The sequence below is a fragment of the Lonchura striata genome, chromosome 2, assembly GCF_046129695.1.
Source record: "Lonchura striata isolate bLonStr1 chromosome 2, bLonStr1.mat, whole genome shotgun sequence".
NCBI classification, from domain to species: Eukaryota; Metazoa; Chordata; class Aves; order Passeriformes; family Estrildidae; genus Lonchura; species Lonchura striata.
This window is the reverse complement of record NC_134604.1, coordinates 24,021,349-24,247,450: the sequence shown is the minus strand read 5'-3', so window position 1 is coordinate 24,247,450 and position 226,102 is coordinate 24,021,349. Positions and strand designations below refer to the sequence as shown.

Here is a 226,102-nt window from a genome sequence, read left to right as displayed (position 1 = left end):
TGCAAGTGCCGTTTTTCCTCTTTTTCATCACCAAAGCTCCCATCTCACCAAGATTCACTAAGCCTTTGGCCTTTTGAGCCTGAGTTACTAATTTTTATAATACTACTCAGTTTAAACTGTAACACTAAAGCAAGCAATCTCTGCCCCTCTGCCAGGGCTTGGCCATGTGTCTAATGAGGTCTCCTGTTGGCTTGATCTCATAGTCTCGGTAGCACAGGTTACTCTTGAAATGTCCAGCATAGTTGCCTTCCTGTGTTCCTGAGATGATGAAATGTATAATTTCAGCACTATGCCATCTCTGTCATACAACAGTCCCAAAAGCAGTCAGTCAAAGAATATACTCCAGTGGATCTCTCTCTGCTCTCTGCTGCTGTTCTCCCTTGGAAGTAGATAGGCAGATCAATGGCTTTCTCGAGGTTGTCAAAGTACTTTTTTTTCCTTTCAAAAATAAAGTATACAGGCATGAGTCCCATTACTTCAAGCAGCAACTTCTTTTGCCACCTTATAGTTGAGGGACAGCTATTGAGGGAGATTTCTGGGGCAATGGGGCTGCCCTGTCTCTGAAGCACCAGACAGCATAGCAGCTTAGGAATGCTGCTTAGGAGTTCCTACACCAGAATGAAAAAAATACTGCTCTGTAGTGCAAGTCACTCTCCTGTGTAGAAGGGATTTCATGTCAGACAAGACATCAGCATGATCATAGTAAGCAGCTTCCTCTGCAGCCACTGCAAAAAAGATGCTGGCTGCATTGCATATACTTGTCTGGAAAACATCTTACATCTCTGCCTTCCTTTCTCCTCCAGGCTTGTTTGGTATAGAAGAATCAATTGGAACAATCATTGGTGTTGTGGCAGCTGGTATTGGTGGCATAGTTGTTCTGATCGTTGTTTTAACCCCCCAGCTGAGGAAGTGCATCCTCTGCATGAGACAAGAGTCTCACCAAAGGTACCTGTGTTTTAACTGAAAGACAAATTAGACATTTACTTACCTCTGCTCAGACATGGGGCCTGGTTCAGAAAATAAGCAGTGTGAGGCAAACTCTAACAGAGCTGGTTCTGTGTTCCATCACTTTTTCAAATAATTTTTTGTTTATGTTGGGTAGAGCTTTACCAATGGGCCTAATGAGTTACCTATAAAGAGAATAATAGGATCTTCTTTAATTGCCACTTTGGACTAAGAGTTTTTCAATGAGATGCTGCAACTTCTTTTAACAAAGACCAAGGACTCATTCAGTCCTTTTATGTTCATGCTGAAGGATGGCTCTTCCTCCTGCCAACTTTGTGCTTACATCTGTATTCTTGCAATGCTTGTGTACAGAAAGCCTATGATGGCTTAGGTGTGTGAGGTGTGGTTTCTAAAGCCCTACTTAAAGATTTATCTTCTATTAAATCAGCTGATAATGTTGGGAAAACCAGACATTTTCACCACACATGAGCCAAAGAAATGCCCCAATAAGAGGCCAATGTACCCAAAAGCTCGCCTGCTGTTTTCTGTTCTGCCATCTGGTCTAATTTGAGGAGACTGACACTGCATTCTGAAACGAATTTGGTTCCCATTTTGAGCAACCCAAGATGTGGTATGCGTTTCAGAGCGAGCTCAGCTGACTTTTTGCATTCATTGAGGAGACGTGTGATATGCACCTCTTCTTCTGGTGCTCAAAAAAAGCCTCGCTCAGCCTGATAAAAACATCCCCTCCCCGAAGGGTTGAAGGAAGAGCTGCTCTTGCAGTTCACTGGAGCGCTGCCGCCACCTGATGGACAGCGTGGCGGGGACAGGGACACGCCGGGGGCTCTGCCTCTCTCTCCGGGGAGGATCTTCCAGCCCTCGCTGGGAAGCGCACTCCCTTCCATAGGCCGATGCTGCTCACACAGCATCATTCCTCTGCAAACTCTCTACATTAAGAATTCACAACTTCTCCTTTTGCCAGAAAGCCTCGGAGGACTTTATTGTGTTGTCCTGACTCTGTTGCTCACTCATTCTCTCATTTCCTTCTTGCTCAGCATAGCTTGAGCTGCAGCGTTACAGGAGTCGCTTGGATATGCAAAGCCTGCAAGGTGGAACAACTTCGGATGCCCCGTAAGCCAAAAAACCGGAGTTCTAGATGGAATAAAAGCCTTTGCCTCTACATGTTGACTTTGGCATTTTTGGGTTTTTTAGCAAGCTTCTTTTTCCTCCAGCTTTGTCAACCACACAGTGGCATATTTACCATCCTCCACCAGAAAGAAGCAAAGCAGCTTTTTATGAAGAAATTTGTATTATTACCTGTCAAAACTCCACTTACTTTGGCCACATATCTCTGAATTTAGATTCTGATGAGGCACCCTGGGTCTCTCTGTGCCATTAGTTCTTATTTTAAAGGTGCAGTTCACAGTTTGTCAGCTGAGCTTCAGCAGAGACGGAGCCCAGACCACTCAGGTGCTCCAGGTGCCCGTGTAGTGCTAGCACCTACCCGAGGAAATCAAAAGCATTGCTTCTGGGGATGCAGGAGTGGCTCCCACCTGTCTGTGCCTCCTGCCAAAGGGGCTCTTGTCCTGTTGGCTTGTCCTGCCTAAACGCTTGCAACAAAGATGCAAAGAGGAACCACTCTTGGCTGAAAGAATGAGATTTTGCTTTTTCTTGCCAGAAGGAAATGCAGTGTTTGAATATAAGCCTCTAATACTCTTAAAAAAAAAAAAAAAATTAAAAAAAAAAAGGAGAGATGAAAGATTTGCTTGACATGACTGATGTTCTCCACAGCCACTGTTTCCTGATGTGACAATGATTGATTCCCAGGCAGTCAGTGACTGGGTGACATGCCAATATAGGAGACCATCTTCTACATGTATCAGCAGTGTATCAACTCTGAACTCTGTGGAGCAGTGAGTATATTGTTTCGCAAAGTGTGGGTATGCCTGCTAGTAAGCAGAAGTCAGAAATCCTTGCTGACCTTGCAACTGCAATAGCCCAGTGTAACTCTGCTTACCCCTGAACACAGTTCAGAAGTGTCTCCAGTGCTGTGACCCGGGAGCATGAGGGAAAAGACAACTGGGCTCTAAGAAACCTGGTCTGGTTAAAGGTGTCCCTGCTCATTGCACAGGGATTGGAACTAAATGATCTTTAAAGGCTCCTTCCAACCCAAATTACCCTATGATTCTATGATTTAAAAAAAAAAAGGAAAAAAGCAGCAATATTTGACAGCAGGAGATATGTTCCCATTGCACCACAGACCAAACCCTTTTTTTCTGCAAAAGAGATCTCGATCATGATCAGAGCAGGATCTTCCTGGATCTTTGCTTCAGCATGTATGTTACCTGTCACAGAATCACAGGCTGGGTAAGGTTGGAAGGGGCACAGTAGATCATCTGGTCCAACCTCCCTGCTCAGGCAGGGCGATTCCAGAGCACATGGCATAGGATTGTGTCCAGACAGGTCTGGAATATTCCCAGTGAGGGAGACTCCACAACCTCTCTGAGCAACCTATTCCAGTACTTAGTCACCTGCACAGTAAAAAAGTTTTTCCTCCTGTTTAGGTGGACCTCCTTGTTCATCAGTTTCTACTCAATGCCTTCTTGTTCCATTGCTTGGCACCACCGAGCAGAGCCTGACACCCTCCCTTCAGTTATTCATAGACACTGATGAAGTCTCTTCTCTGTCATCTCTTCTCAAGGCTGAACAGACCCAGCTCCCTCAGCCTTTCCTCATAAGAGAGGTACTCCAGACTCTTAACCACTTTTGTCACCTGTTGTTTCTCCAGCGGGTGTCAGGGTAGTTAAAGTCCCCCACCAGAACCAGGGCCTGTGACTGTGAGGCTGCTTCAAGCTGCCTGGAGAAGACCTCATGCACTTTCTCTTGCTCAGGTGGGCTGTAGCAAACACCCACAACAGTGTTACCCCTATTAGTCTGCTCTTTTTTCCTAACCTGTGAGATCTTGTCTTGCTTGTTGTCCACCCAAAGGCAGAGTTCCATACATTCCAAGTGCTCTCACAGAAAGGAAAACTCCACCACCACACCTTTCTGGTCTGTCTCTCCTCCCCATAAATCCTGGCCTGATAGAAATTATTTCACACCATTGTTAGATCTGGAAAACAAGGAAAAAATTTATTCCACTGCCTTCAGGTTCAAACTGTTAGAAGAAAGGTCCTAAAAAGACTATTCTGGCCCCCCATATCTGACATGGCAGGTAGGATGAGTCTGTCCACATAAAAAGTCTGGCCAGAGGATGAAGTGAGGATTGTATGGGGCTGCTCCCCAGCACTTGGCTGCTTCTTGGTCACACAGGCACACCATTTTTTCACATCGGTCTGTCAGGTTATCTGCAAAAGAAAATGTGAGCTGAGGATGCGAGATTCTGTATCAAAGGCAAGAAGCAGTTTAAGGAGGAAAAATTCCCTAAAAAAAACACCCTTTAGGAATCAAAGGCTGTGGCAGCAGGACCAACATGTTGTGTTGTGAATGGATCTGACCCTCCCCTGCCCTCTCTCTGTCAACAGGTCTGACCTTAACTGTGACAAAGAGTATCAGAAAGTAGCAGCTAAATGTAAATTGGCAATGCTTATAAAAATCTGCTCAGCACAGAGCACTCCCTACCTCTAGAACTGCATGAACTATGAGGGTTTAATTCAGCAGTTGAAGCTAAAAAGGAAAATTATTTTATCTTGGCCTGAGGTAAAAATACGCTGCCATTCCTCAGTTGGTGAATTCCCCTCTAACTCCTCCTCCCACAAAACAGACTGATTTCAAAAGAATAAACCACTACTTTGAAAGAAGGAGCCTCCCAGAGAGATGTTCAGAAACCTTAGGGCATTTCAGCACCCACCAGGCATCTTCACTCTTGCTGTATCAGTTGCTGCTGTCTCTCTCTGATCACAGCAGAGGAGCCAAGGAGCTTTGCAGCATGGCCAGGTACCTAAATTTCATGAGCCAGCAGCTAAGAAAATGATCCAAGTGATACATGGAACTATACAGAATGCAAATATATGGCTACATGACCATGAATAATATCAAAGCCATTAGCTTAGAAGGCTACATTGCAAATGACTTAGTTTGGGTTAATGAACCTCATCCCACTTATAGGTAGTTTAAATGCAGCTGTTGGGTTAATATTATTTTAAAGCACAGTGCCTTGTTTATTTGCGGCTGCTACCATGGGTTATCTAAGAGCCACAAAACCCTGCACAAGGCAAAGTTTAATGTGCCAGTGCACATGGCCTTCATTCCAAAACCAATTGGAATGAATATAGGAATTTTTTCAGATTTCACTGGACTTTGATGGCTCAGCCCTGTATCTCAAAAATAAGAAAAGCCCTGGCTTTCTAAGCTGGTATGAATAATCATATATTTACTGCTAAAAGTTTTTTGAGGGTTAATGAGGACTTAGGGCCACTTTTTCCTTAGCTACCAGTCTTGCCTCAAACTCTCCTTGCCCCTCTGCTTCTTGAGCTCTTCCTATGCTGTGCCAGCAACTGTTCATCAAATGTGAGTACAAAAGTCTGGCTTCATAACATTTCTGTTTGAGAGAAATTTTTTTTTTTTTGACCAGACCCCATAACTTTTCTATATTCCAGGTATCTACTGAATGGAATTTCCCTACAGGTGATGGCATATCTAGACTAAAGGATATGGTTTTGCCAGTTTTTTCATTCCAGGAACAAAACTACCTAATGGTAGCAAAAAGAGGAGAAATTCCAAGTAAAATGAGTTTCTGTTTATTTTACATGAAAATGTCTGTATTTATGGTACAGATTTATGATGTCAGGCAGCTGGCATCTAATTCCTGTTGCGTTGAAATGACAGTGCAAACAGTTCTGCTTCTGACACTTCTGGACATTATTACCCTGAGCTCAGCAAGCTTGCCTGGAAATTTAATTCTTCATATCTTTTGTTTGAATGGGATCAGACATTATAACTTCACATCCCCATAAGACCTGTCATGTTGTAGCCTGGGGTAAGAAATTTGCCTTCAAAGAGCATTTCTATTGGTCCTCCTCACGAGGAATATCAGGGGGAGTGAAGCCTGCTGAGGGCTTGTGGAGAGCAGTTGATGGATGCATCAGGTCTTGCCTGGACATCATTTAAAGAATTAATGAAATTTGTTTAACTTGTGCTTGTTGGCCAAGTCAGAGCAACTGCAGACTGCTGCACTCCGCTGTCCACTCCCATGGACTCAATGATACATCTCATATATGCAACTTGGATTGTTCCTTCACAACAAAGAGAAACAGGACTTTTTTCCTGTAAAATGACTAGCAGAAAGCTATTGAAATATGGGTGGGCAGGAGGGAGAGCAGTTGTACATTAAAGTGACACATTCTTTTGCCAGCATTTTGTATTTGCTAGATTGATCTGGAACTTAGAAAAGAGCAATTGCAGATATGCTGTGTCCCGTCCCTTATCTGCTGGCAGATCTTCAGCTGCTCGTGATGCTGAGGACTGCACCAGTAAAATATGGTTTTCTGATAAGGTAGAAATATTACTTTAATGTTCTAGCAAGTAACTTTGATGATTATGGGGAGAGGTTTTACTCTCACAATTTCTTTTCAAACTTTCAAAGTCTTCTACAATGGATTTTACTACTAGGAGCTTTCTGGAGACTTAGAAATACAAGTGACAAATTCTAAGACTCAAGTCATCTGGTGTATGTCAAAACAAACTGTGTGAGACACTGACGGGCTGTGACTGTGCATTTCAAACCTTCTTGCCTGGGTACCAGCTGTAGAGCTGAGCCCAGCCCACACTTGCTGTCTGCCTGAAGCACTTGAGAACATTTGATTCTGCATGGTTGCAAATCCCTACTGAACCCCAGGACTTCAGGCTGGAGCCCCACAGTGGGCAGAGGTGCAGGCTGGAATCTTACTTAACCTGTCTTGCAGCCGTGCTAGATAGCCTGGCTCTTCTCTAGAAGTAAAAAAGTGGACAGTCCTGCTGGAGGAAGGGCCAGAATTACAATGGAAAGAGCACCCATGAAGACCCACAGCTGTGGGAAGAGGCATGCTTAATGCCAATGAGTAGAAAGTCCCCAGAGAGTCATCTACATCCCTGCCAAACTAAGATGGCTTGTGGGCTCCACAGCCCCCACTCCTGCTCTTTAGCCTGGGGAGATCTCAGGATTCCTGGAATGTGCTGGGGCTCCAGCTTTCCTCCCAGCTCCAGGTAAGGAATGGGCAGGGAGCTTGGAAGAGAAACAACATTGCTTAAAGCTGCTTTGAAACCAGCTTGGCAAACACAAACCTGCCTCTGGGGCCCCCAGAGCTCTTTGGTCAGCCTGGTACCTGCAGAGGAGGGAGGGAAGGAGGGAGGGAGGGAAACCCAGGTGACAGAAGCCAGCCTTTCCTTACCACACCGCACAGTGTTCTGCTCACACACCCACTGGTAGCGCTGCACCTTGGGGTTGCAGCCTTCCTTCTCTGCCGTGTCGTAGCAGCAGTCATGCCTGTGGCAGCACCTGGGAGACAGAAAAAGAGAGAGTTTGGGTGTCCTCCTGCATCCTGCCTGTTGGCATGGACTCCAGGGGTGCTTTGGTCACACACAGCTCATGACAGCAATGTTCACCCGGCCTGTCAGTAAAGCATATGTTGATGATGCAAGTATTCTGGAATCCCTGGGAAAGCTGGCTTGTCTCAGGAGCTCATTAATGCCGTATTTGCTCCCATGACTGCTGTGCTTCTTCCTCTGAGCTTTTGCCCTTGTGAAAATATGTGTGGTCAAGACATATGGTAATCTGGCTGAAAAGGAGCAGAAGTGCTCCTATAAGTTGTGCTATAGTGGCTCACTGGCTTAGGCTTAGTCCCATCCCAAAACTTGGAATTGGGATGTTTCTTGCCTTCCTCAGTATCACCAAGAAGCTTTATCTCCTCAGTTCACCTGGACCTGGCATGTGCTCCTTGGCTCATAAAGGTTCTGAGGGGTGGGCTACAAATTAATCAGTCTCAATTGTGAAATTCATATGAGTTAACTTAAGAGTCTTAAAAACCATCTACATCTGAAGCATTCACCTATCTTCCCTCTATGCACATCTGCACCATAGTGCACATTTTCATGCCTCAGAGATCTAACACAGATTGAAAAGCATCAGATTTTAAAGTGCAGTTGTGTTTCACTGACCATAGAGAGAATGAGGATGAGTAGCTCAGCTGATGACATCTCCATTTGGATTAGTTAATGAGATCATTCTCACTGTCAATTACTTCTGAGTTTATAGAAAACTTGGCCTCACTTGAATTTTACTGTGGTAGTTTAGGGACTCAAATTACACCATAAAAATATCCAGCACTTAGAGATGTTCTCTGCTGAATAAGAAAAGTGGTTTCAGCAAGGATGCAAGGTCAGAGACTGGAGCCAGAGAGCAGTGATCTCTCCTGTATTTCCAGAAGACATCCCTGCAAGATCACTGTGACTCTACAGAGAAACCACTCTACTAGCTGGGAAAAATTGAGGCTGGTTGATTTTACATAAAAACCCTGAATCTACAGCAAAGCCTAATCCATCCTCAGGGGAATGATGGGCAGCAGAGCAGGCCCATCACTAGTGTCTCATATATGGGACCCTGAGCACTGAAGGCTGTGGTGGAGGGCTGCCAGCTGCAGGTTTGTGAGGTCTGGGGAGTGAGTGGCCGAATTGGTAAAGTTGGGGCCAGTGATGGGGGAGTGTGGGGAAGAAGAACCATGTGAAGATAGATGAGCAAAGGGAGGTGTTAGGAGCCTCTGTGCCAAGGGAAAGAAATTGCTCTCTATGGAGAGCCAGAGGGAATAAAGACAGAGATAGGAGAAGTGAGAAAGATACTGTAGAGGGCAAAAGATGTTCTGTGAATCAGGCAAGGACAAACGAATGAGCACTGAATTTGCACAAGCAAAGGTGCTCTAGCTAGCCGTGAGAACTCCCAGCTCCTTATCTGTCTTGGCAAAACCAGGGGAAGTTGCATAAACTCTGTAGAACCACAGGATCTGGGGCACAATTCTGCTTCCCCTTACAGCAGTTCCTCCTGATGATCCCCACAGCTGCAGCAGGGTGACAGGTAGTTTGCTCTAACACAAAGCAAGAAGACTTTTGGCTCCTATTTTACAAACATCTGAAAGAACTGTCAAGGAATGAAGACAAAGGAATGCCATTGTTGTATTTTGCCGCCTTCAGATGGTCACCTCCTGTCTGTAAATGCCCTTTGCTGCACCTGGGTCAGAGTGATGCTAAGCTTTTAATGACCTGCTAACATTCACTTACACCAACACAGAGGTAGCCAACACCATGGCAGAGAACTGGTCATCAGCCATGGCAAAAAGCCGCAACTGTGTCACCCGGCTAGTCAACAGCCTGCTCATGTCAGGGCTGGGCTAGGAGACAGCCCTAATGGCTACAGACAGCTCCAGCTGGTCCGCAGGGATCAGCTGGCCATACCCCTGCTGTTGAGCAAATGCCAATAAGGTAAGAATTTGTCACGCTGTGTTTGTCACATCAACAGAACCCTTATTGATGTGTGTCTTTTCCTTTTGCTTTAACCTTGCCACAGAGGGGAAATCTTACCTACGAGTTTGCAAGGATTTAAGAGTTAGATGAAATGATCTTGGAGATCTTTTCCAGCCTTCATGAGTCATAGATGCACCCTGCCTTTCATGGTGTTTTCAGAGAAGTGCTGAGCACCCTCAGATCCTACTTTATAACACAGGTGCTGCAGCAATCCAGGGGAACAGAAAGGAGAAGGAGAAAGAAATCGATTAACTCTGTGTGGAAAAAATGTCGTTATGCCTTGAAGTGATGGAACTGTGAGAGTGGAACAAAAGGGAAAAAGTAATTACTGACAACACCACATCAAAGTCAGTATGTGGAATAAACCTTATAAAAGGATTACCCACTCAATGGCTTTTTTTCCTTTTTCATATAAAACGGAGGTGCTTAGAAGCACTCTAGCCCTGTCTAGACAGATTGACTGAATTACACACAAGAAAATTACTCCTTTTGTGAGGGTCTCTGTGACAGACCTGGAAGGTCAAGGGGGTGAATAATTTCAAAAAATATTTGTCACTCAAAGCCAGTAGTTTTGTCACTCTTTTTTAGAATGGCAAATATGGAAAATAATGTGGTCACTTTGACAGGTGTGGGGTACTCAAACACACTAATCATTGCAGTAGTTCTTAGTAACAGATATCAGTATTTCTCTAGCAAACAGAAAATTAAACTTTAGGGCTAAATCTAGTGTGGCATTGTTGATTCTTCCTAGCTAAGTACCTAAATAAAACTTTTAATTTTTTCTACAGCAGCCAAGCATTGCAGCTAAGGAATAAAAATGAATGTACTTAGAGGATCAAGCTTCCCTTTTACAAACTATCTGATATTTTGAGGCATTTCCACTTGCAAAATCTCGTTTTCTGCCTTTAGGATAAAATCCTTAAATACTCTGTGCAATTTAAACAACAGCAGAAACATTGGCTGGTGAACACATGGCTATATTTACTCTCTCTTTTTCAGGAGTGCTGACTACTTGCATCTCCCAGGATCACATACATTTGGATGTTACTCAGCCTCTGTGGAAAGCAACTAATAAGTTACTCTGCTCAGCCCTTCAATAAAAGCAGTTCTCCAAATTAGTGAAGTCATGTTTTACTTTCAAGGCTGTATTATGAAATTTGTTAAAGGATAACACAAATAATTAAACACCTTACATACACTGCTGTAGATAAGCAGGTCAAGAGATATTACTGTATTTACTCATCATTTGTGAGGCCCATATTGACCGTTTCATAGATGACATATTTCACAAACAAATAAAAGGGCTGAGAGGGCTTTGGGAGTGAAACATCTCACTGCATTAATGAAGACAGCTCCATTAGTTTTAAGGGACAGACATCTTCTCATTCATGCCCACAGAGATCTTTAACTTTGATACCTTTTCTTCCTTCACTCCCCCCCACCTCTTTTTCCTGTCATTCCAATTCAGCAAAATCTGGTTTTGTGGCAACCTGCAATGTTTCCATCCATCAGCAAGGTATTCTGGAAAGCTCAGTTTCCTTCCCAGTGAGCTGCAGACTACCTTCACCCCTGCTAACAGCAGAACCTGCTCACTAGTAGCACCTGGTCTGTTGACTATAGATAGACTTGTGTGCTTTGACTTTGATATTTCAAATCTGGCAAGATTGCAAATACCAGGCTCAGAGCACACAAGAGTCCACTATTCTTAACTTTACTCTCATTTACTCTCTTTATGCTGATTGCACAGTACAGGAAAGAAGCCTTTGACTGCATGCAATACCTCTGACACTTGTTGGGAATAACAAGCCCAACATCTTTCCCACTAATAAAGAAAAGGGGAAATAACACCATGCTCTCCCTTATTGTTCTGCTTTAGTTCAGTGTGAACTAACAGCCAATGAAGGCAACAGGTTTGATTACTCCTTGGATTTCTTCAAGAGGATAAACAATGATATTTCCATCACTTCCATTTTAAGGACCTGGGTGAAATAACCCTCCAAATATCTTGGATTACACTCCTTTTGTCAGGCAGGGTGTGATCACTATGAAAAAACAATTCAGTTCTTTCAAAAAATTGCATCCTGGTTTCCTCTTTGTGGCCTACCCCACATATTGCAAGGTCCTAACAGCTTTGGTGTCATCCAGAAGAAGGTTAAACCCTCATTCAAATCCCAAGTGATACATGGGTCATCCCTCACAAATCCCCACTGTGTTCATATATACTAAGTTCCTTGCCCACAAGGCAGCAAATGAGTCAATGGAGTCACAGTAGCACAAACAGAGAAAAGCAGGGAGATCTGCACTGCTTCTGGACACATAGCTGAGGTTTCTCTTACCAGTCTGTTTTATCTTTAGGCCAACCTCGTCCTCCCAGTCCACAGTAGCACCCATAGCCAATATATGCCAAAGGAGAGCGTCCCGTGCCACACCTTATGGCTCCAGCCAGTTCAATGATTCCTCGAGTGTGCAGTGAGTGGGACTTTCCCAGAGCACCTTTCCAAACTGCAAAGACAGGACATGGTTACACACAAGGATTAAACATACCTGCTAGTGATTTTCCTACATTCCTTAAAGGGAGATGGTTTTGATTTTGACTGGTTGGTTGGGTGCAGCCCTGACAATCTAACTAGTCATGACATTCAGCTGGCCAAAATTACTCTGCAGGGGCTTTTCCTAAGATCTGGGATAATCAAAAGGTGGATGCAGAAGTGCCCAAGCATGCTATTTCCTCCAGATGAGCTCAGTTTCTTCCAGACTAGCTCAATACTAGTTCTGGTGTACTAGTGTGGGATTGCAGCTGTGTTGCACCTGGAAGCAGTGTGCCTGGTCTTGCACACCATGGAGCCCAAGCTGTTAAGTTCTGTGCCAGCACCATGCAGGGGGGCCATCTGGGCTTCACTGCACCCCAGAGCTCCCAAACCTGGGACAGTTTTCCAGCTATAGTCCTGACTGAGACATGAAGCAGCAGAGTACAGCCAGGCAACCAGACCGAATCAGGACTCTGTGGAAAGAAATGAAGTTTCTATGTTGCTCAAGATTTCTTATGTTATCAAGTTTCCCTATGATCACATGATCTTTAAACCCATTTTCCAGGTGGAAAAACATACTGATAGTCCTATTAATCTGCACAGAGGGACAGCTACACACCCGTGAGCCTGTAGAGTACATACTTTGTCAAGGACAAAGTGCCTCCATTAGCTAAGATGGGTGTATAGCAGCTTTCCCTTGAGACTCTGGAAGTGCTGGCAACACTTGTATCCACTTCTGTTATTATGTTCCCCCTAAGTCGTAACACGTGGGCCTCACTAATTTGGGGAAAAAAGAAGAAAGGAGCTCTATGTCAGCTGAAGTATGTGGATGGCCACCCAAACCAGTCCAGAGATTTTTGAGTTACAAGTTTTTCAAACAGTTTCGAGATTTCACATGTTAATTTGGAACTTTTTTAGAAGGCACAGGCTCATTCTTGCAGTAGCTGTTATGGAAACCAAGAGTACCCTGCCCCTGATACTCAAACCACTGTGATGCTCAGTTGCAAACGGTGCTGCTTATCATGCTGTAGTGACAAATAAGAGCATTTCATGCCTGGATTTACTGTGAAGGACCAAATGCACTTTGCACTGCTCTATCGGAAGGATCAGAATCCTCAGCCTGAAAGCCTAACACATCTGCATATCCCACCTATCCACAGCTGCTCCAAAATCAAATGGGGACTTTCTGGCATGCTTGGATGGAGAGGGAGGTGACTCCTGGGAGCTGGGAACTGGCCACTGAAGTTGCTTTGCCACCTGCCCCTGGCTATTGCAGCACGCTTGACCTCTTCAAAGTGTTGTGCAAACACGGGCTAATTAATCCCCTAAACCACCCAAGGACTCAATACTATTATTAAAACAGTTGCTTTCCTTTTAAAACCTAGTCTCTAATCCCCCTGCTTGGGCTTCTTCCCGCATCTCCTGGGCTAGCTTGCCCTCCAAGCCCAATCCAAATGCCAGTGAAAACAAGGAGGGTCTCTCCCCATGAAGGACAAGGCAGGGCTTTGCTCCCTCTCCCAGCCTGAGACCCCAGCAGGAGCAGGTGCCACCATTTTCACCCAGGGATCCACACCTCAGGCTGTTCAGCACAGCCTCAGCCTGCTTCCTGGGGCATTCCTCGGGGATTAAATGCACATTCCTGAAAAAGTAAGCGCTGCTCACCTAAACACTACTTGAGTGTTCAGGTTTCATGCTAAAAACACATTGGATGGATTTTATTGAGAACTAAAGAGACCACTTATTTTCCATGTCTAAACAGCAAGGCTCCAGAGTTAGAAAGGGGCTTAGCTCTCAGGGGAAATCACAAGTAGTCAGCTGCTTTGGATTTGGGGGTATAAATCATACTTTTTCAACCTGTTGCAGTTTGCAGAACCTGAAAATATTCCAGTGGAGACAAAAACTTCTTTGTAGTAATCTCTGCCTTCTGACAAATGGCTTGAATTTTTTTTTTTTTTTTTTAGCTGTCTTTCACTGGCCTCTTAAGCCAGGACTGCTGGGCTTGGTCTGTTGGCCACTGGCTGAAAATAGTTGAGGCGGGTGTAAGGTACCTCACCCACAAGAAGAAAGGCCATTCTTCTTCTGGGCATATCTCTGGAGATCAAGGAACTGTAATTACAGTGCAGAGCTGCTATGAAGGTGGAGAGAATGCCCCAAGGGAAATTGAGTCCAGAAGACTCAATTAGTGAGCTTAGGGCTGTGTGTTCTGCAAGAGGCGTCCAGGCAGCCTCTGATGTTCCTGTTCTTTGAAAGCTGTCTGGGTTGTGAGCCAGCAGTGCGCTGCTGTAGCTGAGAGGTCAGCCCAAGCAAGTACATTTTTAATATTCAGGTGCACAGCTAATAACTTGACCAAGAACTGAAATTGCTTTCTCTATGTTAGGCAGCCAAGCCAACACAGCCAGGAAAGCCTTGAAATAGTCTGAACCTCCAGACAGCCTGCTCCTAGTCAAATGTCCCATTAGCAACATGTCCAATCCTTAGTTAAACTACTAATGGAGCACCTTAGAGAAGAACATACCTGCAGAGAGCTGAGCAGAGGTGAATCTGACAACTTAACACTAGTTCCTGCTTAAATGGCAACCTTTGCTGTAAATGAAGGCAGAGTGATTTTTTCTTTTAAAACTCTACAGCAGGTATAACCTCAGATGTGCCAGTTTAGTGTTTTGCTGCCTTTGTCTGCAGGGGCTTTCTGTTAGCACTCAGTTGTGGCTTTTGTAAACAGAATTTTAAAAAATTATTTTAAATTCAGATGCATTGAAAACTGCTCACTCCATGGCCTCTGGTATAAAAAGAAGTAATTTCTATGAAACACAGATAGTAACAACTCTGTAGCACAAAACTATTAAAAAACAAAGAGACCTGTGTTTCTACAGTTTATGGAAACCATAGTTGGGGCTGGGAGGTGAGGCAGGCAGGCAGCTCACTTACACAGGCTCCCACTGTAAAGCTGAGGATTGTCTGGTGACACTTTTCCCCCTCACTTGGCCACATCACACGCAAAGCCGATGGCAAAGGGAGAGGCTGTCCCTGGGCAGGGGGAGGCATGGCAGGGCAGAGGGACCGGGGTGGCCACTCACCTGACTGAAGCAGCGCCAGAACCAGCAGCAGGCGGGGGCCCATGGGCAGATCGCTCCCACGCCCGGGTACTTGGGGATTCAGCCGCCGGCGCTCCGGCCGTGCCTCGCCGTGCTGCCAAGCGAGCCGAGGTGTGGTCGTACTAAACAACCCTGCCGGGCTGCTGCCCCAGGCTTTATATACACATGGCTCTGCGCCCGTCTGCAGCGGAGCAGCCTCTCCTGCGATGCCCCGAGCCCCGGCGTGGCCCGGCCCGGCCCGGCCCCGAGAAGGCTCCTGGCTGTGTGAGGAGAGGGCGAGGGCTGGCTCCGTGTGCCCAGCATCGCCTTTGGGAGGGAGGGAGGGAGGGAGGGAGGGGCTGCTGCGAGGGCATTAGGCTGCTGGGCTCCGGGACAGCCCAAGACCCAGGCACTAAGCCGGGCTCCTTCTTTAAGCTGTTTGCTTACAGACCCTGGTTAACCTCTGAGAAGCTGCGGCAAAGCGAAGCCTTCAACCGGGGCTTCTGTGGCTTGGGCTCGCTGCTGTCGCATTCCCTTGGCAAGGGTTTTCTCCTTTTATAGATCACTTACCAGGGTATTTCTTCAAAAATTATTTTATTTTAAGACTGATTATTTTCATGTTTAAAAAAAGAAAAGACAAAACTATAAAAATCCAACAGAGAGGATACTGTTAAGTGCAAGTACCTAATTATAAACTGACCAAAAGAGCTAATTTGGCCCCAGTCTAAGGGATAAATACCCTCTTGGCCTGCTGCTGCACCTGACTAACACCAATAGATTTCTTGAAGACTCGTCAGTATGTGGGTACCAGCCATGGTAGATGACCAGCAGTTGGGTCACAGCAGGCAGCCAAATCCAGAGGTCGACTCTTGTCACGCAGCCTCTGCCTGTACGGGGTCACAAGCAATGTGGGCAGGAGGAATGGCCACAGTTATTTTGTCTTTGGGCTTGAAACAGCTTTAAAACTCCTGCTTTCCTTGGTACAGCAGCCACTCGACTTATTGGGGTCTGAGCATCTGCCCTTTCCCTGGTGTGGGCATGGTGGGCAGGGTGAAATACTCTGCTGGAGTGGAAGAGGAGGGGAAGAGGGCTGCTTGCCCCTTCCTGGGCACAGCCCAGGACTATTATAGCAGCACCCTTGCCTGAGTTCCCCATGCTAAAGCTGTGCTTCCCTTCTGAATGGTGTGGGTTTAAATATTTGTTTGCTACATATTGGTAGTCAAATCAAAGGTCAACAGCAAGTAGTTTATGGGGCCCCCTTCTGCTGAGACCTGCCCCAGTGCAGCTGCTGTCACTCACCAAGCAAGTTTTCAAGATACAGTACATCCTGGGAGATGCCCTGGGATACAGGGCAGATGAGATAGCAGGACTGAGTAAATCTCATTACAAATTATCAGCCTGAAGTTTCCTGCCCACCACCATCCCAGTGATGGGCCATGTGCTGGCAGTAGGAGAGGGTGGAGGACAACTTCAGCACAACACTCATCCAGCTGCTCCCTGCCCTGCACTACCTCAGAGGGGCTCAGGAGAAGCTGCAAAGCTTCTGGCCTTGGAAACCCCCTACAGTAATTATTCATTTATTCAAGTCATAATGCCAAATCACACAGAATCATAGAATCACAGAATCATAGAATCATAGAATGGTTTGGGTTGGGAGGGACCTTAAAAATTGTTTGAAACCTCTGCAATGGGCAGGGACACCTTCTACTCAAACAAGTTGCTTCAAGTGCCATCCAGTCTCACCTTGAATGCTTCTATGAATGGGGCATCTACAACATCTCTGAGCAAACCTGTCCCAGTGTCTCAGTGCCCTCATAGTAAAGGATTTCTTCCTAATATGTAATCCAAGCCTAATCTTTTTCATTTAAAAGCCATTCCTCCTTGTCCTGTCACTACAAGCCCTGTAAAAAGGCCCTTTGCAATTTTCTTGTAACCCCCTTTAGGTATTATAAGGCTGCTATAAGATCTGCCAAGAGCCTTTTTTCCGCCCATGACGAACAGCCTGTCTTCTATCATCCTCATGGCCCTCCCCTGGTCTCACACCACCAGACTCACATCATTCTTGTGCTGGATGCATTTCCTCATGTGGGGTCCCACCAAACTGGAACAGAGGGGGAGAATCACCTGCCTCAACCTGCTGGCCCCACTGCTTTGGGTGCAGCCCAGGATGCAGTTGGCATTTGGGGATGTGAGTGCTCATTGCTGGGTCATGTTGAGCTTCTCGTCCACCAATGGCCCCAGGTCCTTCCCAGGGCTCCTCCTGACCCATTCCCCACCCAGCTTGAGTTTATGCTTAGGGCTGCTCTGTGTGTGAGCTGCTGCTGGCAAACATTTGACCTTAAGAATGTAAGTTTGCAGAAAGAGGATGCTGGAGGACAGGTGAGCTGTGATCAAAGGCTCTATGGACACAGGGCCTGTGAGAAGTGCAACAAAGATGGGAGGCTTTGAAACACCATGTGGGGTCGGGCTGAACTACATCCTGTTAGAGTAAACTCCACCCCTGACATGTACCTGGCTGGCCCAGTTCTTAACTGGGGACCAAGAGGGAGTTGTGAGGTACCTCTGCAGATGCTTTACAGGATTCCTGGGGTCCCCAAGTCCAGAGGAACTGTCACCAAAAGTATCTACTCTGATTTGGATTTATCAGAATAATTTGGATTTTAAAACAAACACTTAATCTTTTTCTTCCAAAGCCTTGCAGATTTATAAATCTGATCAAAAAAAGACATTATAAAGTTTCAGATAAATTAATTCTATTCTTCCTATTCTCACAGCACCCTAAAAGACAGATTAGTTTTTTGCCCCCCGTTCAGCATCAAATACAAAATAAAGAAATAGAGACTCCTATCATAGCCAAATGTATCTTCAATTTTGCAAGAAAATTTCTTTGGGATATTAGGAAGGGATGCCCAAATTCAACCTTAAAATGCAAAGGAGAGTTAATATATCATATCCTGATGGTTGTTTCACACAACTCTCTGGTCAAGTTTGTTAATCTGTGCAGGTACTGATTACTGTTTTCCTAAGTTAATCAGCATATTTATTAAATAGCATTAAATGCTAATCATGTTCTTACTATGTTACAGCAAATACACTGGGATCATGAGGACATTTCTAGTACTGTTTAGGGAAATAAAGTTAATTCTCCAATTCCACCCATTAATGTGAATTTTGCATGTTACCTGTTTGAGCTCCACTCTCACTAGTTGCAAGGGGCAGAACATGGGAGTGTTGCATGTCATCTCATCAAACTTAGACTCACACTGCTGTCTGTCCCAAACTGCATGCAAAATGAACTTACTTTGGGCCTCAGGTCACTTGTGTGGGGCAATCGATCCGTACTGCTGGGGGGCTGTTTCTTCAGTTCAACTGGCTCTGCTGAAAACAGTTCCCTTGGAGTGTACCACCAAACCAGCTGGCCCTCAGGGCTGGTGGCACTACACACTCTTGGGCTTGTTGAAAACCAGTATTTGGGAAAAGTCTTCAGTTGAAAGGGAGAAGAAATTTGTAAGGAATCCACGGTTTTATACAAGGCTTACCCAATGAAGTTCAAGATGTCAGGTGTTCTTGTGGAAGGTGGGCTGTCCTTCATCCCCTAGAGGCTGTGCTTCCTCAAATGGAATACCCAGCCACCACTGTGGATGTTGCCACCAATCTCAAGAGATCTCTGTTCGGCACCAGAAGAATCAATGGTGCTTTTGCTGTCCAGGCCAAAGGGTTTTCCTTGATTTACAAGATTCCTTGAGAAGCAGAGGAATCTTTCTTGCAATACCATTAGCATTAGAATTCCCTAAAGGATCTGTCCCTCCAAAGGCCTGGAGATTAGAGACTGAAGGATACAGAATGACTGTTTGGGTAGCCAGAATTAGAAGAGAAAATCAGTTCTAAAGAGAAGCAAACTCCACATTACCTGCCTGGAGGAAGAAAAGTAAATCTAAGACTGCCACAAGACTTCTGGTGACATAACCAGTTACAGAGTTAACACAGTAATATAATAAGTAAACAGTCTTGCTTAATATTGTTTTGGATGGAAGGTCTGCATATATTTTAGTGCTGATAAAGCCCACTCAGTCTTTATTAAGAAAAGATAACATTATTATTATTATTATTATTATTATCATCATCATCATCATCATCATCATCATCATCACCATTATCATTATTATCATTATTATTAGTTCCTAAGTCAGCCCCAAAACAAGTTCTAAAAGTGTCTCCTGGTTTGAGGGTGTCCAGTATACATCTCCTTGAGTTTCACTGCTGCTGTGTGCTGGTCTCCTCTTGATAGTGGCACTTCTGAATAGTGAAGCTGGATGGCTCAAGCCTGCAGCACCCTCTCGAAGTCAGTGCCTGCTTTTGTCTATAGTCACACATCCTCCTCAGGTGATAAAGGTGAAAGGCCACCTCTCTCAAGATTTCACTGTCACAGTTTTCTCCCAGCAGTCTCAGAAGGCACTGTCTCCTGAGCTGGCTGTGAGGGACCTTCCCCTCTGAAGGCATTTCTACACATTGTTCCCCTTTTGCACACTTTCTTGCACTCCTCCCATGAAGGAGTGGACCTCATGGTCTGCATGTATAACCTGCTGGAGGGAAGGCAGGCGGAGCTGACAAGGAGTCAGGGAATGACAGGGAGTTGAAGCAGGAGAGTAATATGATATACTGAGGGAGCAGCAGCTTCTTCCTTATCAGCACTGCTGAATGTGGGGCGAGCACTGTGGGCGGTGTGCTAGAGCAGAGCTGCACCACCCCAGCAGGCTGCCTTGCCACCCTCACAGCTGCCTCCATCCAGCCCTCATGAGGATCTGGAACCACGCAAGATCTGTTCATTTCACACAAAACCCAGAGCTGCAGCCCTTCACACATTCCCCCACAAGCCATGGAGACAGGAGATACAATCCACAGAAGATGGGGTGCAGGTGTCCCATTGTTGTGCAGTCACTGCAGGTGGTGACAGGCCCCATCCGCCTTCTTCTGTTGTCACTGGGAACATCAAGACTTGCCCAGCCTTCTTCTCCCAAGTGTTAGTGACACTCATGCTGAGGCCTTTGGAAGCACCCACTTCCTTGTTTGTTCTGCCCTTTTGCAGTAGAGCAGCAGCCAGCCAGCTGCCTGAGAGACAAGGCTCACTCAGGAACAGAGAGCTTCTTGTGTCCTCCAGAGACTCTTGGGCTTTGGTGGAACTCATATAACCCATTGCAACTGTCAGGGCAAGGGGGCCATGACTCCAAAAAGGTTTCCAACACTGCAGTCAATGTTCTTTGGCCATAGACAGTCAGAAATCAGAAACCACAGCATGCCCTGGAACCAGAGACAAGTGCATCACCTTGGAACCACGTTGAGCATTGCCTATAGCAAAAGCCAGGAATACATGGTCAGCTGAGCACCCTGAGACAGCTGGTTTTCAATTTAGAGCTTTGGTGACAAGTTGAATAAATATGTCTTCTTTCAACACCGACACCCCCTCAAGCTGCTTTAGCGTGTGAGATCCATCAAGAGGTTTGGCTGCCTCATAAAACAGGAGCCCAGGGAACACCCACACACGGAGGTGAACATAGAGTCGGGTCTCCAAAACAAGTTCCTGGAATGCCTCTAAGTTCACTGAAAAAGAATGAGTAACACAAATGTTTGTGCTCATTTAACAGGAACCCCTGTTAGAGACAAAGCTGAAAGACTCATTACATGAATTCATACTAACGATGCCAATATTCATGATACTAATCCAGACTCAGAAGCCCACTAAAATACTTGATGTGTCAGTGTTTGAAGTCTGTTGTTTAAATTAATGGGCAGCTCTCAACAGAGCAAAGTGGTACTTTTTTTCCTCTTCTGGTTGTAAAGTTAATGTAAACAGAGGTGTGTTCATAGATTCTGTTGGGAGACAAAGGAAGGTATGGCCTGAATGGGGAAGATGTTACCAATCAGCACATAAAATTCTTACTTCACCTTTTCAAGTACATTTCAACCCTGACAACTCTAGACCACTATTCTCACTCAGCTCTGACAGTGTATTTCTGTGCTGCCTATCTACATAATCTGGTGTGCATTTTCTACTTTAGTTTCATTTCCCCACTGTTTAAGCTTCATTTTCCTTTTTTTTCAATTGCTAGAAGTTTTCCTGCTTCTACACTTGCCATCTCATATCTCCTTCTGCCTTTTGTTCCAACCTACCATTTTCATCTTCCGTGTCATAAATAGCTTGGAGACTCATGTTGATAACTGTCTCTACTCTCAGGTAGCAAGAGACACAGAAAAATGCTTTTTTTACAGAAGGCTTCCATTCGTAACAGCAGTTGGTCCTGTTTAAATCAGGGAGCACTTGGGAGCTCTGAGTCTTCCACTTATAAGAGGCAGACAAATTAGAGACTTCCTGAAGAAAAGAGGATGTATGTTATACTACCTCTGCTCCATTATTCAGATTGCTAAATTAGGATGCATCAAGTGTACAGATTAATGTCTCCTATATTTGGTATCTCAGTACATAAAGAATAAGTCAATGATGGGCTGAATTTTAGGTGGTGCTGCTACTCCTACAGGAAATGTGAAACCATCCCCTGAAGATGATCCGCTATCAGCTTTCCTGTAGCCCTTCTGAAGGCTGGCCATGGGCTCAGGGTTACTGCTACAGACTTACTAGAGGAAACACTGGATAGCAAAGGTTTAGCTGCTCTCTTTTATTGACAGCAACCAGTGCTGCATATGGCAAGTGAAATTATGACAGCAAGCTTTTAAGCATTCCTGGAATCCCTCTGCAGTCCATCAGACCAGGATTTTATTAACCTACATGAAGACACACGATTAAGCTTATATTGATTAAAGTACCCTAGAAACGTCTCTTCACTACTTCCACATTGACAGTCTGAATTATCAAACCTAAGTTCAAATCCTGTACTTCAGACAGTGATTTATTCCACAGGCCCTTTAAAATATATCTTTCTGTATAAAATATAATAATATCTTTCTGTATAAAATATATCTTTCTGTAGATATATACACATCTGCACCAACATTTATATTGACTACTGCTACCTTGTTTTGCTATGTGACTCACCACCTCTGCTGCTTTGGAAATTGTTGTTTTCTGAGTTCCAAATTGGGTATATTAAAAGGTTCTTGAAAAAAAAAAAAAAAAGACAAGGAAAAAACATCAGGACAGTGAAAAGAACTCCACCCTTCAGGAACAAGAGAGGAGATGGCTCTTCGATTTTTTCTGCTGGTACTCAACTCTCTGGGCTGGTCACTGTGGTCACCCAGTAAGTTTGTGGATTTTTCCTGTCTGGCCAGCCCCTAGATGAAGGCATGTCTAGAGGGCATGCTGCCTGTATTACATCTCCTGTTCAGGCTTTGTGCTTGTAGCAGGTAAATGACCACATTTGCATTCCCAGTGCAAGTCCTCTCCTCCCTTACATGACAAGGATTTATTGGATCAAAGCCCCTACCTTTTGCCCAAGGACAGGTTTGGGTGAGGGCTGGATGCTGCTGTGCTCTGAATGGTGAACAATTTAGTGCCTTGTGCCTTGAGACACAGCAAGGAACTGCCAACACAGGAAGACCCCAGCCCCATGGAGATCTCAATTCTCAGTCAAGCTGCCTCTTTTATATTCAGCAAATAATTCAGGTGAAGCATTTTGATTATGACTTCATGTAGCCTTTTGCTTAAAGGTATAGGAAATTTCCAACCTCTGCCCTGTTCTCTTGCCTGTTTCTCATACCAGACATAGTACTTACAGAAAATTTAAGACTGCACTGAAGGACACAGTGTATTTATAATTTTAAGTGCTAATGTATGATTAGAATGCTGTTGGTTGTGAGGTGGTGGAATGAGATAACAGGCTGTGCCTGATGAAATGTCTTATCACTTCATGGATGCCAGTCAGCACTTGGGAGTTCAGGAGTTCACCCAGTTCCCAGCACACCAAGAAACTGCCTGCAATAAGAATGTTTGAATAATTATCAGAAAAAAAGATCTGCAATGATAAATTGGGTAAGTTGATGTAGGGTGTGTGGCCTTCTAGGCTGGGCAGCAAAGAGTAGGTGAGCACTAGATTGCCTTAGTTAAAATGGGTATGTTCCACTTCAGTGCATTTTCTCACAGTCTAGATGCTCAACCTTCCCACTTTGCTCCATTGTATGTTTGGAATTTGTATATTTTGTCTCTTTTTGCATCTTGTTCCTATCCATGCATATCCCCCTGGATATCAAGTCCCTGATCTCTATCACTGTCATATTTGCACAGTAAGCAGTATCTATGTCTGCCTGAAGGCATTCTTGTCATTCTGAACAGCTCTGATATGTGTTGCAATCAGCTCCTTAACTTTTTGGCATAAGATTTATTGAAGGTTTCAGTATCTTCATAAGTAAAGCTATATTGGATACTCAACCCATTTGGGACTTATGAGAAGATTAAGCTTTTCTTCTCTCTAGGCAGAAGAATGAGTGTGAACACTGGTGAAGCTTGTGCCACTTCTTTGCCTACTCACAGCTTCTCTCTGGCTTCTCATGGGCAACTCCATCAATATTTACTCCTCAATCTCTTGGGTTGAGGATACAGATTTTTTTGGTTCACAAACTCCTCTGCTGGGCAGGCACCGTATTGCAATATGATGAGCTCCAAACATGGCCTTTTTTGTGGGGACTTTCTGCCCTTCTCTCCAACCTGTCAATGTCTGCACAGCCCTCGGGGTATTGGCCACTCCTCCCAGCTATGCGTCATCAATGAACTTGCTGAGGAGGCCTCTGCCCTTCACCCAAGCCATTGATGGAGAAGTTAATACTAGGCCCCGTACTGGGGGACACCACTAATGATCTCCAATTAGACCCTGTGCCATTGATTACGACCCTCTGGGATCTGCTGCTCATCCAAGTTCAATCCACCTTACTGTGCCCTCATCCAGTCCACATTTCCCAAGTTTGCCTGTGAGGATGCTGTGAGAGACAGTGTCAATAGCCTTGCTGAAGTCAAGGTGGACAATATCCACTGCTCCCCCTCATCCACCCAGGTTATTGCTTCATTGTAGAACATGATCAGGTTTGTGAAGCATCATTTACCTTTAGGGAATCCATGCTGACTACTCCTGACCTTCCCATCCATGTGAATAGAGATGTCTCGAGTGAGGTGCTCCATTACCTTGCCAGGGATCAAGGCACTGGTCAGTTGGTTCCTTGGCTTTATGTACTTCAGTACAAGGATTCTGCCTATTTGCCAATGTCTTCTATTACTTTAGAAATATAGCTAATTTTAGATTTTTTTCTTCAAACAATTCTCCAAGAATTCCATCAAGCTCTGCTGGACTGAGTGATACAAGCAGTCTAATTATTGGAGTAACTTATCCAGAAGATGTTACTTGCTTCCAAAACATTAAATTTTTCTGCAGTTTTGATACAGAAAAGCCAAAACCACATGTATGTTCTTCCACTCGCAATTGTTTTGCCTGTGGATCCTCTGAGGGCATCACTTGCCACTTGTTTAGCAAGTTTAACTGTAAATATATACATCCATCAATCAAAACATATTTGTCAGTAATCACTATATTCCCTGCTATTTTAACCTTTACATTTTCCTTGGCATTGCAGTTTGGCTTTCCCTGGCAGAACGATAGCTAGGCCATTGTCTAGCTTAAATTTGGCTTGGCAAGTTTGCCATCCTCCCTTGCACAGCGCTGAGCATGTCTTCACACATTCCAACCACTGCCAAGTTATATGTTTGGTGCCTTGTTTACTGTTCATAGAGAAAGTATTTTTTCTGAGACTACTGCCAAATTAATTTTTGCCTATCAGTTTATGTTAATTGCCAGATATGACCAAAATATTGGTTTTTGAATCAGATCTTATTTTCTTTGAAAGAAAATATTTTTCTCCTTTTCTTGTCTGCCAACTTTTTTTTTTGCTATAATTACTGTACTTGACTAGTAAAAGATTTCTGAATTTGCATTTCTTACTACCTATATGTGGTGAGACGTGCCAAGACTGATACTTTGCTCATGGCTGTAATAGTATACTTGTGTGTTTAACTTGTATATTCAGGATTCTGTTGTGCTACTTCCTCACTTGTCTCTGTACCATCCTACAGAGCTTTAACTGGAAGCCTGATATTAACAGACTGTGAAAAAGTAGGGATTGGAAATGTTCAACCAGCTGACACTTTTCCTTCACCTAATATTTTTGTAGGTCTTCATAGGATAATGCCTCAGACAAAGTAAATTTGTCGACCTTGAAGCAGTCTGACATTCTACAAAGCAGCATAATCCTAGAGATTAAAAGTATTGATGCAGTGATCTCTGGGGAGACAGTTATCTTACAAAGATTTTCTTTGCCTCAAAAACAAAGAAAACCTCAAAGTAAAGCAATCCCCATGAGCTGAAAGCCACAATGTGGTTTCAAAACAAATTCCCTATACCACAGAGTCTAGGCAAGCAACAAAGTCCCAGTGTCTCTCCTTATTTTTTCTATAAGTGTAGGGAAATATATTGAAATAAAATTAACATCTAACACTAAAATCTTAAAATTTTATTTTAAATCCTTAAGTATGCCTTAAGTGTACCCACAGCATTTCCTTCTAAGTTTTGAATACAAGACCTATTACATCAATGTCACAGATCCAAAGTGGCATTGAGAGCTAGAAACTCTCTTCAAATTTGATTATTTCCAGCTAGACCAGTTCTTATCTCCATGGGCTTACCTGCTCATGATTTTAATGCTTTTCTCTTGCTTGTTAAATTTTGTCACTATAAAAAGATTTGTGCAGCTTTCAATAACAGAGCTGGAAACAGTTCAAAGGACTCATCTCAGAGAAGTCAGTTACACATTAGAAAGAATTTCCATTAAAAAATAAAAACACAGAGAACAATAGGGAGCTTAAGAATGGAACTCACAATGACTTCAGATAGGGCAGAATCTCTTGTTAGAAGAACAGTATGATGAAAAACAAATTATTTCCTATTTTAAAGAGAATTCTGTCTTAGCAATCTGTGAAAAGGAAGAGTAATCTGTAACAAAGAAATCTTTCTTAAAAATACAATTTTCAGAGGTAAATTCCAAAGAAATTTGTAGAGAAACTGCTGATGAGCACTTCTGTGTGAACAAACTGAAGAATTCTGTAACAGTCATAACAGATATGACTGCGTCACTAGTATGAAGCTGTCTGCTTTCCTGCAAAGCCAGAAGGAATATCAGCTTTATTATTTACAGCTCAGACTCGTATTCCAAATTTTGCTTTTGTCTAGTTCTCTATCACCTCTAATTTCTGATGCTTCCTTTTGATCACTTTCAGCCTGACTCAGCATAAGAAACATCAAAAAGACATCTCACTGCATATCAAACTCTGCCCTTGTTCTGCTATTTATGACAATTTTTTAATGTAACTCCCAATGAACTACTTCAGCAATGCCTAAGAGACAGCAGTTCTGGACTACAAATAATATGTACGGTCTCATTTCAGCCCTACACGAAATGCCATAAATGGGAAAGGAATATGGTGAGATGTATCATATAGCATCAGAGTTGCTTCATTTACAGCAAGTGACAGACTTTCTTAGAATGCTGCACCAAGGTTCCAAACAGTAATGTATCAGTCACTCATGAGATCTGCATGGCATCACTCAAATATCTGCAGTATTTCAAGGCTAGTCTTTTGTTCATTCTAAATCCAGGAGAGCAAACCCCAGTACATTTCTTTCATGTTCTGCAAAATCACCTAAAAAAGTCTAGCTACTTCTCGTCCATTGAATAACAGTGACATCAGGGATTAAAAAGGGTAAGATAACCATGAATTGCCATCTAGACAAAGGATTATTCTGCTTAGAACATCTTGATATGCACTCATGCCACCTTCAATAGAGGCACCAACAGTGTCCCTGTCCTCCATGAAGTTCCTTTACAAGAAACAGAATCAGTATTTCAGCATCTCTGTCTTGAACAGGCCAATAAATTCTAAAGGGGAAGGAAGGACAAAATCATAAATATATAGACATCATTGTTTCCTCAGGTTTGCCTCACTGAGCAACTAGATTAAATAAGCCCCACATTAAACATATCTCAAACAAATACAACAAACTAAGATTTTAGGAAACACCTATATAAGTGACTTTTTGGAATGCATCTTGAGACAGTGTCTCAGGTAAAATAAGTAATTGAATCTTCACCAAATTTCACAACACTCATTTGAGGGTCCATGTTCAATTAGCTGTTTTGGTATTTGTATTTCACAAATAATTCTGTAACAGAATAAAGGAAGTCCCAGAGAAATGGTGTCTTTCTCTCTAACACTCAGTAGATGAGCTCTGGGGTAGATGACACATCCTCCTGAAGATGGCTTGGGTGAGGAACAATGTAGGGCTGAAAGGACAAATAATCATCCACCCAGAATGAAGCACACTGAAACTGAGATTTCTTTTTTTTTTTTTTTTGGTCCATCAGCTTAGTGCTCCTCTACTACAGACTAGTTACCTCCTGTCCTTCCACCAGTGATGTGGACAACTACCAGCAATTGTCTGTATTAATTAATTTCCTTTGTAAAAAAGTGTCATCTGGCCCACCCAAAAAGTCCTTCCTTCCCTATCTTGTAGGTTATGGTTTCTAAAAGCTCTAGAGGTGCTGTTCACTCCTCTTAGGATACCCACAGCTATTTACAGCTTCAACACACAAAACCAGTTAAAGCTCAACGTGGTCAAGTGAAGAACAATTATTTCCTGCATCTTTTATGCAAATCCCAATTTACTATGCCCCAGAATAAGAAACCTAAAGAAAACATCATCTTTTTTTGAAATTCAACTATCTGAATCTTCATTTTCAGTGGTTTTGTCTACTTCTCACTGCTTCAGCTAACCCTCATAATTTTTCATTAGGTTGGGGAGCTTGAAATCTGTGACATCTTTCTTGAAAATATTCCTTTCCAACGAGAAGACAAAGATGACTCCTATAATTCCAAGAAATTCTACTAGTTAATCTAAAAATGACCTGCAATAGAGGAAAAAACCCAAGCTAAACATATGATACAACTGCTGAAAAATGGTGGAGGGAGGGAAAAATCCCTACTGTCTTTATCTGTAGACCAGAATCTTTGCATTGTGTATAACACCACCATGGCAATTTTCTCTAGTGCTCCATCAGCTGATCTCTGTTTCCTTGACAGCCCATTGAACACCAACAATGTCCATGGATCAAGAAGTTATCAGCTGCCTGCTGGCATCTCCTGGGGTGAAGATGACCCAGACCAGGGAGCATAAGAAAAGCAGAGCCCAGACTGTATAATTCTTATCTTTCACTGCAAATGAAGCTCTTAATTCTCCTTGTGTAAACACTGGATGCAGAGAGTTTAAACTGTAAACTGAGCACCTGGCAGAGCAGAGCCAACAACATCCAGGCCATGTTAAATTGAGTGCCCAGTGGCTGTAGTTGCCTGCCATAACACGTCCCTCTGCCTCACATTTCCAATTAGCTGGTTTTAGGCTTCCAGATGCACCCAGCTGAGTGTGGAATCGGAATATGGACAGATTTAAGGTCCTCCAAGGATGGCCCAAAGTGCCTCTGAACTGAGTAGCTAGTTAATTTACTGTGGTGAAAGAGAGAGAACAGGGAGGGAATAATCAGTGAGAGGACATTCAGGAGCTGGGACAAGGAAGCAAGGAGACACAGAAGCAGAGTAACAAGTTTGCCACTTGGATGATGCCACTCCTGTCAGCTCACAAAGGTGGCTGAAGGTAAAGCAAATTTATCTGCTGCAAAACAGGTTTGGCTTCCTCTCCCCACAATGCTGCATACTTCCTTGTGCTCCCGGCAGAGGACAGCCCCGGCTGCTCCAGCCTCCCTTTCACACCGCGGTGGGCATGCAGGGGGATCCCAGAGTGTGGTCCATGTGTCCATCCTCACCCAACTGCTGCAGCTGACCCAGTGCTGTTCCCGGGCAGCAGAATGGTGAAGCTGCTCCAGAACCTGGGGACACACTCTCCAGGGCTGCTCATTCCCCACTGCAGTCTGAGTCAGTTCAGCAGCTTCTCCTGCCTCACCTCCCAGCTCTGCATTGGGGTGCCTCTGCCAGCAGCATCGTGCTACTGACACCACTGGCGACATCCTTGTCATCTGTGGATGGGTCATCACTTCCCAGAACTCCAAGATCTTTAGTGAACCTGAGCAGTCCCAGCACTGGGCAGACACCTTGGTTCTACACCACTGCTGTTGTTTTGTGTGGAAGTAAACATCAAAATGCAAATCAAGGCTAGCTGGTTGAATGGATCACTTCAGCACAAGACAAAAGGGAGCTGTTTGCAGAAGAAACTACTGCTACAGCCCCATAGAGCATTCAGAAAGCAGATGGGATTTGTGGGCAAGAATTTCACGCCTTTCTTAATCAAAGCAATTTTATGAGGGCTGGAGAAATGACTTGAGTAAAGTCACTGGGACCACAGATCACCCGCACAAACAGTTAGTTTAAATTAGGGAATTAGCAGTGGGTAAGGGAGCACTATCCAGTGCAGGTTTGAGACCCAAGATTTGGAAAGGCTGTGCAACAGTCCTCCAGCATCTGCTCTCTAAATCACCAGCATGCAGGAAGGCTCTGGCAGAGTTGAGGCACCACAGAAAATTAGCACCCAATCTGCACTGCCAGTCCAACAGACTCCTGCTCTCACTGAGCCAGTGCTCCAAAACCAACCAACTCCGTGATCAACAGGTGGATTAAATCAACAATGAAATCAACATTAGTGTAAACACTTCAAGTGGCCACCTGTTACAGTGAGCTCATGGACACTCTGTGCCCCCTTCCCCGGGACCCTGTGACTCTGATCGAGATAACCCTGGACCCCCTCCTTCCTGCCCCAATGGGGTTGGCGGAGAGCCAGGGAAGCCCACCCTGTCCAAAGTCTATACAGACCCCTGACATTTCCTGTTCATCCTCTTTTGCCCCGCTCTCCCCATGGACACCACAGAATAAAGAGAGCTGAACCAACATATATTGGGGTAAGAGCCTGTTTTGGAAATCTTTGCCATCTCCTGATATTCTTCCCCTCACAGCCTCGGATCTCTGGGCTAGCCTGATATTCAGGGGGCTGTATGAGAGGGGGAACATCAGTCACCTTTGGTGCTCTTATATGTGTTTGTCAGAGGCAAATCCTCTGAAACTGAGAAACGCTCTCAGGGAATTCACATGGAAACCATTTAATGTAAAAAGATATTGTCATGTTCACTTAGCCAACAGTGTCAGCTACCTGGCTCTGTGGAGAAATTGCCCCAAAAAATCCAATCACCTAAAGGTGCAAGCTGTACTTGGCCTCAGAGGATGAAAAAAGCCCAAAATTCACTGCAGTGCTGACTCTGTAGCTGAGTCCAAGAGTATAAATACTGATGGCATGTGGTGATTGGACACTGCTGGGACAGGCTCTCATCACACTCACCTGACACGGAGCAAAGGACATTCAATACTAACACAGGCAATACTCCTCCTTGTGGCTGAGCTTCCAGCTTCCAGGAGCAGGAATAGATTAAAAATATAATACTCTAAAACGTTTTAATGTAAGAGAGACTTTAAAAAAGCACATGAAAGATGAAGCGGGGGGTGTGGGGGAAAGACTATTAAAAAAATCCCTACTTTTTTAAAGAGGATTCTGATTAAATAACAACTCTCATTAAACAGAAGGTTTTAGCTTTCTTGAATATTTCCAATCTTCACCTCAGGAAACCTAATGTGAAAGAGATGCTTGGATCCCCAACAAAATCAGGCATTATCTTTACTCTTGTCTGTACACAGAAAGCATGGAGCAGAGACATCTGACACTCATGGCTCTAACCTGAGGAATAAATAAAACACGGTCCCTGCAGCTATTTTTAAAAGGGGTAAATTTAGAAGGAAGGAAGAGACAAAGGAGTGGAATATATTATTACTTTCAGGGTTTTTTTCAGTGCTCATTGGTTTGTACAAAGGCTTGGTATGTACCAGTAGGCATACAAGTGCTTGTGTGCATATGGCTGTTATTGCCATAATCCAGACACCTATGCAATGTTCCAGTTGTGGAGGATTCACTCTTCCACTGCCACATATCTGAACCGTGACCTGAACAAAAGCTTCATTTGGCACTCTGTAGTCCTGAAAGCCACAGTTTAAAAACATAGGACAACATTCTACAGCAATAGGAAAGTTAAGAGCAAGCATGCAAATTTTTGATCCTTTCCTATTTAAAACCAGTTTATCAAGTTTTTATAGCACAAACTCTAGCTATTCTTGAGGAAATGAGAAAAAGAAGCAGCTTCAAGATGCTGTCCTCTCAGCTGAGACACACAATCCACTCAAGCAGGAAATACACACAAATAGGGGTGGATAGTCAGTGTGAGATGTAGTGATAACAAGCTGCTGACATTTCAGAATTTTCCTTTGAATAGCAGGTGCTGGCTGAGTATACACAATGCTAGAAAGTGGGAAAGAGCTTTCCAGAAGTCATTGCCTTGAATCGCAGAACAACACTGCAAGAGACTGACTGCAAGCTGGTACGTAACCTGGTGCCAGGCCTATGCAGCAAAAATCAGAACAGAACAAAGCAAACACCTTTATTGAAAAAATACTTCAGAGCATTTTAGATGAGGAGAGAGGAGGCATTCATTATCACCATAGCAAAAAGACCGCAACAGACCTGCTCGGAGGAAAGGATGACCAGGCCAGCAAGATCCAGAAGGAAAGACAGATCAAGACACACAGTTTCTGGCATGACAAGATTTAGAAGGGCCTCTTGGGTCATCCCAGACTCTCCTACCACTGGCACACAAAATATATTATTACTTTTGTATGTGGCAAACTGACCTTTTTACATAACAAACCAGTATTTTGTGTCTGCTCTATACTGCATTTATTTCCTTACTTTTTTATTACAGTAATGAAATGGGATTGACTATTCTGTTTTCAGCCATCTCCGATACCAGCAGGAGCTGTCCTTACAGACACAGCAATAAACCCCCTCTTTGTAGCTTCATTGATCAGTCTATTCTCAGAAGTGCTGGAACATAGGGAGAGAATGGGGAAAATACCCATTCGAAGTAAAAAAATAAGAGGTTGCTACCTAGACTAAAAACTATTAATCTGTGAAGCTTTCTGCTAGTCCTGCTTTCCCACAGGTTTCAGAGAGTTGGCAGGAAAACAAACCCAAGCCTGTGAGGAATAAACAATGTCCTACAGTGGCATGTTTGAAATGCAGCGTGCTGACCTCAGAATTGAGGGAGAGAACCTTTGGGAGCTTCTCATAAGCACAAGAGGACAATTCGCCCACTTAAGTCACCACTGTGACACAGCTGTGAGTGGTCCAGGAGCAGCAGCTGGCCTTTGTTATCCTGGCTACACAATACCACAAGGGGAGTCCATGGTGGAGTCCTGGGAGTTTGCTCCCATGTAGTGCCAGGAGTCCTCAGATCTTACACTCATTCCAGATTCTTCCTCTTGCTTTTCATTTTCCTTTGATATCACTTCTATTCACTTTCACCGGCCCATAAAACAGTGTCAGAGGTGTGTGCCATTTTCCCTGTGCACACAGACACATAATAGCCCCTTTTTTCTCCTACTTTCACCTGGCTCTATCTGCCCCATCCCTACCTTCAGCACTGAACCGGTATCAGCAAACATATTCCATGGTCAGACCACAAAAGACTGAGGAATACAAATACAGCCTTTTATCCTCCTGAGTTGAAGCAATTCTTGCTTTTTTGAGCAAGGGTATCTGCATTTGTACACATGTATGTGACCACAAACATACACACATGCCTCAAGTTCCTCTTGAATTCAGCCTCTGAAAAGGCATGAGGCTGTCAGTGTGAAGAACCTGTGTCACATACTCTGGTTCTCTCATTATTTGTTACTGTGCTTAATCAGCTCTTTTACAGAATTACTCCATTCTCATTATCTCCTCTGTTGTTCTGTCCTCCAATGCCATTTACTGGACACAAGCCAGCAGTCCAAGAACTCTTCTTGCCCCCTTTTGCTCACCTTGAGCAACACAGTTACAGCAATCCACAGATACATCACCCCCAACAGAGAGGGCCAGCTCTTTTTCTGGGAGAGATTTGCCTCTCACTAGGATCCACTCTGATGAAGAAATCTTTACACAAGGGCAAAACAAAAAATAACGCCCATCAAATCTGAAAGGTGACCCTCATTTTAGTTAAAACGGTCCAAATCAAGGCTCAATTAAAGCCTCTTTTGTCTCAGGCACAGGCACTAGCAGGCAATCTTGGTTTTGCTGGTATTTAAAATTTTGAAGAAAGAACTGACAGCACCTATAACATCCCCTTTTCTCCCTATAACAATTCTTCCAGAAGCAAGAAAGCCAACATTTGAAAACTGAGATTCACACTTCAGAAAAATAAGTGTCCCATACAAGCAGAGAGAGCAAGGGCACGGGATTTCCATTGTTCAGATTAAAATCACACAATACAATTATTCTGCCAGCTCCCCAAAAAAAAAAAAAAAAAAAAAAAAAAGAAAAAAAAAACCACAAACTGTACTAGATAAAATCAGCAGTGGTGTTTCCTCTCAAACTGCAGAATAGCAACTTCAGTCCTTTTGACCCATGCTGAGGCTTGCATGCCCTGGTAATTTTAGCAAATGAGCAGTTAGGCCTTATCTATCTAAGTCAGGATAATTACTCTGAAAAAGCACCCTATCAGTACAGATCAGGCAGCATAGATTTTCATTTACTCTCACATATTGCACAGAAGTACCACACCTCCTCTCATGAGCTTACAACTGGCCCAGACATTGTAGGGAAGGAAAGAGACTGTTTAAAGAACAATAAAGAACTACTCAACAGAAGGAGAAAGGATTACCTTGAATGGCCTGCCACTGCTTTTTCAGTGATTCTGGTTTTCATCATCATCTCTGTTTTACTTTGCAAAGATTTCAACAATTATAATAAAAGAACTCTATCACATACTTGAGAAAAAAAAATAAAATAAATTATACAAGCAGTTATACCCAACCTTCAGGGAAATCATGACTAGGGCTGTTTGCTGACCCAGCAAACATATTTTGGGTAGAAACACCTACTAGGGAAAAAAAAAAAAAAAAAAAAAAAAAAGGCACAGTAGAAAAACAGCCGTGAGATAAAAAAGCCTCTTTCTACATCATTCTCATCTCATCACAGAATCCTTGCCATCACTCACTCTGTTAGGAAGTATTTCTCCTAAGGCATACTTCTTTTATTAACCCTGGAGTAAGGAAACAAGGTGACTCAAGGCCTCAGAATTGAACAGTTCAGTCTTGGAATATTGTTTTCTAGATATTACATGTCACCCAGTCTGACTAGAGTTGCAGTGATTTAGAATAAATATAACATTTTTTAACTAATTAGAAACTATGGGATGTTGTGAACCACCAATGATGAGCAGGAGAAAATTTAAAGTTAGCAGGAGCTCAAGAATTTAATTTTAAAAATCCAATCTAATGTCAATGTTTCTGGTGACATTTCCATGAAATAGTGATCTAGATACTGATTCTTTCTTCCCCAAGTAAAATCCACTCTAGATCATTCCCTCACCCTTACATCAGATTCATGCAATGCTGAAAATTTCTGAGTCTTTATTATCACTATTATTATTTAATTTAAACAAGACGGGAAAAGAGCAGCACCTTTTAAAAAAACCCTGTTGTGGGCTATACAGGATAAACAGGTGAGGTTTAAAAAAAGTTAAGTTTATATATGTACATATACACACATACACTAAACCAAATTAAAACCAAAAAACTTGTGAGGAGGTAATTTTTAACAAGAGAGAAGAAAGCCTTATTCCACATCAAGCAAAAGCACCACAAATAAAGATTAGTGTGCACAATCACATGTAGTGCAGATACCAAACTAGCCTGGGTCCTGGAAGCAGTGGAGCTACAGCAGGACAGAGCTCCACGAGGGCCATCTTATCCTATTCCTTGGCAGAAGCAAGTCCAGAGTGTGCCTTCAGGAGGGTGTGCTGTACAGGCAGGACCACAGCTGCCTGCTCTGCCTCCAGTAGTTCTGGCAGATGCCACAAAACACAGCAAACCAGCAATGATAGGAGATCCAGAGCCGAGCTACAGACTAATTCAGCTACAGTTATTTCCATAACAGAGGTTTCTGAATTCCCTCATGTCTCTTGGGTGCTCCCTGTAGGTACTGCCTGCTTCAGTCACACAGCAGACAGCTCCAGATTATGTATTATTTGTGCACCGAGGTTCCCATTCTTACGTACCTGCACCTTTTCTTGTCTCTCTTCCACCCCACACCACCACTTCTATTTCCTCCAGGCTGACAGGGTAATAAAATTAGGAAAGGGAATGTACACCTAACTAAGGGGAACTGTCAACAACCAAATGTAGCTTAAAAAATAATAACAATTCTTAAAAAAATCCAATTAAAAAACCTGTTCAAGTTCTGCAGACTTCTGGCAGGCTTTGGTCATTTAGCCCAGAGGTCTTTGTCTTCAGGGCCTGTAGGCTAAATTGTCTTGACTGGTGAGAAGCATGCAGTACATGATAAAATTTTGACTAAAAGAGAAAGTAGTCAGGGCTGGGGGAGAAGAGGCTCTAACATGGAAAGCCCAGACTGCAGTAGCAGCACTTATGCCACACGGTAGGCTTTCAGGAGGGTGAATTCCTTCCTGTTGGTGCGAGCTGCCCAGATGAAAAGAGCAGCTGCCATGAACTGCAAAGGTGCTGACACACAGGCGAGGCAGAAGGACCAGCCGAATTCACCCCTCACGTCCTCGGGCAGAGGCAGCTTCCTATGGAGCAGCTCAATCCCAGCTACATAGCAGCCAACGAGGGCCAGCGTACACAGCCCTGGGGAAAGAAGCAGCAAAGCACAGTGAGCTCACCCATGAAGTGCTCCAGGGCTACTCTTGAGCTTCTGGAGGAGGATGGCAGGACACTTACCTGCTAGGAAATGCAGGACTCCAGTGGCAATGGCTGGGTAAAGGCTGCGACAAGCACAAGCACAGAGCCCAATCAGAGCCCCAAAGCACATGAGGCCAATGCTGACAAAGGGCAGGAGAAACTGCAACCGCCAGAGATCTGCACGTGAAAGAAACACACCAGTCAAGTTTGCTGTAAATGGGCTAGAAAAAGATCTTCTCCCACCATATGAACATTCACTTCTACCCTGCTGTTTCTACTTCATCAGACATTATATATTCATAGTCAAAAAGGACCAAAGATTCCACTGAAACAGAAAGAACCTAATTTGTTAACTCACAAATCCCTGTACTGCATTCATAGGCAAAACCCTTGCTGACACATCTATCTTCCTTTTAAACTTTGACCTACTGCCTGTTCAACTGTAAAAAATAAATGGTGAGCAAGACCAAAACAAGCTTTCCTCACTAGTGACTGAATTTGAGAAACAACTTCTTTTAATTCTACTTGTTCATCTACCAGAAGCGAAACACACTTACAAGTCCGATTCAAATCCGTGCCACTGTTGTGATTTCCAGGCTCTATGTACTTTTCTACAAACTGATCAGAGAGGGAGAAACTGATGCAGTTTGTAGTCATATCAGTTTCTGGGGATGGAAAAAAAGAAAAAGCTGCTGTTAGGTGTCTCCCCTCAACCCTCCTTCCCCTCTTTCAAATCCTCCTTTCCCAATAATTTGAGCTAGGAAGCTCCTGAGAGTTCCATTTGTAAAAAAAAAAAAAAATCACCTCTCCAAACAGATCTGTACATGTTTTCCTATGATGTAGTTGGCACAATGTGTCTGTTATGAGGTACTACACTAAGGGATAGCATTCCAACATGCAGAATCTTCAGGCTTCCCTGGATTATCCACAGAGAATTGTTCCATGTGTAACAGATTGGCAAAGTAATGTGGTGGCATATGATGTTGTCACATACTCTTGAACTCAGGGTCCCTTAACTAAGGTGTCCTTATCTCCATATGCAGAATGAGGTCTCGTACTAACAGTTAAATCAAAAATGGGACAGAAAGGCCTGTTGAAAGAACATGAAGGATTTGCTTCTTTACACTTAATTTCTACCTCAGATTTTACTTTGAGAATACTATTGAGCAGAACTGGTTTAAGTGTCTTCCAAAATAAGTATTTTTGTGAGAGAGGAAAAAAAAGTATTTCAGGCATGTTTTTTTTCTCCACAAAATGTAGTTGAAAGTACATATTTAAGAGGGTTCAAAATGAAGGAACTCCCACATACAGTAAGTACTCAAAACTAACTTTGAAGCAATTAAAATAATTGTTTACCACACATTTTATCCCCCAATGGTTTAAAAAAATACAAATATTTCACTCTATATCCATTCAAGGAACTCAAGGTGTGCTGGTGCAATGGTAGGACATTTGTGACATGAACAAAGTGAATGACTAGCTAAAAGGCATGAGTGCCTCCTCGATAAAGTAGTGTCTTTATTCCATTGCTGGACATCAGGATCTGTCCTACAAAGACAGTAACTGGTAGAGGAACTATAAATGTATCCCTAACTGGACAGCTGAGGCAAAATAAAAATCAAACTTGTAAGACTAAATTTAGATCAAGTATCATGCTTCAAAACCAGAAACTGCAGCACTGACAGCCACAGACCATTTTGCCCTTTGCTTCTTTAAAAATCTGGATTGTCTTTATTAAAAACCCAATCAAGTAAAACAAAAGCTAGAAATAAGCCTTCTGAAGGAACAGAGTGGCACAAATCTGTTCTGAGGAAGTTAGCACACAGCACCCCAGGGAAATCAGGAAAGTGATAATTGCTCTGGAGATACCTGGTGGGCTGTACCAGTGAGAGTTTTTGGGTACAGTGATGCACCTCCGCCACAATCCAACCGTGCCGTTGCACCGGAAGAGCGCATCTGTGTAGGTCTTCTCATCTGCATCTTTGCTGACAAACTCCTCCCAGATGCTTCTACCAGCCTCACTAACATTCTCGGCTGGGGACAGGGTGTGGTACTCGTACCAGAAGTCGGTGCCGATGGAGGCTGCCATGTAGATGGTGGAGATGAGGCTGAGCACGCAGGCGATCACCAGCGCTGTAGCAAACCGGTTATCCATCATGGCGCCCTGGGTGGGAGCACAGGGACAAGTGTGCAGCAGTGTTATCCCAGCAGCGCCAAACTCATCAGCCCCTCCTGCAAGGTCCTCTGAGGATATGCAGGCCTTCCTTTTCCTACCTGATACGATCAAAGCAACACTGAGCAAATCTACAGCACTGGCCAGCATCCAATGGATCTGCCAGTTCCAAGTAGGGATAATATCCTGGAGAGTGTGCTCTCCCAGCCACACTGCTGCTCACCCTGAAACAGCAACTGACAGAACAGCAACTTGTCCCCAAAGCAGATGACACAGCTTGCTGCCATTTGTGATCCTGATTGTAGGGAACGTCAGAGGCTCCATCCACAATGCCCAGGAAGAAGACTTAGCTTTCCTTAAGGGATTACCAAGAGAAGAAGTTATTTTTATCCTGCCACCCCATACGGCTTTCACAGCTTGTGTTTACAGCAAAGATAAGAACCACTGGCATGCTGAAAAAAAACCTTTCAGGCTGCTCACAAAGGGCAGCCATGCCAAGGTGCTGGAATGCCTTTAGGGAAGAGAAAAATATATCTAGGCACTAGAGACAGAACATGAAGGAAGCACTGGAAGACACATTTGGAAATTATGGTAAATGCTGCAATAATGCCACAATATATACCGTGGTATTTTTGAAGACCTAGAACAATGCAGGAGGGTGCCCTGTTCCATGGGAACAAGGGGACAAAACTGAAAGGCCTTCATATGCTCCCACAAGGACTTTGGTCTGTGTCCTCTCTTAGAGATCCTTTGTGGGGTCATGCTCCCAAATGGCACAGATTCAGGGTCAGAGGAGGCATGGGGGAAATACAAATATCACACATGCTTATGACAGTACCATTACTTTAACCAATAACTGATTGGTAATAAGGAATTGGAACATAAGGAATGTTTTGCAGCTGCAATACTCCAGAGGACTCCTCTCAGATGTCAGTTGTTCTCATGCACTTTCTGTGCTTGATTAAATGTATGGATTATTATGAATCAGGCTTGAGGCACTTGCCAGGAACAAAAAAGGAAAAAAAATGAAACTAGCTCAGCAGCTAGAGGTAGGCTGGTGGCAGGAGCTACTATCTAATCAGCTTTTGTCTCCTGCTTGTCTCCTCCCTTCTCCCACACACTTTGATCAAAATATTTTGCTCTACTTTCTTTGCAACTAAAGGAACCGCAACTGGAAACAGCAAGTACCTTAAACCTCAACATTCACAAGAAAAAAAAAACAGTGAAGTGCCTCAAGTCAGACTTGTCAGTAAGAAATTATGAACTAAGAAACAAACTGCAAATTAAAGAAGGGAATTTCAAAGGCATCAATGTTTGCTGTTAACAACACCATTCTTATTTCTTTTCCTCTCCATCTGCTCCTCTATTTGTCTGAAACTGGCTAACAAGGAGGAGAAATTATGTGTTCCCATATAATTTCCTATGCTTAATTTCCATATTAAATGAGGCACAGTCTCTGCAATATCCATCCTTCAACTGCATCCTTAGCAATGAGAAAGAATAGAACTGATTTGTGGTGAACCAACAAGAAACACCCATTTAAAATACTGCAAAGTTTGCATACCACAACTTACTTAAATAATAATCTACAAACTGTGAACTTTTACAAGACAATAGAAATATTGAGAAGGAGAATACATCATATCCAGGTTTATTTATGTGAAAAACATAGAATCAAGCCCAGATTTGGAAGGAAATTGTCTGTGCAGTGTTTAATTCCTGGTTATGTACTTCCACTCTCCTTCCATATCCCAGCGTCTTGTTCCAGGTACACAGGATATGGGATAGGGAGCGCAAGTTGCTGCATAGATCTGACCTCACCATTCAGCCCCACTGAGTCAACTGAGGGATCCCTGCCCCTTCACACATTGTCCCCAAAGCAAATAGGGCAAGTGGCACCTGCAGGGCCAAAGCTGCTGCCCAGCTGAACTCAGAGCTGAGCAGATCACCCTCAGAGCAAGCAGCACAACAGGCTGCTGAGCAGGCTGGTCTGGATTTTCCACTATATTGCAATCACATCTACTTCAAGAGGAACTCTCTGCAACAGACTCCTCTCTTTAGAAAGGGCTCTCTCTGGGTGGAAGGATCAGAACAACCCACAAGCTCCATCCTAAGAGTAGTGTCTGGTGAAAAAGAATGTAACCAGGACATTACTGGGCCACTGTGATCTGCTGTCACTACCTTTCAACAGAAACGCTGACAATGACAAAGCCCTACCAAATTTATACCTAACACAGAGAAAGAAAAGAACTGCCCCTATAGTCTTACTTTCACCTACATATCCCTGCTACCACGTGCAGAACACTGCAGCTGGCAGTGTCCCTACCAGATCACCATCAGAAAACAACCACAGACTTCTGGACCAGCATTCTGGGTGCTGGTGTGCTGTGAACATGACAGAGCTGACGTCAGCTGGCAACCAAGAACAGTTCATAAGCAAAATGAAGGCTTAATCACCAAACAGCAAATTAAAGCTTTGCCCAGTGTTCATTATCCACTTGGTAAAAGGGACATGGCAATCTACTGACACTCAGTCCTTGTAATGTTACTGCAGGAATAGCCAAGGGGGCTACAGACCCCAAAATCTAGCAGGTGGCCTTGTGTAGCATTTGTCCCAATATTACTTTCAGTATGGACAGGACAGCGACAAGCAAGGCAAGAGGGGACCCCCAATTCCTTACAATAAAGGTCCCTTCAGTCCTTCTGCCTAACACTTCAACTACTTATGGAAAAGATGAAGAACTCTACAACACTTAACCAGTTGCAAAGCTTAAACCAGTTTTTCCTGTCAGTGGAGTAGACTTGACTACCCTGCCCATTCACTGTGCATATCCATTGCATCTTCATTTACAGGAGACAAGCTCTCCCTTAAACGGTGTCCTTTAAAAGAGAGAACCAATCTCAGGCAGAGCTCAAAGGAAGCAGTGAGCACAGTCAGTAAGAAATAGTTACCAGAGAAGACCATGAAGAAACACACTGTGTTTTTATGGGATTAATGCTGCAGTTTGCAAAAGACTCTGTGCAGAACAATGTGTAGGAGGTGCTTTAGAATAAACTCACTTATGAAAAAAATAACATTACTACTACCAAAGATGACACTAATTACACAGACATAAAGATTGATACCAAATAAAAATGCTTTTTATCCACAGTCTGTCAACAAAAGCCTTCATTGTTTTAAGAGGTATGTTCACATACCTCTGTCAGCAGTTTTTTGTCTAACAGGGGATGCTATTTCAGACAAGTTTCAGCTGAAACTAAACTATGCACCGAATTTAAGATAACATTAGGTGGTTGTAAACAGGCAAAAGTGCTTAATGAGATACTGCAATTATATTCATTTTTAAAAAAAGTGAGACACAGAAAAATTTTTACATTTTCAGAAAAGAAAATTTTTGAAAAAAGCTCAAAAAAGCGAAGGTAAAGGCCAAACTGGAAGCAATACTCAACACCATGACTAAATTGCATGCACTTCAAAGAAGGGAAAAACAAAGGGGACGAGTCAGTAGAGCTGGGAAAGAAAAGACAGAGAATGGGACAAAAACAAGTATTCTGGCAAAAAATCAACTCTAAGACTGAAGGCTGGACAGTCTTTGTAAGAAGTTACTGTACTATGGCAGAAGGGAATACAAAACCGCATATTTTTATGCATATTTTTATCTTGTTGCTGCGGTCACTCAGCCAACAGTGGGTCACCACATTTAAGAAACTCCTTTTACGTGACATCACAAAAGAGTCCCCGCTGCATTCACTGGCATTCTCTCAGGGAACATGCCAGCAATCAAAAAGGGATTAGGCAGAAGGCCTACAGGCAGGTGCAATCATGGGGAGAGGGCTGGAAGCAGTGCCAAGATGGGTCGTCCGTTCGATATTCAGGACAAAAAAGGTCAGGAAAGATTGCTACCAAATACTTTTTTACCTTTAGAGATGCTCAGAATCCCTCAGGACACACAGTTCCGATGATTCCAGGTCTCTTCAGAGGCACAGCGTTGTTTGTGTCCTGTGGCCAGCGGAGAGCATGAAACACAAACTTCCCTTCTGCCCTGACTGTTCCATTCATTCAGCTTCTTCCACACCACCAGTTCACAATAAGTGGCCTACAAGCAAAGAGCAAACCGAATGGCTGGACATCATCATTTTACTCTGCAATTACTTCACAGGCATCTCCCAGTGCTATCACTAACTTAAAAAAAAAAAAAAAAATATATATATAGATAAGATGGACAGGGGAAATTACTTGCAGAGCTCTCAGGCCGAACGCACCTGCAGGACCAGCCCAGGACCGGACCGGGCCGGCCGAGCATCCCCACGGACCGAGACCGCCCCGGGGGTCCCGGGCCTCCCAGGCGTCAGCCCCGCGCGAGGGGCGACACCGCGGGCTGACAGAACACCCGAGGGGAACAACCGGAGCACTCAGCCCTGTGGCCTGCCTGAGCCCGACACCCCTCACGGCCGGCCCGGCCCGGCCCGGCCCGACACCCACCGCCGACCGCCGCCGCCTCGCACCCGGCCCGGCCGCGCTTCCGCCCGCCGCGCCCGCCCGCGCGGGGCACGCTGGGCGATGTAGTTCTGCCGCCCCTTCCGGAGCGCCGGGCCCAGCGCCCCTGGGCCGCTCTTCCCATAGCTCCTCACGCTTCCAATGCCTCCTCACCCTTCCCGATGCCTCCTCACCTTTCCCAATGTCTGCTCACCCTTCCCATGGCTCCTCACCTTTCCCGATGGCTCCTCACCCTTCCCACGGCTCCTCACCTTTCCCACAGCTCCTCACCCTTCCAATGTCTGCTCACCCTTCCCATGGCTCCTCACCCTTCCAATGGCTCCTCACCCTTCCAATGGCTCCTCACCCTTCCCACGGCTCCTCACATTTCCCTGGCTCCTCACCTTTCCCATGGCTCCTCACCCTTCCAATGGCTCCTCACCTTTCCCAATGTCTCCTCACCCTTCCAATGGCTCCTCACCCTTCCAATGGCTCCTCACCTTTCCCATGGCTCCTCACCCTTCCAATGGCTCCTCACCTTTCCCAATGTCTGCTCACCCTTCCAATGGCTCCTCACCCTTCCAATGGCTCCTCACCCTTCCAATGGCTCTTCACCCTTCCAATGGCTCCTCACCTTTCCCAATGGCTCCTCACCTTTCCAATGGCTCCTAACCCTTCCAATGGCTCTTCAACTTTCCAATGGCTTCTCATCTTTCCCGATGGCTCCTCACCCTTCCAATGGCTCCTCACCTTTCCCATGGCTCCTCACCCTTCCAATGGCTCCTCACCTTTCCCAATGTCTGCTCACCCTTCCAATGGCTCCTCACCCTTCCAATGGCTCCTCACCCTTCCAATGGCTCTTCACCCTTCCAATGGCTCCTCACCTTTCCCAATGGCTCCTCACCTTTCCAATGGCTCCTAACCCTTCCAATGGCTCTTCAACTTTCCAATGGCTTCTCATCTTTCCCGATGGCTCCTCACCCTTCCAATGGCTCTTCACCCTTACAATGGCTCCTCACCTTTCCCATGGCTCCTCACCCTTCCAATGGCTCCTCACCTTTCCCAATGTCTGCTCACCCTTCCCACGGCTCCTCACCCTTCCCACGGCTCCTCACCTTTCCCATGGCTCCTCACCCTTCCAATGGCTCCTCACCTTTCCCAATGTCTGCTCACCCTTCCAATGGCTCCTCACCCTTCCCACAGCTCCTCACCTTTCCCATGGCTCCTCACCTTTCCCATGGCTCCTCACCCTTCCAATGGCTCCTCACCCTTCCAATGGCTCCTCACCCTTCCCACGGCTCCTCACATTTCCCTGGCTCCTCACCTTTCCCATGGCTCCTCACCCTTCCAATGGCTCCTCACCTTTCCCAATGTCTCCTCACCCTTCCAATGGCTCCTCACCCTTCCAATGGCTCCTCACCTTTCCCATGGCTCCTCACCCTTCCAATGGCTCCTCACCTTTCCCAATGTCTGCTCACCCTTCCAATGGCTCCTCACCCTTCCAATGGCTCCTCACCCTTCCAATGGCTCTTCACCCTTCCAATGGCTCCTCACCTTTCCCAATGGCTCCTCACCTTTCCAATGGCTCCTAACCCTTCCAATGGCTCTTCAACTTTCCAATGGCTTCTCATCTTTCCCGATGGCTCCTCACCCTTCCAATGGCTCCTCACCTTTCCCATGGCTCCTCACCCTTCCAATGGCTCCTCACCTTTCCCAATGTCTGCTCACCCTTCCAATGGCTCCTCACCCTTCCAATGGCTCCTCACCCTTCCAATGGCTCTTCACCCTTCCAATGGCTCCTCACCTTTCCCAATGGCTCCTCACCTTTCCAATGGCTCCTAACCCTTCCAATGGCTCTTCAACTTTCCAATGGCTTCTCATCTTTCCCGATGGCTCCTCACCCTTCCAATGGCTCTTCACCCTTACAATGGCTCCTCACCTTTCCCATGGCTCCTCACCCTTCCAATGGCTCCTCACCTTTCCCAATGTCTGCTCACCCTTCCCACGGCTCCTCACCCTTCCCACGGCTCCTCACCTTTCCCATGGCTCCTCACCCTTCCAATGGCTCCTCACCTTTCCCAATGTCTGCTCACCCTTCCAATGGCTCCTCACCCTTCCCACAGCTCCTCACCTTTCCCATGGCTCCTCACCTTTCCCATGGCTCCTCACCCTTCCAATGGCTCCTCACCTTTCCCGATGGCTCCTCACCCTTCCAATGGCTCCTCACCCTTCCAATGGCTCTTCACCCTTCCAATGGCTCCTCACCTTTCCCAATGTCTGCTCACCCTTCCCATGGCTCCTCACCCTTCCAATGGCTCCTCACCCTTCCCAATGGCTCGTCACCTTTCCCATGGCTCCTCACCCTTCCAATGGCTCCTCACCCTTCCCAATGGCTCCTCATTCTTCCCACAGAGAAGCTCCTGCTCATAGCCAGCCTGAACCTCCCTGGCATTGTGTCCTCTCCTGTCACTGTTCATCTGGGAGCAGAGGCTGATCCTCGCCTGGCTACATCCTCCTTTCTAGTTTTTTCTGTTTCTTTTGATTGCTTGTAAAAAAGTGGTGATATGATAGCCTGGCTGAATGACTTGAGAAAACACCAAGTAAGCGGGGATAAAGAATTCAGGAAAAATTGCAAAAATTGCTATTAAAAAGAAACATTAGCAACACTGGCTTCATGCCCCATACTGGCTGTTTTCCTCAGTCTCTGGTACACAAAAGCATGGAAATTATGAGAAGATTCTTAGAAGTGGTTAGCAACTCCTGTGGCTGAGAGACCAGCCCACCCAGTCTTGGTTTTACAAAACTCCAAACAAGCAAATACTCAGAAAAAAAACCCAGAAACATCTGAGGCTTTCACATCTCTGAGGGCTTCTGGGGAACTATCCCAACCAATTCCTCTGCCAAACAGCCAGGGTGCATTTTTGCAGCCAGGTCAGAAACTAGGATGCAGGTGAAAGCAGTCATAGAAGAAACTTCTCGGGTTTGAGGCAACATTAATTTTTTAATTAAAAAAAAATCAGAAATTACATTTGATTTAAGAAATTTCTGTCTATATGACCAACTTTCTGGAACATGAAGCTGTCTCACCTCATAATGCAACTGTCTACGAAGGCATATTTTGGGGTCTGCTTGGCATTTATTATGGACTCTAAAATACTTGACATCTTTATCGGTGGCCTGGAAGAAAGCAGAGTATTGCTGATAAACCTCACAGATGACAGAAGGGAAGGGTAAATAATGGCATGGAGAAGGCACTGGGACAGGGTGACCTGATCATATTGCAGTTGGGGCAAGCAAACATGCATTTCAATAAGGTCATTGATGAGCTCATTAATTTAAAAGCAAAGACTGGAGGCTATACTTACCTGACATAAGAGTTTATCCTCAGAAATTAAAAATGAAAAGGAAAAATATTAAGTATCAACTGCCAAGACATGCCCCCCCCAAAAAACCCCCAACTTTCCTGGAACCTCAGATGTACAAACTGAGAAATAACAAGGAGGAAATAAGTGGTCTCACATCTAGAATTGCTGCTGGCTGCATGCCTAATTTTGATATGTTGAAAAAGTAGAGATGAACCTAAAAAGGGATATGAAAATCACTGAGCAATTAGAAAACCTCTCTCAATTAAATATATCACAGAAAGTCAGTTGATTTTATTTATAGAAGAGGAGTTTATTTTGGGGGAGTTAATTTATTGAACTAGGGACTTGCAAGACTATAAAGTATGTGTTATAGCAACAGGGAAGAAAAAAAATCAGGAACTTTTTTCTGCATACCTGGAAAAGCTATCAAAGGTTGAAGCTGAAAACATTAAAAGAAAAAAAAAAAAGTCAACAAAACCCCTGTGTATTCTAAGCCATGGTAAAAGCAGAATCTGAACCAATTACTGTAAAGCGCAGTGAATTATCTAACACTGGCATATCTTCAGTTTTTCTCCTAAAAGATCTAATTTCTTAAAAATGAAAATCATTTCTGTAAAACTTTGCAGCCATTGCTACTTCCTTTATTAAATTAGGCAAGAGTGACCTCTTCTTTTTCCTAATCTGCCCTGATCCATGTGACGTGTGTAGTTGCCCAAAAGCATCCAGAGCAAAGAGATGCATTTTCATTTCATTTACTTATAATCAAATACTCTCTACAGACTTTGCTTGGATGTTTTCTTGCTGGAAAAATACCCTTCTATGTACTAAGAGTAAGCCAATAAAAACATTACAAGTGAATGCATGGGGTCATTCCTTGCCAACAATGATCTTTTTTCTTTTTTCTCTTCCTTTCACACCTCCTCAGCGTGCCTCAGCAGAACTGCTGGCTGATCAGTTTAGTTACAGAACAGGATCAATTGAGAAGGTTTTAAAAGTAAAAGTTTGGTTCACTGTGCACAGGAAAACACAAAGGGAATAATGCTGAGGGCTAGAGCATAAACGCTGTTCCTGCTTTTTGCAAAAGTTTCTTTGCTAGCAGACCTGGATCAGGAGCATTACTAACTTCTCAGGCACTGACAGAGAGTTTAACATCAGACTGCTACAAACAAAACAAACAAAACCAAAACCCCAATATGTTGCAAGAAATAATAAAATTGTTTAGTGCAAAATGTCTGTAATTTTAGTTCTCACAATCTAAGGAAATAAGTAAACCTTTGTAGGAGGTGGCACCATCTGTATTAAATGAAGCTGATACAAGACAAAAAAAGAACAAAACCTTCTTCATAGATCACATTCACATCAGGAGTTATTGATTCAGACCTGAAAAAGGTATCCAAAAGTCTGCCTGTTTTTTCCAAAACTACTAGTTAATTTACAAGATGTCACCTCCCACAACAAATATTCTCTTTCCAATAATAAAAAGGGCAGTTTTAGTTTTAGGTACCATCTGTGAGCATTTTACACAGCCTGAGTTAGCAGAAAATCCTTTTGCTTCCCCTCAGACTTCTCTATGCAGATTGCCTGGTTTTATTTCTGCCTTTTTTTTTTTTTCTCTAGTATTATTTTGGCACTGGACACAGTAGTGTAATTTTCACAGACACAAAACCTTTAAGATGTGCTTCTCCCAAGTGCCATTAATAGCACTGGGGCATTACAATGATACTCATCCTCTATGTCAATGGTCTCCAAACCTTTTTATCCTGTACCTTGCCAGTAATAACTTTTTGAGCAGGTACTCCTCATAATGTAATTTTTTTTAAAAGTATACACATGCAATACCACATTAATACATAATGTACATTATAAAACATCCACAAAAATATAAACTAAAAAAGGATTAGATAAATTACAAGAAACAATAATTAATATTTCGTTATTAAGTGTACAAAAATATTTTCTTCCTGCACTGAATTTTGTAGACGGCTGCTCTCAACATGAAACTATTTCTGTCCATCCTGATGCATTGCCTCAGTGGCCACATTTTACCTTAATAGGTTCCACCCTTTCCTATTTGTTGAGGGATGAAACTTCCATTGTTAGCCTTCATGTGGTTGCCCCTGAACATGCCTTTAACTACCCACAGAATAATAGGAGAGTTTCAGCCAATTTAATACAGGTTTTTTTTTTGTTTTTGTTTTTGTTTTTTTTTTTTAATTAGGTCTGTTTCTTACATGGTTTTTAATGTAAAATCATTTAGAGAAACACACAATTTAAAGCATATCTGGCCAAATGCAGGACCACCATGACAATACCTGCCCTGAATGTCTGGTTCTCAGGTTCAAAACTACTCAGCACCCAGAAGCCTCATTTTTTTCCAGAACTACATCAAGGGCTGGACAAGATGGGTATCCCAAATGGCAAGACACACCCGAGCCAAAACAATAGCTGGTTGTTTCAGAACAGAATTTTTTTTTTGGGAAAATAGTTTACATGTATCTGGTGAAACCTGGGAGGAGGAGAATGCTGTGGAAATATAGGACTCAGATGAGGAGAAGATGGAGTCTGTCCTTCTGAGCTTTCTGGAATATCTATGCAGGATTGTTAGGAGAGGAATTTCCATGTATTCAGTATTTTTGATAGCTTGGCTCTGTCTCAGGAAGAAGAGCTGTGGAAGAGTAAGACCCTACATGATGCCGTAAGTGAATCACTATCCAATAAAAAAAAGCCCAGACTACTGACAAATATGGCTGCTGCTGCTCCACTCAGATAATTATAGATCACTTTATTACTCATAACAATGCTTTGGATTATCTTCACAAATCTTCTGTGTCACATGTGGAATGTGACAACATGCAGTGACATCCCTACATCTACTCAGAACATTCAAGAAATACACAGCAAATTCAGTAGAGCAGAGTTGGTTCCTATTGGAAAAGGTTTACTATTTACTTTTTTATATTAGTGAGTAAGGCTATTAATCTAAAGGGAGACAACATAGTGGGGAACCACAAACACAGGAATACACAGACATAAACGTATCTTTATGATGCCTTTAAGCTTTTTTAAGTTACTCGCGTTTTTGTTTGCTCTGAGATGGAGAGGGAGGGAGTGAATTTCAAGAAGTATGAAGTCATGTGCAATGGAGGAAAGAGAAGTTTGTGTCTGATTTCTAAAGCTTGCAACTGCTTGTAAGCTGTTATTTTCTAACTGCAGAGTAAAATAACACATAGATCCACCTTTGCAAGAGAGGGAGAACTAGTGTAGAATTGACTGTAGGTTTCAGCTGGTCTCCTGCTCTAGTACTTCTTGGAAAAAAACAGAAACCAAAAAAAAAAACGAAACTAAAACACATTCCTGGAAGCAGCAATAAGCAAAGATCACACAAAATTCACCTCTGCACTGAATTCATCAACCATCGTTTTTGTAAAATGTGAGCTACTTGGGCATTTTTACACAAGTATTGGCTGAAATCTCAGTGTATTCTTTGTACATTTCAGACGGTGAGAGGATGATTTTTAGCCTGTGTTTTCTTGTAGGTTTACACTTGATGTTGTTTGCATGCAAATTGCAGTGTCCTCAATGCAACCTGATTTTAAGAGTTTTAGGAGTTTGGTTCTGTGCTTCCGTCTCCCACCTTTGCCAGGGAAGAAATAAGCTGGCACACAAATCCATAACTGACCACTGACAAGTCTCTCATAAAGAAAGAGACTTGCAGCAACAGTACCTACTCACTGAAATCACCACAGAAGAGACTTCTACATTTCATTGAAAGTAAGAATTTTGTTTTAGGCAATCAGGTGCAGGAGATTACTTCTAGAATAACAAGAAGGCATTTTACAAATCTATGGAGTTTTCTTTCTCTGATTCATGAGTGAACTAATTTAACAGAGTCACTCCCTCTTGCTTAGAAGAAGATACAATGATTCTAGGGTGAATGCTTGCAACCCACTTTGACATGGCAGGAAGATGATTTTTAGCCTGTTATTCATTACAGGCTCACATTTACAGATGTAACATACAAATCAATAATCTTAGCTGGGATGTTTTTATACACCTTGGTCTTTTTTCAGAGTTTGTGATGGCTGAACTACACTCACTAACTTAATGCTTACACATTCCATAGCTGGACTCCACTAGTTCCCTACAGCTAGGAAGGCAGTTGTCTCTATGTGGGTGCTTATTAGATATCAGCATATCTACACATGAGCCAGTGGCCAGCTAAATACCCTTCCATCCAGCAGCCACTCGTTTTACAGCTGCTTCTGCTTTTCCAGGTGCCTGGAAGTTTACCAGGCACCTGCTGCACATAACCTGAGCACTGGCAGAGTGAATCTGAGTGCATCCAGAGTGCACTGGAGAGTCTAACGTGCTGAGCATGCAATTTGGAGTTGCTCTTTGCATGTGGAGACATGTACAGATGCAATCTGTCTCCCCAGGGATGGAGCAGGTACCAGGAGGCGATTTCTTCAAAGCTTTGAGAATGCTGGAGGCCTGCCTGGTCATGAACACACAGGTGGAAGGGAGAGGAAGGAGAAAATTAATTTATTTTTAGAAGAGAGGAAGGATGATGAAGACCAATAGTGTAGGTTTCAAATTCATGTGCACTGACAAAGCTGTAATGAATTCAGTAGTTTTAAAAATTAGTATTTCTGTTTCATTTATGCAACGCTGAAAGGGCTGTCTGTAAGTTAAGTCACAGCTGGAGCAATACTGATACTGCAAATGAAAGATGAAGGAAATCAGAGCCCATTAAGACAAGTGAGTGCTGTGTGTGAGAACAGCTCAAGAGCCACGCACGCTGTGCAGACAGAAGAAGGAACAAACCACTGCTCTAGAGTCCAGGACTGCGGCTGTGTGGGGGATGGGAGCATCAAGTCATGTTTCAAATGACAGAAGACTATACAGAATATTGTAACATTGTTCTCAAAGTTTCTAATACGTTCCTAAAGTTGGGTGTAGTCCAGGTCTAGGGGAATTGGTGGGGCTGCAGGGCAGGAGGGGGCGCTGGCAGGGCAGCCAAGAGCAGCCAATTTAATATAAATTCATTAAGACTGCAGCTAATAAATATGGATTGGCTTTTTGTAATCTTCTATTTTCATTGTCATGAAAAAGTAGAAAAGCATTACTAGAAATGTTCTTTTTTGTTCTTGTTGTTGTTTTATACCCTGTATCTGGGACTGATAAAGAACAACCAGCTACAGGGCAGAATGGATATAGGAGTTTTAAATGTTTATTCCTATACATATTCATGTGAGAGAATTAGTTTCAAATGGAAAGCAACAATCATAAAGAGTCAAGTAAAGTAAAAATCTCCAAGCCTCGGGAAAGTCAAACTTGCCCTAACAAGCAGTTTATACAAAATGTTTTGAATATAGATAAAGGTTGGGGCACCTGAATTCACTGTTCTCAGTGTTCTTATAAGCTGGTACAATCTCACATTTCTTCAAACAACCAATATACTTTCCTAAAAACAGAAAAGTTCAGAATCTCAGAAACGACCTTTCCTCCACCTGAAGGAAAAGGAAAACCTGAAGCTGGAAAATGCAAAATTGAGATAGAATCAGTAAAACGAAATCTGATTTTTATAAAAGCCACAATGCATTTATTCTGAAGGCACGGGTTTGACTCATCAGATACTTTTGTTGCTTGTTCATTGACTATGCAATTGGGTAAAAGTGTACAAATTACCTCCCCACAAAACTGCTTTTCTGCTCCTCCCCGTTCTTCCCCTCCTCCCCACTCACTGATAAAATATTTTTAAAGACCTGGAAGGGGACGGTAGGGGAAGCTCAGAGCCTCCCTCAGAGAGAGGATGAGGACAGCTGGGTCAGAAATGGAACTCCCCCCGCTGTCATCCATGGCTACAGTCACATTCAACTACGACTACTACTACGATGACCAGTGCCAGTACCAGCACTTGCAACATATGTCTACTTTCCTGCCTATCCTTTATAGTGCTGTGTTCCTGGTGGGCATTGTTGGCAACTCAATCCTGATAGCAGCCTTGGTCTTCAAGCGACGGGTCCAGAGGCTTATTGACATCTTTATCATCAACCTTGCTGCATCTGACTTCATCTTCCTCATCACACTGCCTTTCTGGGTGGACATGGAGGTGTCGGATGAGAGCTGGCGGGTAGGATCTTTCCTCTGCAAAGCTAGTTCCTATGTCATCTCAGTCAACATGTACTGCAGCATCCTGCTCCTGACCTGTATGAGTGCTGACCGCTACCTCGCTATCATGCACCCCTCTGTCGCACGGCGGGTCAGGACAAGATCCTATTCCAGAGCACTCTGCATCTGTGTCTGGCTGTTATCCTGCTGCTTAGGGGTGCCAACCCTTTTGTCCAGAGAACTGAAGATGCAATATGGAAAGACTTACTGCACAGACACAGCCGTGACAGAAGTCAAACAGATCATGTCACTGATGCTTTTAATCCTGGCCTTCTTCTTCCCACTGTTGAGTATCTTAACCTTTTACTGCTCCATCACCAAAAGACTCTGTGTGCACTATCAGAAGGCTGGGAAACACGATAAGAAACTGAGAAAATCCATCAAGATCGTCTTCATTGTAGTGGCAGCTTTTGTTGTCTCCTGGGTTCCTTACAATCTTTTCAAGCTTATGGCCATCCTTTTGCGACTCCTAAAACAGCCTGACTGTTTTTCTGGCACGGTTGCCCAGCTGGGCATGAAGGTGAGCAGCCCTTTTGCGTTTGCTAATAGCTGTGCCAACCCTTTCATTTACTTTTTCTTTGACAACTACATTCGCAGAGCCATGCTCTGGTGCCTGTGCCCACAGGTGAAAATCAGCAGCAACAGCTCTGATACCCTGGACACCCACCTGAGCCATTCCTTATCCAATTTTGTGGCAGGAGAGTATGCCACCAGGAAGAGAAAGCGCTCTGTGTCGCTCTGACTTCAAGCTGGGACTGCTGAGGAAGGAACTTCTTCCCCCAAAGACAGCAGGAAAAGAAAAGGAGAAACAAGCAACAGAGACAAATGTAATGCAACCAGTGCTTCAGGTGGGAGGGATGTTGCTGCCTTTTAAATGCAGATAGATGGAAACTTTAACCACAGAATTACTTCACAGTGATTGCTGTGACAATGCATGGTGTGAATGTGAAAACATCATACCAAGAAATAGCTACAAATGCTTATGCTGGAACCCCAGTTCAAACTCCAGAAAAGAACCATGTGATTCAGTCAAGGCCTCTCTGGGACAAGCTTTGAACTTACGTGTATATAGGTTTTTATTCTGTGCAAGAGAAGCAACCTGGGTGTTTCTTTTTGGTTCCTAGGTTGCCCACAAATAATGCATGATATCCTCAAACCAACCTGATCAATCCTGGGATTTTGGAGGTTTTTTTAACTCAAAAATCCAATATTTTAATGAATTTGTGTGCTACCAGTTGTCATAACTTGAGTCGTGTGCATTTTAAATCTCAGCTTCTTATTACAGTATTAAATCTTTAGTTTTAATTGTAATAGTGAAAGTGTTTAGCCCCTTGGATTTCATAAAAAAACAGAACTTGAAGGCAAAGAAACCAGGAGAAAAGCAAAACCTTGCATTTTAAACTTTCTCTTAAAGAAAACAAGACTAACAAAAGCACACTTGTGCTTTTTAAGACTTTTTTTTGAGGACCTGGTAAAATTTCTGATTGCTTGGGTCAGAACTAAAGCATCACTGCCTTCTACTAAGGAAAAGGACAAAGTGAGTTCTAGAGTGAAAGGTTACACACATGCAAACCTGCTAAAAGGCTTCAAAGGGAAGACAGCTATGTCAGCTAACACAGGTCATGGAAAAACTGTCTGGACAGCAAAGAAAAAGCCCTGGAGACTGGACGATGGAAATGAAATCCCTCTGATATTACTGCAGCATGTGTACATTCACTATGGCTTTTCTTTTCACACCTCTGTGTTTTCTAAACAACTGTACATGGGAATAACTCTTTTGAGTGTTACAAATAAATCCCGGTATTTGCATTTTGTATGGAACATGTTGAGCAGTTGAGCTGTTTCATGCCTGTGGAGAAACAAGAGCAGATCTCTCCAGGCAGTGCAAGCCTAGAAACCAAGGTGTGCACATCTTGCCCAGCACCCCAGGCAGTTCCACACTGGGCCACTGCTGGCAGAGCAGGTGGAGAGCTGGCTCTGCAGGCTCAGGGGAGGCACAAGTGTCTTTCAGCAATTGCAGAGTGCTCTCTGACACACAGTGGGATACTGAGATGGGGGTATCGCTGAGACACATACAAGCTTTTTCCTCTCCCTCCCCTTCACTGCATCTTGTTTGTTTCCCCCCTCACTACATTTTCTAAAACATTTTGTTTTTCTTCCTCCACATGACAGAATTTCCCTCCCACCCCCACCTAACTGCCCAACTCCTTTTTCAGGTTTACAGCTGTGTGAAGGACATCAACTGTTCCCAGACCTGCCAGTGTTTGAGAATGAGGCCAGTGTTGGTTCCAATTTTAAAGTTATGAAGTTTTAAATTTATTTGCAATCACCCTCAGAAACTTCTGTCTCTTCTCAATCTCCTATCTTCTTTCTAGCTTTACAAGTATATAACAAGAGATCAATTTTTTGTAGATAAACAAGACTAAGGTTTGCATTTCAACTAAGATACGATTTCTTTAATAGAAAAAAACAGTAAGTCACACTTGTTCATTATTTCTTCAATCCCTGCCCGAAGCGCTACAATACTTCAGAGTACATCCAATCTACAAGACTTTAAATAATTCTAGTTAGAGCTGCTGGTTTCTTTCTTTCTTGTTTTTTAATACTTCAAAATACCATATCGAATTGGAAAAATTACTAAGGAACTCCACCAAGATCTCATGTCTAAAGCTTTAGTTTCTGGAAATAAAAAATAAATTTGATACATATTGTCAGGCTTTAGGAGAATCATGTATAAATGCCACAGTGAATGCTCCAAATAAGCAAATAATTAAAATATATGAGGTAACTAATTCAGCAAAGGAAAACTTGCCAGATTCTTTCAGATTTTCATCCAAATTAGTATAACTTATTTTCTTGTGAACTGCAGGTCATTTGACACTTTCATGACATGGTAAATATTATTTCAATCTTTTCTTTTTAAAGAAAAGAAACCTATACTTGAACAGCTTTACCTCAGGAACTTTTACTATTCCATGTTAACATTTATTATTTGTTTGTTGGCATTTACATATCTTAGAATGATACTGAAATTATTGTGATTGAAAGTATTTAATGTGGCGGACTTGAATAATGTAACAGGATGCCTATTTTATACATGCTAAAAAAATTGAATTACAGTGAATTGGTTTGCTATGTAAAGTGGAAATAGTGCATTTCTGATATGACACCTGCAAAAACCATGGCAAGTAATTTGGATTGGGCTTTTCCCCCCCCCCAACTTCCATTATGCTAAAATAAATTCAGTAAGACTGCAGCTAATAAATATGGTTTGGCTTTTTTTAATCTTATTTCTACTTTCATTGTCATGAAAAAGTAGCAAAGCATTACTAGAAAATGTCAGTGAGTCTGGATGGGAACATTCATCTGCCCATCCCACAATAATTTTCATTATTTCAGAGACTCTTTTATATTACCTTAGAATTAAATCAAGACCTTTTGAGGTTTTTAATGAAAACAAATACAACACCAGTACCATCCTAAATCTAGAGGTTGGTGCACTTTCTTGAGGTGTGCACAATTAAAGCTGAAGTGACTTTTCTTCTTGATATAAATCAGGATCCTGTTAGATACATCTTTTGGTCTCTATTTTGGCTTGATTGAATCAGCAGTTTTCATAAATAAAATATTTCATCTCAACACAAAGAATAATTGTACCCAGACCTGATACTTGCTTAAACAGGCAAAGAATTTTTGCCCCCTTAATTTCAGCAGCAGATGTGCTAACACTGACAGCTGCTCTACAGCTAAATGGAACTTTGTGTTGCAGAGGACTGAGAGAAAGTCACACAGGGAATAGTTTCAGACCCAAAATAAGCAGGGCAAACTTACAGCCCTCAAAACAAGAAAAGTGGTGTAGTCACTGTGTGGACTGACCCTCCACAAGTAATGCAGTGAAGATTGGCTCTTGGAAGCCAAGAGGAGAACTTCCACTGACTTAGATGCATCCAGATTTCATCTGCAGCTTCTTGTCCTGGCTCCTTTGGACTGGTTGGATGAAAAGCCCTGGCAGCCTGTCTGTGCCTCAGGTTTTTAATAGCGTGGACTACAAAAAGAACATTTCCTGACTTTGTAGCAATGTTGCAATGATATATTTGTTGACTGCTACACAGGGACAGGAAGGTCTTTGACAAAAGAAGGTTGGGGTTTTCTCCTCAGGTGCTTGCAGGGTATATTGTACAAAGAAACGTCAGCTCATGGGTGAGGACACTTACACATGCTCCTAACAGATACACTGTTACTACTGGAATACTAATTTTTCATCCCTGCAGGATCACTTACATTCGTGAGGTCAGCAGGGACTTGTGAGCAGATGTGCAAAGTGTGAGCACAAATCATTATGTGTCCTAAAATGTCTGACTGAAACACTTGGACTCAATGCTCTTAAAAGTCTTTCCCAAGCAAAATGGTTCTGTGATTCTTCTCTGGCTTAAAATGCTTCAACCAGTTAAGGAGGACATTTCACGGGAAGTGAAGAACAGAAAGCAGAGACCCACAATCCTGCAATGGAAAATCCATCACCATGGGCTATTTACCAAATATGTCAGCATTCTGCACATTGTCAGGGAAAGGGATCAGCTCATGAACAGGAACAAAGAAAGAGCTACCTAAATTCACAACGGATGGAAACTGGCAATGAGTTAAATGGCCTCAGAAGTAATTACAATGTACCAAATATCACACTCAGAGGTGCCTGGGAACCTCTAGAAAACCAGAAAGGGCCCAAGATATCTCATCTAACATTTTAATATTGTACCACAAAGCCTGCAAGTAGTGCACTCTAGGTCTCAATAACAGCCCAAGCAGCTTCTCGGTTTGCAGGTGCAGGTGTTCAGTACGCTGCTGGAGTCTTGCTGCAAGTGACAGGATATTTTGGAATAATCCAGTCTCACTAAATGACTGAGGGGCTTTGGCCCCAAGCATCTGGGCTGCTAAGACTTGAGCTCATAATGAAGTAAAAGAATGCAAAATACGGGAGATGAGAAAGCAAGTGGATTGGAAACCAACAGCCTTCAAGAAGAAAGGCAGCCTTCTACCTCTGAGCTGGTAAAAAATTGCTGCCCAAGACCAGACTGTGTTCATTTTTTTTTTAATATGAGTCAAAATGTAGGGATTTTTTCCCCAATTCACCTGTAACAAATTGCAGCAGCTTTGGAAATTGAAGCCATTCTGGTTTGAAAGCCAACATGATAAATATCAATCATCTAAATAATGCATTGTGACCAAAATACATATTTTCAAACTTCAAAACAGTTTCGTTATTAGTAAGAGACCACATTCTTAGTCAGAATCTCCCACTAAATCTAGCAATTAAATATATATCTGTGAGAGATGGTCTGAAGTTTCCTTCATTCCCCTCACAGCTGTCACAAGGACCCTGCAGACCCCACAGAACACTCTTCCCACAGGTTCTGACAAGCAGTGGCTTGTCCCTGCATGCCTGCACCTGTTTCACAAGACCAAGGGCTCTCTTCACAATGGCCCATCAATCTTCCCCACCTTTTGGCCAGATGCCACTCACTTTGGCTAAGGACTATATAAACTGTAACTTTCTAAGACAACTTTGGTGAACCCCCATGGATGACGCAGATCTGTGTGGCTGGACCATTGCGGACTTCATCTCAGCAGTGGTAGCTATATTCCCCTTCCCCTTTTTTTCTTTCTATCCTTTATGTAATTTTTAGGCAATCAGGTGCAGAAGATTGCTTCTAGAATAACAAGAAGGCATTTTACAAATCTATGGAGTTTTCTTTCTCTGATTCATGAGTGAACTAATTAAACAGAGTCACTCCCTCTTGCTTAGAAGAGGATATAATGATTCTAGGGTGAATGCTTGCAACCTACCTGTCATTATCCCATTTGCTGTTGGCCCCTAATAAAGGTGTGTTTTGTTGTTATTAAACACATATTAAACTGATAGTCCCCTGTAGTTTGTCTTTTGCACTTTCGGGATGGGTTAATGGAGCATCACGACACCCCGCACGAGCGGATGGTGACAACATCCTCTGCTATTTACTTCTCACATTCTCTAGAGTACATGGGATTTTACAAGAGGCATCTCAGCAACAGATCTCAAAAAACAAAAGGCAAATCTTTCTCTTGAAATTTTAGCTGCTTTGAGGACGAGAGTAGGTCACAGGGAAGGTAAGGTGAGAATCCTATCTCAAAGAAAATGTTTCCCACAAGGTGAATTCAGAGGCTTTCATTTGTATTAGCTTCAGATGCTTTGCAAAGCACTGATATCCAGAAAAGGTGGCTACTCAGTTTCTAAACAGCAGATCCTTCAAAAGTGAAGTGGATTCAATAATATAATGAGATAACTGGATGCATCCAAATGTTACTAGTCAATTCTGGAAAAAAACCCAAACAAACAACCTTCTGTCTTTTACTGTGCAATGGAGTTCCCCAAATCTGATGCCCTCATTCTTTCTATGTTGCTAAAACTAGTTAATATGAATATAAAATAACAGCTGTTTCTCAAAGAATGCCCTTTCTTTAACCCTCAATTTGAGGCAAAGAAAACCAGACTATGAAACTGTGTGGCATCTGCTCAGAGAATGAAACTTGGTCAGTGGTTTTTAAATCCATCAGAATTTTCAATCTAGCTTTAAAACTGTTACACAAAATGCACGAAAGGTCAGATTTGAAATTCAAAGAGTGGCTTTTGCACTGAGAAACACCATGTATGCATAAACACAGCACAAATGTTTGCCATATATGGTACCATGCTCCTGACTTGACCACGCACATGACTTCCTTCTGCGCACTGCCTAAACAACTGGTCGACTATAACTACCATTTCCCCTGTAACTCACTCCTCTTTCCCTGCTCTGGAAACCATAGAAACTTCTACCCATGCCTCACACAGAGAAAACATGCAAACCATTACAAAAAAAAAGAAGATTTAAAAAAAGATAGAGAGAATAGAGGCTGGTGCATATTTGCTTTCACCTGTGTTTGAACCTGTGGTAGTTACCCACCATGGGTACCATCATGCCACCTAAAAGGTGTTGCAAGTAAGAGTAGAAGCTTGGTACCTTTCAGGAGACACATATATGTACATAAGCTTCTACTCTCCTCATAATCGGGCAGGACACTATGGATAAAGAGGTGCTGAGAAGCAAAGAGGGCAACAAATGCACTGAAATGTGCAGTGGCGTGCCCAAAACCTCAGCTCTAGATAAGGTGTCAGGTGTAATGAAATCTAATCAAAGTACATGGTACTTCTGACCACTTAGAAACACAACCAAGTAATTGAAAAACTTCAGATACCTCACCAGAAGAGAGAAGAAACCTTTGGAAAAATCTAGAGCTAGAGAAGAGAATAAACCTTGAACAACCCTAATAATCCCCTAGTTTCCAGGAGTCATGTTTTGGCAACCACATTGATGGTACTGTGACACACACTTTTGCACAGCCACTCAAGAGGCTGCAGCCCTCCTGAGGCTATTAAAAATGTCTGAAACCCCTGCTGATTCATAAAGGAGAGGTAACTCTTCTACTCTTCTAATTTTAACTACTTGTGAACTAGACTAATGATTCTTAAAAATCCTTATTTCCACTGTTGTCCAGATAAATACCAATTACTTTCAATATGGAAACTGCTGGTTTTGTTGAAAATCAACTGGAATTTTATATTATTATCTTAAAGAAAACTGGGGTTTGGCTGACTGAGAAGACCAAAAGCCTAACTCACAGACTACCCACCCAGTAATGAACTCAGCTGGATTAGTGTGTCTCTTACAATTCATGCTAATGGTCTCCAAAAGCTCTGAAGCCCCATGAAACTCATAATTCTGTGGCCTCACATAGAGAGAGGAGCCATCCAAACAGTGCTCCCAGCTGTGCTGCTGGACTGGATTTCCTGATGCTGCTGGCTGCACTTTCCTTAAAGTGCCTTTAAGCAACTTGGATGAAGTGTAGGACAAGGTCATGGTGATTTAGGCATCTCTGTTCCCTGCTCTTCCCTTGTGGCTGTAAGGACAGGATAAACTGTAGTGTAAAAACACAACAGCTGAAGTGTCTGCTAACTTAGTACCAGTAAACAGATAGTTATCCTTTTTTGCAGGATAACTACCAGGTTTTTCATGTTCATGGAGAGGACAAACAGTGACATGCATCTTCTTCCTTTTTATCTGAAAAAAGCAAACCTGACTGCAGGCAGTCATCTGGTTCACTAAGAGCACACACTTAACAGATTATTTTTCACATGTATCTGTCAAAACCCATAAGGGTAGGTAGCCATCCTTTGTCCTCAGAACTCACAAAATTCACTGAAAATTATGAGATGCCATGCCAAATCTATTCAGAGGTTCCTTTTATTTGCTTTTTAACTTGTAGGTTTACCCTTTAGCCACACACTTTCCTTGCACATGCTGGAAGGGAAATAATCATTCCTTTAAAAGGAAAGCTGAAGGGTTTTGAGGATATAGCCACCTATTAGCATCACACATAGTCAGTCCACTCAGGGAACAGCCATGCTGCCACATACCAATTTAGGCACTTCAAAACCAGGGTTTTTTTTTTACTCAGTTATTTAAGTCAGGTCTGAGATTTGCTTCATCAAGGGAGTCAGTCATAAACCCTGGTACCCTGTGGGGGAAAATATGCGTCAAGGACTGAAGTACTTTCTGTATTCATGCTCCATATTTTGATTTTACATGTTATAAGTCTGTAATGTCTTCATTACCTGCCAGCCCTCTATGGTGGATAGCTGCCAATGAGCTGCCCAAAAAACTTCTAACAGTACCCCTAGTGTTCTTGTCTTTTGTCTTTGGATACAATAATTTTTCTCTAGGTTTACAGATGACAATTGCCTGCACCATATTTCTAACACTGCACATGAACTAGCAAAAATTACTGACCTATGGTGAGTCAATTCAACAGAGAAATATTTCTTTTCCTCTCTCCCTCACCCCCACAGTGAACCCTCCTCAATAATATATGATGGAGCAAACTGCACTTACAACTGAAGTGGAAAATTTTTAAACCTAACTGCTATTAAGAAGTCCAAAGAAGAAGAATGGAGTTTATACGAACAAAGGCTGTTTTTAGAAACACAGCTAATCAGATTAATGACTGTTTTGGACGAAGTATTGCTTCCCAATAAATAGATAAGTATTATGTGTCATGTGTACACATGTTGATTTTATATAATAGATTTTCTTTTTCTGGAGTATCAAAGTACTATTTGGAAAAATGGGTAACTCCAAATAAAATTATAATTTTCTCCCTCCAGCAAAGTCTACCAGTTATTTTTACAAAATAGGACTTCTATCAAGTCAACCTTATAATTAGAATAATAAAAGCTCATTTGAAATCTAAAAACCACAAGCCTTTTCGTGACCAGAAAAGGTTTAATTAGCTACTCAGATTGCTAAAATAATTGTATGTAGCTCCAACTATTTTTGCCACCCAAAAAGAAGAAATAGGAGGCTTCCCACTTTCATGCTGAGCAAGGCAGCTCAGAAATATGGACAACTTAAAATGCTGAATTAGCCAACAGCCTCAGTGGCAGTTTAACTGACAAAAGGCAGCATTAAACTAAGGACAAAACAGCCAGTGGCCATTAAAAAGGTTTGGTTTTTGTGGGTTTACTTCCTTAAAAAAAAAAGAAACCAAACAGAAACAAAACCAAAAACAAAACAACAAAACTTTGGATTTAATTGACCACAGCTGAGAACAGATTACTCCTGCAGGTCACACAGCCACGTTGGCTGTTTTACAGTCCTGTGCCCTCCAAGCGTCAAAGCCGATCTGAGCACAGCATTTGGAAGGAAGCGAAGGCTGCTGAAGGAAAGATTACCTGGGGGGATCTGTGCTTCACTCCAAAGAGAGCAATCCTTCACTGGCAGCACTTTTAATATCAGGCACCACCGAGAAATGCAAGAGACAGTGAAGCCTTTGGAAAGAAGAGAAAATGTTACAATCAGGAAAAAATAACCGTCTTGAAGTATTTTTTCTAAGTAGGGAACTTAATCCACTTGTATTCAAATACTGGGTCACCCACATATTTTCTCTCACATCTGAAGTTTTTTTCTCCCAAGTGAACTGAGAATAAAATAGCCCCAAAACCAAGATTTGAACCCGTTCAACAAGGATGCTACTGTAAACCTGGAGATAGGAAGCTCTGGATATAAAGGTGAGTATAAACAATCTGAGCTCTTCACTGACATGTACAGCAGCTTGTACTTGTAAATATTTCTTCTGTTAAGATCTTCAGGAATCAGTGTATGTCAGGGTTGATAGCAAATGTTCTTTAAACCATTTCCAGATACACTCCTGTATGTCAGTGAGCAGGTTAATGCTTCTCCCACGAGGCACAGTGTGTACCTGATGCTGTGGTGTACATCTGAACACCACCATGTTATGGCACTGGGAAACTTTAATAAAGCAGTTTTATCACAGGTACTGTTGAAACAGTATGGAATTGTGCTGCAATTTTCTAGGTTTTTGAATAGCAAACCCATAAACATTTTAAGAAACATTTCACAAAGAAACACTTTGAGAAGTGGCCTTACATGAATCGCATATCACCTCCAAATCTAAATATAAAGAAATCTGCAACATGGGATTATCTAACCCGGCACACCCTTTCTCCCCCACAAAAAAAAAAAAAAAAAAAAAAAAAAAAAAAAAAAAAATAACCCTGGGTCTGCAAAGTACAGCGTGGTCACTACACACCCAGATGAAAGGAACCCCCACCTCTCGGGTGAGCGCTCAGGTAAGCAAACAAACACATGCGAAAAACTTTCTGTGTATTACGGAAACAACATTCAAGCCCTCCCCACCCTCCCCAGCTGCAGCTTCTCAGCCCCAGCCCGGCCCGTGCTGAAACCCGCTTCCCATTCCACGGGGTCAGGCGGCCCCGGGGAGAATTTACCTGTCCCAGCCTCACCAAAGAGTGGGATTATGGCTGTAAAACTGCTCCTCCCTTCCTCCAGCCACTCCTGCCCGACTCCCGCCTCCCTGAGCATCCCCGGCCGGGCTGGGGACCCCTTGTCCTCCTCCCCAGGCAGCTCCCGCCCCCAGAGCGTGCCTGCTCTCCCCGTGCGGCGCCGGGAGCCCGCGGGGGATGGGGGGAGCCGGCGACATCGCGTGCGAAGCGGCGGTGCCGCTCTGAGTCAGCGGCCGCAGCGCGGGCGGCAGCGGCGCTGGCTGGTCCCGCCGCCCGGCCGGCACGCAAGGCTCCGCTGGCCCGCCGAGCCCGCCGCAGGGAACGCCACCGCAGCCGCCCGCCGCCTCCTTGCGCTTTTTCCTTGCCGACTGCAGCACCCCGTTTGTGATTTTGGCGTTGACGTGTAAAATCTGGGAAAGCCTCTATGCGAAAAGCCCGCGGGGAAAGGCAGAGCGGTCAGAACGATGTCAGCTCTGCGCCTTAGCGCGCGTCCCGCATCTCAGCCTGCTCCTTCCCCTCGCTGTGCCCGCCCGCACAGCCCTCACCAGGGAACAAAAACTGCGGCGCTGAGATGGAATGTCTGCGTGTGTGTAGGTGTGAGTACCAGCCATCAGTTTCAAATATTTCACGAGGCTTTTTCCAGTCCTTGCCTTCTCAAACATCCTGTGCTGGACTTTCTGTTGCCGAAGGACTTGGGCTGTTCGCGGACGAGGGCAGCAACCATTGCTCAAAGCAGCGCAGAGCCCGAGGCGTGCGTTCCCTTAGCATTAATTAGTGATTTTTCCAAGCGTTAGAGGCGAGGGGAGCTAGGAAGTGTAAAAGCCATCAACAATCTGAGCCACTGAAAATGGTATCAAGTACCCACCATAATAAATACTTTTCAAGAAAGGGTGTTTTTTTGCAGAAATCATGAGCACCTGAGGGGGTTATTCCCCCATCTCAGAAACAACAGAAACTTGACATTTCTTAAGATTTCATTTTAATTGACTCAGTTGAACCAGTTAGACCACTAGCTTTTCCAAATCTGCAAAGTGAATAATAATTACTCAACAAGAAAGTTTCTATGACATGAATCTCACTGAAAGGAATGCTTCATTTATGAAGCCTCCCCAAGAATCTTGAAGCACTCAGTGAACTCTGCAACAGACATCACTGGGAATTGATTTCTGTACATATTTTTAAAAGAAATTACAGATTAATCTGTTTATTCTAATTGAGAATTGAGAGTAGATATGAAATACTTTGACATTGAGATATAAAATGGCCCTCTCATTACATGTCCCATTAATTTGTCCCAGGGTCCTTTTCGGGATAAAAATATTTTTTTCCTCCACCCAATTGCAGCCTGAATGTTGTCTCAGCTGCTAGTTTCTGTCTTAAAGGGGAAGGTTGAGGCAGTGGAAGGTTGTCTACTTCTGTCTTAAAGGCAGTGGAAGGCTATCTACTTTGCTCTTCATAGGTTGCCGCAGATTGTAGATTGTACAAGATATTAACTACCTGGAAGGTTTTCTACTTATTTTTTTTCAAGTGTAAAAATACATAGATAACTAACTACATGATCAGGAGCTTGAGTACAAACAAACACAGAGATCTACAGTCTGATTCTGTTTTGCCCATGTGCTAAAATCAGACATCAAACTGCTGTTCAGGATTCATCTGGCTTGGATTTTCTGGATGTTACATTACAAAGAAGCAAAAGGATAAAATTAAGTTCACTTAACAAAATGTAGACTTTGTTACATTTTAGCACAGAATTCATGCCAGCTACTGTGCTGCTCCAGCTGTGCAGTGATACAATACAGAAATACCACTGCATTGCATTGGTGAAGTCACACAATGACTCAAAATGATACATGAGGACCCCTATACTTTCCAAAACCTTTTCCTACTCTTTTTATACAAGTAGATTGAAAAGGCTGAAGTGCTGATTTCCAGGACACCAAATTCTAAAGAAAATATTCAGGCTCTTTCATATACTCATGACTTTCACTCTTTCAGAAATAAATACTTTTGAAATGTCAGAAGAACAAGCTCTATTCTGAGAAAGTTCAGAATGCTGAATTATTCCTTGGGACAAGAGAGGATTTTAGTTGCATGGCTTCTCCTTTTAAGTGTTATATTTAGGAGGGGAAAAAAAATATTGAAGAGACACATGGAAAAAAAGCAGGGAGGAAGTCATCCCTGTAGCAAAAGAGCTAAAGGACCTACCTAGATTTTTCATGTGGTAACTCTTCTTATCAACCAAAAACCATCTGCTTTTCTGAACCTCCTCCTAAATACTGGTCCATTTATGTCATACATATGCATGTTTGTTCATTGTGGCCAGAGAAGCACAGACTGTATAAGGAATAGGAGCACCAATGAATAAACCTGCAAAACATCTCTGCAGAACTGGTGAAGCCACTACAGATGGAAGAACTTGCTGCTCTCCTTGGGGACACTGATTTCCTTATGATTGCACATGGTAAAAAGGAACTGCTGGGACAAAGGAAATGGAAAATGAAGGGATTTTATTCCGCGCAAGTGGTTAAGTGCAAGTTTATCACTAATCTGACTGATAATTAAAGAAACAAAACAAAACAACAAAATAAGGGTCTGCTTTAGCCTATGCCACAGTCTCCCACTGTGATTTCAGAAAAATTGCCTACTTGCTTCTGCTTGCTAAATGAGAAAGCAGATTGATTTCTTTGTCCAGTGTGGGCATCTGGGCTGATGCAGTTACATGGGACTGATGAGGACCTGCTAGGTCTTCATACACAGTGCTGGGCATAGGTGTCCTCTCATAAACTGGTCAAGATAGAGAAACAATTTCCACTCATTTCTCCTTTGGAAAAGTTCATTCAGTAGCATCTCTGGCTGACCAATGAGATACACTTCCAAAGTCCTGTTTAGGTTGATGGACAGTTCAATTTACTTGCACTTGTTTTCCCAAATTATCTGAAATCTTCAGACATAAGATACAGGAGCACCTACTTTCTTCCCACCTAACCAAGGAGCACAATCAGTTGCACAATCAATTGTGGCTAATCTGAAAGATGCTCAGGTAGTGCCTCCTTCACCTAAGAAGAATATGAGCTTAGTTAAAAGTGCCTGAACACTCAGGGTTGTTAGCATTGCCTACAAAAACTCCTTGTGAATCACAGCTATGTTCTCAGCAGAATGGGATGCCAAGGCGAGTCAGATTCCACAATGGTCAATACAAACAAGAAACTTAAGGAAGTGTAACAACCAACATTTTTTTTTATTAGAGGGGCAATGACCAAGCCATACAGGAGGAATTAATTTTCAAGATTTGGCTACAGAAGAACTCTACAATTGCTATATTGCCTTCCCCATGCCCAGATGCTCGATTTTTTCCGGGGGAGGCTTCAGCAGATGCCTTCAGCAGATGCCTTCCCTCTTTTGGTCTTTGAAGGTGGGTTCCCTCTAGTGGCATTAAGAGGAGCATCGATTCTGTCTTATTGACTAATCTTGGTCCGTAGGAGGGGAAGGGGGAAAGGACACTGTAGGGTGTTACACACATCAGGAAACACTGACTTGTCTTCACTTGGCTAATAGCCAAGGACTCTTGTGTACCACAGGCTCTTTATTTTTTCAACCAGCTGTTCAAACATTATACTGACTTTATTTGCTTCTTTGGCGATTCTCTGTCTGCAGGAGACAACAGAGTATGTGGTAAGATACACAAGTATGTGAGGGTAATCCCCATCTGCTGTAGTTACCACTCTGCCTGTCATCGAGAGTGCAGAGCTCCCCAGCAGTCCTAGAGGGGCTTTCCTCAGAAAACAGGAATAGACAGTACATGTGTGCTATGAGTTACATGAAACTGTCTCTAGGGTGATTATACTTTCCCTTTTGTGAGGAAACTCATTCCTCTGCCTTGAGCAATAGATATGCACAGGTAGAGCCAGGTCTGTTAATATTGCATCAAGTTGTCCTGGCACACTGAGTACTCAGCCCCTCACAGCACTGCAGCACCCTTCCAGAGAAGCTGATTCCCCACCAGCCAGCAGCCTCCTCCCTCCCTACCCACAGATAAAGAGCAGTCAGTATCTCCCATCCCTGTGTACAATGTGCCTCCCTGGGAAGAGCTTTCACCAGCAGACCATATCACCTCACCCTCACTTCCACCACCTGGCTCCCTTTGTACATCAGTCTTTGGTTGCTGATTAATTTCCCCTTGGATCTCCCCATGGAGATAGCTGATGAATCTGTTCTTTCTCCCACACCTCCCTTTCCCTTTTCATACTTGGCTGTTGGAGTGTTAGTACAGAGCTTTCCATACCTGGCTGCAATAACTGTTGGACTCTGGACAGTATCCAACAAGAACTGACTGACTTTAGGGGACACCTTGTTCACAGCTTCATAGAAGTAAGATGCAATAGTCTCAGGGATGGCCAGCAACTCACGACGGTCTTTGTCAAAGATGGACTTGGACTGCACTTCTGAGAAAAAAAGGCAAAACCCCATGAAGCTTCTCATGTGTCTTGTATCTCTGGTATCTACCCTCAGGTGCAGGGGAAGAGATTTGAAATTCTGAGATTTAGAACCTATCCCAGAATTTGCTCTACAGCATTCAGCATCCCCTCTTCACCCAGTCCTGGGTATCTACGTCACATGGCAGAGTATTTGCACCAAGCACGGGCAGTTTTCATGCCAGGTTTCTACTGATTTGTTCCATGCTGCCAAGCACTGTGTATTCATCGTCTTCAACTGAATTATTTGGTTTCAGTCCTACTTCACGATGCATGAGAACCTGTAGAGCTGAGATTTGTCTCAGGCAAACAGCAAAGCTTTTCACACTTACCAGGGAGAGTGGTGCTAAGGAGCAGAATCAGAGCTATCACCAATGCCCTGGATTGCAGCATGGTTTGAGTACCAGTTCTGCTCTCTACACAGAGAGACCTGCAGGAATCAGCATACAGTGTTTGGGTTGTTTTCAGAGAAATAAAATATGTTGGTTAAACACCAGATTTTTGCAACACACCTAACCAATAAATAAAGACAAGAACAGAAAGATCATGTGCATTTCCTCTGAAGAAGTGAGAAAAAGGCAGTATAAAATTGTTTTCCTTTTCTTTGTATATTCACAAATATCCACAATAATAATTTTCAGAGCTCAAAGAAATATGGGCAGTTAAAGCTAGTTCTTTTATAGGAGAACTAAAATCCCATTTCAGCACTAAGCAAACCAGTAAAAGTGCCAGAAGTCAGAAAAGGTTTCCTACATGTTTAAGTACATCTGAAAAAAAAAAAATCATATTGTGTGATTTCTTAGTTTGATTTGTTTTGGTAAATTGCTCTAAAGAACATTGTGCTAGTAAGTACATCACATACAAAGTGACCCAGTGATCTGAGTACTTTGTCTTGCTTTAGTTGAGGAAAGTCCCAAGTTGCTAACTAGGTTCCCTTGTCTTTTTCAGTCTGCAGCAGACAGTAGCCTAAGCAGAACAAGTTCCCAAAAGTGAGAAAATGCAAAATTTAGCTTAATCTGACTTCCTTTACTTTGTCTTTAAAAAAGTCGGAATTGGAGAATTGAAAATTTGCTACTCGGTACACTGAAAAATAGGACACTACATCTAAAAAAGCTTTCAAACACACTGCACTTGAAAAGTTGTTTATAAATTAAAATTGATTTATGCCCCTAATTAGAGGGCTGCATCACTCAGAGCAACATGAAGACAACTTTGAACATAGGAATTACAAAGGCAAGATAGGCTGAAAGTCTATTATATGTGAATGCTTTGCTAAATCCTGTACCAGGTGGTTACAAATCAATGTTCTGTCTTATACCCCAGTAAGGAGATTTCCATCCATTTTTATTTCCTTCTGTGCAGATTACCTCCAAAAGCTACCACCCAGTTCACTGGATGTTTGCACAGTTGCTCCTTTATTACCCTTCCTTGATTTTTAATCCCAGAGTCAGTTTTTCTCTGTGTACACAAAAGGCAGAAATTTGCTTCCCAGGAGCATGAATAGGTGTTTTTACCTGCTTTAGAACCTGCAGTCCCTGTGGTGAAGGCAACTGAGAAAAGATAATGTATCTCCCAACACTGAAATTCTGCAACTCCCATCATGGGCTTGACCCTCCTATGAGTATCTTACGGAGCATCCATCACTCAGCTTCAGAACAGGTGACCCCAGGTACCCCCCACCCTCCTTATTTCAGCACCATTCCTGGCTATGGAGCTTGAGAAGGGCTCACACTTTGGTTTGCAGTTGGAGATGGGGCAGAATAGAAGACTAGCTCCACTCACTTGTCTATGAGCTAGATACACCAGTCACAAAGTCCAAGCCACCCAGAACAGAGTTCAGTTCTTACCTGTCCTGCTTTCTCTCTTTCTCAGGTCCAAGCTGAGGTAGGTGCTTGTCTGAGACCCCGGCATTTATGCACAGCTAATATAGTGGTAGCAAGGGGTCAAAGGTCCTGCTTTGTTTCCCCATTTGCTCTTTTGCAAGCACATCCAGCTCAGTGGGATAGGCAAGAAGCTGTGGAGGACTCTGGACCTGTTATTGAGATTTGGTAATGGAGGGTCAGTCTGACCTGAGCCCAAGAGATGTGGAAGGCAGCTTCTGGGTCACTGAGCCCCCTACTTTTGCAGGCAACCATGTCATAGAGGCCCCTTTCATAAACTGACCAAACTCCACATTAATAGCAGCTAGAGCTGGGCTAAAGTTTGCTCCCACTCTTCCCGTGCTCTAACCCCACTGCTCTGACTGTTTGCACTTACCTGCATTAGTTACACCAGTTTCCTCTCCATTTACAGCAAGTGCATTAACCAAATTGTGCACAGAGGTGTGCACTCCTCTCATGGTTCTTTCCCCGTGACAGACTCTTTTTTGCACGGGCTGGCTAGATGAGAATACATCTGAGACAGCTGTCAAAATTATGGGTTGGACTCAATGACTTTAAGGTCTCTTCCAACCTAGTCATTCTGTGAATTCTGTGAAATTACCAGGAGGAACATCCAGCTACAGGATCCCCAGCCCACAAAACACAGAGACGTTAGAGCAGATCCAGAGGGGCACAAAAAATGATCTTGGGGTTGAAGTACCTCTCCCATGGGGAAAGGCTGAAAGAACTGGGACTGTTCAGCCTGGAGAGAGATCTCCAGGGAGATCTTATTGCAGCTTTTCAATATTTAGAGGGTTCTTATAAGAAACACAAAGACTCCACCAAGATTTGTATTGACAGGAGAAAGGGAAACAAGTTTAAATTGAAAGAGGGTAGATTTAGATTGGATTCAAGGAAGAATTCTTTACTGTGAGGGTAGTGAGACACTGGAACAGAAGTTGTGGACACCGGAAGTACTCAAGGCCAGGCTGGATGGGGCTTTGAGCAACATGGTCTAGCAGAAGGTATTCCTGCCTAAGGCAAGGGCAGGCATCTCTTACAAGAGATGATCTTGTAAGGTCCCTTCCAACACAAACCATTCTTAAGATTCTCTGGTAACATCTCCCAAGGCTCCCCAGTCCCAGTCAAAAAGTGGCTGCACTGTTGCTGTGGGGAATGTTTTCCCGTAACTCATGTTCCAAGTGCCTCTTGGGTCGCCAGTACGTCCTGTCACTTGTGTTTGGCACAGGGGCAAGAGACAGAAAGGCTGCAACATTGAACTACAAAGGGCATCAGCTGGGGGAATGGGAGGACAGAAATTAAGCCCACTGTGTGAGACCCAACAGATTTCCATTCTTATGTTGAACACTTATTTATTAGGTGACTCTCACATGTGGGAAATGTGAAAAGCTCAACCAGTATCTTCATTTTATCTTTCAAGAGGACTTTTCCTCTCATGATGCACCAAGTGCTTTAGAACCAAACAGTAAGCGCTCTCTCATTCTCTCATACAGACACAGCAGACATGGCAGCCAAGCTACAATGAGTCACATCATTGAAGAGGGCTGCGAGTGGTTCCAGACGTTTTCCCACTCTAGGTATTTATCCAAATGATCTTTTTTCTTAAAAAACAAATTTTAAAAAGTCTCCCAAAAGAAGGAAAAAAAATCCCACATACAAGCAAACCATTTTGAATTTTTGTCCAAAAAAAAAAAACAACAGAAGACTCTTACTGATGTGTAAAAACATTAACTCAAGAAATAAGAACAGACACTTTTCAGTTCCACTTCTGGTGCAAACACTAAAAAGCAATTTATGTCAGAGGAAGAACACACTAGAGCAACTGGTTGAAAGTCTGCTTATATTTCAATTATACATTTTACAATCATTGAACAGAATCTACACATTTATAATCTTTTACAGCTGGATTAACATTCAAAAGACCAGCACAAAGCACATCATAGGCATTACACTTAGCAGAAACAGGAATGAACAGTCATTACTTGAAGGGGTTAATTTAAGATAACCTCATTTTATTTCTTATGTCATGTCAACAAATGGGAAGCTCTGAGTGGGTGTTTTAAACTGATGTACTGCAGGAGGTAGTAATAGAAGGGTCTTAGCTGCCCTGTGTGGTAATTCAAGCTGCTGAAGAGCTTTGCATTGTGGCTGCTACCACCCATGGCAAGTTCCCTGGCCCTGAAGTCAGCCTAACTTTAGGCAGTGCTATCACGAATACAATCTCAGAGATAGCAACTGGGTGTTTCAGCACTTTCTAGTGCCAAATGGGCACTTGCCAAGACCAGATCAATGATTGCACAGAAGCAGCCCTTGCCCCCATTCCTGGAATGGCATTCCAAAATGGCAGGGCGCTCTGCAAATAAGCAAGAAAGACAGATATTGCAAGTATTTTCTGCATCAAAGAAAAATTACATGACTCTTTATCTCTCTTATGCATCTCTTGTCTGAGATAGAAAGCAGCTGACTGTGGCATGAGTGACCTTATCTGGCTGTGTGTGGCATGGTCACTTACTTATTACATTATTTTAAATTAGGGTAACACTGGTGGCTATGAAGGCACTTTATCTGAGACAGAAGATTCATTCTTTGGGGGTAAGGTATATTCCTTGTTCTTTCAACAGGAATGGAAGAACAAAAGTTTAGAATAGAAGTAACTCCCATTTGTGAAATAGTCAACTTTTTCCATTACGAATGAGGTGACATATGAACATCAGCTCTCTGGAATGGCTAAAAAATGAACCATGAATCAATTGCAATGTAGAAAGAATGAGGCTAGGATATTTCCTACTGTTATTTCTTTCAGTGTGCTGTATTGCAGCTGCTCAGTTCTCTCTCTCTTAAAAAGTCAAAGACCCCGTGATCTTATAGAAAAGGGTCCATGTTGTATTGTGCAATGCTGCCACAATGGGTTTCATTTATAGCCAATTAAAATCATAAATAAGCATCTTAGCACCTTAGCTGATATTTCCTTCCCATTTTTCTGTCCACTTGTAGCTGTAAAGCATGCAAAGAGAATTTCCTTTGTCGTTATTTCACAGCCCACCAACTGGTGCTTTATGAACCACAGTGGTCTGCAGACCAGTAAGCCTGGTATCATTTCTGCTTCTCTGCTGGATCACCCAATCTGCTTCAGTCACAATTTAAGAAATTACAGAATTAACACAGAGCTACAATAAATTTTCCCTGAAGAGTTTTGTTTAATGTTTCTATAAACATGAACAAAGTAACTGAAGAGGAAATTAAGTATGACATAGATAAAACCCCTCAGATTTCACAATTTGTGACCTGTGTTCACAAGCTACAATTAGTCACCCTAGCTCAATTATGAGGACTGGACGAACAAATAAAAATGGAGGGCTCCTTCATAGGTGTAGATCAGAAAGCACCACCTCTGCTGTTAGCGTGCTCTTACTCCAGCAGCTGCAGCAGCTGCTCCTGTTAGAGAGAGAGTCATCTTGCTTTTCTTGCAGTGTGAGTGGCTTTTTGCTCTTGGGAAAACTTGCTGGATATGTGTTGGCTTGTACACATTTGAATGCAAAGGAAAGTGAACTCCTTCCATGCAACTATCTTGGGATCTCACCACAGGCCTCTACTAGTTGATGGAGAAAGGGGCAGCCCTTTCCTGAAAACTGGACATTTGGCCTAGGAGAGGAAGTTCTCTTGCATGATGTATGAACCTATTGGAGGCACAAGGAGAGAATGAAATTCCAAGTTACCAATTCAGCCTCCAAGGGTAGAATCTGCAGGACGCTGGCTATCTGCTAAAAGTCAGCAGAGGGTAAAGCTAATGTAAACTGTTGCTAGTTTTGAAAGAAGCAGCCCCATATAATTTTCTGTCATTGCAATCATCATAAATGCCTCCTAACTAATAAAAATATCAGTCCATCATACAAAAACGTAGTTCATAAAATCCTAAGCACACCATAAAATTAGAAAAAAATTATCCACAGACAGTGGATGATAGATTCAAGAGTGATCCTAGCTTTGCAAGTTCTGCAAACACAATTCCCTATATTTCAAATGTGACTCATGGGTCAATTCACATTGTTCAGTCTGGACCTAATGCAGACAAGTGCTATGCTAACTACAATCCTCCTTTCTTGAATTAAAATATTAGAGTTACTCTTTTAGCTCTTTTAAAATTTTTTTTGTGATATCCATCAGCTGTGGGCAAAGAGACCTTCTGTATTCAAAAAGAAGGCCTCCAGTGCTGAAACAAAGTCAACCAGAGAAGCTCTTTGGTCCTCCTGTTTTATCTCCATAGGCAGGAATTACAAATAAGCATGTTCAGCCAAGGAACTGCAGGAAGATGAGCACCCTGGGATAGCCCTGAGTTGACCACCAACTGCACTGGATATCCAACTAGGACCATTTATTCCAAGTGTGATGTTTCCCATCATTGTCCAAAGAAAAGAAAAAAAAGGAGGTGGACAATGTGAAAGTCTCTCCAAATTTTCCAGGGAAAAGCATAAGCACATCAGTAATGAGGACATTAAAAACAAACAGTAGCGGGGGTCCCATGTGGCACCAGCTGGGAAATAAGCTAAACAAGATAGTAATTGGTACTGGCCAATCTCCAGTGCCTCTGGGTTACAAAATAATTCACAAGATTCTCCAAAATCTCCTTGCCAACCTGGAGTCTCTTTAACCCAAGACGTACCTCTGGCAAGACAGTTTCCCATGGAAGCAGCCAGCATCCACAGAGCTTCTCTTTCTCCAACACATTTCAAATTAAAATAGTGGATTAATTTCACCAAGGAGAAATGACAACTTCTCCTTCACAACTGGTCTCAAAGCATAGAGAAATTCTGTATTCTAGTGTCAGGGTGAGAACTGAGGAAACCCTACAATCCAGCTGCAGATCAGATGCACCACACATACAGGGTTGCTGTAAGTGTCAGAGTAAAGATCAAGGATAGTAGTAAAAAAGGTGACTATAAGACTTCTTCAGAGTCCTTTATCCAGCCCCATGTATATGATACATGGCATGGAGAGGAAAGGGAGAATATAAAATATATGGAAAAGAGTACATGGCTTAGGCAAGATATATTCACCAAAACCATGCTTCCTTGAGCTGAGGGAAATTCTGGTCCATAGTGTAAAGGAGAGTAGTCCTACTTTGCTCAGTCCCTGTAGGGAAGAACAAATCTTGGTAAATTTAGCCCTTTAAGTTTACAAATAAATTCAAGTCTGGATGAAAGGCTAGAACAAGTATCTTTTAAGGCACTAAGGTCTAAGCTCAAAGTAGAAAAGGTTCTTTCAGTAAGTAAAGAGCAGATAAGCTAACAATTTGCAGACATGCCCATGAGACCTTATTACACCACAAGCCTCCTTTTTGGGAGAGAGGCTTAGTGGGGACAAAAGAAAGCCACTGTCCCAGTGATGCTGAGCAGCCAGGCAGAAGCAGCAAACATTCCACATTCTGAAGCACAACAAAGGGCCTTAGAAAGATGTTGTGCCTCCCCCCACAAAGCTCCCAGGGGACTGGATCAGATGACCTCCAGTGGCCTCTTCCAATCAAAATTATTCTACTGTCTTGTGACTTTACAACTCCGTGAATATTGGAACCTGCACCAGCCTTCTACAGATTGGGCTCCTAGCAGTGTCACTGCACTTAATCAGGAGAACTGGTATCTCTCCTTAAAGACTGGGCATACACTCTTTACTTAAGAAATCCACTGTTTCTACTAGAAGGTTTTCAATGAACCTCAGCCCAATGCTTTATTACTGTTTATCTGCTCAGTCAAAAGCAGCCATGCCAACCTAAATAATAGAAAAACTAGGAGGAGTCCAGTGGGAGTCCAGTTCTTCCAGTACTGACATTAAATGACTATGCTTCTTCCACTGTGGGAACTTCCTCTGTCCTGCAAGAGAAAATAAAAGATTCAGGAACAAGGAATGATGAAAGAAAATCCTATGTCTTCCTACCTGCTCTGAGCACCATATAAAAACCATTTATACATAAACACATTCCAGCTGGAACTAGAATTGCACTTCCTTCCACAACACACAAGAGAAAATGGTAATGTGCAACATACAACCCCTCAAAATACTCCCACCTGGTAAAATTCTGCATATGTGTGATAAGGGACACTTAACATTTTTTTATTTAAAACATTATCTTCTTTTTTTTCAGGGGGAATACACTGTCTGATTTAGAGATTAGCTATTGGATATGAAGCTTATCACACTTAGGTTGCTGCCTGAAGTCTAATCCCAGTGCAAACTGACAAGAAGAGATGTGAACAGTAGCTGTTGACTGCCCACATAATGTATGTTCAGTTCTCAGGAGTCCCAACAAGGGAGTCATCGTCTTCTACCTGGCCTAGAGAGTGACAGATTTTTCATCCATGATACCTATGACCTGAAAACCTATTTCATGTAGCTTTATGGATGTTTTCCCATATGTGCCATCTTAAAAATATTATGCACATTGTAAAATAAATCAGAAGTAAACCTACACCAGAGATGGTTACAGAGGGATAGATGCTGCTGCCTAGTCTGGAAGTGCTTTCTCCCCAGTCAGTACCAGAATCGCTATTTTAACACCAATACATACACAGAATCCCAAAAGCCTCTGAATGGGGACAGTAATAAAACATGACACCCTGTAGGGGACTTAATTTCTTTCAGAATCACAGAATCATAGCATGGTTTGGGTTGGAAGGGACCTTAAAGATCACCTGGCCCAAATCCTCTACCCTGGGCAGGGACACCTTCCACTAGACCAGGTTGCTCAGGGCCCCATCCAGCTTGGCATTGAACACTTCCACGGATTTGACTTTTTATTTTGCCTCTGAGCACACTACATGCAGGCAATTCCTGTCAAAAGGCTGGTACTCAGTGGCCTTTTCATAACCATGCTGTGCAGAGCACTCCTTGCTCCTTGGCCTCTGTTTCAAAGACAATAGGCTACAGAAAGCAGAAAACTTTCCCTCTGGCTCCCTAAACCCCACCTTTTCCTTTAGATGGGAAAGCACAAAGGCAGGTGACTCACCGAGCGAGTCCCTGCGCTACCTTTGTGCTTCTTGTCCTGAGCGGGGATGATCTCTAAGGAGCGGTAACTGGGGGGTTTCTCTTCTGGCCACTCCCGGGACCTGCGGTTCCTCCGCCTGCGGTTTGACACCGGCACACGGACTTGCTCTTCTGAGGAGCTCCAGGAGCCCCTGTGAGAAGAGGGAGGGGAGTAGCTGTGCCGCCTCTGGCCAGAGTAGTTGCTCCTCCCAGCATGGTGCTCATATTCTCGCCTTCCCCCAGGCTCCTGCCTCCCACCGCGATGGTGGCTGGAGCGCTCCTTGGTCTCCTCCAGATAGAAATTGCTGCTGCCCTTGCCCCTCTCAGCTTTGCGTGGGGGTGACACATCCTGTCTGGAGTGCTGGGGCCTGCCATTGTAGCCACCTGTCCTCTGCCTCTGAGGATGATCCTCTTGCTGCCTGTCCCAGGGCTCCTGACTGTAGCTGGAATGAGAATCCCCACTGGAAGGCAAGGGCCACCTCTGGTTTTCCCTTCTGTCCTCTACTGCAGAGTCCCAGAGCCTGGGGGTGCGGGCAGCTCTTTGTGGCCGTGAGGAGTTGCTGCTCCCATGGATGGAGGAGATGTGGTCAGCAAGAGGAGGTGGCATGATGTCGGAGCCCAGCGAGGACAGCAAGCTGGGCTGCACTGCCTGCCGCTGGTGGGAGGGCGGCCGCAGCTGGGACATGTTCAGGTTTTGGATTTCAGACTCCAGATAGTCCAGAACACCATTGTTATTGGAAAGCTGGGCTTGTGGCTGCACCAGTGGAAGACTGTTCTGCAGAGATACATCTAAGGATAAAAGCACAGGAGAAAACAGAAAGTCAAGAGGAAACACTGAAGAGAAGGCCCTTCTGCACTCATGATTCTGGTGAGTTGCTTCTCTTCTGCTGCTCCACCACACTGCAAGAGCTGTACAAGTCTCAGGCACCACAACCAGTACATCCAGACCAATTGAGGTATGGTGCAAAGAGTAATACTAATAAGCTGCAGTATGATCTAACATGTTTTAGGCAGTACAGAGGTAAGAAGTCCAGCATACCTGGAAATAGTCTGTGTATTTAGAGCACTGATACCATATTTTATTTACAAAAAATCAGAAAAAGACCATAGTGTTTCCTTTTGCACTTCATTGAACTGGAAGAAATACTGCAAAAGAAAATGAAAATAAGAACATTTTTATATGTATGCACACACACACACACACACACACATGTACAGATATAAGCAACAAATGGAGAAGAAAATTCTTCCTGGCTCATTAAAGAGTCCTTCATTTTTTGCTGCATTAGATCGGGTTAGATCTGTTGCACAGAATGCAGTTTGCCCTCAATCATTTGAAGACTAGACATTTGATAAGAATTCAAACAAATTGCACCTCACTTGTCATGTCAGTTTTGGCTATAAGGAGTTGACCGTGACCAGCACAGCAGAACAAAGAGACAGTACCCTCCTCGGCCACACAAAGCAAGATAAGCTGGGTATATTTACCCTGCAGTCACTGGGGTGTAGCACTGATACACCTTAGTTAGTGTTAAACTGCTTCACCCAGCACTGAGCCCAGCAAGACACTTAAGGTAACAGGCTATTTTTAAGTACCCAGAGAAGTCCATGGTGCGCTGCAGATGTGGCAGAGCTGTCATTCTAGGACATGCAGTCATGCTAGGAACATCTTTCTTTTCTGGTAGAGAGGCTAAAGCTTCAATGCTGAACTTCTCAAAGAAGTTACCTGTTTCTCATCCTGATTTCCCTCTGAAATGATGCCCATGGTCTCACCTTGTTGCAGCAGGGGGTTCAGCTGGTAAGAGGAAAGTTTTGAGTTCCTGTCGCCAGCTCCGTAGAACATGTTGGGTGATAACCAAGGTGCAAGTGCCTGAGCCCGCTTCATGAACTGGTGCCGTTCTAGCACTGTAAAATAAAAAGAAAGCTTACAGCACCTGCCCAGAGGGCACAGCTTGCAGATCACACACCATTTTGCTTCACAGGCTGTAGCCTTTGGATACAGGAAATTCACAAAATTAAAATCTCTCTCCACCGCATGACAAAGGTAAAACAGTGCAGGGAATTCCAATGCAAAGTTGTACATATTCAAAAGAGTACATAAAACAGAAGAAAAGCTTTAGTGCCCAACATTCTGATTCCAGTCCCAGCATCTAGGAAACAACACTATGATTAAGTATGCAGCACATAGCTAAGACTTCTATTTGCCCTGTCATTATAGAGCTGCAGAGAGATGGGAAATAATGTTTTGTACATCAAGACATGCAACAGTTTTCTGTCTCTCAAAATTCTTTCAGCTTATCCTGGTCCTTCCCCTTTTGGCTTTGATTTCCCACTAAATGAGATATTTCCTTACCACCATTATGTGGGCTCTGTCCAGATCATATTTTCCACTTTATACTCCATCATTTTCTCTGTTTCACAATGAGGGCACTCAGAGGTGCACTGCCCAGCTTTTCCCTTTCTAGTCTTTTGACCACTCTTCTTGTCACTCCATAATTTACCTCAGAATTACTGCTAAAATTAAATCATTTAAGACAGTGTGGTCAAAGCAATCAAGAAACAAAATTTCCTGTTCTCAACAGCAATGTCCAGGTTGCCAAAAGAGCAAAAAGTGGAAATTTTTCTCTTTCACAGGGTTTTCACCACTGCTAACTCCAGATCCCAATTCATGGGGTCAGACTCCAATTTCCCTTCTCTTTTTTCAGCATTTCTATCTCACCTCCTCAACACAGACAAATTCACTTGCCTTCAAACCATACCTCATTGCTGCTTCTTTTGGGAGAATACCTATAACATCTTACAAAAACTTATTTCTTCTATCACAAACGATCAAAACTTAAGTTTACAAACAAGTAAATTCTGCAAGTCCCTGATCTTACAAAGCCTAGTTTGTCTGTTATTACGGGCGGAAACTTTTCAGCAACAGTGTTTTTAAAAACTTCTCTTTTGTGGCTTTCCTGGAGTTTCAAAAGTGACAGTTTTTCCTGCAGCCTCTTGTCTGGTCAGGCATGAACAAAACATTACAGTTCAAGAAACAGATAGGAACATAATTGCCTTTGAGACTTTTAACCCTCTCATCAATCTGGCTGAAACTGACTGATGAAATTAAAAGCTATTGGAGGGAAAGAGACAAGGGATACACAGACAAGTTGCCTGCATAAGATTTGCTTCTTTAAGAAACCAGGCTACAGCTAAGCTCCAGTTAATTCTGTCCCCTGGGTTCACTGCAGTAGGCAGCATTTAGACTGCACACTCTTTGGGACTAAACTCTCCACTTTAGGTAGCACTCCAGTTATTAAACATGTCCTCCTTTAGCTGTTTCACTGGATTTATCTAGAGCACCACTTGCAGCAAAAGAAGGACTGACCATGCCCCTCAACACATGCTTCCTTTTCTCCACAGTTCATGCAGCGCCACTTAGTTCTCCACTGCAAACTCCCTCGCTCTCTCCAGTCTGGCTTCAACCAGAGGGAACTACAAAGCTGGAAGCTACAGGGGTTTAAATCCTAATAATCTGGTATCCTCAAAGCTGTGTGGTCTTAGGTAGCAGCTTCCAAGAACTTTATGTCAAACTTAATTATTTTTTTGGTTTTTGTCCTAAGGGATATCCTTCCATTTACATTTCAAATTTAGAGGATGAGAGAAAGAAGAGAAAGGATAAATAGAAGGGGAAGGCCTTATCTCTCCCTCTCTCATTCCTCCAGTTATTACCTTGAAAATGTCCTACATCCTGTTGAGTATATGTCCTGGGGTTTTGACCTTGGACTTTGCCTGAGGAGTAAGAGATCAGCACCTGTGGGCACACCTGCTTAGCATTCTCCCTCTTAAGGTAGGAAGGCTGTCACTAGGACCAAAGTCATCCTCTCCCTGTCATTTCCTGATTCCTCCCTACAGCTGAACAAATCCAGATTTAGCCCTGGTCTTCCTTCATTACCATCAGCCCTTCTTCCTTCCCCAGATACTTTGCCTTACAATTTGAATACAATGTATATTCTGATTTCCCATCTGCAAAACAGAAGTTACAGATCTTTTTAAGGTGAACGTATTTATCTGAGGAAAGTCAGATTCACCCTAATTCCAAAACTCCTACCCTGCTTTGCCAGAAAGTGTTGCTCCCTCCACTTACTCTCTGTTGGAAAAATCTGTTCTTCACCTTTGACAGACTTTACAAGCTGCTTGGGCCAATTATAAAAATAAAATATTTTGCAACGTAGTGATACCCAGGTGCAAGTATATCCTATTTTCTCCCTGATTCATTACTGGAAGAAGTCCACTGCAGAAAAGGAGCAGATAGGAATAGAAGGAGGTCGTACGTATATTTACTCTGATGGGCTTTTCTCAGAGCTTTCCACAGTGAATGTAACTGGCTTGCTCCTGGGGCATGTCTAGTATTTCTGTACATCAATCCTGAATTACTCAAACAATGCACTCCATTTATTGCTCCGTTCAAACCCATTCTCGTTAACAGCATGATTCACAGCACCCAGGATTATCCTGCCTCACTGGTACCTGTGACTTTTCAGCAGATCCACGCTGTCCTCTAGTGGCCAGCGACGGGGAAGGAAGCACCCACGCTCACCCTGTTATCCTACACAGGTGAAGATTTCTGCCTTCTCTTCAGCCATGTGGAATGTTGTTCCTCAGCACTGTTTTTAAGATGTCCCCTGAATCTATCTTCTTGTGTTTTTTAAGGCCTCAGTTCATTTCTTGGAGTGGAAAAAATAGTAAGTCAGAGGCAGGAAGAAGTAAAGAGAAGCAGTTTGGCAGTATTATCAGAGAGGAGAAGCCACATGGATCCTTTGCAAAGTGGATACAAAGCGCAGGCAGCTTGGATGGAAAATACAGACAGAATCCAGCATCCAGTCAAGGAGGCTGGACTTGTCCGTACCCTGTCTCATGAACATGGAGAGGTTTAGAAAACCCTGCAAGAATTCTTCCTCTTTAACAGGAGGAAATAGCAGCAGCAGTCTGGAGTGAACTGTAACCTGCAGCACAGAAAAACAGAAAGGAGCTCACACAAGCTCTGAATCTCTTTTTTGCTGAGAACTAGGAATTCTGGAGGTGTGAGTCTCCCATCTCCATCACCTCTCTCCCCTTTCACAGAATTTTTCTGCCAGATTTCCGTAGCCTCCTCAACACTACACATTTTACATGACAACCTGTAAGACCTCCAATGTTTAGTTTTGGTTTTAGCAATAAAAGGGATGTTCTGCTAATTCTTTGCAAGAGCTAAGCGAATTAAGCTTAAATCTAAAACTCTCAAAGTTTACTAACACCCAAGCTATAATAAATAGCTGTTTTGAAGGTAAAGGTAAACCTGAAACAGAGATCCTTGTTCACAAATCCTCTCCTTGTAGCATCTGGGGAAGAACCTGGGGATTTCAATGATAAATAAACTTACTTGTTGTATTTTGTGACTGTCAGACTGTATAAGCTTCAGAGGGACTACTCTACTTGTTACTAACCAAGCTTCAGTTACAGGAATATAAAGGTTACATGAAATTAAAAGCCAAAATTCAAACAGTAGCCTTATTAAAAGAACTGGGTCAGGCTGCAGAAACTTTATTACTGATAAAAGCAAAGAAAACAAAGTTTCTTTTGACCCTCACAACTTCAGAATGAACTTGCAAGGCTGACCATCAAGAGAAACCATCTTTCTCCACTTTCTTCTCACTTCCTTCCCCAAAGAAAAACAAACCAGACCTTTTTCTAGTAGAAGGAACAGCTCTGAAAAAAACATGCAGATAAAAAATTTCCAGTTTTTATGTAATTCTTCTCAGAGCAATATACTTGAAAGTAAGACTAGTTTGGGGACTAGTACCAAGGCACTTCTTTGCCTTTCTCACATGCACAGGCATATGAACCACAAAACAGGAAGGAAAGTCCTGAGCTACTCAGACAAGGGAACTGATTGTGCTCTGGATGGTGTGAGAGAAACTGGTAACAAGGTGTGAGTGAGGAGAAACTTCTGACAGTTGGACACAGAAGAAAGAGCAGGACAGATTCCATGTATCCGAGATCCCCTTCTCTAATTTCAGATTAGCTGGTCTCAGAGGTCATATTGGCCAAAGAAATGTCTCAGTTTATATGGATGCTAAGCAAAAGGGAGAAAGTGGAGCTCAGCAAGCTCCCAGCCAAGCTTTTGTCTTGACAGAAGCCATAAATGGATGCACATTTGCTTGAACCTCACCTTTCTGATTACAGCAGCACCGTGTTGGACAGCAGCCACACTGGATGTAGCAGCAGCAATACTGGGGGCAGCACTGGCACCAGCATATCCCGATCAGCAGAAGCAGGAGGAGGCCACCAAGAATGATGAGGAGTACTGTGAGCCAGTCTGTGGGAAAAAAGGAGGGAGAAAAAGGACTTATCCTGATGCATCTGGCCATGGTAGCTTACTGAGCGCCTCTCCACTGCTGGAGATGTCTTGGGGTGAAGGAGAACAGGAGGCAATATCTTGGCAACAAAGCACAGGCACTTACGGAGAACAATCAGCTTAACCTCTTTGTCCGCATCACCTGAGGTATCTCCTGGTGCTTCCACAGTGCAGTAGTACATGCCATGGTCCCACCACATGACCTCACTGATGACAAGGTCTGCTCCTGTGGGAGAGGGACTGAGAGGTCAGTGGGCTCTTTGCGATTGACAGACACCACTTTCAGGCTCCACCTGAAAAGAGCCTTCTGCCTGCAGGAAACAGAGAGTACTGCCTCTCCCCTCTTCCCAAGCATAGCCATCACCTTCAAACAATCTCATTTGAGTCCTACAAACAGTATTCAATGCCAGCTCATGTTTTCTGTATTGCTGGAAGCCAACTCTACTGATTTTTGAACACAGATCACTGTCCCTCTTAGGTCAGCAATCCCAATGGCTCTTCTGGCAGGTGTAATATCTATTGGTCCATGGACAGCAGGGACCATACAGCACACCTGGACAATTATGCAGCACTTGGAAGAATGAACTGTCTTCTAGCCTCTGAGCTCCTCAGCTGTTGTGCTCTTCAGCAAAATGCTACGGTGTCCTCAGCTCAGCCTTAGGTTGTAGTGCCTCCAACACCCTCAGGCCAGCTGGGGACAGGACTTTTAACTGCTCTTATTCCCATTACCATGTGCAGTATATAAGCTACAGATGACATTAGCCATGTTTATGCTTCTTTTCACTTAGTAGACCCAGATATTGGATAATTCCTGAGCTGACTGCCTGCCTGGGAGGTCACTCACGGTTCTGAATGGTGATCTTTCGCTGCTGGTAGTCGATGCCCAGCACAGGGTCCTTCTGCCCATATTTCTGGATGACAATGCGCACCTTCCGCTGGCTGTCATTGCAGTCGTTAGAGGGGTCCTGGCCAAGGGCTAAACCAGCCTGGTATGCTGCAAACACACATCATCAGAGACAGCAAAAGTTATTTCAAAAGACCAATTTCTATTCTCTTGTGAGCAGTAGAGAAATTATTGAGTACATTGTGTGCAGTTGCTTTGATTTAGCAATACAAACCATGGCCTCAAACCAGTAAGTTGCTTTGGAGTACTCAAAAACAGAGGTAGAGCCACAGGAAGGGCAGATTTTGAGAATGTGGGAGCTGCAGAGGAGATGCCTCCTGTACTCACAACTGAAAGAACAACAGTAGAAAGAAGCTAATGGTGGTAGGCTGGAAGGCAGTTCTCAGTATGAAGCTGAAAGCAAAAAAGTCATAAACCACCCAGAAGTACTAGGACTAAAACAAAAGGGCGTTTCTCTATCAAGCAAAATCTCCAGACAAGCATTAACTGTTCTATGGATTGTCTCCCTTTTCCTCGTGTATCCCATTACATGTTGTGGAGTTCATAAAGACAGAAAACAATCCACCAGCTGATTCCAGCTAAGGATTAAATGTAAAGACACACAAGAGAATTAATGGAGGACTAGAGGTAATTTCTGTACAATACCCTTCTGATAGAATCACACCATAAACCAACATTGAATTTCCAAGTATTTAGGAGCTGAGATCTGGGGAAATGACTGATTCAGTCAGCATTTTCTGTAAAGAGCTCGCAGTGAAGAGAGATGAGGGCAAAGCTTGTCAAAGGTTCAGTTCCATACCTAAAATGGAGCATGAAGTCCCTTTTGGGGACTATTAGCTTGAGCCTGGGCTAAAAGCACTCACATTCTTCTGGGAGCAGCTGAGCCAGGGACCCATCTGCTTGGGAACTAGGCCGTAGAGTGCTCAGTAACATGCCTACCCAACCCATCCAGACTGCATAAAGGAGAGTTTGGGCACAAAGTACCCACTGTGAGCTCAGTTTTAAGTTTACAGTTTTGCTATGGCTGGCTACCTAAACATTCTGCAGGGTTTACAAACAATAGAGCAGAGAAGAATAGTTCAGTTGGCAGGGAAGTACAAAGGTTAGCTAGTCCAGTGTCTGATCATTTTAGGATTGACTAAAATATAAAGTAGTATACTACTGATGTAGTATTGAGCCATTCCCACACATCCTATCACTGGATACTAGGAAGAGGAGAACAGCACCTCCCTCTTCACTTCCCCTTCTAAAGAAGCTGTAGAGAGCAGTGAGGTAACCCCTCAGTCTCCTTTTTCCTGAACTAGGCAAGCCCAAAGTTCTTAGCTGCTCCTCACAGGATGTGTCTTCCAGGTCTTTTATCAGCTTTCTTGTCCTCCTCTGGATGCATTCAAGTACCTTAATATCCTCAAATCCTGGGACCCAGAATTGCATACAATACTCCAGCTAAGGCCACACCAACACTAAACATAGAGGAATCATCACCTTTTTGGACCAAGCAGTTATCCTGGGATGCAGTTTGTGTACCATATTAAATCCCCTTGAATTAAGGCTGCCTGCACCAGAATGTCTGCGTAAGAATGATCCCACCACTACTAAATGCTATTACTTAGCATGCCCTTCAAAATGCATGTGTTCCTTCTATTTCCTAAAATCACAAAATCTGATCACAGGTACTTCCATATGTGGTCACAGGTATCCACCTCCAAGCACAGGTCCCCCATGGAATCCTAAAGCCCACTTGTTGCATGGCCCTTGCTTTCAAACATCTGAAGCATAAGATGGGGCTGCCAAGATTGACCTGTGTCAACCACAGCTGAACTGTCCTGTATTCTGAGTCGATGACAAGAAGGACAAAAGAGCTGCTTTGGATGGGATTTCTATGATCTCATAAGGCCTTGATATTTCAAAGCAAATCACAGACATGACCTGCATTTCCTTGGAGTTCAGGGAAATGCCACCACCTGGTTTTTGCATAGGAAGGGGTCAAAAGCCTGTACTACCCCAGCGACTCTACTTTCCCCTTTCTTCCCACTTGAAGGGAGATTCCTTGGAAGCTGAGCCTGACACTTACAGGCTGAGTAGTAGTCAAAGATGGGGTCCTTGCAGAAGGATTTGAAACGCCAGGTCACCACCACGTCTTGCAGCTGCGCTGAGGTGCTGTAGTCACACTTGAGGATGACAGTAGCAAATAAGGTGGTGTAACGCTCGACATCCTGCACTGTCACCAGGAGAGAGAGGCAACCTGCAAACAAGAACACAGGAAGCCGTCAGCCCACAGACTCCTAAGGCCGCCCATCACACCATCTGCACCAGAGCAATGACCCAAGGACATCTCCTTGGGCTCCATCCAGGACCTGCACCTACAGACCTCCCAGGCCCTCTGATGAAGTCATCCAGGGTTACAAGCCCTGGTTAGAACAGGAGCTACATCTTTCTCTGACAGAAGAAAGCTTTGTTGGCCCACTTTACAGACTGAATTATTTTCTCCAAAGCATGACTAGCCATTATGCAGCACATCATTCTGTGTTCTCCTTGTACATAAGGAAAACTGTCCCAGAAGCACATGGGATGGGACTCCCTTGGCTTTTAATCCTAACAAGAAAAGTTCTACTGTTACTCATGTTTGTATAAACACCAAATGAATTTTATCAAGGTCTTGTTCAGACACTCATCAAATGTTATCTATTGGTGACCAGGATTAAGACAATACAACTTTCAGGCTGTAGCACTGCAGTTAATTGTTTGTAACCACTTCAGAAGAGCACACGTCAATTACCCCCTTTTTTCCTTTTAAATTAAGCTATCATTATGTATTTGTTATGTATTAATTCTAACAAACTCCACAGCACTTTCCATACAAGCAGCTGAACACACTCAAGGAGGTTTTACACAGCTTCTCATAAGCTATACTGTAGTTCAGCTATACTCCAGAAACTTCTCTATCTTATTTAAACTTTGATAGTACAGTAAGTTGTGCTTGTCATTAACAATAGCGAAGTTATCACCAGTTGCCTTTGATAAGGGAATACCAACAGTGCAGGGCAAGTGTGGGATGCCCTGTTTGGAATACAAGCCAGAGAACCAGGCAGGGATTGCAGTGCTGTACTAGTTGCTTCTTAACTGTGGAGCACAACAGCGGGATAGGCAGGAAGGAAAGTGGAATGCTTGAAGGTACCAACTGTACAGGTCTCCATGAACCAACACTCCATTTTTATCATACATTAAAAGATTTTCCCTCTAGTCCCCATTTTCAGGATGAGAGCAAGAGAACAAGTTGCTACTACTATGTAGTAACATCTGGACCACAACTGCAAACATCATTCTTTGTTGAGCATCTTTCAGTGTCTTCTTAGGCTGCCACCTCCATACTACATTCCAGGCAAATACAAGCTCACACAGTTTCCACACTGTGGAAAAGATGCTGCAGAGGTGCACGCTGCCTCAAACAGTCATTCTGTAGTAGGGTATTGTCAATGCAGTACTTGCTCAGTTTCTGGTTTGAAATGGGACTCCTCATCAGCCAACTGAAAGCACAAGCAGAGCAAACTCATTTGCCTTAAGAATACCACATAAACACAGGGAGAGTCAGGGAAATCCCTGAATCCAAGGCTTTTCTGAAAAATAAGATACACACACACATGCTCTTAAACATAGAAAGACCAGGAGCTGTAACCTCTAGATAAACCAAGTTTTTACAATACTATAGCACAGCAAGGTCCAGACCACAGACAGGTAGTTACAGTTGCTCTTACTCAAAAGCACTGTAGTTCAACACATCTTGTTCCAGCTTTCACTGTGAAAATAGCTGACTCTGGGATCTTAATGCAGAAAATAATAAGAAACCAATTCAAACTCTCAAGATTGGCAAAACTGTGATCTCAGTGTCAATTAAATAAAAACCCTATGAATTCTGACATGGGAACAGAACATTTTCCATGACTTTCCTAAAACAGCATCTCTCTGGCAAGAATAAAACATTCAAAAACACTGTGTGCTTTTTACTAACAAAACCCGCATCTCTTTATGGAAGGGGTGCTTTCTCATGACCTCTGTTTTGCAAAACAGCCAGAATTGAAAGGTAAGTTCCTTATTTTCTAAAGAGGTTGAAAACCTAGTGTTCCTCCCTGGTGAACAGTTAGATGTTGCTGCATGTCCAATGATTCTCATAACCCTTCACCATGAAAATGAAAAAGATGCAAACTTAAAGCTGGTTCCTAAACATGTACTGCATTACTGCAGGGTGCTTTCTTATCCTGGTTGGAAAGAACAAATATGGACACCACCAATCTAGTAAGTTTCGGCTACATCTATGGCTTTGCAGTGAAGACACGAAGCTCTGGAGCCAGTGTAGCGAAGTTTTGGCTACAGCATTTCCCAGGAAAACAGCTGTCAAGCAAGACAATAAGCAAGCATACCCTCTATACTTTTTTGCTCCCTTCACTGATTCTCTGTGAAAAACCGAACTTTAAAGCCATATCATCAGCCAAGACCCAGGCATCCAAGAAACGAAATGCCCGCTTTCTTCCCAAGAGGAGGTTGGAAGCTGTCAGGCAACCCACAAAGCTTGGCAGAGTGAACGCTGCTGGCTGAAGGCCGCCCCTGGGCAGGGAGGTGAGCTCCTGCTCCCCACACCAGCAGGTGCCCAGCAGACGCAGCAGCACTGCAGCTACCCCAGAAACCCCCAAGAGGCTGCGGCTGCTGATCCAGCAGCAAAAGCTCGGCTGGGCGTTTGCCAGAGGCCAAAGGGGATCCCCTCGTGTCCGTGCCCAGCGCCCAGGTCCCAGCCGCACGCCACCGATACTAGAGGCTGCCAGGAAGCGGGAGGCCACTTCCTCCTAGGAGAGAGGTCAGCCGCACCTGTGGGGAGCGAAACTCGTCTCCGCACGGCTTCGCACCGAGCCCGGGAGAGCCCCGCGGGCAGGAAAGGGCACCGCGGGGGAAGAGCGACCGGCCGGCCGGGGCCGCCCCTTCCCCTCACCGCGGGGCCGCCGCCGCTCCCCCGACCCCGCGCCACCGTAACCCCGGGCGAAACCCGAGGGCAGCTCCCGAGTCCCGGCCCCTGCGCCGCGCCGGTGTCCCGGGGCAGGGCGGGCCGCGGTTCCGGAGGGGGCCGTGAGCCCCGGGCCGCACTCACCGGCCGGCAGCCAGGCCAGCAGCAGCGCCCACCGGCAGCGCCCGCGCGGGGCCATGGCGCGCTCTCCTCCTCCTCCGCCCGGGGATGTCGCGCCCACTGTCCCTCCCCTTCCGTGGCACCTGTCCGCGGGCCGGGCGGTGCCGCCTGCTGCAGTCCACTCCCTCTGTACCTGCACCCTCCGCCGAAATGCCAGACAAAATACCGGCAGGCAGCTTCAAGAGCTGCTTTTAATAGATATATGTAAAATGAAAAATATATATTCCAAAACATGTATTTATTGTACTAAAATTAAAGATATATATATATATATATATATATATATATATATATATATATAAATGTATAACCTGAGCACACAGGTGTGTGGGAAGTCAGCCGAGCTGCGCCGCCCGGGGCAGCGCACCGCAAGCGAGGGGCGCACGGGAGCGCACGCTAAAGACTGCGGGCGGGAAGAACGTCTGGGGAATTCACGGAATCACAGAATCAGTTCGGCTGGAAAAGACCTCCGAGATCATCCAGTCCAGCCTGTGACCCATCACCACCATGTCAACTAGAACAGGGCACTGAGTGCCTCGTCCAGTCTTTCCTTAAACACCTCTGGGGACGGTGACCCCATCTCTGGGCAGTCCATTCCAATATCTAATCATCCCTTCTGTGAAGAATTTCTTCCTAATGTCCAACCTAAACCTCCCCTGGCGGAGGTTTCCTCAAGACCTGCCTATAATTTAATTTTCCCGCTGAGTTCTGAAAGGACCGCAACCGTGGCCAAAGCAGAGGTTACTTTAAAGAAAAAATACGAACAATCCAGAGTAGAACAACCACCGGCCCTTGCAATTGGCCCGATAGCACCGCCGACCCGCCCGCTGGCTCCGCTCCGCGGGCGCTGCGCCGCCGCCGCGGTTGCCTGGAGACGGGAGCGGGCGGCGGAGCGGGCCCAGGTACGGGGCTGGGGGGCGGCCGCTCCGGGCCCGGGTACGGGGCTGCGGGGCGGCCGCTCCGGGCCCGGGTACGGGGCTGCGGGGCGGCCGCGGCCGCTCCGGGCCCGGGTACGGGGCTGCGGGGCGGCCGCTCCGGGCCCGGGTACGGGGCTGCGGGGCGGCCGCGGCCGCTCCGGGCCCAGGTATGGGGCTGTGGGGCGGCCGCTCCGGGCCCGGGTACGGGGCTGTGGGGCGGCCGCGGCCGCTCGGGGCACAGCCGCCCCCGGCGGACGCGCAGGTGCCGTGGGTTGCTCCCGGTAGCCCCGCTCCTCACGCCCCCGCAGCCCCTCTGTGCCCGCACCCTCCCCAGGGCCCCGCTGAGGCTCCCTCCCCTGCCCGCCCTGCAGAGCGCCAGGTGCCCCTTGCCTGCCCTCTGCTATCCCCGCTACGCAGGAATGATGTTCTACAGCTGGGATAGACCGTCCCGTACTTATGTGAAATGTGGGACTTGTTGGGTTTTCTTTAGTGTGTGTGAGGCAGTTAATTTTATTGCCTGTTGCATTTGTGGTACTCTTCTAATACTCATTTTTATGATTTTTTTTTACGCTGTAAGTTAATAAGTAACTGGTGATGTCACCTGCTCTTATTTCTGCTTAGTAAAAACCTGGTAACCTTTATTCACAGGGCAGGCTTTAATAGACTTGAAACTTTTGCTTGCATGTGGCAGAGCTAGGATATGTGGATCAAACAGAGGGCTACTTTAGGTGTAAGATTGTAAATTAGATTTATTTCTCCTAGTGAAATAGGAAAATACTTTGCATGTGTGCAACATAGTAATAGCAGGGAGAACGATAATATGGCTCCAGCCCATCTCTTTTCTCTCTCTGATGAGGGAGAAGGGAGACAATGGGGCTATGATAAAGAAAATGTGTCTAGATCCTGCTTTGTAGCTTTATCCTTGCTGTCTCAGTCTCTGACTAGTAAATAATTTATATACGTCACTGCTGTGAGAATTGATATTTTTGTTATTCTCCTTGCTCGCAAGTCTTCAAGCTGTTGTAAGAGCAGCCATATTCTCTAGTACTTCTTATTTTTATCTTGGGATCTTGGGTTGATTGCCTAAACTGACTTTTATTACTAATTTTCTAGTGCTGATGGATAATGATAGACAGCACTGGTTTCTATGCCTGATTTACACTTGGATATTTTTCTTTCTGTATATAAACACTATAAGATTTTATTTTTTTTTAACAAAAGTAAGTTTTGCAAGACCCTCCTGTTTGCCCATTTTGTACTCATCAGTGGCCCAGTGAATTGCTGATGTACTCTGATGTGGTCTGAAAGCAAAAAGGAGTGCTGAGAGAGATGTTTGCTGTTTTTCAAAAAGAAATGGAAGATTCAGAAAACTGTGCTGAGGAGACTGTTTGAAAGTGAGTTAAAAAAACAGGACTTGGAAGATGGGAGGAAACCAGACACTAGCAGAGCTAGACTTGAAGAAGATGCCTCACCCTGGAAGAGATGATCAGTATGGAGTTCCTCATGGCAAACACCCCTCATGAAACCCAAATGCTGCAGCTGTGTTTTAGACCAGTGCTACCCCCAGGTCAGAAAGAGCAAAGAGTGCAGCCTGGAAGGCTCACAGTGCAGTGCTAGGAGGAATCAGGATTGGAAGTCCTGGGACAAACTGAGTTCTTTCATGTGGAATGAAAACAACTAAAGGAATAATACAATTTCTCCTGAAAGAAAGACCAAGTGTTCTTTTTTAGTTTTTGTTTTTTTTTTCCATTATTAAGTAAAGCTTTTCTACCAAAAAATTAACACATTTTGGAATGAACCAGAAAAATAAATCCTGCAGGAGTAGCACAATGTAGAGATAATTTTTTAATCTCTTGCTTATTGCTGGTATTAATAGCACCGCAGTTTTATTCTGCAGTAATAGTTCCCTATAATTTCTACATAAACTGAATTAGTGGTCAGAACTGGTGATCACTCTTCTGTGGATGTAAAAGCTGATAGGTGATGTCAATTCAGCACACTTAAACAGTTAAGAGTGGGGTAGAGACAGCTTAAAATAACTGTTCGATATGTTCTGTTTTCTAAAGTAAAACTTCAGGTTGCATTTTGATCAATATTTAATTTCCTGTATTTTATGCAGTTGAAGTGTCAGTCACAGTGTTTATGAAGGCAAGAACTGTATTTATGAGGCTTACACATTTAAACATCTTTTCTGGAAAGAAGAAAAGTGTAGGATGAAATAGAAAGAAAGTGGTGTCATCTCACTGAATTTGTTTCTGTGTTAGCAAACAAACACCCATTTGATTTAATTATGCTGTATTTTGAATAAATGAGACAATTGTCTGAGATGAGAAATCACTTAATATTCAAATTTACTGAGAATTTTTGAGCGGCTTCCATATATAAAGATTGTGCGTGGCAGCAAAATTGACAAACATTTAAGTTTTAAAATAGCTGAAGTTATATAACTGAATGAACGCATTTCTCCATTCTGTGGCTTTTGAGAACATAGCTAAGAAAAAGGCAATTTGAAAGAAAGTGGAACTTGGCTGAAATTCAGAGTTTGTAGCACTGTCCACTGAAACAAAGATAACCTGAATTCAGTCCTGACTTGGAAAGAGTTCCTGAGTTCTTGGAAATGATGAAACTCATGTGGATCTGGTACAGTATTTCAAGTCAATGTCTTGATTTACCAGGACTAGGAGGAAAATGTACTGCCCTGGTCAAGCATTGGCAGAAAAATTATGATTGCTGACTTTTTTTTCTCACTAGACTTGTCACACCAGTTCTACTTGTCTCTATCTCAGTTTTCAGTATCAAAAGGCTTAAATCTTTCTGATTTAGGAAATCTGTTGCAAAAAAACCTGCCAACTCCCCCCAGGAAAATAACATTCAGAGAGATGCATGCCTTTGCCATGGTGAGCCTACACAAGAGTTTTCAGGATCAGCCAACTCATGAAACCCAGAATCTACAGCCAAAGTAGACACATTATCCCCTTGAACCTCTTCTGAGTCCTTAAATTCAGAATTTGCTTTGGCACAGTGCTTGAATGCCATCACAAAAATGTGCACAGTGGACATTGCAGTATCTTTCTTTAACTAGAACCTAGATATCAATGCAAGCGGAAATGTTCATATCCTCTTTCAGCCTAAAGCATTTTCCAGATAGGAATTAATTTATAATGAAAACTATTATAGTCTTAATTTTTAGAAGATAAATGATTGCTAATTACTTACAATAATTTGAAATTTTATAGCTCTTTTCTCTGTGGATATCAAAACACTTCACTAAGATGGGTAAGTATTATTATCTAATTTTTCACAGGAGATAACTGAGACAGCCAGAGGTGAAATGGCTGATACAAATTGAACACGTCATTACTGGGTTTGGAATTAGAATTCAGTCTCTGAACACTCCACTATCTATTTATGCAAATAGTCTATAACTATTTCTTCAACTTCAGTGATAACAGTTGTGTTACCCCATTACAAACTCATGAATTTCATTTAAATATATTGAGATATATTTCTTCCATGTTTTGTTTTATTTTCATTTGTTTTATAAATGTAAAACTTTCTGCTTGTCTATTTTCAAGTTTTTCTCAGCACTCCTAAGGGATGAAAGTTCATTTGTAATTCTTATGTGAAATTATGCAGGAAAGTCAGATTCTGGTAGATCTCAGGACTTTCGGATGAAGATTGGCTATATAACAATAAGAATGACATATCTGAAATATTTCTTTGTCCTCTTTGTTCTTCTTGTGGGTGGCATTTTGTTAGAACACTTTGCCTGTCCTGAAATATCAAAAAAGCCTGAAATTCCTCAAAATATTTTTTCCAAATGGATTCTGACCCAGAGCTGGAAACAGGAAATGAAATATTAGGGACTTCTTAGTGGTATCAAAGTAATGATTACAAATTAAGAAGGATTTGCTTGCATCCTGTCCATATTTATTCTGAGTATTCAGTTTCTTTATATACAGCTTCTGAATTCTCTGATTTTTGGATGGTTTTTTCATGCTGTAATATTGATGCAAAGTTGCTCCAATGTGCATTTTAAGGTGTTTCATTTGGAAATGGAGAACACTTATGAAATCAAAAGGCAGAAAAAAGTTAGAGTGTTAGAGTAAGAGCATGCTTTTTTGCTTCTTTTTGAGGCTTTTGTAAAAATGGTCAGTGTGTTTAGTTTTTATATGAAAATTTGGACCGTTCCACTTCAGAGGAAAATAGTAACAAGTAAAAATTGTAGCACTCTGAAAAAGATGATCTAAAAGATGAAAATCATAAGGGGGAGTGGTGTTATTAAGCTGTTTAATTAAAAAAAAATCATGTTAACTTTTAAAATTTGTTTTCCATCATCATAAAATGTTTTGAAGAAAGTCCTTTTTTCTTAAAGATTCATCTCTCTTGCTTTTCCATTTAAGACGTAGGTGATCTTAGAATGTCTATCTCCAGTTATTTTTGTGAAGTCCACCACAAAGGTGAGGGAATAGCCTTGTTATCTCAAAAGCAGATCTCATTCCAGTACATTAAAGAGAAGCTCAACACATTTAAATCATGTCAGTTCCCACCATTACACAGTATTTAGGTGAAAGTCTTGCTGTAGCAATTTATTCAGAGCCTGGAGTCCTAAAACCTGAACCAATTAATTCACTCTGCAAAGTAGGACATATCTTTGGGTTTTCCATATTTGTGTACAGGCAGAAGACAAATAACATCTTTGGGAATCTCAAAGCATTTGAGAGGAAATGAGAATGGTCTAAATGGCAAATCAAGGCAACAATACTAAAGGTTTGTCTTTACCACTGCCAGGGAGAGAGGACATCCACCTTTTCCAATGGAAGGGGAACCAGCAGAAGATGCAGAGGCAGATCTCAGTAGTGAGTATTTCCCTGTTATATTTTGACTTCAGTACTGAACCTACAGTAACTTCTGCCTTCTTCCACCACTCACCCCTTTCTTACTTCAACTCCAGTTCCTGCTCTTGGGTGTTGCCAAATTTTATTTTTACTCTGGTCATGGTGAAGTTCTGGACTAAGCCCTGTGCCTGCTGTTCCTGCTGTGCCTCAGCTCTCAAAGTCCTTCCCCTGAAAATTCTGCTTAGACCTGTCTCTGTAGGTAATACTGAAATCAGACTTTACCAGACTTTTTCAGTCAGAGGCCAGTATTTTTCTTTTGAACATATTTTTCATCTTGAAATGCCTGTCCAGTGTCTATTTCAGGTGTCCTGCATGTCATCTAACACACTAGATCCAGGTAGCATGAATAACAAATCCACTTTGGAAGGATTTTTTTGATGCATTGCTGCATTACTTTTGGCATTTGTTTGATCTTACTATTATGTCTTTTTTTTTTTTTTTTTTTTTCTGTTATAAGATGTGTTTGTTTCTTTCCTTCTCTTAAGTTTTAAATTGCTGGGTTTTGGAAGTAAATTTCTTCTGACAAAATGCTAAACAGCAGGAAGTCTGTTGTTGGACAGAGGAGATTCTTTTACTACTACAGAAACATATATTTATTTACAACTCTATATTTATTTAATATGGTATGTATGAACAAATTAGTCAAAGGAATTCCTACCTAAGAGGGTGATACCAATTATACCTTGCAAAAGAAAACAAAACTAGTGTTTCAAGGGAATCACCAACTGGAAAGGAACAGGAGGAAGAAGGGGAGCAGGTGGAATCAGACATTGAGAGCATTGCTGAAAACTGGTGTTCACTGAGGAGATGTTGGCACAAACTTAAAGCCCCCAGTACTTTCATGGGTTTTAGTTATTATTAGGAACAGCCAACAACCTTAGACTGTAGTCAGTTACAGTGATTGAATATTTCTTCTCTGTTTCAGTTGGCTTAACTTTGCTCTTTGCCTGGCTGCTCTCTGACCCCTTTGCTTGTTTCTCATGGCCCACCTGGGAGAGAAAACAGTCAAGACAGCATGAAATGCTTACAAAATAGATTTAACCTGAGATAACTAACTGGAAACTACTTTTTGTGAGTGCTTATGACTAGTTGGAAGTCAAGTTGACAGTATTGTGCATTGCAATCTAGTGAGAAACTACACTGGATCACACATTAGCAGTTTGCTTTCTTGAGGACAGTGGTGTCTTCTGGTGGTCCATTATAGGAGGTTTTAATAATTGTTTTGTGTAACAATATGCATTCAATATCTACTGAAAACTTTAAAATTTGTTTGGTTTCTAAAATGGAGACCTAAATATCAAGCAAACCTCAACTGAACTGCTATAGTAAGTCTTATGGTTTAAAACCCAGTATTTTTCAAATGGTCTCAAAATTTTTCTTGTTTAAATTCTTAAGTTTTGAATATTTACAGTGAAGTTTTTAAAAGCCTGAGGAAGTATTTGTTGCAGACTGTGCCAGGATAAGTAGTTACTAAGACATGAAACCCTTGTTTTGAGCTGTGAGGTATTGATTGCTCTGTCAAAGGGGGAAAAGATTTATGACTCCTTCCCTTTTACAGTTAGGTGCAAATATCAGCAACTAACCCAAAACATATGGTGAATATAAATTTCTGTTATGTTCCCACTTGTGAGGTGGAGAAGAAAATTTGGACGATGAAGATAATAGTCAAGAACCTTCAGAACCACAAAAAAGGCCTGAGGAGGTAAAAAAGAAAATAGCTGAAACCTTCTTCTACACGTATGGAGACGTATATTCAGGACCATATGTCACTGACGACACTGAGATACCCACTGACCTTCTTATTTTTAAGTATCCTTTCTGTTGAGCTTGTGTAAATTCAAAGCTAATGGTATTTAATATACCTTCTCAAAATTGTATTGGTCAAATTTGGAGTAGCCTTTGTGGCATTAGTGGGATACCTTTGGTTGAGACACAGGTAAAAATCCTGGGTGAATTTAGTCTTAAGTGTTGTCTTGACCTCATAAACATTTCTTACTGGGCATAGTGCTTCCTATCGTAAGTACTCCTGAGAAGCTAATGTCACCAGGCAGAAGACTGGTGTAAGAATACGTCCTGCAAAGCTCTCCCTTTCTCTGTAGCAACACTGGTGTTCCCCAAGAAGCTGAGGGGAGGGCAGAAGATCTCCTGTGTGCCTCGTAAAGGAAAAGTGGGGAAGAAACCAGGTAGATTTGTGTTCTGGTGCTTAGAAGATCTAAACTAATGGAATGAAGGAGGTGGTGCCCATCAGTTAAGAGCTACAATAAACTCTTTGGTAGGTATGGTCAAGTAGGGTAGGATAAGATATGTGACTTATATATGCTGATGGTTTTCTCTGCAGACACAGTTCAGTTGCTATTGGAGACTGGATTTTCCCTTTTTTACATCTGCCTGTAAACAATTAGAAGTGAGCTTGAAAACTTGCTTGGTTTGATCTCTTGTCTGTAGAACAGCTCCTGGTAATCTGATGCACATCTTTTACATTTAATTTGAAATGAGAACATGGATAAAACATTAATTCCTTGCCGCTCCAAATGATCAGAAGCAAGAGATATACCCATAGTGGAGGTGAAAAGACGGGATATGAACTTCAGTAGGCCTTTAGTTGTGCCTTCCTTTCAGTTATTGAGTCAAGATATATTTACCTTCACTGTGTACTGAAGAAAATTATCTCCTGCCATCAGGCTTAGTCACTAGTTTCAGTACTCCCATTTCAGTTTCAGTTTAAGCATTTTATTCACTTAGTAAACTGTTTAGAAAGCCAGTGTCTAATCTTTTCCTTATTGCACTGTTCCCAGACATTCTTTTGGATATGACTGTACCAGACCTGTAAACCTGATGATAATGGATAGAGATACTGTGGGGTATATAGCAGGCAACCAGGTGATCCTCCAGAACCTGAGAACCAAGTATCAGAAACACATCCGGAGCAGCCATGGCGGTGGCATTGGGTTTATCACAGTATGGCTTTGTTTCTTGTTTAAGAACTTTAGTTGCTTTCTAGGAAGAAAATGTTTGCATGGTTGTGGTTGCCAGATATGGGAGACTTCATGGCACATTCATATACATAGGAAGTATATTGTATTGATTAAAGGAATGTATGGATCATGCAGCATGGGATTCTCATCCCATCAATACAATTGGCAGAGAACAAGTATCTGCACACCTTAGTCCCAGGCTCAGCTACCTAAAAGGACTGACAAGTCCAGCTGGAATTATTTTTACATTCTTATTTAAATATTTTGGCTCATAGCAATTATTTTATTTTCTTTTCGAACACTTCATCTGTCCTAATCACAACTGATACTAATATAGAGTCTTACTTGCAATTAAAATTTAGAAAATCAAGCTCCCACACAAATGAAGAGAAAAGCATCTGGTTTCACTCTAATAAACTTATCAAGAGCTTGTTGTCTCAAGTTCTGTCTCTGAATTTGAAACACCTTACCCTGTGAGAACTCTGCTATCTCTCAGTTTTATTTCACATGAGCAAGGCTTTCCAACTACCAGCCTCAGACTGTCCTGTTTTATCATAAGCAGCCTCTTCTGGAGAATCAGTGTGCATTTTTACACCTTCAGAGTTGTGTCATTCAGGCTAGCTTTTCTGCAGCTTTCTGCTGAAGTAGATGGCTTCTGACACAAATGCTGCTATGGAAAGATTAGATAGTGGGTTGAGTGAAGTAGGGATAGTAACAGGATGCATCACAAAGCAGATTGTTTCACCAATTGTTATGATTCCACAATATATGTGGGATATACCATTTTGTGCGCATAGTGGCTTCACTCTGATATTTAGCAATAGGTTGATAGTTGTTCAGAATAAACACACAGAAAAATGCAATCTAGTATTTATGGCTGTATGTTTTGACTAATGAGTGAGTGAATACAATAACTCAATAACTAGCAGAATAAAGACAAAGGTGTTATTACAGCATGCAACAGGACTTTTGCTTTTTCAAGGCACACCCTAATAAGGACTACTTTGCAGTAGGAGAAAAAGGAAAGAAGCCAAATATTGTCATCTACACATATCCTTCAGTGAGGCCCTACAGAATACTGAAAGGTAGTGTAAAACATTCTATTTTCATTTTATACAGATGGACTAGTGTTTAAAGATCCCAGCAGATGGAGTAGTGGATCATTTTTAGTTTAGAATAAAATAGAATTTTCTGATCCTTCACAGCAAAAATAGAAGACATTGGTTTCAAGCTTTTTCATTATTGCATGGGAAGAAACTTCTGTTTCATAGAGATAGCTAACCTAAAGCGATTACCTATTGGAAAAGAAATAATTTCAGTGAATGTTGAGCTTCTTCTGAGTAGATTTTTGTGTTGTTTCTACCTCTTTCCTGTGTATTGGGGCTTGTACATTTCTTTAGGTGGAACAGAAGTAGCCTATGTTTTTGGTGATTTCAACCGTACTGGCACTTTGCTGGCCAGTGTTGGGAGCAGCCCTGACTACATGTTGACTATCTGGGACTGGAAACAAGAGGAGACCCTGCTGAGGTCAAAAGCTTTTGCACAGGATGTTTACAAGGTCATGTTTTCTGCTGAGAATGAAGAGCATCTAACTACAGGTGGATCAGGACATATCAGGTAGGTTTGCTGATTAAGATTAATACTTAACACCTCTGCAGTCATAATACATAGGAGATGACTAACAAGCATGTATCATTATGTATCATTAGCAAACATGTACCAATGAGGAATGCTATTTTACCTGGCCCTTACAATTACAAAAATGAGGATTTTCAAATCCTCCAACCAGTCAAATAAATCTTTCAATATCTTCGCTGTCCAAATAGGATGATGCTTGATGTTAAATCCATTCTTGTAATCTCAACAAGCACTGAGAAGAAGTAATGAAAATACTTATATATACATGCCTTCTGGCTGGTAACATAAGATATTTGCCTTCTGTGCCTTCTGGGCTTTCTGTCTTTGATTTCTTGAGCTCATCTGCTCCTTGGACAGCCATTGGAGCTGGTTGCCAAGTCATGGATCAGAAACTGTGTGATCGCACCAGAAGACTACAAAAGATCTTTCCATACATTCCCTTCCCTGCTAAGTTCATGGGTCCTTTAATAAAAAAGGGCCAAACACCCATTGACTTTAAACATTCTTCTTGTGTTATATGTTTATCCATTACTTGAATGTTAACACAGCAGAATCTTATGCTATGAGTAGGATTCTCTTGTAATAAAAATGTTATCTTTAAAATGATAATGCGTCTAAAGTTTCTTTGAATTTTACTGGGGAAATCAGATCAAAATCTGATACTTGCTTTATGGTTTGATTGCAATGTGGGTCTGAAATAGCAAATGGTTTATTTAGACACAGAAAAAATGTGGCTTAGAATGCATTATTTATGGAAATCTGACAAAACAAAATCTCTTATAAACTTTCTTTTGAGCTGAAATACTACAAAAAAACACTGATATAGCTTTTATTACATGGTAAATATGAACTTTCACTCAAATGTGGATCAAATTACAATTTCTAACAGTTATCTTAAAAGTAATATCTCCTGCACACACATAAATCCTAATATTTAGGATAAAACCTTTGTGTCAATGAGATTTTATAATAATTTAGGATAAAACCTTTGTGTCAGTGAGATTTTATAATACAGTTTAATTCCACAAGAGGACTTGGATGACATTCAATGAAGTCCTCAGTCCTTTGGGTTTACAAAACTGAGCACCATACACTCCATAGCAAGGATAAAATAAGTATTCCTAGCTGTGTGTATGGGTTGTAGCTGGAAAGATGTAGCTGTGGATTTTACACTTCTTAATTTTAAAGAGTAGTTTAATCTTGTGTCAGAGAGGGGTGTGTTTTTCTGTACTCAGGTTCTGGAAGATGGCTCTCACATTAACTGGTCTCAAGTTACAAGGAGCTTTGGGCAGGTTTGGAAAAACAGCAGTGTCTGACATTATAGGTTTTGTGGAGCTGCCTGATGGGAAGGTAAGTGAGGAAACGTGACTAAAAAAAAATATTATATACTCTTTTAGGCTTTGATAAAAAGTCTGCTTTGTAAGTTAGAGAGTTACTATTTGCTTAAAAAATGTTTTTAATCAGGCCTTTAATGCACTGTTCTGAGAAGAAAATATTGCCATTAGTTTGCCCAAAATCCCTGTCTTGCTTTGTAATAATCGGAAAATACTTAGTGTTGTAATTCACAGAAAAAAGATCTGTGTTGGCTTAAAGCTGAATGTCTTCTAACGTGAAAACATTAGTGCACAGACATACAAAGAGCCTGTTGGTCCCAATCTTCACCAATTTCAGTGCATGTAAATTATGTCACATTGCTAAAAAGTTGAACCTCCTCACCTGTTATATCTTCTCTTGCAAATGTTTGTACTTTGCCATTGATTTAATGCTTTCATGGAAGGAAGCCACAAATGTTTACTTGGTTCTTGCCTGTGTTTCTGCATGATTACGTGCAGGTGCTTACATAGTTATTTTAATTTCCATTAAAGGTTGTCTCAGGAACTGAGTGGGGCAATTTGCTGCTTTGGGAAGGTGGCCTCATTAAAGTAGAGCTCTGTCAAGTTGGACATAAGCCCTGTCATGAGGGCCCTGTCAGCCAGTTAGTTTTTGATGAAGGAGACCTTTACTCTGTTGGAAAAGATGGTGTCATTCGGGTGAGTTTTTATTTTGCTCTGCCTTTAGGTGTGCAAATGTATGGTCAGCAGGTAAATGTTACATATTTCCTTTACCAGGTTTTTGGAGGATATTTTGGAGTGCAGTTTCTTTCTGAAAATTATTTTGTAGAATAAAGAAAATAAGAGCACATCTCCATAGTGTATGTGTTTGAATTTGATAGCATGGCATGCAGTTTTCCTTGTTTAATAGTAATAAATAAATCAGATTTTACTTTAGTAAATCAAAATAATCCTCACTGGTTTTCTAACAGCTTTGTTCCTGACTACATTCTAACATTTAATAATTTCCAGGCCTGTTAACATGTGGTGTTATCTAAAAGATAAAAAACAAACTACAGGAATATTTGAAATTAATTTTCTGAGTGTTTAAAAGCTCAGATTATTAATGTTAAAATAACACAGAAATTAACTAGCATCTCAGAGACACTCTCCTAAAATAGGGGAAAATTAAGAATAAAGCATCCTGAAGCTAACAAATAATTCTCTAAATTAAGGTCAAAATGTTTTCCTTATGCATAACACAACTTTCTGATGTCCTTTGTCAATGATCAGGAATTTTGCAATCTTATTACCCTGCTCTTTAAGGGAGGACATGATGTGTCTTCTGCTCATGTGTGTACCCAGATAATCAATGGTATACTGACCTATAGCCAGTGGAGGGTTTCAAACACTGCTGTGGTTGTTATTGTGTTTTAGAGGTTGGTGTTATCCCCTTAGGAAAGTTCACTTGATTATAAGTGTGCTAACTGATATGTTGTCCTTATCCTACAAAGCAGAACATCTAAGAGTCACACTTCCCATTAATTTGTGCTGCCTCAGTATGAGCCATGCTGAGTGCCCACAGATACCATTTATTCTGCATAGTTCTGAAGCTGCCATGTACAGCTCTCTTAGTGTCAGGGCTGAATTGAAGCTCCAGTCACTGTTCTAGGTTATGTTCAAAGCAGTGATTTTGCTTTCTTAAAATTTTGATTTTCCATATTTATTATGTATGAAAACAACCTGGTGTTATTAAAAAAGCTGCCTTTTTTCTTTTTTTTTTTTTTTTTTTTTTTTAACGCTTCAAATGCCATGAAGATGTGGAACTTTGAGGTAGTAGATACTGCTGATCCTGTGGATGACACAGGGTTAGTGGAGATGGAGCCTATGAATGAACTTTGGCTTGGCAAGAATGTCAGCCTGAATTTCATTACAAAAATTCATGACCATGAACAGACCTTCTGGTTTGCTCAGGTAAGACACACTCAGGTACATAGATCCCTGTGGGAAAAAAAAATAAAATTTGGAACATGCTGGTAAATAACAGCAGGAGTCTATTACAAATCAGAGTGTTTCTTTGTAGTAGAATTCAGTCTTCTGGATATATAGAAAATAATCTTATCTACCTATCACCTACCTACCTACAGTTTTGTTGGTGTTTTTTTAACACTGAAACAGGCTTCCTAGAGAGCTGGTCATTCTAAGTCAATGTTTAAGAGGCATATATAGAGGCCTTTAATAATATACTTTAACTTTTGGTCAGGCCAGAAGTGATCAGGCAATTGGTTGAGATGATCCTTGCAGGTCCCTTCCAACTGAATTATGCTATGTTATGCTATGCTGTGTTTTTAGTGTACAGTAATGTGTGAGACTCTGGCATAAGAACAGAAGAATGCCAGAAGGTACTGTCCAAGTTCTATCACCTTAAAGTGATGAATGGGATTCATAAGACCAACATCCTTGCATTTAGTAATTTTTGTTTCACAATGATAGTCATTACGGACTTTTTAAGAAGTCACCCTGTACAATTTTATTTCCAAATTGAATCTGAAAATATTCAATTTATGTTTTTTCTTCTTCAGGATACAAGTGGAGCAATATGGAAGCTGGATTTGACTTTTTCAAATATGGTAATTTTGATTTTTCTTTCTTCTGATTTCTTCAGTTCATTTGTAATAGGAACCATATCCTGTTACATCCTATAACTATGCTGGTTCCTTCTGGAATTAAATTTGTGTTTTAGGAAGTTGCATGATAGAAAATTGTAGCATTGAAACATATATTTTATTTAATAAAAATTTTCAAATGTAATTGATTGTAATAATTGTGCAGGATGGTAAAGAGGAATTTGATTTTTGATTCCTGAAATTTCAGATGCCAAATTCATGTTACTTTAAAGGAGTTTGATTCTGTAAGCTGGTAATGAAAGTTGCAGGGATTCAGGAAATGAGATCAAGGAGTGTTGTTATTTTCTCTATAGATAGGTGTTTGAACTAATCCTTACTGTAGTCTTTAAATGACAGAAAGAATTAGAAAAAAAACAAGAAGAAAATGGAACACACTTGAAGTGTTTTACCCTACTAGTAACTAGTGTAACTGCTGGAGATGTTTTTGATGGAGAAATAGATGACAGAGGTGAAAAAACAGGCATTTAATTTTTGCTCTGGAACATAATAAAGTAAGTAGGAACAATCCCTTGTGGGGAATAGAATTCTAACGTGAAAAGTAAAATAAGTTCCAAGAATTGTATGGTAAATAAAAACCACATACTATACAAACTAATGTAAAAAAAATGATAGCAAAGTCTGTAATTTCTTGGATGATGAAATTATTTCCCAGGCACTATGAGCTCAAACTGGAGAGCACAAGTGTAAAATGCAGCACAATTTCTCTTCTGTTTTGCACCGCAGACCCACGACCCAGAGTGTGTGTGTACCTTCCATTCTGGGGCAATTGAGGCCATCAGTGTCTCTCCCTTTACATACCTGATGGCCACCACGGCTCTTGACCGTAAGTGCACTGTTCCTTTCATGCCACTGCCAGGGTTGGTTTTGAAGGGCAATGATGCTTGGTTTGTGTTGAAAACTGAGGTATTGATGATTTCAAGATTGCAAAAAGTCTCTGTCATTCTGCCCCGTTGCCAAAGAAGAAGCCATAATTCGTCTGTGCTGTTTTCAAGGTTGTTTATTCTTGCTTATCTCTAACATGTTCTGCTGCCCTGCCGCAGCTCTGTCCTGCAGGGCAGCGTGTGGGGCTCTGCCCTCAGTGGGATGTTACAAACATTATATACCAGAAACTACCTGTGCTATATTTACAATAATGTGCCAAAATCTATCATCTACGTTGAACAGTATGTCCCCAGCCTAAACCAATAGAAAAATGCCAACACTACAGTGAAACTTGGAGGGCATGAAGAAGGAGAAAAAGGACAAGACACACCAAATTTCCTCCATCTTGTGCCCTCTGAACCCCTAATCTAGAGTCCTAAAATTTTACTTTTGCACCTGTGCCACACTTAATTATTACTTATATCAAACACTCAGAGCTTGTAATTCATCCTGTAAGATTGAAAACTCTTTTCCATGGACAGAGATCAGAGACAGTGTCTCTGGGGGCTCAGTACAGGGGGGTTCCTGACACCCTGCCAGGGTCCCAGGCCTTCCAGGACAGCCAGAGGAAAGCCCTGAATTCCCACAGGTTTGGAGCTACAGTGTTTTGTATTTGTGCATTTGCTCTTCCAAAGCCACTTTTGTTATTCCTGGGATCAGTTCTTTAATAGTTAAGGCAAATAATGAATGTTTTGAAACAATGCATTAAGACTGCTTCATCCTAAAAACCTAGGATTTTAGCAACAGAAGTTTTTAATGAGAAACTTTGTAAATTGTTTGTTCTGGAGGAATGGCTGAAAAGGTGAGATGTAGTTTGAGTTACAGAACTTGTATTTGGTGCTGGGGTTTAATAAGTGTTGGGATTCTTATCTTGTAAGGAATTACATACACCTCCAGCATTGTGCAAGCCATTGCAAATATTAATGTTTGTGCCTTTCTTAGAAACTGCAATAGCTATTATGCTCTCATCAACAAATAACAAGCAATTACAGACATATTCATTCAACCTGTATAAATATTGTTGTTTAGGCCTCTCAGTATTAGCTTTATTGTGCTTTGAAAGAAGAACTACTGGCCAGAACACTAATGATGTCATTTACACTGTTCGGAAAACACTACAAGGTCTTTTAATTAAATTCTTGTCAGTACAGTCTTGTAATTTGTCTGTGTTATACAATGCACCTATTCTTCTAGCCTGAACACTCCTACCAGTTGAGCAAATTACATTTCATGTAAATGCCAGTTGGAATGGAATTTTATGCAATCAGTATGTGTGCCTATGAATCTGTTAATTTTCCCTCTAATGAAATTGGACATTTTGTGGACAATCTCCTATGTTTTCCTCCCTTTAAATGTTTTCCTCTCTAGGCAGTCCCAAGTAGTAGCCTATCATCTTTTCCTATCTTGTTAGTACAGATTTTCCATAGAGTATGCCACAATTTCATGCTCAATTGAAAATTACATGTAGATTGTCAGCTTGGGACTTCTTATTACAACCCTCAGCCTTGACAAATTTGGTTCTGTATAAGTTGAAGAGTGAAGGAACCATATTTTTTGTTCATGAGCACCATGCTAGCTATGGTGCTCTGTAACCATCAGTCATTTTTCATGCAGGCATTTTGTTACTCAAAATAGAAAACATACATTTAATCCAGATTTTAATTCAAATAAAAAGACATTTCTTCATAAATCCTAACATGTAAGTGACATTGCAAGAAATAAATTCTTACTGTCTCCTTTCCACCCAGGGTCAGTGCGCATCTATGATTTTGGCAGCAACAGCCAAGTGGGTGTAATGAAGTTTAAACAGGGAGGAACAGCGCTGACATGGGCACCAGCTGTTGTGAGTTTTTCCTAGCATGTTAGCCAAAATTCGTCAAGGAGCCTATGGGCCTGCCAGCATCCAGGAAGCTGCTCAGCAAACAAGACATTAGAGGTCGCTTGTTAGGCCATGGTGGAATTTACTGCAGCAGGATGTATAGATAAGTTTGTGGGGTGGTATGTTTGTATACAGTCTGGGCACAGTTTAACTTTACTATGGGTTATCAGGTATCCTACTTTGTGCCTTCCTAAGATTTTAAAATCAGATGTCTGTGTGCAGTCTGGGAAGTAGTCTGAGTTTGTAGACTAACAGCTTCTATTTAACCCACACAGAGCAAATGTCAATTAACATGAGTTAGTTAACACGTTTTGAAATGACAGCCCAGACAAATCACAAACATTTGGAGATAAATCATTAAAAACTGTTGCCAGAACTGATCATTTGTGGAGTGTGGAATCTATCACTTTTAGACATATTTGCTAATTTTAATTAAATTAGTGCCTAGTTATGTTCTTGAGAAAACATAGCAAGCCTGGTGGGTTAATTACAAGCAAATTTAGGAGGAAAATAATTACTTGAATGCTCAAAGTGAGGGTTCCACTGGAGAGTGCCTTTATTTTATAAAAATAATTATTTTATAAAAATATAATTCTGGCCACACAGGCTTTCAGAGATGCTGTTAAGTGGTTACCTGTACCTTCATGAGGTAAGCTGTCTGCCACAATAAATTGTACAGCATCACAAAACTGACTCAGTTTATGAAAGTTATTACTAAACACAATCTGAAAAACAAAGGGCAGTCTATCCAGCTGCATTTAAAATTGAATTTGATACTTGGTTACAGTTTAAAGTGTGCAAATGTATTTTAAAATCTGTACTATTAATCTAAGAAAATTTAGTCCAACATACTTTGAAGCATCTGTACACCATAATCTCCTCATAGGCAAGCTACCAGTGTCTTTGTTAGATAAGTGAGTATTGGCAAGTCAGCTTGAAATGACTTCAAGACACTACTATGTATGGCAAATATCAGCTAAATCCACAAGTCCAGCTATGTCCAGCTAAAACACAGGCCTGTTTCTGCTAACCTTTATCACAGTTCAAGCCTCTCTTAATTGTTAGCAATTGACTTACCTACAGGACTTACAGTAAAGACTCCTCCTCCTCCTTTTCATCTCAAGTGGCAGTCCCTGTTGACTGCTGTACTTTATATAGATGCAGCCAGACCCAAGCTTCTGCCCTGACCTCTTAAAAAAATACTTAGGTTTGGTGCCCCATATTATATTCAGGGAAGTTGAATTTTTTTTTTTTTTTAGTTTCTTCTGCTTAAAAAGCTACTGATACATCTTTATGTTAGTATGAATTACCTCTTCTTCAGACATTACAACCACATTCTCATTAACATCTTCAGTTTCAGTGGCATGTTATCACTAAAAAACCAAAACACAATCCAAAACAAAAAAATAAGCCCCAGTCATCTCTCTTCCTTTGTGGTGCCATATTAGAGAGAATAAACAACATTACCCATGTGTGAAATATTCTTTGTGCTTTAGCAACACTTCCATGTAAGGTGAGTTTAAAGATAAACACCAGAGCATGTGCCATATGGATTATTCTTTGAAGCTCTCAGATGTACACTGTGGGGTTTTTTTTCTTCATTTCACTTAAAGGTAAACCCTGAGGGAGGTCTAATTGCCGTGGGGTTTGAAGATGGTGTTGTCCGCATAATTGAGGTTTATGATCCCAAACGGCTGCCTGGTCATGCAGGATGGGCCAATGAGATTGCAGAGATAAATCTGAAACAAGTTTTCAAACCTCATGCTGCTGCAGTCACAGCCCTGGCGTATAAACCAAAGGGAGACGTGTTTGCCACAGGGGTATGTATCATTTCGTTTGGTTGGGTTTATTAAGCCACAAATAGAGAGCCTTTTAAAAGAGACAAGGTAAAGTTTGTTTACTGACAACACAGTTTTACTTCTGTTGCTTCTATTGATTGCTTGTTGTAGTTCTCTGTGCTGGGAGAAGGATCTGTTTGCACTCACATCTGTTTTTCTGAAGGAAGGCAACCATGCAGTTCACACAATTCATTTTGTGAATTACTGGACTGTTTAGTGTGAATTCTGTAATCCCCTTTGAAGATGGATTTGGTTCATTTTGGAATTAATTTAGTAGGATCTTGGAATTAGTAAAAGCAAGTCCATTGATACACCACATTGGCAGCAATCCAGCTGCTACCCAGCACTGCTTGGCCTTACCACAGGGTCAGTCAGTCAGTTTATCATTAAACCTGGTAGTCTTTGACATGGTTTCCAGTTAATGTGGTGTCTCTTTTTAAAATCTCATCCTTAGCCATGATCAGTGCTTTTGCAGTTACATGTTCCTGAGGCTGAATTGCCATGAATTTCATTTAATGTAGGATATAAGTTACAAGGAATCATGTTGAGTACCAGTTCTGGAACTTCTTATTTTCTGGGGAAATGAGCTTGTGCTGCATTATCTGATGAATCAGGCCTGAGCCTGAGATTTAAAGGAGCTCCTGGGGCAATGGGAGAAAGCACATAGCAAGTGATACCAGAGGAGGCCCGTGAGAGCAATTAAGAGCTATGGGTGCAACATGTTTCTTGGAACAGCATGGGCAGGGTTTTTATTTACTCCCATTAATCATTATGGAAATCCAGTCCTAAGTTCCCCTGTTTAAACACAAAAATTGAAAAGTTCCCCTGTTTAAACACAAAAAGTGCTTAATGTCTTTTGAAATTTTGGTCAGCTTTGATTCAGTCATCATGTTTGTTTGTTTGTTTTTCCTCAGAGTAAAGACAAAACCGTTTTCTTTTTTGCTATTGAGGATGAATACAAGCCTATTGGATTCATCTGTGTCCCTGGACCTGTACAGGCATTACAGTGGTCTCCACCTTCTCATGTGAGTAATGCATATTTGTTTTCTTTCCTTCCCAGCAGTGTTAACATATAATTTTAAAAAGAATTTCCAATCAAAATAGATGAAGATCCATTACTCTAGTCATGTCCTCTACAGACAATACAAATGTTTTGCTATTTTTTTTTCATGCTGCTTCAGCATGACAGATTCTAAAAGGCTCTGTGTAGCTGTATCTCTGGTTCAGTCACTATGGACATACTTTGGGTTTTGGATAATGCAGAAATGAAAAGATTTTGGTATGCTTTTTGAGCCCTTGACTTGAAGAAACAATCTTATTCCTTAAGTTTTGGAATATCAATTCTCTTTGACAAAGAGAATTTGAGTGTTACTGTCTGTGACTCTTGCCCATATTAAAACAGGCTTTTGAAAAGCTTTTTGACAACATTAAGAAATATTTTGGGCGCTTCTTGAAATTTGCATTCTGTGTTTGAAATGTGTCAGGGCATATCGAAATAGGTTTTTGCTAATATTTAAAAGTGTTCTAGGGTTATGGTAACATTTGAAATTTTATTTGGTCCAGTATCCTTATTTAGAGGAGAGACTATTCATTATATTTAGATGCTAGCAAGATATATTTTACTGGGGCATGGTGTCAAAGTGTTGGTATTTCCACTTGTTAATTTGAACTGCTAAAAACTGCCAAAAGAAGTCTTGTTGGTATGAATTCTATCGTACTGCAGAAACAATAGATCTTGATCTGACAGTTGCATTTTGAGTACCTTCCTTGAAGACAAGGTACTCCTCCTTACTAAAAAAAGCACCCGTGGTGTCTTGGATATGTTAGATTCTGCCTAAGTAATTTTCTCTACCAGTATCTGGCCTCCATTGCTAGATGAGAACACTTGCTTAACACAGTGCCAGCATCTGAGTGCCACACTACTTTTTTGTTTGTTTGTTTGTTTTACAGAAGCACTGGTGATTAAATACATTACATTTAATGAATGCATTTTTAAATTGAGATCCCTAGTTCCTGAGACATGAGAACTATATGATTCCTAGTTAGAGTTTCCATAACAACTCTAATATGCCCTCTTTGCACATTTTTAGTGATGGGTCAGATAAAATAAGCCTCTCTTTTCTCCAAATAGCTTACAAAAATTGAAACTAAATACCAATTTGTCTTTTAAAAGCTCAAAACACTGAATAATTATTACCCTCACCTCACCTATTCTTCCTTACTTCACATTTTAAAGGACTTGTCAGGTACCAACAGAAAACAAACAAACTGAAAGGTAAGTAGAATTTGGCAAGACTTTGAGCCAAGTCTTGATGATATAAATGATTTATTAGTCTGGAAATATAAGAAATTATCAACCCAAAACCTACTGAGTCATGGGTCAAATCCATCTTTTAATTAAACCAAATTTCAAAAATATCATCATGCTGCTTTCAAACTAAGCAGTGTCAGAATTATAGCTGGTTTGGACACAGCAAGAATTTCTTCAATTCCTTAGCTTTGCCTAGCGTAAAAGAAGCTCACTGATTTCTGATGTCCATTTAAAAGTGTCCATAGAAATAAGAGCACAGGGAAGTGTGGCTGGAGTTTGGCTTTGTGCCTGTCCATCTGCCTAACCAACTTTTCCCCTCATTTGTCTTGATTCCATTTATACATCTGCCCTATATTTGTATTCTTGGTGTTTTTGTACAGGACAAGAGCACATTGCTCATCCTTTGTGAGAATGGCTTTGCTGTCCAGGTTCCTGCCCCTCTCCGTGGGAAGCATGATGCAGCAACCACCTATCACATAAAAAACCTGCCAACACAGTACTTCCATTTTTATAGTATTAAATCCAAACTCAAGGTAAAAAACTCTCCTGTGGCAGAATTCCATCTTCTTCATTGTGTCAAGTGATCAAACTACCCAAAAGAGTTTCTAGTCCCTGTATTTCATCACAGGGTTTTTGCTAAGCTCCTTGAAATGGAATGTCAGATAGAAGTAATTTGTGACTTGAAATTGCAAGTTGGTTTTGGTTTATTCAAACCTACATGACACTGAAAGCATGATGTGAATTTTGTTTATAACTAGAAGACAACATTAGAGAAAGGGAAGGGTTGTTAATTAGTTCTCAAATAATTTTAATTTTGGTAATTTTCAAAAAAGAATATTTATTGTGGCTGATATTCACTCTATAGCAAATTTCTTTCAACAGTTACCTTGAAGCGAATATGAAATATTATTTTTTAGCAGTATTTCTGACTTTAAAAAAATGTTTTATGTTTAAAGGTGTGCATTTAATTTCTAAATGACACTTAGTGTTTAAAAAGAATATATGGGACCAAAGGAAAAGACTTCTATCAACTCACAGCTGTAGTTAGTTTTGTGAAACTAAAAGCAAGATGATGTTAGGCTCAGAAGGAGAACTCCAGTGGGCAGGGTCTCAGTTCCATACTCAATCTAGTTCCATACTCAATCTACTTTACATCCAACATCCTCTCTGCTTCTGTTGTTAACTTGTGATTTCTCTGCATTTTCTGGTAACTGCTCCTATATTACTGAATGTCAGACAAAGCTTCATTTTGTGTTGCAAACTTGGAGGAAGTCAGCATTCAGGAGAAAGATTTCGAGATGTTTTTTCACAGCAATATCTATAAGAATGATCACAAAGCATGCATATGAAAGGAAAGATTAAAATAATGTGTGTAGAGTTTTATTGGTTTTCTTGTTTGTTTATTTTTTGATTGGTTTTGTTTTGGCTTTTTTTGTCAAATGAGAAGAATAATGTTGAGAAACACTCTAAATCACTAAAAATAAAAAAAATGTTTCTACAGAGAGAAGGAATATGAATGACTCTTTTTACCTTGGAAATAGATAAATAATTAATAAGTTACAACAAGGATGTTTTAATGTAAGGAAAGATTTCTCACAGTAAGGGTAGTGAAACACTAAAGTAGTTTTTATAGTCTGTAGAGTCCCTAGAACAGGATATTTTTTAAAAGGTAAAACAGACAAAGATCAGCTGATAACATTTAAGGGTTTGCTGGTTTGGCTATCTAGTATCTTCGTAGGAAGCTACTGTTTTAGAGAATGTTTGATACTTGTTTATGCTACATTAGTCTTGCATGGGAGAGAATTTTAAAGGTTTGATAAATCTTTCCTTCATTTTTCAGAAGAAGTTAAATCAGTTGCAGCTTCTCTCTTTTGCTCTATACCAATGATGGACTAGAACTTGTTCGAGTTCAGCTTTCCAGTGCTTTTCTTTCTCCATGGCAGGCAGGGGACAGGACTTAGAATTTCTGCAGGAGTAAGCATAGTGGTGAAAATTTGGACTAATCTCCCTGAGGAAATATTGAAATCTGCTTGCCATTTGGAATTATTTCTGTTTTAAAGGACCAAGAGTAAATACTTCAGAGGAGGGAAATGGGGACATTTCACTAGAGAGTCCCATGAAGTCTGGTTGATCTCTACTAAGTTGACAGGAAAGAGATTACTGTAGATATTCTGTATGTGTTATGCCAGGACCACCTTGGATTACGTTTATGAGACTCCTTCAGTCAGTGATGTGTGGGTTGCCTTGGTTTCATGTCTCGGTGTTTCTCTGCTCATTGTAATAGCTGGGAGAGGAGATTGCACGGAGAGAGAAAGAAAAGCAAGAGAAGGAGAAGGCACGTCTTGAATGGATAAAGCAGCAAAAGGAGCTGGGACTTGAGGTACAAGAAACTAATGAGGAAGAACCTGAAGAAGAGCCATTGCCACCTATCTACATACCAGAGGAGCCCAGTCCCATCCTCTGTGGCTTTTATGCAGCACCAGGAAAATTTTGGCTTTCCTTGGTAAATCATGTTGATTTTTTTTACTTCATGTTGATGGGATTGCATGATGTGACATTCTTTCTCTTTGAAACCTGTAATCCCAAGGATATTGAGCTCCTTTCATCCTTGACAGTTTCAGTGTTTTTTGTGAATTAAACCAGTAGTGTCACTCTGATTCAGATTGTTTGGTAAATATCCAGTAGGTGCCCTTCTTGGTGGTGCCTGAATGAGCACAAAGACCGAGCTGTTCCCTCACAAGCAGAAGATAGAATTTTAACATAGTGGCTTTTAATGCCAGAGATCATGACACACTTCTGTCTATGGATAAATAGGATCTCTAGGTGTTTGGAAGTAGCATTTTCTAGCCATTCACAGATCCTTGAGAAAGGAAGAATTATTCTGAAATTTGCATTTTCCTGGTCATCTGTTTCAGTTTTCTTTTGTCATTGTTTCCTTATCATCCTTCTCTTCTTCAGGGTGGGTATGACTCAGGGTTTCTCTATCATTGCGAATTCTCACATGATAATAAAGAAGACCCTGAGAAGAGGAAAGATGAACCCTTTGAAGTGATTCCTATGGAGAACACTGACAACAATCCCATTCACCAAATCTCCTTCTGGTAAAACGCTGTAATGTAATAAATAGCTCTGGGATAAAGCTTGATGAAATTGAACTTGGAAGGGAGGAGTGTATGCTCCTTTGTCCTTTTCAGTTGTGGCTCAGCTCTAATATACACAAACTCTCTCTGGTTTTCCTGGCACTGAATTTCACCTAAAATTCCTAATAGACATAGCTGAGCCAGATGTCTGATACAATAATTTTAAAAGACCTTCAAAGACAAAAAAGTGGGATTTCTAAGTAAATACTGACTAGAACTCAACCACTCTAGATTGTAGAACTCCAGGAGAACACTTAGAAGTCCTTGCATATACTGATCACCAGAACAGCAGTTCTTTATCATAGTGAACAAAAAGAATTAGAACATGGAACAGTCAGTCCATCCTTCTAGTGCTAAGAATATAGGCTTCTCAGAACATTCTGTGAACTGTACAGATGGAAAGTCTGGATTTTTTTCAGACTCCCAGTGTTAGGTTCTCTGTAAGAATAGGCATGTTCTGCATCAAAAGGAAGCAGGTTTAATTCAGGCTTTAATCTACTGCTGGCTGCATTCATCACCATCTGTACTCAATGGGGAGTAGGGACTAAAAACTGCTTTCTAGCTTTTAACATGGTGTCTGCTACACTGCCCAGCTCAGGGCTAATACTAGTTCTAAGACACCTAGCAAGTGCAGGAATGTTTCTGAGCAGACAGTTAGCTGCAAAAACACTTCATAGTAGAATCACACATACTTTAAATACTTTACTTTCAGCTTTCAAACTTGGGAAAGTGATTTCTATTAAGCTAGATCAGCTCTTTTCATATTTTGAACTTGCTTTTTACAAGTTGCTGCTATTACTGTTTCTTGTTTTTTGTTTAACAGTAGCCACAGCCTCCTGATGTTCTGTGGGATGCAGGACGGCTCACTGCGAGCTTATCCTCTTGGTGAGAAAGGCCTCTCAGTGGGTGCCCTGAAGGACTACTGGTACCTGAATTTACATGACAATGACAATGGGCAGATCCGGGGGATCTGTTGTAGTCATGATGATGGGTGTCTGATTACCTGTGGTGGAGATGGAAACATTTTTACATTTGACCTCTGGTCAGAGGAAGAGCTTCCCAAAGAGCTAAAAGTCACAATCCCCCTTCCTAGGGTAAGTTGGTACCCTCTTTCACTGAATTAGGCCTTTTGGTATGAAACTACCCAGATGGGCAAACATGGTTCATTTATTTCTCATAAAGATCATTCACAGCAAAAGCTGAAGTTTCCTAAACTATTTAGAAGAATAGCTTTTGCAAAACGTTCCCTAAAAAACAGGCTCTGGGATTGCACTGTTCCTTCTCAGTGTTTTGTGTTTTTCTCCAAATAAATATGGTATGTGTTATTCATATGTAATATTCTTCCAGTGCTTTCCCACCCAAAGGTGTAGTCATACATATTCCTGGAATGAAAGAATTGAAAGGATTTATCTTACTTCATACCTTTCTTGGGTTTAATTCCAGTAAAGTATGATTCTGCTCTGGATGGGGATTCTAGAAATACTATTGGAGAGTAGCATATGTGTAGTTTCTCCATACACCTAGTACCATTCATGTAAAATTCACAATGGATTTTTCCATTTGCAAAATAGCACAACACAATGCTGATCCCGTTGCTCTTTCACTCTTGGGCAGCATTAGTAGTAGTGAATTTACAGGTGTTCTGTACTCACTGCAGAGCTGATCATCTCTAGCACATTTAAACATGACACTGGAACTCAGAAACAGTTCTACTGATATTGCACAAGAGGGATGTCAACTAAAATGTTCAAACTTTGTTGAATTTTTAAAAAGTCTTAAGAGTGTCTGAATTTAGTAACTATAACTTTAAAGAAGCAGTGAGAGCTGTTGAGTAAAGTGTCATTGTGCACAATAGGCATTCAGTAAAGTTTAAAAATCTTTAAAGTGTCAACGTAAAAAAATTAACTTTTAAATATGTTTTAGTACTGGTTAATAACTACATTTTGAAGGAAGCTTGTCAGCAGAGACAGAGGAAACTGTGACTTTGGTCATTCAGCTAAATTGTTCATGATTAGTTGGACTTCTTTACCAGTATGACAAGAATATATAGCACTGAGAATAGAGCTAGAGCTATTTTCTAAAAGTGAATGATTAGAACTTTTAATATCAGAGCCTTACTAACTCCAGTATTGGAAGAAGTTATTAATATACAATTATAAAGCATATATACAGATTTATAGTTTTAAATATGTAAGTAGCTCTATATAAAGACCTTTATGGTCAGTTCCATTGTTCAGGCTAACAGCATTGCTTAATGACCATTCTAATAGAGTTTTTCCCTTTTCAAAGTATATCTTCATTAAGTATCTATTCTAGTTTTAGGTCATGTAGAAAATTTTAAAAATTCTATCTTCATTAAACTTAATGAGATTCTTAGAAAATCAAATACAAATCATCTGAAACTAAGTTAAATTACAAATCAATTAAGTACAACTAAATTGTTGGGTGATAGTCCCCCCTCTTTTTTCAGAGCATGATTGCCTAGGGAAATGAAGCTTGTGCTACTGCAATGTCCATCCATCTGTCATTTTACACAGCTAATAATTGTGAATCCATTATGCAGTCAGCAAAAGCCAACCAGATTAATTACAGATGTAACTTAGAATTAGCCCATGACACACTGACTCTTGTTGATGTGGCAGTGAGGGGAGACAAGAGAATTGGGCTGGGGGATAGAGAACCAAAGATGTTATGGGACAGAGTGAATTTAGGACAAGCAATGATGTAATGATTTATGCCACTGGGGAGGTTATAGGGTGTTCTCTGTCCCTAATGTTTCATTAGTTCTTTTACATATAAACCAGCTTCCTTGCCTTTTCTGCTTGAAACATTACAATGCAGTATTTAAGGCTCAGATAGTAATATTGAAAATGAAGATTTCTTTTGTTTTTGTGAGAGGTGGTGAGAGCTCTGTCTTAATGCATATAAAAGCTTTATTGTCTGTTGAAAATATAACTGCTTGTTTAAAGACAAGACAATGTTTTTATTCCAGAGAGGTCTTGAGAAGGAGAAGGCTACTGAAGACATTAAGGATCCTGATGCCTACACGTAAGAGATGCTTAGATAATGATGAATAGGATTTTCAAGTGTTGGTAGCTCTTTTTCTATGTATTTCTTTTTGCCTACAAAGAGGAGGGATAAGTTGATCACCCTGAATGTAGGTCATTTATTTGTGAAACACACAGTTTTTTCAACCCTTCTCTCCATTTCATCTATTTTTATCTGGAAATAATTCAAATGTCGTACTATGAGGCAGTTAACTTCAGACTACAGAGACAGCAAAAGGTCAAAGCCCCTTGATGTTAAGAGTGTACAAATATACAGAAGGTGATTCCTTTTTAAGTTACTTTAAGAACCATTGAGTTCACTGGAAATTTAAGATTGTCAAGGAAATCTAAAAGGTCATATAAACTGTAATCTTTCCACTCTTGCATTGAGATAGCATAATTTCTGTTTTATGCATTTTCAGTATTGAGGAATACAAGCAGAAAAAGGAGCATGAACGGAAAATTAAGGAAGCTGAAGAAAAGAAAAATAAGAAAAGAGAGGAGTTAAGTGCACTGAGACAAGACTTTGTTTATCTCCTTCAAAAGAATCAGGAGTTGCCCAAGCACATGCAGTTACATAGAGAGGTACATCTGGCTTTTATTAGGGTCATTTACATTTACAGGCACCTTCTTCTAAAATGTTGCTACATATCATATTGGAGCCAAGGATGTCCAATGCTTTGGATTAAGGTAGTTTTAAAAATATATATATTGCTGGACTTCTGAATCACAGCTGATTATTTGTGCCAATTAAGAAGCACAGGAAAAAAATATGGTTCTCTGTGGAGATAGCTTCTGAAATAAAGGATAGTATTGATGTGCATGCAACTAAGGCACGTAAGTAAAAATATTAATTCTGAAGACCTAGTAGCCAAAATAATGTGATGCTGGGTTTTCCATCTTCCTGCAGGAGTTTGAGATGGACCGTAGGATCTTTGAAGAGCTGGATAGGCAGACACTACAGAGAATCCAGTTAGTGCAAAAGCAGCTGGCTTGGGAGCATGAGAAACAATTCATTGGACTGCAGAAACTACAAACACAGTAATTACCACTTTTCTTCTACTTCTCTCCCTCACCTTCCATGGGGCTTATTGCCTATGAAGTTGTACCTCCCACAAGAAAAAGGAATGTAATTAGTTTTTTCTCTCTCTCATATAATCAGTATTTAATCTGTTCCATTATGATTCTGCTCCTATTTAAGAATCTTATTTATTCTTGGAACATTTATTTTATGTGTAATGACTTCTATTGAATCTTTGGTAAAAATGCAGATAATCAAATGAAGGAAATGACTTCATTTGGATTCACTTCTGTATGAAGAATTCTGGTTGAGACTATTTTCCTGGGGTTTTGCCGTAAGTTCAATAAGAACTAAGAACTTTTACTGAAATGTTGAAAAACAACCTGTGAAATGAATGCCTGTTTTTAAGACATATTGTGTGTCTGTCAGATATTTTAATGTCATTCTAACACAGTGTTCTCTATATAATTTGAAGTTACAAAAAGACTTTCTCAAGAACACAAGTTTAAGCATGAGATGCATTTTGAGTTGGTTTTCATAGATCTAGGTAAAAGCAAAGGATGAATTAATAAAATAAATACACAATTAAAAAACCACCTTAGGCACACAGAGCATGTGACTGGGAAAAAAATAGAATGTGCATGTTTCTGATAAGTCCTTAATGGAAGATGAAATTTACTGTCATGAAGAACCTGGTATAAGTTTCAATATTGGGAAAAGTCTTCATGTGGTTATTCTTGACCATCTCCATTCCTAGATTGGATAAAAGTATATAGACAGTGTCAGATGTCATCAGGCTAAGCAATTTCTTACTGACTTGTGGATTTACATTTAAGGATTGCATGTGCAATAAGTAAACTACACTCTTCATGCCCTTTCGGTCAAGGTAAAATGTATTTTGTGTCCACTGACATCAGACAGTTTTGTCTAATTTGGGATTCCAGGTTTCGGGACTCTCTGGAATTTACTCTCACTGTTCATGCCATTCAAACCAATCATCAGATTTCGACCTACAGCCTTCTAACAGTGTCTGAGAAATATGGCCAAGATAAGAAACATGAGGACAGCAAGTGGGCAGTACATAAAGAGAAGTGGACAGCACTTAAAGAGGCAGAACAAGCAGAAGAGGAGATACACAGAGAAACAAGCCCTGTGCATAGAGGTAACGATAACCATTTAAATCTTTCAGTAATATGGTTTCTGTCTTTCATCTCAGTTTGTGTTCCTGAGTCCAAGTTAAAGAAATACACATGTAAGTGCAGGTAAAGAAATATAGCTGTGATGTTTTTTTAGTACCTATATGCAAAGTAAAATTCATACATAGTTATTCATGTTTAGATCAATGTCAGCAATTGTCTATCAGCCCCATGGGTAGAATGTGACTAAAAGTCAAGTCAAAGAACCTGAATACTTTCAAAACATCCACTACAATGGAACTATCCTGATTTACATCAGTTCTGCAGGAGTTATCTGAGGGAGTTTCCAGTTGCTGGGACTGCACTGTGCTGTGTGGTATTACACCTTCACATGGTTATATTTTGTTTCAGGAAGTGTAGTTTTTGAGAATGATGCTGAAAGGCTGAAGACACCAGAGGTCCGAAAGCCAACCACGCGTTATATAGAAAGCAGACGTCAGAAAATCAGAAGCCTTGTTGAGAAATATGATGCACTGAAAGCCAAGATCATGAAGAGGAGGGCAGAGTGGCATGAATTGTGAGTCTTGAACTGGACTCTGTTTCCTTTTATTTCTGCTTCTTGTTTGAGATCAAGTAATGCTATTTAGCTGTAATATGGCACTATAATCTTCCTGCTTAGGTTTTTATGTTCCTAAGGGTTGTAATTAAAACAGATGAATTTTCATGTATCTCCAAGTTTCGAGAGAGCATTAGAATATATTTAGTTTCTATGGTTCCTGTAAAATATTATCAAATTTGAATTCAGCTAGGTAGCTGCATTTTCAGATAGGGGGTAAAATGTGTTTAAATGGATCACGACTGAGAGACACCATTACAGTCAGCTCTTAGTGAATCCTGCCAGCCCACATGGAGCAGCTACTGTAACAGCTGGGTTAGGTCAGCATCATGTGAGTGTTTGTGATATGCTGTCATGCTCCATGCTGGTCTTTATCTTAAGCAGCAAAAAAGGGGGACAGGATGTCTTTCACAGAATCTTAGAATATCCTGAGTTGGAAGGGATCCACAAGATCCATCAAAGTCCAATTCATGTCCTTGTACATGGGAGCCTCAAGAGTCACACACTGTACCTGAGAGCTTGTCCAAACACTCCTTGAACTCTGTCAGGCTTGGTGCTGTGACCACTTCCCTGGGGAGCCTGTTCCAGTGTCCAATCACCCTCTGAGTGAAGAACCTTTTCCAAATATCTAACCTAAGTCATATATTTGAATGACCACTTTTTCAAGGCTGTGTTAGATGGGGCTTTGAGTGACCTAGTCCAGTGGAAGGTGCCCCTGTCCATGGCAGGGGCACTGGAACGAGATGATCTTTAAGGTCCCTTATAACCCAGACCATTCTATGCTCATGGAAGTACAGAAGTTCTTCCTTAGGAGATGAATGGCAGGGAATAGGACCAATGTAGAGTCAGAGTACAAAGCTTTTAAGGTTATTTAGTGTTTAACAATGTAGAGTAGGATCAAGTATTCTATGCTACAGGCTGTTAGATTGTTGTGTGGCTCCCTGAAATTGATAGCAACATGTATTCACTTAACCCAGAACTCAGTCTGAGTGTGAAGGTTTAAACTTTCCCATGGCAGAGCTTTGTTTTAAGAATTCTTAGAAGGAAAAAAATCTGGGATTTTCATTTAAATGTGCAAGGATGTTTTTTCCAAAATAGCCATTCTTTTCTGAGAGAGGTGTATCACTCTTTCTCCTCCCAAACTTTGCTGCTCAAGTCAGAGGGTATGAAATTACTGTTCATTTGTATGCTTTCTGTCTTGAAGTTCAGCTTTATTTTGTACCTACCAGATATAAGAGCAAACCTAGAGATAACGATGAGAATTCCAAAGATGCTGAGGAGACCAAAGAAGCACGGGAGAATATAGGATGTTACAGGCTGAAGAGTGCCACTAACTACACACTCACTGAAAATGAGCGTATAAGCACTGAAAAGAAGATGATGCAGCTTGCAATCCTGGAAGATTTGGTATGTAAAACTGTGTATATTGCCCTCTTTGTGGTAGGGGACATGAGGATAGTGTATTGATCACTGAAGAAATTTTTTGAAAGGAATTGAAAGTGAGTGTGGGAATAGGCCTTGAAGGACCGACAGCTGTTTTGAGTAAGCTTTAGTTACAAATCAGCTCTTTTCTTGTGAACTGTCTCATGCTTCAACAAACCCAAACCCAAATCATTCCAGGGTGACTCTTTATAAATGAGAAAAAGAATTTAGCTTTACTAGTATTTCAGCAGAAACACCTGTCTTTTTAAATTAGAAGTCTTATAATCTAGTAAAACACTGGCTAAATAACCCCTGCTGTGAAATACCTTTACAAAAACAGGGATGTGAGCAAGGAAAAGTGTTCCAGCATGGCCTCTCTATATTTGCACTTTGGCAATCACTGCTCCTGAAATTGGAATCTTCCTAAGAACCAGGTTTTTTGGAGCCGCATTGCTATAGTAGGACTCCTACAGTTACCACACATCTTTCAACCTCGAAGACACAATAAGTACAAATGCTGTGCAGTATCTTTGTTGCTTTCCCTGTGACTTCTTTCCCCCCATCCTTCTCATAGGAATGGTTTTTCATTGTATTTGGCTGGACTGCAAAAGAGTGACACTGGATAACTTTGACAGCGAGGTCTAAGCCTTACAGAAGCAATACTACAGTCTCAGAGGATTTATTGGATCATTTTAGTCTCATGCCTGGGCTTCAGCACTTCACTGTAGTGTTGATGCTACCAGATAGCCAGTGATTAACCCAACTCATTAGAACAAACAAAGGGAATACTGTCATAAACTCTGGGTTTGTAATGATGAGGAATTCCACTTGCTTCAAGTGGATGGTGTGTTATTTTCTTTTATAAAGATCAGAAAGTTTCTGCCAAATATATTCATGATAGATCACATTCAATTATTACTTCATGTAAAAAGAGTCAACTAATAGTCTCTCTTTATCACAGAATGATTAGTAATCCTAATTTTATCCTTCTTGATTTGGGTAAGACCACTTCCTGTGGTAGAGAATCCTACTAAAATAGTTTTTCCTTTGCAGATTCATAAGACAAAAGTGAATATGAACAAAGAGATTGTGTCTTTGAGGGACCTCAAGGTTTCTACTATTGATGAAATCAAGAGTTTAGTGAAGGAAGTCAAATCCATACAGGCAAGATTAGATGTATCAGAACATCTCCCTATTCCCCTGATCCCTCAGTTACACCCAGATGAGGTTCCTGAAAAAATAGTTGAGCACAACAGTGATGTCCTCCTAAAGTTCAAAGAGGAGCAGGAGGCCAAGGCAAAGCTCAAGGAACCACTGGAAGGGTGTCCCTCGTCTCGCGCATTTAGGCACGTGTTCCTTCAAACTTCTCCAGTGGAAGAGGGTGCCCCCATGGCACAGGCTGGAGATGCACCAGCTGTGGTCACAGAGGAGCAGGAGGCTTTTGAGATGGAGAAAGCAGAGCCAACAGAAATGGAACTGGAAATTTTAAAGAGGGAGAAGATAAAAAATCTATACTTGCAGGAGACCTTGATTAAAAAGGTAAGAAATTGAAAGTTATTTTTGTCAGATTAAAAAAATCCCATTGGTTCATCACTGAAACAAAAACCCCTTCTGTCTCAGGATTGCAGCTAGTCATGCCTTTCTGCAGTCCTGGAAAATGCTAACTGTTGCAAATTAACAGTGGAAATCAGTATAAATCCATAACTATAACCTGTGTTGTGACTATTATCACTTGAAAGATATCTTAGATTTCTTATTGAGTGTGCCATGAAGCTATGATCATAGTGGCCAAAAAATATAAGACAAGTAAAATGTTAGACATAACTTGAAAAATTACAGAGTTAAAAAAGCAGCATCACTGCAACTTTGTAGATTCATGTTCTCAGCTCTTCAATAACTGTAGTTTTAACTTTTTGGTCCAAAAATTACTTTGTAGGATTAGAAAAGGTACAAAAGAGAGTAACCAAAATGCTTAGTCATAGAAAAGATTCTTTAAAAGATACATCTAAGTGGATAAAGTATCTCTGACCTGTGAAAAGGGCAACTGATATGGTTTTAGAGATGTGATAAAATTCTGAATAACATAGAAAAGGAGGGTGGGAATCATCTCTTAAAAGAAGGAGGTATATCAAATGAAATGGTCACACAGAAAGGTTGAAGCATGCAAATGAAAATAGTTTTCCTATCCAATAATAAGCTAAGCTTTGGAACTCAGTGCTAGGATGTGGGGGAAGCTGTAATTTGATAGTGTGGGAAAAAAAAAATCCATTCAAAGCTGTTGAACAAAGTATACTGCTTCAAACTCAGGATGTCCCTAAGTCAAAGTTTAGGAGGGTACAGAGAGCAGTATACCAGAGGTGTGCCACTGTTCACTTGTTTGCTCCATTTCTTAGCATCTCTCTAATTTCTGCTGCTGGGAGTTGATTCTTTGGTCTGCCTCAACACAGACACCCTTGTGTTTATGTGTATGAAGGTTTTGAGGGAATACCCAAATTCTACTGTGAACATCACACACCTGTAAGTTAATGTTAGCAGCTGGTAGTACTTATTTAGCTGTAAATGTCTAAGGGAAGAGCTGGTAGCTATTTAAAAAGACGTCTGTCAAGGCAGAAGAGTTATTTATTTATGGATCTGGGATTGTTGTATAAACTGCTGTAAACTATGGACTACTCAAAAACATTCTCTGAAGAGTAAAATACTTCAGGGATGGAGGGGATGCAGTGAAAGATTCCTGTGACACCCTGGTGATTCTTTTACTATTATGCTGAGAAGAAAGACAAAGATTTGGGATTAACTTTGTCTTTCAAAGTGCATCAGTACTCTCTAGGAAATAGCATATCTGTGTTGTTGATTTGGCAGACAGAATTTTTCCCTTCTGCTCCTTTCTCTAGCTTTGCATATTTAACTGCACTGATAATACTTTTCCTGTTCCTGATTTCCTCCTTTGCTCCAGATCAACACACTGGTGATCAACTTCGATGCTGAACTTCGCCTTTTGCGGCACAAGAAGCTGAAGATGGATGTGCAGATGAAAAGTGCTGATCTGTGCTGCATCACATGCTGTGAAGAGCTGCTTATCCTGAAGAAACTTGAGGTACATGAGGACCTTCTTGAGGAGCAAATCTGTACCCTCATCAATGAACAGGAGGACATACATGTAAGCAGACCACATGCACCATTAATTTAAATTTAACAGTTAATTGAAAATTGACTAATTAATTTTAACCATTAATGCATGGCTTGAAACAAAGGTAAACTGTCAAGTAAATGGTGGCATCCTTTGGCTTTCTTTTAGCACTGATCCAGTGACTAGTGCTACATTTTGATAAACAAGAAACTCTTGATGATCAGCCTAATAGGATGGTCACTTCTAACTTCCAATACTTAATTTTTTAATAATCTTAAAATTTGTACTTTAATAGATCCTTCATTATATGGCCAAAGTGACTAATCACATACTTTAAGAACATATTCCTAATTGATGCTTGATTGAACCACGGGTTTTATCAAGAAAGACAAGTTTAGCATTTCCAGATCTTCACAGATACATCCTATATATATACACATGGGTTCTACCTTTTAACTGAAGTAGTTTTTTGTTTGTTTAGTCAAAATTGAAGAGCTACCTTGCACAAATAGAGGACAGAAAGTGTGAGATTGTAATGCTTGAGGAACGTAAGAAAGCTCTTTATGCCAGCTTTGAAGCATCCATTGGAGAAAACAATGAATTTGCTGATTTTCTGACCGACATTTTAAAGAAGGAAGTTGAGTATATGGAAAAAGAAATAGGAAGAGGAGCAGGTTGGAGATTTTGTTCTTTTTGCTCTATGGATTTGTTAAACATATTTCCATGTGGTCAAGTATATGTCTCATTCTATCTGGAGCCCTAAGTACATACAACATCCAGTCAGTTCAAAAATCTGTAGGTCAGACCTACCCAGATTTGCTTATAGACTGACAATGTGTTCTGTGGCTGTCATCTTGAATGATAACAATGATGTAATCCAGTTTCTAACGTGACTGCAGTTGGTTTGATAACAGTTCCTGCAATTTACATCCTGTAAGTCAATACTGAGGACTGATAATTGGTAAGAGGAAGAGGCACAGCTTTAAATAGGTGTTTCCTGTGCTGTACTAATGGGAGCTATGGATAAGTGATTAGCCTGTCACATTCGTGACATTCTGCTCTAATCTGTCCATTGACTAATGAGAGATCATAAACCTAATCTGCAATCATCTATTAGTCACAGGACTAAACATATTACAAAAGGATTTCATTCATCTTAGTGACTCAGTTTTAAGCTGTTAAAGCAAGTCAGTCTTACTGAGCTAAAATACTTCTGCTTTCTCTGACTTGGCTTTTGATTTCAAGTGAGACATGATTAGCAAAAAGTGCAGACAATGGTGATGCTTTATGACAGAGTTGTGCTTCTATATTCTGCTTGGTTGATTAATCTCTGTGGTAGAATGGTAAACCCACACTGTTTAAGTTCCTAACATATATAAAGAGAAGAAATATATTGAAGTTAAGTCCCAAAAACATGGGCTGCACCTGTGCCTGTTCTACTACTAGGTGATATCTCTCTCTCTCTCTCTCTTTTCCCCTTTTGTTCTTTTTTCTTTTCTGTGGAAACATTGCATCAAATCAATGCAATAGGCACAAGGTGCCTGGATTCACATATCACCAGAATGATCTTTCATGATTTACTGGGCTTGTGTTCACCAGCACGTTGGCATAATGCATAGCTAGTGGGTCTGGAGCATTTTGCAAGCCAATGCCTGTTTCTTTCAGGTGAAGAAAATGAGAATGAAGAGGAAGATGATGAAAAGCCTGACTTAAAGACTGATAAAGAAAATGGTGGATCTAAAAGCATAGTCTTTGATGACTCTGTTTGCCCAGAAGGTACCTAAGCTGTTAGTTCCTTGTGTTAACTAGTTGTTTAGCTTTAGGGGCAACATCATGTGTTTGAAAAGAAACACAGATTTTTAAAAAAATTATTCACTGTCATGAAGGGCTGGAATGTGTGCAACCCTCCTGTGTGCAGTATTTTTCCCCAGGAAACTTCAGCCAAGACAATAAAACTGCTGGTAGTGTAGACTACCCTAATTCGAAAAGATTGGAAAAATAAGAATTAGCTAAGCCTAAGAATAAATTATTTTTTGTAAAGAAGCATTCACCATTTCACGGCTGTTACCTGGAGAGAAAAGGCTCTCCTCTTGAGTGGAGCAGCGGCAGGGCTGTAGCTGCTCTCTGGAAACAGCTGCCTGGCTGGATCCCTCCCTGTTCAGGGAAGTTCTGAGGGGGATCCTCATGCTGTTAATTGAAGCTCTGTGTTACCACCTCGTGGATTTATGCAGCAATTGCCTGTTGCTAGGCTGTTCTGAAAAGTTAGGAGCTTTACTTTGCAAAGTCCTCTTCATTTGTGCAATCAAAAAGGCAAGCAACTCTGTCCCTCCTTTTCTTTTGTAGGAGCTTAGCTAATTTAGGATGTTGTTTTTTTAAAAAAAATCTTTGAGTGCTGTGTCAGTGACACAGCACTGCTTCATTTTTAAGTTCTAACTTACCAACAATTCACCACCTTCCCCTTTTTAAAAATTGGATTTTAAAATCATTTCCACAAATTGAATTTTTATTAACTCCTTGTCCATCTAATTTTTCAATGGAATGTTAGGAAGAAATAAAGATTTTTATTCTTACTTAAAATGTTCAAATTGCTAATTTAATAGGGTAATTGCATGTTGCATTAGCATCTTCATATTTGTCTCTTTATGTAGAATTTTTTTTTTTGCCTTTATTGAGCTCTCTTTTTTATTATTATGCCTGCTGATTTGGGCAGAATTATGTACTTGCTAAGCATTACTGAAATCACAGTATTGATAGAAATACACAGATCTTCCTTACCATGACACAGATTCTATGAAATACAGCTATGTTTACAAGTAGAGCTATAAATGATCCCTACAGCAAGTTCATAATTTATAATGAAGGGTGCTATGGAGAAACAACTATGTGTTCACATAATTGAAGATTTTACTGCAACACATATTAACTACTGGGACTGCATTGCTTACAAAAGCTAATTTTTGAGCCCTTGCTTTTAATGCTGGCTTTGATGCATTTAATCTGAGTTCTGGAAAAAAACTATCTTGACTGAATGTAAAGATGAAAAAGATCCAGCCAAGACATTCACCCAGTCATGGAGGCACGTGGCCCATGGGTTTAAGGAAGATCTAGGGAACCAAACCCATGGTGTTATTAAGGGGAATGCTGGGAATGTGCACAGCAGGAGAAGGTACCAGCTCTACCCAGTAACTCCAGAGCAGTCACAGTGAAAGTAAGCTCTTCTTTGACCCTTTCCCTTTCAGGCTGCAGTGAGGATCTCTTCCTGAACACCATCCAGCTCCGGCAGCAGAGGATAGGCATTGAGAAAGCTCTAGAAGAGGAGAAGAAAGTTGCTGGTGACCTCAAAAAGGAATATAATGCCTTGGCCAAAAAGGTATTGTAGTGTTTTCTCAGAAAGCATCACTGTGTTCAATGTAGTGCTAGTGTTAGTGCTGGTCTAAGATTTAAAACCAGAATCCTAACCCTCTGAGAGGCCTCTATTTGGGAAGAGATATCTATGGTGGCACAGAAGCAGGAGGCAGCTGGATATAGTCACCTGTTCTCCTGGAAAGGGTAAACAAGTTGGTCTAACCTTAGCTTTCATGGGGCTGGATCCAGGTCAGTTCCCTCCCAGATGTCTAGCCTCATGCAGCAGCAGGAACTGGATTCTCTGGTTCAGATGAAACACATGGTGTGGTCTAGCCTATCCTCTGTGTGTTTGTATGAGAACAGAGATTGAAGAATACTTACCCTAACACAAATCCACGTTAAAATAAATGCAAAAAAGAAAAATCTATTCTTCCATCTATTTCTTTTGCTTTTAGTTATTTTCCATTGCTCTTTGTCACAGGTAATCACTGAATAAACTTTTGGTACAAATTTTCCATTTTGCTTTTTTGAACTCCTGCATTCATTAAGAAATTTGATTTGTACTAATTAAAAATATCTTATTTTAAATGGTTATCTGGAAGAGAGAGGGTGCTACCAAAAGAACATTATACAAGCCTTGTGCTTTTTCTGTCTCAAAAATGTTCCATCAAGCATGCTTAACATCAACATGCTTAGCGTTTTTTAGTTTTTAAAGGCTTTTCTAAGTGCCAGCTGCCACATATTCACCCTGGAGCATGACATTTGAGTCTGAATTGTTTCTTTCTCATGCAGAATCAATAAGCATTTCCAGGCATAACACAATAAAAATTATCTTGCAGGCTCTGTAGATCTGCAAGTGTTTTAGATGCTAAACAAAGCAGCTGTCTCTTGATACATACAGGGCAGCTCTAAGGAGACAGTCACAAGTGTACATGTGTGCAGAGGTATTCTTGCTTGAATATATGTAGATGATCCTTGGGTTTGCCTATGACACTCACCTATCATATGTAGTTGAAAAAAAGCACATTTTTATAAATTTCTTTCCCTTTGGCTCATGAACTCTGGAAGAACCTTGTTGCCTTACATATTCTAAGTATCACAGGATTTTGTTTGTCCACAATTTGTCCTTCTGCAGGCAAAAGAAATAGAAACCAGTCTGGACACAACAAACAGGGAACTGGAGGCCTTTCAGTGGGAAAAGCTGCACAGACTAAATGAGCTGGATGTAGTTGTGCCTTTGAGACTCCATCAGGTAATTCAAGATGTTGTGCATCTGCATGTGCAGAATGGCCTGTGTACATCTAAACAATGGTGTTACTGTTCTTTGGGGCCCTTAGTTCTGATTCACTATGGTCACCTGGGAGGGAAGTGCTGTTAACTGAACTTCATGCTGCTATTTCCTCTAGAATTACCTTTTTTCCCCCCTTCTCCTTTATTGACATAAACAAGGTAAGGACAGGCAGGCTGGCCCATTTCTGAAATGTGTATGGTCTTCTTCAAGTGCTGTATAGGTTTGGCATGGCACTCTTTCAGGTCCATACCTACTGATATTCTCCTGGGAAAAAAAAAAAAAAGAAACACCACCCCAGGAAAACAAATAAAAAAATCCCAGAAAAGTATTGAAACTAATGGGAATTCTGCCCAATTCAATAATGCCAGATTGAATACAGTGAATTCAGTCACACAATTCTCTGGCCTGAAAAAAGAGATGTGCCCACGCCTACCTCACTCACTAGTTCTCTATTGCTCACACATTTTATATAAAGAGACATCTCCATCACCTTCTTGTTTCTGGCTGCCTTTGTAGGTGCAGTGCTTGGTTGATGGGGAGATGCCCCGTGACTTCTCCCAGACTTTAGTATTTACCAACCAGTCCTTGCAGTACCTGCAGAAGAGAATTGTGGACCTACGTAATGAAAAGATAATGCAAAGAGAGATCCATAAGAAGGCCAAGGAACAACATAAGCAGCTTCTCCAGGAGAAAAAGGAGATGGAGATGGAGATTCAAGGTGAGTAACAGAGACACTGAACAACACAGCATTGCTAATGTTCCTTCTGTCCCTCCCACTGGCTTTGCGTAACTCACCATGGCTCTATTCTTGCACAGATGTCACAGAGGATAACTACAGAAAATAGATCAAGTAGACTGTTGTGATGGAGTTGCAGTTCTCCGGCATTGCAGTCATCAGGCTGTGCAAAATAATTTGAGAACCTAGTATAAATAGAGCTTACTGAGATGAGACACTGGAAGTCTGGACACACGTTTGCTATTTCTCTTTGTAAACCAGAACTCCTAGGATAAAAGTAGTTTCTCCAAAGATACATAAGCTTTTTCTGGTAATTTCTTCCCCTTTGGAACATTTAGAGAAGGAAACAAGCCCTATTCAAAACACTTTTCCAAGAGCCAAACCCAAAGGTGTGTCTAGCACCACCAGACCTGCAGAGGCCCTATACAGCCTGTGGTATGAGAGTGGCTTACTAGGACCGGCTTAGAGTGTGGCTTAGTGACCACACAGGCATGATCATGGGCAAGGACAAGTGACATGACTCAGCTGTGAGCTCTGTGTGGTTTTGTGTGAATTATTTCTTGCAGAGCAAATACCAAAGAGCTCAGACAAAAAACTGGGGTAAAGCAGAAATTCTTGTAAACCAATGCCTGACAGTTCTGCCATTTTGTGCCAATGTCCCTCTGTTAGAACTGGAGGAAAGGTGCAATAATCTGATGATGGAGAAGTTTGGTCGGCTGGTTGATTTTGAAGCAGTTCAGGTCCACTCTGTTAATATACCCATGGAGCAGATGAAAGTGAGAATAATGGAGAAGGAGTACGAGCATTTCGTGGAGCTCAAAGAATGGGAGGTAAGCAGCAGGAAGAGGAGGAAGACACATGTTGTGATGATCTGTTAAGGCTTGTTTTCCTGGGGACTGAAAAGTTACACTAAAATCTTTTGTCAGCTTGCTCATGTTTGATTTTTTTTCACTTGTCCTTAATAGACCATAGTGTTCAACTCCAATTTCCCATCATCATTGCTACCTCTGCTCCAGTTGCTGGTGCACATCCTATTTTTCAGGGAGGTAGTTGATGTCTCTGTTTTGCTTTCCTCAGACACATTATCCTATTTCATTCCCTACATTAAGTTCTTGCAGAGTGCTTTTCTCTGGTTCTCAGGTGGCATTCAGCATCTCCTTCCTTCTCTCAGTGCCTTTGGTGACAGACTTAGAGTACAGGGCAGGCTCTAGTTCATGCCTGGGGTGCCTATCTGAAAAGTTCATGTCTCCATTTGGTGGAGCTTAAGGCTCAGCTGCTGTGGTGCAAGCAGGCAGCACGCTTATGCTGCCCTTACAGAAGAGCACAGGAGGGTACAGAAATTCTATGTACCTAATGGCTTTTTTTTCTCACACATTTGCTGAACTGCTTTACTTACTTAGGCATTTGTAATTTAGATATATTTAAAACAAGAAGATGACATTGCACTTAAGGTACTGTGGGATCAGATGGTGTGGCAGGATCAGTCTGTTGTTTACCTGTGACATTTACATTGTACCTAGCATTTCTTCCCCACTCAACACTTGTTGTCTTTTCTCATCCCAGATCAACTTTTTACATCTTTTTAGGAAAGAATTGTAGTCCTGCAGTATCAGCTAACAAAGCTGACAAGGGAAAACACCAGCAAGCTGCACCAGCTGAACAGGTTTTGCTATGAAAAGCATCAGCTTGAAACTGAGCTGGAATCACTGACAACTGGTCAGGTGAGCCTTGTAGCCACTGCAGTGCTTGCAGGTTTGGGACTGTTCTGAAATGGGTAAGGGATCATCTGGCCCTCCCCAGCCCCTGGTCCCACATGCTGCTCTGCAGTCAGCAGTTTAAGCTAGGAGTGGGACAGGCTGAATGGCTGCTCCATACGTTACCATCTCTGTTATTTCTTACTTAGCTGCTTTCTAAGACTGAAACAGACTATGTCTAATTAAAATATGCCTTGCCTTGAAGGAATTAAAAGAATATTCCTTTGTTACATGGAAACAGTCATATCACAGTTCTGTAGCAGCATTATGATGAGAAGTGGATTTATTGCTCTGTACCAGGGAGTAAGTCTACGGTAGTGAACCTTCACTCTTTCACATAGTTCTGACTAAGGTGTGGGAAAGTCATGGGTATGTCCTAGTTCTTGGAAAGCTTCACTTTCCCTCCTTGAAATAAATTTCCACTGTTCATTGTCCATATTTTATAGGTATCATTTTTTTTCCTCTCCATTTTTTTCCTCTACAGGGGGGAGAATTTGAGGGCACCCTAAGTGCTGACCTCAAAGAGACAACCAGGCTGGAGTCACGGCTCATGCACATGACTTCTAAGGTGGCCCTTCTGAGAGAGGAAATCAGCCAGGGTGGAGTAGATGAGATGTAAAAAAACTCACTTTGCTTAGCAGAAAAGGTGGGTGCCTGTTTCTACAAGCTTTACCACAGGACTCCAACTCCCTGTTCAGAAATAGTATCTAACAATCCAAGTCACCCTTAAAATTAACTGTGGCAGCAGTAATGCCTGGAAGTGCAAAATTAATTGTTTTGGCTATCCAGGGGTTTAGTTGAAAAGGGTTGTATTTGGTTTTTCTAGCAAAATATAACTGTAACAACATATTTGGAATAAAAAATAGCAAATAAAACTATTAAATACTGTTATCAGTCCATTGCAGAGGGTTGCACTGAATAAGGTGCCCATGTGTGAGCATTATGTCTGTGTCTACTCTTCAAAACAAATGGCTGTGGAAACCTGGCTTGAAGTTTTGAATATTTGAAGGGGCAAATATTGGCTTGGTACCTTGTTCTCAAAAATTATAAAAGAAGTCTGCCTCAAGCAAGCATTTGTTCCTGCTGAGCACCAGTGGCCCTGGTCTGCTAACTGAGCTAGTCAAGAGTCCAGGGACATACTACTAGCCAGGAGAAAGCAAAGGGGCTTTTGCATTCTCCTTTGCATGGCCTTTGCCATGGCATTTACTGGCAAGGAGGAGGGTGTGACAATGCAAAGTCAGCCTGCAATTCCACTGGCTTGCACCTGCCTAATCAGTCAGAGGGCCAAGCTCTGTGTGTTTTCAGGTGTTGCTCTTTTTTGCCTCTCTTATTTGGTGTGGTGGCAGAATGTGATCATTTACAGCACTTACCCTTCCTGTGAAACCTTCCTTCATCCCCAGGGTGGAGGGGTTGTGTTCTTGCCATGCTACTTTTTAATGGAATAAATTAAACAACCTCCAGCTGCTCTAGCTCTTCCTCCCCACTTCCCACCTCTTGCCACAGGTCTTTGTGTCTGTCTGGTGTACACTCAGCAGGGCTCCAGCACAAGAACTTCCTGCTGGTCCCAGCACAAGCATGTGAATGGTCCTTGTGCAGCCTGCCTTTACAGAGGGTCCCTGCTGAGGAACACACCTGGTGCTGGGAGCTCTTGTGCAGCTGCAGGTTGTGCCCTGGGAGGTAGGAAATGGCTGGAGCCCCAGGCACGGGGCTGTCTGGCACCAATCCTTTGCCTAACAAAGGGCAAGGACATACTGGGTAACCACACACCCAGAGACTCAGCTGGAGACAGGGAAAGGGAAGACCCCAGACTAAGCATCACCAGTGCCTATTTGGAAAACTCTAACTGCAGGAAAACATCACCTTTCCCCAGGTGTCCTGCTTGCTGTATGTCTGCAAGTGAAAAAGAAAAGGCTCATTTGTGTGAGGAATCAGCTTAGAACCAGGCACAGCAAAGACTAAAGCCTTTATTTTAGATGTTAAAGCATGGATTTGTCTTTACAGATAGGCAGCTGCAGATGGCATGTATGTGAAAGGTTGTTTAAGTTGATTAGGCAGAGTGCATAACACCAGTCTATTCACAGGAACATGTTCCTGGAACAAACTTTCCTGTGGGGGAGAGGAAAAGACCTTTTGGGCAGCATTATTTGTTGTGAAACCCTTGCTGCAAGAGGGTGCTGGCAGCTCTGTTTGGACCTATGTCCTGCAGTGTCTCTTGTCCAGCTGTTTCCATCGTGTGCTCTGATGGTGCCACTGGGAGCTGCTGCCTTGTTTCCTGGGTCCTCCTGTGACCTTGCGGAGGATGCCTTCTGTCTCCACAGCATTATAAAAGGCACATATACATCTATATACAAGTGCATAAATATATAAATAGGGGCGTTATACAAAAATAAATACCCTTTCTCTTTTTATCTTTAGAATAAGTCTTTTGCAAAAGGCAGGTGGGCCCTAGGTGGTGGGAGGATGAGTCTCTAAGGGTCTCAGTGGTGGAGGGCTGCTGTTCAGATGTCTTGGTAGGTCCTGACCCAAAGATGTGATCACCGGATTCTGGGCATGGAGATCTCCTCTGGACTGGCAGCAGTCTAGTCTTTCTACCTCTTCAACTGGCACTAGGCCTAAGCAGCAAGGGCTTCCTGAGGGGAAAAGGAGCAAGAAATTATTACAATGCACACTGGAAAGACAGATGCAGTTGGAGGTTTCAACTCAACAGTTCACTTTATGAGGAGGGGTACTCTGATCAAAGAGGAACATCAGCATTCTGAAAGTCTGTGTGGAAATTTGATGATGCCATGATCACACAAAACAAGTTTGATCTGCACTACAGGGGTGGATCAATGGATTAGGTCCTAGAGAGACAGATTCACATCACTTGACTATGAGCCATCAGAAAGGCTCTGCAGTGAGATTTCCCTTCAACAACAGCTGAAGAAGGCATGGAGTTTTCCAAACCACTGACCTTGGTGGAGGAGGGTATCTTGTTGAGCATCCAGGCTAGGGCCTCTCACTTTGCTTCCCATCACAGGATGATGGAGGCCAACAAAGTGCTCTTGAAGATGAGGACAATCATCTTGTGGCTGAAGAAGCTGGTGAGTGGAGTCATCTGGGAGACTGTAGAGGAAAGAGCTGTCTTCTGTTCTGGAGCTGGGCAATCTGGGGAAGCAGGCAGAGATGTTTAGTGCTGTTTACAGATCTTTCCTCCTTGAAAAATACAACTCATGTCATGTGTCAGCCAGTCCATCAATGCTGTGACACAGAACATTCCTAAATGAGGGGAAGAGCAGAAATTGGGATGTACTTGTGGGATAGGAATGAAGGGATGCGAGACCCGATATCCATGATCCAACAGGTGGTGAATGCCACTGGAGCTGGGAGGAATAATCGCTCACAGGGAACATAGTAATGAAGGATGTCTGAACAGTGAGACAGAAAGCACTCACAGCTGGACACTGGGAAGATTCTGGGGCAGCTGTTTAGCAACATTAATCACAGATGTTTGCTTCTCTCATCCTGCTTTTCAGTCTCCCACTCAGGAACAGGAGGAGGAAAAGGAGACAGAGGGGAGTAGGTCTTGGCCACCTCTACAATTATATTATTCCTTCCTGAAATCCTAAGAGGAATGAGTTCTGCAAAGATAATTTAGACCAAGGTGTCCTAGTACTGGAGCACAGATTTGTTTGTCAAGAGTTGGGACAGACAGGAGTGTATTGAGGGCAGGCTTTTGTGAGCATGTAGTCTTGTGTGTCCCAGTGGATTGTACCACCCTCCCTCTCCACAGGCCAGGACTAACCTGGAGGGCTGGTAGTCTTGCTGGGCACTCCCATTCTGCAGCACTCTTGCCTGCAGCAAGGCGTTGCTCTCTTGGTGTGACTGGAAGGAGAGAGAGGATTCTTAGCAGAGCAATGACACACAGCAGCATTAAGAAGTAGGTACTGATCTGTGAGTCAGAGCCCTGGGGCAGATTGCTGAAGCTCTTACAGCAGAAGGCAGAAAAAGCTGAAACTGTTTCTTTTACTACTGAAGGCAGTGAAACTGAGCACTGAAAAACTCACTTTACACTTACTGCTGAATGAGTGGAGTATAAGCAATTTATAGACTCAGCTCTGGCACTGCCTGTTACCCCTCTACAGAGAGAGTCCTCAACACTATCAGTCCCTGTGAGCTTTGCTCCGGGGACATAGGAACTGTTCCCGTAAGAGTCACCTTTTCTCACTGCCTCCTCCACACTTAAGAGGCACTGGCCCAAGAAACCACCCCTTCACCAGCGTTTTGGAGACCTTCCTGTTCCCCCATGTCTCAGACTTCACTATGAAGGGGAAATGTCTTTTGGGAAGCCAGCCTTGCCAATTCTACATACTGCAAAGTGTGCCAGCCACGCCTGGAGAAGCCCTCTCACTGGCAAATGTGGCATCCAGCTCATGACAAACCAGCTCTTGATCCCAGGTGTGGACTAACCTGTGGCATTTCATCAGGGCTGTAATCTCGGGGCTTGGTGCTTGCATACCCCACTCCTGCAGAGCTGCAGATGCCATTCAGATGTGCCCTGCTGGCATAGGGCTGCCCATTAACAAAGGGATGTCCATTGGCACGAGGAGCAGAGATGCCTCTCAGAGGTACCATGGTGTACTGGCAGGATGACACTAGCAGCCCAGCTCCTGGAAAGCTCATGTCAATGGTTTGCTCTGCAGAGGGAAGGAAAAGAAAGTCTGAGGCAAAAATGAGAGGTAAAGTCAAGCTTGTTGAAGCTTAGCATGCATAGGGTTAGGCTGTCCTACCAGGCAGCTATTTTTGCACCCAAAGCACTCTTGGAAATAAATGGTGAAAAGGGGCCCTTTGCCTCTAGTGCCAGAGGCTCCTTTACTACAAGGCAAGCAGGACAAGGGACAAAACAGTGGCCTTTGTCTTTATGGGGCTCCACAGGACATCTGAGACTTGCTCTCTGCCCACGCCTTCCCTGCTTCCCAGAATTCCCTCACATTTTGGGTGTTCGCTGCAACTACACCGAGGGTCAGATTTAATCCAGAGGCAAACCATGCTCTGTAAATCAACCCCCAAGAAACAACCCTTACTCTGCTTGGACCAAGCTCTCCAAAGGCAAAAGGGAATGAAGGCCACGATGAGGAGTACAATGGATCCCAGCACAACGCCTACAATCAAGTACGGCAAGTCGCTGGAACGGGCCACCATGGCTCCTGTCCCCAGGCCACTGTGCCCACCACTGAGTGGGGGATGCTGCTGAGGGGGCACTTTGGAGGGTGGAAGACGACCTGGCAGACCAAGAGACTTCCGAGCTGTGGAAGGAAGAGAAAGAGAATGTTAGACACATGGCAGATGGCACAGCAGTCCAGGGATGTTAATGTTGCTGTGAAGTGGCCAGACTTCTATGGTGGCTTGAAAGAAGCACTCCTGGATGACAGGATTCCTAGGCTGATTCATATGGCAGTACAGACAAGGCCTCTGTGCTTGGCTCATAGCTCAGCCAGATCTGCTTGTGGACTGCTCAAGCAAAAGCAAATCCAAAATAGCTTCTCCAGTGTGCGCACTTGGACTTAATGCTGTTCCAGTCAAGACAGTGCAGCTGCTTTGAAGACAAAATGGGGCCTGCTTCTAATGCAACATGGAGTTCAGCACAGCAAGGGAAAGTTAGCCCTTCTGTTTCCAATCACCACCTATGTGATAGTCAGGAAAACAAAAGCCAACTGCTGCTTTGAGGGACAGCAATGGACTCTGTACAAAAGGTGAGCACAGACTGGGCACACTGATCAACACCATGGACAGCCCTGTGTCTCTCTTCTCTCTAGTGCTGCCTCCCCCACTTGGCTGAAGCTTGGGTAACGCACTGTCAGGCAGGGATGGTTCCTGCCCTGCTGTGCTCTGACAGCTGCAGGCAGGGGAGGCAGCAGCCATGCTCCCAGAGCTGCCCTGGGAATCCCTTACCTTTGGTTTCACAGATCATCACGTTGCTGAACTCGCTTTCACCTCCCTCGTTGAAGCACTGCATCTTAATGTCATATGAGGTCTCTGGCTGCAGGTGGCTGATGGAGTGCCAGTACCGATCTCCTGAGGAGGAAACAAACACATGGAGCTCTTAACCTCCTCAGGGAACAGGCAGCTGGCCCAGCTCTGCAGCAGTGCCGGGTAAAGCAGCCTGGATAGCCACTGTCTTTTGTGCACTGGGCTCCTTTTGGCTGTGCTGTCTTCCAGCAGGGACTAGGGGTGGGACCAGTCTCTCTATTTTTCCTACCTTCCACCACATCCTTCTTGTAGTCACTGTCATTGTCACTGTCAGTGGGGCGGTAGTAGATGTAAAATCCATGGATGGGGGTGTTGTTATTGCTGGCTGGGATGTACTGCAGAGAATGGAAGGGAGAGCAGAAATTAGCAGAGATGTCCATGCTTGTATTGTACTATTTGAGCAGCAGCTAGGATAAGTGGGATGGGAGAGGAAGATAACCTAGCAGAGGGGCCTTCCTTCTGTTGCCATTGATTTGCACAATGAAGGCTTCCCTACAAAAGCTCAATGCTACTTTCTACTCTCAAGCTTTGCTTCTCTCAGGTAACAGACAAGCTGTGGATCTGGGCCTGTCACTTCATGCATCCAGTGCTCTGTGCCCTCTCAGCAGCTACAGCCAGTGATTCAAGAGTAAAAATTCCTGAACAACAGTGACTCAGCTGGGTGTGAGCAAGCACACCATCATCTTGCCTTCAGCAGGCTCATGGCTTGCCATGAACTGGTCAATGCATGAGCTTTGTTTTTCTGAAGACAGGTCTCTTCCTCCCTGTCACCCAGGGCAGTATTGTCCCAGCTCCATGTGTTCTTGCTGTCTTTCACCCAGTATTTTATCAGCTACTGTTTGAGTTTAAAAGAACAGCAGTGCCCATCCTCCATTGTGGCAATTTCAGGTTATAAGCAGCTAGGAGAGGAGAGCAGTGCATCCCTCTGAAAAAGCTCTAAGCTGTTGAAAACACTTGGATCTGGCCTTGTGATCCAAAAGATCCTACCCACTCCTAAAAATCCTCTGGAGTGGACTGCAGTAAATTATTATCAGCATTTAGGATTGTTACCTAACAAATGAGAGTACAAGACGTATCAACTGGAAAATACTAGAAGAGAGGGAGGTGCTAATGGAGCAAACAGCCACCCCATGCATTGTTCAGCTGTGCTTATTGAACAAAATGGTCGAGACCCCATGGTTATCCACTGAAATCTTCCTGTATGCAATGTTGGATTCAGATGGAAAGGGTTTCCTAGGCTCTCTGACTTCCCACCCTTCTATGTGTCCCAAGCCCAGTCCTCCTTTGGTGGAGGGCAGCTACTGGATCCCAGATCCAATAGTTGCAGATGTGCTGGTGATGGGCTGCAGGGTGGGAACCTGGAGGAGATGTAAGCTGGGCAAGGAGCACCCTCACACCTGGTTCTTGCCCCTGCAGCGCTCTCCACCCCCACAAGCCTCACCATCCACTTGAGCATGATGGTGGTCTCGTTGATGGCGTCCGTGAAGGTGATGTAGGGCCCGGCCACGGGGCGCTCGTAGACACGGCTGCTGTACCCCGACACCACGTACGGCCGGGACGCCGCGCTGGGCTCGCTCTCTCCCAGGATGTTCAGCGCCCGCACACGGAATTTATAGGATGTGCCTATGGGGAAAATGAGAAATGAAATGGTTGCAGCATTTGGAGTTTTCCAAGATTTCTACTGTCAGCATGGCCCTGACTGTGATGAGGGGCAATGTCTCCAGAAGGCAGAGAGCTTACAACAAGTTTGTTGCGGAAGTACAAACACTGTATGGCCACATTTCAGCCATGTCCTAGATGGAGCCTGCTTTTATTTACCTTCCCCAATTCCTGTCTGGATGGTCCAAAGGTCAGACAGCAGTTTTGGAAGATGTGCAGGAGGTTAAGAAATGCCTGAAAGCATATCCTGACCTGAAAGCATGGAAATGGTATGGAAATGTGTTCTTCCTCTACTCCACGGGAATTCAATACATAAACATCAGTTCAAAGCTATGTAATTTTTACCCAAACTTCATTTTATTGGTCTTTAGTTTGAGGTAGTTATGTTTCCCTTTTAAGCTGTCCAGCTCAGTGATGAAATCTTTTCTCATGTGAAGTGCAATGGGATTTGTGAGCCCATCTGTCTTGCCTGTGACTAAGGAAAGTTCTGTCCTGTCTTGTAAAAGACAAAACCAAATGTTGTTAGTAACTGTATCCTGTAATACAGAAAAGCATGCCTAAGCCTCCCTGAGGGAGGTCAAACCTATGCTGGTCTCTGCAGCTGGAGAAATTGGAGAAGCATCTGCAGCTTTTTCCCCATGCACCTAGGGCAGGAGTCAGGAAAGTTTTGTTTTGCTCATGCATGCCAGGGCTGAGCAGGATGTGACAGATGGTTAACCATCCTACAGGGACCCTGCAGCTTTCCTACAGGCCTCCAGGAAGAAGGGGGAGAGCACCTGCCTACCTTTCTCCAGGCCTGGGATTTCCACAGAGAGGCGAGAGGGAGGAATATCACTGGTGGCCAGGACCCAGTCTCCCAACTTCTTCAATTTCTTATACTCCACGCGGAAAGACTGGATGGGGAACCCACCATTCCCACGGGGGATCCAGGTCACGTACACAGATGTCTCTGAGGCCATGGAGATGGTTGGACGGTCCGGTGCCTCTGGAGCTGCAAGGGACCCAGAAGGACATCAGGACATAAAACATATTCCTCTCACCCTGTCTGGAGGATCCTGTGGCTCCACAGTATGTGGGTGAAGGACTGCCTGCACTGCACCCAGCCACATGCTCTGCAACTCCTGAATGCTCTTCATTAGAGCTGGCACCCCCAAATCCTAATGTCTTTCAGTTTGTGCCCACAAGCACCTTTTATTCCTGCTTGCATCTTGCTCCTTTTCCACTCCCAGCTCAAGCAGGATGACACAAGGTTTGAGGTGTGATCACCCATCACGGGAGGGAAAGCAGTGAGAGGGGTGGATGCAGGGCTGGAGATGGAGCAAAAAGCCTGGGTGATGTGAAAGGAGTGAGCAGGGGGAGACTGATGCTAGGGAAAACCAAGTGTAGGAGATGGGAACAGGAGAGATTGAGAAGAAACAACTGAGAAGGAAATAAGGAAAAATTCTGAACTGTGGAAATACAATTTGACAGGAAAACAATCAAAAGATGGGAGGAAAAGAGATGAATGGAGCTATGGATATGAAAATAAAGACAACAAATGAGTACGGAAGAGACTGAAGGATGGGATCTTACAAGATTAGGATTGAAGGAGAGAATTTCACAGAAATGATAAAGGCAATAGTAATGATAGAGACAGGGTGGGAAACAACAAATTAAGATTGCTCAGTAAGGATCTGATGTTTATCCAGTGCAGCAAGATACCCAAATGGAGCACTCTGCACCCCTAGAATGGAAACTAATTGCCCGTAGCCAGGACATGCAGGTACTTGGTCCGCATTCCTCCCTGACACTCCATCAGCACCCATTGGTGCAGTGCAGTTTATTCTTCCTATGCTACACACATTCACAGATTCCAAGAGAGGGCTTTCTGAACTCTTCACGTGGAATTCAGCAAGAGACCGAGAGTTGCTGAGATGTCCTTGCATTAAAGGTGGAGCCAGGCAGTGGGATTTGCCTGCTCTCCAGGAGTGACTGTCTGCCAAGAGCAGTAGTAGGGGTATCCAAGAAGGACCTCTCCTTGTCAGAAGCTAGAAAACACCCATCCAGCACTGCAGTCTTGATTTACTCAGCAGGGATTTAAACCCCAGCATGGCCTGGCCACTACCACCCACAAGAGCCCCAGCACCCCTCACCCTCCCAGGGTTCAGGGAGGGCCTTACGGGACAGACGGCTGTTGTCGGCCTGGTTACTGCTCTGAGTGCTCGTGCCTGGGTCATCCCTCTGGATCTGCTGCTCTTTGCTGGCAACTATCTCTGGCTTTGGGCGCCGCCCTGTGCAGAAGGGAGAGGTGGCATCAGTAACGGAGAGATGCACTCAGAATTAACTTTCACTGTGATGAGGAAAGCAAATACACCCAGACAGGATGCAGAGGTAAGTACCTCCTGGACTCTGACAGCTCTAGGGGCTCAAAGCACTCAGCCTGCTGGCAGGAACAAAAGCTAAAGCGGCAGATTTGTTAATAGATGTCCCTCATATTTAATTTTCTACAACTTTTAATTGTTTTTCTTTGAATGTTGCTAGATTTCTGTCTCCAAGAGATTAAACAACCTCTTGAGATTTATGCTAGACCCATTTTCTACTGTTCTGCAGGTGTTCAACTGAGACACCAAGTGAATAAGGGATTTTTACCAAGCCACACAGATGATGGGTTGGAATTTTCCCCATCCTACACTCCACTTTCCCTTCTGACAGTTGCTCTAAGCTGAGGGCAGATGGGTTTCCAGAGCAGAAACACTCCCATTGTCTAAAGGCTGGTGCCTTGTGCCTCAGGGCTGGGACAGGATGTTTCAGAGGGGTCCTCCCCTGACTCAGAGCAAAGGGGAACCCGGGGAAAGGCCTGCCCTTACCGGTGCGGAAGGTCACCATGGCTGTCTGTCCCTCGCCAGCACAGTTGTGAGCAGCCATCTCCACCTCGTAGAGGCTCCCGGGGTCCAGCCTGGTGAGGGTCAGGCGGTGCTGCGAGGCTGGGACATCCCTCACAGCCCAGCTGTCTGAGGTGTTGGTGACCTGCTGAGAGACCAATGCAGGTGTTGCAGAGCTTGGGGCAGGCTGGGCTTCTTGCAGGCACCCAGCTCAGAAACTTTATTAGTAAGTTGTGTACCAACCACATCTACCTTCCCTTGCCTCTCTGCAAAGGAAAGAGATGGTGCCAGCCTGATTTTGCAAAGGAATTCAGGTATAAGCAGGACAACTCACCCAAGCCCCACAGTGTTTTCTTGACCCCAGGGTTCAGTCAGTCCTGTTCTGTCTTCTAGTTCCCTTTGATACTACCACCCCTTGATGTGTGTAAATCTCCAGAACAGGTGTGGCCCCCAAAATGCAGCATTAGCCACAGGACTGAGCTGCTTTAGGAGCCAAATCTTTCCTGCAGCCCAGCTGCTGACCTGCTCATTTAGATACTGGCCATTTTCAAGGGATGAGGTACCCAGACACACTTAGTTTTACTGAGTTTTATCCAGCCTCAGCCCTGGCACTTTGGGGCTCAAATAAAGAGCCATAATGCTGGAGCAAAGGTTTCTGCAGGGAAGAGACTGTGTATGGCCATAGCCCTCAGAGAAGCTTGGAAACACAGGGGGTTTTTTTGTGATACCCTGATGCCCTATGCAGAGGGGGAGGGAAGGTGGAACCTTCCTCCTTCTCCCTGGCTGCAAAGATAATATTTTTGCAGGCAAATAGGCAGGACACTGAAGTGACCCAGTGCCAAAAGGAGAATTAGTAATGCAGGCAACGCAACAGAACGGAAATGCCAAGACTCTGCTGTATCATTCATCTTTTCTCCAAGCGTTTGACACTGACTGATTAATGCCTGCCTCATTTTATTTTTATTCCTGAGCCTGCAAAGTTCTGAGGCCAGGAAGGGGAGCCCTAAAGGCTGCTAATATGCAGGAAAGGGAAAGAGAAATTCTTAAGAAACAAAAGTAAGGGCTGCATGGCATCTGACTGCTTGCAGGCTGCTGAGAGTTTGGGGCAGTGTAGGAACACAGTAAAAAGAAACATTCACAGATATTTTCTAGAGAAGAAGCACAACCTCGCCCAGTACAAATGTAGGTCTCCTGTCAGTAGGTTTAACTTTCTATACAGCCATCTTCTACACAAAGAGCCTTTTCTTTTGTGGCTGAATTGATTCCTTCCCTCTCCACACACATGGTTTTCCAGTCAGAAATGTCAAAACCAGATCATTATATAACTTGATCCTAAGGATCTTGGATAGAAAGAGACTCTTTCTAAACAAGTTTAAGGGTTATTGGGACTAATTCCTTTCCACACAATCCTTAAGCATCCCAAGAAAGAGTCTCCAGCTGAGAATTTGGACTACACTGAAAACACATTACTGCAAACTGCAGTGACCCATGGTGACCTTCACTGCCCCACAGCCCCTTCCAGGTGAAGTGCTGAAAAACAAATCAAATATGGACAAACTCCAAGGCTGCAAGTTAAGATTGCAAGCAGAATTGGTAGTTACATGATACACCACTGGGGAATAAATCTCCTCTTGGCAGACAACCAGAGCCAACAGTCTGAGGATGCTTTTGGCATCTTTGTTTTTTTATTTAAGCTTGCTCTATTGTGTTCCTGTGTTGGCATCTTCTGCCTTTGTTTTAAAGGGCTCTTAAAAAAGATGGTTAGCTGAAATCCTCATCTTAATTTTTTTTTGAAAGAAATCAAGGATTGTAAAAGTTTTCTATTACACTGTATTTTCACAAAAGCACACAATTCCAGGAAAATAGATACATATATTCACATGTATGTGAAAATGGTGCCTTGCAGTGGGTGGGAGTCCCCAAACATGTGATTTGGCATGTTTTTGGAATACACTCAAACCCTCTGGGGGGTTTGAGGCAAAACCTGCCTCTCTACTGCAACTCCTTGCCTACCCAAAGGGAAGAAAAGCAGCAGAAAAATAAATCCAAGCCCCTTTTTTCCACTTATCTCCAGCAAAATGGAAAGAGATACTTTGCACCTCAGAAGAAGAAATTTTCCCTCAACAATGCTTCAGCATTTAAAAAAACTGCTGGGCTACAGCTGTGCCTGCACTGTGCCCATGGTGCCATGAAAAACCCCAGAGGGAGGAGCCCTTGGGCTCCAGCAGGACTTGGCCATGCACCATGTGCTCACACTGTGCCACCTGCAATTGATGTACTCCACAGTGCACTGCCTTCCAACTTCCAGAATAAAACTGGGGGATAAGGACCTTCCAGAGGATGGTTATGACAGCTCTCTGCTGGCTCCTCACACTCACTGAACATGGGCACTTCGGTGCTGCTGGGCAGGGCAGGCACATGCAGAAGAGAGGATGATGCTCTGTGTCACGCAGTCCGTTCTGTGTCCCTGTGGCTTGTGCCAAGACAAAATTATTCCAGAGCAAGTCATTGTGCAACCTGCCCTCAGGGCTTCCTACCTGTGCAAGCACACATCTGGGACTGGATGTGGAAGCTACTGGCGAAGTGTGTGCATGTGCCTTCTGCATACTTAGGCAGACAGGCAGTGCCACTGGGCTCTTCCTGGACAGCTCAGCAAACCTCCTGTCACAGCCTGTATCCATCAGGCTGAGGCTGCAGCTCAGGAGGTCCCACTATCCAATGCCACCAGTGAGCAATGGGTGAAATGTGTGGTGAGGCCACCAGCTCACCCATGGAATGGCGCAGAGGAAAGATGGGAGCAGGGCAAAACAGCAATACCTTGCGATGCTTCACCACGTAATAGAGGATGGGGGCTCTGCTGTCAGGCCGGGGTCTCCACACCAGGTCGTAGCTGTCTGTCTTGGATGTCCGTGGAGAACTGAGGATGATGGGGGCTTCAGCTGGAGGCACCAGCTCCTTGTTGGCTGCACACTGTGAAGATGCTGCTAGAAGAGGGGTTGTACCAGGCTTGGGCAGTCCAGCTTTATCCAAGGGCAGCTTTAAGGTGCTGTCCCTGGAAGGTGGTGTTGGAGATTGAGACGAGTGTAGCTGGGCATCTCGCCCGGGGTTGAGTGGAGCTCCTGGAATACAAAGTGTCACAGCAGGATAAACGTCCATCCTAGTCTGTGGTTAAGGCAGAGCTGTGAGCCCCCTGTGCGGTACTGCCTGCAGTGCCACTCAAAAAGGTATTGGCAACAATCCCTCCTTCCCCTGCTATAAACGACAAGGTTCTCTGTCTCTCTGAAGTCCCTCTTACCCTGTGTAAGTTCAACAGTGTCCAAGGAATCATGTGGTACCTCTCCTACCCCAGGTAAATCCAGTTTTTAAGCTCTTGCTCAGTGCAAGTTCAGAGGCAGAGCTAAGCCATGGGGTAAAGCACTACAGCCAGATGTCTTGTGTCTCCTGTGTAGAGATCACCCAAATGTGCACAAATGGCCCTGCCCTTAGAAGCAAAACTGGTGTCATGTGTTCCCAGAGGGAGATACAGAGACCTCAGGCAGAACAGCACTTGCAGCATAGGTTAAATAGGAAGTAAGGGCAACACCCCAACTTTCTTCCTGTGCTTCCCCCGACCTTGTCCTGTGTGTTAGGCTGTGATTGAATGGCCATGACTTTAGAGAGAGGGGCTTACCCGGGCGGGCTGTCCTCAGCTGCACCAAGGCTTGGGCGCTGCCCACCTCGTTCTCGGCCATGCACTGGTAGATGCCCTCGTCCTCGGGCCCCACGCTGAGCAGCCGCAGCACCCGGCGTGACAGCCGCAGCCGCCGGCTGCCCGACAGCGGCACCGCGTTGTGCAGCCACATCACCGAGGGCTGCGGGTTCCCGCGCACCTTGCACGTGAACTTGGCGCTCTGGCCCCAGGGAATGATCTGCTGGGACAGCTCCATGGTGACCTCCGGGGGTTCTGTGTGAGGAACAAACAGACTGCTGAGTGCCGCTTGGCTGGGAGCACAGCGCAATCATGGCTTTGCACCTTCCTCTCTGGCAGGGATGAGAGCAGAGTGATGGATCCTTTCCTACTCTAAGTCCCACTCTCTTTGTGAGGGCCCACATGGGTCTGCTTCAATGCCCCTCCCCTTCAGCATCCACATAAACTGCAAAGGAAGGTGGCCCAAAGCCATCTGCCCTCTCACATGACATCAGACATCTAGTCCCATTTTTCAGAGCTGAAATGCTACTCTGCAAATATTGTGCTTGTGCCACAACAACACATCAGCACCTGATGAAATGCAATTTGTGAAACACGGGCTTAATCTCCCTAAAAATTGTGAGAATGGAAAGTATGTGTGGTAGAAATATCTGAGGTGTAGTATCCCTAACATTTTCTACTCCACAGAGAGCTTCCCTACAAAACAGAACAAAACCAAGACACTCCAATGTCTTCCTTATGCCAATGTCAAATATGTCTAAAAAGCAACCAGCTTCCACTAGAAAGTATTGGAAAAAAAGCAATGCCACAACTGACAAGAGAAGAGCTTCTGCAGAGGAAAGGAGGATCCATCATCTCCAGCCCATGATGGGAGCCAAGAAGGAGGAACTACTACCCTCAAGAAAGAATTAGTCTGTCTCCTGGAAACTGGAACCACAAGCAGGGGTTTGCATTACATTGTGGTTTGTCCAGGGAGGGGAAGAATGCTTCCATGCTAGTATCTTCCCCTAGAAGATGATGAGATGTCCAAGCCCTCCCTGAAACAATGGCTCCAGCAGCACTCACCAAACACCTGCACGTTGTAGAAGATGAAGGCAGCCCCGGCCTCCCCAACGCCATTGTCAGCCGTGCAGCTGTAGGTGCCCGAGTCCTCCTCACTCGTGGGGTCGATCAGGAGGTTGCTGAGCAGGAAGCGTGTCTTGTTGTAGGCGGAGACGCTGGAGCCATCCTTGGCCCAGGTGACCCGCGGCGGGGGGATCCCGCTGGCCACGCACTCCAGGATGAGGCTCTGGCCCTTGGTGACGATGATGGTCTGAGCCTCAGGAGGGTAGATTATCCGGGCTGCCTCCGCTGTGGAGCCTGGGAAGAGACGTGGAGGAAGGAGGTGCATGGGAAGGAAGGTGGATGGTGGGAGAGCACCCACTGCAGTGGGTAGGTAGGGATAACAGTACGGCACACTGTTTTCCTGTGCTGGGGAAGGTTAATGTCAATGCAGGACCAGAGAGACATTCTGTAAGGGTTCTGTGCACACAACAAAGCCACCTTGCCAACAGGCTAAAGGCCTTTGCCTGCCCACCACCACCAACAAATGCTAAGGAAGCATGGCAATCCCAGGGCTGCATACACATACTCCAGGAGCAGACCTTGGGGCCTTCTGCTTCTGGAATGGAGTTTTCTCAGCAACTGATGATTCACACAGAAAACCAGCTGCACCAGATAGCACTGATCAGTGTCCCCAGAGCTGGAGATGTGTGGTGAAGGGAGAATGGCTTACGTCTCACACGGAGCCTCTCACTGGAGACTGAAGTTTTCACCTCCTGTGTCACAGGGTTGTAGGCAGCACATTTGTAAGTCCCCTCATCCTCCTGGCTGGCATTAACAATCTGAAGGTTTCCAGATGGCATAATAAGATAATTGTCTGTAGAGAGAAAAGAGAAAGTGGCACATGGTCACAAGATATGCTCCTGTCCAGCCCCCTAGAAGATATGCAGTGTCCTGAAGAAAAGGTGGGCAAGGGGGAAAGAAAAAAACATGATGTCCCAGGCAGCATGGACATCAGGGAGACCATGCCAGGGATTCTGAAGTAACTTGGGCTGAGACAGGTGGCAAAGGGACAAAGAGGCAGCAGGTAGAGACAGCTATGGCTGGTAAGGAAGGGCGAAACCAAGGGTCCTGTGGCGGAACCTGTTGGGACAGACCCCCGGGCACTCACCTCGGGAAGCCTCCAGCCACTCCTGCTTCACACTGTAGCGGACTTGAGCCTTGGGGTGACTTTCGGGCAGGTCGCAGGCAATCACGGCTGTGTTCCCTTCATCCACCTCGATCACATGCTGGCCGTCAAACTTGAAATCTTTGAGATCTGCAAAGAGAGTAGAAGACAAGGCACCTCAGTGGCTGGCTACACATCTCAGTGTCAGCTCATCCTCTCCCCACGGGCTGGGGGCTGTTTCCTCATGGTGCCGGCAGAGGACTGTTCTGACCCCAGCTGCTAGGGAAACTGGCTTGCTTTCAGGTTTCCCCGTGCCGCCCCTCCCCCCCCCCCCCCCCGGCCCCCCATTTTTTTCCTACAAAATGAGTAACTTAAAACACAGCTTCTGGAGAAACTGCCTGCTCTAGGGCTAGGAAACTGGGCGTGAAAAATCCTGGCCTGAGAGTAAAAAATAAGCCAACTTACTGCAGTACTGAAGGGCAGCCAAAAATGGTCCTTCTGCTGCCTGCTATTCCACACATGGCTGCTGTTCTGCTACTGAGAAGCTGACTTTGTAGTTGTAACTCAGGGAGCCCAGCCTGCTTCAAGGGTACAGATGCCAGGTGGGAGGAAGTGTGTGCAACCCCCTGAGCTCCTCCCACACCTGAGAAATCAGCATCTCTGCTCCAGGCACTCTTGCTCCCATCAAATATCTCACAGCTGAAAGCTGGTTAACCACAAAACCTCACATATGCCCAAGCTCCAGTTAAAAGAACAGGAACTTGCAAGGAAAACCAGCTCCTCCTCTATGTGGCACAGCCGCTCCTTCCCTAAAGCAGCTGTGAAAACCCTGTCACACCATGTCCCTCTGTCCATGCTGTGATGGGAGTTCCCACCCTGGCCAGGCTGATGTGGGCAGCATGACTGGAAGCATAGGAACTAAGAGGAAGGGGTACCTAACTTTTTGTTTTCTTTTCCCTGTTTTTTTAAAGCAGGAAGAGAGGAGGGCAGCAAAACCCCACAGATCTGTCAGGGCAGGGAGTATGCCAACCTGGCCCCACCAAACTTTCCAGAGGCAAAACTTGTTCCCATCCTCTCTGGGAGTGACGGCAAATCTTGCTGAGGCACTGCAAGCTTGAAGTTTGTCTCAGACAGCATGTGCTGTGAGGGAAGAGGTTTTGTGCCAGGAAAAAAGTCCCTCGTGTGCATTTTTACAATGCTGTACACCAGCCTGGGTGTCCACTAGCAAAAGCGGCACATCCCACAGTTGGTTGTTCTCACAGGTGACATGTCACACCGTCACATCAAGGCTCAGGTTGATGGGTTAGTGGGTTAGTGGGTTGGTGCTTCTTCCCAGGACACAGGGCTAACATCTCCTGAATGGCATGCCACTAATTCTGGATGAGACTACACTTCCTTTGCAAAACCCCACTCTAAGGCAGTGTTGCATCTGCAGCCACGGCACGGCCACGTGCTGTCAACAGCTCCCTTGCCCCAAGAAACACATCCCAGGACATGGCACCTGTGACCTCCAGCAGTTTGGGGCCTGGGGGGCAGCATGAGAGCTGGTGGCAGGCAGCCTCCCTTGGCAGCCCCAGCCAGCAGAAAGATGTGGGGTTTGTTCTCTGGAAAATGCAGCAGCGCTCCAAGAGCGAAAGACACTCTGGCTCCAAGCTTCTCCCACCCACAGTCATGGAAAAGTTACACGAAATTTCTCAAGCAGACTTTCTGATTAAAGCAAGATCTTTTATAGAGTTTAAATAAAAACCAGCTCTCTTGGCAAGGCATCGAGAAAGCCTCCCCAAGTGCAGTGCGGAGGGGCTGTCGGGCGGCTGCTGGGGGAGCCAGCGGTCCCAGGCCCAGATCTGAGGGAAGGGGAGGAGGTTGAAAAGAAAAGGGGAGGTTTTGCAATGTCATAAAGATTTGCAATGAACATGCTTAATACTTCTGGAATTTCTTGGCATTGTTCAATTAAGAAAAATAATAAAAAGAAGGAATACGGGTGAACTTCAGAACTGTGATTAATCCTTTAAGACAAGCTGAGGAGGGGAGCCATGTTTCCACTGCATATTAAAGCCAGATGAAAGTTAACTCTTAACTTGTGAAAAGCTGGCAGTGCCTCACGCTCCTCCTCCAACGAAAGTTACTGCTGGGGCAGGGAAGGATGATGGATATTTTCTCCTCTGCTTTTTATGTTTGATCAGGAATAAAATAGTGAGAGCCACAGAAATGGAAAGAGGTGGAGAAGTGGCAAAAGCCCAGTGTGTGCCTGCCCACATGGGCAGTTTCTCCGATCAACATGTTTCTCCGATCAACAAAATATAAACGAGCATCAGGAAAATTAATGTGCGCCTTGGTGGTCTGGATTCATCACAGTCGAATTAAGATTTTGGAGCCAAGGCATAGGCTCCAGCAATGCTGGCAGGGATCTGCACATACACACTTACATGAGCACGTGTACATGCACACACACCCTGAAGAGGAGAAGGGGCCCAAGAGCCTGGAAAAAGATCAGGACCTGGCATAGCAGAGCCATCTTGAAGATGGAAAATTATGACCCTGTGCCAGGACACCCCCTGGGATGACTGTGGGCTGGACAGACATGGGGACCTCTCACAGGCAGCCTCCCCACATGGTGACTCAGCCCACATCTCTCAGCTGTGGGTGCTGCAGCCCCACAGTAGGGAGCTGCAGCTCTTCCTGGCTTCCCCTCAGCCCGGAAGTGAGGGACAAGGGGTGAAACTGTGGAAGAGGAGAGAGGGAAATTGTGGAAGAGGGGGAAAGAACAGAGCAAAGGAAGGGATCCTGGGGTGGCTGGAGGAGCATGAACCAGGTGCCTTTGGAGAAGCAGAGTGAAACTGGCAGGAGAGAGGGGAAAAATAGCAGAACTGTGACAAACTACTTTTTCATATGCCAAGTGCACAAGCTTCCTGCCAAACTACTCTCCTAAATTCCTGCTTCCCCACAGAGAACAAGGCTGGTTTATCTGCCAGTGGATCTTGGCCACGGGCGATCTCAACTGCCCTGCTCACCACTGGTATGGGCATGTAGAGCCATCCTTTAGCACTGATGGGTCAGCCAAAGCTGGTGAGGGGTGGTCTGGGTCATCCCTGTCCCCCTCTGGGCATGGGACAAGCTCCCCCACACACATCCTGTTGTATTTGGCCCCAGCACAGCCAAACAGAGGACACTGTGCCAAGCTGAGACAACCAGCTTCATCCTGGGGGGTTCAAACAAGCTGCCCCTGAGTTGTGGGGGGACCATGCATGTCCCCCCAGCAGGAAGGGCTGGAGGACAGGATCCATGCCAGGGGGATATGCAGCACTTGCCCCTTCAGCTGCGCAGCCAGCAGCAGCCAGGCCCCACATCTAACATGCAATTTGCACCAGAGTCCAACAACCACTGCAGCTGGGAGTAACCACATCCCCTCTCACTGGCTGGGTTTTCCTTCTCATATGGCAGCATCCAGCATGCCAGCCCATGTTCTTGTCCTTAAAAGACACGCCTGACCACAGTGAAGCAAGTCCTCATCTACCAACCATTGTCCAGGAGGTGCTGCGGACAGACAGACTGAGCACTGCTGACTTCAGCCATGCTGGGACAAGAGGGCTTTTTTTTCCCCCCTTTTTGTGTTTAGGAGGGAGTGCAACCAAAGGCCATTGCTTATGTCCATCTGCAGCCAGCTCTGAGGCGCGATGGGGTGAACCAGGGTGCAGGCCTGCAGCCAACTGTGCTGCTGTCACTGGGGAGGGAAACCAGCTGAGTCCCAGGGCTGGGGGCCAAGCAACGAGGCAGGCGAGACAGAGCCGATTAAATGAATGGGAGACCATAAATAACTTTGGATAAGAAGCAATAGTAAATGAAATTATGGCCCCAAGATAAAAGTTCTCCCTGCCATAGGGAAGAGTGAAAGAAGAAAGGAAGAGAAGGGGAATAGGCAGGAATAGGGTCCTCCAGCCTGGGGGCAGGCACCCTCCACTACTCTCCCCTCAGCTGTGAGAGCAGCCTAGGGCTATGGCTTTCACTCTCCATCCAGCCTGGGCACTGGTGCCGTCACCACCAGATTCCTCCTACCCTGCTGAGACAGGCACCTACTCACAACCCCCCCACACATCTCCCCCACCCTGGGCCCATCTCACAGTCCTCATGCCACATCTCTGCTGCCTCACAAAACACCACCTGTGCTTTCCTTCTTTCCACTCCTCATACCACCTCTGCCCCTGGGGCCAGAGCCCCCATGCCTGCTCTGCCTATGCTTTTCCAACAGGCAGCCATCCCCTTTCTTCCTTCCTTCCCTCCCTCTCTCTTGCCATTGCCTCTGGGGAGTATCAGTGGGGAGGCCCTGGCAAAGGAAAATGAATGGGGCTGTCTTCAGAAAGCAGCTGCAAATTCCTGGGGGATGCCCAGCCCGACCCCGTGCAGGGTCACTGCCCACAAGCTCCACACGCTGAGGCCCAGCTTCCCACACGTGCTGCCACAAGGCTGAGGACTGACCTCACCCGTGGCACCAATGGATGCAACAGGGCACTGAGCTGCCCTTGCCCACTGCATTCCTGGCACACAGGTACCACAATCCCACACCCCCGGCCACAGGGAACTCTGGAACAGTGGAGTTTTTTTGCTGCACCCCTCATCTATTCTTCTGTTTTGGTTTTAAGTATCATGTCTATCCAGGTCAGACTTGCTGCTGTGTTTGCTGCCCTGATTTTCTATGCATACAGATGAGTGCTGGGAGTTATACAACCCTCGCTACCTCTGCTCACCAGTCTTGCTCCAGCCCTGCATTTCAGTTGCCCCTGTGAGCTCCCAACCTTCCAAACCTCTGTTTGGCTGTTACTGAACCAGCCCTCAGCAACGTGTATAAGTCTCTGGTGGAATCACTTGGTCCCACCAGAGCCTATTGCAGCCATGCCTTTTACATACAGCAGCCCTATCTAGAAGGGCTGGGGCAGGGCTTTCTGGCAAGATGACAACTTTGCTACCTAGAATCAGGCACAGAAAGCATCTCTCTCTTCTTTGCAGCTGTCATTCATATGAAGGCTTAAAGCCTGGCTTGAAAAACCAGGGATACTCCTGTTCTATCCATACAAGTTGTCCCAGACTGCAGTGCTGCCCTGGGGCCTGCAGGGTTAATCTTGTGCACCACAGTCAGGCCAGCAGTGATCAGCACGTGTGACCTGCAGTGACTTGCACTGATATGCCATGGGCAGCCAAGATCGTATGGAGCACCAGCTAAGCTCTAACTGGACTCAAAGGTGCCCAAGTAATGCCTGAAGTGCTGCTCCCTTTGCCACTTCATGAAATCTTTCCCTTCTGCAAATCCCTCCACCTCTTGAATATACAACAGCTATTTTATCTCTGCTGGAGAAATTAAATGCAAGTTTCAACCAGCTCTCTGAGCCAGGGGGAAGAGAGATGGCCTCTGCATCACTGTGCTGCAGATGAGAGAAGGAGGTGTGAGTCCCAGGGCTATGCCTGGCTGCCAGCACTGCAATGATGCTTATCTGCTTGCTGACTCTCAGCAGGCCCCAGGGCAAGGGCACACAGAGCCTGGGGCATTCCAGAGTGCTTCCTTCAAAGAAGGGCCAAAGAAAGGAGAAGAAATAGCCTAAAAGTTGGCCAGACAATTTTACCTACACTCCTCAAAACCTAGCGAGTCACTTCTCCCAATGACTCCAGGTCTTCTTCCAAAATAAACCTAAGCCTCGAAAATATTTCCATAACTCTCCTTCCCCCCACTGCTTTCATCCACACATTCCAGTTTCACTTTTCCCCTGCCATTCCAAAATAATTTTTGGATGGAACTAAGACTTTCAGAGGGTTTTCTTTCAGCCCTGAAGGTTATCTGGAGGAGATTTATCAACTGCAATGCTGACCTGCCATGGGCTTTCCTCTCACCATGGTCATCACTGAATCAGTTTTGAGCAAGGTCTGGTAAAGAAGGTCTGGAGCAGGAGAGGGAGCCCAGGGCACACCTGCTACCACAGCTTTCAAGTCTCACCACCAAGTGGTACTCCCTGCTCTTTCAGAATAACACCACTGTTACAAGCAGACTCCAGCTCATGAACATGAGACTGGTTATTTGAGCCCCTCCAGAAGGTTCTCCTCCCACACCTTCAGTCCCACACCTTCACTGGGATGCCCTATCTTTCTCTTCACTTATTGACTGCTAGATCTTCCTCACCTGGGTGCTCTCTATCACCTGAGGCTATCCAGGTGTGTGGAATACAGCCTCTGCCATCCCCAGCTACCCCTGAGGATGAGGGACCCATGCAGCACAGGGGTTTTCCACAATGGATTAGCTGCTTGATCATGCAACCTCTGGCTCCAGTTTTGTGAGCTCCACTGAGTGGTGCTCCTGACTTCCTCTCAGAATTGTGTTTGCCATGACCGGGACCACAGCAATGGCCAAGTCCTTCTCTTGCACACACATCCCCAGTTGCAATCCCCAGTAGGCAAAGATGATTTGGCTCTTGGAGAGGGCTGATGCACTACTCAGAGGCTTGGATTTTCCTGAAGGGCATGGTGGGGCCTTCTGGTGCCTTAGGACCTGTCCCCAGTTCTCCACTAAAGCAGTCAGATAGGTCAGAGATACTTTTCCCAGGAGACAGAGCTGGTGGTAATGGGCTGGGGTGCGAGTGAAAAAAGAAAAGGAGCGCTACTAAGCAGGAGCTGATCAGGCTGAGGAGCTGTGCACACCCTACTCTCCTAAATTCAAACCATGCCCTTGGTAATCCCATCCACCTCTCCCCTCCTCTCCTCCTTCTCTCTATCAGGCCACCAGCACACACAGCCCCCTTTCTGCTCTGGAATCTGTTCTCCAAAACTTAATCTCAGCATGGGGCTCAGGCCAAATCCCCCAACAGATTCAGCCCCGTGACAACCCCCTCCCACCCTGCCTCAGAGTTCAGCAATTCTCTCCTTGCTTTCCCTGGCCTCCTCCTCCTCTCACCCAGCCTGGCCTAAACATTTCACTCCTGATTAATGTATCAGTGGCAAGGCAATAGTTCTTGGCTTTACAGCAAAGCCAGGCCCCACTTTGCACAAACATCTTCCCATCTTCATTTTCATAAGACTTAGCCCCAAACTCCTTTTTGCTTGGAAAGATGAAGCCTTTTCTATGCTCAGGGACTGTCACTGTAAGGTAATGGCAGCTTCCTCTGCATATACTTGCTCCACCAAACACTCACTGTGGATTTCTCAGAAGGTGGGGCTCTCCACTGCTCTTTCTCGCATGCATCCAAATACAGTGCCCTCTGGCCAAATACACACAACATCTGGCCAAAACCAGGTGCTTGTAAGAAAAATTGCCCAGCTAAGACACCTCAGGCCACACACACATTTCTCAATGCCAGAGGGCAGCAGTGAGGAGCATGTAAGCTCAGGGATAGGAGCAAAGTCCCTTGCTCAGAGCTGTGTCTCAGGAAGGCAGTAAAACTTAGCACACACTGACCCTGTGCTGGCAGCAGTCCTGCAGCAGCCTCAGCAGCAGTCCTGCAGCAGCCTCAGCAGCAGTCCTGCAGCAGCCTCAGCAGCAGTTGGACCATCAGCACCAGCAGGTTCTATTCATAAACTCCATCAATAAGTCAGGAACCAGAGGAGGCAGCCTGACTGTCAGGAAACCAGCCACATACACAAACCCCACAGCTCAGGTATTCCCTGGGCTTGCAAAGAAGGACAGATCTGCAGCCTACCACGTAGAAGGAAGACAGCTTGGGTCAGACTGGGCCACACCACATCAGCCAGTCCACAATCAAAAATGCTACAAAGGGCCTAAGCCAAAGCAGTCATTCCTTGATGCCAGCATGAGCAAACAAGAATGGATGAGCCTCTCAAGATGTGTGAGCAATGGCCCAAGCAAAGCAGGGGCTGTCAGAGAACTAAAGCTACTCACTAGCTAGGGTGACCACTGCAGGGACACTGGCAATGACTCCTTCAGGCACACGAGCGATGCACTGGTAGCGCCCCACGGTGTGGTTGTTGAGAGCTGTGATGATGAGCTTCCCTCGCTCCACATGGATGCCCAGCACCTCGTCTGATCCAGCCAGCTCCTTCCCGTTCAGTCTCCAGGTGAGGTTCACTTGGGGGGGGTCCACCACACAGCCCAGGCTGACTGGGCCTCCAAGTTTTTGGACAACAGAAGCAGGTTGCACTGTGACCTGCAGTGATTCACCTGCACGGAGGGGAAAAAATGGGAATAAGAAAGCTCTGTGAGACTCAGAAATAGAATGGACAGAGGAAAAAGCTGCAGTACTGTACATTCTGCATTCCCAATGGCCTCTCCTTGTGTTGCACCATCCCCTTGACTCCTCACACACCCACCCTAAGTTTTAGAGATGTACACCAGCCTCATTTCTTCCTGGCACCACCTGAGAGAATGTTCCACTCCAAATGCATCCTCCTCTGGAAGAGGGTTTAAAGCCAGACTCTTGGTCAAGGCTACTCAGGGAAGAGCAGACAGAGGAAAGCTCTTTGTCCCTGAGGCATGGCTATGCTAAACAGCATTGAGGCAAACCAGAATGGGTAAAAAAAGACACTCACTCAGTTTGGCAAAACAGCTGGCAGCCGCAAGCACGAGGCAAGGGATGGGGGACATGGGCCTCTTCCTTCCACGTGTCATTGCCATCCCATGCGGTGTGACCTGGGGTGCCCAGGGAAGGGTCCCATAAGCTGCCTCAGGGGATGCAGTGGATTTGTGGCAATGGATTCCTGTGGATGACAAGAGACATGATGGATGAAACCCTCAGGCTTCCCTCTGCTTTCCAGCCCTGGCTTCTCTACCAACATCCCTAACCACCAGATTCACCAAGCCAGTGGCCTGAGGAGACTAAAAATTGACATGCAAGCATTTCTCTTCTCCAGCCTCTCCCCCAGGCATGGTTGGGAGTCTCCCAAGACATCCCATCCTCAGTACACATGCACACACAGACACACACTCCCCCATTTCATACTTGGCATGGATGACAGTGATGCACTCCAGGCAATCTTCAGGGGCAAAACACAAACATTTCCAACAAAGTGTCACTGAAGATATCCACTGAGTGTTGCTGCCACTTCTTGGCTATGTCTGGGACATACTCTATTTTGAACACTAAAGTAAATGAGCAGTGTTAAGTCCATTCTACCTAAGAGACTCAACCTATGAAAATACTTCAGATTAACTGTTCTGCCTGAAACACAACACCTATTTTAAGTCAACACAAACTACCAGGTTCATACTTAAAAGCATCAACTAGCCCCAAAAAATAAGAAATGTAAGGCCACCTGTCACAACCCAGGTTGCTGTGAATAGCTGTACACTGCAGCAGCTGCTTTGGAGACTCATGAACAAACACTAAAGCAGACAAGTCAAGTCAGGGGGATTAAAGACCTCAGTAGCTGCCCCAAGAGACACCTCAGATGTCAGATTGAGTTCATCTTTAATCAAAGGCAACAGCCTGAAGTCAAGAGGAGATTTCTCTCTACTGGCATTGTAATGTAGTAGAGGGAAATTTGAGGATTTTGAGCTCTCTTCAGCTGCAGCACCAAGGCAACTTGCAAGCCTTAAGGCACTGCAGAATTGCTCCTGGGGGAAGTCTACAGGGAAGCTGCTCAAGACCAAACACAAAGCAGCCATGGCAGCCAGCCCAAACAGCAGTTATACTGCCTGCTCCCCCTGCAGCAACCAGCTCATTAGCCACAATCACCATCCTCAGCAGCACTTGACTGCAGGGTGGTATTTCCTATTTCAACCATGGTCATTGCTTGAGCCATCACCTGGCTTGAGCATGTGCTTTCCACACTCATCTCAGTCAAGAAGAGGGCCCAAGTGCCTTCAAGCATAGCTCCCAAAATTAAACCTCCTAACTCCTGAAGTTAGAATTGACACATACTCCGAAGACACTTGGTGAGTTGTTCAAGGCAAGGCTGATTACTGCTAGCAAGGAAACCACACCATTTGGGGAAATATCACCAAACTACTCTCAAATGACTTTGCTTGGCTTTTGGTGACAGCAAAGGTGCAGAAGTGCAGCACAGGGTAATGTCCATGGCCAGCCATGCTGAGGTCCACATCATAACAGCAAGAATCCAGCAGGCTGGCTTGCATGCCTGCTTGCATGCCTCTCTGCAGATTGGGCTGTCCCACTGACAGCCTCACAAGCTGTCCCTTTTCCCCCCAACATCCCAGAGCTCTGCCTGAAGGAGAAGTCATGGAAGACACATATAAAATACATATAAAGTTGAGAAGAGAAAAGCCCCCTCTGAGCTGGTGATTTCCAAAAGAAGAAACACCAAGTAAAGAGACATGCTGCTGGACTTTTGGAAAGGCCACAAAGAGCATCTTTTCGTGGCTCTTTGCAGGCCAGTGTGAATTTAGTGCATTGGCTGGCCCAGCAGGCTCTACACAAGTCAGCTCTTCACAGGAGTTACACAATCATGGATAGAGTGGCTGTGAGGCCATGACACGCCCTGCTGAGAGGCAGAGTAAATTAAGTCAATCAGTGTGGCTTCCAGGCATCCCGAAGCATGGACAGAGCTCAGAGACTGGGCATATCCTGAAGGCATTCAGAGAGAACAGCTAGGCCATATTCCAGCTACTGCAGGCCATGGCCCCGTTACATGTGGAAATCCCTGTGGGTAACCTCCAGTGCCAAAGAGAGAAGATAGCAACTTCCCTCCCACACACCTCATCCTTCTTGGTGTTCCTTCTCCTCGCCTGAGAAAAGTCTCAAGATTTCCCCCAATAACCAGCATACAGTGTTGTACAAGATACTTTAGCAATTGACTTTGAAACCATCTGAGTTGCTCAAGTTTATTTCTCCACAGAAGACAGCCACCAAAGCACCCTTCATTATGCCACAGCCACCACTGATGATGGCTGTAAAAGTGCTCTGGGTTCATCCATACCAGAACATGCAGTGTTGACACCACTGCTGATGCACAAGTTAAGGTCCCACTAATTACACTCATATGGAAAAGACTTTGAGGTAGTTCAGGCTTAAAAATACCTCACACTGTAAGTTTTACTGGAGATTGAAAGACTTTCACTGATGTAGGACTTACTGTCTGGTCCCTCAGCGTTGGAAGCCTACAGAGCAAAGCTGACTCATTCCCTCTATCTGGATGGGTTTGGCAGCAGGATGGAAAAATGTTGGATGGAAAAGAGTTGCTCCCTGGAGCCCAGGCTGAGGGAAGGGGTAGGCAAAGACTTTCCCAACCAGACCTCCCTGCACCTCTGTGTTGCACAGAGCCTCTGGCCAGGAGGGCAAAGCCAAAGGCGCAGAACTGTGCATGAGACCCCTCGTGAGCCAGGACCACCCAGGCACATCGATGTAAGGACTGAACTGGCTGCCCCCAGGTCTGTGAAAAGACGAGGAGCAATAGGTGGGGAGGAAAAAAAGGGGAGCTCAAAAAATTTGGCCACAGCACTGGGCAGATTGAACAGTATTGAGCAGAGAATGAGAAGGTGTGTTGCAACAAGTGTATGTATGTATGGTACCACCCAAAACCTCCAGGCAAGAGTATAAGCTCTAAATAGGGACATGTGGCCATTTCTTTCACAGCTGAGTGAAGTACAAAAAGTAAATAGCCAGCATAAAAATAATGAGGAAAATGAATGAAAACATCAATTCCAAAAGAACTATTAGGATCCAGGGCCAGATTTTGAAATTCTCAGCTTTTACAATTGAAGCCAGATTTTCAAAAGCATTCAATTCTTGACATGCTGAGCTCTCCTGAATAGGCAACCAACTTATTTTGATGCCTAAATGGGAGCTGACCTCTTTTGAAAATGCTGTCCTTAAGCAGCCTGCAATAGTGCAAAGCAAGGAACTTTATTAATCAGGCAGCTTTCGATCTGCCTTGTGTCCTGCCACCAGCATCAGGGTGGACTGCAGTGGGAGAGGAGGCAGAGGTGAGTGAAGGAGACCCCAGGCACTCCAGCTGACTTCCCAGAGGTGGTGGGAAGGCTTCCCAGGTGCTTCCCAGGGGCTGCAGGTCTGTTGCATGACAGGGTCCTGCTCTGCTGCATCCTCTCCCAAAGGCAGGTACCTTGGGAGGTGCCCCTGGCTGCTGGCACTTTCTGCAGCCACCAATAACACCACCCTTGACAGCTCCTGATTAATTGCTATCTAGGAAAAGAAAGAGTTAAAGTAATTCAAAGAACTTCAAGAGAGAGGGGAAAAAATTATTTGTTTATTTATTTAAAATTCTTTCCTGCCAGGTTAAAATAACAATTTCCTGTCGGTGGAGCTCTAAGTCCCTTTTGGACAGCCCAGTAAATCAAAAGAGGGGCCATTAAGAGAACCAAATTAACGAGAGCTTAATCAGTTAAGGAGGGGTGGTGGGGGTGTAAAATCTGTCGGCTCGGCTTCCCACCACACACCTAAGCCCAGCGAGGCCCCTGCCTGCAGCCCCAGCTGTGCCATGGCAATGGAGGGCACTGCAAAGGCAGCGGAGCGAGAAAGGAAAACCAGAGGTGAAGATATAAAAGGGAAGAAAGGCCCGCACTTGCACGGGGGGGGAGTTGGGGGGGGGGAGGGGGTGACAAATCTCGAAAGGAAAAAGGGATTTGAATTAAGCACAGGCCTCAGAAGAGGTGTTTGCTGATTAGAAACTGAAGGTTTTACTGAGGAAATGCAGCTCACAGCCTGAAGCCCCCTCCTGATTAACAAGGGCCAGCCAACAGCCCTTGTTACTGCCACATTGCCTGCCATTTACAAGGCTCCCAGATGGGAAGCAAGCTGTGGCCCAGCTGCGGGCAGCATCCCACTCACACATCTCAGCCCCGCCGGCAGGCTGCGGGAATGGCCGGGAGCTGAGCAGGCACCGACGCACAGGGCAGCGCTCCGGGCTGTGTCAGGCAGATGGACCTCGGGAACTTCCTTCTGCAAGGGATCAACAGTGGAAAGGGGTAAGGACTGCTCTGCACCGAGAAAGGCTGCAGCAACTGCAGTCTAGCTACCAGCTGGGGACACCCTGGGTGACTCTGGAGAATTCACTGCAGCTGCTCTCTGTTTCCAGCAGGTCAAGTAGGGACAGTGATACTCCCAGCTCTCTGTTTCATACATTGAGACCTCAGCTTTTCAGAAAAAGCAATGTCTTATACAGTATTATGAGCCAATTGTACTTGTAATCATTACTTTTTAATACAAGACAGTATTGTTTTCTCCCGCCTAAAGCAAAAACCACTGAAAAAGAAAATGTGAAAAAGAGTGACAGCACCCCTTTGTTTTACAAATCGAGGAATCTGAGGGCTAGAAGAGGAAGCCAACCTGGCCCAAGGTTATCCAGTAAAGCAGTGGCAGGCAGGGCTGGAAATCAAAAGCTCTCTGACTGGAACCTCCATCTCATCAAGCAAGCTGTTCTTGGATCCTAAATCTTTTCCATCCCCTCTGAAAAATCCCACTGTACAACTGTATAATCCTCTAGATGCAAAAATACTGTCCAGGTGACATCTTTTGGCAGATCACCTGCAAAGTCCCTGCATGATTCCTGGGCATGGACAGCAATCTAGACAGCCCTGACTGCTCCTCCCTAACCCATCAAACAGTAACATCCCACAGGGCAAAATTATCCTCTGCCAAACCCCCATCCCCTATGCTCATTTTCTCTGAAAGGGTTTGGGAAAAGGACAGGTTGGTGCAGGACAGAAGCCCCCCCTCCCACAGAACATCATGGGCAGCTGATGGGGATGGGTGTGCAGGTGCCACAGGGAGTGACAGGATCCCAAATGGGAAAAGCCTGGTATCAGAAGTGGGCAGAAGGCAGAAACCAATATTATACCACTATATTTGAAGTCAAGGAGGTAGCACAGTCTTTGTAGAAATAGGGATGAAAGCTTGCCTGTTTTCCCCTCTGTAGCACTGAGAGCCGCTGATTTCAGACTGCATTATCTCTTATAACATAGCCCTTGACTAACTGTATGAGGGGGTCCCCTCCTCCCTTTTTTAAAGTCATTAAACAAAAAAGGCTCTCTTGGTGGCTGCTTGTGAGCTCAGAGAGTCCATCAAAAAGCCACAACAGAGAAAGCCTGGGATAAATTCATGCTCGTAGTCAGAAGGAAAATATCCAGAATAAAACCTGGCACAGCACAACCACCACAGATCAGTGAGTTTTCCTACAAACTGCAACTGGGTGACCCTAAAAGAACCACAGTTTTAATTCAAGCAAGTCCTGAGCAATAGACACCTCTTTAAAAAATAAACCAAACTTGCAGGGAAAACATCTCTTTTTCTTGAACAGAACTGCTCATGCAAACCAAACCATCAACAAACGAAACATCTTTGTAACTTTTTGTCTTCCTCAAGATGAAGCTACTTCCCTGAGCAGTTCCTTTCCACAACAGCCTGCAGCATCACCAGGGAGAGGAGTGGGCATGCTGGCTTTGAATTAGCAACAGGATGCAAAGCCTTCTCATAGACTGTCTGACTTTCGCTCATATCCCTGAGGACCCAATGCCTGCAGTTTCTGGCACCTCTCCATCCAACAGCTCCTCTGAACTGAGCGCCACTTTCCAGCTGGCATTGATCAGGCTGACTTTGCTGAGACTCACAAAGACCTTCACGTTGGCATTTCGTCAGCCAGCGAGTGTTGAGGCTGCTTGAAGAACGAAATGCCACCCTCATACCTGCCACGGGCTCCACAGTGTCCCCAATGGCAGTGGCACCGCAGCGAGCGTGGCTTAGCTTGGGCGCTGCCTGTGGCATGGTGGTCCCAGGGTGGTTGGACCTGCCAGCTGGGGCAGCTCTAGTGCAGGCAGGCCACAGATGCAAGGATGGCCTTGCCCCACAGGATACACGTGCTTTTATTCACAGTTACCAGGAGAGGAGCCCTGTGCTAAAACAGAGTATACACACTGGCTTTTGCTGCCCCTTGGTGTGCCCTGAAAGCAGCTCCAGTCCCTGGAAAGGCAAGGCTAAAGTGTAAGAAAAAAAGAAAACCCACCTACTTTCTTCAATATCATGCTCCCCTCATGCCCTAGACACTTAATTTCCCTCCTTCCCCCCCCTCGGCTTCCCCCCCATTCTGAGTAAATTCAATTTGACAACCCTGCTAATTGGATAAACGCTGCTCCCTACACTCCTTTAAGGCTGCCCGCTTTTCTCTCCTAGTTTTTGGAGGGCAATTGTGGCTGTTCTTTAACATGAATTCCATCTGCTTTATTTCTCCTCTGCCCATTCAAGACCCCTCCTGAATATGTATGAGGGGCTGCCCCCCCCACCTCCTTTCTCCTCCATCCCCCCTCCCTCCCTCATCACCCCCCCACCCGTCTCCCTGCCCTCTCCCATTGCCCGGGACAATAACCCCCCAAATGCCCCCTTCTCCCACCCGGGCCCTTTTTGCTTTAGATAAACACAGGCAGTGTCAAGTGTGAGGAGGGGGGGGAAAGGATGGGGTTCAACTGCCAGTCAAGCCTCGGGCCCTCAATGAAGCCCGGAGGCCTACCCTAATCTGCTGCATGCTTGCCATATGGGAGCTGTGTTGCCCTGGGAAACACTAACAGGCAGAACGGAGCTTAATAGAGTCCATATTCATTGTAATGCAGTGAAATGGCTCGAGGGACTATTGCCCCTTGGGTCTGTTTTCATTCTTCTGTTCCCCCTCTTTCTTTTCTCTCTCTCTTTTTTTTTTTTTTTTAATAAAATTTTTTCCTCCCCTCCTTCTCCCCCTCCCCCTTTTTTTTTTTTTTTTTTTTTTCTGTTTTGGTGGGGTTTTTTTCCCTCCTTCTTTCTTCCTTTGAAAAGGACGAAGTCCCTGGAGAGCTCTAATCTGGAGAGGCTGGGGGCTCCCCGAAGGGCTGGCCAGCCGATGGAGCAGGAGCGGGAAGGGGGAAGGGAGAGGGTGGAGGTGCTTGGGGAGGCGAAGGAGAGGTGGAGGGCAAGAGGAAAGTAGGAACTAATAAGCATGCGGCCGGCCAGCTGTCAAGATGCTGACAATACTGCTGCGGGTGCAAAGAGCCCGACAGCCAGCGCTGGCACGGAGCTGGCGCAGGGTCCTCCCGGGAAGCGCCTGCCTCCCCTCAGAGCCGCCCAAACGGCAAAGAGGAAAAAAAAAAAAAAAAAAAAAAAAAAAAAAAAAAAAAAAGGCACAGATGGAGCATGCTGCACAATCTCTTCAGAAACAAAGTGCACCTAGGAAACAGATGTTGTTGCTGCAACAAGCCTGGAACTACTGGCTGCTCTCTGGCTCCTTCTCCCAAGTGTGTGCCGGGAGAAAGGGGCCCTGGAGCAGCTTCCAGCACTGCCCCCGTGGATGGGACAGGCTGCCTCTCCAATCAAAACCTTTCCGTCCAGAATCACTCCCGAACTGGGAGAGCTGCCACAGCTTTTCCTCTGCACTCTTCATCCTTCTCATTCTTGATCCACCTGTAGACTCTCCTGCCTCGCAGCCAAGATCCCAGTTTAGGGAGCTGAGGAATCCTGAAAGGGGTGTGCATCTGCAGCACTTGTGGAAGGGTGCAGGCCCTGCATTCAGGGGCTTGATCTTCAAATGTCAGAGAACAGCAGAATTGCTGCTATCAAGTTCATGTGAAATCAAGGTCCCACAGAGGTGCAGCTCAACCTCCTCTCTTGCCAAGGCTGGTGTCAGGAAGAAAGGGTCAGGATCCCATTGAAAACCACATCAATGTAGTCACACGTGTGATGAGGTATTTGCTCTGGAGTGTTTTCAGTTTTCTTCACACTTGGATAAACTCAGTTGATGTGCAGCAATGAAGTCTTGCTTTTTTGAGGCTTTGCTATGGGACAACACTGAATCTTCATTATAAGAAATATTTCAGAGGAGGCAGCAGGAAAGGGGTCACCCACTGATACCAGTATGATGTGAAAACACACCTTCAGTCACAGTATACTCTCACTGTATTACTCTCACAGTAATACAGTGAGAGTATTACTTGCCTGTAGCATTCTCACTTGACATATGAAAGCAACACTTGCTTTATCATTCCCATCACAACTAAGGCTGGAGAGCAGTGTCAATGCAGTCAGATGCTGTACTAAACACCACAGAAGAACAATCCCACGTCCTCTAGACTTCACGCCATTGGGTGGAAGAGTTAGTTATTTTAGGATACTTGATACAAGCTCTAAAAATATTTACCCGTCCCTACGTTTTTGCTCTTTAGACAAAGAAGAAAAGCATGTAACAGAGAGCTAAGTGAGAGTGTACATCTGGGCAAGAAAAGCCCAGGGAATGGCTCTGCTGGCAACTGATGCAGTGGGACCCATAGGATGGGTGGCAAGTGCCAGCTGATGCAGCTGGCTCTGGTCTGGGTTCCACCACGCTGAATCCTACATCGACATGAGCCAGGCCTCAGGTTGCTCCCTCGCTGTCAGCAGCTGCAGTGGAGGAGAGTGCAGGGAGCGATGGGCAGCTCCCACCGGGAGCTGTCATCACACAGGCACAGATGTGCCTGTGGGTAGTTTACATTACTCAGGGCACTGCTTTTGTTTTTCCCTTCTCATCCTTTGCAAACAAAAAAACCCCAAACATTGAAATCTGATGTTGAGAGTCTAATTGCCTCTTGGGTTACGGAGAGGTCAGAGAGAAGGCAGGCCTAGCAGACACCAAGGGAAGTGATGCTGGACAAAAGCCCTCAGAGATACTAAAGGGAAGTGTGGAATAAAGGTGACAGAAAAAAAAAAGCAGGAAAATTAAATTTAAATGAGAGGGTCAAGACAGAAGAAATAGAGGAGTTGGGATTTTGGCAGATTTCTTTATGTTGCATTTGTCCCCACTGCTTCAGGGCAAGGACAGGGCAATGCCATAGTTCACGTGCCACATGTGTATCCAGGCTCAAGTCTTTGTCCCGTTTTTCTCTGAGCAGGGGCTGTCACCTCACACCATCACCTCTCAAGCAATTCTCTCTCCCCAGCTGACACTTCTTCACTTAATTTAAATGTAACCTGCTTAGAATAGCAAGAAAACCACTCCTGCTCTCCACCAGCAACTCCTTGTTACTCTAAGACAAAAGCATAATTAAAAGATACACTTCTGTAGCATGCCCTGGTCCCAGTGAAATGGCATTTTTTCCATGGGGATACCAAACAGGATGCTCTTATCCAAAGCTGTTTTCACTCTGCATCACTTCCCTAGGAGCTCTTGGGGAACACACACAGCCAACTCTCACTCCCTGACTACAGGACATCAAGTTGTTGACCAGAACAACTATTTTGCCACTGATGTTGCAGCTAAAAACCCCAAATCCTAGGCTACCTAATATCACCCTACGGCCTCTCCGCAGCCAGAGCAGTGGTCAAGAATGAGAAGGAAGACCACAAATCATGGCAAAGGTGTGACATGGAGCTGCCCTGAAAAGACCCATCTCCATTTTATTGTTTCTGTCATGTGATGGGGTCAAGCTTGCAAACAGGACAGACAATAAATATCCCAGCATCCATTCATGCTGGTAACCACCAGCTGAAACACTCCTCTCTCCGAACCAAAGCACAGAGGAGTGGTGGACAAACCCCACCAGTCAGCATCTGCATGAAGCACAGCAGGACTGCTCAGGGAGAAAGCACATTTCAGCGTCTGTCAGCTCTGGCAACCTTCAAAATGAGACTCAGAAGTTCTTGTTCACAGAGTAGATCACAAGCCAGACACAGTAGCTACAGATGCTTTTTAAGAGCAGCCCATATAAGCCTACCTTTAAGTACCAAACTAAGAAAAAAAAAAAAAAAACAGATAATCTTTGTCTAGGAACAATAGAAAAATCTTGTCCATGTCCAATTAGAAACAGTAATAGAGTGAAACAAATACACTAATAAAAAACCCCCAAACCACAAACCAGAAAAGTCCACAGAAGCTGCCAGTGACACTGTTAAGCCTTCCTTGGGGGAAGCTGCTATGGGGAAATTTTCCTGTGGGCAGAGCAAAGACATGGGTAGCTTTCCTAGGCTCTTAACCTTCTTCCAGTGTGTACTGAAGAGCAAGGGTGCCTACAACTGCTGCAGTAAAAAACTGACCAAGCTTATCATAAACCTAAGCCAGTGGTACAGGAGAAATACCTGCTAAAACAACACATCCTCTGGATTATAACAGACTACTTGATTCTACTGCCACCAAAATCAGCCTGATCTTTGCCATGACTTCAACGGGAGCAGGCCCAGAAACTGCATTAACAAGCACAAGGCTAGTTTAACACAGTTGACATCAAAATCCAGAAGAATACACAAAAGAGACAGGACAAAGTACTTGCCAGTAACGTCAATACAGAGTTTAATCCCCAGATGGCTGGCTTTAGAGACATCCCCATCACCACCATAAAGAGAAACTGCCTTCTAGTTTGCACTCCTTTCAGCAACGACTTGTTGCTGGAATGCAAAAGAGTACAAGCCCGTTTTTCTTGTCCTTTGAAGACGGTATTTAAAAATTGGGGATTTTATTCCTTTCAAAAATTTGAGAATAAATGGGAGTTTTTACTCTGCATAGCTGTCACTAAATTGCTTTTCACTAACAATAGTAATTTTCATTATGGGAGCAGGTCAAAAGTCTCTAGAACTCTGCTGGGACAAATTTCCCCTGGAAGACATGTCACTACTCCAAAAAACACAAGAGGAAGCTCAAGGCTAGGAAAACAAAGGGACAGAAATTACTGTCCATAGAAAATGCTCTGGCTTGTGCCAAATGCCTAAGGTGGGGTGTGGGGACTAGTGCCGAGTGCCAGAACCCAGATGGGCTGAGCCAGAGCCCTACTGTGTGCCATGACCAGCAGCTGCCACGCTGCTCCAAAACCCCATGGGGCCCGAGGTGAAAAATCATGGGGAACACTCTCACAGAGTGATCTCAGGATGACAGATTTCCCCTCTTCCCAGAGATGAAGAGGAGAGGGTTGCCATTGTTTAGGCTTTTTAAAAGGTTGTGTTTGCATGTGATTTGCCCCATTTATCATCATAACAATAAACACGCCTTTCCAAAACCGATGGCCCCGTTGAGGACAGTGAGCCAAACATGGTAGGAGATGAAGCAAGCCCTCAAGTCGCCTTGCACAGACAGATGGGCAGGGGTAGCATAAGGTTTCTCTCTGTCGACAAGGGGATGCTTTGTAATGAAAGGATGGCAACATGCTGCTACCTCAGAGCCTGGGAAGGGCGACTCACCTGCCTGTGCCCCAGCCAGCTCCTAGGACGCGCTGGCAAGTGGCACAGCCAGGCTGGTCGAGCAGCAGCAGCAGTGCCCAGCAGAGCGAGGGCTGGGCACAGCACAGACCTGCTGCAGGCTCCTCGCCCGTCACTCCCGCCGTTCACACTCCAACCCATGCCAGAAGCACGAGCTCAGAGCCCTCCCAGGCCTTTCGCACAACAGGCATCAGCACCAACTCCAGCTGTAAAGTTTGCTTTGCTTGACACGCAGTTTACTTTCTCCATTCCCCCACATCCCACCCCTGCCACTTACCCCTCACTCCAAAAAGGCTCTCTCAAACAGGCTTAAGCTTTAAACAAATAAGGGCTTGGCAAGCAGCAGCCTGCTCCCGTTCTCCTCGCCACCAGCCCTGATCTCCCACCCCCCCCCCCCCCCGCTGCCTCCACCTCTGAGCAAGCGGAGCTGGCGAGCGCCGTGCAGGCACAGAAAACAAACACGTGGAGCAGAGCCAGCTGTGAAGTTGGATTTGGCATACGCTGCTTGCAGAATGAATAAAAGCACATGCGAGAAGAGGGAACGGGAGAAGGGGGACAGACTGGGGAGCCAGGGGTGCCCTGGGCTCAAGGGGAGAGCATGACTCCCTTACAAAGCCCTGGCACATGCCGGCTGCAGGGTCTCGCGCCCTGGGTGGAAGCGGAGGGATGGACAGTCCTACAGCCATATTTGCTGAGCTATTTGGCATCACAATTTCCCACCCCTTTCCTAGCAAGCTGGACTCTTTTTGCATGTGCTTGCCTTCTGTCATGGGCAAAAATTAGTGTGTTCTGATGCAACACGTGAAAAAGAAATGCACTTTTATCCCCCCAGGGCATGCAATTCTCCCCCTTTCTTTCTTTCTTAGGGTTTCTATTTCCCATGTACATTATGCTCCAGGGCCCCACAGCACAGGAAACCCTGACCCATTGCCCCATCACCTCGGCTGAGATTACATATGTTGAAGGTCCACATTTACATTAATCCCCCTCCCAACTGTCCCTTTCTGGAAGGGTTTCAGACAAAATAGCCCTCCTCTTAAACCCAAGCTCCCAAGAGATGTTAACTTGGGTATTTATTATTCTGCCTTCATCCGTCTGGTCTAGCCATGGGAATGGCACTGGAAGGCTTTAGGAAAAGATCACCTATGGCCTTACATCAACACTGGATCCATGCAGGTTTTCCTCCCTCTTCCAGTCACCTCCAAGCAAAATGAAAATGAAATGTATGCACTCTGCCTGGTTTAGGGCAGAATCCAGCAAATTGACGTGGTTTGCTTGTGGTTTCCACCCAAAACCATAAACCAGCCCAGGTTTGCTTGGAAGGTCCTCAGCTGTGTTTGGAGGCTGTAAGAAAAGCAGCAGTGTCCTACCTGGTCTTGGACCCTGTCCAAAACAGGCCAGCAGCTGGATGGATTAACAGCCTGGCCTGACCACCCAGACACCTGCAGACGTGTTTTCACAAGTCTCATTACCACCCCTGAAACACAGTAAGGACTTCACCCTCGCCGGGCCAGCCATGAACACTTGTCCTTCAGCATTGCTCCAAACCACCAAACTGATGACAAGAGACAGTATTTGGATAGTTTTCTTCCTGAGAACTACATTATGATCACAGGCAAGGAAGGTAACTACCTTGGAGAAATATTGCAATTGCTTTTTTGTTTTTGGGTGGAATTTACTGAGACTGCAAATAAAGCATTGCTCAAAACCAACCATCCCACTCCAATCTCTTTCCCTTTTGGAGGCAAATTAACAAGACAGAGAGGGATAGAAACTCATAGTCTTGGAGGTTATGACACATTTTTGGAATCTCCTCCTCTATTGGACAAAATATACCCCTACCCTGTGTCTCAGCTTTCCAATCTGCAAAAACAGGAACAGCAAACTCCAGCTGGTACAAGCAGTAACGAGATGAACATGAGTCAGACAATTTCAGATTCTCATATGAAAGGTGCTAGAGAGGTATGCAGTGTTATTATCTGAACTGCTTCCCAGCAGCCCCAGGATTTTTGGATTAGTAAAATACAGATGTCAGCATCTTGGGGATACTGCCTGGGTAACTGAACCAAACAGGGAGGGGCATGCTGATTGCAACAAGGGGAAAATATGATTTTGCACCGCACACAAAATATTGTGGTTAAGGGAGACAGAGAGATACCATTGACAACAGAGAACAGAATAATTCATTGGGGTTTGTCAGACTAAACTTTCTGTAATCAGAGACTTCAGGGAAAGTGTTTGTCAAGCAAACATTCAAACATCCAGCTGCCAAGAACTAAGTAAACAGAGAAGTAGCAGAGCCAATGTGGCACCATTTGCAAATAACCAATGATCAGCAGTCACAGGGCAACTGAGCCCATCAGCAGGCACTAGTAAAGCCAAGGGGATGAACTACTGCAGGAAGACCCACCACCAGGATGGACAAACAATGAGCAATTCACACCTTCAAAATGTTTTCATCTAGAATAGGATTTGCAGAACTGGGCAGGTAGGAGTACAGCAGTCTTGTGTGGTTCAGTGGACACCTTCCTGCACCACAGACATGCAGCCACCTGGGCACATGAAATAAAGCCCAAGGCCAGGCTGAAAGTGGTCCTCCAAGATAGTGAGCAATACCCAGCAGCTCTGGTACCATGCATTTTAGTCCCACTTTACCTAAGAGCTTGCAGTGGTATTTACTGTGCTTATGAGGAGCCAGAGACCAGGGCCAAAGATCTGAGGGCAAACCAGCTGATCCTAGCTCTGAAGCCAAGGGTGTCTAGTGGCACTGAGCAAGTGAAGGGAAACACTGGCCTCTGCTTCACACCTAAGTGCCTATCCATCAGTCAAGGCCTCCCTCCCATGGTTCACAAGACTGCTGGAAAGGATACCTGGATGACTTAAGGGATCCAAGAAGATGGATGAAAAATATGCAAGTTTAGACAGGCTGTGCCGTAAGGTGTGCACATGCAATTTCCAACCAGGTCTGCTGACCTCCCTGGGAAAGCATTCAAGATTGAACTTGTCAAAAATAAAGCTGAAACCCATCACAGGCAATACCACACAAGCATCTTTTGTCTACATGCCCCTGTTCTTCTGCACCTCATCCCAACAATGGCACCAGAGTGGCATTATACTAATTTCCTATAGATCAGACCTCTCCTGGCTGTCTGAAAGACATGTAAGAGACGCAGGGCAGCTTTCAAGGCCAGCTCCAGATGCATTGCTTCTCTGTTAGTCACTAGCCATGGATGCACCCACAGCAGTGTTGGTAAATCATTCCTTGGCATGCTTGTGGCCAGCTGAATTCTGCACAATGCTGCAAAGAGGAAGTCTGTGGTTTCTGCAGCTCAAAATTACTGACACCTTGGTACCTAGACTGTGTTTATGTTCAGGAGGTTCACAGGGGGGTTAGGAAAGCTGTCATACTCCTAGCTAGAGAAGGACTAGAGAGATCAAAGGGCCCAGAGAGGCTGCTGGACCTAAAGAAATAGAACCTTGCAGGTTTAGTTGTGGTGAATAGTGACTGTCTGACTTGACACAAAGAGATTTGATGCATTTTATGCATACAGCATTGGTTCAGTCCAACTCTGAGGGAAGAGGATGGCCTTCCACAGGAGAACCCCATCCAGATTTAAGAGGCTGAACCTCCATACTAAGAAACGGTCCAGTACCACAGACAAAAACCTTAGAGGTACTTTTCATCAGGAGATAAATGACCTCCTCTAGCGTCCTGACATAAGTGCTCCAAGTATTTATAACCTGGAAGAGATATTAATGAAGAGGCAGAGTTGCTTTAACTTTCCCTTCTCTGCTCCCCTCCTGTATCCTCACCCTCAATTTCCTACTGTGCAACAGCCCTTGGGCTCTTAAATCAGCAGCCTACACACATGATACAATGTTTAAGGCCCAAGGAACTATAAATATGGCAGTAAATTAATGCATATAGAGGTTTTCTGCCTCCCATACCCTCCATACTTGCAATTTTCTCACATGGGAGGCTGGCTCAAAGCAAACAGGAAGAACCAGTGCTATGACCAGCCAGTGGTCCCCAGCACAGCCATAAGCTACCTGGGGCTTGCTGCTGCTGCGGTCCCAGCAGTGCAGGGCTCCTTTGGTCACAGGACATGGTGTTTCCCAAGCATCACAAGGCAAAACTATTCCCTGCCATGCAATGGGAACACCTGAAGCAGAGTTAAGTACCATCCCAAATCTGATGGTGCTTCTGGCAGGGCAGGAGATAGCACAGCAGTACTAACCCCTATAAGGAACATGCTGATCTTGTTTTTCCAACCACAGTCACACTGGTGTTGGACCCTCACTCATAACAAGTGCAGACTGCTCATCCACTCCTTAGGGTTTCCAACAGGAAAACAAGCACCTCAGACCACTGACAGAGTTTAGTCACAACAGCAGACTTTGGCTTGAGACCATTCACATCACCTGTGCCACATAACATGACACTATACCACTTTTGGTCCAGGCCTTTGCTGTCTCCTGGATGGCAGAAGTGGGTGAACAAAGGGTTAAACCTGGTATAGCCTCAAAAATCACTCGTTGCTTTCTGAAGCAAGAACATCTTTGGCTGGTCCCCATCTGGGAAATGACATCCTGCCCCCCTCTTGCGTCCCCCTGAATGCAGAACAAAGCACTGCACTGCCCAACATGCTTCTCCACTGTTTTCATCTCAGTCCAAATGCTTCTTGCGTTTCAACTTCTGCCAAAAAGAAATGCATAAAAAAATAAAAAAAAGGCATGTGTGGGGCAGGGGGAGAGGAAACAGAGAGAGTAGAGGGAAGTCATTAAAACCAAATCTTGATTAGCTACCAGTGGTGGAAAAAGGAAACAGGGGAGAGGAGATTTTTCTGTTGTGATATGCATCTTGAAGCTGAAACCAGTAGGCACAGAGGAGCCAAGACTTCTCCACACAGTCCTCCACCTGGGACCAAAATTAACATGCTTTGCTTTTCCAGTCTATTATGGTGCCACACCATTATCATCATCATCAGAGGAGGAGGCATCTGCTTCCTCAGAACAATTTCTACCAATCACCACACATGTTTTACCTCTCTCACAGCTGTAGCTCTCACAGAGTTCCTGCACCCAGCACTGTGCCCTGCTAGCACAAGACTGGAGAATACAGCACAGCTGGCCTTCCCTTTCCACCTTGATATCAAACACAAAGGTTTGGCCATTGCAAAACCATAAGGAATCCTAAAGGAAATGAGCCTGGAGAAAATGGCTTGTGCATGCTTTGTGGATAGGCTGGATGGGCCAAATGGAGAGTCCCAGACTGGCTCTGTCTCCCAAAAAGACAGACAGAAAAAACAATTTTAAAAAGCCATTGGCTAAAGCATTTAAAAGCAAAATAAAAAACCCAGTCTGGTTTGTAGTCTATAACAGCTGAACCCAGGGACATGCAAAGCATGTTTTTTGTTCCTTCAGTACAAAAGCCCTTGGTTTCCCTTCCTCCTCATTCCAGCATTTCCCCATCGGGGGTGTCAGAGACAGTTCAAGGCCTCCCAGTACTTCAGACAAAACTGGGCCTTGCTGCCCTGAGAACAAGTGGCTGTGACCTAAGAGAACTGGGGAGATTTGGGGAGCTGAAGAGCTGCAAAGGCTAAACCTGCTGCCCCCGGAGGATGGCCAAATGGTCACCATCCCCATGACCTGCCACAGGCCAGTGCTTCCCTCCAGGGTTTGGCTTCCCAAGGTGTGACTTTGGCTCGAAGGCTGCATGGCTAGGCCACTTGGATTGCCCAGGGCTTGCCTGTGCTACAGCTGGTGCTCTGCAGCATGTCTTTGACATGTCTTTGAGAGGGAGAGATTAACTCCTTTTTTAAGTATCTCATTACTGCTATATTTTTAAACACAGCTGGTTGAAAATTTTTCAGCAGAGCCATAAATAAATAAATACTTTGAGGAAATTTCCTGCGATCTGAAAACTTTACTAACTGGTCTAGCCTTTATCAGATTATGTTCTCTCTCCAGTATGCGTAAACTCCACTTGCTTCTGCTTTCTCTCCTGTAAGGACCAAATCCATTGAAACATCAATGGAAATATCAAGATTTCACTGCCTGTACTGTTTGATATTCTAGCAATCACCCTCCCGATCAGCACAGCAGTCACATATTCATTGTTGTCCCACCTGGTGATTTTTATTTTTCCTTGCAATCAGAGGTGTCACCTGCCAAGGCACAGAGATCCAGACATTAAACCCTAACCCTGTCTGCAAAACACTTAATTTCCTGCTCTTCAGGAGAGAGATGACAGAACACAATCAGCTGGGAATATGGTATCTCTGATAGGTTTTCCTCCTTCATAGACCATCCTGCTACAATGCTTCCATCATAGCTAGCTTGTTTTAGAAAGCAGTTTCTACAGCTGAGCACAACAGTCAAAATCACCACATGTCATTAAACCCTAGGTAAAATAAATAAGAAAGACAACACCACCCACTACCTCCTATTAGCAGACTGTTAAGGAAAGCAAACAATCACCCACTTCTGAAGAAGCCCAAGACAGGAGGAGCATTTCTCTTCCAATCGGTCCCTTGCCTGACTGTGGCAGACAAAGCCTGTTTAGTAGTGTCTGTGCAAGAAGCTGCTATTACATAAATAGCAAATAAAGTTCAGCTGTGAAAAGGTGCCCCAAGCATGAGGCTCTGCACATGGAGCAATGGAAATGCTTGCTCCAGAAAGGCTGCCTTTCTACAGTGCTTCTCATTTTAACAGGATAGTTCCTATTTAAACTCTCTTCAACCCTGAAAGAGATGGCTTGGAGCTCCCAGCCTCCTTACCCAGATGCTAACCCACTCCTTGTAGCCCAAAAAAGGAAATAAATTCATGAACAAATCATTTCCAGTACTTCTTTTCTAGGCTATTGTTATGTGACTGCATTTGGAAGTAAGAGAGAAAAAAAACAAATACATGACTGTGGTCAGAGTCTGGCCTAGAATAAGGGAAGGAAAAGAAAAGAAACCTCAAACCCCAAATCCAATCCTTGTTTTATATGTTTAGTCATTTTTGGAGAAAACTGTAAGCAGTAAAAAGACCAGGAATAAACAGTGACACCAGCTCCTGGGCTTTGGGGGTGACAACAGGAGATTCTAATCTACTCTTCCATCTATTAATGTATTCTGCTCAGCCTAAGACATTTTTAGAACCTATATAATCTAACTGAAGAAGCCTGACTTGTCTTCTGTTGCAAAGGACTAAGAAGCTTTTGTGTTGTGTTTTGCTTTATCATTTTAGAATTTCTTTTCAATGCATAAATCACATTTGCTTGAGAGGTTTTAGCAAGCATTTCACAGAAAAGATCAGATGGCCTTTTCCAAAGACTCACCCAGCAGTGTTCTGGGAGGACACAGTAAACCCTTGACATTTGCTTGTCTACCAGGAAATATAAATCTAGAACTCTCTGGATTTTCCAAAAATCCTTATATTACTGTCCAGTAAAGGAACATCAGGGGTATTAGATTCCTTTATTGTACAGAGACTGCTTTAAGAACTCAGATGCTTTGCAAAAGCCATCCTCTGCCTCAAGGACACTTAACTCTAATTGCTTACAGAGACTGTCAATGCTTTCTTTGAGAAGGGAAATCTGTGACTGTCCCATACCACTAAACAGCCCCAGAAAAACCTTCCACTGTTCGGTGCAAAGTCATCTGTAGATCAGCTCAGGCAGTACCTACCCTCCAAATTACATTAAATACTATCACTTCCTACAGACCACAAGTGCAGCATTATAAGTGGGAAGGAATAAGATCTTTCCCCTCCCTCTAGCAACTGTGAAAACTCATCTATCTAAGGGAAATACAATCTCAGAATTACCATTAGGAAAATTATTCACCATTTCTTAACTTAGAAAATATAATAAACTCTTTCAGGAAGAAAAGCACTCAGTTTTGTGAAAGTGCTGCTCCATGACTTTAGATCCAGTTGTGCAGCTGGCAGACTCTGCCCTGGGATGGGTAAAACAAACTGCTCTCATGTAGTCACATGTACAACATGCTGCAGGATGTAATAGTTCTTCATGAAAGAGATAAGCTATATAAACACAAAATGTTAAAATGGGACAGAAAGCAGCTTCAAGAATCCTCTTTGCAGGCACAAAAGGGAAAACAATTATAATTTCCCTCTGCATTTCTTGCCAGCTGAAGTTTTTCTGTTTCTCTGCTTTACTTTGCTGATAGCAAACATCTGTTGGGAGCATCCTGCCCTGTGCAAGAGAGGAACACATCTATTGCAGCCTTCAGGGCTCTATACTCAAGCAAAGCTGCTGGAGATTCTCCTCTGTAACAGCCACAAATAAACCTCTGCTGGTCTTACCTATCAACTACAAAATTCTTCCATGGAAAATTAGTCCTTTTTTTGCAGCCCACAAGTAGTTCAAGTACTTAAGGAGACCTTCAGAAAAAACAAGATGAGCCTCTAGCAGAGATGATCTCTTGAGGGCCCCCATGTATGTCTAAGGATCTTTATTTTAGGGTCTTCCTTTCCAGCTCTTGCCTGCTACCAGCTTTTACTCACATATTTCTTCAGCAGAAAGCACTAGAAGCCCAAATCACCAGGCTCCAAGATAAAGCTGACCATCTGTGGCTCATTAATAGCTTTTGATCCTTTTTAGCCTGGTTCCTACCTGCCCCTTGCAGATGCTGGCACCTCAGCACATGCAATGTCTGCTGCTTCCCTGATTGCCTGTAAGGAGACAGGTCAGCATAAAACCCTCCTAGCCTGCAAAATGCTGTGAGATCACAAATGCTGGTTGGGACTTCAAAATGTTGCCTTTGAAGCCTTGAGCCCCAGTCCACCAGCTGAGGAGAAAGAAGGGAAGGAGAGGCACAGCTCTCACTTCGAGGATGGCGTTTCTCCAAAATAACCTGTGGGGAGGCAGCAGCCCTGCCTCTGTCTGCAGGCAGCCACCGTGCCCGGGCAAGGGCTCCCAGACCCGCTCTGACACGCAGCGCCCTGCGCTTGCCTTGGCTCAGCGAGGCTGGGAGCATCTCTGCAGCAGTGGGCTGGTGCCTGGGGAGGCACCCCCAGTTGTTCCTTATCAGCCTTCCCCAAAACAAGTAAGGGCAGGGGCACCCAGGATATGGCCCAACAAGCCTTTCTCAGCCCCAGCAACTGCTGCTGGCAGCATTGGGACCTCAGGCAGAGAAGGGGAAATTAAAGACAGAAAAGAGGGAGAAAAGGGGTCCAGAAAAGGACCTGGCAGAGGCACCCACGTCCTTTGGGAGGCAGCATGCACACAGGGAACAGGGCCACACTAGAATCCTCAGCTGCAATCCTGTTCTCCCTTCTCATTGCGAGGTCTGAGGCTGTGTGCTGGGAGAGAGAAAGAGATTATTCACAGTAAGCATGAGGAGGGATGGGTGGCACAAACCCATTTTTAATGCCTTTTCCATCCCATGCCCTGTCTAATTCAGCTGGACAACAGTGAAAGCAGCAGCTATGTTAAGGCCTCTTCAGTCTTTCATGCACTGGGAGTGACCTGGGATCAACAGAGAAGAAAAAACCATAACTGTGCAGGTATCTGACATCTCCTACCACTCTTCCACTCCCAAGGCACTGACTGCAAGGACACAAACACCTCATCTGAGATCTCTTCTGTAATTCAATTATTTAGCTTGCAGAGAGCATATCAAAACACTTGCCAAATGGAGGAGTCCTACTCTTCCTGCAGAGTAAGAGTCATCCCTTTACTGAGACACAAAGAGCCCCTGGAAACACAGTGCTATTAAAAACAGTATGTTTCAAAGCATTCCTCTGAGCAAAAAGCCTCTTGACTGCAGTTCAGGCTGTTACTCAGACAGCAGTAGGGCATGGCCGTAAGCAGCCCCCCAAGACAGTTTGCCTGCAGCTTTTTGCAAATAGATACCAGAAGAGGATGCATCTGAATCCCCACCTGCTCCCTCAAACAGTGCTGTAAGTCAGACAAGAAAGGAGCGGGGAAAGAACCTGTCCAGGTTTCACTGAAGCAGTCCTATCCTCCTTGAGAGGTAGTTCCCAATTAATGCATCAAGCCAAGTTTTGCTCATGTCCTACCATTGGTGTCCACACAGCTGCTCCCTACTGGGCTGCCTGTGCCTGCAGGGGTCAGATTAGCACTCAGGTACCCCTGCATGTCCCCAGACACGGGCTCAATGTGCTCAGGAAGAGCAGCCCTTTGTAACCCTGCTGTACCTCCCTGCTGTTCCTGTACCTCCTTACAGTGTAAGGTACCTCTTTGCTGACCTGAACATCTCTTGCACCCGGGCACAATACAAGCCATGGACTTGGCCTTAGCAGCATCTGTTAGAGCTTATTCTTGGCTTGTGTACTGCAAGGCAATGCCTCCAGAGCAGGAGAAGCGCAGTCCCAGACCCCCTGTGGAAAGAAGGCACACAGTATTTATGTAATTGTACGGTTTAACTTGAGATTGCATGCTGCAAGCAAAACACTGTTATTACACTGGCACTCTCCTCTTCCAGCTACCTTTCAAAGCACAATGCCGCAACTGAAAACTGGCTGACAGGAGAGAATTAAAGACATAACTGGCTCCTTTCCTTTCCCTACAGCCACAAGCTCTTGCTCTCCACCTGCAGCTCCCCAGCTCTGCAAGACCTGCCCCAGTGGAAGGCATGCACAGCAGCAGGATGTACCAACACCACCTGCAGTGCCAAGTGCCCCTTTGGTAAAGCATTAACTGGAGCACATGTAGCCACTGATGTGTGCTGGAGGCTAAGGAAGATGAAACTCTGCTATGGACAACTCACAGCTTCAAGGCGGACAACTTTCAATCAAGCTTTACTGACACTCAACTTTGACCTCTTCTGAGCAGGACACAGGGGAAGATGGAACATGGAATGTGAGACTGACTATCAGTCTGTACTTAGCTGCAGTCCTGACCTGCCAAGACACTCCAAGGCACGCATGTCCTTTTCATGCTCTATTTTTATCTCCTCTTTCACATTTGCCTCACTGTTTTGAATGGGAATGTAGGAACAGTCTCCCACTACAAGTTAACATGGTATCTGTCACAGCTGTATCCCAACCTTGGTTAAAACTTGTAGGCACAACTGTAACACAAATAGTAATTTAGGTTTTGGAATATGATGATGGGGGAAGATGGCATAGCAGGACTTTCTCAGGCTTTCATCCAGAGAGTCAAGAAACCTGTACTTATCTTCAGTGCTAAAACTATGCTAAAACTGGGTTATACTCACATTTTTGTGGCTGATGAAATTTGCACTTGTTTGCTTGGTCACTAGTTTGGGAAATTTTTTTAAAGGTGGTTCTTTCAAGTGGCTCAGAGGTTAGGGATGTCCAAAGCTAACCCCAGGGAGATTACAGGGTCAGGCATCAATGATAAACACAGCCTGCCACTTACTCTTGATGCTGGTCTCTTTGTGCTCCTATTCCCTTCTCCCCAAACCTGCAGCTGAGGCAACTGTGAGTAAAACAGGACAACTGTATATTTAGCAACTATGTTCCTGCCTAAATTGCTCCATGATACAAGTAGCAGACCCTTCCTTCCAGAAAAGACCACAGGCTTCAGGATGCCATTAGCAGGATCCCACAGCCCCTACTGCACATTTCCCACCAGGCAAGCACAGCAAACTTTAGTGGGAGCTGGAGTAGACTGGTGCCTGTCCTGTGAGACACAGGGCTGGCTTGTCTTGCTGTAGCCTTGTAAACCTGATCACTCTTCCCTAAGGCTTCCTGAAACTGGCTCTATACGTCCCTACCAAGAGGTGAGTAGGGCCAGCAAACACACCCAGGCTCCAGCAGCTCCAGCTCTGTACCTTTGTATGGACCTCCCTTTCTCAGCATCCATCACCAAACTAATGGGCTGCATGGTCATCTGGCATAGTTGATCATGAGCCCAAGACTTTCCTCCTTTCTGCTGCCTGGGCAGCCACCTCTGACAGGATCTGCAGCTGGGGTGACAATAGCAGAACTACTCTTGCAACATTTACAGTACCTTAGGCACCCAGAGCAGCAAGGTCCTCAAAGGCAAACAGTCCTGGTGTAGCCCTGGACTCTTCCTCTACAGCATTACAGAAGTGTTCAGGCACAAGCTGGCAAGGAACCAGGAGCTCAGCTCCTCATCTGCTGGAAAACAAACATCTTTTCCCTTCAGGCCAGTCCCAGACACCCCAAGGGTAAAGTCAGAATGACTACAGGTGATGATGGACACATCTAAAGCAGCTGGCGTGCCTCCCTGAGGAGCTCTTCATGCATCAGCTTCTCACAGCCTTGTCTCACTCTACATGCCTCCAGCTGCAGAAATGCCTGACAGCTACAAGCCTGACATGCTGCTTGGCCAGCTGAGGGGTACAGAAGTCCCCAGAGAGACTCAAGAGCTAGTAGATACCAAGCCCTCCTCCTGCAAGGGTCCCACAGCTCTGCTGTGGTCTGGCTAGACATGCCCAGAAGAACTTAGTAATGGGGTGTTCCAAACCCCATTGCAACTGGATAACTGGGGCCATCTTGCTCTCTTTCTTCCCAGATGACTCTGGTTTAGAAGCTGCATTGCAAGTGCTTGCAAGCCAGGATATGCCTGAATAGCCACTTAGGAAACAGGGTCCACTTCCATGCAGGAGAAGATGGTCAGGACTAATCTGGGCAGCTGTTACACTGGTGACAGCAGGACTGTTCCATAAACTCATCAAGCATGACCCTGTACTGAAAAGTGAAGAGCGGGAGCTGGTCTCAATGCAGAAGTCTCACTGACTCCCCACTGCATCATCAAAGTCTGCCCAGGTATTTTTGAAATATCCCACCCAGTATGTTTCTGAAAGTATCTCAACACTGGAACTCAAACCCAACTCTTCAATCTGACAGTACTTGGGTTTGTTAAACAAGCGTCTTTCTTCTGGAGAAATAAAACACAAAAATCATATGCCCATCACCATTCAGGGGTCCCAAAGAAATCTCTCACTGACAGGAGCAGGCTCTAAAGAAGCTGGACTAGACAGTCCTTTTTACCACCCATGGCCAACAAATAGTAGGAATCTTCCTGCTCCAGAGGGGACTGCCATCCAGAGAAATGCTGGAGCAATGAAATTGCTCTCCACATCAGCTACAGCTCAGGGAGCAATTTGGGACAGAAGGCACTAGATTAAATTTCTTCAGCATCCAGAACTCTACTGGCTTCCAAATAATTGTCTATTTGCGTGCGTGCATGCACAAGAATCCTCGTTCCATGGTCTGTCTTTGTGCCAGCATACTCCCAGTGCTGCGACTCTCTAGGGACAAGGCCCATACTTGTATTCAATCTTGGCTTTGGCTCCCAAACACTAAGGTTTCAGATTATGTTTTAAAAAACATTTTCTCTGGCAACTGGGCGGTTAATGGATGTGATGTTTTTGCTCTCGCCTCCTCCCCACCTTTAAAAGCTTGGCACTAAAGGGCTTCTTTGAAGATAAGGCCAAATTTTCAATTTAAGGGGAGGAACTTCATAAAGTAGATTTGAAGGGATGGAGAGGAGGAGGGGGAAAATAAGAAAAACAACCAACCCTGGAGCCACTTAGCCTGTTGAGATGTACAGTGTGCAGCACATAGGATTACAATGGCCTCTCTGTACCACCACTGCCTGGAGCCAGAAGTTCGCTGCAGCTGCACTGCTGCTACCTATGCGAGGCTCCCAGGGGTCACACTCAGAGAGGGCCTTTGCTGTAGCTGCACACCAACCTGTCCCCCAAACCAAAAGCATCCTGCAGCCCCTACAGAACCCACATCCACCCAAGCAGGGACACACGTCCCCAGAGGCAGCCACAGGAGCTGCCCACTGGGCTGTCAGTGCCACAGGAGGCACTCTGCTGAAACCAGCTGTGGTCCTCATTCAAGGGGTTTTTGAGGGCCAGCAAATCTCTGGTCTCTCTTGACCTCTAGCAGATCTATCCTCAACACCACAAGGAGGCAGGGAAGTATCATTTAGTTTTGCAGGTGGAGAGGTGAGGCAAAGAGCAACTTGCCCCAACTTGGGGGGAAATCTGTGGTGTAGAGAATTGAAGGCAGCTGCCCTCACATCCCAGACTTGCATCCTAAAACACTAGCATCACTAAGTAAGGTGGCTGCTCTCCCTTAAAGTACCAAGAAAAAATACAGTGGCATTATCGGAATAAGCTGAATTTTGCAACTAAATGCTGTATTCCAGGTCAATGTATCCATATTTGAGGTGTAATTCTCAAAGACTACCTCAGTATGTTTGTATTACCACAGGCTTTCTAAGCCACACTAAACTCAACACATTAATTCTCAGGGCTCTGTCTAACCAGTCCTTCTGTCAACTAAAAAGAACATAAAAAGTATCCTCATTCTGGTATTTGAAAGCTGACAACACAGTTCTGGCAGGGATCTTTACACCCTTTCCCCCTGCACTCATAATTTAAAGAACTGCAGCAGGATATATATCTGAATACAGACCTGATGCACAGTCTTCAGATATACAAGCTTGTTCAGACTCGCTGACATTACAACCAGTGAATGCATCCCAGCATTTGGCAGGGGTGGCTGTGCATGAAAGTACAACCTGCTAGCTAATCCCTCTGCCAGGGTGGACCTGAGAGAGCTAAAATGGTATTGCTGCTGCAGGGCTCAGGGTGAAAGATTTACTGTCTTTGCCAGGTACAGAAGTTAATGAAAAATGATTGCTTTCCAAAACACCATATGGCTTTCATACACACATCTAGAGACACCACAGCCCAAAACCTCTGCAAACTTGACAATGGTGGGTTTCCGTAGGGGCAACACGCTGTGGTGTGGACTTTGCCCAGCAAGCCTCCAAAACTCTGCACAGCCACAAAGCATAGTCGCCATCTTCACATTTAATGGCTGCTCAGCGAAGATGACTGGACACAGGGCAGCAACCTCTCAAAAGCAGCTGAGCAGAAAGCAAGGATAAGGTCTGGCTCTCACCTCTGTGCTGGCACACTGCCCACAAGAAGGGCAAAGAAGCTTGAGCACGTCCCACACGCTCCCTGATGCACATTTCTCTCCATCAGTGCCACCAGAGCCAAAATAAATTGGCACTGCTTCTTACTCAAGAGCTCCTACAACACACAAAGGCAGCCCTCAGAGCCCCTCACAGGCACCCAGTCTAGGTGCTCTGCTACCAACCCCATCAGGCTCCCATTCCCACAGCTGAGCCTCCCATCCCATTTGTCTTTTTGCAGGGAAGAGAGGCCATTTTAATAAAAGGAGCATGTAACACTGTCGGGGCAGGGATCTGTTGCTCCCTGTTTAAGCAGAAAGCTCTGCACCAACAGCAGCAGCTCTGGGACTGAGTAAGCACCAAGTGGTTTCTTTTCCCTGCAATAAATATCTTTCTGAGCTTTTCAGCCAACTTGCTTCCACTGCATGCATACTCCTTTTGTCTCAGCTTCTCATGGACACTCAGACAGCTGTGTTGCTGGAGCACACACTCCTGTGGAGAGATTTTAGAAGACTTATGCACAAATATGCATACAAAGCAAATTTTGAAAGCTTCCCTTTCTGCAAGCATTCCTTCCAGAGAAGAGGCTCCAAGCACTGTGTTCAGCCAATGAAGCAGCAGATACGATGTCGTATGATTCGGAGCCAAGAGGAACTAAAGCCAGCATCAGGAAACAGAAAAAGATGCATGTGATACCTTACGTTGAACAATTACCCAAAGTACATTTAGAAACCTGAAAGATGATATTTACCCCCATTCCACTTAAAGACCTGCAATTCATTTAGTCATTATTTGCCTTAAATTGTTCTTGTGGCCTAGAAACTGGGATACATAACAACCTCTTAAACTGAGACTGACCACAGGAGCACCAGAACCTACAGCAGCAGGTTTTTTCCCTCAGGATGTTTTCAGTCTAACCAGAAACAGGAAGTCTCTGAAGATTTTGCAAGAGAACTTTTTCCTTGTGGGATATCCCATCCTAACTGCAAAAGTCACACTGCAAATTTTTAGCCCGGGAGGTAACAGTTTAAACCAAGAGATTTGCAAGCCTTGGTCTGTAACACACCAGCAGTAATATATCAAAGTCACCTCTGCACATTAAAGAGGTCCAAGGGAATTGTGCCTCATGTCTCTGAGGCACTTGGCATCAGATATTAAAAACAACAACCCACCATTATTTACTGCCAAAAGAACTTTTGTTAACCTGGAGTTACCCTGGCCTACTGCTGTTGCAACACCTTGCAGGCTGAGTGACTAAACTGGGCCCAGCTGAGCTCAAGTCTCTGAAAACCCACCTGCAGGCCAACCTGGGCTAAAACAACCAGTGTGGTCCCCAGCACACTTTTCCCTGTCATTGCTCCCCTGCTTCAGGAGGCACACAAGTCAGGGTGCTGGGAGACAGCCTGCCTTTGCCTGGGAAGAGAGTGATTTTGGAGGCACAGAGGTGCCTCTCCAGTCCTTGGCAGTCTTCAGGAGGCTCAGCACAACAGAGAGGGTTCTCCCGAGTGCACCTGAGTTCTGCTCTGAGAGACACAAGGGTACAGGTCAGCTGGCAAGACACAACATAGACAGTAATATTTGCCCCCCGTCCTAGCACTCAACCCATCAGCACAGGGTCCAGTTCCATTTTCTGCATGGGAACTGTAAGGCACAGGGCTGTGGAGAAAATTCAAGCTCACAGTAGGGCATGTGCATGAAGACGCCCAAACACCTCCACTTCTCAACACATGCTTTCAACTGAAGTGCCTTTCCTGTCCTGTCACCCCCGGTCCCTCCCACAGCCCAGGTAGAAGAAGCAAGAGTTGGTTTTTTTCCCTATGCTTGTTACCAGATTGCAAGGTTTCTGTGCTCCTAAGGGCATGTGGTTCAGGAATAGTCCAGGAAACACTGGCAGGTAGATCTGGTGGTGTTTCAGTCAAGTGTTTCACTAACAATGACAAGAAACTATAAAAATTCAGGTCTGCCCTAAATGAGTAACTTTTCTTAACTCAGGAAAGGCAGTTTCTCCTCTGCAGCACTGGGAGTACTGGGACAAAGCAGGCTGCTTGCTTCATAGTCCCGCCCATGATGCTTCTTGCTCAGCAGGAGGCTCCAGCTGGCTCCCAAAGAGTCAATTCCGCTGGCCCTAGTAAACCAGGAAGAGCTGTACCAGCATCATGAAGGTATTGCAGGGCTGCCAGTTTGGTACTGAAGATTTGGAGGGATCTGTCTGCTGTTATTTTTGAGGACACAACAGAATTTCAAGCATTGAAGTGGCTGAGCAATGATTCACCTGTCCTATGGAGCAAAAATCCAAGCCAGGAGTCTCACACTCTGAGAGCTGAAAAGACCTCTGCAAACACCAGACACCGGCTTTTACTTTGCAATCCCAAAGAATGTCTGGCTCTGTGCTTCTGTATCGTGTCAGTAGAAGGCACAGAAAAGCTGCATTCTCCTGCAGGGATTACATACAACTCTTCAGGGATACACAGAACTCATACAGCATGTTAGTTAGTTTGGAGCACACACATGCAGAATCATGCAGCTCCAATGCTTCTTCATTGTGCCAAGCAGAGAAGAAATGTGTGAATTCAGCTACTTTTACTGGGATTTCTCTCAAATAAAGGTCCTGTGGACATGTGTGTATGAGTGGGAGAAAACTGACCTTGCCTTTCCCAGCTGCACTGAACCTCTGTGCACTGTTCAGATGAACCTGCCTCACTTTCCCCAGCAGGAAGCAGGGAGGACTGCACTGTATCTGACTTCAACCCTCACTGCAAACACCTATTGGAACCTCTTCTGCTTGGTATATGCAGGATGAGTCCCTGTACCTGAAGGGGAGAATTAAGGAAAAGACACTGAACAAAACTCCATTTACCTCTTGTAAGATAATATCATGCATCCAGCAGTGAGCTCACAGCTCTTCCTAATTGTCCTATTTACTTCAGAAGATCCCCACATGCCTCCTAGCAGCATGGGAATTTATTTCACACCATAAATTTGTTTCTTTAGGTCACTTAAATAAAACAGAACAAATCTTCACTGCAAACCCATGATGTGTTTCTGCTGAAATCCTTCCCCAAGACATGAACCTCAATATTCAACCCATTAACTGAAGCGTCTGCCATATAAGTACATAGCCTTAAATCTAGAGGAAACCTCCTCTTAATCATAGGCACACAAAGTCAGTTCATTTCAAAAGAAAACTAAGATAAAATTCTACTTACAAAACGCCCACATTCTTCTAATATTTTCCATGGCAGTTTTTTAGCCCATGGAAAAAGAAATTTTAATGGCAGACTGCAAGTGGACATATCAAAAAGACACTATGGTAGCAATGTAGAAATTAAGAGAATTGGGCACCAAGAAAAACATTTAAGACATGCAGGGAATTACATGTGGGTGCTGCGTGTGTGTATAGATTCCTGCTATCCCACTCATAATGCTGCAGAGAGGTCAAGAGAGTTTCTTTAAAACGAGCAAGGACAAAAAAGACCAACTTTAATAGATGTGAACCGCCTTTCACACAATGCCAGTGAAGTAACACTTGGGGTACCAGAATCAGACAGGGAAATGCCCAAAGATAGATTTGTCTTAAGTACCTTCTGCCAGCCAGGGGTATTGGTTAAAGTCTATTATTTTCCAAAGGAAGTGCACTTCAGAGTCTTCAGAGCACTTGAAAAAGCCTTATTTGGACAGGGCTACAGATTCAGCATCCCACTTTCTCCCCAACACATTTTCTATTTAGTCACCATCCAGACTATCTGCCACAGTTGCAGTCCAAGCAGGGAAGCATGTGTGCACAAATCCTACAACTTCCCCTGACCCAAATCACTCCTCATTCTTGCACCAGGGTTAAAAACCTCTATGGTCACAGAAGAGAACAAAAATTCTACAAACAGACAGACTACCACTTCCACTTCTCTTTGCTGCAGCAGCCACCCCTTCACAGAGCACACACCGAAATGCCGTCACATCTGCCAGAGACAGCTCTTGCCTGTAAACTCCCAGCAGCTTTTGACAAGAGTTGGAGCAATGGAGGATGGATCTGCGGCTTACTTTGCACAGCTTCTTCTCCTCCCTTACTGCTCACCGTGCCTCCTCGCCCAGCCGGCAGTGAGGACCGGGGCAAGGTCGTGGGCCAGGCTGCTGGGGAAGTTCCAGGCGAGGCCAGGAGCACCGCGGAGCGTGTGCATGCCCTGGGCCCTCCATTAGTTCTGGCCAAGCCGCCGAGGAGGAAGAGCTGGAGGGAAACGTCCGAGCCCCCATATCTCACCTGCCTGCGCCAAAACAAGCCCGTCCCTGTGGGGACCAGCGGGTCTCCACTACTGCCTTGTCACCAAGGTCCCTAGGCAGACCCCCTTCCTCACATCCCCACACCAACTTTCCGAACTCTGCCGCTGCCTGAGGATGGATGGGGCGACAGCCCTGCGCCCCACCGCCCGGCACCACCGTGCGTCCTCCCAGCCCTCGCAGGGCCACCAGGCCCGGGCCCCCTCCTCTTTCACTCACCGCGGTCTCCAGTGGAGCAGGCGGGGGAAACACAAAGATGCCCCAAACGAAGGGAAGCAACAAAGAGGTTTAACTCCAGGAGCTGGGAACTTCCAGGCCGGATCTGCGGGGAATTCACTACACACACACACACACACACACAGAGAGAGAGAGAAAAAAAAAAAAAGAGAGGAAAAGAAGGGGGAAAGTCTGTTTTTTGGGGAAGGGGAAAGTGAGAGGGCCCTTGCTTTGGGTGTGATGGTTGTGCTTTTTCTGCGGGTTGGAGCTGGGGATGGGGGGCTGCGCTGAGCTCAGGCACGGCGGGAGGAGGAGGAGGAGGAGGAGGAGGAGAAGGAGGAGAAGGAGGAGGAGGAGGAGGAGGAGGAGGAGGAGGAGGGGGGGAGAATAGCCGCCGGGATGCGGGAAGCCAGACCCTCCATACGGGAGACGGCTTTTGGATGACTGAACTCCCAAACAATTCCCTGCTCCGGCTACTCCTGCCACAAGAGCCTCCCTCCTTCCCCTCCCCCTGAGGAGGAGGGAAGAAGAGGAGGAGCCAGAGAAGGGAGAAAACTCCAAGTAAAACTCTTCCCGAAGCCGGGCAGCGGCTGACCCCGTGCTCCGCCCGCCCCGTCCGAGTTCCCCCGGCCCCGCCAAGCGGAGCCGCGGGCCGTCAGAGCCGCTCCCGCCGCCCCACGCTCCCGTGCCGGCGGAAGCGGCGAAGCCGGGAGGAAAAGTTTGTTGTGGGCGGGGGAGGCGGCCCCGCCGGCCCGGGGTGCGGGGCGAGGGCTGCGGGGGCCCGGGCGCGGGGGTCCCGGGCTGGCACCGCAGGCTGGAGCGGCACCAGCGGCTCACCGAGCCCCCCTGGCGCCCCTCTGCGCCCAATCCTCGGCGGTCACCAGTTGTAATAAATATCGAAAGGATGAAAAGGTCTTTTCTTAAAGCCACCCCTTCCTAGCAGGTGCTTGCTCTCACGGAAAGTGTCTCGGATACAAATGTTCAGGAAAAGCAGTGACACCACTCCCTGAGATTAAACCCCATCGCTTCCTTCTCACTGCGTCTCCCTGCACCAAATTCATGCTCCAAAACATAAATTTACCCACTGGTGAAGGAAAATCTTTGGTCTTTCAAGGCCCTTCAGAAGAGATTATCTTGAAACAAATCTGTCACTGAAAGATCAGGATAGGTTTCTCACATTTTTGTCGTGTACAGAAGAGCATAGATGACAAACAAGATCTGTAGTTTCCAAATGTGAAGTGCTTCAGTCTTCAAAGAAGAAGGTGAAAGAGTTGATGTTTTTCATCATGTCATCCTTGGGTTTCAGAGTTATTCCTTCTTAGTGGTACTTTAGGAGAGTTCTGATCTCCCGGCTTACTCATTTCTCATAAGGATGATGCAAAGGATTTAGTGGGGTTTTTTTCCATTTGGTTTATTACATGGGTACTGAAAAGATTAAACCTGATTTTTCTGTAGGTTTTTTTGAGTTCAAAGGGAGTGTGTGAAGATGGCTTCTTCAACTTTCATTTCAATGGGTAAGCTTATCAGTTTTTAACACAAAGCTTAAGCTTTGAACACAAAGACTTATCAGGTTGAACACAAACTTTCTTCCCCTGAAATATTAACTTTGCTTTCTAATTATCTTTTAAATAATTGTTTCCAAGGTTCCAAGTTTTTTCCTTATGTTGCTCAGTAACACACTCTCAGGTGCTAAATCCATATGTAGACACCTCACTAAGTGGCCTAATTTTTACAAGTGCTAAGACCTCTAGCACCTGCCTTGTCTGAAAAATGCTTTTTTCCTAATTTGAAGCAGTCATAAACTCTCCTAAATTAAAGCAGGAATTGAATTAGCCCTGACTAGTTTTAGGCTTACAGAGGTGGGAAGAAAAAGGCAACAGAACAGAATTAGAGCTACCTTGTGCAAAGAAATGCCCCAGGGCTTGTTAAACAGTATGAAAGGAAAGACTGCAGGATTACATTGTCTACTTATCCCTGGGGCTGAGGGAATAGATGGATGCAGCAGTGCCCTTCATGCTGTGCTTCTCACCTGCGTCCCAAAAGAAATGCGTTGGGACAAAGCAGGGTGCTGGTTTGTGCAGCCATGTCCCCTTGGCAACCCCGGACAAGCCAGTGGCAGTCCTACTCTCGGGAAGCTCTGTTGTTGCTCTGCTGGGGATGCCTGCTCTAGGCTGGCATGCATTTGTTTCAAAGTCCCTGCCAGCACCGACTTCTGGATGCCCCTGGCCTGTCTGAAGCTTGAAGTAGTGTGAAAGGCAAAACCCCCTCATTAACCCCAGTTCCTCAGGCATAAGGAAACTTTTACTCTGAGCATTGACCAAGCACAGCCCATGGCTGGAGGGTGGGGGTGTCCCATCTCCTGGAGATGTCAGGGCCCCCTGGTCCTTGGCTACCAATTTGCACGTATTGGCCCTGTCCCTCTCTGATCCCAGACAAAATTCCCACTGCTGCTGCTGTCAGATGCAAAGGCTTCTCCTTGGGCCGCTGAAACTCCAGCTGTTTGATATTGTGAGGAGCAAGGCAGGGGGCACAGAGGGACTCCGCTTGAAAGGGCGAGCTCAAAGGAAACTGGACCCTGGCATGTCGGCACGATACTCAGTGGGTAACAGGCTCAGTTAAATTTGCTCATTCAGCCAGCTAAGAGGGAGAGTTTTCTCATCTGTCTTGCTATGTTTAATTCATCCACACATGCCTCCCAATTACGGCAGGAGTAATAAACAGAAAGGGATGTTGGGGGTGGGGGGAAACCAGTCCCCAGGCACCAAACTTAAGCCTCCTGAAAAAATGTGAGCTGCACACTGCTGACATTTGCTGTCCTGGGAGCTGGTCTTCAGCAGCTCTGTCTCTGAGTCCTTAGGAATTTTAGCCCAGATTCATACCTGAGTTTTGTTGTTTTCTCTATTTTTCTCCAGAAATGTACATTGCAGGAGATGTGTTGCAGAGTGCCGCTTTAGGTGTACCGTGTCTGCCGCCTGAGTTAGGCCAATCTCCCAATAAAAATCACCGTGGTATGCCTGCCTCCACAGAGGCTCCCAGGCTCACCACAGGGTTCCTCTACCTCTTCATTTTTGCAAAAATGAAAACTTGATGGGGGGAATTGAGCTGTGAGGCAAAGACAAGATGGATAAAATGTTCCATCACAGAGTGAGTTCAAAGCTGTCTGGCCATGTTTTTGTAAATTCAGGATAAGTTTGTGGAAGGATGGATGAAGAATTGATGACTAGCTCAGGCCCAGGAGTGGCCCATGGTCCAAAGTGACCAGAAAGTCATCTTGTGTACTGTGTAGAGGAGAGAGGAAAGACTCGCATTATGAAGGGACGTGAATGGGAAGGAAGGCCCCAGTTCAAAGGAGTTTCAGCATGAGTTTTACTTTGTTTACCCTCTTGTAAAGCTATTTGTTACTTTGATAATCCATAGGAAATGGGATCATTTCTCTCCAGCATGTCAAATTAAATAAACAAATAAAACCTTGTTTGACTGGTGAAAAGCTTAGAAAGGAAAGTGTATTTGTATAGGGATTCAGGAACTAAGCATCTTTCAGGGGCAGAAGATTAAGAAAGAAATCAGAGAAACAAAGGGGGAAGTGATTCAGTCATCAGAACTCAGAGAGACAAATTAAAGAGGGGGGGTGGGATGAAAGGACGAGAGATAAGGACTGCCTATATTAGGAAATCTCTGCTGGCGTAAACTAAACCAACTTGATGTCAGTTTAGTTTTACCACTAGGGACCAAGTCAGGGATATAGACTTAGCCGTGACAAGTTCATTCTGATGTAAGACAGAAAAATGATATGTTCACATTCACTGGCATTTGTTTTATTTCAGAATATATATGTTACCCCTCATGCACGAACACAAGCACACACAAGGTATAACATATGTATTTTGAAATTTAAAAAATTGCAGTGAACCAGTGCTAGCTTCTACCTCTGAGAGAGGGGTTGGCAGCAAGATAGTTTAATTAGTACTGTTCCTGTTTCAAACATGATAAAAACAATACAAAAGAAACACAGTCCCACAAAGGTATCATTCTCTTTTCTTGCAGTGATACATATATTGGTATAAAATATGTTATATATTGGTACAAAATGTGTTACATATGGGTACAGCTATGCCAGCTGGGTTCTATGCCATGTAGCCACAGGGGATGTTGTAAAGAGTTACCATACTGTCTGTAGTCAGGTCATTGATAGGAAATACTTGGAGAGTCAGTGGGTTCCCAAGTCCACTTGTTTCCTTGTCTTAAAATGTTCAGGGATCAGCAGTCAGAGAGATCCTCTTGTGTCTGGCAAATGTTTCACAACATCACTGGACATTTTGAGTGGAGGACAGGGTCTTTAAGAAAATGTTTTGTTAATGGGAAATTATCAAAGGCAAAAATTATCAAGGTAAAACTTTCTTTCATGAGTAAGAAGGACAAATGCCCTAAATAAATAGCCTTTCCCCCCACCCCCTCTAGAATCCTGCTTTCCTTCCTCTGAACTTAGCAAATACTCTCCTACAGTTTAAAACTTCTCTTGCAGTGAAAGCCAATATAACCAAATTTGTGATGATGACCACACACCTCACTGCCAGTGCTGGATGTGGGAAGTCCTGGGACAAGAACTATGAACCTGCTGTGTGCAGAAAGAGGTAGGACATGGCCCCCTGCCTTTTGGTTCACTGCCAAAATCCACCTCAGAATAATGATAAGAAATGCTCCCCTGATAGACAGGATGTAAAATCAAGACCACGTATGTCATCTTTTGCAGTGACAGTATAGCTCTGTGCAGTTAAATAGGTGCAGTATTTTATCCAGATACAGTGATATTTCAGTGGCAGGCAAGCTTATTCTCATCCTTGAGTGGGAAATTATTTGGAAACTTTTGGCATGTACAGTAGATAGACAGGACGGGGTGCTGTAAAGTAGTTCACCCTTCCAAGTGAAGATGGGAACTTGGGCAGTAGGTGCTGAAAGTAGGACTTTCATGGGTGAAAAGCATTAGATAGAATGGATCACTTCAAATGAACATTGTGATTCTCAAATTGGAGGAAAGATGTATATGTTTTAGCATATGCATTCAGATTATATGTATGTACATAAAACTGCAGCATCACCACCTCTTTAAGAATCAGTTTGGGGTTTTTTTTGTGTGTGTGCACCCCTTCAGCTGGAAATTGTGGCGGAGTGTGAGATGTTTTAGTAGTTGCTTGGGTGGCTTTGGCTGATCCTTTTCCCCTGGTATCCATTTTTAGCTTTGTTGGAAAAAACCAGGTTTTTTCTTCTCACGTGCAATTTGTTTTCTCTGTGGAGACTCTGCTTGAAAACCTGGTGCTACAGTAGTTGATGGGAATCTTATTCTCATCTAAACAGACTGCTGGGTTTAGGATTTCACACTTTTTATGATTCCCTAATATGTAGTAGGCTGTTGCAAGTTTTACAGACAACAACAGTGAAGATGGGGAGGCATCTTAAAGTTGTTCCAGGTTAATGCTGAGGACTGAAAAGATCCCTTTAGGTGGAGTGTAGTCCCTGGATAATTACACCTGCAGGAAATAGCTACCTGTCATGTCTGTCAACAAGGGAGCTTACCTTTTAAGGCACACAGATCTCCCTTTACATCACATTCTCTCTTCATTATAGTCCATTTATTCACCTATTATTCACCTACAATCTCTCTTCCCTTATTACTTTTAGACACACCTGTTGCCTTTCCATCTTTCATTGCTTAAGGCTTGTGCTTACCCTGTCCTCTGCAACAGCCCTCAAACAAGTCCTTAACTTCAGGAAGTGAAAAGGCTGGGGTTCCCCAGTCTCCCGAGCCCCCACTAGCCCTGCATCTGTCCCCATGCCCCCCCCACCCCCATCCCTTGCCCATCGCCCACATCCTGAGCATGAAAGCAGCCGGATTAATCCGGCACAGAGCACATTGTGTGTGAGTCATGACAGGCTCACTAAGGCGTGCAGTGCTGATAAAAGGCAGCTCTGATGGGCTCTGTCAGGGATCCCAGAGAAACAGCGTGGAAAAAATCTGCTAACCCACATCCCAGCCTGGCAGCCAGGGCCTGGAGACAGCCAGGCACTGAAGGGAGCGCGGGGAAGCCCCTGTGGTACTGACAGGTCCCACCGTGGGCTCAGCTGGTGGGGAAGCCCCTGGTCCCAGGTGTGAGCTGGTGCTTCCTGGAGTCATCCAAGAGCTTATGAAGACAGAGGAAGGCTGGTGCAAGCCTCTATGTTGTGGGGATGCACTCTGGGATAGCCTCTCCCCAGCTGACCATCTGACCAAAGGACATTCCTGACCCACAATGTCAGAGGTGTCACTCTCCTTAAACCTACCTTCCCCTGCTCTCTGCAGTGGCTAGCCCTGCTAGGGGAGCCTGAAGGAGAATGCTCTTGTCTAACTTGGAGGACACGTCTCTCAAAACAGTGTTATTTTACCAACCTGCACTTTGCCTTGTTTTTCATATGACCCTTTAATATCATCTTCATCAGTATCTTCAACTCTCTGGTGTTAAGCCTTGCAGACACTGATGTTTGAATCATTATGAGTCCCTCTCCTTTTGGTCAGCCAGGCTATGCATTGCCTATCTGCAGGATCCTCTTAATGCTCTCCTCTCTACTTGTATATGGTGTCCACTGAATACCATCACCCTACTGCAATCTGGAGACTCAGGCAAAGGCAAAAAGAGAGCTGGTCTTACAGCTCCGTGCCTCTGGGCATATATGCCCTGCTTTGTCTTTTCATCAGGGTGTGCACAAATACACTTCTACTGCATTTTAAAGAGCAGGATAGCAGAACACCTACCAGTATTTCTTCAAAACTTTAGGAGCTAGGTGTTCTATTAGAAGAAAGAATCACGGCTGATGCCAAGGCCATGGTGCTCAGGAATGTACAGCCTCTGAGAACAAGGGTTAGGTGAACTTTAAAAAGTTATATAACCTCGTGTTTCTGATATTTTTTTAATCCAAAGAACAAACTAACCTTTCAGGGAGCAAAAAAGAAATCCACACATTCTTTCGTTGCATGATACAATGCAGCAGCCAGTGGTTATAGGTAAATAAAAATCAGGCAAAGCTTTGAAATTCTTCATTTTTCATTTCTACCAGCTGCTTCTGTTTGTCGCGATTTCATTTGACTGCATGTGTTAGATATTGCATGAGGTATGACTATATGGGTGGGAATTTGGAGAAGGATGCAGTCTGCCTTCTGAAGTCTTGCAAGACACCAGTGCTCAAAATACTGCCATTCTAGTCTGCCTGCTGCGTGCCAGACCATGCTGAACCCAAAACCCATTTAATCCCCTTTTCTGACTGATGTAAGCCATACCTAGAAGCATCTTGTGGAAGGCAGAACACTTGGCTTAGGGAATGGATGTCAGCTGTAATATTTTCTCTGCAATTTAACTTTTACTCATGTATACTTCATTCCATTACTTCTGATTCTAATATTTTTGGACCACCCCTGCTTAGCATTTGCAGGTCTTTAATCCTCTCTGTTGTCAAACAGATAAACTGGGTCTGGGTCCAATTCTCCCTCAGCTAGCTGGGTGTAAATGTCTCTGAATTCACACCAGCTAGATGCAATGTAACATGAGAAGTGTGTGAGGCCCTTTGTTCTGTCAGCCTTCCCTCATAAATCAGTTCCCACAGCACCACCTGAAGCCATTTTCTCAAGACCAAAGAAAGCATGCATGGAGAAGATTTTGTCAAGAATTTAGGAAGATCAAATGGTTTCAGAAGGTTTGCTGTCCCCTGCAGTGCTGCAGGCAGCTTGGCCAGGGTTGCTGAGAGTGAGGACCATGCACACCATGGCTCAGCACCAGGAGGGCTCGTGGAAGGGGGACACTAGGCCCCTGGAAATCGTAGTTGTGTCTGCTTGTTGCAGTATAATTCCACCCAAAGAATCATGGATAACCATGTTTCTGTTTCATCTCAGCTGAATACAGAGCCAGTTCACCTGCCCAAGAGGTTTCAATTTATACTAGCTTTTTGGTAGTGAAACTTTTCCATGAGACTGAATTGCTAAGCAGCTTTTTTTTTGGTGGCCCTTTCTACAGTGTCTCCTGTGTGAACTGGAACAAGAATGAAATTCCTTCCCACCCAGTGTCTTGTGCAGCTCCTCACCTGTGTCTCATGATGAGAGATACAAAGCCAGTAGGTCCCTGGCAGCTCTTACAGTGTCTGTTAGAGGTATGAGCCAAATATTGGTCCCAGCACAATACTATTACTCAAAATACACGACACCAGGAAGCACCAAAATTCCTGAGCACAGTTATGTCATGGTGAGTACACCAAGTCCCTCACTGCTAGTGCCACTCAGCATGTCCTTGTCCACTCTCCCACACAGACTCTCCTTTCCCACACAGGGACAGTGCTCTCCTTGGCACAGAAGCAAGAGGAGGGGCTGGAGGCAGATCTCTTCACGTGCTTTCAGAGGTATGACATCAACAGGTTCATACTGCATCCCAAAAATGTGAGAAATGGTGGAGGTACAGCTGGATTAGAGGTACGTACACATGAGGAAGATAAAGCAAATGGCAGTTCTGATAGAGCAAAATCACTTTTTGCTGCTGTTCCTTGGAGGTGTGTTTCTTGTGGGGTACTTCACATTTTCTAATCTGGCACCAAATTATTCTTTCTAGAATGCCTCTAAAGATTTTTACCAGCTAAAAAGCCAGACCCAGACCCCTGCCCCTGCTGAAGTCCTGCTAACTACTTCTCACAGCAACAGTCTTCCAATAGGTGTGTGGCTTGGCTCCTTGTATAGGAAGTACAACAATGATGTAAAACACAGGACAGCTTGGCCAGTTTAATTCTTGATATCACCGTTATAATCCCTGCAAAAACAAATACATCTTTATCTATGAGATATTAGTGTCAAATAATGTATTTTTAAAAATAATATATTTGGGGAAAATCAGAAGCTACCTTGCTTTTGAAAGACAAGTTTGGCTGGTATCCTTGACCTGCCAGAGCTGTGATTTTCTAAGGTCCCTGAAGGTGATGAATTTCCTTATTGAAGCTCAGTGGGATTTGGGGGGTGGGGTGTGTGATTCTTCTCTCCCTTGAATATTCAAACAAGTACTCCTCAGACATCTCTCTTCTGATTGTCACTCTTGGCCCTGTTTGTTTGTTTTTTGCACTTCTCGCAGCTCGGACAAGGCAAAGAGGCCAGTCTATTGTTGGTGTGCATCTCTTTCACTGCAAGATTTGTTTATGTCTTAGCACAGTGATGCAATATTTGGGTTGAACGCTTCAAGGGGAAATGTTTATAGAACTAAAAAAATATTTCCATTTGATTTGTTTATAGGAAGCTTTTTCTTGTGGTCTTGAGTTTTGAAAAGGTCTCTGCATGTTTTCTTTTCCGCCTCCTCCACTCCCCCTCTGTGGATTTGAAGTTTGGTGCCAAATTCAGTCATGATAATGCCATGACTGACTCTTTAGGTATTTCTACCATGCTCAGCACTACACCACTGGAGTATCTTCATCCTGGCCTACTAGATCTTCTCAACAATATTGTCCTTCTTACATGCTGAGGTTCCTAAAGCTTCTCGGCAGGGTTGAGGATTTTCCAGCCCCACAGCCCAACAACTCCTCTTCTTTCCTGAATTATCTCTGACCTGGGCCAGCCCTCAGGCAGGACAGGCTGCACTAATAGGGGAGAGTGGGAACATTGCTTAGAAGGAAAAACAAAAGAGTAATAGGAAAGGCATCTTTGTGTGACTGAGGCTTAACCAAAACCAGGCCTTCTCCCTCTGCCTCAGCCAGGAAAACAAGAGAGTGCGTGCAGGCAGCCTCCGGCAGAGCGTGCACGGGTGTCCTCCTCTGCCTCCGAGGATGGAGGCAAGGCACAGTCACTCACAGCCAGAGGGAGGGCAGACACTTGCTCATGTGGCACCCCCAGGGCACAGCATGGGTGCATTTCCCAACACCTTGGCACTCACACCCTTTATTGCACATGCGCTCCCCCTTTCTGCCTCTCTCCCATCTAGTTGGTGTTTGCCGCCCAGAGGAGGCTCCCACATGCTCTTGTACGCTATCCTCCAAGCACTGTGCAGCTGCTCTTTGGGAACACTGAGTACCACTGGTCTGCCTTCTTGTCACATTGGGTCAGTGGACAAGGATGCTGAAAGGGTGAATGCCATGTTTCTACCATCCCTGACTTTGGCCACAGCTTGCAAGCAAGAGGCATAGATGGGGCAGGAGGAGGTGCAGGCTTTCTCTCGTGCCTTGCAATTTTGCCTCTTTGTACAAAAACCAGAGAGAACACTCACAGGGTCCTTCCAGCACTGTCCTTCTTACCTCACCCAGCATCATCCGTTGCTAGTCTCCATTCTCTTGACAGGATAAACCAACACCACCTTTACCTTATACCTACCGAGCTAACAGCAGAGAACAGAGAATGTAACAACATGTACCCAACTCTTTGAGCCAACAAGTTTTATCGCTCCTCAACAAGGCACTCTGACACCTATGTCACCACAGTTTCAGGGCTGGAAATCTTCAGAATATGTCTGGCCCTGGAGCCCAGGTGCAGCTCACTTTGTGTGAGCTCATTAACCAGCAGAGCCTCACAGACCATCATCTGGCACCAGCCGGTGTATGAAAAAATTATTGTTAGAAATGTTTCCAGCTACTTCCAGCTGCTGCCTGCACAGAAATAACATGAGATCACTGGCTCAGAGGAAGCCTTAGCTTCCCCAGCCCCTGGCCATCATCAGGTGGCCCCAAGCAGTGGAATGGCCTGTGCATGCTGTGGCAAGGGGGACCTGGCATGTGGGCATGGGGATCATACACAGATGAATAAATAAAAGCCAGCCCCCTTGCTCTGCTGGCTGGTGGGCTCTCCTGCACAACGTTACTGGGATGTGTTTGGTTTTTCCCCAGAATGCTCCCAGTTCAACAAACACTGTTTCACAGCCATGGCAGCCACCTGCTGCCAGCAGCCCTGTGTCCCAGCAGACTGCTTGGTCACCACAGAGGGACCCAGGACAGCCCCCAGGTCCCCCACTCCCACCCTGCCTTCTCCCCAAAGCTGAGATCCATCAGAAAGGAAAAGCAAAGCTAATGAACAGGCTGGCTTTGGTTCTCTCGTTCTGACAGTCACCTTTTCTAATGGTCAGTAATATTGGAATCCCACAGAAACATGTTGTGTGACAGCATTGCTGTGCCTGTGAATGAGCGGGACCTTCCTGGGAGCACAAAGGCTGCACTCTGAGTATGTTTATTCTGTCCTGTTGTTTGGGACTGAGATTGCCCAAGAGTCACAGCCTCCATGCACACAGGCTGTAACCTGAAGCAAGCTGGCAAGCCAGCAGGGGATGGCTTGGGTCTCTGCAGAAAGCAATGCCAAGGTTTTCCTAAAAGGTATTTGCAATGCTGGGTGAAAAAAACTGAGGCCAGTATATTCTGTACAGATTCCTAGTTTTGATGAGAACTATTTCATCTGGGGACTGTGTCTACCATGTTATGAACAAAACAGTCTGGCTGGGACACTTGGCTCAAACTAAGTACTGACATTGAAATGTTAATTAGCCAATTGCTCCTGGGAATCACCTACAACCCCACCCACACTAGGACCAGGATGCAAAATAATCCAGTGGAATCATGGGAGGGGGTTTTGGGGATGGAAAACACCCCTAAATGAAAAATATGGGCACAGTGGAGGGGGTTGGATGGGTGTGCTGGTTGGGGAAAAGGGAACCCCATCCCTAGTCTGTGTTTGATCTGTCACCATAACCTGCAGAGGACCAGACTGGACTGGGCTGTGGGAAGCAGGCACAAGGAAAACAGACACTCTTCCTGGTGTTACCAGGAGGGAAGGAGAGGGGACAGCTGCTGGTGGACTTCTGGCAGCAGGTTCTGCACATCCCCCCACCCTTCGGCTACCAGTGTGCCAGGAGGAAAGAAGAGAGGATGGTCTGCTGGGACTTCAGATACAGACTGCACGCCTCTTCACCTCCAGCTACCAGTGTGCCACGGAGACTTCAGGGACAGACTCCGCACGCCTTTGGCTACCTGGAAAAAGCTACAACAGCCACTTGCTGAGCTGACTTTTTAATAAAGAGCTGAACATTAAGAAAGGCATAGACCCTGTTCATTTCAATTTGGGGGCTCATCCGGGATAGCCATACCTGAAGAGGAACCCTGGACAGCTGGACGGCTTGACCACCTGCTTTGAGGGACCCTTGGGATTTGCTGGCTACTGGACCCTAGGATCAGCATGAGACGAGCCATGCAGAGGAACAACGTGGAACGGAGGAGCAACATGAATGGACGACAGATTGGTGAGAAAAACCAGGAGACGAGCGAGTGAGTGAGTGAGATTGGGGCCGGCAGCTCGGACCCCCGAAGTGAGAGGGACCCGCTAGTACAGCGTTTCCGGACTGCTGCGAAGGGGCCGGCCGGGAACAGGGGGAAGCGAGTGGAACAGAGGAGTGACTGAGGTGTCTTCTTAGAGGTAAAGGCCCTCCTCTGGGCATGTGGAGATTTGCTAGGGATAAAGTAAGTCCCTGGCAATCAGGGCAAGGGGGTTGTCCACAGCAGGGCAGGTGGGATGTCCCTGACAGGTGGAGAAGGATGTCCTGGGAGGCAGAGTGCATGTCCTGGCAAGAAGGGGGCGTGTCCTGGCAGACAGGGGCATATCCTGGCAGAGAGGGCATAGGTCCTGGCAAGAAGGGGTCATGTCCTGGCAGGCAGGGGCCATGTCCTAAAGGCAAGGGGCATGTCCTAATAGGCAGAGGTCATGTCCTGGCAGGCAGGGGCATGTCCTGGCAGGCAGGGGCATGTCCTAAGAGGCAAGGAGCAGGTTCTGGCAGGAAGGGGTCATGTCCTGGGAGGCAGAGGGCATGTCCTGGCAGGCAGGGGGCATGTCCTAATAGGCAGAGGGCATGTCCTAATAGGCAGAGGGCATGTCCTGGCAGGCAGGGAGCAGGTCCTGGCAGGCAGGGTACATGTTATGGCAGCCAGGAGGCATGTCCTAGCAGGCAGAGTAAGCAAGCAAGTAAAGAAGCGAGTAAGAAGGCAAGCAGGCTAAGCCTAGTAAGAGACTTAGGTGAGGGGACTTGGCCGGAGTTCGAGTGTAAGGCTCGGCAGGACATTCGACCTTACCTCGGCAGGGAGACCAAGCTTCCTAAGCCTAGTAAGGAGGTTGGGCAAAAGGCCAAGTAAGAATTAGGGTGAGACCTACCCGGGGTCCGAGCCTAGAAAGTCCATCAAGAAGTCCAAAAAAGAACAGGAAAGCAGAAGACAATACATGTGAGTGTGATTAGTAGCTATCCTGGGCAAGGGACAGAGATAAATGCCAAGAGTGGGAGGTTAGCTAGAAGAGATTAAGTTCAGTCAAGAGATTTAAAATACTAAGTTGTGGGAAGGAGCCAAATGAACTATAGTTGCATATCTATATATTCCATTTTAGAGGGGGGCACCATTTAAGCTATTTTTTTCTTTTCTTTTTGAGGCCTGGAAATGGGAACAGGTTATAGCAAAGGAGCAGATCCTTCAAAAGAGAAAGCAAAGAGAATTCCCCCTAACACTCCATTAGGGCAATAGTTAGACCAATGGGATTCTTGGGAGACCACAAAGGGTTTAGATAAGAGTACAGAAGTATGGCCAGAGTTAAAATTACAGGGAGAGTGGCCATAGTACGGAACCCAATATCAGTAGATGTATAATCAGCTAAACCAACACCTAGAAACCCTAAGAATATATTTAAGGAGGGAGGAAGAAAAGGCCAAAACCAAAGCCAGAATTATGGTTGCAGTTGCTCGAGAAAGTGTAAGAGTAGAGAAATTGCCAGCACTGATGTCTAAGTCAAGCAGGAATAGACCAGGGCTATCAAAATAAAAAAAAAAAAAGACCAACCAGCACCATCATATGAGACAAATAAGAACTTCAATGAGTTTAGGAAACCTGAAGCTTCACAAAGCAACAGGAGGTGCTATTACTGTAGCAGGACGTGTCTTATATTTCAGTTTGATAAAGCAATGCATAAAGAAGTCTTAGAAAAGATTTCAAGGGGGGATGATTAGAGGTGTCAGGGGTTCTGTAAGTGAAGAGATCCAATAAACCATCAAGAAGAGCCCTTGGTAAACTTTGAAGTAAGTCCCCACTATAAAGATTTTGAGTTCTTAGTTAACACAGGGGCAGATAAGTCCAGCACAAGTTACCAGTAATAGTCACCATTGGAAAGAAGGTCTGAGAGGTTTAAGTGAAGGGAAGGCCATTTTAAGCATCTATAGCCAAAAATATAAAAATCAAAGAGAATTCTAGGCAATCTTTGGCAGACTTTATCTATCTGCCAAATTAAAAAAGTAATCTCTTAAGAAGAGACTTGCAAGTCCAAAAAAGGGTAAGTATCATCCCACAAGATAAAAAGATAGTAGTTCAAGTCATGAATTGACCCACTGGGGAATCCAAAGTTTGTGTGACCACTTTTTACGAGAAAATTCTTGTATTGGAGTATATGATCTGGCAAAAGCAGTCACAAGAGGGTGTGCGATTTGTCTGAAAACTGACCAAAAGGTAATGAGAAAAACAGCACATGGGGGAGGAAAACTTAGCTTTAAGACCTTTCCAGAACATACAAGTAGATTTCACTGAAATGCCTTCTATGCAAAGGTACATGCACTTCCTAGTGATTGTAGATCATCTCACTCACTGGGTAGAGGCTTTCCCAACCAAAAAGGAAACCGCACAAGAAGTTGCAAGAATAATCTTAGAAAATATCATACCTCAATATGGGCTAGTCAATAACATTGACTCAAACCGAGGTCCACATTTTGTTGCTCGAACTTTACATTAAGTAACAGAAGCCCTGGGGATAAGGTAGAGATTGCACACCCCATGGCATCCTCAAAGCTTGGGAAGGGTAAAAAGGATGAATAAAACTCTTAAAAATGTAATAACCAAATTAATTGAAGAGACAAAAATGAATTGGCTCAAGTGTTTACCTCTCACTCTCTTGCGCATCAGAATAAGACCTTGGTCCGACAGGGGTTTCTCCTTATGAAATGATGTTTGGACTCCCTTTTCTAACCACCCCTTTCAGTACTGCAAATTATTTAGAAGGGGAGGCAGCAACTCAAAATATTTAAAAATCATAGGAAAATCCCTAGAAGGCCTCAGAAAGAAGGGGTATCTTCCCCAAACCTCCCCTCAGGGTACCAATGCCCACAACATCAGTCCCGGGGATTGGGTGTTAATAAAATCCTAGAACACCACCACTCCACTAACCCCCAGATTTAAAAGATCTTTGCAGGTGTTACTCACCACACACACTGCAGTGTGAACCCAAGAAAAAGGCTGGATCCATATCCCCAGAGTAAAAGGACCAGTGCCACCCTCAGATGCCAGACCAGACCCAACAGGGTCACCCATCTCCTCTTGTGCATAGACGGTAATTAAGGGACCAGAAGACTTAAAATTAACTTTAACGAAGACTTGCTAGAAGCTGATATACGGTAAGGTGATAATAACCGCTTCTGAGTTAAAGTACCCTTGTCAAAGTGTAAGTACTTTGTAATTGTTTAATAAAAATAAGCGTCCTTTAGAGGGTCACCCAACCCACCTCCTCTTGTGCATGGACAATAATTAAAGAACCAAAAGACTTAAAATTAACTTTAAAAAAGACTTGCTAGAAGCAGACATACAGAATTAAGAGAATTACCCAAAGAAGCTAACCCTCAAAAGCTGTAAGTTGATGAGGGCTTAAGCCCGATCAAAGAAATAGAGGAGGGATTTGTTATGAACAAAACAGCCTGGCTGGGACACTTGGCTCAAACTAAGTACTGACATTGAAATGTTAATTAGCCAATTGCTCCTGGGAATCACCTACAACCCCACCCACACTAGGACCAGGATGCAAAATAATCCAGTGGAATTATGGGAGGGGGTTTTGGGGATGAAAAACACCCCTAAATGAAAAATATGGGCACAGTGGAGGGGGTTGGATGAGTGTGCTGGTTGGGGAAAAGGGAACCCCATCCCTAGTCTGTGTTTGATCTGTCACCATAACCTGCAGAGGACCAGACTGGACTGGGCTGTGGGAAGCAGGCACAAGGAAAACAGACACTCTTCCTGGTGTTACCAGGAGGGAAGGAGAGGGGACAGCTGCTGGTGGACTTCTGGCAGCAGGTTCTGCACATCCCCCCACCCTTGGGCTACCAGTGTGCCAGGAGGAAAGGAGAGAGGACGGTCTGCTGATTGGGACTTCAGATACAGACTGCACACCTCTTCACCTCCAGCTACCAGTGTGCCACGGAGACTTCAAGGACAGACTCTGCATGCCTTCTCTCCCTTTGGCTACTGGAAAAGCTACAACAGCCACTTGCTGAGCTGACTTTTTAATAAAGAGCTGAACATTAAGAAAGGCATAGACCCTGTCCATTTCATACCACACAAATAAGCCATAATAACTAATACTTGGTAGTCTATCTTGGCTCTTCACTCAGAAGACAGACACTTCATCATCATGTTATCAGGGATTTTAATGCACTGGGAGCCAGATGGAAGGCAAAGTAGACCAAGTCCACTTACAGACACCATAACCACAAGCCTTTGTTTGTGAGGGAAAACCAGGAGGGATATCACCGACACGCTGTGGCTAAGTGCATACCTACCTTCATGCCATCTCAGTACCTACGTGGACATGATAACCACATCCTCCAGGAGGGATGGCCTATGGGTCACACCAGCCTGGTACAGTAACTGTGTCCCCCACAGACAGTTATTGCATGTGTTCGTGCATTGCTGTCAGATGCTTGATGATTGCTCCTAGGAGTGGTAGAAATAGCTTATTTATTCTGTTTGGCATCTATATCCATTCCCTCTTTTCCTCCCAACCCATAACCCCCTCCCCCCCCCCAAGCACCAAGCTAATGCCTTCCAGATGAGGTGCTAGAAGCTGCTAATTGCACCAGGATCCGTCTTGATTTGTGCTTCAGTCAGCAAGGCACCTCGCTAATGGATCTGAGACTTGGCAGAGGGCCTGAGACCAGTGTCAAAGGAAATGGATGAGAGGGAAGGAGAGAGCAGAGGGCTAGAGGAAGAGCAGGGAGATGCAGGAAGGGAAACCATCCCTCCTCACAGCAAGGGGCCGAATACTGATAAGGGCTTGTGGTTGTCCCCTGAGGCTAGGTGGTGGTGTGTGGGATGAGAGCAGCAGGGGCATGCTGCCTTCTCCTGTCAGAGGGCCCATGCCTGTGCTGGGGTACTACTCCCTGCGCCTGCAGGAAGGCTGAAGGGCAGTAAGGCACACCTGGGCTTTATCACCTCCCAGCCAGGTCAGGGCTTGAGCTCTCCTGATGAGAAGCTGGGACACAAGAGCTGGGAGCCAGCTGGGGGCTGAGGCTGAGTCGTGGCTTTCTGTTGATCCAGAGCATCTGTCTCACATCCCTGGTGGGTTCCAGGAGAAGAGAAGCCAGCTGGGGTGATTGGATGTGGATCAGAGGTGGAGAGGAGAGAAAACAAGAGGGAAAGGGGTTGGGGGAGGTGATAGCTGGCAGGCTAAGAAAAGAAAGATATTTGGAGAGGAAATAGAATAGTAGGTACCACAAATGGAAAAAGCAAGGGACAGAAGACAAAAGGCAAGAAGGAGATGGTGGAGAATAAGGAGATGGTGTATATATTATATTCTTGCTCCTGTACAGCCTTGAACAGCCACCCTGTGGGCTAGGAAGGCTGTGTTAGCAGTCAGACAGGGCTGCAGCCTCTCTGAGAGCCCCAAAGGGAAGTGTGCATGCTGTCCTGCTTGGGGCCCTGGGACCTCTCTGCAGAGCCTCAGGGATGGAAAACTTCCTATCAACACATAAATGTCTAGGGACTATTCCTCAATGTCTCACCAGGCTTAACTGGCTGAGGACAGATCTGTTTCTGGACACGTGGATGACACCAACACAAAGAGACTTTGCTTCAGCATTTCAGCCCGGGCCGAGAATTAGGTTGTTGCTAAGTCCTTGGGAGTTAGCTTAAGAGTAGCATGAAGAAACCTCCTTTCTGTGTGCTGGAGAGCCCCAGGAGAACTGGGAGTGGTTCCTCTCTATTTTGAGACACCTCTCCAGCATTGAATCTAATGTCTTCCCCAAATAGAGTTTATTACACTCATTCTACCAGTGGAGAAAAGTGAAGTTACATTGCCTTGGGTTCCACAAATAATCCAGGTCCCACCTGGGAGAGGACTTGTGGTTGTCAGTCACGGGGTACCTGCTCTGCTAGACCATTAAGGTCAAGCATGAAGAACCAGCAGAGCCATGAAACCGTCAGAGAGGGAAGGAAGGTAAAAGGGCAGAACTGCACCAGATAACTGGGAACAGAGATGTTTAAACCTACACCAGTGATCTGGATAGATGGACACTTGGTCTCAACAAGTCCTCTTCATTGAAGAAATAAAACCCCCAAACACTGGGGGTGGAAGGAAGCCTGCAGCTGTCAGGAGGGCCCTGGAGGTGTGTCGCAGCATCAAGTAATGATCATGATAATCCTGGGAAAGATGCTTCAGGTGGAAAGGTGCCAAGCTGAAAGCAGAAACAGGACAACCAGAAGCAACCAACTGCAATGGGAACCCAGTTGGTTGGAACTAGTAAGACACTGTGCTAAAATGCCTTTGGCTTCGAGTCCCATTTTCATCAACTTTGCAATTCTTGGCAAAGTTGGGAGGGAGTTTCCACTAGACTGTGATTCATTTAGTGAAATTTGATCATGGCCAGCAGGGGAGGGAAGCAGACAGACTGACAGAGAGACAGTGTACTTTGAGAAGAGAAGGCAAGACTGTCGGGCCTCTGCAGAAAGGGCAGAAAGAGACCTGTTCAGTCTGATAGGAATCTTCATGGGCAATCTTATGGGGGAAGGGGTGAGGAAGTAGAAGAGCAAACTAATTACAGACATTGTGTGCTTGGATGCTTCTACAGACTTGATTAGCTCATGTCTCCAAAGCACTTGGAGATGGAAACCAGTTAATTATCCTTATTAATTTTTCCCCCTTTTGTGCTCCTAGTTATTTTTGGAGACCATTTTAAGCACAATGCACCACCCAGGTGTTGGCTGCCCCAAAACCCATTGGAATTCCCTATTTGTCTTTCCCTTTCCTTACACAAAGGGCAAAACAGTCCCAATGAGAGTGATTCCTTCCTCCTGAAATAAGGACAAATAAAGAAAATAAGAAAAAAAAGAAAAATATCATATTCCATTCTGGCATGCCCAAATTGTATCAGGCAAAACTTGCCTCTTTCTGTACCTCTGGGGGGCCAAAGGCAAGGGGACCAAGGCCTGACTCTGAACTCATCAGAGCCTTGGGAAACTGTCAGGTCAGTATCAAGGTACACAGGAAACAAAAGTTCACTTGCTCTACAGCTTGTTGCAGAACAGTTAGGACCTAGATTTAGCTTCTCTCCAATATTCTTGTTGTGAGTATCCACCAGAGGACACCGAGGAAAAGCCTTGTGAACATCCTGAGGCCATTTCTGACAACAGAAGCATTTCAGGCTTCAGGAGTGCAATAGAGGAAGTGATTTTTTGAGGGAAACCACAGAAAAACCTGTCCTTTAATTTAATCTGCCACCTACTTCCCTTGTTCCCAGATAAAGGGCATGGCAACTGGATGACATGTGAGGTGTTACCTTCTGACATCTGTGACTTTTTGGTTACTTGGAGAATGAAGAAAGAATCCTCAAAATGCTTAGATGTGAATGAGGACGCTTTGGGATTGAGGATTTGGGGGCAGACCATGCTTTTGTGTCTGCGGTCGGTGTGCAGGCCAAGCGGTGGCAGCACCCAGCAGCCTGTGCCCCAGGAGATGGGCACCCAGCCTGAGGTACTTCTGGATCCATGTGGGAATGGGCATGCCCAGCCCCACAGCCTGCAGTGCTCCTTCCTGGCTCTCTGTGCCCAAATGCTCCCTCAGCCAATGGCTGCTTCTGCTTCAGGGCATGGGGGTCATGCAGTGGTGTTCTGGACTTCAGGTGCTGCCCTCCTGGGGCTTCCTGGGCAGTTCTGCAAGAAGTCCCCCAAGAAAATATTGTCAAGGTCTGGCTTTGGAGAAATGCCTGGCCCTTTTCTTCCCCTCCTTCCAATTTCTTGCTGCCTGGGGTCCAGGCACACCCTGGACAACCAGGTGGGAAGCCACAGTCCAAGAAGTGGAAAATTAACAGGCTTTCAGCACTATGCCAGAGCATTAAATGCTGGGAAACCAGACCACGCACACCACATTAAAATAAAGGGAGAGCTGAAGACTTCCAGACCATGACAGGTTTGATCCAGCTTGTTTATTTTTTGGCAGGAGGGACCGAGTGAGGCCACGGCAGGGATTGAGCATGTTCTGTATCTGCCAGAGGGAGCACATGTCCTCCAAGTCATCTGCCTTCTGTATGCTTGCACATGTGGCCCATCAGTCCCATAATGGTGCTGCGCTTTGCCTGGTGGGCTGAATGCAGGAACCAGGTCCATGGCAATGTGATTTATGAATCCTCTCTGAGGTCCCATCTTCTTCTTCCTCCTCTTCCTTTTGGGGACTTGGGGATTTGGTTGGTTTGGGGGCTGTTTTTTTAAAAATAAAGAGCACTTGAGTTCATTTAAGGCAGAACCCCTTGATTTACTGTGCTTTGGTTTCAGAAACGAAAGACTTTAGTGGGGGGGGGGAGTAGCTATTAAAGTTTTTGAGTATTTTTTCCGTGTTACACCTCAGAATTTCTGTGAGGACACAAAGCATGCTGTGGTACAACACCAGAACTTCTCTGGCACTGAGAAGGATCCAAATCAGTTTGGACCACAGGTACTCCATCAGAATCACATTTTCTCAAGCAGAGAGTCAATCCATCAAGCGAGAAATCATTCTGCTGTGCTGCTTCAGTACAAAATGTGTCTGGTGAGATCTTGGAACCCAGCAAAGTCAAAACAAGATGCAAGAAGTGGTATTTCAGATCTACAGAACAGAATTGAATGAAACGGAAGGACAGCTGTCAGTAAGGGAAAATTAGGAACATGGCTGAGTTCCCATACTTTGAGAAGCCAAAACAGTTATGTTTTATTTTTTTTTTCCCTGAAGTCCAGGTTTGGCTTAACTGAAAAGCAGACTTATTTGTTTCTTTCTACTGCAGCATATCCTAGCCTAAAAATCTGTCATCTGCACTTTGCACACTTTTTATAAGTGAGAAATGAAGTGATACACACTAAGTTATGAAAAAAGCACACTCACACTCAGGTAATTTATTTGGGCCTCTCAATATGTTCACAGGAATTCTGAATATCCAGGAAAGCATCACTGATGAAACCTATGGGGACCTCTTGCACAGTAAGAAAACCACCAGATAGCACAACCTTCTGCTAAGCCCATCCAGTGATACAGCTCAGGGTGCCTTGCTATGCTGGGAAATCAGAGACCCAACCTCAACAGCTAGTGCCACCAAACGAGTCAAAACCTCAATAGTAACTTTATCTTAATGTGAGCAAGTCTTGCATGCTTTACCAAGAGCATGCATGACAGCTTCAGAGCAGAGTGGGGCTGCTGGCTCCTAAGTGGTGTCAAAATACTGCCACGAGGCACTACTTTACTTAGCATTCAAGGGTCAAAACCAGAATCCATTGGGAAAAGTAGTTTGTGCCTATAAAAATCCCCACGCTCAGACTTTCTTTGGCCATTGGGGCACCTACAAAAACTGGAGTGCTGCTCAGGACCTTATTCAGAACACAGATAATGGAGAATGGTTTCCACTTCTCGCCATTTGCACTGTAAAGAGAAATGTTGAGAGGGGATGCAGACAAAGGGTAGGAGCACGGTCAGGGGAGGAGAGTGCCTATCGGGAGGCAGGAGACTGTTGATTTATTTTGCCCAGTGAAATGCAGGCTGAGAATGGATATGATTGTTCTTGGTAAACACATCAGAGGGATAAGCACCAGGGAGGGAGCAGAGCTATATAAGCCTTGGAACAATGTTGGCATGAGAACAAGTGGGCATGCTCCAGCCAGGAATAAATTGAGACTGGAAATAAGAAGAATGGTTTAAGCCTCAGAGCTGTCAAGTTCTGGAAGAGTCTACTAATTGGGGTAGTGGGGGAATCTTAAAACTTATTAGGATTGTTTGGACCTTCACATTTGTGCGGAAGATTGCATGATGTGATTGCTGACAATAGCGAGGGCCAAGACATGGTAAAATAGGAGATCCCTTCCAGCACTACATCCCTACTGTGGAGCACTTGGATTGATTTGTTTCTCATGTGTCCATGTTAAGGCAGGAGAGATGCAGGATCCTCTGCCATCCAGCCCTGTGGGGAGATTGTTGGCAAGCCAGCTGCAAGCAAGGAGATGAGGACATGTTCTCAGATGTCTGAAGATGATATGATGGTTGCTACTAATGAGCTGTGAGGAGAAACGTATCTCTTGTCCCAGGAGGAAGATTACAGGCATCACACCAGGCCACAGGCAGGCAGCAGGGCTGAAACAAACAGCAGAGGGAAGAGTTGAAATTCCAGAGGAGAAAACCAAGTGCAGGCATTTTCTCATTAGAGAGCAGGGAGCTTCATGTGTTCTTTGTCTTTTCAGAGGCAACAGAGGTTGAACAATAACCAGGGAAAATTTACATAACCCATTCTGTCATTTGGAGCTGAGGCAGCTCTGCAGCCAACCCTAGGAGTAGCTATGCTGTTTAGGCCATGAGTCAGTCTCAGAAAAAATGTGGGTTTATGCAGTCATATACATTTTTCTCTTCTTAAGGAGCCCTTCTTTGTCTACTAACCACGCAAATCCGTGGTCCTCCTTGTTAGAGCCCACTGCTCCTTTCAGCACCTCCCAATGGAAACAAAGTTCCACAGTGCTGGAAGCCTGTGGCAAACTTTGGCGATCTGACATGGTCCACCCCACACAGGATCTGAGGTATGGAGCTAGATGGCTTCTGACCTGTAGGAGGTCCCAGAATGCAGGAGCTCCACAGCAAGAAGTGACAGCTCTGGGAATGACAGGCAAGGAGGAATCACCTAGGAAGTGGCTGCCTCAGGCTTGAAATCACTTGTCTGTGTTCAGCATGAATGAGAAAACTTGCTGGCCAAAAGAATCACCGTGCAAGGCAGAGGGGTAATACTGGGGTGCCCTGGGAAAGACTGAGAGATAGATCTTCTCTTGCACCTGGGGTGCTTTACCTGTCAGCCCTGTTGTGTTTCCCCAGGACTGGGTCTCCAAGCTCTCAGTGGGCTTACATGTGTTAAACTCAGCAGTCTTACATGTGGCAGCTCAGGAGAGAGAGCACTGACAAACTGTCCAGCAAGGTAATTCCTCTTAGCCTCCAAAACCAGTGGCACCTGGGCAAAATGGGAATGCCATAACTCTCAGCCTCCCACCGCAGGTAACCCAGCCCAGTTTTCATCTTGGCCTGCCTTAGTTGCAGCCAAGCAGATGGAGGGGGTTGTGCTCAGGAAATAGCATCTTTCCCATCTTTGGGGATTCCACCTGAGACAGTGGGGGAGTGAAAATCTGAGCAATACTTCAGTGGTTGTGTAAGAAAGAATAAATGTTACAGCAGCTGGTTAATGCACACCCTTCCACATGAGCGTGGTAAGATTGAGTTCTAAATTCCCTTCTTTTAGTTCACTGCATGCACACATGCAAATTCCCTCCCTTCTCCTTAGGAAACTGAAAGAAAGGAAAAGCAATAATAAAATATTTCAGATGAGAAAGAATTCTCCACAATTGAGAACATTTAATGGGAACCAGCTGCCTGAGCATGACCAAAGGCTGATCCTGCTGGGGATTTGTTGACAGTGTCACTTTCTATAGGTAGCTGCTGAGGAAAAGGGAGGGATGCTCAGGAGAGAGCGCAGAGGAGGAGGAAGGTGAAGGAATGTGCTGCATAGTCTTTTACCTCCACACAACTCCCTCTCTCCCTTTCCTGTTTTTCAAGAGACTCTCCAAGCTCTTGGAGCAGAGCCATGACAGGACAAAACAAGAAAGCACGAGTGAGTGCAGTGCGAGCATGTGGGTGGATGTTTTTGAGAAAAAGAGGTTGGGTGAAAGAAAGAAAAGAGGAGCCCAAAAGTTCAGTGCATGAAACAAAAGCCAAGACTGACTCTCTGCTCCCCTTCCTGTTCTTCCTTACAACCAGACAGCTGAAATTAAGATATAACTGATACACTGAGAGCTGGTCCCTTGTGCCGGTGCTCCCTCACCTCCTCCACGCCTGTCTGCCCATGGTGGCAACAATGCCAGGCATGAACCCATCTGTGCAGAGCTGCTGTGTGGCTACCAAACCCAGCCAGAGCAGACAAACCTTTCCAGAGCAACCCACAGGACAAGGAATTTAGTGGTGTGAAATGTGGGCTGCTTCCAACTTCCCCTTTCTCCTGTGGGGAATAACTGTCTGCATGGACCTGGCCATGATGCCACATATGTGTTCATGAGGTGGGGGGACCTAACTCATGTCCTGCTCTGTCTGTGGCCCCAGCCCCTCTGGAAAGAGCCCTTACTCCTGCAGAACCTGGTGCACCAATTGCAACTGGCCCAGAGTCCTGATGCTGACCCAAGCCCATCATTCAGGGTCCCACTTTTTGAACAATGCACTTAGCCCTATCCCTGTACCTAGGGATATTCACTCCCTGTTCAAAGCTACATAGATCAGCATCAGGAAAGCTTGTCAGCTTGGTCCCTGAACAGTGACACTTGTGTAGATCAGGGCTTCAAGTGTACAGAAGGATGGAGCAAACATTTACACATTGAAAAACATAAAATGAATTGAGTGATGTACTCTGAGGTAAATACTGGTATGGAAACATAGTGCTTCATTGGGCCACCTAATAATTCTTTATATGAAAGTCATCTTTCAACTAGAAGAGGTGGGTCCTGCTGGCAGTGTTTTTGTCCAGCTTTTCCAGATCTCTGTACTCTGTTTTCCATTATTTCTGTTCATGCTCTTCAATGGAATTGAACCTCTTAAGAGTTTCCTCAAAAGCCATGAACGAGAATGTCCCTTTCCCCCAGATCAGGAGTTATGACCATCATGATGCATAGGGCACTTCACTCTACATACTTTGATCAAGTGGGTTTGTGCCAACTTTTGAGCTCTAAGGATTTATACTTTCCCACCACAGGAGAAAGTGCCAGTGCCAGACATTTTACTGGTTCAAACAGGCAAGAACAGTCAGGGGAAATGCCAATGGAGTCACCACATGTACTGTATGTTCTACTCTCTTAGCAGACCTGTGATGCCACGTTTAACAAGACAGTGCCCAGAGACCCTGTTCCCCTCCAACAGGGTCTGGCACCTCCAGGGTGTTTTGTCAGTGTGATGGTAGGGGAGTAATGCAAACCCCATCACTGACACAGACTGTAAGATCTCAGCACAGCTGTAGCTGCAGGTGGCAACAGCACTACCTATTGCAGAGATCTGAGGAGGAGACATCGTAATAGTCTGGGCTGAGGAGAGGGAATGTGCTAGCAAAATGTGGCATGGATCTGATTTTCCATTCAATAATCCCATGGTAACTCAATAAGATGGTAAATTGCAGCTGCAATAGCTCACTAGCAGCCTAACATTTCCTCATGGTGCTCTGAGGTGTGGAAAGATCTCTGCAGAGTGAGGCCCATGAAGGGGGGGGAAGCATGCAGCAAAAGTTTTGGAAAATTGCCCTGCAGCCTCCTTTGCCATTACCCTTCCTCTCAGCAGTGTGCAACTCCCTTCTTTTCGGTTCAGTGCACTCGTGCGTGTGGGGGCCCACAGCCATGGGGGCAGGAGCTGCCCTTCTTCACCTATAACTTCATCTGCCATTTTTCTTTCCAAAGGAAGCTGCAATTAAACCCCAGGCTCCAGTGCAAGGAGAGTTTCCAGGCTTGGCTGTCCCTCCCCATGGACAGTACAGCCTGAGCGCCAGGCTCTTGCCACAGAGCCCCTGCTGCTCTCCAGGACTGAGTGGGACCACTGCCAGTTCACATTAGCAGTCAAGTGACCATCTGGTACAATGGCAAAATATGATTATTATGTTTAGGTGCACACAGTCTTTGATGTAGTGCCCAAAGATAACAATAAAGTATTATTAAGTTATATCAATTATGTGAATCGTGACAATACTATGACAAGACTGTTGGAAATGACCTTCAAAATGAGGTGTGGGACGCTAGCAACACCCAGCCACATGTTGCTTCTTAATCCCAGCCCCATGACAAACATGAAACTTCAGCTGGTGTAAGGGATACATGCCACAGCTGCTGAGGATGTGGGTTCCTACCCCAGGGCAGCCTCAGCAAGGGGCTTTTAGCAGAATTCAGGAGATGAGGACCCTGCCCTTAGCAAGCCCATGGTGCCACCTCACACCTCAGCCTCAAGCAAGTCTTGCCTCCTCCTCGCACCTCAGTTTCCCCCTCCTGGAGGCAGACATGGATCAGTTTCTCTCGCATGCTGCTGAGCATTCTCCCTCTCTCTGCTTCCTCTCTAACCTCCCTCCCTTTTTAATCAGGATTTGTATGTGGGTTTCCAGGCTTCCTGGCTGTCCCGTCTTCTCTTTCTCCTGCACTGCTTTGATGTTAATTGTCTCCAGGGCTGGAGCGCTCCTTGGCTGATTAAGTCCAAGAGTCCTCCCTGGTTTTGTTGACCCATGAATGGGGGCCTCTTCAGTGCTCAGTGGAGTGCAGGCTCATTGCCCCTCCTCCTCCCCCCCATTCGGTTTGATGGATTAATCGTGCTGTGTAAAGGAAAGTGGGGTGGGAGGGGAAACTGAAGCAGCGGGAAAGGGGGGGAAGGAGGATGGGAGAAAGGGAGCAAGAAAGAGAAGGACCTTTGGCAAATGCTCGACTGCCCTTGCTTAAAATAACACCGTTTATTTAAGCAGGTCAGGCACACAATGGCTTGAGAGGGGCTGCTACTCAGATCATGGGACCCTGCGTATGCTGAGTAAGAGGCTGGAGAGGGTGTTAGCCAAACTCTGAAAGCTCGTCTGTTCTTACCTGATGTCTCCATCTCCCCCCAACACACACACACACACTTGCACCTCCTCTTTTCCTTCTCCCTCCCCTTCAAACACTGGAGTCCTTTGCCTTTTTGGCAGTGTCACGGCTCAGAGCCAGGAATGGAGGGACTCTGAGAGAAAAAGGAGGCTCCAGCCCTGCCCTGGACCTGCTATCTGGGCATGCAGCCAGGAGAGGAGAGGCTGCTGGCCCTATGGATGGGCTTCTCACAAGAGTCTGTGGTGAAACAGATGCCAGCATTTCAGAAAGACTTGTCCCTCAGCCCCAGCTGCCTCTGCTGCCTTGCTGAGGGCCTAACTGCTCCTGCTGAGGTACAGGGTATCTGAAAAGCTTTTGGTAGAAAAACATGCCTCCTGCTCCTTTTTCAAGAAAACAATTGGTTTCATTCAGAGGTGAGATTTGAGTAGCTGGGGCAAAAATAGCAGTGTCAATGTCAGCTGACTGAGTGGTCTGCTGTGTTAGACTTGGTCTTTGCTCCATCAGGGATATAGTACACCTCTCCATTATCTAGTTGCTGGGCTGCCCACTATGCAGCCTCACTTATGGCCTGCAGCATCCCTTGGTGTAGCAGTCCTTTGCCACTTCATTCTGTCCCATCTAGAGATATATCCACCCCTTCTCACCAGGGATGGCCAAACCAGGGGTCAGGAGGCAAGGGGGAGCCACAAGTGTCCTGGCCCAGAGTGTCTGCATTGTCACTTGCAAAATGCTCTGGTCTCCAAGCCTGGCCAATGCCAACAGCCTCCTTCCCCTGTGCAAGATTGACCCACTCCCAAACACATGTATGAAAAATCCCAGAGCCACTGCGGTGGATGCCTCTCCCTTCCCCACCTCCCCCTGATCCAACCTCCCAAGCTGCTACCATCTATAACAAATGCAGAGTCAGGCTCAGGAAATGAAAAGGCTCTTCCCAAGAGGGACCTGTGCAATTGTGCAATTTTCCAGCCTCTCCCTCCACTGCTGCTTCCCCTCTACATCCCCCTGCCCCAGTTTTCCCTGGCTGATGGCAGCAAAGGGCCGTTGGTGTTGGCAGGGTGCTGCTGGCTGCTTGGCAAGCTTTTCTGGATAGCCTGCCAGGTTTTTCAGGGCTCATTCTCACTTTCCAGGGGCTGGGAGTGCAGAGCAGGAGACAGGCTGCCTTGGCAGCCTCACTGTTTCCAAACATTGAAAGGCAGAGAGAGAAAAGTCTGCTTCTCCCGGTTCACCAAAGCCACCACCACCATTGATGCAAGCCAAGTCACCTAAAAATAACTGTGGTGCTACCGGACACACGTGCTTCTCGGGGACAAAGCAGGACAATGCACCCCAGGACAGGGATGGAGCAGAGCAGGGTGGAAGGAGAACTTGGGGCTTTTTCCTCAGTCCCTTCTCTCACCAAATAAAGCTGCCTGTGTTGTCTTAGTGGTGCTAGTCAATAGCGACCAGGGATGTCTCTCTAAGTTTGTTTTCACAAGAGAGTTCCAACCAGTACAGCTCAGAATAGCTGCAAATTGTCTTTTCCCAGCTGGGAACACTTCACTTCCTGTTGTGCTCTCATATGTGAAAGACAGCATGGCTGGCATGGTGGTGTAGGTGACCCTACAGCCCAGGGCTGCAGCTGCCTGAAGGTAAGATCTCCCTCACCTCCAACTCCACCTCCAGGACATGCGGGATCTGCAGGGATTGCCTCTCCACTCCAGCAGCTGTGATTGCAACTGGTCCACCCAGATGTGACTGCAGCACATAATTAACAAGTGGACTAAGGAGAAAATGAAAAGTGTGTGACTGGCACAAGCGTGACTCTGGTCTCTTGGGAGTGTGTCTCGCTAGCTGCACTGCCCAGCTTCAACAGAGGGGGTAGGTGCTTTTCATCCATGAGCCCCTGAGCAACCACGCTGATGCCTCCAGATCAGCACATGGCACACCAGCTCTTTCCCACACTCCCATGTCCGCTTCTTTCAGTACAGTCTTGATCAAGTCTGCCTTTGAAGGCAAGTCTGGGGCTCCCCTCCAAGTGCAATCCAGAAGCACTTGGTGTAATGCAGATATCATCTGCTTGTAAAGATACCTGCCATGTGTTTTTGCTTGAAACAGGAGAAGTGAGAGGAGATGTAAAAGCAGATGTGTGATTTGGGGCACTCTCTTCCTTCCTGCCATGGCCAAGATGTGTCCCGCCCCAGCTGGAGGGTCAGCACAGACAAAATGTCCAAGTTCCCCTCTTGGCAGGAGGGCAAGGGTAACTGGAAAAGCAAAGCTGTATTTTACCAGCAGGAAAAGGAAAAATCCTGAATATTTCCATAGGCTGGAAGAGGCTCCACCAGCCCAGGCTGTCCTTGAAGATGTAACACACCTTCTCTCCAGCCTGTGCGCTCACTAAGGGTTTCTTGGTGGGGGAAAGCTGATCACAGCCAAAGGCTGAACAACAATCTGAACAACAATCTAAGTCTGACAGATACTCTGGGACACTTCCATAAAAGTAAGGAAGAACTAAGCAGGAGGTTGGGTGTTTCTTATCCCTGCAGACAAGGTTCCTTTTCTTTAAGTCAAAATAATTCAGCAAAATTGATGTCAATTTGCTAAATGTTTCAGGTGACCCAAAGTTTTGGGGTTAAGCAGAAAAAATCCTACCCCAAGAAAACGGTTTCAGCTGAAACAATTTTCCTTGCTCTAAATCTAGGGAGTTTTGGCTTTTTCTTTTTTTTTTTTTTTTTTTTTTTTTTTTTTTTTTTTTTTCTTTGGGAGGAAGAGTAGAGTGCTTAAAAAGGGTTTGGCACAGTGAATCTCAGTCCCAGCAGATACATACTTGTATACTTGTTTGTCTATTTACAATCAGGACAATCCAAACCCGTTAGCAGATGTAACTGAGTTAAGACACAAACACAAATTTAGAAAACAATATGAACCATCATTTGTAAGAAAGGCTTGGAGGCGAAATCCAAGTAATTGATATCATAAATCCCTCAAGACATTATTATGGGGTATTTGTCACCTCAGAAAAATTCAGGATCCCTTGCTTACATGCCTGCACCTATTTCTGAGGCACAGCTTTGGACATTCATGCTTCAAATGTCAATGTGTAAGCTAAGGCAGACATTATTTGGTATTTCTTCTCCTTCTGAGGTATTTCAAAGAGTATTTGCCAGATCTCTGAGAAACTGCTAAGTGTTGAAGCTGTAGTGAATGATGTTTTAATTTGGTCTGAGGGCTTGAAAGAACATCTTGAAAGACTTAGAAAAGTCTTAAAGAGAGTATGAGAAAGAGACTAAAAACTGAGCTATAAAAAAAGCCCAATATCTGATGTAATAAGTTATTTAAATGAGACATAAATTGAGCAAAGATGGTGCAACTGGCAGTGTGCATAAAATGTTGAAATATTTAGCTCTGCAAAACAGAGTGGATTTGTGACAATTTATGAAGATGATAAGCTGGTTTTGACAAAATTAATTCCAAATGCTCAAGGCGGGTCTGATTTTGCAAGGTGGCGAGCATTTATTTTTTTTCCTCTCATCCAGAACAACACTTAAACACATGCTTGGTCGTGCTGGCTTGGCTTGTTTGCTTCTGGGGTGGGATGCTATACAGCACAATGCCCAGGAAAGGTCATGTCTTGATGACATGATGACATGTCCCCTTGTAAAGGAGATCCAAGAAGTCTGTCAGGGAGCTCTCATTTCACTCACCCTCCATCTTTGCTCCATGGGTATAAAATAGGCACGGGTTTTTGTTTTTACTTTTCTTTTTCTTTTTTCCACAGCAGCTTTGGAAATCAAACATCTGCTGGTGAGAAGCAGGATGCAGAATGGAGGTATCCCAGTCGCAAAGGAGCCATTGCAGCAGGGAGGGTGACGTGGCTGGAGGGGGCACCTCGCACACGTGGGCACGGCTGGGCTGGCCGCTGGGTGAGTGTGCCCAGCCTCGGCATCTGAGAGGGAAAAGGAATTGGGAAAGCTGGGCTGAGACCAGGCTTCTGCTGCTGTCCTCCCCGCGGCAAACCATCACCACCTCCCTCACGCTGACAAATGACAAATATAGATCACATAACAAAGGAGTGTCCCACTGCCACTGCTGCCACCTCCTCCTCCCCAGCTCAGGGCTGGGATGGCTCATGCCTTGTCAGAGTCCCAAGAGGTTACTTTTCACATAAAATCAAGTGCATGTATGATTGCTAGAAAGAAATACACCTTTCAAGAACGAGCCTGCAGAAAAGGAGAAAAAATACCCCAAACAAATCCTCATTCCTTATAGCCCTACTTCTAGTGCAGGCACGCATGAGGGTAAGAGAGTGTTTAAGAGGAGATAAGGTCTCTCTAACAGGAGGGACTTCTCCCTTGACCCAGGTTTTTCTGAGCTTGTTTCCTCCAAGCAGCACATCACAAAGCCATCTTCTCCCTCTTCCCCTCCTCCCCGGGCCAGGTTGTAAAATAATGAGTTTCTTGTTATTCTTGTTATTGCTGAATGGCAGAGGTCTGGAGCCCTGTGAAGGGAAGGGGGCAGCCTAATTAGGGAAACGAGAGCCATCCTTAATGAGCACTCCTGACTAGGTGGGGATTTAAAGAAAAAGGAGGGGGCAGGGGGGAGAGAGGTCAATTCGTACAGCTTTCTCTTCCCTACCCCCAGCTCCCACCCCTGCCCTCCCCTCCTCCCTGTAAACCTACCGCAGTTTGGTGTCTGAGTGTGGGGGCTTCTCTATATCATTATCAGTTATTAAACTATATTTTCCTGTTTTGCCTGACTTCATAGAGGGTTGATTTCATTTCACCTCCTTTGCTAATTTTCTCTTGTGAAGGTATGTCAGCTGTTGGACTGTTCTCATCCCTGGACCTTATGGTGTCCTTGGGGGTGCTCTGGAGTTCTTTCTGTTTGATATCAACAGGGAGGTGGCTGAGCAGAAGTTACAGCCAGTTGTACCAAAGCCTTCCAGCAATCCCCAGAATGGTTTGCTGGGTGTGCAAAACCTGCTACATATGTGCACTGAATGGCTCCACATTCATGCTCCACCAATGTGGTTCCACTTGTTCCTCTGGACAGTGCAGACAGTATTGATGCCCCCACCTCCATAAGTGAAAACTGGGCTGTACTTGCATGTGTGGGCACAGCAGATGCAGCTCTGCAGCTAGATCTGTCACAGGTGGGTGTCTTTGTCATTAGGCACCATGCCACCGGGGCAGGCAGCACAGCCTGGCCATCAACACTTGAGATGTCCCAGGTGTAGTTCTGGTACTCTATAATTTAGGGCTAGTTGCTTGCTAGATTCTCCCTTAGTAGGAATAAGCCTCCTGAGTTCCCCTGAGTTCATCCCTTCCTATATGTACATTGGCAGGAGCTGAAAGCCTCGTGTGTGGAAATTCGATTGCAGAAACTTTCTCATTCCACACCCAGCTTCTTGGATGTCTCTCCTGTTCTGCTTTCCCTCGCTCCGCCTGAGCTGTAACCAAACGCCCCCGCTCTTCATGAGGCTTCGGCTCTGGAGCCCTGGGTGCCGCGTCGCCTCCAAGGGCTGCAGCAGCTAGAGCAGGCTGCCAGGCACAGCCCATCTCAGCGGATGGCCAGGGGCGTCTCCCAGGGCCTGATGCTCAGAGGGGCCCTGGCAGAGGCTGGAAGCACACAGAGGTGACTGTGTTTCTCTTTGCCAGCCTTGTCCTCCTGAACGTGCCCTGAGTTGGTGTTAGGCTGTCACCTCCAGCAACTCCTGTGATGTTATTTGCAAAGATCTGTCAGAATCCATGCCCAGTTAAATCATCACATGCTGAAATGCTTAAACAGGCTTCCAAGGAGCAAGCTTGCAGCCAGAAGCGTGGGAGGAACGTAGTCTGACAGAAAGGAAATAAGCAGGGAACATTTTACCCATAAAAGCACTTTGCTTTCTCGTTGCTTCATAAATCAGCTTTCTCTGATCTCATCCAAAAAAAGGCAGTTAATTCCCCACTTCTCCCTGCCTGGGAGATGTATTCTTTTCTGTATTTGTATCTTGCTTCAGAGAAATTAAGAGACCTAATTATTTCCACTGCTCCTTCCAAAATCAGGGAACAGAATAACATCAGAACTAAGGCCCTGGGCCACACCTCCCAAGGTGCCAGGCTCTTTTCTTTGGGAAGCAGCACTCTCCCCACCTGCAACAGCCAGGTCTCCCGCAGGGGCTCCTGGACCTGGAGACGTTCCTGTCAGCACTCAGCACCTGGCACTGAAACCTCTGGACTAAGCATCGCTGCCAAAGGGCAGGTAGAACCAGATGAGGGGTGATCACCCCCCTTTTTTTGGGATGAAGTCACTAATGGGGTATTCTTGCTGCCTGCAGTGGAACAGGTCAGGTGGATAATTATTCACCAGCAGGAGTAAAAGATTTAATCAGCCAGCAGTGCATGGCCCCAGAGTAAAGACCTGTGCACAGCCATGCAGATTCCCTTCATGTACCAAGCACACACACAAGCATTCCTCCAAGCCTACCAGAAATGTGGCTTTTTATCAGATCCATTTCTCTTCTCTATTTATAGCTTGAGGATGCCAGGGCCCCTCTGGACTATAGTTTGAACTAATTTAGCATTTTTTGTGGGTTAATTCCTTGGATTACCAAGAAAGTCTTGGCACAAGGGCCAGTTCCTTTCTATTCCTGCCCTGACATGCAGGCTTGCTGGTGCTCTCTCCTAGCAGAAATGACCACACATCTCAAAAGCAGATGGCCTTGACTTTATGGCTGCTTCAGATGACCAAATTAGAACAGAAAAAAATAAAGTAAATTTGACTTCCATTGCTGTGTACAGAACATGTGCTCAGCTTGCACTCCTGTTATTCTATTGATTCATGCTTTCTCTGCCTTGTCAGAAGCACTTTACACTATGAATTTCAAGCAAAAAAAAAAAAAAAATCAAAGAAAGTGTGGGGAGAGAAGTTACAGGGGAATTTCTGAAGCAGTGGTGGTTCACAGGGAGGCTGTAAAAACCAATGGCATTACATGAGCACTGCCAAACAAGTGAAAGGCTGACATACAAGCTGAAGGAAATGTGCATTTGGAAGGTCTTGAAATAAAAGCATCCCTTCCTCAAGTGTTCCCCAAGAGCTGTTTTACTGGAGGTTTGCCTCTTTACATTTCATCCATTTTAAGTCAAATATACTCAACTGTTGCCAAATTATGGCAGGGGACAGGATGCCCCTAAATGTCCAAAAACATGCAGCTGTCCCCCAGGAGGTCTGACATTAACACTGACATGGAAAGGATGTTCCCCTGGCACCCTCACAGCCCTGCTATGGTGCTCAGCTGTCAGGACATGCTCCTGCAGTGGTGGCATGCACAGATCCACCTCCTCTAGTGGTTTGCAGAATCCTCCAGCTTGGAGCTGTGGTTACTGTCCCTATGAGAGAGACCCATTAACAAAGCATCACCAAGGGTCTTTGTGTAGTGTTTTCCTAACAGGAGAAAGTTTGCACAACTTGTGGAGAGTGATTTGAATAGAATATCAAACCACTGTTGCTTCTTCATCCCAATACACAGTTGTTAAGTCTCTCACTCTTTGGTTCCCTACCTTTTCTGGGCTCTGGCAACACCTATAAAAGTACAAAAAATCTCTGCTACAAGCCCCTTTCTGAGGGTGATGTTCACTTTAAGGGAGTTTTATGATTGCCACTGACCCTCCCTGAGACTGAGCTGGCACACTGTGCTTTAGAAACACAGCAATGGGCAGTGGATTGTTGGCAGGAGCTCAATATCTGCTCTGGCCCAAGAGCCCCAGGTTTGCCTGGCTCTGCTCACAGGACACACACCACTGTGTAGGAACCCTGGACAAACACTCTCCCCTCTGCAAACCAAGCAGATGCAGAGCTCAGAGATCAACCCACTGCACCCAGAGATATTGCCAGCATGTTGATTTTGCTGGACTTAGGACAAAGAACATGGAACGGACTCTCTAATGTTCTGACAGCACTGAAACTCTTGGGCTAGGGGCCTCAAGCATAGCCTCACAGGGCTATAAATGACCAGGCTATAATAGACCACCACAATCATCATTAAATCTACATTCACAGACCACCAGGTTAGAGAAACCATTTCTTAAATGTATGTCCATGTTTCATGTTCTGGGGTGGAGCACTTGCTGGCTTCATTTTTCTGTCTGATTTTTTTTTCCCTTATTAAAAAAAAAATAATAAAAAAGGACAACCAACATCTTAAAGGCTCATTTTCTCCCCAGCATGGAATGAACCCAAACAGCCAAACCTCAGCATTTTTCACAAAGTGTAAGCTTTGTTTCACAGCCAGCCGAGGAGTGAGTGGAGCTCAGGCTGGGTGTGTGGATGGCTGTGGAGGCAGGTGAAGGCACAGGGAGAGTGCACAGCAGGTGCACAGAAGTGTGAAGAGAGGGAAAGCATGGATGTCATAGCATTGGGTACATGACATGCCTGCACATATGTGTAAGGGTACATACACATGTGCGCACACACATACATGCATATACAGATACATATTCATTTTTGTGAATATCTGCCCAAGAGGACGCTGGGTGTACAGGTCTGTGCAGAATTGGGTATGCAGAAGTGGTCCCTGGCTCCTCTCTCAGTTTAAAGACTTGGCAGGAGAATGGGGACAGTCACTGAAGGCCTCATTTTCTGTGCTGGGTTTGCCTGGGAGACTGGGCTGTAGGTGCTTCTGAGCCACCCCTTGTACCTGCTCTCAGAACCTGTTTTGCTTTCTAAGTTTACTTATATTTTCTATTTCTTCCTTTCCCTCTTTCTGGCTCCTTTTCTGTTATTCCTTCATCTCATGTTTCTTCCCTCTGCCACTTCTAAAACGTTTTTCTCCCTCTAATTTCTCTCTTCTGTTCTTCCTTTCTATGTCTCTCATTCCTCCCATGCTGACATCCTCTCATTTCTCTGCCCCCCTCTGCTCTCCCACCCTTGCTCTCCATCCTGCCTCTTTCCCTCACTCTCCTGTCTCACATGCTTTTGTTTTCCCTTTTCCTCTCCCCCTCTGCTCAGCCTCTCTCCCCTCTTCTCTCCTCCTGCTTCCTCACTCCCTTCTCTCTCTGAAATAAACTTCCCTGCGTGAAGCCCCTGGCCACCTTCCAGCCTCTGGTGAGATGAAGGGGTCCCTGGCATACACTCAACTCTGTGCTCCATAGGGCACTGTAACCACTGGTACCAAGGCTATAAAATCTTTAGTGTCTCTAGGAAAGATGACTGTAAATTCTTCAGAAGTCCCACCATGGGTGTAAAGATTCCACCCCCCCCCCCCCCCCTCCTCCCCACCTCTCCCCTCCTTCCCTGGGCCTCTGTGAAAGGAGCTGTGTAGTAAAGCAAGGGTCTCACTCCTCCCCTTTGCTAAAGTTCCAGCTCTGATCAAGATTTCAGCAGAGCATGGCCCTCCCCATTGACTTCAAGAGGAGATTTCAGTACCCTGCAGAGCAGAGAAGCAGTTCTCGCCGCTCTTTTGGTCACTTAGGTATTTGACTTTATAAACATGATTTAAAGATGCTAAGAAAGCACTGAAGAGAAAAGGCCTCCCCTCTAAATGTTGAGCAAACAGAAACACACAAAGCATTGTTTGGCTGTGAAAGATGAACCAGCCTCGGGCCAGCAAGGGAGTGTGGGGAAAGCAGTCAGTGCATTAAAAATAGGTTAAATTCTCACATATTACGGATTTGCTGGAAGATCCCAAAGGGCATTTGTTTTTGTTTTTTTTTTAACTGCTTTCCAACCTAATGAACACCAAGCAGATCTTCTCAGGGGTATTCATCAGGAAATTTAGACAAGGATCAGCAGAGGCAGCCCACATTCCAGCTTTTGGCCCCAGAGACCTATGTTTAGCAAGTCAGAGCTGGTTACTGTCAGGCTGGTGGGTGGATGGGACTTGGACGTGCAGAAGGCCATTATGACACTTTTTTATCTAATGCATGGTTTTCCTGGTGCTTGTCACAGGAAGAGGGAGGACAGGGTTGACATCTGAAAAGCCACATGGCAAAAGCTTTTTGGTACGCCCACACCACGCACAAAACATACAATTTGCTCCCATCCTGTGCTCCCAGTTACCACCAGCCCCAGAGCAGGACATTCTCCTGGCACTGCCATGTGGAGAAGGTGCAGCAGAGACAATGTGCTGACCATGGGGAACCTAAAAGGTGCAACAGCGTCAGCAGAAGAGAGCCTGATTCATCTGAGTAATTCTCATTTTCAGTGTGAAAGATTTGACAGGCTTGCAAACACAGGGCCCATCCTTCCTAATGGGCTGTACTTCAGCATGTGGCAGGCGTAGTGAATTCCCTAAGGCTTCCAGGTTGGTGATGGAGCTAACAATCCCATGTTTACCTTCTCTAGACTGTGGGCCAAGTTCATTGCAAAAAATACAAGATGAGGAATTCGGGGCATTCATATTCTCATCAATGACTGTCCATAGTGTGTATCATGAAGGGGAAGGGGAAATGGGGTAGCAGGATGGTGTGTGCAGGAGTGCCTGTGGCTGCAGCAGAGGCAGAAGGGGCAGAGTGGGCCATGGGAAGGGACTTTGACAAAATTGCATCTGTGAAAACTAGCAAAGAATTTTCCAGCTGATGGGTGCTGTGAAGTTGGCAGAGCCTTGTAGAAGACCATCCAAAGCACCTGGCTCTTTGGTTGCTGTTCAAATAGCAGATTTGCCCAAAATAGAGGAAAGCATTGAGTGGAAGTTGCATAGCTCTTTAGTTCTGCTTTTCCCTTTTGCTTCCCTTTGCCAAGACCTGCTCCCCACACTTCCTGCTGAAGAACTGCAAAACTGTTTCCCACCTCCCCACTTAACTGCAGACAGCTACAGGCAGCTCCTTTCATCTTCCTTTGCAGCCTCCTCTTCCTCCCGGGATGCTTTAAGTGTAGCCAAGCTTCCTCTCCAGTTATTGCTACCTCCACAGCCTCTTCTGAGCTTTTGGTATTTCTGACCTGTTGTTTCCATGGCATTGTAGGGATCAGCTCCACTGGGTCATCTCTGGCACTCCACTAATGTGTCAGTGCCTCCAGCCCTGCTGGAGCCTGATGTGCTCAGCCCATTGTACAGCAGAGGGCATGGACGTGCCCCACGTGTTCAGCTCTGGTGGTCTGCTGTCTGAGCCCTGGTGAGCATCATTACAAGAGTGCAGACAATAGGACCTAGGCTTTATTCCCAGCTGTGTCGCTTTTTAAAATAGGATGCTTTGGATTGAGCCACATCTTTATCCGTGCCTCAATTTCCCCAGGAAGAAAACAGGGTTATATACTCTGTCTGGTTTTGGCAATTGATCTCACAGGTATCTACTGATGCATGTCTGATAGCCTCCTTCTCTAGATAAGCTCCTGCAGTTTGATGCTGCTATGTCCTGGTCTGAAAAAGTCTAGGTGTGACAAGCCAAAACAAAGAGGGAAAGGCGTGTACCTGGGTGTTCCTACCAATTACCTTTCCCAGGGAGTGTCACAAAGTGGTGTTCCCCACCCATTCCATCAGTGTGATGTCTGGGAAGGGACAACACCAGACAAAAACCTCCAGCAGCTGATGTGGTAGACATGCCAGCCAGTCTGAGGCCTGGACTGGTTGGTGAAACCATGCAAAAAACAGGACGACTGTCCCTTGTGTGGGGGAACTCATGGCATCAGCTAACCAGTGAGACAAAGGGAGATGGCCAGGGAGGAGGGAAGGGGTCATGGGGCTAGGAGAGGAATGGAGTGATAGCCCTGGGGTACCACGTGGGGCGATAGCCTCCAGGCTGAGTGCAGTCCCATGAGAAGACTGGAGTGTGGGGGAGTGTTTGAGGAAATTGAGAGCCCCCTCCGTGGTGCACTGCCAGCTCTGCCCCACTGTTTAGCCCAGAATGTGTGCTGACCTGGGTAGTGCTAATGGGGGAGGAAAAGAGGGGCTGCAGGTTACAGCCTTCTTCACCCTCCAGACAATCCATGCTTTGGGGTTTTTCCACACAGTCCCCGCTTGCCAGATGTTTCAGCCATGCAGTCCTAGGAGAGAAGGTGCAGGAGGAGGAGGGAGGATTCAGGTGGCAGCATTTGTTCTATGTCCTCCCGGTGGCCCTGAAACCCTCCAAACCTCATTTTTCAATAGGCCACCAAAACAACCACTAGATGTTTAATGACTTTCGATCTCTCCTGCCCCAGACGGGCTTTGAAACAGTGATTCAGATGCCAAAGCCCCAGTAGCGAAGTGGCTTTTTAATGACACAACTCGAGCTCGAATTCCAGGCACAGGGGAGGCTTTGACACTGCTGTTTGTTTTCTTATTGGAGAAGTTCAAGAGAAGCTCAAGGCTTAAAAGCAAACCCTTGAAAGCAAAGCATTCCTAATCACATAAAAGTGTCTGCACAGGCCAGGGCTGAAGAGGGGGCTTGTGACTTTAATCTTTGCATATCCCTTTCTTTCTTCAAGCATCTCTCCCTCTCACACAGGGGACACACACACACACACACACAAAACTCTCCTCAACGCCAATAGTATAATGCTCCAGGAGAGGAAAGAGGAGGAAGAGGAGGAGGAGGAAGCCAGCCCGCCTGCCTGCCCCCATGCTGAGCCTGAGCAGACTTTGTGAGAAAGCTTCTCTCCATCTGCA

At 44.6% G+C, this 226,102-nt stretch overlaps 7 protein-coding genes across 10 annotated transcripts; 2 read left to right on the top strand and 5 right to left on the bottom strand.

Moving 5' to 3' along the window:
* Positions 1–4,059: 4,059 nt before the first annotated feature.
* Positions 4,060–15,080, bottom strand: LOC110480792 (phospholipase A2). Its single transcript, XM_021549040.3, has 4 exons — positions 15,038–15,080; positions 11,772–11,937; positions 7,314–7,420; positions 4,060–4,292 (listed from the first exon to the last, which is right to left on the bottom strand). Exons 1-4 carry the CDS (start codon positions 15,078–15,080, stop codon positions 4,129–4,131), a joined length of 480 nt encoding a protein of 159 aa, XP_021404715.1. The 3' UTR covers positions 4,060–4,128.
* Positions 15,081–34,560: 19,480 nt separating this feature from the next.
* CLDND1 (claudin domain containing 1) lies at positions 34,561–61,954 on the bottom strand. 3 transcript variants are annotated; one of them, XM_021548990.2, is made up of 6 exons: positions 61,859–61,954; positions 41,960–42,137; positions 37,737–38,031; positions 36,425–36,532; positions 35,907–36,044; positions 34,561–35,813 (listed from the first exon to the last, which is right to left on the bottom strand). In XM_021548990.2, exons 3-6 carry the CDS (start codon positions 38,023–38,025, stop codon positions 35,593–35,595), a joined length of 756 nt encoding a protein of 251 aa, XP_021404665.1. In that variant the 5' UTR covers positions 38,026–38,031; positions 41,960–42,137; positions 61,859–61,954; the 3' UTR covers positions 34,561–35,592. The 3 variants fall into 3 exon arrangements, with proteins under 3 accessions (XP_021404665.1, XP_021404663.1, XP_021404664.1); XM_021548988.2 differs by lacking the exon at positions 61,859–61,954 and adding an exon at positions 42,524–42,570; XM_021548989.2 differs by lacking the exon at positions 61,859–61,954 and adding an exon at positions 42,304–42,514.
* Positions 51,695–52,795, top strand: GPR15 (G protein-coupled receptor 15). Its single transcript, XM_021549039.2, has one exon. The coding sequence runs from the start codon at positions 51,695–51,697 to the stop codon at positions 52,793–52,795; it is 1,101 nt and encodes a 366-aa protein (XP_021404714.2).
* Positions 61,955–66,170: 4,216 nt separating the features above from the next.
* On the bottom strand, positions 66,171–69,360 carry LOC110480729 (apovitellenin-1). Its single transcript, XM_021548894.2, has 4 exons — positions 69,273–69,360; positions 67,758–67,855; positions 67,236–67,395; positions 66,171–66,601 (listed from the first exon to the last, which is right to left on the bottom strand). Exons 2-4 carry the CDS (start codon positions 67,816–67,818, stop codon positions 66,502–66,504), a joined length of 321 nt encoding a protein of 106 aa, XP_021404569.1. The 5' UTR covers positions 67,819–67,855; positions 69,273–69,360; the 3' UTR covers positions 66,171–66,501.
* Positions 69,361–71,128: 1,768 nt separating this feature from the next.
* Positions 71,129–88,814, bottom strand: ILDR1 (immunoglobulin like domain containing receptor 1). The gene is made up of 8 exons (XM_021549086.1): positions 88,734–88,814; positions 85,671–85,841; positions 83,540–83,689; positions 82,802–82,921; positions 82,510–82,656; positions 78,093–78,224; positions 76,303–77,108; positions 71,129–75,169 (listed from the first exon to the last, which is right to left on the bottom strand). Exons 1-8 carry the CDS (start codon positions 88,786–88,788, stop codon positions 75,128–75,130), a joined length of 1,623 nt encoding a protein of 540 aa, XP_021404761.1. The 5' UTR covers positions 88,789–88,814; the 3' UTR covers positions 71,129–75,127.
* A 790-nt stretch (positions 88,815–89,604) lies between these two features.
* Positions 89,605–131,655, top strand: CFAP44 (cilia and flagella associated protein 44). The gene is made up of 34 exons (XM_021548966.3): positions 89,605–89,671; positions 94,478–94,545; positions 96,216–96,393; positions 97,380–97,542; positions 98,542–98,644; positions 98,960–99,176; positions 100,433–100,547; positions 101,063–101,227; positions 102,326–102,481; positions 103,090–103,137; positions 103,918–104,017; positions 105,864–105,958; positions 107,608–107,814; positions 108,747–108,857; positions 110,524–110,676; positions 112,428–112,646; positions 113,102–113,244; positions 114,107–114,377; positions 116,276–116,331; positions 116,753–116,915; positions 117,241–117,371; positions 118,296–118,513; positions 118,899–119,064; positions 120,333–120,510; positions 121,579–122,064; positions 123,479–123,682; positions 124,134–124,326; positions 125,318–125,428; positions 126,892–127,022; positions 128,133–128,249; positions 128,805–129,006; positions 129,694–129,854; positions 130,611–130,745; positions 131,263–131,655. Exons 2-34 carry the CDS (start codon positions 94,503–94,505, stop codon positions 131,395–131,397), a joined length of 5,274 nt encoding a protein of 1,757 aa, XP_021404641.1. The 5' UTR covers positions 89,605–89,671; positions 94,478–94,502; the 3' UTR covers positions 131,398–131,655.
* A 1,044-nt stretch (positions 131,656–132,699) lies between these two features.
* BOC (BOC cell adhesion associated, oncogene regulated) lies at positions 132,700–187,017 on the bottom strand. 2 transcript variants are annotated; one of them, XM_031505622.2, is made up of 19 exons: positions 186,676–187,017; positions 155,725–155,892; positions 155,078–155,356; positions 147,208–147,354; positions 146,770–146,913; positions 146,061–146,354; positions 144,978–145,250; positions 144,125–144,426; positions 141,293–141,455; positions 140,606–140,716; positions 139,231–139,437; positions 138,229–138,410; positions 137,017–137,122; positions 136,710–136,832; positions 135,842–136,063; positions 135,228–135,454; positions 134,563–134,642; positions 133,732–133,925; positions 132,700–133,408 (listed from the first exon to the last, which is right to left on the bottom strand). In XM_031505622.2, exons 2-19 carry the CDS (start codon positions 155,807–155,809, stop codon positions 133,224–133,226), a joined length of 3,324 nt encoding a protein of 1,107 aa, XP_031361482.1. In that variant the 5' UTR covers positions 155,810–155,892; positions 186,676–187,017; the 3' UTR covers positions 132,700–133,223. The 2 variants fall into 2 exon arrangements, with proteins under 2 accessions (XP_031361482.1, XP_031361483.1); XM_031505623.2 differs by lacking the exon at positions 186,676–187,017 and having other exon boundaries at positions 141,293–141,452; positions 155,725–155,862.
* Positions 187,018–226,102: the final 39,085 nt, after the last annotated feature.

What these genes read in the sequence shown, in the direction of transcription:
- LOC110480792 (XM_021549040.3), bottom strand. Translation starts at nt 15,080, where the DNA reads ATGGGCCCCCGCCTGCTGCTGGTTCTGGCGCTGCTTCAGTCAG. An exon ending in TCTGGCGCTGCTTCAGTCAG is followed by an intron (nt 11,938 to 15,037) that starts GTGAGTGGCCAC and finishes CTGTCTTTGCAG; the next exon opens with TTTGGAAAGGTGCTCTGGGA. An exon ending in CCTAAAGATAAAACAGACTG is followed by an intron (nt 7,421 to 11,771) that starts GTAAGAGAAACC and finishes TCTGTCTCCCAG; the next exon opens with GTGCTGCCACAGGCATGACT.
- CLDND1 (XM_021548990.2), bottom strand. Translation starts at nt 38,025, where the DNA reads ATGATGGATAACCGGTTTGCTACAGCGCTGGTGATCGCCTGCGTGCTC. An exon ending in TCACTGGTACAGCCCACCAG is followed by an intron (nt 36,533 to 37,736) that starts GTATCTCCAGAG and finishes TTCCATCCCCAG; the next exon opens with AAACTGATATGACTACAAAC. An exon ending in AGTCCTGCATTTCCTAGCAG is followed by an intron (nt 35,814 to 35,906) that starts GTAAGTGTCCTG and finishes TTCTTTCCCCAG; the next exon opens with GGCTGTGTACGCTGGCCCTC.
- GPR15 (XM_021549039.2), top strand. Translation starts at nt 51,695, where the DNA reads ATGAGGACAGCTGGGTCAGAAATGGAACTCCCCCCGCTGTCATCCATG.
- LOC110480729 (XM_021548894.2), bottom strand. Translation starts at nt 67,818, where the DNA reads ATGCTGCAATCCAGGGCATTGGTGATAGCTCTGATTCTGCTCCTTAGC. An exon ending in CCTTAGCACCACTCTCCCTG is followed by an intron (nt 67,396 to 67,757) that starts GTAAGTGTGAAA and finishes TTTTTTTCTCAG; the next exon opens with AAGTGCAGTCCAAGTCCATC. An exon ending in CCAACAGTTATTGCAGCCAG is followed by an intron (nt 66,602 to 67,235) that starts GTATGGAAAGCT and finishes TGTCTCCTGCAG; the next exon opens with ACAGAGAATCGCCAAAGAAG.
- ILDR1 (XM_021549086.1), bottom strand. Translation starts at nt 88,788, where the DNA reads ATGGCCCCGCGCGGGCGCTGCCGGTGGGCGCTGCTGCTGGCCTGGCTG. An exon ending in GTGCTGCTGTAATCAGAAAG is followed by an intron (nt 78,225 to 82,509) that starts GTGAGGTTCAAG and finishes TTTATTTTACAG; the next exon opens with TGCTAGAACGGCACCAGTTC. An exon ending in GAACCCCCTGCTGCAACAAG is followed by an intron (nt 77,109 to 78,092) that starts GTGAGACCATGG and finishes TTTTATCCTTAG; the next exon opens with ATGTATCTCTGCAGAACAGT.
- CFAP44 (XM_021548966.3), top strand. Translation starts at nt 94,503, where the DNA reads ATGGAAGGGGAACCAGCAGAAGATGCAGAGGCAGATCTCAGTA. An exon ending in GTATTAAATCCAAACTCAAG is followed by an intron (nt 110,677 to 112,427) that starts GTAAAAAACTCT and finishes TCATTGTAATAG; the next exon opens with CTGGGAGAGGAGATTGCACG. An exon ending in AACAAGCCCTGTGCATAGAG is followed by an intron (nt 118,514 to 118,898) that starts GTAACGATAACC and finishes ATTTTGTTTCAG; the next exon opens with GAAGTGTAGTTTTTGAGAAT.
- BOC (XM_031505622.2), bottom strand. Translation starts at nt 155,809, where the DNA reads ATGGCAATGACACGTGGAAGGAAGAGGCCCATGTCCCCCATCCCTTGC. An exon ending in AATCCCAGGCCTGGAGAAAG is followed by an intron (nt 138,411 to 139,230) that starts GTAGGCAGGTGC and finishes TTTTCCCCATAG; the next exon opens with GCACATCCTATAAATTCCGT. An exon ending in GCCCTGATGAAATGCCACAG is followed by an intron (nt 134,643 to 135,227) that starts GTTAGTCCACAC and finishes CTCTCCTTCCAG; the next exon opens with TCACACCAAGAGAGCAACGC.